General features: G+C 39.1%; 2 protein-coding genes, 1 non-coding gene and 1 pseudogene across 4 annotated transcripts; 1 reads left to right on the forward strand and 3 right to left on the reverse strand.

The window, feature by feature from the left end:
- Nucleotides 1-36247: 36247 nt before the first annotated feature.
- VEPH1 (ventricular zone expressed PH domain containing 1) lies at nucleotides 36248-235575 on the reverse strand. Of its 2 annotated transcripts, XM_057738902.1 has the most exons (13): nucleotides 235438-235575; nucleotides 208484-208699; nucleotides 198837-199011; nucleotides 176603-176769; nucleotides 165433-165642; nucleotides 138300-138520; nucleotides 121493-121702; nucleotides 120527-120924; nucleotides 86995-87134; nucleotides 84670-84804; nucleotides 59271-59388; nucleotides 41482-41618; nucleotides 36248-36484 (listed from the first exon to the last, which is right to left on the reverse strand). In XM_057738902.1, the coding sequence occupies exons 1-13, from the start codon at nucleotides 235573-235575 to the stop codon at nucleotides 36248-36250; spliced, it is 2502 nt and encodes an 833-aa protein (XP_057594885.1). The 2 variants fall into 2 exon arrangements, with proteins under 2 accessions (XP_057594885.1, XP_057594886.1); XM_057738903.1 differs by lacking the exon at nucleotides 84670-84804.
- On the reverse strand, nucleotides 133147-133253 carry LOC130856167 (U6 spliceosomal RNA). The gene has a single exon (XR_009054463.1). It is a non-coding gene; the product is annotated as a U6 spliceosomal RNA (small nuclear RNA).
- PTX3 (pentraxin 3) lies at nucleotides 180154-185729 on the forward strand. Its single transcript, XM_057738904.1, has 3 exons — nucleotides 180154-180405; nucleotides 180864-181268; nucleotides 184500-185729. The coding sequence occupies exons 1-3, from the start codon at nucleotides 180276-180278 to the stop codon at nucleotides 185111-185113; spliced, it is 1149 nt and encodes a 382-aa protein (XP_057594887.1). The 5' UTR covers nucleotides 180154-180275; the 3' UTR covers nucleotides 185114-185729.
- LOC130855384 (protein archease-like) lies at nucleotides 192678-193193 on the reverse strand (annotated as a pseudogene).
- Nucleotides 235576-288358: the final 52783 nt, after the last annotated feature.

Below are 288358 nucleotides of genomic sequence, written 5' to 3' on the forward strand. Positions count from 1 at the left end.
TTATTTACAATAGCCAAGATATGGAAGCAGCCTAAGTGTCCAACAACAGATTAATGGATAGAGAAGATGTGGTACACATATACAATGGGATACTACTCAGCCATAAAAAAGAACGAAATTTTGCCATTTGCAGCAAAATGGATGAATCTGGAGGGTTTTATGCTTAATGCACTAAGTCAGACAGAGAAAGTATATGTTATCACTTATATGTAGAATCTAAAAAATAAAACAAGTGAACAGACATAACAACAAACAAACTCACAGATATAGAGAACAAACTAGTAGTTACAGTGGGGAGAGGGAAGGAGGGCGGGGCAAGACAGGGGCAGGGGATTAAGAGGTACAAACTACTCTGTATAAAATAAATAAGCTACAAGGATATAGTGTGCAGCACAGAGAATACAGCCAGTATCTTGTAATAACTTTAAATGGAGTATAATCTATAAAAAATTTGAATCACTGTGTTGTATGCCTGAAACTAATATTGTAAATCACAACTATACTCAATTAAAAAAAAAATCATTCTTCTCTGACCACTGATTTATGTTGTTCTCTTATTTTCCCTTCAGTAAAAGGCCTTTAACACAGAAGTTTTGATTTTGAAACAGTAATTAGGAAAGAAAAACACTTCATGTGGGGGCTCGAGATTACAGGGAAATAGCAGTCTTCTTCCTCAGACCTACAGTACAGCTGCTAAACAAGAAAGTTCAACAAGTTGCAATTGCTCTAAATTAATAATACTCTCTTTCCCCAATTCTGCCTCATGAGATTCACTGGGAGAATTCCGTCTTTTTTGCGAAGTTTAGGTTTTAATTATTTTGGGCTCAGCTGCTTCTTTGACTGAAAACAAGGCAAAAGTAGTATCTTTAAGCGAGTGTGTTCTTATGCTATTAGAACACGGAACTTGCTTGAGAGCCCCAGATCACTTCAAATACCTCCATATACCCTGTTCCCAATTAAATTTCCTGGAATGCTCTCACAGGAAACTCTCCATATTCATCAACTTTTTGAGTAATCCAGGAACTCTTAGAGCCTGATAAAAGGTTAGGTAGGAACTTTTTAGATAGGAGGAAGATGTTTCTGTATGTCTGTTTGTGAACTGGATAATATCCCTTTTCCAAGTATTAAGCAGTTGACCTTTGACTTGGAGAAAAACAGAACCGTGGCTGTTACTCATTGGTCACGTTGGTGGGAGGAGACAACAGCTTGTGGACTTCTGTTTCTATCATCTTAATAGACTAGACACCTTGAAAAAGTCTCAATATAAAACACCTAGACATGAGGGATTGAATATAACAGATAGTCTTTAAGATACTGAGCTCTTGAGAACATAGGAGACACTTCAAGACACCAGCCGTGGTGAGGTGATGCTGATACCAGCCCCAACCCTGCTGTGGAACACTTGCTCAGCTTGGTAGTCAAGAGGTTTGGGTCTCTGACATGTGGGGACAGAGGCAAGGCCTTCAACTATGCATGGTGGGGTGGTAAAACTGAGGCTCTGCATTAATGCTAGGACTCTCAAAAGACTAGCCACTAGAAAAAAGATGTCCAGGCCAAGAGGAATGACAGGAAAGACTGTCTGCTTCTGAGCTCTGAGTAGGAAAAAAAGGATTCAGATCTGCCCATAATACACACGTGCGCGCGCGCGCGCACGCACACACACACACACACACACACACACACACACACACACACACACACACACACACACACGAGGGTGAGTCAAAAATTATCCGCACGTTGGCTGTAGAATTTATTTTAATTAACTGTTAGAAAAGACAAGTACATCATTTTTCGACATAATCTCCTTGCTTTTCAATCCACTTTGTCCATCTGTCAACAAGCTTTCGTATTCCCTCATTAAAAAATGTTTTAGGCTGAGCTGCAAGCCACACTGCTATTTTCACTTCTTCATCAGAAGTGAATCTTTGTCCTTGTAGGGCTGCTTTCAGGGAACCAAACAGGTGAAAATCTGATGGAACAAGATCAGGACTACAGGGAGGATGCTTTAACACCTCAAAATGAAGTAATCCACAACAGACTTAGGTTTTGAAAAATCTGTGTGAGATGGGTACTGAAACAACTCATGAAGAGCATAAACAGAAGCATTTGGAAATCTGCAAACAAAATTTGGACTGATACTCTAGGGAAGGTAAAAGTTTCTGAAAGAGAATCATAACTGTTGATGAGACATGGATTCATCACTACAAGCCTGAGGGTAAACAACAGAGTATGGAATGGAAATATCCTCAATTGCCGACCAAGAAAAAGTTCAAAAGTCAACCATCAGCTGGAAAATTGATGCTTACAGTTCTCTGAGATTCTCAAGGGCCAGTATTGGAACATTATCAGGAAAAAGGTTCAACAATCAACAGTGCTCGTTACAGTGAAGAGCTGAAGCCTAAACTTTGGAATTAAACGCAGAAGGCTACTATCCAAGGGCGTTGTGATCTTGCATAACAATGCAGATCCGCACACTTCTGCCCACACTGTCGACACTCTGCAAAAACTTCATTTTGAGGTGTTAAAGCATCCTCCCTATAGTCCTGATCTGGCTCCATTGGACTTTGACCTATTTGGTCCCCTGAAAGCAGCCCTACAAGGATGAAGGTTCAGTTCTGATGAAGAAGTGAAGACAGCAGTGTATTTGTGGCTCGCAGCTCAGCCTAAAATATTTTTTTAATGAGGGAATACGAAAGCTTGTTGACAGATGGACAAAGTGGATTGAAAAGCAAGAAGATTATGTCAAAAAATGATGTACTTGTCTTTTCTAAAAGTTAATTAAAATAAATTCTACAGCCAGAGTGCGGATAATTTTTGACATATGACAACATAACCCCCACAGCATAAATCCCAGATAAACCTCACCAACATGAACTGAAACCAAAATTATAAACACATGAAGAAATAAGTTACTCAGAGTGAGAGATAACAGAAACAAGAAGCAATGTGATTAGAACCCTCCAAAAAGGTAAATAAAAATGTCACATACAAGATATTTTATTTAAAATAATTAAGGCAGTAAAATATGGACTAAACAATTAAGGAAAGGAATAAGATACTATTTACAAATACTTAGAAGATTAAAAAATGAATGAAACAGAAATCCTAAAAATGAAAATAACACTATTGAAATGAAAACTTGGTCTACAGGACAAGCAGCTGGGTAGACAGAGAAAGAATGAGTGAACCAGGAGATAAATCTAAACAGATTATGTATAATGTAATACAAAGAGACAAAAAAATGTGAGATAAATTACAATGTATGGAAGATAAAATGTGTAGGTCAAACATACATTTAGAAGGTGTTTCATTCCATCTCTAGGTGTTTTACCCAAAGGACATAAAAACATATGTCACATACACAAAAATGTGACAAGGATGTTCATAGCAGCTTTACTTGCAATAGCCAAAAACTGGAAACAACTCAAATGTTCATCTGCTGGAGAGTGAATAAACAAATGTTGGTATATTTATATAATGGAATTGTACTCAGTAATAAAAAGGAATGAACTACTTACTGATACACATAATCACATGAGTGAATCTTAAAAATATGATGAGAGAAGCAGCTAGACATGAAGGAATACAGACTGTATGCTCCCACTCATGTGAAGTTATGTTAGACTCATTTAATCTGTGGTGGTTGCTGCTTTAGAGAAGCATGAGGAATTTTCTGGGATGACAGTAATATTTTACAGCTTGTTTTGGGTGTTGATAATGAGGGCTTATACAATTGTCAAAACTCATAAATGAAACCATTATTATGTATAAGTTTTATTGTATATAAATTATATATCAATTAAAAGAATTTAGAGATGAAGAAAACAATAGAAAAGATCAATGAAACTAAATGCTGGTTCTTTGAAAGGATAAACACAATTGATAAACCTTTTAGCCAGACTCATCAAGAAAAACAGGGAGAGTGCTCAAATCAATAAAATTAGAAATGAAAGTTACAACTAGCGCCACAGAAATAAAGGTTCATAACACAAGCAACTATATGCTAGTAAAATGGACAGCCTAGAAGAAATGGACAAATTCTTAGAAAGGTACAACATTCCAAGACTGAACCAGGAAGAAATAGAAAACATCAGCAGACCAATCACAAGTACTGAAATTGAAACTGTGATTAAAAAATTCCCAACAAACAAAGGTCCAGGACCAGATGGCTTCACAGGTGAATTCTATAAAACATTTAGAAAAGAGTCAACACCTATCATGAAACTCTTCCAAAACTTGCAGAGGAAGGAACACTCCCAAACTCATTCTATGAGGCCACCATCACCCTGATACCAAAATCAGACAAAGATATCACAAAAATATTACAGGCCAATTACTGATGAACATAGATGCAAAAATACTCAAAATACTAGCAAACCAAATCCAACGATACTTTAAAAGGATCATATACCATGATCAAGTGGGATTTATCCCAGGGATGCAAGGATTCTTCAATATATGCAAATGAATCAATGCGATACACCACATTAAGAAACTAAATAAAAACCATATGATCATCTCAATAGATGTAGAAAAAGCTTTTGACAAAATTGAACACCCATTTATGAGAAAAATCCTCCAGACAGTGGGCATAGAGGGAACTTACTTAAAGGCCATATATGACAAATTCACGGCTAACATCATTCTCAATGGCGAAAAGCTGGACGCATTTCCTCGAAGATTAGGAGCAAGACAGGGATGTCCACTCTCACCACTTTTATTCAACATAGTTTTGGAAGTGTTAGTCATGGCAATCAGAGAGAAGAAATAAGAGGAATTCAAATTGGAAAAGAAGTTAAACTGTCACTGTTTGCAGATGACATGATATTATACATAGAAAATCCTAAAGATGCTACCAGAAAACTACTAGAACTCAGTGAATTCAGTAAAGTTGCAGGACACAAAATACAGAAATCTTCCGCATTTCTTTACATTAACAATGAAAGATCAGAAAGAGAAATTAAGGAAACAATCCCATTTACCATCGCATCAAGAAGAATAAAATACCTAGGAATAAACCTACCTAAGGAGGAAAAAACCTGTACTCCGAAAGCTAAGATGTAGATGAAAGAAATTGAAGATGACAAACAGGTGGAAAGATATACCATGTAGCTGGATTGGAAGAATCAATACAGTCAAAATGACTATTACTACCCAAGCAATCTAAAGATTCAGTGCAATACCTATCAAATTACCAATGGCATTTTTCACAGAAATAGAATAAAAAATTTAAAAATTTGTATAGAAGCACAGAAGAACCTGAAGAGCCAAAACAATCCTGAGAAAGAAAAACGGAGCTGGAGGAATCAGGCTCCCTGACTTCAGACTATACAAAAGCTACAGTCTTCAAAACAGTATGGTACTTGCACAAAAACAGAAATATACAACAATGGAACAGGATAGAAAGCCCAGAAATAAACCCATGCATCTTTGGTCAATCAATCTACAACAAAAGAGGCAAGAATATACAATGGGAGAAAAGACAGTCTCTTTAATAAGTGGTGCTGGGAAAATTGGACAGCTACACGTTAAAGAATGAAATTACAACACTCCCTAATACCATACACAAAAATAAACTCAAAAAGGATTAAAGACTTAAATGTTAGGCCAGATACTATAAAACTCTAAAGGAAAACATAGGCAGAACCCTCCCTGACATAAATCTTAGCAATAACTTTTTGGATCCACACCCTAGAGTAATGAAAATAAAAACAAAAATAAACAAATGGGACCTAATTAAACTTAAAAGCTTTTGAACAGCAAAGAAAACCATAAATAAAAGGACAATCTACAGAATGGGAGAAAATATTTGCAAATGAAGCAACAGACAGGGATTAACCTCCAAAATATACAGTTCATGCAGCTCTGTATCAAAAAAAAAAAAAAACCCAATCAAAAAATGGGAAGAAGATCTAAATAGACATTTCAAAGAAGACATATAGATGGCCAAAAAGCATGTGAACAGATGCTCAAATCACTAATTATTATAGAAATGCAAATCAAAACTACAATGAGGTTGGGGATTCCCTTGCACTCCAGTGGTTAGGACTCAACACTTTCACTGCTGTGGCCTGGGTTGAATCCCTGATCAAGGAACTAAGATCCTGCAAGCTTTGCAGCAGAAAACAAACAAACTATCAAGACAATGAGGTATCATCTCACACCAGTCAGAATGGCCATCATTAAAAAGTCCTCAAATATCAAATGCTGGAGAGGGTGTGGAGAAAAGGGAACCATCCTACACTGTTGGTGGGAATGTAAATTGGTAGAACCACTATGCAGAATAGTATGGAGGTTCCTTAAAAAACTAAAAACAGAACTACCATATGATCCAGCAGTCCCACTCCTGGGCATAAATCTGGAGAAAACCATAATTCAAAAAGATACAGGCATCTCAATATTCACTGCAGCACCATTTACAAGAGCCAAGACATGGATGCAACCTAAGTGTCCATTGACAGAAGAATGGGTAAAGATGTGGTACATATATACAATGGAATATTAGCCATAAAAAAGAATAAAATAATGCCATTTTCAGTAAAATGAATGGACCTAAAGATTATCATACTCAGTGAAGTAAGTAATACAGAGAAAGCCAAATATAAATCATTCAAATGTGGAATCTAAAACAAAACTGATACAAATGACCTTATTTACAATACAGAAATAGGGAAAAAAGATGGTGGCCAAGTAGAGGGACATGGAATGCATCCCTTTCCACAGATGCATTGGGAATGCACCAAAAGATGTAATAATTCCCACAGAGAACCAACTGAACACCAGCAGACGGCCTTGGACACCAGAAAGGACCGCAAGGATCCTGACATAACCCGTAGGGAGGCATCTATGACAGCTCAAAGAGGGTGAAACTGCAGAGCTGTGGCAGACGAGAGGGAGTGAGAAACATACGGAGGGTCCGCACCACAGCTCAGTGTTCCCGGACTGAGACATCGATTCACAGCTGAACAGAGGGTCTGGGAGCGGGAGCGTGGGAAATGGAGAGCTGGTTCAGGGTGAGAAAAATTGTTGCCAGAAAGGTGACGGACTGAGAGGACAGGAGGGAAGAGGTCCATGGCGAGGAGTGCCTGCCCCTGAGAGCTGCCTGGCCATGACGGCAGCTGGATGCTGCAGGCTCATGGGCGGGGGGGGGGGGGGGGGGTGGGAGGAGCCACGGACATAGCCTCTCTCTCTCTCTCTTTCGGTGCGTGCAACAAGCAGTGAAGGGACCCCTGTGGGCCACCTAGGGCACTCAGGGATAACAAGTACCCTCAGGCCCTCAGGCAGGGCTAGCTTAAAACCCATTGGAATGCCGGCAGCAGGGAGGCTGCCAGGGTGGGGGGAACCCTGAGAGAGGCCCAACTCTGAGACTTTCTGTTTACACCTGAGCCACCGGTGTCCCCCTGCAACAGGCACCTCCAAGCCCGACTGAAACAACAGTGTGCCACTGCTTACTCACTCCCAGGGGAAGAAGCCACTATTGTACCCTCTCCCTCCCCACACACCAGCGCTTACAGACAAACAATAAAGGAAGCTCTGCTGGTCACAGAATAATACAAAAAAACCCAAGGCGAGTAGAAGGACACTTACAGCTGAGACTCTAAGGAAACAGAAATATTAGTATCAATTCTATTGAACTGGTCCATTCTGGGATCAGTTCTGGATTTTTTTTTTCCTTTTTTTCCTTTATTAATTATGATCTTAGTTCTAAGGGATCTACAAGTTTTATAACATATTTTTTAATCCTATTTTTTATTCTATTTTTATTTTTTTGCCTTTTTATATACTTCTATTTCTAGCTAAGTTTTTGGTAGTATGGACAATATATCTCTCATACCTTCCTTTCATCCCTATCTTTTATACATTTCTATTCCTTTCTTTTTATTTGCATATTTCCAATCACACTACGCTCTTCTGTTCCCCTGTCTTCCATCCATTTTTAGTTTATTTTATCTTAACATACTTATAAGCAACACTATCGATCTGCTCAGACTCCTTGCTCTATTCTCCAGATAACGCATTGCCTTGGTATTTAATATTAGGTTTTTGTCTTTATCTTAGTTCTTAGTACAATTGTCTAATTTCATTCTGAGAATCTCCATTCTGTCTGGTGGTACTCTAGCTCTTTTTTATATTTGATCCTAGCTTACAAAATCTCCCTGGATTAGTGTTTGTATGTGTAAGGTGTTGTTTGTTTGTTTTTGCTTTTGTTTCTGTTTCGTTCTGTTTTGGTTGTCAATTTCTGTTGGGTTTCTTTTTGAATATCTGATAGCATACTGGGGTTCTTCTGTCAGGTCTTTCCAGAGCCTTATGTCCTAATGGATTCAGTAATTGTGTGTCTTATACATGTATGTGTTTCCTAGACTTAGTATTTGTTTAACCCAACACTTGGACATTAGTCTGAAGCTTGGTTAGTCTTCTATAAAAACCTCTATCGCTGGGACAAGCAACCCCAAAAATTTGTACTACCATGAGGAAACAAAGAAAAACCATGCAGGCAAAGGAGCAGGGAAAAAACCCACAAGACCAAATAAATGAGGAGGAAATAGGAAAAATGCCTGAAAAAGAGTTCAGAGTAATGATACTAAAAATGATACAAAATCTTGATAACAAAATAGAGAAAGTACAAGAAACAGTTCATAAGAACTCAGAAAAACAAACAGCAATGGATAACAAAATAACTGAAATTAAAAATACTCTAGATGCTATAACCAGCGGAATGACTGAGGCAGAAGAACAAATAAGTGAGTTGGAAGATAGAATGGGGGAAATAACTGCCACAGAGCAGGAAAAAGAAAAAAGAATAAAAAGATTAGAAGACAGTCTCAGAGACCTCAGTGATAACCTTAAATGTACCAACATTCGAATTATAGGCATCCCAGAAGAAGAAGAGAAAGAGAAAGGGTCTGAGAAAATATTTGAAGAGGTTATAGTGGAAAACTTCCCCACCATGGGAAAGGAAATAATTAACCAAGTCCAAGAAGCACAGAGAGTCCCATACAGAATAAAGTCAAGGAGAAATACACCAAGACACATATTAATCAAACTAATGACAATTAAACACAAAGAAAAAATATTAAAAGCAGCAAGAGAAAAGCAACAAATAACATATAAGGGAAAACCCATCAGGATAACAGCTGACCTTTCTACAGAAACTCTGCAGGCCAGAAGGGAATGGCAGGATATCCTGAAAGTCCTGAAAGAGAGAAATCTACAGCCAAGAATACTCTACCCAGCAAGAATCTCATTCAGAGTTGAGGGAGAAATCAAAAGCTTTCCAGACAAGCAAAAGTTAAGAGAATTCAGCACCACCAAACCAGCCTTACAACAAGTGCTAAAGGAACTTCTCTAAGTAAGAAACACAAGAAAAGGAAAACACCTACAAATACAAACCCAAAACAATTAAGAAAATGGTAATTAGAACACACATGTCAATAATCACCTTAAATGTCAATGGATTAAATGCTCCAACCAAAAGACACAGACTGGCTGAATGGATACAAAAACAAGACCCTTCTATATGCTGCCTACAAGAAACCCACTTCAGACCAAGGGATACATATAGACTGAAAGGAAAGGGATGGAAAAAGATATTCCATGCACATGGAATTCAAAAGAAAGCTGGAGTAGCAATACTCATATCAGACACATTAGACTTGAAAGTAAAGACTATTACAAGAGACAAGGAAGGACACTACATAATGATCAAGGGATCCATCCAAGAAGAACATATCACAATGGTAAATATCTATGCCCCCAACATAGGAGCACCTCAATACATAAGGCAAAAGCTAACAGCCATAAAAGGGGAAATTGACAGTAACACAATAATAGTGGGAGACTTGAACACCCCACTTACATCAATGGACAGATCATCCAAATAGAAAATAAATAAAGACACGCAAGCTTAAAATGACACATTAGACCATCTCGACTTAATTGATATTTATAGGACATTCCATCCAAAGATGACAGACTACACTTTCTTCTCAAGTGCACATGGAACATTTTCCAGGATAGATCACATCTTGGGTCACAAATCAAACCTTGGAAAATTCAAGAAAATTGAAGTCATATCAAGCATCTTCTCAGACCACAACTCTATGAGACTAGATATCAATTACAGGAAAAAAACTGTAAAAAATACAAACACATGGAGGTTAAACAATTCACTATTAAACAACCAAGAAATCACTAAAGAAATCAAAGAGGAAATCAAAAAATATCTAGAAACAAACAACAATGAAAACACAACAACCCAAAACCTATGGGACGCAGCAAAAGCAGTTCTAAGAGGGAAGTTTATAGCAATGCAGTTCTAAGAGGGAAGTTTATAGCAATACAGTGCTACCTCAAGAAACAAGAAAAATATCAAATAAACAACCTAACCTTACACCTAAAACAACTAGAGAAAGAAGAACAAAGAAACCCCAAAGTGAGCAGAAGGAAAGAAATCATAAAGATCAGAGCAGAAATAAATGAAAAAGAAAGGAAGGAAGCCATAGCAAAAATTAATAAAACTAAAAGCTGGTTCTTTGAGAAGATTAACAAAATTGATAAACCTTTGGCCAGACTCACCAAGAAAAAAAGGGAGAAGATGCAAATCAACAGAATTAGAAATGAAAAAGGAGAAGTAACAACGGACACCTCAGAAATACAAAACATCATGAGAGACTACTACAAGCAACTATATGCCAATCAATTGGATAACCTGGAAGAAATGGATACATTCTTAGAAAAATACAATCTTCCAAGGCTGAACCAGGAAGAAATAGAACCAATCACAGACCAATCACAAGTACGGAAATTGAGACTGTGATTAAAAATCCCCCAACACACAAAAGCCCAGGGCCAGATGGATTCACGGGCGAATTCTATCAAACATTTCGAGAAGAGCTAACACCTATCCTTCTCAAACTCTTCCAAAATGTAGCAGAAGGAGGAACCCTCCCAAACTCATTCTACGAGGCCACCATCACCCTGATACCAAAACCAGGCAAAGATGTCACAAAAAAAGAACATTACAGGCCAATATCACTGATGAATACAGAAGCAAAAATCCTCAACAAAATACTAGCTAACAGAATCCAACAGCACATTAAAAAGATCATACACCATGATCGAGTGGGGTTTATTCCTGGGATGCAAGGATTCTTCAATATACGCAAATCAATCAACGTGATACATCATATAAACACATTGAAGGATAAAAACCATATGATAATCGCAATAGATGCAGAAAAAGCTTTTTACACAATTCAACATCCATTTATGATAAAAACTCTTCAGAAAATGGGCATAGAAGGAAATTACCTCAACATAATAAAAGCCATGTATGAGAAAGCAAAAGCCAACATCGTTCTAAATGGTGAAAAACTGAAAGCATTCCCTCTAAGAACAGGAACAAGACAAGGGTGTCCACTCTCACCATTATTATTCAACATAGTTTTGGAAGTTTTAGCCACAGCAATCAGAGAAGAAAACGAAAAGGAATCCAAATTGGAAAAGAAGAAGTAAAATTGTCACTCTTTGCAGATGACATCATATTATACATAGAAAACCCTAAAGACTCTACCAGAAAGCTGCTAGCACTCATTGATGAGTTTAGTAAAGTAGCAGGATACAAAATTAATGTGCAGAAATCTCTTGCATTCCTATACACTAACAATGGAAGAGCAGAAAGAGAAATTAAGGAAACTCTCCCATTCACCATTGCAACAAAAAGAATAAAATACCTAGGAATAAACCTGCCTAAGGAGGCAAAAGATCTGTATGCAGAAAACTTTAAGACATTGATGAAAGAAATCAAAGACAACACAAATAGATGGAGGGATATACCATGTTCCTGGATTGGAAGAATCAACATAGTGAAAATGACTGTACTACCCAAAGCAATTTACAGATTCAATGCAATCCCGATCAAATTACCAATGGCATTTTTTTCAGAACTAGAGCAAGAAATCTTATGATTTGTATGGAAACGCAGAAGATCCCGAATAGCCAAAGCAATCTTGAGAAGGAAAAATGGAGTTGGTGGAATCAGGCTTCCTGACTTCAAACTATACTACAAGGCCACAGTGATTAAGACAGGATGGTACTGGCACAAAAATAGAAAGGAAGATCAATGGAATAGAATAGAGAACTCAGAGGTAAGCCCAAACACATATGGGCACCTTATCTTTGACAAAGGAGGCACGAACATACGATGGAAAAAAGACAGCCTCTTCAATAAGTGGTGCTGGGAAAATTGGACAGCAACATGTAAAAGAATGAAATTAGAACACTTCCTAACACCATACACAAAAATAAACTCCAAATGGATTAAAGACCTACATGTAAGGCCAGACACTATAAAACTCCTAGAGGAAAACAGAGGCAGAAAACTCTATGACATCCATCAAAGCAAGATCCTTTTTGACCCACCTCCTAGAATCATGGAAATAAAATCAAGAATAAACAAATGGGACCTCATGAAACTTAAAAGCTTTTGCACAGTGAAAGAAACCATAAACAAGACTAGAAGGCAACCCTCAGAATGGGAAAAAACAGTTGCCCACGAAACAACGGACAAAGGATTAACCTCCAAAATATACAAGCAGCTCATGCAGCTTAATACCAAAAAAGCACAAACCCAATCCACAAATGGGTGAAAGACCTAAATAGACATTTCTCCAAAGAAGACATACAGATGGCCAACAAACACATGAAAAGATGCTCAACATCACTCATCATTAGAGAAATGCAACTCAAAGCCATAATGAGGTATCACCTCACACCAATCAGAATGGCCATCATCACAAAATCTGGAAACAACAAATGTTGGAGAGGGTGTGGAGAAAAGGGAACTCTCCTGCACTGTTGGTGGTTATGTACATTGGTACAGCCACTGTGGAAAACAATTTGGAGGTTCCTTCAAAAACTACAAATAGAACTACCATATGATCCAGTAATCCCACTACTGGGCATATACCCAAAGAAAACCATAATCCGAAAAGAAACATGTACCATAATGTTTATTGCAGCACTATTTATAATAGCCAGGACATGGAAGCAACCTAAATGCCCATTAACAGATGAATGGATAAAGAAGATGTGGCATATATATACAATGGAATATTACTCAGCTATAAAAAGGAATGAGATGGAGCTACATGTCATGAGGTGGATAGACCTAGAGTCTATCATACAGAATGAAGTAAGTCCGAAAGAGAAAGACAAAGATTGTATGCTAACTCACATATACGGAATCTGAAAATGGTACTGATGAACTCAGTGACAAGACAAGAACAAGGATGCAGATGCAGAGAATGGACTGGAGAACTCGAGGTTTAGGGGGGAGCGGGGGGTGAAGGGGAAGCTGAGATGAAGTGAGAGAGTAGCATAGACATATATACTACCAACTCTAAAAGAGATAGCCAGTGGGAAGTTGCCGTATAACAAAGGGAGTTCAAGTCAAGGATGGATGATGCCTTAGAGGACTGGGACGGGGAGGGTGGGGGGAAGTCGAGGGAGGGAGGGAATATGGGGATATGTGTATAAAAACAGATGATTGAACTTGGTATACCCCCCAAGAAATAATAAATAAATAAAATGAAAAAAAGAAAAAAAAAAAGAAAGGGTCACTTCCTTTAAACATGTGAAAAAAAATAATAATTCTCCTTCAGGAGCCCAATAGAATGCTGGTTAAACATTTAAAAAAAAAAACAAAAAACAAACAAAGAAAAAAAAACACAGAAATAGACTCACAGACTTCAAAAACAAACTTATGATTACCAACGGGGAAAAGTGGGGTGGACGAGTAAATTAGGAGTTTGGGATTAACAGATACACACTACTATGTATAAAATAATCAACAAGGACCTACTATATAGCACAAGGAACCCTACTCAATATTTTGTAATAACCTACGTTGGAAAAGAATCTGAAAAAGAATGGCTATATGTACATGAATAACTGAATCACTAAGCTGTACACCTGAAACTAACACAATATTGTAAATCAACTATACTCCAACATAAAATAAAAATTAAATTAAAAAATAAATCACATCAAATTTCAATAATATTTTATTATAATTGAATGTTATACTTTTCTCCTTAATTCAAGAAAGTCTTATTTTGTGCCTCTGTTAATGTTTTGTTATTATAATACATAAAAATAAAGAGTGTTATGTGACCAAAAATGTTTGAAAAATTCTGGACTAAACCATGTGCTTCCTGGGAGAGTATTGTGGGAAATGAGTTTGAAAGGATAAGTGGTGTTCAAAAATGGGTGGTTGTCATACAATGAAAATCAGTAAAAGATTTTAAACAGGGGAATTCATGAATAGATTTTTTGTAATGATAAGTCAACTGGTACTATTGGAAATTAATTATAGAAGGAGCTTCTGTATCAATGTTACCCATAACTATTATGCATTCTACATAATCTAATTAAATCCATCATATAAAAGAAAATGTTAAAAATTAAAAAGTGAAAAAAGAGAAACCAACTAGGATACATGCCTGGAAAATGTAAACAGCCCCTAAAAATTCATGTGAAAAGACAACTTAAAAGAGGAATGTGCAAAGTGTAAACAGAAATTTCAAAGAGAGAATCTGTAGAGCCAATAAATACATGGAAAGTGCATAATCTCCCCAATCACCACTTTGGCACTTATTCTAATAGATACAGTAAAAATTTAAGTCTGAAGCAATTTCACAATGCTGAGAAGGATGAAAGCAATGGAAATCCTCATATACTGCAAGTGAGAGGTTAAACTGATAATAATTTTGGAGAATAATTCACAAATATTTAGCAAAGATAAAATACTGTCTAGCAATTCTACTCTTGGATATATCCCTGAGCAGCATTTCTTAAAATTTCTAGCTCCAGGACCTTTTTAAACCTTTAAAAATCATTAAGGATACCTAAGACCTTTTGTTTATGTGAGTGATGTCTATCAGTATTTACTGTATTAGAAAATAAAATTGAGAAATTAAAACATACATTTATTAAGTCATTTAAAAAGCAATAATAGGGACTTCCCTGGTGGTCCAATGGGTAAGGTAAGACTCCTTGCTCCCAATGCTGGGGGGGCCCAGTTTCAATCCTTGGTTAGGGAACTAGATCCTGCAGGCACGCCACAACTCAGAAGCCCGCATACCGCAACTTAAAAAAGATCCCATATGCTGCAACAGACCTGGTGCAGCCTAAACAAATAAATAAATATTTTTAAAAAAGCAATAATAAGTTAACATGGATAACACATTTTTACCAAATGATTATATTTTACAAAACAAGAAGTTTAATAAGTGGCATTATTTTACATTTCTGCAAATATTGTTAAGCCTAGATTAATAGAAGACAGCTGGTGTTTGTTTCTGTATTCAGTCTATAGTAGTATATTGCTTTGATTAAAGTATATGAAGAAAATAGATTCACATAGAGATGGAATCAGAAAAAGGGAGGAATATTATAATAGCCTTTTCAGATAATTGTGGCTCTTCTTCGATACCTTTTTAAAGGTCAGTTGAAATTAGGAATTTGAAATATTATCAATGAACTTTTTATAGTCTATTAAAATTTATAGTCTATTTTGCACTTTGAAAGGATTTTTTTTACCCACGGATCATTCTGTAACATTTTGTATTGATCATTTAGAAAATATTGGTTGGGACTTCACTGGTGGCACAGTGGTTAAGAATCCGCCTGTCAATGCAGAGGACATGGGTTATATCCCTGATCCGGAAAGATCCCACATGCCACGAAGCAACTAAGCCTGTGCACCACAACTACTGAGCCTGTGCTCTAGACTCCATGAGCCACAACTACTAAGCCTGTGTACTGCAACTACTGAAGCCTGTGCACCGCAACAAGAGAAGCCATGGAGAAGACTGCGCACCTCAACGAAGAGTAGCCCCTGCTCACCACAACTAGAGAAAGCCCGCGTACAGCAACGAAAACCCAAAGCAGCCACACACAAAAAAAAGAAAGAAAAAAAAGAAAATATTGGTTTACCAAGTTATACAGATTTTCCAAGTGTTGATATATTTAATTACATCATACAATATAAAAAAAAAAATCACTACCCATTTCAGAGAAATCTTGAAATACTGAGAAGTTGTTAAGGTTACAACTGGATTCAAGTTTGAAAACTTCGAATTTTTGCTTGAAAACTCACATCATTAATTTTGAAAAAATGTCTATCAAATACCCAAGACTGAAATAATCAGTTTGTCTGACAGTTGTTCTTCCAAATAAAAAATATTCCATGAAGAAAAATTATGGTTTGTTTTGCAACTCAATTGCACAAGTGCTTTTCCTTGAGACGCTATTGCACTTGGGCACTCAATAGAAGTACTTTGTGCTTACTTCCCATTGTGACATACAGAACATTAAACAGATGAGGATGTAAGAGCTGACATTTAATAACTTGATATTCTTAAGTGGTTTTTTAAACCCTTAGTGTAAAGAATACAATGACTGCTAGTGGTGTCAATGTCTTGGTTTGTCCAAGGCGTCATTTTGCCTACCATTCCTTTTACACCAGCAAATCTCCACAATGGAAAAGGTAAATACATCTTTGTATTATTATGAAAATGGTTCTGACCTCATGGATTGCCTGAAAGGGTCTTGGGCCCATCAAGAGTGTATGTACCACAATTTAAGAATCATCAGCCAAATAAATATTTGTACACAAAAACTCAATATATTCATATCTTTTGTCACTGCAAAGACCAGAAGCAATCATTACCCAGAAAAAGGATAAAAAAGTGAAATGATATGCAAGGGAGTAATATACAACACTGAATCAACTAGAGAGAAATATATCAAGATAGATAAGTCTCATAAACACGAGACAAAAATAGAGAGATTCATGCAATATCACAGCATTTATGTGAAGTTTAAATACACAGAGTATAAAAAAATACTATGGTTATATATAATATGCAGTAAACATGTGTAGAAATGCATTTGAATGATAATTACCAAATTCAGGACAGCAGTTACCTGTGTAAGGTAAGGGATGAATTACATTTGGAGAGGAGAATACATAGAGTTTCAAATTCATCTGCAATGCTTTTTGCTTAAGTGGTAGTTGTAAGAGGTTCATTTTATTATTCTTTATAGGTCTTTCCATTTTGAACAATTTCATAATAATGGCCTACCTACAATCATAACCTTTCAAATATTTGCTGTGGAGTTAAGCAGTCGTATAGGTGAAATATTACTATCGAAACTTTGGCATGCAGATATAAAGGCATACCTCAGAGATACTGCATGTTTGATTCCAGACAACCACAACAAAACAAATATTGCAATAAAGTGAGTCTCAAGAATTTTTTGGTTTCCCAATGTATATAAAAAGTTGTATTTCCACTACACTGTACTCAATAGCATTATGTCTAAAAAAATGTATACCTTAATTAAAAATACTTTATTGCTAAAAAGTGTCAACCATCATCTGAGCCTTCAGCAAATTTTAACCTTTTTGCTGGTGGAGGGTCTTGTCTTGATGTTGATGGCTGCTAACTGATCAGGGTGGTGGTTGCTGAAGGCTGGAGTGGCTGTGGCAATTTCTTGAAATAAGACAATGATGTTTGATGAATCAATTGACTCCTCCTTTCATGAACCATTTCTCTGTCGCATGCGATGCTGCTCCATAGCATTTTACCCGTAGTAGAACTTCTTTCAAAATTGGAGTCAATCCTCTCACACCCTGTTGCTGCTTTATCAACTAGGTTTATGTAATATTCTAAAACCTTTGTTGTTATTTCAGTAATCTTCATAACATCTTCACCAGGAATAGAGTCCATCTCAAGAAATCACTTTCTCTGCTCATCCATAAGAAGGAACTCCTCATCCACTCAAGTTTCATCACGAGACTACAGCAATTCAGTCTCACGTTCAGGCTCCACTTCCGATTTTAGTTCTTGTACTGTTTCCACCACATCTGCAGTTACTTCCTCCCCTGAAGTCTTGAACCCCTCAAAGTCATCCATGACGGTTGGAATAAACTTCTTCCAAACTCCTGTTAATATTGATATTTTGACTTCTTCCCATGAATCATGAATAGCATATAGAATGATTAATTCTTTCCAGAAGGTTTTCAATTAGCTTTGCTCAGATCCATCAGAGGAATCACTATCTAAGCCAGCTATAGCATTAAAAAATGTATTTTTTAACTAATAAGACTTGAAAGACAAAACTATTCCTTGATTCGTGGGCTGCAGAATGGATGTTGTACAATGAGATTAATTCATGCCTGCAAACACATCTCCATCAGAGCTCATGAGTGACCAGGTGCATTGTCAATGAGCAGTAATATTTTGAAAGGGTCTTTTCTTTCTGAGCAGTAAGTCTCAACATTGGGCTTAAAATATTCAGTAAATCATGTTGTTAACAGATGTGCTGTCATCTAGGCTTTATTTTTCCATTTATAGAGCAGAGGCAGAGTAGATTTAGCATAATTTTTAGGGGCTCTAGGATTTTCAGAATGGTAAATGAGCACTGGCTTCAACTTAAAATCACCAGCTGCATTAGCACCTAACAAAAGAGTCAGCCTGTCCTTTGAAGTTTTGAAGCCAGGCATTGACTTCTCCTCTCAAGCTATGAAAGTCCTAGATGGCATCTCTTTCCTATACAGAGCTGTTTTGTCTACACTGAAGATCTGTTGTTTAGTGGAGCCACCTCCATTCATTCACTTGCTGCTTCACCCTGTACTTTTATGCTGTGGAGATGGCCTCTTTCCTTAAACCTCATTAACCAACCTCTGTTAGATTTCTTCTGCAGCTTCCTGATCTCTCTCAGCCTTCATAGGATTGAAGAGAGTTAGGGCCTTGCTCTGGATTAGGCTTTATTTTAAGGGAATGTTGTGGTTGGTTTGATCTTCTGTCCAGAGCACTACTACTTTCTCCATATCAGCAATGAGGCTGTTTTGCTTTCTTATCATTCATGTGTTCACTGGAAGAGCACTTTTAATTTCCTTCAAGAACTTTTCCTTTGCATTTACAGTTTGGCTAACTGGTGTGAGAGGACTAGCTCTTGGCTTCTCTCAGCTTTTGCCATGCCCTCCTCATTAAGCTTAACTATTTTTAGTGTTTGATTTAAAGTGACAGATGTGTGATTCCTTCTTTCACTTGAACACTTAGAGGCCATTGTAGGGTCTGAGGCTGTTGAAGGGTTACAACTGGCCTAACTTCTATATTATTGTGTCTCAGGGAATAGGGAGCCGTCGGAGAGAGAGAGAGGTGGGAAAAGGCAGGCCGGCAGAGCAGTCAGAACACACACAACATTTATCAATTCAGTTCGCCATCTGATATGGGCAGTTTGTGGTGCCCCCAAACAATTACAATAGTAACATCAAAGATCACTGATCACAGATCACCATAATATAATAATAATGAAAAAGTTTGAAATATTGCGAGAATTACCAAAATGTGACAAAGTCAGGAAGTAAGCAAATGCTGCTGAAAAATGCCTTGCTCAATGCAGGGTTGCCACAGACCTTCAGTTTATAAAAAAACGCAGTCTCTGCGAAGCAAAATAAGGTGAAGTGTGATAAAACAGGTATAGCTGTAAAGTCAGGGACTAACTTCACAGTAATGGTGTCATTCTCCTTAACACCACAAAAAAGATATTCAGCTATATGGGGCTGCTTGTTTTCCTTCGAGGTAAGGACGACCCAAGCTCACTATTTAAATAGATTATCTTCAAGTCATTCATTCTCATTTACAGAAAGCATCTCTCCTTGCAGCTATAAACTGAAAGTGTCTGCTCCCACAGCAATCTGGATCCTCAACAGTCTCTTCATGTTCTCAGCATTCTCAGCAGCCAGAGCTCTGTGGCATCTGCTATTTTAATTCCATCTTCGGGGGCTTCTTGCCCTCTTGAACTTTGTAATTGAAGTGGAGATACTTTGCTCTGCTACCGTCACTGTAACCTCAGCAGCCTTTGAACTTTCCCCTTACTCTCCACCCCCACCCCAAGCCTGTCCTTTCCAGGGATTTGAAATGTAAAACAAACCGTCTGGGCTCAGTTAGTGGTGACAGACACCAAAATAATCAAAATTTCCACAATGGCTTTTTAATTCTGGGGGACAACCTCAGAGCAGGGCAACTGGTGAGGCCTTATCCCAAGTTAAATTAGTCTCTTGACATATTTAGCAACATTCCTTTTTCATGTATAATTCATTTTCTTGCTTTTATCCTGTTGACTGTGGTCTCCAGGAGGAATGTAGTTTTAATGCCTTAATCCAAATCAGGGGATAATTTCCCTAGGAGGGCTTTAACCACTTCAGAGATTTTCTGTCCAGGTGGGATATGCTTCCACCATCCTAAAAAAGTGTCCACACAAACACTAGCAGGTTATCTGAAATTTCTTGTGGTTCAAGGCATTTGAGTAAAGTCTATTTTTCAGTCCTTGGTAGCACAGGTTCCTCTGTGTTGAGTCCCCATCTGGGGAGATTTGACGGCAGTCTTTGGGTTATTTTTAAGACCTTGGGGGAAAGAGCTCTGCCTCCTTTTCTGGGGTTTTCATGGCACCATCTGTCCTGGTGGGACTCAGATGTCAAGCTATTCTGGTGAGAAACTTCAGGGTGGGGTCTATCAGAAAACTAATCAGCTCACTCCCCACTGTCAATTTTACCCCAGGCTCCTGTGGGGAATTAGGCACCTTAAGTCCAAGGGAGCTTCTGGGCCTCTTCAGAGGGTTCCTCTCTTTCTACTGTAAAAGAGGCTCTTCTCTTTTATTGTTCTTCTGTTTTAGGCTTGGGCGACCTGTTTTCCAACGCTCCTCCTCCTTAGCAGTAAGCGCACAGTTCCTCTCCCACTGGGGCTTACCTCTCCCGAAGTTACTTGCCTCTGGGAATCCCATGCCACTGCTAAAAAAGTGGCATTTCATTTTGCATCTTCTTTTTCCTGTTGTTCCCTGTTGAATACTTTAAAGGCAACATCTACCAACTGAGAAGGGTTCATTCCAAATGTACCATCTAAATTTTGCAATTTTCTCTTGATATCGGGGGCACTTTGCCCCAAAAGGTCAAATTTACCACTCCAATATTTTCAGGGGCCTTGGGATCTGCATTAGTATGATGTCTGTAGGCCTGATCAATCCTTTCCAAAAATTCAGAGAGGTCTTCTTGTGTTTTATAAAGGCCTTCTTCCCCGACTAGAGTCCCAATTTGGTTCAGCTGTGGGTGCTGCCAAGTGGGCTTCAGGTGTAGAGGATCCTCCCTGTCAGGAGGGTTGCCATCTTTCCAACTAAAGAAGTCTGAGAAACCCAGCTGGCTAGTTGTTTGCATTTAAGCCCTCTACGAGACAATGGTGCAAGGGAAATTGCCCTGTCCCGAAAACGGCTCCTGGCCCAAACTGGGTGCCGGTCAGGTCTTAGATGACAATACCAGACTAAGTCCCTGTGCCCCAGAAACTAACACAGGATTTTCTAACTGACCCCTAGAAGAAGGGGAAGTCCTGAACCTCAGTATCAGGATTAGGGCTGGATAAAAACAGAAGGTGGTGGAAGCGGCAAAATGGCCAGAGCTGCTGGGACAGCTGGCTCAGCCAGAGGAGTTAAGGTTTGTAGCAACACATCCTCACTCTCATTCCCTTCCTTTTCTTATTTTCCCTGATAATAGTAGAAATGCTTGCACATAAAGGATATCATCATTCTTCCCTGCTTCTTAACAAAACAGCTATAGAGTCATTCAAAAGCCACTGTAAAACCACAACTAGCAATTACAATTGATTATCTAACCGTTAAAAGGATGCCTTTTTTTGCTTTGGCATCAAAGAACTGGGATTACAATGCAATTGAATAGAAACTTGATTACTGCTGTGACAAACAATTTAAGATAATTAGTAAAATTACATCTGACTTCATTTCCAGGTTATACCAGAATTTTAGAAGTTCCATATCATTTCTAGAATATGTATATTAATAACGTTTACCCATATGATACAATCTAAGAACTTTTTATCACCACTCATTTGACAATGCTTCCCATGCTGTTCAACACACCAAATAAACCCAATTAGTTTAATATTCCTCTCTCTGAGATGGAGAGAAAACAAATAATTTGAGGTGTTTCAGGGACCCTCCAGAAAGCCCAAAGTTAGCCAGAGGTCAAATGAAACCCCACGTAGAACTTGATCTCTAGGAAGTTTGTCAAAAATATCAAAAAGTTTTAACAAATGATAGACGATCTCAATAGCAAATACAGATCACTTAAACTCACAATTACCAAAAGCTGTTCAATATCTTAAGAAAACTTTGTCCTCTTAGAGAACCAAATTCAGGTTTTGTAACACTTTACCTTTAAGGTGTATTTTCTTAAGTTCAATCTTATCTTAGAACTTAGTTTAGTTTCAAGTTATGAAAATCTGGAAAGACTATTCTAGATAGATATTCCCAAAACATTATTCCCATAGAGCAGTGATCCCCAACATTTTTGGCAGCAGGGACTGTTTTCGTGGAAGACAATTTTTCCAAGGACCAGGGGCAGGAAGGGGAGGGGATGGTTTGGGGATGATTCAAGTGCGTTACATTTATTGCGCACTTTATTTCTATTTTTATTACATCAGCTCCACTTCTGATCATCAGGTATTAGATCCCAGGGGTTGGGGACTGCTGTCAGAGTTTACTCAAAACTCTTTACTTCATTTACCTCTATTTTATTTAATTAAAAGCTTTTGTAACAGCAATAATAATGTCATTTGATTTCTAGTAAACCTAGGCTTAGTAAAAGTATTACACTTGAAATTGATGACTCTAAAGACATATCTATATCAAACCAACAAGCTTATGCTAACTATAGCACCAGATATTAATTCAATACTGAATATTTCCCAGATCATGTGAACCTGAAACTCATTCTGGCCAGTTTCTTTTTCATTTGAGTATTTATATAAGCACTTAATTTTCTTTAAGCTAATTAAAGAGAGTTCTTTTACAAATTAATTTTGACGATGCCACACATCTATAACACATGTACAAACACAAACACAAACACAGGGACCTCATAGTTTCCATTCCAAAATTTTAGCCATGAATTAGGTACAACAATGTAAAACCCAGCAGTTACAAAAGAGGCTGGATTCCAATTGGGTTTCTGGCAGACTGGACAAATGAAGATCACCTGTCTAGATGGCTAAACCCTTTTTAACTAAGATTTATGGAAAAGATACTTCTATATTTATAGCTTTTGGTGATTTTAGGAACACAGTGGAACCTTTCTCTTCTTCCCTGGAATATCCCACTCTTGGACAAGAACAGACAGGTTTTTCCTGTTCCCTTCCTCCATTTGACATCAGTAAAAATTTTAACTATCACAAAACTGATTTGGCTATAAATGGAGAAACAGTACTAAACAAAATGAAACAAAACCCCCCCCAAAACAAACAGAAAATCCTAAATAAACCCTCAAGTTTGGTCTTGGGTTTTTATATACACCAATGACATAGGAGACCATAAAGGATGTAATTCACACAGCAAGGGTAGCAGCACATGGTGCACAGGGTCCCAAGATAACACTGCCTAAACCCCCTGTGGAGATCCTAACAGGTATTGTGGCCTGTTACAATATCATCTTCCTCTTACTCATGGGTTCAGAGCTGTAATCAGATCCCTTATCTAAAATGTGCCTCAGAAGACTCTTTACGGATAGTTGAAACATTCCCCATTTTTAAAGATAGAAATTCAAGACAAACAAAACACAAATGGCACACATGAATGCTAGCATCCAAAGAAATAAACAAATTGATTCACCAATCAGGTAAAAGTCCAACAACTCTTTCCTCTCTCCAACAGGATACCCCACTCAAATACAAAACAAATTGGCTTATTCCAGAGAAAAAGCCCTAAACAGAGAGGAAATAAAGTTTCTGGCTGTACACACCAAAGCAACTTACCCCACTGGATGGAGCCTGTTGGCTTCCAAATGTTGATTTCTTGCTCCAACTGCCAAGCGCTGGGGCAGCCGGTGCCGCTTCAGGGAACTTTGAAGAGATGATCCTCTCAGGACAAGTGGTCCCAGCAGCTGCTAGGGCTTTATTCCCAAATTCCCTAACTGGGGCCGGCTGGCCACGAGCAGCAAGGCTCCTGGATAGCTCATCAAAATTTGTTCCAAGTACTGCTTGCCACACAACAGGCCAGTAAATCGAGAGATGAGTTGCTTGGGCAAGGAATACCGACTTTATTCGGAAAGCCAGTAAACCGAGAAGATGGTGGACTCAAAGAACCATCTTGCCCAATTCAGGCTTCTTTTATACTAAAAAGGGAGGGAGTAAAGTCAAACAATTCCTGTTTCCCGTCAGCCTCCGGAAGGGGGTGTGTTAATTCTTCTTCCCTGCTGTCATTCACAGGTGGGCCTGGTCAGGCTGTTTCCTGTGAGCTAAACAAAAGTATTTTAGCTTAATGACCATTACCTGGGAGGCAGGGTTCCCAGAGACAGGCCATTATGTATAATTTAAGCTTATAGGCAACATCCTTTTGGTGATTAACTTGTAAGAGAATACAAAAGGTTCTTCCCTATTACAATATTCTATAAGTAAATAATAGAGAATCCTAATTCGACTTGGAGGATCCTTGTGAAAGGTTGCTTGAAAGCTGTACAGTCTATCCGTTCCTCCACTCTAAAATGCATCCCTTAAAGAACATGTAGTACAAATATACAATGGAATACTACTCAGCCACAAAAAAGAATGAAATGATGCCATTTGCAGCAACATGGATGGACTTGGAGGGTATTATGCTAAGTGAAATAAGTCAGACAGAGAAGACAAATACTATATGATATCACTTGTATGTGGAATCTAAAATAGGACACAAATGAATCTATTTATAAAACAGAAACACTCGCAGACACAGAGAACAAACTTGTGGTTGCCAAGGGAGAAGGGGGCTGGGGAGGGATGCATTGGGAGTTTGGGGTTGGCAGATGTGAACTATTATACATAGAATGGATAAACAACAAGGTCCTACTGTATAGCATAGGAAATTAGATTCAATATCCTGTGATAAACCATAACTGAAAAGAATAGAAAAAAGAATGTATATGTATGTATAACTGAATCACTTTGCTATACAACAGAAATTAACACAACATTGTGAATCAACTATACTTCAATAAAAAAAAATGCATTCCTGACTTAATTACATCTTAACACATGCTGTCTGTCTGGACCACATAGTTTGAGCCTCTCACCCAAATTACTTTTATTTGTTCTATATACTAGTGTTATGCTATTGGTTTTCACTGCAGAATGTTATTTTTGAAAAAATGATAACAATCTATTAACCAATAAGCTTAAAAAAATCTCTTGTTATTCATTTGCTTTCCCTTAGACCCAATTTTGCCCTCCCCTGCCACCCCTACCTCCTCGTTCAGACTTCAGGAGGCACCCATTGCCTCAGAAAAGGGATGTAAAAAGTTAGAGAGAAGTAACTGAATCGTCACCCTCAAAATTTCAGAATAAGCTTCTGAGACTCACAGTAGAGATAATACTTTGAGAAAACAGGGTTTTAAGTCTCTTAAGTCAGGATTTTGAGGTTAAAATTTTCATGACCATGAAGAACCAGGATAAGAGCCTTGTTGTATAAATAACACATTTCGGAATACTGTGGGGAAGAGGGACTAGGAAAAACCTGAATAAATGGAGACTGCTAAGCTGACTGAGTTACCCCCGAATCGACTAAGATAACATTTTTTTTTTTTTTTTTTGCTAGCTGAAATGGGATCCAGGGCTCAAGATATAAATTAAATCAAACACAAAATAATAAAGAAAATTACATTGTTTACATGTATGAAGTCATGAGGGTGTTTGTACCCTTACATATTCTCGTGAAACATGCTCTTGCCCTGACTATTAGAGTTCTCTTGGGGAGGCCCCACAGGAAAAAATTCTTGGGTCTCGGTATCAGGAATATTTTCTTCCTCTTGGCAACTGGTTTATTTTTAGTCTGGGAAACTGTGACTCATGGATCTGATTGAATGTCTCTCCTAATTTTGGCTGCATGCAAGCATGGAGTTAGCTCTGAATCCTACCTGCCTTTTGCAGTGGGGTAGACCCTCACAGCATGCGTTTCATCTGCTTATGTCATCCTGGTGACTATTCTTCCTGCCTTGATTTCCTCCTGCTCTATGCCTTTACTTACTCTCAATCTGGTTGGACTTTATGGGAAGCAGACCTTGAGATAGAATTTAAGGTGCAGGAGGTTTATACCCTTGGAATCAACACCTATGGGAGGGAGTGGAAAAGAATCAAGATTGGGGAGGGGGAGAAGTTGAGCTTTGATGCAACCCCAGTGAAAGCCTCAGCTGACCCCATGGGGAGCTCTGGAAGTAGGACGGCCCCTCAGAGGTGTTCAAATTTGTGCTGGGGCACCAAGTTCTCCGCTGGAGAAGGGCCTCGGTAATGCATCAGTGTTACAGACTGAATATTTGTGTCCTCTAAAATTCATGTGTTCAAACCTAGTCTCCGATGGGATGGTGTTTGGAGGTGGGACCTTTGGAGGTAATTAGGTGATGAGGGCAGAGCCCTCATGAATGGGATCAGTGCCCTTATAAAAGAGACCCCAGAGAGCTCCCTCACCCCTTCTGCCACTTGAGGACAGGAGAAGAAGATGGGCATCCGTGAACTAGAAGCGGAACCTCACCAGACACTGAATCTCCTGGTACTCTGGTCTTGGTATTCCCAGCCTCCAGAACTCTGAGAAATAAATGGCTCTCATTTATACATCACCCAGTCTAGGGTGATTTGTTACAGCAGTCTGAATGGACTAGGACAATCAGTGTTCACCACACTTACTTTTAAAATCTACTATATATTTTTTAAAAAATCATAAGTAATTTTTGGAATAAGGGCACAAGTAAAATAAGTAGTTAAAGTGGGGGACTTTCCTGGTGGTCCAGTGGTTAAGGCTCCATGCTTCCACTGCAGGGGGCATGGATTCAATCCCAGGTCAGGTGACCCTGTCCTCATTCTTGCTTACTTATGTTGTCTCTTACCTTAACTTTGATCCTGAGTCTTTGCATGTGCTGTTCCCTAAGACTAGAATGTGCTCTCTCTTCTTTGACTGTGAAAGGAAAGGTCTACTGTAGAAGACAATTGGATTCCTTCTCCAAGGTCCAGAACGTTATCACCTCTTATCACATCCCCTCCGCAGAGTCAGCTGCCTCCTTCTCTCTTTCTCTGCCAAGCTGCCAACATCACACTCTCACAATCCCTCCTCTACAGACAAGACCTGCCCTCAAACCTGACCCCCTTTGAGTATTCTCTTTATAGAATGGTGCCACCACCAGTCCACTGGTGCCAGAATCCTGAGGGTGGGCTCCTATCTATCACCAAGTCCTGTAATTTTTATTTCAAAAATCTCTCTCTAGCCCTCCATTTCTATTTCCAATGCCACCCCCTCCTTACAAGCTCTTATTATATCTTCTGCCTGTACTACCTTAGCAGCCCCCTATCTTTCTCCCAGTGTCTATTCTTGCTTTCCCAACAACCCATTCTCCACACAGCAGCTGGAGGACTTATAAAACTGTTGATCTAATCATGTTACCCTGGTTTAAGCCTGTCAATAGCTCTCCCACTGGGTCTGCAAGACTTGCCTGTATCCCCTGTCTCACCACCCTCATCAGTTTTCCTCTCCTTCCTGCTGTTTTGTAGACATATTGGCTTGTTTTAATTCCTCCAATGGGCTGTGACTTTCTTCTCCCCATGGTCTTCTCTCATGGTGGTCTCTCTGGTCTGCTTTTCCTTCACCTCTTCTGCAGACTAATAACTCCTGTTCACCCTGATCTCAGGTCAGATAACTCATCCTGCAGGAAGTTGTCCTTAACTTCCTGACTAGGTCAGCCCTCTCATTTCACAATCTCTATCCATTGTGCTTCCTCGAACTACTGGTCACACGACAATTTCACAATTAATTAAGAAAAGACATTGGACTTCCTAGGTGGCGCAGTGTAAGAATTTGCCTGCCAACGCAGAGGACACGGGTTTGATCCCTGCCCCAGGAAGATACCACATGCCGCGGAGCAACTAAGCCTGTGAGCCACAACTATTGAGCCTGCACTCCAGAGCCTGTGAGCCACAACTATTGAGCCCATGTGCTGCAACTACTGAAGCCCACGCACCTAGAGCCCATGCTCTGCAATGAGAGGTCACCGCAATGAGAAGCCTGCACACCACAACGAAGAGTAGCCTCCGCTTGCCACAACTAGAGAAAGCCCGTGTGCAGCAACGAAGACCCAACACAGCCAATAAAATAAATAAATAAGTAAATGTATATATAAAAAAAAGAAAAGACATTAACATCTTTCTCTTCTACTAGAATATAAATTCCACAAAGGCTGGGGTATCTTGATGACCTTTGCCTTCCCAATGCCTAGCACAGGACCTGCACATAAGAGGTGCCTTCTGTTTTGTTTTACTTGCTGGATAAATATGTACTTATTTACTGAGTTTCTTAAAGACATAGACAATTTATTAATCAATGTTCTGGCATAGTATTTGGCATATGTTGGATGTGCAATACATGTTTGTTGGATGGATACCTTGAATCAACTTGAAGGGTTGTCTTGGGGAAGAGGAAGCAGACATTTCGTGTAGCTGCAGGAGAGCGAATTAAGACCAAAGGTTAGAAATTACCGAAAGGCAGAATTTTCCAAAAAACAATACAAAGGATGAGTAACCTAATAGGAATCACATCCAAACATTTCTATTGGATGTTTTTGGGTTTGGGGATTATGAGTAATTTTTGTTGTATTTTATTTTGTCTTTTTTTGTTTTCTGAATTTTCTACAATAAATATTATTTTCATAATCAGAAAATATTTGTTTAAAAAACAGGTGGACTGGTGATAAAGTTATGGATTCTCTGTTCCTAGAAGTATTTGAATAGCTGGGAATGACACTTCCCAATGATGACAAGGAAGGGACTTCTCTGTGGTTGGGGCAGGGGAGGTTGGACCCCACGTGCTCTAAGCTTCTTCTAAATCCAACACCCCATGCTACTGTTATCTAAATGATAAATGCTGAGCCCCCTTTCTTAGAAGAACTTGGCCTAGTTTACATGGCTGTCTTACATTCTGCCGGTAACTTCCTTACACTGGAAGCTCACAATGACAGTACTGGCTGCAGTGGAATTTGATCTGTATTCATCTGAGGTTGATATAACAGGAGGGTTTCTGGATATTATAGTATCAAGAACATGAATATATAGGTAAGGGATGTTTGTGTGGAAAAGCTTAAGATGAAATGTTTTAGTGAGTCCTGATTAAAATGTTCTCAAATCAGCACTTAAAGCACATATAACCTAAGTATTACATATTTCATAGTTGATCTTTCAAGATAGACATTTCCAAACCATGGTTTTGGTTAAAATAAAAAGATGGGCCTTACTCTGATTTTTGTCTTTATGAGCTAGTTTGGGCACATAGGATCATTGTTTTTCTCTCTTAACAGAAAAGACATTTAGAACATTTCCTCCATATTACAATAGCTTTGAATTAAGAGAAATAGAATACTCCCAGAGGTTATTGGGTATGTAGGAGTGACCCTCCGTTAAGAACAGTGCAACACACACAAAATTCTTCTGATTACATGAAGTCCCGGCCTAATTAGAGAAAGAGAGAGGGAAATCTAAGACAATGACATAATAAGATTGACTTCTACAAACTGCATATGAAAATTGTTCTGTTGTCAAAACTCCTGGGTAAAAGAACATGTGTATGTATATATGTATAAATGCGTACTATACTGACAAATGTGTATTATCCTCACATAAGTGGACTGGTAGTTAAAAAATAAAATAAGGCGAGAAAAGCATTGACTAGTATCTGCTCCCTCCCAAGTTTCCAGTGAGGTCTCATGGAGCACTATAACAGACTTCACATTATAACATTAATAAATTAAGTTTGTCATTTGTTTGAGTACTTTCCAATTTTACATTATTTGAGTATTTTATAACTCTTCTAGGTTCTCAGTACCAAAGAGAATTCTAATCATTTTACTGATTGAAAGACAAAGGAAGTGTATTTTCTTTCTATTCGATGAAAATTTTAAAAAGGTTTGTTCAAAAAGGCATCAGGAATTATGTAAACACAATCTGTCTGATTATCATCTTACAGAATAACACACAGGAAAGTTCCAGGATTTCTGGCTCCCCTCCCCATACCCCCAGAAAGTTTTTCTTTTGAAGTAGACAAGTTCAATATGTGCTGGGCTGAGGGTATAGAATGAAAAGAATGTCAATATGGAAACTGCTCTGCAAGGCTAGGGTTCTCATGGCAGCATCCAGGAGCTCAGGCCTCTGCTGAAGCTGCTGGCCTGTACTGCCAAGTACAAGGCTATAGGGCCTGGTGTAACCTGGTAATAGGAGGACGGACAGGAGGTGGAAACCTGTCTCATCAAAGCACACTGAATAGAACCCTCCTCACCCAGGCAAGTGCCTGGAAAAACCCAGCCTTGGGGCTTGTCCTGATCCTCTACAGTTCATACAGCCCACCATCCATTCTACCCACTCTGCTCTATGCCTCCCTCTGCTCCTCCCTGGGTCCCCAGCTTCTAACTTGGCTCCACGCCTTGCCTCCCTACTCTTGTCTCTGGCATGATTGACCTCTAGGGCTCCTCCTTCTTGGTCTGGACTCCTCTTCAGACACCATCCCAATTTTACCCCCACGCTCCCCAATCTGTGACAGTGAGTAAAGACACACCATGTGACCCTACCTTCACCCCTGCCACCTTGGTCCATTCCGTGTAGCTTCCTTGTCAGGGAAAGGGACTTGGATAAAGGGGAATACAGGAAGGAGGACACAGAGGCACCAGAAACATAGCTTGTGTGTGGAAATTAGCTATCTTTATTTTATTTCCATCAAAACAGAGGATGTGGTGGTTAATTTTATATGTCAACTTGACTGCCCTAAGGGATGCCCAGGGAGCTGGTAAAACATTGTTTTGGAGTGTGTCTGTGCTGTGAAGGTGTATCTGGAAGAGATTAGCACTTTCAATCAGTAGACTGAATAGAGATCCACCCTCACCAGTGTGGGTGGGTCTCATCCAATCTGCAGGGACCTGAATAGAACAAGGACAACCCCGACTAATACAGAGGGTGAGCATGCACAGGAATGGCTGATCTCATACCTTTGAGAATGGATGCATTGGGGGCATTTTAACCATTTTGAAAGACTTTAAAATTTCTTATGTTTGCCATATGATTTATTATTCACAAAACTTTTACATACAATTTTGAATACCATAGAACCCTTAAGTTAATACTTACTTTTGATCATTCAGTTGCATTTTTTTTCTACAATTATTTATCAGTTCTGAAACGGGATGTGTCTTACAATCTCCCTGATTTTCCAAACGCTTTGTCCTTCAGAAGCATCTCTGGGAGGAACAGCCCCAAGAGGTCCACACCCAGGCACTATTCTGGAAGAAGACAACATCTTGGGTTTTTCACCTAAAAACTTGGCTTTTGGGAACTAGAAATCCTCATTAGGACATCTGTGGTATTTACTTCTCTGCAACGCACCTTGAATTTCTCTCACATATTCTCTTGCCTCATCTCAGAATTGTTTCCTAAAGCGGGGAATATTTTTTCAACCAGATAATCTATATTTATGTTTAAGACTAAGTCATTATAAATAAGCCCCTAAGTAGACAAGCTGAAGACGACCCCAGTAAATGTCTCTCAACATCACCAGCCAAGGATTTTCTAGAAAACCTAGTGTTAGAAAAATATTGAACATTTATTTTTATCAAACTCCAGGTTCTCAAGAAATAACCAGATGAGACCCTCACACATAAACATTTATGTTTCCACAGCTATCTGGGAGGAAAAAAAAGAGTCAAAATGAAGTACAAATGAAAACCACTTGAATTTCTGTCTATGATTATAATTGTATTCATACCAATATACTTAAAGGTTTCAACATGTTTAGAAAAGTGGTTTCTTCATAGATGGGGATCAGGAACAGCAGCTCTCCGGGGAAAGGCCCATCTGTGGTAAGCCAGCCGGCAACAGGGAGACAAGCACCAGATATATCAGTGGGAGGACAATGATTCCAAAACGCCTAGTGCGACCCTGAACCCAGGAAAGTTTGCCTGTATTTGGAACTACTGAATCATGGAATGAAACCAAAAGATCATTCTTCACATTTCACATATTTACTTCTTTTTAGATTGAGAGTTGTGCTCTAAACTAGAGATATTTAGTTAATTAACCGCAAAAATAATTCTTTTCCTCCACATTGAGCTCACAGGGCCATTGTCGTCTTCTTCTTTTTTAATTAATTAATTAATTTATTGGCTGCTTTGGGGCTTTGTTGCTGCCTGCGGGCTTCCTCTAGTTGCGGCAATGCGGTGAACGGGCTTCTCACTGCTGTGGCTTCTCTTGTTGTGGAGCACGGGCTCTAGGCACATGGGCTTCAGTAGTTGTGGCACTCAGGCTCAACAGTTGTGGCTCTCGGGCCCTAGAGCGCAGGCTCAGTATTTGTGGCTCACAGGCTTAGTTGCTCCGCAGCATGTAGGATCTTCCCAGACTAGGGATGGAATCTGCGTCCCTGGCATTGGCAGGCAGATTCTTAACCATTGTGCCCCCAGGGAAGTTCCCTCTTCTTTTTTTAAGACAAGCATTCAGTGAAAATAGAATCAGGACATAACCAGTATTTTACTGTAATCCCTCTTCTGTGAAAGGTTTGAGCACATTGCTGGCATTTAAATTATTAATAATGCAATGTCACTTACTACTCTATTTCTATTTGTCTGTTACCAATTTTCCTAATTGATTAAACCAGCTAGGGTTACTCACTGACTCTTAAGAATGACCTGATAGATTTAAAAACACTGTTTAGAGAATTATTTACAACTATGCCTATTTTCACCCTTTTCCTGTCCAACTTCATAGAAGGAGATGTCCCTCTAGTCTAAGATGAATTAGTTATCTAGACTCTGAATGTATACATGAAAATTAATGTATACTGTTGCTCTGGAATTTTCTTTTTTTTTTTAAGGACTTTTATTGAGATATAATTGACATACAATAAACTGCATATATTTAAAGTGCACAATTTGATTTTTTTTCTTATTATATAGGTATATATGGCAATCCCAATCTCCCATTTCATCCCATCCCAACCCCCACCCCAACCCCTGCTTCCCCCTCTTTGGTGTCCATATGTTTGTTCTCTACATCTGTGTCTTTATTTGGAATTTTCTATCTCAATCAATGTTATTATCATGCATTAAGCTTCCCCAAAGCACCCTGGAGTCACCAGAGACTCCTTCCTTCCCATTTCTATATCCCAGCTCCATCCAATCCACTGGTGTCTTGTCCATTTTACTAATTCAATATTTTTCTTGCATTTCCATTTCCTTCTATTTCCTCTACTACTACATCAGTCCAGGTCCTCACCACCTTCCAAGAACCTCCCAAATCATCGTTGTGCTACAATGCATTCTCTACACCATGATCAAAATTCCTTCTCTAAATGCAAATCTTCTTAAAACCTTTCAATATGTTTTACCATCTTAAGGAAAAGTTCAAGATCCTTAGCATGGAACCAAGCCCTTCATGCTATGCCCCTGCAGGCCTTTTCAGGATCATCCCCCCAACAGGTCTCTTATGTTCCAATCCCAGGTGAGGACTTGCTGTTTTGCAAATAGGCCATGTTCGCTCTTCCTCCTTCACCTCTGCAAGGTGGTTTCCTCTACTGGCCATTTGCTCCTTGTCTGCCCATGACATTCCTATTCGCTCTTTAAGACAAGCGCATTCTCTAACACCTCTGAGGAACAGTAAGGGAGGCTAAGCTGAGTTCAGAGTCACTTACAGTGGTGTCTTCTCTTGTGTTTCCTCAGAATCCTGTACATACTTCCATCAAGGCACTTGCCACAAAGCATTGCAATTTTTGTTGTACATGTCTGTCTCTTCCACTACACTGTAAGCTCCCTGAAGCGAAGAGCTGGATCTTTTATTTTTATATCTCCAGGCCAACCATGGTACCTGTTGCTTGGCAGCTGCTCCATATACTGCTGTGGAATAAAGGAGTTTTAATCCTTTCATTTCCGGAAACTTCGCTCAAGCAAAGTTATTTTTCCTCTTTCGTTCTGTGTTTTAAACTTCTTTCCCTTAAGTCTAACGCACCCTTAAAACACACAATGAAAACACTTTCTCCACCTTAGCCCCACATTATTGAAAGGAGAATTCAATTATTGCTTTAAACTCCTAATCTCTGTTGATTCTTCAGTCCACTGAAATTGACTTTCACCTCACCACTCCAATGAAATTGTTCTTGCCAGTGATACAAACTGTTTCTTAGTTGCAGAAGTCATTTTTTACCTTAAGTGATTATTCTTCAGGACTTCACATGGCTGGTCTCTCTCTTTTCCTTGAAAACCTTGGCGTTTGTGACATTATTTCCTCTGGTTTATAACATCTCTGAAACCTAATCAGCCTCCTTGCTTAAATGCTGGGTGTCCCAAGGAAGCCCTTATTAATTCTTTTGTCTTATTTTCCTTGAGTAATTTCATCTAATTCTATATTTTCCATGACCATCTATATACATGATGAGCCCAAATTTTGACCTCCCAAACTCTATTTCCAACTTCTAAGAACTTCTATGACTCACAATGCTCTCAAACTTTATGTTAAAGCATAAAATTGAATTGTTTCCTTCCTAAAACCTGGCCTCTTTTATATTTCCTATCCTAGTGAGTTAGCAGTAGAGTCAGGGTAGGATTCAGGGTACTGACTACTTAAAGTCTTTCTCCATGTTTCTATACTAGACCATGTTTAATAAATTTCAAGGAAAAAAATTAACCTGTATGTGTATTACAAGTTAGCTTCTGTATTAGTTATCAATTGATACATAACAAATTACCACACACTTAACAGCTTAAAGCAGCACATATTTATTATCTCAAAGTTTTCATTGATCAGGAGTCCAAGCATGGCTTAGCCGGGTCCTCTGCTCAAGGTTTCACAAAGCTGCAGTCAAGGTGTTGGCTGGGAATGGGCTCTTATCTGAGGCTCAGGATCCTCTTCCAAGCTGCTCACTAATTGTGGCAAAATTCACTTCCTTGAAGCTGTAGAACTCGTGGCAGCTTATTCAAGGCCAGTGGGAGAGAGAGTCTCTGACTTGTTCAGCCTCTTTCTTTCAAAGGGCTCATCTGTTTAGGTCAGGCCCACCCAGGATCATATCCTCTCAATTAACTCAAAGTCTGATTAAGGACCTTAATTATATCTAGAAAATTTCCTTCACCATTGCCATGTAAGGTAACATCATCATGGGAGAGACTATCCTATCCCTTTTGCCATATTCTATTAGTTAGAAGCAAGTTATAGGTCCCATCACACTCAGGGGGAGGAGGTTATACCATGGTTTGGGTCATTGGAAGTCATTCTAGAATTATGCCTAATACAGCTTATTTTCTTTTTTAATTATGGGTAATGGCAAAAACCAATAAATGTTTGTAATTTGCAGATATTAAAATGTTGAATACAAAGAAGAAAAGCGCAGAACTTTAAAATCTCAAAGTTTAATGGAAATGGCATATATTTTGAAGATGGAGAAAATGGTCTTCTGTGCCTATCCTACCTTACACTTACTGCCTTGGGCAGGAGAAATATCCAAGTATCTAAACTTTAGATCATGTTATGTAAACCTAAAAGGAATAATCAAATAAGGAGTTCTGAAGGACAGACATTTAATTACATAATTGGCTCAAGTTGAGAATCATGTTACCAAGTGTTAGCCTCATTTGCATTAGGAGAGGATAAATATAATTATATGTCTGTAAGTATTGAACAGGTTATATGGTTTTCCTCAGTGTTCATCAATTCGACTTTTCCTTGTAGTTTTTCTTTTTTCTTTTAATACTTTGGACAGATTATTTTTCATTAGAAGTGCCTAATCTTTCCTTAGGATAGGTAGTTCAGGTATCTTTTAAAGTTGTTTTCCTGCAATGTACAATGACATATCTACAGACGTTTTTAGATGCCTACTCTCCCCTCTCTGGCTCCATACCATCTGTAGCTCCTTTTCCCATATGCCTCACACAGCTGTTCTGGAGTTAATGTAAATGCCATGTGGATCTGAAATGTACTCAGGATCTTGCCACTTTTAAGTCCTGCTTCTTGGGGAAAACTGTTCCATTGGTATTTAATAAAAAAACAGCATGACATGGTGAATTTACCTCTTTTTCTTGACATTGGCAATGACAGTGCAATGCCCATTATATATAACTGGTGTGAGGTCGGCTTGCAAATCCCTACAGATATGTGGTTACCTCCCTACTTTCCCTCTCCTTTGCTTGGGCAACTGCCACGTTGATGCACTGGAGCCACTCTTCTGCATTCTTCTCATCCTTGGCCTTGAAAACATAGGTTTTATTGTCTGTGAAGATTTCGAAAGCCCGGGGGAGAGAGCGGTCCCTGCGTTTCTTGGCCACAACTTTCACACTCTGTACTTTGCTGAGCTCTATTGGTGAGTCATCAGGATCATCTTTCTGAAATGCATGGGAAGGAAAGAACATGAGCTGGCTCCCAGAGTATGAAAAGATCTCTGGCTCCTGGAGAATTTTCCAAGAGCATCAGAATCCTTTCACTTCATGCAGCTTAAGACCTTTGTTATTTTGGGTACTAAGGCCTCAAGGAGTCATTGGAACAAGTGAAAGAGTGAGCAATTGGCTTCTTGCTGTGCTATCTTAAGTTGGAACAAAATAGCCAATTTATAGAAAATTATTATACAGTGTGATTGGGAAAAAATGCTTGATTCATATTTCTTTGACTTCATGTCATTTTCTATTGATATTAACACTATTAATACAGCAAAATGCAGCAGTACAATTTGTGGTACTATTAACTCAGAATTTGAGATAATTTTAGAGGCTTGAAATTGAATTTTCCTTTGTGTTACCTCTGAGAAAGAAGTGTTAATTAAATAAACAGGGTTTCAATGTCTAAGTAGATGAAACTGTTTTTGAAACTCTCTTGATCTTTGGAAACATGGTTTGTCCACACACATTAAGGGAAAGAATATTTAACGATGTTACATTTTCTTTGCATTAAAGCAGATGCTTAAGACTCTCTCTAACACCAGAGGCATCATGACAGGCTAGCATGAATATTTTTAAGGAATTAGATACTCTTTAAAGCAATTTCAGGTCTTTAACATCCCTGAGTCCATTCTGTGTACTGGAGAATGTACCTGTGGTACATTCCTACCTCACACAATCACCCTTTTCTCACTTTGTAGTAGAAAGGTATCTTTTTCACTCATCCCAAACTTTCTATGGTGTATTGTTCACCTTGGAAAAATCTCAGCAGCATCAAACAGAAAGAACAATTCAAAATACTGATGTCTGCAGAATAGAGAGGCCAGAAACAAACCCACACACCTATGGTCAATTAATCTTCAACAAAGGAAGCAAGAATATACAATGGGGAAGAGACCATCTTTCCAGCAAGTGGTGCTGGGAAAGTTGGACAGCCGTATGTAAATCAATGAAGTTATAACACAACCTCTCACCATACACAAAGATAAACTCAAATGGATTAAAGATTTATACATAAGACATGACACCATGAACCTCCTAGAAGAGATAATAGGTAAAACATTCTCTGACATAAATAGTATCAATGTTTTCTTACGTCAGTCTCCCAAGGCAATAAAAATAAAAACAAAAATAAACAAATAGGACCTAATCAAACTTACAAGCTTTTGCACAGCAAAGGAAACCATAGACAAAATGAAAAGACAAACTACAGGATTGGAGAAAATATTTGCAAAAGATGTGACTGACAAAACATACATACAGCTCATACAGCTCAACAACAAAAAAACAAACAACCCAATCCAAAAATGGGCAGAAGGCCTAAATAGACACTTCTCCAAAGGAAAAATACAGAGAGCCAATAGGCACATGAAAAGATGCTCAACATTGCTAATTATTAGAAACACGTAAATCAAAACTACAATAAGGTACCACGTCACACCAGTCAGAATGGCCATCATTAAAAAGTCTACAAATAACAAATGCTGGACAGAGTGTGGAGAAAAGGGGAACCCTCCTACATTGTTGGTGGGAATGTAAGTTGGTGCAGCCACTATGGAAAACAGTACGGAGGTTCCTCAAAAAACTAAAAATAGAATTACCATAAGATCCAGCAATCCCACTCCTGGGCATATATCCAGACGAAACTCTAATTTAAAAAGATACATGCACCCCTATGTTCAAAGCAGCACTATTCAGAATAGCCAAGACATAGAAACAACCTAAATGTCCATCAACAGATGAATGGATACAGTAGTATTCCACTGTGTATATGTACCAATGGCATATATGGTACATATACTCAGCCATAAAAAAGAAGGAAATAATGCCATTTGCAGCAACATGGATGCAACTAGATTATCATACTAAGTGAAATAAGTCAGAAAGAGAAAGACAAATACCATATGATATCACTTATATGTGGAATCTAAAATATGACACAAATGGACCTATCTATGAAACAGAAACAGACTCACAGAAAAAGAGAACTGACTTGCGGTTGCCAAGGGGGAAGGTGTTGGAGGAGGGATGGAGTGGGAGGTTGGGGTTAGCAGATGTAAGCTATTATATATAGAATGGATGAATAACAAGGTCCTGCTGTATAGTGCAGGGGACTATATTCAATATTCTATTATAAAACATAATGGAAAAGAATATTAAGAAAAGAACGTATATATATATAAATGTACAACTGAATCACTTTGCTATATAGCAGAAATTAACACAACATTGTAAATCAATTATTCTTCAATTAAAAAAAAACTGATGTCAGGGAAATGTCCTTCAACCAAGGCATTTCCAATAGCATTTCACTTTTTAATGTTTAATAACTATTTATTACATTTGGAATTATACTTATGGCTTTCATAAGTAATGTATTTTTTAAAAGTTAATAATAAAAAATCTTAACACAGAGACTTAGATGGCCACAGAAATTAAAATCATTAAATTTCAATATACTTGTATATATATATATTTTATTGCAGTCAAAAATGATTGGGTGATCAGGATAAAATGCTATGGGAATGGCAGAACAAAAATATGATTTCAAAGAAAAAAGAAACAATCTCAACACTTCTATTAAAGAAGAGCTAATATATGTATTTTTTTAAATGAATGGTGTTAGGTGTCAAATTGCAATGGTATTTTATTCTATTGGCTACATTTAAAGGAGAGATGTGACTTTTAAATTTTAAAATGACACTATAATTCAATAGAAATTACAGTTTGTGCAGCTGTTTAAATTTATGATAAAAGTGTTTATGTAACTTAAAATGCTGCAAGGTATTAGATTTTTCAAAATTCTTTTAGGGAATGTACAGGACAAAATTTGAAGATATCTGCACTAGATAATACTTTGTTAGCTTAATTTGGTTTATAGTAAGTATCTGACAGTAATAAAATTATATTTTTAAAATTAGATTATAGTAGAGAAATTGACACGTAGGAACTGAACAAGAAAAAAAAAGTTACATGTGGACAGGGAATCAACTAAGATAGAAATAGACAGGAACTCAAAGGACATTGTTGCCTAGCTGTTTGGCAGAAATCAAGACTTTAAGAATGCAAAAGTGAAAAATAATACTACAGTCTTTTAGTTCTTTAAAATACACATTTTCCTCATTTACAAGAAAGGCTGTTTATGATGTGGCTGAAGCTTCAGCTATACTGCTGACCACTGCAAGGTTACTGTGTCCCTGGGGATGAGAGGGATTTTGCTGTGGTCTTCATGCTATATTATACTATTTCCTAATATTTGAGTGAAATGTTCTGTCAGATTTCTGGAATGTCAAACCATTATTTCCTGATAAAGATGTCAAATAAGTTAGCCAATTATAAAATAGCTTATTCTCTAAACTTTATTAAAAAGCTCAGAATCCAGAAGTATAAAGGTGAATATTTGAGTTCAGAAAAAACACTCATGCATTAACTCTACTTTGTTAGTGCATGAGATGGATCTGAAAAATCTCTACATCTTAACTTCTATTCTGATTTCCTTAACAAAGACAGGAAATTCAAATGGTCACTTTAAACATTTTAAAAATGCTTCAATGTCAACCTATGCTAAAAAAATATTTCCTTAAACCTCCAATAACTTTCCAAATTGAACACACCATTATCTTTCCCATCCAAAAAGACCTCAGCCACAGGAAAGTTCATCTGTATATTTTATAAAACACACAGATGAAGAAATTAACATGAGTTCAAAATAGGTGCCGCCAAAATGTTCTTTTTCATTCAAAAAATGTGAAGTCTTTTTAGCTAAAAAGAGCATTGATCGGAATTAGTCAAAATTCAGATACATCAAACTTGATTCCTGTTGAGTAGTAAGTTCAAACAAATTTTGTAATGAGCACTCAAAAGATGTAGTACATGTGCTCTTAGCGAAATGTAATTTTTAAGTAATTTAACACTTTCATTAATTAATTCCGATACAGTTTGGTTTGCCACCGACGCTGTATTTTAAGTGTACACAGGAAGCTGCACAGTGTACTCATTTAAGAACATGCTTTGGTGTCACACTGCCTGAGCCTAACTCCAGTTTTACTGTGTCTCACCTTCCTGGCTCTTTCCTTGGACAAGACCATCAAGTCTCTTTGTGCTTCAGTTTTCCCATCTATAAAATGGCAATAACAATAGTGTCGTTCTGAAGATTTTTAGAGGCAATCCAGTGTGGCACGTGATAAACACTGTTATTATTATTGTATCTCAAAATGGCCAAGAAGTAGGTCAAGATTTCATGCTCCCTGATCTTGAATGAGTAGAGTTCAATGATAAATAAAACTGATTCAAAAAGAAAGGGATAACTTTGCGTTGCTTATTGCAATAGACTATTATTTCACAATTTTCCCACTGAAAATTTAGAATACAGATATTTACTGAGCATCCTACTTAGGACTGAAAATTATACTAAATACTTATTCATTTTCAGAATTCTGTTCTATTCATTAACTGAATATTAAATGAAAGAAAGATAGTAATATTTTTGCCTAATCAGAATTGAAGTTGGTTGACTAAAAAGTACTTAAAATAAATCAGCCATTTTTTCTTCCTCCCTGCCTACTGTCCCCTTCCTCAGGTCCCCACCTTCAAATATAACCTTTAATCATAAAGGAAGTCAGAGTCAATGTCATAAGCCACTCATTTATGTAGGTGATCCACACAGAAACAGAAGGCATGGTGTTCAAGTCGAGATCCCCAGGTAGCCCTTCTGTAACTTAAGTTATCAAAAAAACCCTCCTATAATAAACTGAAGAGGCACAGTGAACCAACTAATGTAGGAATGAACAGAATAGACAGTCAAAGGGGCATATATAATAAAATGACACTGTAAAATGGTAAAGTGGAGAAGGAAACAATTATTGGCCTTTTAACTCAAGACAAAATGCCTGGCTGGCAGAGATTAAGACCTTAAAAACGCAAGTTTAAAAGATGGCAGGGGGACTTACAGACTTTCCTTTTTGAAACAGAAGTTGATTTCCAGCCAGTGTAAAATAACGGGTTTTCCACCTTTTGATGAACTTCCATCTGACTTGCTTCTCTTTAAGTTTTCCTTCTATGAGAGGCTGGCCATCTTGATTTACAACTGTTGAAGGTAACAGAATGGTCAAGCCATTTATTTTCCATTATTTATTTGGTAAGTGATCAAAAGACAGAATTGTACAGTGAATCTGACCCAGTAAGTACATTTGGAAAGTGGGCTAACAAATTATGAATTTGGTTAACCTTCCCCCACTTTGTCCCTAAAAGAATGCACAATTTAGATATGATAATGGGAAAGTGTTGAAAGCCCTCATCAAGATCTGCAAAAGGAATATGGTTCACGAAAAGAGCATTTGGTTAGCAGTTTTTGAAGGTTCATCCAGGTATTCAGCTTTCTGTGCTTTCTAACTCCTTTGTTTCATGGTATTCTGTTCATGTGAACTGCTTAGAAATACACCTTTATAAATAATCATAAACCAAGTATATTTAGCTATTTGGCAGCAAAGGTCAATGTAGTGCTCCAAAAGATGTGTTTTCCTGAATCCTTAACAGCTGCAAAGCCAAACTTACCTAACTCTTTTGAACATGATTTTTCCACTCTCTGGAACACACACACTCTATCTCCACTCTCCATATTCAAATCTTCACCTAGTTAAAAATGAATCATTTCACATTTCAACTCAAATGTTGCTCCCTCTGGGAGACATTTCCCAAACCCAGACCCCAGTGACTTTGGCTGCTATATGTTTTCAAGCCAACCAGCGTATTTCTTTTCTATTAGGTATCATCATTTGTAGGTGATTATTAATATTTACCTTATCAATGTCTTTCTTTCCCATTCAACTGAAAGCTCCATGAGGGCAGGGTCTTTGCTTTGTTCACTGTTGTTACATCAGGCATCTAACCTAGTATGGAGTCTATAACTTTTTGTTGAATGAATGATGAATGAATTCATTTTGCATTGAAGTAGAGGGTGTATGATTACACATGAACCATAGAATTAGAAGATTGGTTACAATATCAGAAGTTTAAATGTTGAGCTGAAGAAATTTCGTTTGTTTTACCAACTAGATAAGATTCACTCCTTAAATTCATATGAAATCATCTGATTTCTGGGGAATATGAAAATATTTATTTACATACATTAATGTTCAATTTTCATAGCACCTTGAAAGTTATGAAATTTGTCCATCACTGTGAAATTTGGACAGTACCTCTTTGACCATATGAACACAACCTATCCTTCCCATCTACCAATTCTCTTTTCTAATGTAGGTAATAAAATGATTTCAGGCAGGGGATTTGTCCACCTTGACAGCGTTGTCAGGGTAAGAATAATGAAATGTATAGTTTTTATAAACAAAGTCTAAAGTTAATTTAGCTTTTTTCCCTTCTTGTCTGATGCCTCGTCAATTGGATGTTCCATTGTCAATCCCAAATTAAAGCTAATAACTGAAACAGCATATGAAATACACTGTTAGATAGTGACAGTGTTATGATGAAGATAGAATAGGGAGTGGGTGACTTGGAGGTTCGTGAACATGCATTTAAGTGGTCAGGAAAGAGCTTGCACATTTGAGGTGGCATTTAATCTGAGGCTTCAGTGATGAGAAGTGTCCCCCATTTTCTGGGATGCTCCATGGTGGCTAGTACTGGGTATAGCAGAGGGTATGGAAAGCAGTCACTCAAGAATCATTGACAATCAATGTCAAGAAAATTATCTCAGTGTTCTGCTTTGCTTTACTAGGAATCATCTGATTTAGAGCTTTCTTAAAGCTAGTACACTCTTTGCAAAAATTTAAAATTTCCATAAATACAGTGCTTGCTTCCTTTGTACAGAAGGTGAAGCACTTAGGACACCACATCTTCCCCACGTGCTACTGGTCCTAGAGGGCAAGGACAACCTGTTTGCCATGTGCTCACAGTGTTAGCCTGGGCTAGGGGTTCCACGAGTGTCTGATAACACGTGCTGTTGAGTCATGAAGGGTGAAGCAGCCTGTCTGAGAGGAGGAAGGGAAGGTCAAAAGGAGATCCAAGAGGAGAAAACAAATCAACAAGCAACTAAGTAACAACAAGGAAAATACCAGTCCAAAAACTGGATTAAATTCTTTCTAAAACACCCATTTCCCGTGCTTTCAAATTAGAAAAAAATGCTGATCTAACTGTAGTGTTCAAGGATTTTGAATAATAATTCAGAAGAGTTAGATTTGAGTCCTCTTAGCAGATTTCTGCTTAGCAAAGAGGAAAAAATAATTGCTTCCACCTGCTTTACAAGGATGTTGAGAGATCAAAAATAAAACAAAGAAATATATGCGGGGACACTAGGTAGGTAGCAAAGAACTCCCCCTGCCCCTTACTTTTATTAAAGAATTTACTTCACCATTTATATCCACATTGCTGTCTTGCCATGGTTTTAATGGTAAGATGATTTAATATAATGCAATGTCATTTAATAACAACATTTTCTCAGTCTTAGTGTCCCATATTTACTCAAAGAAACATTTGAAATAGTCATGATATCTGAGCTGATTTGAAATCATGATTGATTTAGGTAATATTTAAGCACATGAATCCTTCTAGATCTGACATAGGGAATTAGTTATGAGAACTTCTCCTCAACAGAGATCCAAATCTCAAGGCAGGTCCAAATGTTTCGCTTGAAGTGTATGTGACAAAAGTCACACTTGGCAAAATAGTTGAAGGAATTGTCTGAGGCAAGAAGTGGCTGGGATATCATACCCACAGACCCACACGTCCATAACAACCACAAGACACTCCAGAGAAAATTATAGTCTTACTGGAGAAGGAAAGGATGAAGGATGATGGAGAAATGCTGCTAATGAAGACTTTTCATTGTAGCCCAGTGAAAGTGGATCCCAGGGTAAACATCCATGGAAAGTATTTTAGGAGGGAAATGTAAGTAGCACTTTAAACTAACTGCATGTTAGGGCCTTAGTTTAGGCATCATAGTCAGCTTCAGATAATTTATAGAAGCCAGGCTATTTGTAGCTGTGGGATTAATTTAAAAATAGTTCCAAAAGGGAAAAAAAGAAAGACTTAAATTTTTTTCCCAGTGGCTATCCCATGTCCTAAAAAAATTTTTTATGATCATGTCTGGCATACGTGTGACTGGCCATGTGTCCTTTTAATAGGTCTATTGCCCACAGCACGTCCTGGTAAGCAATAATTCTCATATGATATCACAGTCTCTTCATGGTCAAAACAGGGAACTAATTCTTTCTAAGGATGATCATATTCCACTTGAAAAATAACATGTGGAATGAGACTATGAGGGAATGATCATGTGCCTAAAACTATCTTGTTTGCATGCACTGCATACAGGATATTTAAATATTTTCTCACCAACTAACACATTATTTCATTCAAAGCACCACAATTTGGCTAAGACATTCTTTACCAATCAGGATCTGTTCCTTTTTTAAATTATCAGTTGGCTGAAAAAACTATGGAATATTAAATTGAATTCTCTAGTGCAATTGGAACCCAAACTATTACCATGTTTATCAACTTAAACACCTTTTAGAATGCTAAAACAAATGCTTATATATTAATTGCATTCCTTTTGTGCACCAAGAGTTGAAAATATTTATGTTGATAAAAGATGAAATTTTAAGGTGGTAGTCTTACTCAACACGAAGTTGGTGAAAAAGAGTGAAATAATATCAGACACAGATACCTTAAAGAAATAAAGAATATTCCTCTGTTGATCTATCAACCATATCCAGTCATCTCACACATACTTTTGAGCACAGATAATTTCTAAGGCACTGTGTTTGAATCTGAGGGGCTCACAAAGCCGAGCTCAGAGAGAGCTTGGATTTTTCATCTTACAGGGAGGATAAAGCATTTTATAAATTTGACAACTCAATGTAGAGTTTGGCAAGTGCCGCCAGAGAAGTAAAAGCCAAGCATTACAGAACTCAAAGGAAGGAAATTATACTTGTAGCTGGGAGAGGGTGAAACGAGGGCTGGGCCACCTCTGAAGAAGGGAGAAAGGAACTTTTGGGAGGAGTACAGAGAAGGCCTGAGGTAATAAGTGGGACATGTGAGAGAAAGTGCACAAAAAGAAAAAAACCTAAAGAAGCTAGAAGAATCAATGAACTCAGAAGCAAGTTCGTAAAGCAATCACTTTGGTCAAAGCCATGAGCTGAAGGTGGGGGATCTGCAGGCAAGTCGAGATATTTTGGTGTAAGATCCAGGAAAGAGATTGAGTATCAAATAGTCATTGGGAGGTCATATTGCATTTGAAAGTTCTTCTGAAACCCCATTAGAAAGGACCTTGCTTTTCTTAAGGACTAAGGAGGGGCCTAGAGCCTGTGAAGGTCCAGCCAGCACAGGCATGAAGCTTCATGGACTCCAGATGGGATCCGCTATGGGTCAGGCATGCTCGCAGCAGGAAACAGGGAGCAGCTCAAGCTGGGCCACTGAGAGAGTTAATAAAGGGACTATTTACACAGATGTAGGCAAGGTGTAGGAAAGGCACCTTAGTACTCTGGGGCCAGGAGCCAGGAGGAAGCATAACACCCCTCTCTGGCTGAAGAGGAAAGTGAAGAGAACAGCACTTCCTGACAGGAGTTGTGGCTGTGGATCGAGGACACAGTCAACCTGCAGTGACCAAGCAGGGAGGCAGATGGGAAGAAATAAACAGACCTCAGTCTGCTCCCTCCCTCTGATCTCCTGCCAGAATGTAACTGAAAGCCAGAGATAAGGAGACTGGAACACCCTGGAGAGGCACCTATTCTAAACTGGGCACAGGAAGCAGGAAAACTTCCTAGAGTATATGTGTCTGAGCTGAATTCTGAAGGACAAAGAGCAGTAATGAAGGTGAAGTGAAGAAGGATATTCTGAAAAGAAAAAAAATATGCAAAGGGCTGAGGCTGACAGAGTGGGTATGAAATGCATTCTAGGAACTGTCATTCATTCTTTGTGATGGGAGCCTGATGGGACTTGGCCAGCAAGAGATGAGGTGTCAGCTTCAAGGAAAGACCAATTCTAGAGATCTCTGGACATCATGCAAAGTGGAAGCTCATGCTTTGTAACATAATATAATAAAAAATAATAAATTCTGTAGTCATATAACCCCTTTATCTCAAGAGCACAAGAGCTCAATAATTCAAGGTCTCCACCTTGTTTTAAGATTTGTTGCAATTATGAATATGTCTTTAGCCAATTATAATTTAGTAAACATAGTGTGTTGGACACCATGTTTACTCCTTACTATAATAAGTCATACAGGGCTGTACCAAAGACTTTCTCTGGTCTAGGCCTAGGGTTGATGGGGTAAGGGCAGTGACTTTGGAGTTAGACTTCAGCTGAAGTCCAGACTCTGCTACTTTAACAGCTGACTGGTCTTGTACAAGTTATTTAACTTCACTGAGCTTCAGTTTCCTCTTCTCCAAAGATGTCATGCTTAACAACAGGGCAACTATGAATGGCTGTGAGGCTGTTCACTGCACAAGAGCACTCAGCCAAGGGGTGAGAAGGGGCTGAAATTCAGCCTGTTTAAGTCTTACACCCCCTAGTGGACATCATCCAGCACACATAAAGGCACAAAAATGCTGTAAAGGTATAAAGCTTAACAGTAGCCTTGCTTAACTAAGTCCTGGTACACAGTAAGGGGTCAACAAAGAGTAGCTACTATCATCATGATCATGACCATGACAAATGAACATAAAATCATCACCTCTTACCGTGATGATGAAAAGGTGGTTTTTATAAATACCGTATCCTAATGACTTTAGGATAAAACCTATCTCCTTCTCTCCAATTAAGAATGTAATGAAACCTATACTATAGTAAAGTGTTAGGAATAGTGAGAGAATTCAAAGTAAGACAGGAAACCCTTTTAAAGTTCAAGGACAGCAGGCTTTGAACTTGAGGTGTGACAAGCAATTCAGAGAGTCCCAGAGGGAGGTGAACTCTTCTGTTTTTGAGTAACAGATCCATTTATTCACCAATATTCAACCTAATCCAACAACAGGTTGGGATGCATGAGGGGGCTCTGCCACGTCATTGGTGGTTGCTCCCTTTTATTCCAGAGTTCCTGCTTACTCTTATGACAGTGGGTGGTAATCTCCCCGCCCCCCGCCCCAAATTAACTGCTATTCACATTGTACCAACTTCTATCCACACCCAGAAGTTCCTTACACTGTGTGCTTATGCAACTATTGTCTTGAAAGTATTGCATTGTGCGTGAATAATTAAGACTGTCATGAATTGGTGATATCTGAATTCTTAGATATTTTTTCCTGATGGTTAAAGACAAATACCTCCAAAAGAAGGCATATTCTGGAAGGAAAATGTAAATCTCAAATACTTTGTTTTAAAATAAGAACCAAGAAAAAGTATGTCTTTTAAAAAATTTTCCCTTGAAATGACTGCTTCTGGGAATTACAACTCCTTTCCAGTCTGTGGGGAATTTCTTTGTATGTATTGAGAGTCTCAAATTTACTTCGATTATTCCCTTCTCTGGTTTTACTGATTTTCTTGTGTGTGTGCCAGTTCTAATAAAGCCAACTCTGATTACAGAGGATATGCTTAAAGAGGGATAGAAGCATTAAACGAGGCGGTCATAGGAGCCACATTTAGTAGGCTGAATGTCTGTGGTTTCTGAAATCACTAAGGATTGTAACCAATGGCGTGTTTCATACGAATATCCAGGCAGTGTTTCAGGAGCCCATATTTCCTTACCAGTAGTGAATAAATGAGGAGGTATAATCCAGCATCAATTTTGTAACATCCTACAAGATGTATGGGGTCCAAAAAAGGACAAACTCAATTTGACAGCAGCCCTATGAGGGCACTTCCACATGTGCCGAATGACTTCCTTTCTCAGAAATTTCATACCCATTGAAATGTAGTGAACTTTCTAGGCTTCTCTATTAATCGCTGAAATATTGTACTAAAAGAAGCTTCAGAACTACTATTTTATAAGCTTGTAGAGCAGTGTTTCCCAAATTGTGTTTTGAGGGCCATCTACATCAGAATTACCTGCTGGCTTCTTAAAATGCACATTCCAAGGGTCCACCCCAAACCTACTGAGCCATAATTTTGGGGTAGGTGAAGGACCCTGCATTTTTAACAGGATCCCCAACTGACTCTAACATAGCTCAAGAACTTCTAGGAAATGATTGTATCCTCATGATAGAAGACAGTAATAGGTCATACAATATTGAAAACAGTAAAACTGAAAAACCAAGAGTGGGAAGAAAATTGTCATGACCTTTCCATAAGATTAAAGAATAGGATAGCAGTATAAGATCATACTCATGTCCTTGGCTTAAGTTAATAGAGTTATAGAAAAAAATGCACAGAATCAATGTTTGTGGAATTTGGCTTATTTATTGTTCATCAGTGAAACAAAAATTCTAAGGCCACTTGCCAAGAAGGTAACCTGTTCAGTAGTTCTGAGCAGTAAGTATGATCACCTTTCTGCCCTTATGGGAACCTATCAAAGAAGACTGGCCCACACTCGCCCAATAATGATTGACAGGGACCAATGGGAAAAGATCAGGGGTGGTGGAAATGAATTGCTCAATCTTTTTCTTGAACTTTGAATAAAAAAGGGGTCCCATGTTGGTCCCACGCTGTCATCTCCTTAATATGATCTCATGGATAGGTATTCCTGGCAACATCTGACTGTAGGATTTTAGACAGTTTAAAATGTTGAGTGCTTTCCTGCATGGCCTGGACCTTAGAGAGCTTTCCTTACATGCAGAAAAGTATATCTGACATACTTGTACCAGCTCTGTGATAAGAAGGGTCACCTTTTTTGGGCTGTATGAGTTACACACTTGTTAGCCATTGTCCCACCTGCATGCACATACATTCTTGGTGTTTAAGAGCATTCTAAGGTGTGTCTACACTGCTTTTTTGTGGAGTTATGTAACACAAGTTCCATTTGTTGTGGTTCAATACTTGGCCTCAAGCCTTTTGGCAATAAACAGAAGTTTTACAATGTCTGCATTGGAAGCTTTATCTGTAACATATACACCATAACACTGTGTGTATTTGACATATATACATATACACACAATACCTTACTCTCTGTTAAATAAAATGATCTCTCTTGGTACTTTTGAGGAGAACTTATTTAAGAAAATACTCTATACGAAGAATACATTTGGCACAAAAGATACACTGCAAATACCAATTATTGTGAATTCATTAATTTGTTTTTTGTCACCACTTGCCTAAGAAAAATTTTACTAAAAATTTTCTGAGAAGATACAAAATTGGTCATTCACTTATTTGGCAAATACTTTGAGTATCTATTGTGTGCTAGGGGATCAGGATAGATGGAGGAGGGGGGCTCCCTCCATAGAGCATGTTTACTGGAGGAAATAGACGTTAATCAGATAATCACATGGAAAAGCCAATCAAACAAAAAAAAATAACAACGACAAAAAACAAGATGACGGGTGTAACAAGTATCATAAGGATAAGTCTGAAGTGCTTTGAGGACCTTAGCATTAGTCAGGAGGGTTAGAGAAAGCTTCCCTGAGGCAGTGAATCTGAGTTGTAATGGGAAAGCTAAGATGTACATTAACTAGGTGATGAGGGGAGAAAGGACACTCTTAGAAGAATGGCAGATACAAAAGCCTAGTGGCAGGAAGAAGTGTGGTGAGTATAAGAAACTGAAAGGTGGTCCTTCTGGCCAGAGCAGAGGGGAGCAGAGGCACTGGGGACAAGATGAGGCTGGAAAAACTGGGAGAGAGCATTGCATGTGAGGCCGTCAGGCACATGATGCAGAGTTTGATCTTTAAGCTAAGAGCTGTGGGAAGCCACTGTAAGGTTTCATGCAGAGGGTGGTCCCATCAGATTTGTGCCTTGAAAAGGTCAGAATGCTGTAGTGTGGGAAGGAGGTTGGAAAGTCCAAGTAGCTCAGTCAGGAGGCTATTGCCGTTATTTTAGGTAAGAGGTGATGGTAGTTTGCTTTAGGGCAATGGAGGGAGGTGGACAGAGTTCAGAGCACTTGAGAAGGTAAATCCACGATACTGGGTGACAGATTGGATGGGGTCGGGGAGAGGGCAGCGGGTCTCTGGCTGAACGCATCAGAATGAGTTAAAATGGGGAATGCTGGAAGAAAATCAACCTTTTTTTCCTTAGGGGCAAGGGTAGGACATTTATGAATTTTAATTTAAACATACTGAGTGTGAGATGTCTTTGAAGTACCAAGCAGGCAATGGGAGGAGTCGATCAGGGGCCTGGACTGCAGATACACATTTGGGAGTTTTGTCATAGAAGTGGTTACCAAAGCCACAGAACTAGTGGAGATTGACTGGGGAGACAGTAACATCAAGGGGAAGAGAGGGGCTCTGACAATGAACAGCTGGACAGAGGAAGGTAGGCCCGGAAAGGAGGCTGAGAAGGAGTGTCTGCAGTAGGAGGAAGACCCAAGGAGTGCTGTGTCACAGAAGGTAAAGGGAGAAATTTTTCTTTTAAGCTCTTTATTGGAATATAATTGCTTTACACTCTTGTACCAGCTTTTGAGGTACACCAAAGTCAATCAGCTGTATTTATACATATATTCCCCATATCCCCTCCCTCCTGCGACTCCCTCCCACCCTTCCTGTCCTGGCCCTCTAAGGCATCACCCAGCATCGAGTTGATTTCCCTTTGTTATACAGCAACTTCCCACTAGCTATCTATTTTACAGTTGGTAGTGTATATATGTCTACGCTACTCTCTCACTTCGTCCCGGCTTCCCCTTTGCCTCCCGCCCCCCCAACCCTGTGTCCTCCAGTCCATTTTCTGCATCTGCATCCTTATTCTTGCCATGTCACTGGGTTCATCAGTACCATTTTTTTTTTTTTTAGATTCCATATATATGAGTTAGCATACAGTATTTGTTTTTCTCTTTCTGGCTTACTTCACTCTGTATGACAGACTCTAGGTCTATCCACCTCATTACATGTAGCTCGATTTCATTCCTTTTTATGGCTGAGTAATATTCCATGGTATATATGTGCCACATCTTCTTTATCCATTCATCTGTTGATGGGCATTTAGGTTGCTTCCATGTCCTGGTTATTGCAAACAGTGCTGCAATGAACATTACGGTACATGTTTCTTTTTGGATTATGGTTTTCTCTGGGTATATGCCCAGTAGTGGGATTACTGGATCATATGGTAGTTCTATTTTTAGTTTTTTAAGGAATCTTTCTGGAGAGTTTTTATCATAAATGGGTGTTGAATGTTGTCAAAAGCTTTTTCCGCATCTATTGAGATCATCATATGGTTTTTATCCTTCAATTTGTTGATATGATGTATCACATTGATTGATTTGTATATATTGAAGAATTCTTGCATCCCAGGGATACACCCCACTTGATCATGGTGTATGATCTTTTTAATGTGTTGTTGGATTCTGTTAGCTAGTATTTTGTTGAGGATTTTTGCATCTGTATTCATCAGTGATACTGGCCTATAATTTTCTTTTTTTGTGACATCTTTGCCTGGTTTTGGTATCAGGGTGATGGTGGCCTCATAGAATGAGTTTGGGAGTGTTCTTCCTTCTGCTATACTTTGGAAGAGTTTGAGAAGGATAGGTGTTAGCTCTTCTCAAAATGTTTGATAGAATTCGCCTGTGAATCCATCTGGCCCTGGGCTTTCGTGTGTTGGGGGATTTTTAATCACTGCCTCAATTTCCATACTTGTGATTGGTCTGTTCATAGTTTCTGTTTCTTCCTGGTTCAGTCTTGGAAGATTGTATTTTTCTAAGAATTTATCCATTTCTTCCAGTTATCCAATTGATTGGCATATAGTTGCTTGTAGTATTCTCTCATAATCTTTTGTATTTCTGTGGTGTCCGTTGTTACTTCTCCTTTTTCATTTCTAATTCTGTTGATTTGCATCTTCTCCCTTTTTTTCTTGATGAGTCTGGCTAATGGTTTATCAATTTTGTTAATCTTCTCAAAGAACCAGCTTTTAGTTTCATTGATCTTTGCTATTGTTTCCTTCATTTCTTTTTCATTTATTTCTGCTCTGATCTTTATGATTTCTTTCCTTCTTCTCACTTTGGGGTTTCTTTGTTCTTCTTTCTCTAATTGTTTTAGGTGTAAGTTTAGATGGTTTATTCTATATTTTTCTTGTTTCTTGAAGTAGGAATGTATTGCTATAAACTTCCCTCTTAGAACTGCTTTTGCTGCGTCCCATAGGTTTTGGGTTGTTGTGTTTTCACTGTCATGGTTTCTAGATATTTTTTGATTTCCTTTTTGATTTCTTTAGTGATTTCTTGGTTGTTTAATAAAAGGGAGAAATGTTTGAGGAAGGAGGAATTGGCCAATAGAATTGAATGCTGCTAAAGGCAAGTGACACAGGGACTGAACATACCCAGTGCCTGGGACCTGCATGGCCTTAATGATCACAGAGATAATGGGATTAGAGGCCAGGTTAGAGAAGGTTGAGTCAGGAGGAGAAGGAGGCAAGGAAATGCAAAGTGAGCAGTGACAACTCTTTTGGCATTAAGGAGGAGATGAGAGCGAGGCAGCAGGTGAAGGGAAAGGAGACGGTAAGCCATTGAAGTCCATGGGAGTTTAAGTGTTGGAGGGAGAAATTGAATAAAGAAGAGAGAAATGGGAATCTATGCTGTGGAGCCTCTGAGAAGGTGGAAAGGATGAGATTCAAGGCAAAATGTAAAGTATCTGGTGACTTCATTCTCAGTGGCCGCTAAATGCACTTGTATGTCTTTTGCATAGGGGAGCTTGTGGCTGAAAAACAAATTTCATTTCTAATGTATTTATATAGGTAGATAAAAAAATTAAGATTACTCTGAAAGGTGATGACCAGAGCTCTTTTTAAAAGATATTAAGTTCTTTATTTTTCAAAACTACATAAAAATTCTTATGTCACTTTAAATCTGCACAGTGATAGAGACTGATTTATTCACTCTAGTCTGCCTTTCTAAAGCATGCTTCTCCTCCTCTGTATATTAGCTTTGGCTCAGCTTATTCTTTGAGTGGAAAAGGACACATTTCAATGCCTGATGATTTGTTTGTGGATAACCACGGGGTGACTCATGCTTTGCTGCAAGTACACTTCACCCTATCCCTATGAGACTGTTGTTGACCCAATAGGGAAGGGCAGAAGGATTAGGATAGTGACGCTGGTTGAAAACCCCTGAAGGGTATTAGGCTACTGATCTTAGCTTATTTCTCACAGAGGCTCACAGGTTATTAGAAAGTTTACTATGAACTTTGTGTGTATGTGTGTATTGAAACCGTTTAGTAAAATATTAAAATTGGATATCAATAGAGTGTTGAAACTTTGTCTACAGAAACATTTTCTTCTTTTAAAAGCTTACCTTGCAAAAATTGCTATTTCAAGGTTTCATTTTAGTAAGTTTTTTTTTAGTTTTGAGAAAGAATTAGATTTTAAAGTTGCATTTCAAAACAAATTCTATTTCTTCTGTTGTCATCCTATCACTTTACATGATCCATGAATCACTCCATCATCCATCTATATGCCAAATACTTGTTAAATGCTACCATGTGCCAGGTACTGGGTAGGGCAAACAAAGAAGAATAATGCATGCTTCTTCCTCCTCTAGTTTACTGTCCAGTGGGGGAGACTGATGGCGACATGCTGTGTACGCTACTGAAGGTGTGGGCAGAGAACGGAAAGGACAGAGAGGAGTGAGTTCATTCTGTCAGGGTGGCGTGTCCGTGTATGCCAGTGTGTACGCACACGTGAGTGTGTGCATGTGAGTGCGTGTGTGTGTGTGCGTGTGTGTGTGTGTGAAAGAGAGAGAGAGACAGAGAAAGTGAGTATGGGAAGGCTTAACAGAGAGGCATAGAACAGAGAAGAGGGGAAAGGGAAAAAGATTTGAGGATAAGGATAATAACTTATCTGAGTTGATGAGTGCATATTTATTTTGTCCTTAACTAATTCAAAGTATCTTTGAACAACAGGCTGGGGTTCAATTTTATGAAATAAGTCATTAACAGTATATACGTGTGAAACTGTGAAGTTATCCTGCCCAACCACTGCACTGTTTTTGGCACTCCAACCATATTTACCATGGAAGACAACATGCTCACACACTGTGATAGGAGGAAAGGCATCATAAAACAAACCCAGCCACTGCATAAATTCAAAGTGGGTGTTCTTTTGTCACCCTTAAAGTTCTGTGACAGTTGGCACTACATTAAATGGAAAAGTTTCATATTAATGGACCCACAAGGCTATTTATGTCCTATGAGTTGGGTCTTCAGAGATCATTTAGACCATTTTCTTCTCTTTTTTCGGGGGGTGGGGGGGCACACAGCATGCGGGATCCCAGTGCCCGGACCAGGGATCGAACTGGTGCCCCCTGCAGTGGAAGCTAGGAGTCTTAACCACTGGACCACCAGGGAAGTCCCTAGACAATTTTCATGTTGGCATCTGAAGTGGAAAGCAATCTAGTCCTCGCTGAAGGCTAGCAAAGGAGCGCTACAGTGCTGTTACCAGTTTCTAGTGTCTGAAGAAAATCTCCTGACAGAGGCCTTTTTATCCTGATAGCATTTTGAAACTATCTCTATTTGCCCATGTGATGGACAGTATGTTCTTACAGCACAAATGTTTGAAATCATGTTCAAACATAAACTTGAATAAAGAGGAATCATGATAGACAGTTGAAATCTGTCTGAAAAAAATTCTTTCATTCTCTTTTATAACCTAAGGAGACCTCCCACAGACAATCACATTCAATATCTAAATATCCAGTGACTAAGAGAGTGATCACACTGGCGAATGCTCAGATCTACAGAGGGAGACACAAGTGCCAAAACAAAGACATCTCTGAGTTGTTTTCTGTAGTGTCTAAGAACAAAGGCATCCCATGTGTCTCAAGAAACAAGAGTGAAAGTCATCATCTAGTCCCTCCTCTTCCTTTAAAAAAATGTGACTGAACAGACAGCCAGATGTGTTCCAGGACAGTCCAGCTGACTAACCCTTACTGTTAACAAGCACTAGAAGTTCCAGGACACAAGGACGACTGATAGAGAGATTTGTTTGCTTTCCAGAAATAGATTCTGTGCTGTTTGATCTATTTGCTCAATCTCTATTCTCTCATTCATGTGGGGTGATGGGATTGGCAATAAACACCAACAGGCAAGTCTCTGAGGATTCTTGAGTTATTTCAGTGACCTTCTAACCTTCTACTCTGTACTTTTATAAAATGATTATCAGAAATTGAATCAGCAATTGGAGGGATTGGAAATAGCTTCTAGGTAACCATTTCCTGCATGTAATCATTTCCCACACATTATCATACAAAAACCCCTGCTCGTCTTTGAGTAGATTAAGTCATCAGAGAGGTGTCAATAGATCACTCCTTGGTCTTTCCAATATATTATAACATTATAAAATAATTGTTCTTGTAATTTTCAACATTCCCTGTCCTTAACTTGGATTTGCCCTAGAGATTAAAATTTCAGGTTCAGGAATTAACCTGGATTAAAATCCTAGTTGTACCACTTAGCAGCTGTGTGACCTTGGGAAAAGTACTTAACTTCTCTCTGTGTTTCAGTTTCTTGATCTGTAAAATGGACTCAATAATGGTGAGAAAAATGCATGTAAGCCTTAGCACATAGTTAGCATGATAAATGCCAGCGGTTATAATTTTAAGACCTTTACACTATTCTAGCATTAGTTTCCTCTGACTTCACATCCAACTAGATAAAAAATACATTTTTTTGAATACCATTTTGTATACTTCTGTGCATTTCTGTGTGTTGATGGTGGAGTTGATGGGAAGATGACTGGGAGTTGCGCATGATGTGACTTTTACCTGAGGAGGGGACTGTCCTTAAAGTGACCATGGAAGCCAGTTTGCTATCAATTTCTGAAGTCCCACAGTTTAGTCTATACATTATCAAGAAGGATTTATATTTCAGGATGTCTTTCCTGATGTCTAACTGAAATTCTAATGGTCTCATGTTTTGTTCCCCATTTACAGATGTTGGCATTTAAAAAAAATATTGGAACAGTGAATATTTGAGAACATTGTACCATTTGCCAATACCTTAAAAAACAAAACAAAACCCAATGCAATTTCTTCAGCCTTTTGTTCTGACCTCCAATCCTATCTTGTTAGACCCCTCCTCCCTGAGGCTGACAGGGCATCTGGGCCCTGCAGGGGTGCTAACCAAACCAGAGCAGTAATAGGACTTGAGCACAGCACATCAGAAGCAAAGACAGTCAGGGAAGTAGACTCTGATATATATACAGTGACTTCTCTCAAGGAGGAAAGAAGCACCAACCTCCATTTACCAGATTCAAAATGCACTGGGTATGGTCTAGTGATGTATTTGATATTATTAACACATATCACAATCTTGAAACATTTTAATATTCAAGGTGTATCTGACTTTTCCATTTCTAAATGTTATTCATTCATTGACTCACTCAACAGGTATTTATTGCATGCTAAAAACATACAAGGAAGTATGCTAGATTTTTCCATATGTGCCTTCTGGCCCTAACTGGATTATGAATCCTTTCAGAGCAGAGATATTGTAACTTATTTATATTTTATCCCAAGGCTCAGCCTGTAGAAGACATTCAACAACACAATAAACATGCATTTCATAAATGAGAAATGGGATGCAAGTATTCTGCTAGCTGTGCACAACCAAATAACAAAATATTTATTCCTATGTCTTGATCATCTTTAAACTTAGAATTTAAGAACAACATGAATGCAAATATCAACCCTATGAATAATGTATGTCAGCAGTACTATGTCAGACCTTTCCCTTAAATATATAATTTATATGCTATATAAAAATAAGAAAATTAGATCAACAACCTACACAAACTTTTCAGGGAGTCAAGAATTTTTGCTGAAAATAATAATTTAAAATAGGATTTCTCTCAGACTCAAATCCCTTTTCATGGAGCAAAAGGAAATGAGCAAAGAAATGTAAGCACACTAAGTTTTCGGCACCAAACATTTTGATTCAATATGTTCTGCTATAAAATATTTGACCTTGTTTGAATTTTTATTGCTATATGTTCTCAGTCTATATTTAACTGTGAGAAACACAAATAAGAACGAGTGAATGTGCAAAATGTTCTTTTCAAGTGCATGGTAGTGAATTTGAGAAAATACATATTAAAGGAACACTTTGTGGTTTCAACTTGCAGCCCCTTTCCTGAGCCTCCCTTGGCCAGATATGATTCAATGTTTATTGAACTAAGGACTCAGCTTACTTGGAATGAAATTCTTAAGGGCCCCTCAGAGCCACCTCAGATAAGCACCTTACTTCACCATGATCTCAAATAGGGTTTCTTTTATGCTCTGTCTTTTTCACAGGTGAAACGAGGTCAACTGGAAAGTTTCATAATGGAGACATTCAATTCCTCAATTCCTTCTCTGCTCAAATTAACTCTTTAGAAATCGGGGCATTCATTCTGGCATCAACTCAATCTCGATCTGTAATCAGCGAGCAATCTGTGCCTCACGAAGGCTGCCATCCTTAACTGCCAGCTTCTTCCACCCATACCGTCTGCGTGGGGTGATACATTTTAATCGGTGCCTTGCCGTGAGCCCCTCACATATCCATCTGGACAAATAAACACTTTTTTTTTTCCCGACTCAGCCTCAACTTCCTGGCTGAGCAAGAGGATAGACTTGTCACAGCGGATGATCTTTAAGATGCACAAAATCCCCATATTCAAGGAATGGGGGCCATAATCACTGGTCCTCTGGAGGATGGCTCATCTACAAAGTGGTTTGTTGACAGTGTTTTAACACCGTTCTTTTGGTCTAAACTGTAGTTCCTGAGCCGTGTCAGTGTTGAGAACTACGCCTTCTCAGAGGGCACATTGGTGATAAAATATTCTGTTCCCGAGCCCAGCATAACTTGGTGAGGATTAGACTTTTTATCAACCTATTTCCACCGATCAGATTGGGGCAAGTGTAACGGGAGGCAGCATGGAGAAATGGTTAAGAGAGTGGGCTCTGGAGTCAGATTGGGTTCAAATCCAGCCACTGTTAACTTCTTACCTGTGTAACCTCAGGCAGTTCCCAAATCCCTCTGTGCCTCAGCTGCCCCATCAGCAAAATGGAGATAATATTAGTACTAGCCTTATGAGATACTGTGAAGGTGAAACAAGATGCTGACGCATTTAGCACAGAGCTTGGCGCATACTCACTAACAATGATTATTTGTAGGCAAGGTCAGTAGACCACGTTCCTTGGGTAGCAGAAAGGAAGGGGAAGGGTGAATAGCCAGCTATGAAGTTATTTCTCAAATAACGCCTTACTCTTTAAATGTCTCAATTTTCACCCAGTTCAATCATCAAGCAAAAATGTAAGGGAGGACTATGAGACGAGGAGGTCTGGACAACCACTCACTCATTGAGTGTGGTCTCATTTCTCTGGGGCTCTTGACAGAAAGCTTATTTTTCTCTAACCCTCAGGGTCATCGGGGTTGAAATGAAGAATGTTTTCAAGGCAAAATGGCCAGTACCACTTTCTTGATAGCCATATAGATGCAGGCATTGTTTTTCTTACTCATTTCTGGTCTCTGTTTCTCTCCCTTTCAACATCTTCACTTTTTCTCACTCCCACTTTGGTGAGATACCTTTCTCAGCATGAAGCAGAGGCAGTCAGACACACCTCTGTGCACTCTTCCAACTTAGGATGTTTATGCAATAAGAAAGCCAACCAGAACGGTGGGGCTCATGCATCCCTGTAAATCCCAGGGGTACAACTGATACTTAGCAGCCAGGGGAGGGAGGCTCTTACCAGTTGCTTTCTCAGGATTGTTGCACATGAAGCACTGCCACACTCCTGCTGCTTCACTGAAGCCAAACACGTCAAAGAACCTCACTTCTTCCAGATGGAGCTGTACCTGGTCCAGATCCTGTTTCAGGAACACAAAGCACAAAGAACATAAGCAGGTCTGCCTGCTGCATAGCATTCTGAGACTGGGAAAAGCGGATGTGGAAGCAGGACTGCCAGGGCTCAAATTCAGTGCTAAGGACAAGGAGGGAGCACTGAGAAAGCCTCTCTTAGCCCATCTTGAAAAAGACCAGCCAGCTCAAACTCTTCCAAGGGAGCACTCTTAAGTGCAGAGGGCAGTGAGCTGGGCCCCAGGGCTGGGCATCAGGTTGTGGAGGAGTGAGGTGTCAAGAGCCTTAAGTGGCCCAGAACTCTCTTGCATCTAACAGCAGCTCCAAAATTTCTAAAAAGCTGGGCTATTCAAGTGGCAGTGTGGTAGAAAGGAATGCTTCTGGGGGACTTTATTTACACTTTACATACAATTGAGAATCAATTATCCATATCAAAAAATTATTTTTATTAGGTTGGCTTCACAGGGGGCTGATGGAAAATGTGCTAGAGGGTTTAATCCCTCAGCTCTTGACTTAAGCCTTGTTTTAGTTTCATGCTTTATCTTAAAAGTGGATGAAAATTTTGCATTCTAGTCCATTATATGGCTGCATTGGTTTTAATGGAAAACAATGCCTGCAATTACTTATCAGTAAATTCATTAACTTTTTCCCTCTAAATGGTTGAGTAGAATTGACACACCAAGAAGACAGCCCCTATTTTATGTGCCCTGTGGCAACCTGCCAATATGTTCCTGTTTAAGAGGCAGAGGAGAGAGGTTCCATTACACTGTAAATGGATGGAAAACGATTAGCCTAACCAAATTAAATAGCTCTACTGTCCTCCTGAGGCTTTCTTATTATGTAAATGACTTATAGCCTCTGCTACAGGGTGGTCAGAACTACACTCTTAAAGAGTTGCTTTCCTAAAAGGGATTTAATGTCTTTGCTAGCCTTGCACGTGCCCAGCTGATTTATCTGTTTGCCCTCTATTGAGCTGTGATTTTAATCTCTTTTCTGTGGTCTGCACACTCATCTTCTACCCACAGTAACATCTCTTAGTATGCCCAAGAGCCATACTTGGCATGGAGGCATTGTTAGCACTGCTTACAGTGGATCTAAAAGAGAGAACAACCAGTGGCTACCCAGATCCTACCTCAAAGTTCCCGGGTCTGCCTTTCTTGACAGAGGTGAGAAGTATGCTAAACTCTAAGCTCCTTGAGAGCAGAAACATATCTACTATGTTCATAAGTTATATCCCCAGAATCTAGTTCAATATCAAGGACAGATGAATATCATTGGTTTGCAGGCCCAATGTAAAGTTTTCCAATGAACTATATGAAGAGTATTATGAAAATTTAAAGGGAATTCTTTTTCAAGAACATTTATACTCACTGGAACAAAAACCCAGTGAAGGCAGGGACTTTGTTTTATTGGCTGCTATAACGTCAGCACTAAAAATAAGCAAAGATTAAATAAATATTTGTGGGGTACGAAAGGCATAAACTGGGACTAGCAATGAATACTTCTCAGCGTCCTTTATTAAGACTGTTATGGCTTGTGCTCTGGGATTGGACATTCTGGAGGCTCAAAATGCTGAATACAGCTTTTTGAGTTGCTAACATTTAATACCATATTTTAGGCTTTCCAATAGGCACTGTTTATAAAGAAGTGTTGTTTTAGCAAAAGTGATTTTGAATGTGTTCAATGGAAAAAAAGAAATTTTTTTTTAAAGCATGTTTCCAAGATAAAGACTGAAGAAGCACCTGGGAGTTCTGTAGGTTTCAAAGGATGAAATCCATATTAAAATTTATGGGGAAAAAGCAGATGTTCATAAATATCAGTTTCAAAACTGCTAAGTCTCTGAAGTCTGTACTTGGCCATTGGCATGCAGATCGCTTCTCTATTTCCCACACAATTAAGGATCAATTTACCATTCACCACAAACACTGCTAGCAAACAAAGTACTTAAAATAATACTTAAGGGTTCCTTTACTTTTCCTGTTCGGAGACCAGAAATGTCCCAGGTTGTTGCTTATAATCCACATTTGTCTTGGCAAAAAGTTACTTTAAAAAGTTTAAGACAGATGGCAAGCAACATCCCAGTGTTCAAGTTCTCGAGTCAAAAGCAGGCTTACTTCTTCAGAGGATTTAGGTGTTGTGCAAAGGGTACTGAGTGAGGAAGGTAGATGGTAATTCTATGAACTGTTGAAGCTGGCAATAACAGTCAACTTTGAATAGAGAGACAAATGAAGCACAGGTAGTTCCAAATATTGGTGGAAAATCAAAGCAAAATAAATCACAGAACAAGCAAACACAAATGATCAACTCGTGATACCTAAATTTTTGAAATTTCGACCTCTTAAATGTGCTCAAGGTCATTGTTTCTCTCCCCTACTTATCTTCTTTACTCTCCTGGGTCCTGCAGCTTCCCCAGGCCTTGCCCAGGAATTGCTATATGGCTTTTTTCTTTCTTTCTAGACTCCAGAAGAGTAATAAAAATCATTTATATCTAAGTAGGTTCACTCATTGAGTATTTCTGTTCAATGGCATTGGGGTGGACAGACCCTAGGGTGACCTTTTAATAATTCCCATCTCCTGGTGTTCATCCCTTTATATAATCCCTTTCTCTTAAGTGTGGGAGGGACCTGGGACTTGCTTTTAACCAAGAATATGGCAAAGGTGAAAGGATATTAATCTCGTGCTTGTATTATTATGTATCCCCACCCCTCCCCAGCCAACACACATACACACACAAAACCCATCATGCCAGCAGATGCATAGGGAACCTCTCCTGCTGGCCTTGAAGAAGCAAGCTGCCCTGCTGTGAACTGCCTATGGAGAGGGCCACATAGCTGGGAACTGTGCGTGGTCTCTAAGACCTAGAGGCAGCCTTCAGCTGACAGCCAGTAAGAGATCCAGCCCTTCAGTCCCACACCCCAGCCCCCTCACAGAAAAATTTCTGCCAGCACCCTGAGGATGTTTGAAAGTTGACCCTTTCTAGTCGAACCTCCCAGTGAGAACACAGCTCAGCAATATCTCGACTGCAGCCTTGTGAGACCCTGAGCAGAGGACCCAGATATATCACAAGCAAATTCCTGACTCAAGGAAGCTATGAGATAACAAATACATGTTGTTTTAAGCTGCTAGGTGTATGGTGATTTGTTATGCAGCTTTAGGCATCAGAGAAGGTGACACTGTTGGCCAATTTTCAATGAAAATGATGCTTCTACTTAGAGGGGTCACATTCTTTCAAGTACACGCCAATAAAACCTAAAGAATATTGAAGTCTGTATTATTTCTGTTGACTTAAAAGAAAAAGACACATAATCATAGTAAGCATGCACTAAGGATATTCCTGATAAACACTGTCTAATTCAAAAGGGATAAAAGCCCTTGGAGGGAAAAATGATGTTTTTAAACAGCTGATTAAGTGAATGTTTCTCCAGTTTTAGAAAAAAATCATTAATGGGAGTAGGAATTTGGAGAACTATACAAAGAGTCTCTTGCAAAGCCTCCTAAGGGAAAAACATGCCAGGAAGCTTGGAAAGAGGAGAGGACATTTACAACATTGTTTTGATGACAATGACAGCATGAGTCAATGCTATGGATCCTGTAAAAGTGCAGAGAGGCCTCTGGATCTTATAACGTGGTCTATGCACTGTGAGAGGCAATTGGGAAACAATTTTCCAGAAATCAGTGAAAGCATACATCTGGAAGAACTTTGGGTTCTGGCACATTTAAATTCTGTTCTAACTCTATTTTTGCACAGATACGAAACAGAGGATTGCCTCATGCACTCTGTGTGCCCGTGGGTAACAGGATCAACTCTCAGCACATACTAAGGCATGTTTTAAGAAATGTAAACAAGAGTTATTTTTTAAACAATCTTCAATATTTTTACATAATAGTAACACTTTATGTCTTGATGGTTATTTCTAGTGTACATGTTCTAACTATATGGAGTTCAGGGTGTGAAATAAACTTATTGAGGGAAGGAAATTAATGATTCATCTCTATATTGTTCATTTATATTACTTATGTTGTCCTATACTGTGTAGGCATACTGTCCTGTAAGAAACACTGTATGTTGAATGAATAAACTAACAAAAGAGACACTAAAGAATATCTATGCTCTAATTTTAAAAATTTATTTAAATATCTGAGAAATATCACTGTTGAGTTCAATTCATATCACTTAGTATTAACAGCACCTGGTGTCAGGAACCAAGGATAAACAGATGCAGAGACAGTCCCGTATTCCAAGGACACGAGAAGGTAATCCATTGAGTCCACAGTATTTCTCATAGAAGGAACTGGAACACACCTTTACTTGTGTTTGGTTGTGGTTATTATTAACCTCCTTCTGATGTGACTTTTTTGGCTTTCAATTGGATGAAAGCTCCTTAACAAGAAGACTGATTTCTATATTATTTAGTAGCTTCTGAAATTAATTAGTATAGCACTCTGCCCATAGGAGCTGTTCAACGAATTTTTCTAAGTTTTTGCTAATTGAGATACATTTATATCAACAGTAGCACTTAGGTTTTCAATTTTCATGTCTATTCAGTTATGACCATTAAGCCCTTTTAGAACATATTTATTTAAAAAAATGCCTGTACCTCTATGCATATTATAGGAATTCATTTTATTTAATTTTATAAAACAAGTTTTTAGGGTAAAATGTAGTAATTGAAGAAGAATGTTAGCCTGAATCCATCCATATAGCATGTTGACTGCTTGTTTTCAAGACCCTCAGCTTTTCCAGATCTCCAGTTCTTGGGAGGTATTGGCATCAGGAATCCTGGGGAAACTTGTTACAAACATCAGATACAGGTCCGCTTCTGGAAGCTTAACCCAATAAGTCTGTGTTTGGGCCTGGCAATCTGTATTTCTAAACAAGCTCCCCAAGTTATTCTGAAGTTCACTGACTGGGAAATTAATCCTATACCCTTGGGAACAGATGTGGGGCTGGCTGATCTATCTCCATTAATTGTTATTTGAGGAATTTGTGACAAAATACATAATCTGGTTGCAAGAACAAAAATTCCATTTTTGATAATCAGAGATGTTTTTATTCCAAAATTTGCAATATGGAAGGAAGAGTTGATACATGAATACTGAACTTGTTGGGACTTATCTGAAACTTGGCAGGAGGCTGGGATGCGTGAGGAGGGAGGTGGGCAACAGCTGAGAGACAGACTCTGAGCAGAGGTGGCAAGGGTGCTGACCTGGAAGAATTGATAATGTGTTCCAATATTCAACATGGATATCACACATGTGCTGTGTTCTATCGTCTCTCCTTTTTCCATCCCAGATTAGGAAAAGAACCCTAAGTACATATGAGTATTTGAGGTCAAAGTGGCAAGCTTTTTATTATCCCTATAGATCATGAAATAGAGTTGACTTTCGTCCTATCTTTTGAATCCCAGTTTGTTGTGAAGAACTGAATTGCCTCCTGGCAAGTCGTGACAATTCTATGGTTCTGGCTCCAAGTGGCTGGAAGAAAGCACCCATCACATTTTATCTAACCTTTCTCCTAAGGATGGGCATCAAGGGTGCCTCCACCTTTGCACCTAGACATACCATGCAACAATGAATATTCTCATCATACATGTCCCCTTGTGGACAAGAACAAGAACTTTTCTGGGATAATCCTTCCCAAGGAGCAAAGATTTTTCTCCCCTTCTTTCAGATGAGTGGGGCCGCTGCCCCTCCCCTATATAAATATCCAGATTCACATTTTCAGGGTTCCTTACCTGTAATATAGACCCTGGTATGTGTAGGATGACATGTGGTTCTCATCGTGTTGCCCAAGGGTAAACAACTGAGGCAAAAGGGAACCAGTGAGGTTATTTGCTGTAAATAATAATAACATGCTCTGCTCCAAAAACCTTGTTTGCACGACACATTAAAAAATTTAATGTTTACATATCTTTAACTTCTCTAGGTTCTGATAAATTGCTTTTAGGAATGGCTGTCCAATTTACATTCCCACCAGCACAGCATGAAGAACTCCTTTTCCATATCATCATGGAAGCGCTTTCTAGATTCCAAAGTTTCTCGAGGAATTACCATCCAAAAACCCTTTCTCATGCCTGAAATAGGCCATGCTTCTGGTGACCACAGTCATCGTGGTTTGATTGCATCAGGGGCTGGCAACAGTCTCTAGTGACTTCTGAAACCACTGCTTCTTAAACCATGGGGAAAATCAACCACACTTCTGTAGAAAACACTGTATTTTTCTCTATCTTTATTGCCTTTTGCTGTCATCATAAGCATTTCAGGTTCTGGGAATCAGACCACTCTTTTTAGGTATAATTATTTCAGTACACTAGTGCATATCAACATTTGGCCAGGGTCTAGTTTTATTTTAAGAATGATCACTTTGTTGACATGTTTACTACTTGGAGCAGTGACATAGGGGATAAAACTAACTCTATCATGGACTTAAGGAGAAGGCATTGTTTCCCATGATACAGGAATTTCAAATGTCTCCATTTAGTCTTTCAACAGATAGAGCACAGTGCTAAGTGAAGTAGCAGAGATCAAGGCAGATGTGATAAGTTGAACTACCCAGTTGAACTGCCCCTTCAGTAGAGAAAGGGATAAGGCAAACTCTGGTCTACAATGGAAAACTCCACAGATATTAAAATGAATGAGCTACATCTACATGTATGAACAGACATATTTTTAAAACATAGAAAGTATATTGTGGGACTTCTCTGGTGGCACGGTGGTTAAGAATCTGTCTGCCAATGCAGGGGACACGGGTTTGTTCCCTGGTCCAGGAAGATCCCACATGTTGTGGAGCAACTAAGCTTGTGTACCACAACTGCTGTGCCTGCACTCTAGAGCCTGCGAGCCACAACTACTGAGGCCCTTGTGCCACAACTACTGAAGCCTGTGCGCCTAGAGCCCGTGCTCCTCAACAAGAGAAGCTACTGCAATGAGAAGCCAGAGCACCGCAACAAAGAGTAGCCCCCACTAGAGGCAACCAGAGGAAGCCTGTGCACAGCAACAAAGACCCAATGCAGCCAAATATAAATAAATAAATAAATTTATTAAAAAAAGAGAGAGAGAGAGAGCATATTGCAAAAGATGTATGCAGTATGGTAAGACATGTAAACTTTTAAAACAATGGTACAAAACATTCATGGAAATAATACACACCAACCTCAGGAGAGTATTTGCAACAGCTTCTGTCTTTTTGTAAAGGAAAATGTTTGAAGTAAATATGGAAGAAATGTAAACATCTCTTCTATTTTGTGGTGGGAATAGATATCACCTTTCTGCACTTCCCTGAATTTATCAGTTATTTCAAAATTTAATAAAAAATAATAGTGAGGCAGAGAGCACAGTTCAGTGAAGCAAAGAGACTGGCAGGGGTTAGAATCTGTGAGGAAGAAAGCTTCTGCATGTGAGGAGGATTCCTTGGTACCCTTCAAATCCCTCGTTAGAGGGTTCGCCTCACTTGGCCTGTGTGAGGCTGGCCGTGGTGATGACGGTCATTAAAGGACATCTATTTCTCCTGATTTTTGCATTCATTCTTGTGGGGGGGGGGGCTCCACATGAAAGCTTCTTTTAATCTAGCTCTTCAAACTCAGAGACAAAGACACGAAATGCAAAGTGTTTGAAGTATGTTCTACTGTTTTGTTTTAGAAACCAAACCTAAAGAATGCTGGCACCTAGTTCTATCGTAGGCAAGTGTTACAGAATGGGTTAAATGACACAAGTGATACTTAGAAATGAGGTTCTTTTCTGCATAATGGGATGGTATAAAGAATGTAGGTTTTGGAGCCAGAAGGTCTGAGTTTGAGCCCTGCCACTGTCATTCACTAGCAGTTCTTGAGAAATATCTTAATTTCTCAGTGCTTTCAATGCACTTCTCAATCTGTACAATGACAGTGATCCCTAAGCTGCCTCCTTCAGAGAGCTGCTGCCACAAATCAGTTCACGAATAACTACACTACTTTGTAAACTGTAGGAAAATAATACAAAGTAGTGATAATGATGATGATAGGAACAAAGTAAGATAAGAAACTCCTTTGTATGCATAAAAAGTGTAGTGTTTTTTGTCTCAGCTAGATAAATATATGTAAATCTTTCTGAAATGAATGATTTGTTTAAGAAACACTGATATTAGGGGCCTGAGAAACATATCTCATTTTCTAAAAGCAAGTAACATATTTATCTGTCTGTTTTTTGTTAGTTTGTTGTCAAATCTAGGAATATTGGGTGCAATGAGATGCAAACACAGAAGGATGTAATGCAACATGAACATTTGAAAGGGGCGTAATGACATGTGCATGTCTGATGGGGCCATAATGAGAGGTACAGATAGAAATGCACATAGAAATGTGCCTGAGCAGTGGTGTAATGAGATGCATAAACGGTTGGGTGTAATGATAAAGGCTTTTGGGGGGATGTAATATGATTTACAAATGGAAGCATTAAATGGGAAGGGTGGAAAGGGCAGGTTGTGATAAGAAGTAGAAAGAAAGAATGCAGTGCTATGCATGAATGGTGGCGCTAATAATATGTGCACGATGAGGGTGTAATGAGATAGAAATGGAATGGCATAACGAGGTTCACAGATGGAGGGATGTAATGAGCTGTGCAGAAAGGAGGGAATAATGACAAGCATAAAAGGAAGGATTTAATACTATGAATAAAGAAATGGGCATAAGAAGATGTGAGGACTGAAAGGAGGAGCAGAAAAAAAAAGGGGACCTTGGTGAAGGGATGGGAAATAACAAGGTGGCAAATGGAGCGCTCTAATGAGATGCTGAGATTAAAGGGTGCAGTGAGGTGTGCCCATTTAGAGAATAATTAGACACACACACAGGGTTATAATGAGGAATCTGAGCCCTGCTCAGACACAGACCATAGCACTCGGTTCTTACGAAAGGGGAGAAAATGGAAAAAATTCAAAGCAGAGCCATAAATATATCTAAGTTGTTACAAATCCAAAAAGAGAAAGCTAAACAGGTGATGTAACCACAGTCTGGAAGTTTATGAAGTAATGGTTCTATAGGTGCTGTTTATGGGGCACTGACTCTGTGCCAGAGCTCTCTGCTGGGCGCTTAACTAACCAAACGCATCGTCTCATTTTCCCTTGCTAGCAACCCTACGAGGCAAGTGGGTTTCAGTGAGGTTAACCACCTTGAGCAAATTCCCAGAGCGTGTCGGTGGTGGAGATGTGATTCAAGCCAAAGTCAATCGGATTCCAGCTGCCTTTGCCTCTTTTCTGGTGTTTCTGTAAGAGGAGACTGTGCGACATACTGCCTCAGAATCTCCTGGATCACCTGTCCAAGATGCAGAGTCCCAGGCCCACCCAAGCAAGTACCCCTTGCAAGATCTGCAGAGGCCCCAGGAGCTTGCAGTTAAACAGGCTCTCCAGGGACTCATGATGTGCTAAGGTCTGAGAACTACTCAGTGAAACCAGCATTGAGTGAGGGTGTTCTAATGCTTCCCATTAGCTCTGGGGAAAGATTATGAAGAAAGGGCTTTACATGCAGTGTGAGCAGTCGGCTTGGCTACAAAGGGGACTGGCAAGGAATTACCAGACCCTGAAATGAGGCATCAAACGATACTCTGAACTGTATTTACAGCAAAGGACTTTAAGAAAAGGCTCCTTCCCCTCACATTGGTCTTCGTTAGGAACCCAAAATTATATTGAAAATAGTATGAAAATGCAAAGTTGTGCTGAAAATAATTAGACTCTAGGAAGTACTTGTTTACTGAAATCATAAATATGAAGATTACTCCACAGTCTGTGATCTCTAAGGGGAAGAAGGTAATGTGTTCTTAGAACCAAAAGTTTGCCAATCTACATGCAACTTTTGGGGTCCTTAAAAAACAAAAAAAGCCAAAAGCGCCACTGATTCTTCTTCCTCTTGATATATCTAGTACTGAGATATATAAATTGCTATGATTTTTTAGGTTAAGAAACCCCAGAATTTATATCTTGAAATGAGTCTTAAACTTGGATGATGACTCACATTTTAGTGACATGGCCTCTGCTTTTTTAGAAGTCTGTTTCTGAATTGTTTTCAGAGTATATTCATGAATCACACATGAAAAAGCTTCATTACTTTAGTGAAGCCCAACTTTTAACTTGGAAACTATTACACAGTTTGAGTAGTCCCCTTTTATAATAGACCCAAGCCTGGATACATTTTTGGCTACTGTGAAAATAAACTTCATTCTCAAAAGATGAAAGCTTTGTCACTGATTTTGTTGAGAGGTTCTTGCAGAGGAAGTGCAGTAAAATAACACTAGCTCTTGTTTACTGAACTCTTACTATGTTCCAGTCACTGTTCGAGGTTTTTACTTGTATTATTATGTCTTTCAAATCTCACAACATCTCAGTGAACTGGGTACTAGTGTTTTCTGTACTTCGCAGGTAAAGAAGATGAGGCATAGGGGACTTAGATAAAAGAATTGGTGAGTGGTGAAGGCAGGATTCAATCCAGGTCCTGAGCTTCAAACTACTATGCTTCCACTTTGCTTGAAAAGAGATGCTGTTTTCTCTACTAGCTAGTACCCACTGTCTGTAGGCATTCAAACAACATCCATGATAGCATCAAGGGAAAAAGAAAAACATTGTACTCATTCACTGATCATTTAAGAAAAGAATCTAAACTACTATTGAATTAGAACAGACATTTCAGAGGGACTGCATACCTCTGTTCCCCCAGGAATAGAGTTATTTCATTAACTATTTTCTGAAGTTTTTTTTTTTAAATTTCCTTGACTGATGCAGAACATCTGGCTGACTGTGAAGGAATGTTCACTACAGTAGTAAAATTGACATGCTTCATTATAGGACAGTCTGGCTTGTGAAACATGAAGGAAACACAATACATGTGATCAGCTAGGATTTAAACTAAACCAAGAAAATATTTAAGCCAATTTTAATTTCTTTAAAAGAGTTTACGTACAACAGAAGAACAGTATATGTGAATGGTGGTTAGGGAGATATTAATAATGTGTATTAATTAGTGAAATGTAAGGGTAATAATTTTCTAGTTTTTAAATAGCGAATGAAACTGTCAGGGTTAATGTGTTTACAAAATCATGTGCAATCACTTAATATAATGAGTTGTATGTACGGAATTGTTTAAACGAGGGGTTCAATTAGATTGTTACAACGTGTAGCTGTTAAGGGAAAAAAATGAATCCAAACAAAGGTAGAGACAGTACTTAAGGAGGCAAGGTTTAGAATTTGGCTGGACTTCCAAACTCAGTGGTCCTAAGGCATCAATAAAAGTCATGCTTGTAAAAGTTCCAGAGGACGTGTCAGTTCTCAAGGAGTCTGTTCGCCTTCAAGCCTCTCCTCCTACGTTCCCCGCATTAATCCCAGATGAACTATTACGTGGCTATGGTGAAAGAATGTGAGTCTGCTGATACTAGATAAACTCTGATAAAAATGCACCTCATGCTTAAGCTAATACTCTCCCAGTGCTTCCCAGCATCGCAAGCCTTATGCACACAGCATGGTGTAAACGTGGCCCTGGTCACAGTCAGCCTCATCTGGCCTCCCAGCCGCTGTCTATTTGCCTTCATCTCGGCAAGGAGCTCATGGATGAGCTTGTACCCTTGTTTCCAAGGGGAATGGTAGAACATTGACTGGTGCTGGGAGAAGCAGATGGTCTTGCGAAGAGAAGCTCAGCACAAATCCATTGGCTTCACTCAGAAAATAACTTTGCTTTTTTCCTGGGCTTTAAAGAACATCTTTCTGTTTCTCAAATGGAGTCTCCTAGGTGTACACTCTTCCACATCAGCCTTTTAAATCTGTTCTTTTGGTCTGCGTCTTTACCCTCTATCTTCATAAGCACAGATCTCCCCTATTTTGAAACTTTTCACCATTTCATTACCACTCAACCAAAAGACGAAAGCGCAAGCCTGGATGGACTCTATTTTAGCCCCCGAACAGCTGATCACCACCTGTCTGTTTTAGTAGAAATCTATTATCTCAGAACCCAAATGCATGTTCCTTGTTGCCAGACAGTCCTGCCATCTTTCTCTAGTAAGTTCATGGTTCCTTTCTGTGAGAATTTCATTTCAGACTCTTTCCTCAGACCTCCTACCTTCCACTCCTCCTTCCCTGACTCCACTCTCAGCTGATGGCCTCATCTCTTCACTGAAAAAGATGGAAAGCCATAAAAAAGAACTCACTCATCTTCCCACCACCTGACCTGGGTCTGTGTGGAGTCCCTTTTCCTCTCACCTGTTCATCATTCTCACCCTCTGTTGCTTCATCCTAACAACTCACAAACATGCGCTGGAGGCTTCCATTTTAAACTGTCTCCATACTTCCTCCATCACCAACACTTTCAGCACCATTCTTTTAAAACAGCTCCCTACGTGCTCTATGTCTCCTTCCTCATTCTTTCCTTCTCATTTCTCCACCGACTCCTGTTTGAACCCTGCTCTTAAAACTCCGTTAAAACTGCCCTAAGTTGCCAAATTGGACGGATGCTTACTTATACTTACCCTCCTTGATCTGACTGCCAAATCCTATCCAATTCCCTTTTCTTTCTTTCTTGGACTCTCTCTTGAGATATGTGACCTCTATACTTTCTGGGTTTCTTTTGTCTCTCAGCTGTTCTCTGGACTCAATCCTGAACAGGGTCCTTTTCCTCTCTGTGTTTTCTTCCCAAATGGCTTTAATCTTCCCATGGCTTTCATCATCTCTGTGCCAACGATACCCTCATTTATATTTCTGGCCTAAACCACTTCCCGTTTACCACTACAGAATTCCACTGGAACATCTCACAGGCATTTTAAACTTAAGATGTTTGAAAGCCTCCCTCACCTTTACACCCCACTCATTTACCTCCAAAATTTATATTGAATGTGTCATTTATTTGTATCCCTCCCAGGACCATCCCAGTTTTAACTACTCTTTTTCTCTTATCTGGATTAGCAATAGTTTTCCTCGTGATCTCCACAATTCTACTTTTGCCCCTTTCTGATCTAGTCTCCACACAGCTGACTGAGTGATGTTTCGAAGACAAGCTGGATAATGTCTGCTGCTCAAAACTCTTGGATGACTTCCCACAGACTGCAATAAAATCTAAGCTCCTTGCCATGGCTTACGAGGCCAGTGGTAAATCCCCCCAGACCAACTCTCAAGCCCTTGACCTTCACTCTTCCTTTGCTCACTGGGCTCCACCCTGACCCTTACGCTTCTTCCAATGCTGCGGAAGGGGAGTGAATTGGCTCCTGTGTGCGCATGACCACTCACTGTGATGTAGGAAGAGGAAAATAGAATTTCCACTTTCTTTTTCATTTCCTCTTTTACAATCTCTATTTTGGAATATGTTTTCTAACGGAAAAAATGAGTATAATACATATATATAACTTATAAGTAAATAAATATAAACATGGAGGGTGCTCGCTCAAAATTTTTTTCTGATGGGATGTGTGATTTAAATTTGGAGAGGAATGCTCTAATATGCGAAGGTTTTGCCTTTCTTTTTACATTCTTCCTCTTTTGTTTTTTGTTTGTTTATGATTTTTTTTTTAATCTCAAAGCTTTTGTGCAAATAGGTTCTTTTTGCCAGGCGAACTCAGACATGAACTCAAAGAAGACTTCCTTGACCATCCATCGAATGCCCTCATCCTTCATCCCTTTCTTCAGGCATTTTATGTTTGTACAGCATATATCAGTGTGGAACTGTGTATTTGTTTATTGTACACTGCTTGTCTCCATGGGGCAGGGCATGGTTGCTTAGGTTCGGTCTCTGCACATTGCTTGGCATACAGCAGGCATTTGCAAAAAATATTTTTAACTGAATCAATGAACTTGAGTTATATTTACCATGACTTCTCTGTGATCCTTCGTCTCTTCCATGTTATTGCTCATGTTATTCTTCTTACATGGAACCACTTTCCTCTTTCTTTTAAAAGCCAAGACCTTGTGTTTTAATGTCCACCATCCCCCCAACTTTGCATTTGCATCCACACTCCACCCTCAATCTGCCCTCCCAACTCCCTTGACTGGGGTTTCCTATCATGACTTGCATTCTCATGGAATTTACCCCATAATCACTGGATTTACCACTTGCCCTGACTTCTTTGGACAGGTGCTTATTCACACCTTCTTTTTTCTCTTTACCTCACCTTTGCTTCTTAGATACTGCCTATCAGGTTTTCATGGTTCTGAGCTCATAGCCTAAAAGCCTAAGAGCCCCCAAAGCCATCTAGGCTTCTGAAATCTCAAACCTAATTCCCATCTACCCCGTTATTATCTAGCTTGCTCTGAAAGGGAAGTTCAACACAGCTAACCTCTCTCAAACACCTGGGTCACACTGTTCTCCTTTGAGGCTGGCCTACAACACTTGTCACGTATATCACACAGGCAGACTTGAATTTCTGGTAAGATTTTGAAGTTACAGTCCTTATTTACTTACTAACATATTTATTTATTCAAGCACTATGTTAACACGGTAACTCAAAACAATAGTCTAAGCCTTTGGGGACATCAGAAGGTCTCTTTTTGTTCCACCCAGAATTGGAGCTTTAATTTTATTTATACTTTGACACTACAGCCAATTACCCTGGGAACTGTCAAGTGTGTTCGTAGCAATGTGGACTGAAAACAAATCTCCAAATGTTAGCCACATGGGGTACATTTTATTTCAGCAGTAAATTTCATTTTTTTTTTTGGTTTCATTTCCATAATGGGCATAACTTTGTGAACTCGTTTTTATGGCATATGGAATTTCTCCATGCTTTGGGAACTGGAACATGTGCGTCAATAAAAGAGACCCCTCTCTCACATTCCAGCCCTTCAGCAATCCCCTCATCAGCTTTGTCAACTGTCTGGTCCTCTGATAATCAGAGCACTGCTCCCTCTGAAGGGCTCGGTGTACGTGCCCTGGAATGGAATTATTAACAGTATCTCTAGTTACTTCACAGAGGCCATTGTCTTCATTTCTTAAATAAATTATGGATTTTCTGCCCTTTTTCTAAAATCCTTATTTTGCAATGAAAATTGGTCATCTTAAAATGGAATTTTCTCTTTTTTTTATTATGTATTTTTAAATTCATTGCTCTGTCCTCAGCATCTGGAAGACTACCTGGTAATTGTAAGCAATTATTCACTGAAAACATAAATGAACATTATTTCCTGCTTCCTCATGATGTTAAAGACAAATATCTTTGACATTGCACATACGATGCTGCATCACTTGTCTCTGCCTAGTAAAATAGAATTTTCTTTATTTAAATAAACTGCTCATTTACATTTACTTACATAAAGCAATATAAGTAAAAGTGGTACTTCTGTAACAGTATTTTTCCCTTGGTTGTAAAAGAAATAGATACTTAGAATTTAGAATATAGCTAATCCCCTCAACCAGAGCTAACCATTGCTAACGTTTTGGTATATTTCCTTTTGGCTATCTTTTTTAATTTTTTTATTTTTTATTTTTTTGGGGGTACACCAAGTTCAATCATCTGTTTTTATACACACATCCCCGTATTCCCTCCCTTCCTTGACTCCCCCCCCTCGAGTCCCCCCCACCCTCCCCGCCCCAGTCCTCTAAGGGATCTTCCATCCTCGAGTTGGACTCCCTTTGTTATACAACAACTTCCCACTGACTATCTATTTTACAGTTGGTAGTATATATATGTCTGTGCTACTCTCTCGCTTCGTCTCAGTTTCCCCTTCACCCCCCACCCCCTCCCATACCTCGAGTTCTCCAGTCCATTTTCTGTATCTGCGTCCTTGTTCTTGTCACTGAGTTCATCAGTACCATTTTTAGATTCCGTATGTGTGAGTTAGCATACAATATTTGTCTTTCTCTTTCTGACTTACTTCACTCTGTATGACAGACTGTAGTTCTATCCACCTCATTACATATAGCTCCATCTCATCCCTTTTTATAGCTGAGTAATATTCCATTGTGTATATATGTCCTTTTGGATATCTTAATGGGCAAATTTCCAAATAATCTTCTTTATATAAATTATTTTGGATGCTGCAATGTGGTATCTGACATAAGTATTGTTTCATGTCATTAAACATTTCTCATAAACATGATTCTTCATGGTTTCTTAATATTCTTCCATATAGATAGATGTCTATATATATATGTATTACCTTAATTGTCCCGTCTTTAGACATATAATTATGTACATTATTATAACATCATATATTATAAATTATTATATATTAATACAAAATTATGTATTAGAAAATATACTATAATGTGTTATAATATATATTAGTAGCATATATATAACATTTTCATTTTCCCACCTTTAGACATTTAGGCTATATACACACTTGGTGTGTGTATCTTAAGTTCTGTACACATTTCAGATTATTTCTTTAGAACAGATTCTTAGAAGTAGAATCACTGTGTTAAAGGATATGACTATTTTTAAGACTCTTGACCTGCATTGCTAAATTACTTATTTAGAAATGTTGAAATAATTTACACTTTGACTAGAAATGTGTGAAAGTGCCTAAACTCCCTTACTCTAGCCAGCACTGATTATTGTCTTTTTAAAAATGGATTAAAAATGGTACTGTTATTTTAATTTCAATGTTTTAATCTTGACTACTAATAAGGTTGAATACTTTTTTCTGCACTCAAAGTCTCCTTTGAGTTATTTGCTCATGTCTTTGGCCCACTGATTATTGATTTGCACGAACTCAACAGTTTTTTAAGGATGTTAAACCTGTCTTTCATACCTGTTACACAGTATCCTGTTGTTTTTATAAATTTTATATTTTTTGTAGTCAAATCTATTAATCATCTACTCTTAGACATAACTTACAGGTTTAATCAAAAAAAGAAAAAGAAATAAAGACAGGCAGACAGAAAGAAAGAAAGAAAGAAAGAAAGAAAGAGAGAAAGAAAAGCATGTACAAAGGATAATGTAACAAATATCTATGAACTTGCAGGCCAAATTTAACAAATGCTAGAGCAGAAAGAGAAATTAAGGAAACATTCCCATTTACCATTGCAACAAAAAGAATAAAATACCTAGGAATAAACCTGCCTAAGGAGGCAAAACACCTGTATGCAGAAAACTATAAGACACTGATGAAAGAAATCAAAGACGATACAAACAGATGGAGAGACATACCATGTTCTTGGACTGGAAGAATCAACATTGTGAAAATGACTATACTACCCAAAGCAATTTACAGATTCAACACAATCCCCATCAAATCACCAATGGCATTTTCCACAAAACTAGAACAAGAAATCTTACAATTTGTATGGAAACACAAAAGACCCTGAATAACCAAAGCAATCCTGAGAAGGAAAGACGGAGTTGGTGGAATCAGGCTTCCTGACTTCAAACTATACTACAGGGCTACAGTGATCAAGACAGGATGGTACTGGCACAAAAACAGGAATGTGGATCAATGGAACCGAATAGAGAGCCCAGGGGTAAACCCATGCACATATGGGCACCTTATCGGTGACAAAAGAGGCAAGAATACACAATGGAAAAAAGACAGCCTCTTCAATAAGTGCTGCTGGGAAAATTGGACAGCAACATGTAAAAGAATGAAATTAGAACACTTCCTAACACCAGACACAAAAAGAAACTCAAAATGGCTTAAAGACCTACATGTAAGGCCAGACACTATAAAACTCCTAGAGGAAAGCATAGGCAGAACACTCTATGACATACATCAAAGCAAGATCCTTTTTGACCCACCTCCTAGAATCATGGAAATAAAATAAAAAATAAACAAATGGGACCTAATGAAACTTAAAAGCTTTTGCACAGCTAAAGAAACCATAAACAAGACAAGAAGACAGCTCTCAGAATGGGAGAAAATATTTGCCAGCAAAGCAACTGACAAAGGACTAATCTCCAAAATATATAAGCAGCTCATGCAGCTTAATACCAAAAAAGCAAATAACCCAATCCACAAATGGGCGGATGACCTAAATAGACATTTCTCCAAAGAAGACATACAGATGGCCAACACACACATGAAAAGATGCTCAACATGATTAATCATTAGAGAAATGCAAGTCAAAGCCACAATGAGGTATCACCTCACACTGGTCAGAATGGCCATCATCAAAAAAATCTAGAAACAATAAATGCTGGAGAGGGTGTGGAGGAAAGGGAACCCTCCTATACTGTTGGTGGGAACATAAGTTGGTACAGCCACTATGGAAAACAGTTTGGAGGTTCCTTAAAAAACTAAAAATGGAACTACCATATGACCCAGCAATCCCACTACTGGGCATATACCCAGAGAAAACCATAATCCCAAAAGAAACATGTACCATAATGTTCATTGCAGCACTATTTATAATAGCCTGGACATGGAAGCAACCTAAATGCCCATCAAGAGATGAATGCATAAAGAAGATGTGGCACATATATACAATGGAATATTACTCAGCCATAAAAAGGAGTGAATTTGAGTTATTTGTAGTGAGGTGGATAGACCTAGAGACTATCACATAGAGCGAAGTAAGGCAGAAAGAGAAAAACAAATACAATATGCTAGCTCATATATATGGAATCTAAAAAATGGTAGTGATGAACCCAGAGACAGGGCAAGAATAAAGATGCAGATGTAGAGAACGGACTTGAGGACACAGGGTAGGGGGGCAGGAAAGGGAAGCTGGGACTACGTGAGAGAGTTGCATAGACATATATACACTATCAAATGTAAAATAGATAGCTAGTGGGAAGCTGCTGCATAACATAGGGAGATCAACTTGATGATGGGTGATGACCTAGCGGGGTGAGATAGGGAGGGTGGGAAGGAGTTGCAGGAGGGAGGACATATGGGAATATATGTATGAATACAGCTGATTCACTTTGGTGTACCTCAAAAACTGGCACAACAGTGTAAAGCAAGTATATTCCAATAAAAACTTAAAAAAAAAGATATGGTACATGTATACAATGGAATACTACTCAGCCATAAAAAAGAATGAAATATTACCATTTGCAGCAACATGAATGCACCTAGAGATTATTATACTAAGTGAAGTAAGTCAGAAAAAGACAAATACCATATGCTATCACTTATATATGGAAGCTAAAATATGGCACAAATGAACCTATCTACAAAACAGAAACAGCCTCACAGATAGAGGACAGACTTGTGGTTGCCAAGGGAGAGGGGTTTGGGGGAGGGAAAGACTGGGAGTTTGGGATTAGGAGAAGTAAACTATTATATATAGGATGGATAAACAACAAGGTCCTACTGTATAGTACAGGGAACAATATTCAATATCCTGTGATAAATCACAATGGAAATGAATTTAAAAAAATTGTCTATATGTGTATAACAGAATCACTGTGCTGGACAGCACAGATTGGCACAACATTGAAATCAACTACACTTCAATAAAAATATTATTTAAAAAGCAAATGCTAATATTTTGCTTCTGATTTTTTAAAAACAAAATTATAGACAAAATCGAGATCTCCTTAATTTCCTTCCCTGTAACATTTCCCTCCTTCCTTTCCTCACTTCCTCATTATCCAGAGACAACGCCATCATGAATTTGGTGTGATTCTAAATATGCTGTTGTATTATTATGACAAGTATATGTGCCCATAAATAACACACAACACTTCTTAGTGTGTTTTAAAAATCGATGCAAGCTATCATACTATTCATAACGTACTTTTGCAACTTGCTTATTAAAAAATCAATATTATGTTTTTAAGATTTATTCCATGCTACTATACATAGGTCTAATTAATTCACTTTCACTGCCTGTATAGCATGACTATACCATGACATTTTTCTCTGTCCTTCTAATGATGAACATTTGCACTGTTCCAGATTTTTTGGTACAGTGTTCAGTTAACATCTGTACATGTCTCCTGGTACAAGTATTTGAGAGTTTCACCTAAAAATGGAATTGAGACATAATAGGGTACATGAATTTATATAACCAGCTATTGCCAGATTGCTCTTTTAAAAAGATTGTAATGGAAAATTTGTCTTTAACCTTGTCTAGGACAGAACATTTTTATATGTTATAATATAAAACCTCCTTGTGGAAAGAAAAGAGCATTTCTTACTCAAATGTTCAGAAAGAAAGAAAGAAAAAGAAAGAAAGAAAAAAAGAAAAGAACGCATATGTGAGGTATGGATATGTTAATTAACTACATAGAGGGAATCCTTTGTGGGGGAAAATACTTGTTTTTTTTCTGAAAAGCTGTAAATGTAATTAATAAACACTTCTGGAAAGTTATTTACCCACCCTGACTGCCAGCTAGCTGTCATTTATGGATTTAATCATTGATTACGTGTGTGTGTGTGTGTGTGTGTGTGTGTGTGTGTGTGTGTGTGTGTATGTGTATATATATATATTTTTTCGGTTTCTCCCTCATGTGTTTCAAAGTTATATTCTTGGGTACATAGAGGGTCACAATCATTACATCTTTGCTTTTAAAATCCATTTTTAAAAATAAATTTATTATTTATTTATTGGCTGCGCTGGGACTTTGTTGCTGCACACGGGCTCTCCCTAATTGCTGCGAGCGGGGGCCACCCCTTATTGTGGTGCGCAGACTCCTCATTGTAGTGGCCTCTCTTGTTGTGGAGCACAGGCCCTACGCGTGTGGGCCTCAATAGTTGCAGCACATGGGCTCAGCAGTTGTGGCTCACGGGCTCTAGAGCACAGGCTCAACAGTTGTAGCGCACGGGCTTAGTTGCTCCGCAGCACGTGGAATCCTCCCGGCGCAGGGCTCAAAGCCGTGTCCCCCTGTGTTGGCAGGCGGATTCTTTACCACTGCGCCACCTAGGAAGTCCAACTACGTGTATTTCTTTTAAGTACTTTTTTCTTTTTTAAGTAGATAAGCCTGTTTTAGTCTCATATGTCATGTATGAACATTCTTATATTTTCACATCTCTGCCAAAACTTGTATCGTCACAATTTTTTATTCTTGCCAGTCTGATCATTTAAAATGGTATTTCATTTTTAACATTTTAAATCAATTATTTCAATGCTTTTTAGTGAGTCTAAACATCTTTTCCTAGGTGTTTTGGCCACTTGAGTTTCTGTTCAGTGAATTTTCTGTTCATATTCTTTGCCCAGTTTTCTCTTGGGTTGTTTGTGTCTTCCTTGTTGATGTTTAGGAGAATTTTGTGTTAGTTATATATATTTTATTTTATTTTTTTCTGATGGTTTGCATGTATTTCTTTTTTCTTTTTTATAAAATAAATTTATTTATTTATTTATTTATTTATTTATTTATTTATTTATTTATTTTATTGGCTGTGTTGGGTCTTTTTTGCTGTGCACGGGCTTTCTTTTAGTTGCAGTGAGTGAGGGCTACTCTTCGTTGTGGTGCGCAGGCTCCACATTGCCGTGGCTTCTCTTGTTGCAGAGCATGGGCTCTAGGCACGTGGGTTTCAGTATTTTCAGCACATGGGCTCAACAGTTGTGGCTCATGGGCTCTAGAGCACAGGCTCAACAGTTGTGGTGCACGGGCTTAGTTGCTCTGCGGCATGTGGGATCTTCCTGGAGCAGGGAGTGAACCCGTGTCCCCTGCATTGGCAGGCAGATTCTTAACCACTGCACCACCGAGGAAACCCAGTTCCACATATTTTAAATACCTTCTACCAGGTTGTGCTTGCCTTTTAACTTTGTTGTGGTGTAATTTGTCATACAGAAATTTAAAGTTTTTACATAGTTGAATCTATTCATATTTCCTTTGTGATTTCTGTTTACTTATGTCTTAAATTCTTTCTTATCCTGAGGTCATAAAGACAACTATTGCTATTTTCTTCTAATTGTTGTAAAGTTTCATTGATTACATTTAGACCTTTATCTGGAGTTAATTTATTTATTATAGAGTTTGGGCAGCATCTAATGTTACCTTTTCAATCTGGAAAGCCACATGTCCCCATACTATTTTTAAAATATTTTATTTTCTTCTCACTGATTGGAAATCTCCCTTCTATCATCTACCATGTGTCCATATATGCTTGGAACTACCTCTGGACTCTTTATTCCTTATTAGTATTAATTCATCCATGTAGCAATAATCACCTCCTCATCTTATTGTGCTTTCAGAGTAAGTTTTCATTTCCTAGTAGAAAAATTTTCTCCTCTCTGTTCTTTTTCAGAATTGTTTTGCTTATTCTCAAATCTAGGATCAGTTTGTCAAACTCCATGAAGAAATTCTGTTGCTATTACGATTAGAAACAAAATTGATTATGATTAGAGAGAAAATTTCCATTTGTGTAATCAGTGTTCCTAGCCATGAGAAGGGCATATCTTTCCATTAATCTAGGTTTTTTAAAAAATGTTTTTATTACTATTTAAAATTAAGATAAGTAGTCAAGATAGATAGGTTATACTCCCACAACAAACACCAAAAATTCATTCTTTAACAAAATAGGAGATTGTTACTTCGTCATGCACAGTGTGTGGTGGGTCTGGGTAGCTCTCCAGAGCAGCAGTCCTCTATGTGGTAGTTTGGAGTTCCAGGCTGTGTCCATCTTCTGGCAACTCAATATCAACATTTGCTTCTACAATCCCCATAGTAGGGGAAGAGAGGGAAGATGGAGAATGGAACATTGGCTTTTAAAAGCTTCTGCCTGGAGTGACACATATCCCTTCTCATATATCTGAAGAGCAAGTCACATGACCAAGGTTTACTTCAAGAGGCAGGGAACTGTAATCTTATAAGCCCACAGTAGAGAAAACCCAAATATATTGGTGATGGCCCTGATGTCACCACAGTGTATGCTCGTGTTCTAGCTCTGCCACTGACTAGGTATGTGACCTTTGACAGGTCCCTATGCTTCCAATTTTAACAACTGAAAAGTGACAGAATTTATTTATTTATTATTGGTACTCATTATTTATTGAGAGCCTACCATATGCCAGGCACTGTGTAACCCTGGAAATATAATGGCAAACATAGTACATTTCTTGCCCTCAAGCAGTCTGCAATTTAATAGATATCTTGCTGTTGATTTTCAGTTCTAAATTTCCATTTTATTAACACGAATTCTCAATAACAAACTCTTTAGAGCATTATACTCTAGAGACTTAGGCATTTTCTCAGAAGTATCTTCCTTTTTTGTATACCTGAATCTGGTTGGCTGCAGTATTAATTCTATCACAGCTACAGATACCCATCACTTTCAAATCACTAGTGTATGTACAGACTGGCACATATGGTGAAAAGAAAGCAGACTTTGGATGATTCTCACAGCTATTTTGAATTTAATGGGAAGAACACTTCATAAAATAAAGATAATAGAAAATCAACTTGATTGAGAAATACCTGGGCCAATAAACTTTGCCACATAATGTACATTCCAGCTACCAAAGTTTTTTCTATTAATTATGAATAAACCAAATTATAAAATTTTAAAAATTTCTAAAACATTTCAGTTTGCAGTTAATTTTTCCCTAGAGGAATATTTATTGGTATGAAATAGAAGAAACATGAATAAGTATACTTGTGAACATGCACAAAACTGGTTTGCCAAGTATTCTTTTTTTTTTTTTTCCTCAGTCTCTTAGGATTTGAAGCAGTCTGCCAAGTTTTCATTTACTAGTTCCCTCTAGTTAAAGTACAGTTCACAATGAAACATTTATAAGAATTTGAGGCATTGTCTTTAAACATGATGCAAAACTTTAAAATCTGCATGAAATTTGCAAAGAATTCCATTCTACTTTACATTGATGCAATTATGACATTTCCTTTATTCTTAATACTAATTCTTAATACATGTCTAACTCTTAAACCAAAGCCAAAAAATAGTGATGCAATAACTGGGTGTGGCTTCAGTGTCTTACAGAGCATACTAACTAAACTTCTGATTAATCACACCCCTTTCTCAACTTTCTACAATCCTTCAGCACTTAAGAGGTATTGAGTTTGTTTCACAATATAACAGTTTTGGATTAATTAGCTAGCTGTTTGTACTTTGAGTTTATTTAATATTGATATGTTTGTTCCCCTTCTCAACAGTAAGACAAAGATGAAGACCACGGTCATGTACTCTCAGACTCTCTGGTTTGATCAGGAAGCATCCAATGCTTATTACTGGGCTTTCCTGAAAGCAAAATGAGGATAATCAGGATTTCTGAGTATGAGAAGGACTTTGAGAAGCTGGCAATTTACTAAGGAGAGCTCAAAAACCATTCTCTACTCTCATTATCCATGTTCTCCCTGAGTTATCCAATCTACTGTCATGACATCAAGTGCTATCTTTGACTCCCAAATTCATTATCTCCAATCATGGCCTTCTTCCTGAGGTCCACAGTGGCGATTCAACCACCATCACCACCTGGTTATCTACACAAACAAATCACACTCAAAATATGTAAGCCAGAATGATTTATCTTCTTCTTCCACATCAGCTTCCTTTGTGGTCTTTTTCAAGATGATGCCATCATCCATTGGCCATACGATGCACCTGGAGTCATCCCTGGTTCTTCCATTTTCCTTATCAGGCACCAAGTCCTGTTGATTAGGTTTCTTTAATGGCTCTTGAATCCACCCTCTTCCTATACCTTCCAACTTTAGTTCAGGCCTTCATTTCCTACCTGATTACAGTAATTGCTTACTTCCTAGTCTTCCTGTCTCCAATCAGGCTTCCCCTAATCATTCTCTCCATACCCAGGTCTGTAATCTTTCTCATGGGCAGATCTGATCACAGCAGTGAATGTCCACCTCTGGTTTCACTCTATTGACTGGATGAGCATAGTTCCACATTCTGGTCCTTTCCCAGTTTGAGGGCTTCATCAGGAGGTCTCTGTCAACTGTGTCCTGAGAGTGATGCCTCTGTTTCTACACTCCTAAAATGCCCTGTCTCACATCATCCTTGCCTGCCTCAGCAGAGCTCTTTCTCACCCTGACCACGCTCCCTCTCTTCCTGTTCACCTTGTCTTCCCTTTCTAGCTTTGCTGTGACAGCAGAGGGAAAGGTGCTGAGAGGAAGTATGGAAGGAAGAAATGAAAAGCATCAAAGAACCAGGAGCCCCATTCCCCAAGGCTCTTTCCTTTTCAGTCCTAGAGTTGTCTGCCTTCTTTTGTAAAATGTTTTCTATTCCATACCATGTGCATAGTTTTTGTGTGCCTCTGAGTGGGCAGTATTATGTTAGTCTGAGATTCTCAAACGGCAGTGACCTTGTCTACTGATATCACTAGGTCCTGAGTCCACTATAGCATGACATGTAAATCATTACTTAGTGTTTTCTGATAATAATAAAAGAAAGTAAAGGAATGAAGGGAAAAAATTGAACTATTGAGAAAAGGCAAACTGTTTCAAGCTAATCTTGAATTTTGGTTTAAAATAACATGTCCAAGGAAAGAAGCATTTACCTTCTGCTGCAGGAATGTGGACTCCATCATGGCTGTTTCAAAGCTGTGAGCACCCTCTGCCTGGGTCTTCTCCCACAGAGCGCTGAGGAATTGCACAGAACGACTCTGTATGGACAGGGGCTCAGGAAACACGCTCTGAAAGGGCATCAGTGAGAGAAATGTGACATGTTATCTCTCGTCCCAAGAATATTGTTTGATTGACTGAAAAGCACTATTAGGCTTGGTCTGAACTTAAAAATGGTTTAAACTTAAATAAAGCTACAGAGAAATCTATCGTAAAGATCACACATATGGTACATTTCATGCTTTTTAACAGAAAATTTAACTTATTAAATAGGATTCTTGACAGTTGATGCTGATCTCTATAAATATGCCTAACCTTTGTAATATAGTGTTTACTTCAAGCATTTCTCAAGCATGTTACTTAAATGGAAAATGGTTAATATGAATACTTATATTTGTTTTTCAAAGATCTGAGAATTAAGGTATAAAATTAAAACGAGTACAAATATTAAGTTTACACAGAGTAAATTATGAAGACCAGACATTAAATAACCAAGAGTCCATTATTCAGTTGCTCAGATATGAACAGTATGAGTCGGGGGAGTTGGGTAAACAAAAACATTTTCAGTCCTAAAATGTGTAATGGCTGAATATTCTTAGAGCTTTAAGATATTCTAAGCTTTGGACAATGAGATTGTTAATGTAAAAAAAGAATCACATTTACATATATTTCATTTAAGCCAATGAAAATAAAAATTTCAAAGGAAGATTTAGACTTTGTATGTTTACTAACCAATTATGTGTTTAACAGTCATTTACACATTGTGATGCTATATCTATGAATGTGAGAAGTATCTCAACTCAAGGGAACAATTTTATAAAAACATATAGGGGACTTCCCTGGTGGCTGAGTGGTTAAGGATCTGCCTGCTAATGCAGGGGACACAGGTTTTATCCCTGGTCTGGGAAAATTCCACATGCCGTGGAGCAACTAAGCCCATTCACCACAACTACTAAGCCCGTGTGCTGCAACTACTGAAGCCCACGCGCCTAGAGCCCATGCTCTGCAACAAGAGAAGCCATCGCACTGTGAAGCCCGCGCACCTCAACACAGAGTAGCCCCTGCTCACCACAACTAGAGAAAGCCCATGTACAGCAATGAAGACCCAATGCAGCCAAAAATTTAAAAACAAAAACAAAAACATACAGAACATAAAGGGCACAAAACTATACACACACACATAAAATACCACATATATTATCCTTTATGTGCGAGGTGTAATAAAATAATGATATTGGCTTATAAAACCCCATTTTCTATGTCAACGACTGTCCAAACATTGACTTACGAGACTCTCTACATGGTTTTTGTGTACAAAGTTTCTATTTAGTGAATGAATAACAATTTATTTCCAGAAAAATCTTATTATCCTCAAGATGAGCTGTATTTTATACTGAGTGGGAAAAGGCGGAGGATCTTACACCCTGAGTAAGTTGCCCACAGATTTAAAAAGGTTAGGAGCCAATAACAGATTGATTGTGAAACCCAAAATGTGGACATACATTTTGCTGTGCACGTGAAACTATCACAACATTGTTAATTGGCTATACTCCAATATATAATAAAAAGTTTTAAAAAAATGTGGACACATCTGGGAATTTCTTGATTATTATCAGAAACTTATACAGCATGTGATCTTTCACTTAAAGAAGAGCAGGAGCTGATTTAATTAATCATCATTCCAAAGAGGTCCATTTAGACTGGAATCTGTCAATTTAAGAACTCCATGAAAGTGTAAACTGACAGAGAAGGGAAAGAGTCTGTCTGAGCATAACAAGGCTAGTACTGGATTTGTAACAATCAAGTCAAAGATTTGACTTTTATTTACCCAGAAGTCAGGCTTCATCCAGATCACATCATATCAAAGGTGTAGAAAAAGAAAGGAAACATTACAGTAAAAATAACAAAGAAGAAAAGCAGCAAAAACAGATTTTTCTTGGTCATTTTGCTCAAAGAGAAAAACAAAGAATCAGACTAAGTCAATAAAATATGACTGAAGGGGCAAAAATAAAATCAAGTTTTCTTGGTTTGTTTTCAGAAAACTGAAAACTGTTAAGTCTCAGTTGGTTTCAAAGATGAAACCAACTACAAAATCACTGATGAAAACAATTTGAAAAATATTAGTAAAGGAGAAGAATAAGGTCATCATTTCAAGAAAATGAAGAAAAATCAATGCTATTTATATTCATATACAGTTTGATTCACATCAAAATGTGAATTATTCTCTGTAAGGAGCCATGATGAACGTGAATTATACACACCTGCTGAAACAGGAACATGATCTGGATCCACGGCTGAGGTTCTTGGCTGATGAGAATAAAACTGGACTTACTGTAGAGGCAGTAATGACCCTTCAGGGAGCAAGTGAAGAACAGCTTTGCTACACAACTTCTAACAGAATCTACAAACAAATACATAAAGCATTAAACATTAGGTTCTTCCCAGAGTTACACCTTATACTTCAACATACAAACACCTCTAAAAATACATGTTTTAGTTTTCAGTCTGTGAGCTAATAACTTCAAACAACTGTGGATTTGGGAGTAGATCCATTCATTTCATGAAATGTAGATTTAAATGCAGCTGCTTTAAGCAAGCTGTAATCTATTCCTCTTTCTCTTTTGATTAATAATGCATGAGAAATCTCTGAGCAACTTGCATGGAAGGAAAAGTAAACTCTTACCAATTGAAAGGGAGATAGGTGTCACTTCCATCTGATTGGGCACTTTGAAATAACCTGGGAAGCATAACAAATGGATGGAGGAAACCTAGACATTTTCTGGCATGCCATGACCGGGGGCACTGTTCTCTTGGTTATACAGAGGCCACAGAAACAACCTCCAAAATAACTCTGGCCAGGGGTGTGGCTTCCTGTGGACTGTTCTGTTCTTGCATCTTGAAGAGCTTCAGTACAGAAACTTAAAGAGATCATCCTTTAGGGACAAGAAAGTAGAAGTGGAGGAGCATAGTGGTGGTCGCACAGAGCAGAGGTGGTGAGGAGCCATATTTAGGAACCATTTAATTTTTACAACCCTACAAGATGGGTGTTACTATTTCCATTTTAAATATGAGGAAACTTAGCCCATTAAAGGGTCAGCTTAGTGAACCACTGTGACTGCCTTGTTCACTATTATGACCTTTGGCACGTGGCAGACAATAGATGCTCTAAAGAGTGTCTGGAGAGATGAATGATGCTCAAGGATCTAGAAAAAAATTGCTGAAGTCTGCCCAACTTGCGAGAGGACCAGGGTTTGAACTCAGCCAAACTGCTGCCACATTGGGATGCTTTAGGCTCTACCATACTGGCAATTTTTAAATCTGTAGAGTCATATTGATAGCTTGTGGGGTATTTATTGTTTCAGAATTAGTCTGACATTTTAAATGAAATATTTTGAAAATAAATAGATTCATTATGCCCTACTACTAAAAATGGAAATGGACTAGAGCTTATTAAAACCTGATGGGAACCTTAATAAGGTGGTAAAGTCAGTCCCCACCCATGAGAGTGCACGGGGTTCCCTAGAGAATTGTGGGGAGGGGAGTTTAACTGTGCACCATCAGGGCTCAGGTGTAAAGGAATAACAGGCTTTTGGGAAAGAGTTTGGAAGCGTTAAGGGAGGGTGGCCAATGATAGAGAAGAAGGCAATGGAAAAAAAACCAATAAAGCCACGGGGCAACTTAGAAGCATATTTAAAAATCATAGGGGCTTCCTAGGTGGTGCAGTGGTTAAGAATCCGCCTGCCAATACAGAGGACACAGGTTCGATTCCTGCTCCAGGAAGATCCCACATGCTGTGGAGCAACTAAGCCCATGTGCCAAAAAAAAAAATAAAATAAAATAAATAATAATAATAATAAATAACAGCTTTCAGTGTGATTCTGAACCATTGGTATGAAAGAGGACTAGTTTTCATGAATTTGAGGATTCAAAATCCCTGTATGAAATCAGAAACCATTTCTGCATTCTGTGGGTGAATGGATCATGCGATGTAAAGAGTACCTGAAAGTTCAGTGGAAAAGACCAGGAGGCCTGCCACTGACAGGGAAAGACTTCATAGAATAGAATAGAGCACAATACCCACTTAAAAACTGCTCTATCCGAAATTATTTGACAATGGTAATTAAAAATACTTTTTTGGCACTGAAAAACTGAATTTCAATTAATCAGTACTAGAGAAGGAAGAAACCAAGTATTCCATAAGAGCACATACACAAAAATGGTTCTACTGGAAATCAATCTAGCCCTAATGTATACATTGAGACAGCACTTTGTTTTCCTTTAATAGAGTTTCAAAAGGAAACAAGTTAATCTGTAAGAACCTTGTGCACTAGCTTGACAGTCCAAAATGGACTTCAGGCCTCTGCCATGAAAAAAACATTTTCATCTTTTTCCTTCCCCTAAATAACTATTCATTCATGTTTTCTTTCGAAAATGAACATTGATTCAATTTGTTTTACTCGCCCTGAGCTTATCAGTTTTACTACCTGAGCTACCTAGAAGCATATACACCAGTGATAAAAACACATCATTTCTGTGATATAAGGCTTCTGTTAATGCTTTCAGTAAACTGGATCTGTTTCAGTATTTTTCTCCTCATTTTTGTCCTTCTGAGCTTTGCTGGATTAGAAAGTTTTCTCAACATTAACAGTCATTAATTTTTCTCTGTAATTTTCTCCCTCCTGTTCATTGAATGGTGGGCATGCAATAAATGATACTGGATGAATGAATGGGTGTCAGATACTGTGCAGAGACCAAAAGGATCCATGATATTGACCTTGCTCTTAAGAAGTTTACAGCCAAATGGGAGAAATACCTATAAACAACGGCTATAAATTAAGTCCATGCGATAATGGAGGGACACACAGTGCCGACCATTCAAAGCAATGAGCAACTATCATCCTTGGGGAACCAGAGGAAGCTTCATGGAGGAGGAAATATTTGAGGTGACCTTGAAAGCTAAACAAGATTTTGAACTTAGACAATCATTTGTAAGTGAAGGGAAGACTCTAAAAAATCACATAAGGCATGAATGAATGTTCAAGGTAATTCCAGGTAGTAAGGTTAGTGTATCTGGGTTATTAGATCTTTTACTTATACAATTGATGCCTAAACTGTTATTTATTTTTCTAGATTAAATGTTGAAGAGAGAGGAGGTCATGTTTTGCTAAATATAGAATGCTTCTCATATTTCACCAAATCTGATTGTTATTTCTTTACTTGTAGTAGATTGTGGCTTATTTTTAGAAAAAAAAAAAATCAAAGGATTTGATTTGGTCTTTAAAAATACTAAAGTTAACATGAGCAGCAATAATTGTGTAATATAATGTGTTGTAAGTTGAAATACCCCAAATATACGCATTACACACAAGGATAAATGTAAAGATATGATACAAAATACAAGAGCATTGATCTTTTTTTCAGGTCAAAGTATTTAAGGATCATTTTGGAATTCTTTTTTTCCTCTCACACTTTTCTCCCACAGTTCATATGCCTTTATTCCTGCACTGAATTCATTGTACTGTATTAAAATTTTGTTAGCATTTTTAAACAAATTTTTGTTTTGGAATACTTTTAGATTTACAGAAAAATTACATATATAATTATTATATATGTAATTATATATATTATAATTATACATAATTACTATAATTATATGTAATATAATATAAAAATTATATATAATATAATACAAAATATATATTTACATATTATATATAATTACAATATACAGAGTTCCCTATATACTACACACACAGTTTTCCCTGTTATTAACATCTTAAATTGGTATGATACAAGTCATGAACCAATACTGACAGATTACTATAAACTTAAGTCCATAGTTTACTCAGATTTCCCTAGTTTATATTTAGTGTCTTTTTTCTGCTCCAGGATCCCATTCAGGATACCACACAACATTTATGCATTATGTCTCCTTAGGCTCCTCTTGGCTGTGACAATTTCTCAGACTTTCCTCGTTTTGGTTGACCTTCACAGTTGAAGACTACTTTAGTTAGGTATTTTGTAAAATGTTTCTCAGTTGGGATTCATCTGTTTTTCTCATGAGTAGACTGAGATTTCAAATTTGGGGAAAGAAAGCCACAGAGGTAAAGTGCCATTTTCCTCATATCATATGGAGAGTACATTTGATCTACATGACTCATGATTATTGATGTTGACCTTGAACATCTGGCTGAGGTAGCATTTACCAGGTTTTTCCACTGTTACTCTTTTTTTCCCCCACTTTCCACACTGTCCTCTTTGAAAAGAAGTCACAATGTGCAACCCATACGTAAAGAGTGGGGAGTTAGCTTCACCTCTTTATGAATAGCTGCATAAATTATGTGAATTCTTCTCCACAAATCTGTCAAGTTATTACATTCAAATTATTTGGGCAATTATTCTGTAAGTATGTACTCACAGATATTTATTTTATAATTCAATATTATTTTGCTTATTTTGTTGCTCTGACTGTTCCAGCTTTGGCCACAGGGAGCTCTTTCATTTCGTTCCTGTGTCCATTTGATGTGCTGCCATCATTGTGTGTGTGGTTTTTTATTTGTTTGTTTTTTATTTGTTTTATCACTTCCTTACTTACATCTTACATACAAGATCCTCCAGGCTCATCTTGTGTGCTTCCTGCCCTGTCTTAGAATCAGCTGTTTCTCCAAGGAGTTCTGGCTCCTTTCATTGGAAAATGGTGTTAGAAACTAAGATCTAGGTACTAGGTATGCTTGTTGCTACTGGGGTGTCATTGTTCCTTGGCCCCCTCAGGTGATAGAGCAGGGAAATTATGTGTGTATACGTACATATATCCATTTATAAGTATTTCTATATGCAACAATCTGTATCTAAATTAAGTTAAACATGAGTTCACACCCATAGCTTCAATTCTAATTCATCATCACATGGATCATTGTAGCCTCCACCCCTTGCTTATCTGTAAACTCCCACCTCAACCGTGAGGAGCCTCAGTCCCACTCTGTTGGCATTTTTATCTCTGCCCACTATAAAAGGCAGAGTTCTTTTCCTCTCCCTTTCCCTGACTCTTTCCCTCCCCTCCTACCCTTCCTCCTTCCTCTCTTTCTCTGTTAAAAATCTTTGTGTATTTAATACCCACCATAGTAGCTGGCACAGAGAAGTCTACCTCAGAACATAATAATGATATCTTTATCATACTCTTTCTGATTCGTTTTGGAGCAACAAAGACAAAACCAGAAGGGTATACCCATGAAAATAATAAGAAATTATAATAGTAATAATACAAGACTAATTTTCATGTTGAAATTTTATCTTACTTTTAACTAAACACCCCACATCATCATATCTGGCATGAAAGATATAGCTATTTGTTAATGTGAACATTCTTCCTTAGTTTAGCCACTCGTATTTTAGCTTATTCCAGATGCTAATAGTCTTGTTATGATCTCAGTAAAGAAATACTTCTTTATTCACTTCATGGTTGTAAATGTTAACATAAGAAAATTAGAAATCTAGAAAGTCTACCAATTAACATTCTAGAAAACATTTTAAAATTAGAAATAGCCCTAAATGATATCATAACATTTCAGAAAGGAGTTATAGCCTATGGCCATACCACCCTGAAAGTGCCCATTCTCGTCAGAAAGGAGTTATAATTGATAACAATATTTTAAAAGTCTAGTGGAAATTTTAAATCAAGCAAAACCATAATCAAAAATAAAAATCAAATTTTAGTTTGTGTGTGTGTGTACCACTTAAAATATTACAGCAAGTTGATGTGTGGAATAACTAATATCAGTATTTACTTTTGTACCAATCACTCTTTAGATGTTTTATATAATTATCACTTAATCTTCATAATTATCTGTTAGTATCTCTTTCCACTTAAGAGGCTAAAGAGTCAGAGAGTTAAATGACTTGATCAAGTAAAATGCATAGCCAGGATTTAAACCCACATTCATTAAAATATAAGACCCACGTTTTGTTCACAAAGTGATAAGACTTCATGCAAAGTCATACTGTCTAATGGTCTTGAAGTTCCCCAGTTATATGTAGCTTCTGCAAGGACAGGATGGACAATCTAAAATAAATTGCCAGGACTTCCTAGGTAGCTCAGTGGTTAAGAATCCACCTGCCAATGCAGAGGACACAGGTTTGATCCCTGCTCCAGGAAGATCCCACATGCCACGGAGCAACTAAGCCTGTGCACCACAACTATTGAGCCTGCGCTCTAGAGCCCATGAGCCACAACTATTGAGCTCATGTGCTGCAACTACTGAAGCCCACACACCTAGAGCCCATGCTCTTCAACAGAAGCCTCCACAATGAGGAGCCTGTGCACCACAATGAAGAGTAGCTCCACTCACTGCAGCTAGAGAAAGCAATGAAGACCCAACACAGCCAATAAAAAAATAGAAAAATAAATAAAATAAAATAAATTGCCAGTACCTTTAACAAGACAACATAAGTTGTTCAGGCTTAGAAATATAACCCAAGTCATTAATTTCTACGTAATTACTATATAGTCAACATAATTCTCTAACCTGGGGGTAAGACAAATCTTCTCATAAATCTAAAGAGCTGTAGTGAATCAATAAAGAGAAGCTCTTTATGGGCCTATGTAAATTGGGCATAACTGGTCTCTTTTATCCTCAAATGTGGTAGGTGGAAGTAGCAGAGGATTCTAAACTCGGAGGGAATAACCAGAATAACTAGGCTTAGATTTCTGAGAGGTGGAGAAAGCTGTAGAATCAGGTAAAGGAGGACTGTGGTGGTAGCTGTGATGCCCTGTGACTGCTCACGTTGATAAGTGTGACTATTTTTCTAAATATATTGGATCTGAGAAACACACCATTCTTCTTGGGAGATGAGACATTTATAACTCATCTCCCATGGTGGTATTCATATCCAATCCATGCCATTATATAATTTTTATTTAGAGATAAGTGCCTTTTAAGAATAAAAAGTAGAGTATGACTTTGATTTTTTAAAAAATAGCTAGTAGGAATATCAAACAGTGGCTTTATTTTTTGGAAAAAGGAATAAGTTAATTCTTTTGAATTCTTCACCAAACTTACACTTTGAAATTTCTTGGCCAGCTAAATAAGGGTCAAATGAGTGTATCTGGCTTGTTTCCCAGGTTTTTCAACTGAATTATTCTTCTCTGCATCCAAACTGTATTTCTAAAATGATTTATGAAAACTCAAACACAGGAATATCTTTACAGAAATTGCTAGGTTGAAAGTATTAGCACATTGAACATAACATCAATAAGCAACAAACTTAAGGAAGGCATCTGAAGAACTTGGCAGAAAGGGAGCTAATTTTCACTGACTACTTACTTTGTACCTAGTTGTAAGTGTTAAGGTACTTCGTACCTAGGTGTAAGATTACATTGAACCTTTATGAAGTAGGTTTGATTATCCCCACTTTACAGAGAAGGAAATCTCAAGATCAAACTTCTAGGAAGCAATTGAGCTGAATTTGAACCCAGGTTCCAAAGCCTGTTCTCTTCCCAGTATGTTATCAAAGCCTTAGATAAAATAGAGGTAATAGAAGTATTTCAACATGGAGGTGTGGTTCAATGGAAAAATCACTGGCCCAGAAGTCAGACTACCAGGGTCTTAGTGGGTAGACTCTTGCTATCTTTTCTCTCTGTCTTCTGATTTCTTATCTGTAAAAATGACAACAGGCCAAAGCGGATCTAAAATGTACTTTTAAAAATTTTACATTTCTAACTGCTTATTATCTTCCTTTTTCTCCTAGATTGTAAGCTCCATGAAGGTAAGGATTTTTTGTTGTGGTAAAATAAATATAACATGAAATTTACCATTTAAACCATTTCTCAGTGGACAGTTTAGTGGCATTTAAGTTCATGCATATTGTTGTACAGTCATCACCACCATCCATCTTCAGGACATGTGCATCTTTCCCAACTGAAAATGTGTACCCATTAAACTATAACTCTCTATTTCCCTTTCCCCAGAAACCACTATTCTGGTTTTTGTCTCTACAAACTTGACTACTCTAACTGCTTCATATAAGTGGAATCATATATAAAGGATCATATTTATCCTTTTGTGTATGGCTTATTTCACTTAGCATAATGTCTTCAAGTTTCATATATGTTGTAGAATGTATAAGAATTTCATTCCTCTTTAAGGCTGAGTAATCTTCCATCATATGCACACGCCACATTTTGTTTATCTATTCATCATTTACCCATCAATTGACATTTGGGTTGTTTCCACCTTTCAGCTATTGTGAATAATATTATAAATATGGGTGTATAAATATCTCCTTTAGACCCTGATTTCAGTTATTTTGGATATATACCCAGAAATGAGATTGCTGGGTCACATGGTAATTCTGTTTAATTTTTTTAGGAATTGCCATACTAGAATGCAATTTTTAGCTCTGAAATTCTATGATTCAATGAGGGCCTATAGAGGCCCATGAAGAAATGTGTCTTTGCTGATTGCCCAAAGCAGGGTTGAACATTTGCCCAGGGCTGCCAGGACTTACTCTCAACACTCAACACAGGACAGATGGCAACAGGGACTGTTGGAGTAGATTTCCCTCTCCTGTTTGATACTAGCCAGACAGGAACCACTGAAGCCATTTCTTCCATCTCCCAATTAACCCTCCTTTGATATGTTTCAAAGACATGGAATTCAAAATACTGACCCTGAATGAGTGAATAATACTGTCATTTAACTGCATAAATATCCTAAATTAGACAGAAAAAAAGTAGGAGAAAATGAAACTGGTAATTTGTCTGATGAGAATGTTTCCAAAGTATTTTAAAAACCATGCTTTTTAAATCAAACGTAAATTACAATTTTGGAGAAAAATGTAAACCAACTCATCACTTAAAAATACTCCTGTTTTTCCCTGAAAAAAAAAAAAAACAAAACAATGGAAAAAGACATCACAAGCCAGTGTGGACCACTTATCAAACTTTAATTCCATATAATTTGCAAAATATATTTTTAGCTTAAACTGAAACTAGACTCCCTTGCCACTACCCAATTCAAGTTTAGAAGTTTTGAACAGAATAACAATTATTTCACAACTCTGATGCAGGAAATAGAAGCAAAGAAATTCCAACATAAAAAATATTAGATTCTCAAAAGTGAAGCTGAATTTCTGAAATGACTGTTTGAAATAATATTGAATAATTTCTCAATGTCCAAAGACATTACTTTAATCATCTTGGCATTTCCAGAGCTTGGTTCTATAAGTACTCAGAAATGTGAGCTGTTGAACTAATGTGTGCTAAGGAAAGACTAAGAAGGAAGGTAACAGCAAAGTGGACTTTGTCTCATTTTCACTAAGTTCTATTTATGACATTACTGGCTGAGAAATACATGATCTCTTCTCATAAGCTGGTTGGCCACTGGCCATATCACATGCACGTGGGTACAACATCCCCACCCAGAGTAAAAGTACTATGCATGTTTTCCCACTCACGGCAAAAATTCCAGCCAGTTGTCAAACAAGCATGACAGATGATTCTGAGTCATCAGAATGAAATAAAATTCTTTTGCAAGTGATTGCCTTGATAACGCAAATTAAATTCAGAGACACGAAATGAAATTTGGTAATTTTATATTCAGAAATACATAAACCATAGGTGTACAAAGTTTTATTTTGGAAAAAAAAAGTCAAAATTATGTATTGGTATGTAAACACATATATTTATATAAATGCATTGGCGAAAGGTCTGTAAAACTATACATCAGCCATTGACAGCGATCATTTCTGGGTTGAGAAGTAGGAGCAGGGTGGGGAGCATACACTTTTTACTCCTTATACTTCTGTATTATTTTAATTCTTTCCTTATAGGTTTATATTCATGTATTATCTGTATAATTTAAAAAGAAAAAAATCATATACAATGAAAAAGCTGACATTACTTAAAGGAGGTAATTTAAATGATGTCTCACATAATTACCATGCAATGAGGCTAATATTTAGAGTTTTAAACATGTTTTTCTCTTTCGCCTTCCTGAGTTCACAAACTTCGCCCTAACCCACCTCCTACCTGGTAGGGTAGGCATGAAGTGGTAGTGGCGTAGACATTAGATTGTTATAAGAATGCAAAGAAAAAGACTAAAGTAAGAAGGAATTCATTTTTAACTGACAAAATTGTATTACACAGCACAACAATAGCCTTGCAAGCGAAGCTTTTGTCTTGAGGAAGGATTTTCTAAATTTCTTTATTTTCCTTTAGTCTATCAACCCCTGAGCATGGAGACGGTCCATTCGAGACCTGCAGTGTGGACAGGATGGCAGTTAGATCAGTTCCATGGTTGGTAGGGAGAATGTAACATAGACGAAGTAAAAGAGAAGACTTTTCAGTTCTGGCAGGGGAGACTGTAGACAGAAGGAGAGAGGTAAGTATGACGTCATCAGAAGTGGGGCCTGACCTCCCTATATTTGGACTTCAGCTTGGGGAGGGGGAGTATATTAGATTCAGTATGGTTACATGGAGGGCAGTGGTGACCCTTAGGAAGGAGATCCAATCCTAGGTGGCTCTCTGTACTAGTTCAGGGCAGCCAATTTAGTTAAAAGCACAGCTTGGAGGCAAGCAGTGGAGGGATAAGTTTCAGCTCTCATGGGCCACACTTGACCCTGTGATGGAGTGGACAGGAGGAAGAACAAGCTGAGGTTCTTGCTGGACAGCTTTGCAGAGAAATCACTGCAGTGGGGAGGAGCTCTGTCCAGTATACAGCAGAGAGAACTGTTCCAGCCAGGCCTCAGGGGCCACAGCACCAGCGGGTGCCGAGTTGGAGTCAAACTGTCAGGTAGAGCTGTGCACACAGTGTCTGGAAAATAAGTAACATCACCTTTGACTTCAGCTTAGATAGTGATTGGCAAGCAAAGCATATTATCCTTTAGGCAAGAAGACACTCCCTCTCACCCCACTACCCCCTAGGCACAATGCTATTCTATCACCACAAGGAAACAGGACCCACGTCCTCATGCCCCCAGATGCCATCTTAGAGAGATAAGCATGGGAGGGGATAAGAGAAAGAACATTTTTATCCAAATGAGAGGTTGTTTCCTAAATGTAATACTCAAATGATCAGATGGGATTAAATTTAAATAAGGACGCAGTTAACTTCCCCCTTACTAACCAGTGGTTAGTCATTCGTGAGGAATTCTAGACAAAATGATGGTGCATCTTCTCTGCAAAGCTGAGTTGTAATGTGAAATTTTGTAATCTTACAATAACTGAAAAATAATGCTAGAGAATAAAACTACCCTGAACAAGAAGACCCAGGTAGAGAAAGAAATCTTGTCCCAATAAAAAGAGTCTTTTTAATAGTCACACAGCAAAGGGTAGAGGGTGGGGAGCTGACTGAAGAAGGGTATCAGGACATTCTGCACAGGAAGGCTGAAATCTAATCACACACAATGGACTGTACTGTCTCTTGGTGCACATGTGCTTGTAAATTTCTTATGTGAAAACTGTTCAGATATTGTACCAGCTTTTGTTTTGTGTTGCCATTAAATAACAGACTGAGACGTGCTCATTAACGTTCAGGTGATGGAGACTCTGGGACGCTCTCACACCAGTGTCTCTGCCCTGAGACAGAGATTGAAAAGCCCGTCCCTCAGAAGCCATCCTAGGGCCATTTGCTCCAACCCCTCATCCAAAATCCAGTTCTGCTTCACGGTACTGGTGAAGAGCCCAGACTTCGAAGCCAGACTCTTCTCCTTTCTAGCTTTATGTCCTTGGGCAAGTTATATAACCTCTCTGTGACTTAATTGGGAAGAATAATAAAAGCATCTATTTCTAAGGGATATTTAGGGTGACTGACCATCCCTATTTGCCTGGGACTGAGGTGGTTCCTGGGACTTGAAATTTTGGGTGCTAAAACTGGGAAAGACCTGGACAAACCAAAAGGAACTGGTCACCCTGGTTAACGTGAACATAAAATGGGTTAAGTGAGGTTTTCAGACAGAAACGTGCTCAGGACAGAGCAAATGCTTGGTAATGTTTCTTATCATTATCACAATCGTTACTACAACTATTGTATATGGAGAAAGAAATCAGCCCTCAGCCAGGTGGGCTGCCATAATGCTATTTCTTTAAAAAATTGATTTATTTTTATTTTTTAATTTTTGGCTGCTCCGGCCACATGCGGGATCTCAGTTCCCCGACCAGGGGTCAAACCCATGCCCCCTGCAGTGGATGCAGAGTTTTAACCACTGGACCACCAGGGAAACAACAACCATAATGCTGTTTTGATTAGAGAAAAGGAGATCCTCATGACCCTTGGCATCTCTAGGTCTGTTAGTGTCCTGAAATTTTCACCTACTGCTTATTTTAAAAAGAACTTAATACAGAGCTAATACTGACATGCAGGCTGAAATAAAATTCTATACAACTGAAATAAATCTCTCTGGGGATATGACAGAAGAAGATCTAGCAAGAAAGAAGATCCCATAACAGTGCTTGAAGCCATTCACTTGGTCTCTCCAAAATCCTTCAAAGTTCTAGTACTTCAAGTGGTGAGCAGGTGAGGCTTCTGATGTTGAGGCTGTTTTGAGGCCCAGAGCACAGACATGTAGCAAAAACACCAACAGGAAGCTCTAAGGTAAGGCTTGACATTCTGCTGTATTCAAAACATCCTAAGTAAGAAGACGACTTTCTTGCAGCAGGAAAAGGAAAAAATAGCTAATATTGATTGGTTGGTTATCACATGCTGGGCACTGTTCTAAGAGCTTTATGTGTATATTGCCCCTTTATGCTCACAACAATCCTGTGATGTAGATACTTTCAGTTTAGAAGAAGAATCTGAGGCTCAAAGATGTTAAGTGATTTACCATGTTTGATTTAAGTAGCAATTCATAATAGTGGAAGTCAAAGAGGATTTAATTTATACCTAAGTATTTTAAATTACATAAATCCTATCATGAATTGTGTATCACTTCCATCTACACAGTACTGAGACTTGTTGATAGCCTGCTCTCAGCTGTGCTGGCGGTTCGCAGCTGCAGAGCACCGCCGAGTCAGGTGGCACATTCTCGTGCGTGCCCAAACCTCTCTTGAGGGAAGCCCACGTGACTGACCCATGAAACCCTAACTCAAGGCACTACTGTTCCCCAGTGGGAGCCACCCGAACTGGAAGCAGAGCAATCAAGGATATAAGTCAAGGAAGTAAACTGCCTCTGTTAAGTTAGCCTGGGAAACCAGAAAGTCTATGGTAGGAGTGAATGTCATAATTATAAAATTATTTTTCTATAAATCAATGTTACATATGACAGAGGTCACTATATCTTTGAAAGCCTTAGCTTCACCCATTGCTTCTTTCAAGTTGCATTTAGGTGTAATTTGTTTCATTCTTATGTGACCTAAAGTCCAGTGATGATGGCATTAATCATCATAATTAACATTAAACAAAGTCAACATTTTTACTGTTTCTGGTTAATTAATTATTTCTACCTTGTTTTTCTTATTGCTGCCCAGAGAAGTTATATCATAAGAGAGAGTAGCAATGTCATTCAGCTTCCAGAAACTCAACTTTCTCGTTGTAAATTTGAAACAGCTGGTTACATATCTTGTCCCATAGAGGAATACAGAAAGATCTACTGAAGAGCCAAAGTGAGGGTTAATAGTTGAATTGCTCCTGCCTCAACTGGCTATTTCCCAATAGTCTAGGGGGTAGGATAAATTTTGAGGTGAGAAGATAATCAACATTCATTCAACACAGGCTGAAGGAGTGGCCTCTTGCCCTGCCCCCAAACCTCTGGCATCTCAAAAATTTGCCTTATGTGGGAAATCTAATGCCAGATGCCAGTTAAAAAAATCCTTAAGTCCCAGAGCCAGAAGGGTCTTTGAATGGTAGTTTCTCTAAGACAGAACTGCAATGGAACTAGTTCAGAAAGCTATTCTTTTCCTTAATATCTTGAGATTCAAGACACTTAGAAGCATGGCAAAGTGCACAGTTCAATTTCCTACCATGTATTTAGTTATAATGACTTCATTTTGAAACTAAATAAAGTGTTTCTACACGGACAAGTCCTCACTGTCAATTTTTCTACTTCACTGAGAACCCTCTCTTAGGAAGGGGAATCTGAGAATCAATCAGAAGGTTAAGATGGGACTTGTGACCCAAAGCCAGCTTGAAAATCGTTGATATTTAAAACCCATCTATACTGGGTGATAGTGCCTTGTTAAAAGGAAATCTTTTAGCAGAAAACCAGTGGACTGGTGCCCCGAGGACAGGACTTTCCACATTCAAGAATACCCAATCATCTGAGCAAACAAGCAGTATTTGGTAATGTTCTGTATGAAAAAGCTCTGTAAGGAAACTCTTCATTATTACTGAGCCCTGGGCTGAACTCCTGGATTGAGAGAAGTGGCAGGAAAAGAACAGAGGGGATAAATGATGAGAGGTCTTTTCTAGGATTTGGATGGCACAAAGGTATGACGTAGCTACAGTGCTACGTTTTCCATAAGCACTTATGAGGAGCCCAAAATGGCCACGTACGTGCTCTAGGTATAAATATCACAGAACGCGCCCTTGCCTTAGCTGCCTATCAAAAGCAACAATTTCCCATGGCAGGCTTTGCCTGAGCCCTTACAGAACCAAGGGAGGTAGACCTGGTGGTTAATCAGGTTCTGTCACCACTAGTGTTACTGGGCTAGAAGTAGTCTGGGTTGGGATGAACAGAGATGGAGACAGGCGAACAGAGAGCCATGGGTCCTCACTTCCTCCCCACGGGTGGGACCCACCCCGTCTCCTCATTGAAACAGGAGCTGCCTCTGAATCCTACCTAACTGCTGCCAGTGCCCTCCCATTTGGAGACTGGCCCTATTCGTGGATCTCCCTCTGTCCACTTGGATAGATTATGCTGGAAACATGCCCTTGGCATTCATTTGCTGCCAAAAACTGCATCTGTCCAAGAACTCTGGTTGCCTTGCAGATTTCATCCTTTTAGATATGACTTTAGGCCTTGTCTGCAGGGCCTCTGCTTATACACAGGCTTTCCTCTGCATGAGTCCAGAGGGTGTCATTCACAAAGGCCACAGTGTAAATGATACCATTCTAGAGGTGGGCCATGCAGAGGCCCTGCAATGCAGCACAAGTGAGCCACACTCCTCAGACAGTGTTATTTGGGATTGTATGGGGGTCCCTAGAGGAGGCTGACATTTTATTCTAGTTAATTTCTTCTCACCTATCACTGCTTAACCCATTCACTGTCCTTATGATATTCTTTACATCTCTCGGGCCCCCTAGATGCCTCATGGCCAAGTCCTTGTTTTATGACTCAACCAAACCTGATTTAGCTTACTAAGTCTAGCCCCTGGAATGAAAGACAGGAAGAGAGAGAGATATTTGAGAAACTGCATGTAACTCTTGTTCAAAACAGAAGACTTGCAAAGGGCCACAGGATACCTCTGACCACAGCCAACGGCCTTGCACAGCACAGTGAATTTGCACTGAAAGAGAACTGTACTTCTTGTAGTTCTTTCACGATATGCGCATGTTCAATGGTAATTAAATCACTGATTTAATTGTGAAAGAGATGTATCTAAATAGTGACTTCTGCAGTCACTTTCCTGGTCCCCTGACTGTGCAGACAGATGAGTAGCTGCCCTTAAAAATAGTGCTCAAACAGGCGTCATTTCTGATTGGGTGACTGACTGCTCATAATTACAGAAAAAGGTTATTGCGGCAACAATATTCATATTTGTGGGTTAATTTCAATAGTTTCTAATATTTCCAGCCAATACTCCTCCCAAAGTAAGAATAATGAAATGAATGAAAATAAGTAAGACTTATGAAATGAATTTAAAATAGAACTTATATTTAAGTGACCACATTGGCATGTTTATTACTTCTCCACTGAGTTTCTGATAACCACTAAAAAGAGTGCACCTTCCAACAACAGTGATGAGTCTGACTCAGCTCTAGGAAGAGAAACCTGAGCACTCAGCCAATTTCAAAGCCTCCAGGGGAAGTTCATTTGGAAGAACTCAACTGTTTCCTACCATGTACTCTTGATGGTCACCAAATACAAGTTAGATGTCCAAACAGTAAGGGTACAAAATAGTCCACAGCAATACGATCAGAAACAAATCTTGGATATTTTCATAGGAGCTAGCATAATTTGCAGACATGAAAGCAATTTTGGAATTTTAAATTAAATACATATCATATATGGATGTGTGTATAAATATTTTTTTTTTGCATGATCAAATGTAGTTGATTTCTGGCAAGGATACAGAGTCACTTTGTGGTCACACTGAGTCTGTGGAAGCCCATGTGTTATAAATAAACAGTTGGCTTTACCAAGCAGAGATATATCAAAAGTTGTGCAGAGGCGAACAAGGAAGGCAAGCCCTGATCCCCTGCAGGTACCATGCCATGTGCTACCAATTACTTTACAGCTCTGCAAAATGTATAACAGCAACCAGATTTAGGGCACAGGAAATTTTATTATTAAACTCCACTAAAATGGGTCTGTTTCTTCCCCTGAGGAAAGGAGGATGAGCCTAAGGTTGTCTGCATGTGAGTCCTCTACCTCATTCTTCTCTCTGGTTGGCAGTTCTGAACTAAGGCATTCTGGCCTCACTGCCACCTGAAAACCTTAATAGAACACTCTTAAGAGAGTGATATGGGACCTCCACGCAGTATATATCGACTGTCTCAAACTTTTTGAAGCTCTTGCAAGAAGCGGCCTTTAGAAACTCCTAACCGAGCCTGGCTTTCCTAAAATGTCCATTAGGAATCTATTCTAAGTTGATTTCATAATCATGTATCTGACACGGAAAAACTAGGGAGCATCTTATTCCATTTGCTGCTGCTCAATGAGGTTTCACTAAATAGAAAGCAACTAATTTTATGCAGCCACTTCTGAGATATATTATGACTATGGAAGCTAATTTTTGAACATAATTCTAGACTTAAGGGAAACAGTACTGCAGGCCACCAGTATGAAAAGCCTCTGAGGAAGGTATTTTCATATGAACTATACTCTTAGAGTATAAGTTCTGAAAGATGTTAGAGATTACTTGCCATTGATGCAGTTGCTATAACAATATGGATAGCTGGTGAGCTTGAAGAAGGTTGATTTCACTTGATACCCTGCACCAGAGAAATACCTAAAACCATCAGCATCAACAACTACTTTGGAGATTTATCAAGTATGGGGCATTGGGCCAGGTACTGAAACTATAAAAAGACTCATTGAGAGTCTTACAACTTAAACAGAGATATTAGGAATATAGGAATATTAAAAAAAAAAAAAGCAATCCAAGGTAAAGTACAAGATGAACAGTATCTGCCATCACTGAGGACAGAGAAAGTAAGACTTGATCTAGACGTGGTGAATGATGGGCCTAGAGAAACGGAGCGGAGGACACCTAGGCAAGCAATAATGTGGACAAAGGCTTGGAGGGGAGATGAAAATGGCACTTCCAAAAAGGCAATGTGGGATGGACAGACAGCAACAAGGTCATGTACCTAGGGCTGAGCCCTGACTGTGCCACCCACTGGCCATATTACCATGGCCACTTGACTTCCTCTTTTCTCCTCTATAAAATGAGTCTGAGGACCACTAGACAGTATATGCTTTTCATCGGGATTAAATAAAAACAATTATTCAGTTATTCCTTTACTTAACAAATACTCATTATGCAACACAAAGATGCTCAGTAAAGTTAGCTATTCATAATGAGTCAACCCATTTGGAAAGAGGAAGTCCACGTGGAAAATTATTGGAGCTGGAAACTAAAGGGATAAGCCACATCAAATACGAATAGCAGTCATTATCAATTTATAGCCCCTCAATACTAACACTGATACAGAGACAAACCAATTGCAGAAATCAAGTGGTGGTCTATTTCTAATATTTATGATCTGTATATTGCTTTCTTCAACAATTTACAATAATTCTCTATTTTCTTTTTTGTTTGTTTTTAAGAGGGTGGGGGGTTAGCTGGGAAAGAAGGTAGTCAAAATAGAAGCTGTTAAAAAAAAATCCAAAATATCCAGACATACAAAGGTTAGATTGGGCTAATAGAGCTCCTTATAAAAAATCGGTTTTTCTAAGCAATAAAAAAACATATTAAAAGGGGTTTAATACAGTATAGACATAGATTCATAGGAATTTTCAAAAGGTCTTTCATTCAACATGTGCTTACTGAGCTCCTACAGTATAGACATAGAACACTCAGTAAATAAAAGATGTGCTACCCATTTTATCTAGAAAGGAGGATACAAACAATAAAGAATAATGCACAAAAATATAAGCGTGATAGGTACTATGAAGGAAAAAGAAGATGGAAAAAAAACCCCAAAGAACAATATGGGAACAGCTAATTTAGATTGGAGTCAGGGTCAGAGAGGGCTTCCCTGGGGGAGCAATATATGTGTTGAGACTTCTAGGACAGGCAGGCGTGAGCAAAGTAAAGGATGAGGGCAGAATGGTCCACCTTTGGGCCCTATGGTAGGAAAGAATCTCGGCTATGGGGCTGATGTACACAGTCCTCAAAGACCACACTGGATCTGGTAGCCTAGTTTTTTCTTTTTAAATGTATATGAACCTTGATCACAACAGACGACTTCAAAGCTAATCTGGCCTGGATTACCTCTAAGATCCACTGGCAGCTCTCGGAATAGAACTTCGAAACTCCATATTTTTGGCTGTACAAGTAGTCTAATTCCCAAGAATATACATAGAAGGATGACTTACAAAAGACCCTCCAGCTTCAAGAGACCACATTCACAAAAAGCAACTCAAATCAGACCCAGTGAATTTACAGGAAACCATGTGACTATCCTGTGCTCCAAGAATAACATGGTAATAAAGAGCATAAAAACAGATGACTGAACTTGGTGTACCCCCCCAAAAATAATAAATAAATAAATAAAATTTAAAAAAAAAGAGTATAACAAAAAGAGGTAGAGTAAATTTTATTTCCTTATTAAGTTTATAACTCCTCCTCTCTGCCTGAACCACTTGTACCTGGCTCAGAGGTGGCCAAAGCTCTTCCTGCAGGTTCAGCGTGGCAAAGGCCCATTCTTTTTACCTCTCTCTGATCTTGCTGAGTCAGCCTTTCCTCAAACGCAATTATCATTTCAGTGCAAGAAAAAAAGCTGCAGGTTGTCTGCACATGTCCTTACAGATGGTCCTGAGCATGCAGGTGCCTTAAGTATCCACATTAATGTAAAATCTAGTCGGTGGAGAACCAGAGGCCACTATGAGCAGGCAGCCTCTGGTAGGCAGTGATGGCAGAGCTAAAGCTCTACCACCAGGAAGTGTTCATGGTTCTTTGCATTCCATGCCTTTCCTAACCCCTGTGGAAACGAGGGGCTGCTGAATTTGATTTGATTTTAATTTTACCTTCTGCCAAAACTGAAGATCAGTGACGAGCCCCTTCCCCTAACCACCTCCATCAATATTATGATGCCTTATGCTCAGTAAAACGCTCTCTGAGAAGCTGCCTGGGCAAAGCCCGAAGTCTGTGTGTATGGGCTCTCCGGGGTGTTTTTTCTCTGACAGTCTCAAAGAGAGTAGACCAAACTAAAGAATGAAAGCAATGTGCATGGGAGAAGGAAATGCAAATACAATGAACTGAGACAGGAGATGAGAACATCAAAAAGAGGGAGAAGATACGAATATTCATTATGAGAAAAGTAAGTCAAATCAAAGAAATTGGACTCCACTCCCACCCTCATCCAATAATGGGACTGTGTTAGTAATAACCCAAGATGCCCAATGTTCTTCCCTCTGAATAGAGCAAACGGGACCTGAATACAACCAGTGTTTGCTTTGGGACAAAAAAGAAAACAGCACAAAAAGGGTCTATCTCAAAACAAACAAACAAACAAACAAAAAAACCAAAAACTAAGTCAACTTTGCATATATATATATTTTTTCTCATCAATTCTCTAAACACTCTGCTGGGAAAAGGAGATGGGAGTTATTGGCTCGGAGTTAGTGAAGCTTGTTATATATGACCCCAGTGACCCTTGAAGTTTGCGTCTGTCACAACAGAGCACAGGGCTTCCAAACACACTGCCATTGTCTGCCCCACTCGTGCAGGGCTGTGGAGTAAGACACCGGAATAGCCCATCAGGCACCATAGCTACCAGCCTCCCTCAGTCTGAACTTCCTTCTGTGGACAGAGACCCAGACATGCAAATCAGCACTCAGACGCCTCCTTTCTGCTGTTTCTTGTCTTCCAACTTTCTACCCCTTCCTTCCTCACATGACGGAAACTCATCAGTGGGTACCAGGAGTGATTTTGAAAATATGAGCAAATCGTTCCCTTGGGTCTCAGAAAGAAGGCTGGAGGGAAAGAGTTTCAGAATAGCTTCATAGCTCTAAAAACACTAGCAGTTAAACTGCTAGTTCTTGTTGGCGCTATTCTTCTCATTCCAAAAGCCCATTGAACACCAAAACATTTACAGCTGGAGTCATAGACCTCCACCCCACCCCCTATCCAATTACACTGAGTTTTACAAATAAGCTCAGTGTGGCAGCTCTGGCAGTGACTGTATCAGGTTAGGCCCAACTTTCCTGAGAAGCAATTTGCAGCCTCCAACCCTAACTAGATCACTAGAGCTCAGCCGAACTCTACAAAATCCCTCTCCTGTGGCACCTCCCTTGGACCACAAATGATATTATCCAGGCACTGTTTACTGCCAAGTTTGCATCTCCTTTACTCTGCCAAACATTTTGTTGACATCCTTTGTCTGCTGTCTTCTCCATTCTCCTGAGTTTATACTTTTTTAATTCCTTTATTATCATTTACATGGCATTTTAGTGGTAGTGGTTAAACATGTGTTCAACCAGCCATATCTACTGGAAGTCTCGTGTGCATAAGGGATGAGGGAAGGGTCAGGAACCCTTAAACTGCATCTAAACGCTAGATGAACGTGACAGCCAGTAAAACTGACTGCCTAGAACAAGGCTTGATAAACTACAGCTGTTGTTGACTTACTGCTTGTTGGTGTAAATAAAGTTTTACTGGAACTTAGTCATGCCCATCCACGTATGTATTATCTATGGATGCTTTTACACTACAGTGACAGAGTCGAATAGTTGCAACAGAGACCTCATGGACTGTCTCTGTCCAAAAATATTTACTACCTGGCCTTTTACAGAAAAAGTTTGCCACCCTCCAGTCTAGAATGCAAGCTGGTAACAATGATTAATACTGCAAGGCTTGATGTAAATATTTTTTTACGTTTCAAACTTGTTTGAAGAATGTTAAAGCTTTTTGAATTATTAGTCATGGAAAAACCCAAATGAACTTTTTTGCCAACCCAATACATTTAATCTTAGCATCAAAGGGAATGCTACGGCCAGGAAAGAAACATATTTTACTAAGGTACGGCAAAAAAATACCCTTTTAAAGAAAGGTAGCAATCTAGATTCAATATCTTGTATCCAATATGTTATTCACAGAGGGAAATCTGACAATTCTTCACATAGTAAATTAATGTTAGCTGACTAGCAGATCTGTTGTTACAGGTGCTTCAACAAAAATATTCCATTTAGGAGACTGTCCTACTTAAATTTTGTGGCAAAAGATAGTTATAATTACACATTGCTGGCTTAGATTTTTAAATTGTACTTTTAAATTAGTCCACACTTTTCAAATCCAAATGCTCACCATCTGATTAAAAAGTGAATCATCTTTGAAAAAATAGTCCTTCCCGAAAAGGTCAAAATATTTTCCAATGTAGTCCCAGAAGGAAATACATTAAATTTCTAGCAATGGTAAAATGGTAAGATTAAGGATGATTTTCTTTAATCCTTTTCCTATTTTTCAAATTTTTACAGTGAACTTTATACTTTTATAACTGTAAAGAAATTAACTCCGCTAGGAATTTTTTTCCCTAGGAAATGGATTAGAATTGGGTTGTGCTATTGGTTGATAAATTCAACTCATCTATCAGCTATCACAAAGTTATCACAGTTGGCTAGCCTTCTGAAGAATAAGTGATGAGTTAGGTTTGTTTTATACATAAAATAATTTCAGGCAATCACAGTCTCATAGGTGCAAAATACTCAGAAACTAAGAATTGTGTCTGAAAAACATCCATTGCATATAAATAGGCAGTTTTCTCCAGCTCACATGTCCCATTTGTAGTTTGAAGACTAAGATCATTCTCCCTACAGGTGACACAGCCTGTGGAACTGTTCTGGGGAGGAGGAGTCTTCACCTCATCCACTACTCAGCCCATGCCTTTCCTATCTACGGGCGGTGGGAGTTGTGGGGAGTTACACCGTGCCCTCACCCACTCCATCCCATTTTTTCCTACAGATAAAAATCCACATGTAATTAATGTCCATGATAGTTGGAGCCTGCAACACGAATACTGATTGAATTTCGAGTTAAAAATGCTAAAAGCTTTTAGGAGTAATGTTTTTTGGATGTGTATCCCACTTAATTCTCAAATATACAATGAACTGGCCGTTATTGTAGAAGAGAGACTCCTGGCCCCCACTCTGGCTGCCTGAGCCCACGCTTCTAACCGCTCTACCCCACTGCCTCACTCCTGCACTTTCTCCTCTAATTCTATGAATAAATATAAAGAAGCTCATATATCTAAACAGAACTAACAATGATCAATTTTCACTAATTCAGTATTTTCTTCAATCTATCAAATGTTTTTTTTTTAATTTTATTTATTTATTTATTATTTTTTGGGGGGTACACCAAGTTCAATCAACTGTTTTTATACACATATCCCCGTATTCCCTCCCTTCCTTGACTCCCCCCACCTTGAGTCCCACCCACCCTCCCCGCCCCAGTCCTCTAAGGCATCTTCCATCCTCGAGTTGGACTCCCTTTGTTATACAACAACTTCCCACTGACTATCTATTTTACAGTTGGTAGTATATATATGTCTGTGCTACTCTCTCGCTTCGTCGCAGATGCAGAGAATGGACTATCAAATGTTTTGAAAAGTATCATGCACCTATTGACAGCAAATGATTAACCATTTTGTCTCTTTTTTAATGCTAAGTTTGACATCTAATTTCTTTATTTGTGGCAATCTCTGTGGGTTTTCAACCTTTTGTGTTGCATAACAACACAATGAACTTTTCCTAATGAAATAAAGGCTATCAACATAACCATAAGTGAAAAGTCACATGCAATGTGAAAGCCCACTTGACAAAAAGATGAAATTCGGTTCACATTAATGGTACACACAGCCTCTACTAGGTCAGGTCCTGGGCAGGCCTGCTCCTGCTCTTCATTTGTTGGTTCATTTGTTCACTCATTCATTCAACCGTGTGTGTTGAGCACCTGTTCTGTGCCTTGCACTGTGCTGGGCACTGGGGATAGACAGGGTCCAGAGCCTGCCGGGATGTAACAAGATATCAACTCAGACCCCTGTGCTGCCTGTTTCTCCTTTCAGTTGCTGGGGCTGGAGTGAAGCCCCACTCCAGCTCTGTTTCTGGGACTCCAAATCCTGACACCCTCAGCACAGATCTCACAAGGTGTGTGAGAGTTGGGGATGTTAGATAACGGTTATTGAAGCCAAAGCCCTAAAAGCCAAGGTATTGGAAACCTGAGAAAAGGCACCCTGAGTCCTCCTCTAGGGCCCAAGGAATCTCTTCAAGCTCCAAGTGGTACTCCTGTCCCACCCTGGACCCCCATGGGCAAAGAAGGCCATAGCTGGTCAAGGCCCCCATGGGCTGAGAAGCCCATAGCTGGTGACCTGGGCTTCTGCTTACCCAGCTGGGAACTTCATGCAAGGGTAGAGAAAGGCTCCAGGAATCCCCTTTTCAGGGCACAAAGAAGCATTTCTGGAAGATCATTCATCTGAGGAAGGAAGTAATCTGTGACCTGAGAAGGCCGAAGCTGGCTGCAAGGGCTGACTCCAGCTGGACTCATTGCTGCAATGGATTTCTCTCCCTGGTCAGCTGCCCACCAAAGATGTCAACCTTGCCCATTGTCCTGGGCTGGTGCTGTCAAACACTGGGCCCTGCACTGAATGAGCAGGTATAAAGGCATCTGAGGGCTCCACTTGCTCTTGGGTTACTGGGGATATTCACTGAGGACACCCCACCCCCACACCACCCTTTAAGTTCTTATGTCTCCAGACCCTCAACTATCTGGACAATGTCAGCCCTTTCTGTTTAGCGGAAAGGGACAAAGAGGAGAACACAAATGAATGATTTGCTAATAGAAATTATTTGAGGCTCCCCCCAAGAATGTGGTGATAGTGGTGGTATAGGCCTTGGACTGGAAAAAAGAAGGGGAATTCTTCTCAGACACTTTAACTGATTTATTGTACCTAATCATTACTTTATCATAGGGGTGGTTCCAAGCCCACCTTGAGTAGAACGGCCAATTCATTTATATTTCCCTGTACAAACCTTGCCTACAACCAGCTGATTCTATGATTCCATGTCAAGTTATGCCTTTTTTGTTTGTTTGTTTTTTAATGGTAACTGAGATGGAAGAAAAAGAGTGTGACCAAACCCAGAAAAAGATTTTTGTCTTCAAAAGTCAGTAGGGTCAACAGTTCAGCAATCTGGGTACCTTTCTTACTATCAGCAAAAGTTTCTTGATGAGATTTCTATTATCAGTAAAATACTTCATATGGATCAGAAGAGTTTACCAAACCATATCTTGATGCATAAAGTGAAAATGGATTTGAAACACATGGATTACATTTCCTTAAAATGTGCATGAGTTTGAAAGTTAACAATAACAATGCTTGACTAAAAAGCACTTGAGAATTTCCAAAGCCCCAAGAGTTTGAAAAAGCAATTTCTAAGTTGAACTTAAAAAGGCACCTTTACCCATTAGGGCACTATAATTTACATTAAAGGTATTCACGGGTAACACTTTAACAAACCATGGATGGCAATATGTTATCATTTGATTCTTTGCTTTGGAAATTGTTTCGTGTTTTAGTGCTTTAAATCCTCAAATAACCCCTTTAATTTATATACTTACTGAATTACTTTAAGAAGTCAGAATAATTCTTCTTGCTGTCACACATAAATTAAAAATCCACAATAGTCCAGGGAATGCAAAGTTAACCATGACAAAATTTCTGGAAGTGTTAACAAACATCTTAAGTGTTCAATGTACATTTGACATTGGAATTATGGAGAGGTTGTAAAATATCAATGTTGTAAGAATATAAAGGATGTCTATGCTTGTCTTGATTCTTTTACTATAGATTCCATTATTTTTAAGAGTTCAAAGGCTTTGTTAAAAAAAAAAATCAATCAAACAAACACAAAACCCCAGGGTATTTATGAACTGGTGTGACTGTAAAATAAAAATTCAGTAGAAAGACATGATAGGGGATATAGGAATAGTCTTAACTGTCTACTTTTACTGGAAAAGATAGCTTTTATTTAAATATTTTCAAGGTTCTTTTTAGAAGAACTTAGAAAAAAATGATGTAGATTTAGTAGAGAAAAGATGGTCCTAAGTATAATGACATCAGTTCCAATTACAAGGAATGACGGGACACTCCCAAACTCATTCTAAGAGGCCACCATCACCCTGATACCAAAACCAGGCAAAGATGTCACAAAAAAAGAACATTACAGACCAATATCACTGATGAATATAGATGCAAAAATCCTCAACAAAATACTAGCTAACAGAATCCAACAGCACATTAAAAAGATCATACACCATGATCAAGTGGGGTTTATTTCTGGGATGCAAGGATTCTTCAATATACGCAAATCAATCAATGTGATACATCATATCAAGAAATTGAAGGATAAAAACCATATGATCATCTCAATAGATGCAGAAAAAACTTTTGACAAAATTCAACATCCATTTATGATAACAACTCTCCAGAAAATGGGCATAGAAGGAAATTACCTCAACATAATAAAAGCCATATGTGAGAAACCAAAAGCCAACATTGTTCCCAGTGGGGAAAAACTGAAAGAATTCCCTCTTAGAACAGGAACAAGACAAGGATGTCCACTCTCACCATTACTATTCAACATAGTTTTGGAAGTTTTAGCCACAGCAATCAGAGAAGAAAACGAAATAAAAGGAATAAATTGGAAAAGAAGAAGTAAAATTGTCACTCTTTGCAGATGACATCATATTATATATAGAAAACCCTAAAGACTCTACCAGAAAACTGCTAGCACTAATCGATGAATTTAGTAAAGTAGGAGGATACAAAATTAATGTACAGATATCTCTTGCATTCCTATACACTAACAATGGAAGAGCAGAAAGAGAAATTAAGGAAACTCTCCCATTTATCATTGCAACCAAAAGAATAAAATACCTAGGAATAAACCTGCCTAAGGAGGCAAAAGATCTGTATGCAGAAAACTTTAAGACACTGATGAAAGAAATCAAAGAAGATACAAACAGATGGAGGGATGTGGGAAGACATTCTGGAACCTTTTTGAAGCATTGAAAGTGTTGAAGTATGTGGGCCGAGCAATGGGATTCAGAATGTCCTGCTTGAGCAGTGGAGGAGCTGAGGGTGCGGGGCGTGGAGACTAATATCACCCTGTTTGGTCCTGAGGGATGGCTGGTTAGCCAAAGACAGGTAAGATTCCTCAGAGGAGGAACAACCTAAGACAGGCACAGCCGCAAAGGGGCCAACAGGGGTGGTGCATAGAGCCTTCCTTATATCACCGTGTTTGGCCCTGGAGGATGACTGGTTAGCCAGAGACGGGTAAGATTCCTCAAGGGAGGAACAACCTAAGACAGGCACAGTCGCAGAGGGGCCAACACGGGTGGGGCACAGACCCCCAATATCTGAGAGAGGTCTCCTGCCCCCAGGGCTGTTTTGCTCTCCACACCCAGCTCAAATCCACACCTGCTCAGCTCGGACCCAGGAGGCAAACAAGGATGATTGCCTCAGTCATGTGAGGCCTTTGATTGTTTATGAGTGTAACCTGAGAATGTTAGCCCACGAACTCAATAAAAGCAGCCTGGGATGAGTCAGCAGGGCTCTTGATCCGAGAGGTCTTGAGCCCCCCGGTCCCACTTTTCTCTTCAGTCTGTGTCTGTGTCTTCTTCAAGCTTGCGGCACCCGTCACTCACCTCGAGTCGCCGAGCTGGTCTCGGCAGAGGGACATACCATGTTCTTGGATTGGAAGAATCAACATTGTGAAAATGACTGTACTACCCAAAGCAATTTACAGATTCAATGCAATCCCGATCAAATTACCAATGGCATTTTTCACAGAACTAGAACAAGAAATCTTATGATTTGTATGGCAATGCAAAAGACCCCAAATAGCCAAAGCAATCTTGAGAAGGAAAAATGGAGTTGGTGGAATCAGGCTTCCTGACTTCAAACTATACTACAAGGCCACGGTCATCAAGACAGTACGGTACTGGCACAAAAATAGAAAGGAAGATCAATGGAATAGAATAGAGAACTCAGAGGTAAGCCCAAGGACATATGGGCACCTTATCTTTGACAAAGGAGGCACGAATATACAGTGGAAAAAAAGACAGCCTCTTCAATAAGTGCTGCTGGGAAAATTGGACAGCAATGTGTAAAAGAATGAAATTAGAACACTTCCTAACACCAGACACAAAAAGAAACTCAAAATGGCTTAAAGACCTACATGTAAGGCCAGACACTATAAAACTCCTAGAGGAAAACAGAGGCAGAACACTCTATGACATACAACAAAGCAAGATCCTTTTTGACCCACCTCCTAGAATCATGGAAATAAAATCAAGAATAAACAAATGGGACCTCATGAAACTTAAAAGCTTTTGCACAGCAAAAGAAACCATAAACAAGACTAAAAGGCAACCCTCAGAATGGGAAAAAATAGTTGCCAATGACGCAATGGACAAAGGATTAATCTCCAAAATATACAAGCAGCTCATGCAGCTTAATACCAAAAAAGCAAATAACCCAATTCACAAATGGGCAGAAGACCTAAATAGACATTTCTCCAAAGAAGACATACAGATGGCCAACACACACATGAAAAGATGCTCAACATCACTAATCATCAGAGAAATGCAAGTCAAAGCCACAATGAGGTATCACCTCACACCGATCAGAATGGCCATCATCACAAAATCTGGAAACAACAAATGTTGGAGAGGGTGTGGAGAAAAGGGAAGTCTCCTGCACTGTTGGTGGGAATGTAAGTTGGTACAGCCACTATGGAAAACAATTTGGAGGTTCCTTCAAAAACTACAAATAGAACTACCATATGATCCAGTAATCCCACTCCTGGGCATATACCCAGAGAAAACCATAATCCCAAAAGAAACATGTACCATAATGTTTATTGCAGCACTATTTACAATAGCCAGGACATGGAAGCAACCTAAATGCCCATCAACAAATGAATGGATACAGAAGATGTGGCATATATATACAATGGAATATTACTCAGCTATAAAAAGGGATGAGATGGAGCTATATGTCGAGGTGGATAGAGCTAGAGTCTGTCATACAGAGTGAAGTAAGTCAGAAAGAGAAAGACAAATATTGTATGCTAACTCACATATATGGAATCTAAAAATGGTACTGATGAACTCAGTGACAAGAACAGGGATGCAGATACAGAGAATGGACTGGAGAACTCAAGGTTTGGGGGGGAGTGGGGAGTGAAGGGGAAGCTGAGATGAAGTGAGAGGGTAGCACAGACATATACATACTACCAACTGTAAAACAGATAGCCAGTGGGAAGTTGTTGTATAACAAAGGGAGTTCAACTTGAGGATGGAAGATGCCTTAGAGGACTGGGACGGGGAGGGTGGGAGGGACTCGAGGGAGGGTGGGGGGGGAGTCGAGGGAGGGAGGGAATACGAGGATATGTATATAAAAACAGATGATTGAACTTGGTGTACCCCCCAAGAATAATAAATAAATAAATAAAATTAAAAAAAATCTATTAGACACATACCCAAGATGGATATTATATTAGAGGAATTAACCATTTCAAGAGTTTAGTTGACTCATTTCATTTATAGGCAGATAATTTCTCCCATATTTCCATACAAACTGTGCTTACCCATTTAACTTTGCACTGCTTCCTAGTTGGATGAATAAACATCCCATCCATAGATAATATCAGGTAAACCAAGATGCAAATAAGTAGCATACCTCTTTGTCCAATACACAGTTAGGGTGTTTTTCTTTAGTCATTTATTTGAATGTGCAAAGAAAATAAAACTTTTCATTTTTTAACAAGGAGGAGGTTTTGAAAATACAATTAATGAGAAACAAAGTTATCTGATGTCCTCTAGTGGAACTCTGCAACAAGTTAGGTTGTGGATTTAAGTGCATAACATCTTTACCAGTGAGGTGGTATCTGTCTAGGCCTTGTAGCTACTCTTGGCTGGGGACAAACAAGGGCAGTGATTTGATGTTAACTCAATAGAGGAGTTCAGAAGGGATCTTTTCAAAAGGACTTGTAGATCTTCCTATTTCCATATTATTTGGATGTTTCTCATGGGCCAATGTAGATGACAGAAATCAGGATATGTGTGGCAGGAGAAAGTGAAGGGGAGAACCCAACCACCATTTTATCTGTGTTCTTTTGATTAAAATCCACTCTGGAGAAATGGGAACTGGCAAGTAGGTAATCCGAGATAAATTCCAAAGCACCAAGAAAAATTCTCTAGAAATTTTTTTCCGTAACAAGAGTTCTCCAAACAGGGGTTCAGTGGATCACGTCAATGATATGAGGCTCCAGGGAATTTGTGATATCTTCCTATCTGTTGTTTTTCCCTCTCAAATTGTGTGGGAAAACTTTAAGATTTTTCTCTACCTGCAAATCTTACAACTCTCCCCATGGGTAAATGACCCTAATCCTAGGATTAAACCAATCTATTCTAAAAAAGAAAGAAAGAGAGCTCCTCCAGGGCCATTAAGTGGATCAGTGTCCTCCAGACTGGACCAGCTGAGGACAAACAGGTAAGGACTGGTATGGGCTTTGCCTCCTTGGTCATCTCAATATGAGGCTGGACTTGACCACATGCAAAATTTCAATAAGGAAGACTTATTTGTAATTAATTATGAAAACAGTACCCGCTTCTTGATATTTACAATGAACTTTGTTTTATTTTTGTATATTCTCATATCTGTTCAAGCCAAGAAAAATCAAGTCATGTGGGTCTATTAGAGAAAGGACCACATTACCAGTTTTAAAATTAGCTTTCTGCAAGTCAGCCTTGCTGATGTGCTCTACAGATAGCATAAATTTTCACCCAATCAGGAAATACTTCAAAGCAAGCCAAAGCAGCACTGATGGGTTCCTGTAAGATTTTATATCTTCCTTTACAGAAATCCAGTGATGGGCCAGATTTTCAAGGATTTATTTCAATATCATGTGCTTTGTTTTTAACCTCTAGATCATTTTTGTTCACATAAATGTATACCAGTGATTCAGATTTTTTAAATACCCCTTGGCAGGTGAATTGAATCCCTTTGGTCTTTTATGTAAATATAATCAGGCAGATATTAGGCTATCACTCTGCATATGAATACATAACTTTCAGTGGCTGGCAAAGCTGCTCCTATGCCAGAGGCCAATGGAGCCCAGGAGAGAATAACTGACTTGGGAATAACAGGCTCTTTCATACCCAAAATGAACTGCTGACCCAGCTTCAATAAGAACTGGGGTTTGACAATTTTTCCAGACATGATGATAGATTTGTGCTGATCTATTTACATCCCATTGCCTGTCCCCAATGTGATCAATATCATACAGTAATAAGATGGCTGACTGAGGATGAGAATGCTATTTGTGACTTGATTCACCACATACTGAATTCTGCTGCACAGTGACTAGTGAGGCTCCTGTTCTTTCAACATATTTTATTACTGAAGTATTAGGTTGAGCCATATGAAAGTGATGTTCTTGTCGGTCAAAATAAGGAAGCTGAACATCAGTTTTTTTCATAGGATTCAAACCAATACCAAAAGAACTTCTTTAAAGGATTGTTTTGTCATGCCCTTTTAGCATGGACTTTGTAACATCAGTCTAAAATTAGTCTTAATACTTTGTTGTTTTTATTTCCTGCTGGCTTATTTGTCTCTTTAACTTTCATGTTGTAGAAGTGGTTTTTATGGTTCTTCTCTTTGTTTCTTGATTACTTTGCATAATTTAGTAAGAAAGACCAAATACGTCTCTTTTATACCAACAACACATTAAACAGAACACAAATTCTAAGCCTAAATCTTTCTTCAATAAATTTTTAAGGAAAGAAACACAGTATTGTTGAGCCAAGTGAGCTCATGACAACAAGCAAAACTGTGTTGGCCAGATGACTTGCTGGCATTTTGCTGAGTGGTTTACACAATCTCTGAAATAATAACAACGTGTCCCCTGCAGTCAGCACGAGTCCTTTCTCAGTGGATGTATTTACAGTGAGTCATATAAATCTTCAATCCTTTACACATATCTTGGTGCAAGGAATTTCCCAGGAACTTCCAGGAAATTACAAAAGCGTGAATGAATCCAAAATGTCAACTTAAAAAAAACACCTTCTCAGTTCTAGGCCATTCTTAGTAGAAAACATGAAAAGAAAAAACTTTTTTTTTCTTTTTCTTTTTTTTTTTTTTAAGTAGAGATGATGGATTCATTCAATATTTTGGGAAAAATCCCAAGTCACCTGGTTAACTTTCAAACTCCCAAAATAATTCAAGGCCATAAGAAATGTGTTTTTGACAACTAGATGCCTGGAGTAACTCTGCCAGATTTCTTTCACATTTTCACAAGATTAAACTTCACCATATAGCACATCTTTAATGATTTAAACTAAACTTAAAAAAAAACAACTATTCCAGTAGATGAAAATATATCTAACTTTATATTTGCTACAGATGTCCTCTGTCAAACTAGGAAATTCACTTAACCTTTCTTATATTAAACTCTCCAACATGTGTCTTAAATACGTAGATTATTAGTGAAACATGCAATTGTAAAGAGTTTGTGTTAATTCAGTCTTATTGAACATGAGCAACATTACTTAATTGTTACCATTTTAAAAAAGAGTTTTAAGAAGGCTAGTCCATAAGTTAATGTGAACACTTTTGAAAATGTCAGATTCCCTAGAGATCACCAACACTAAGTGAAGTAAGCCAGAGAAAGACAAATATCATATGATATTGTTTATATGTGGAATCTAAAAAAAAAAGATACCAAATGAACTTATATATAAAACAGAAACAGACCTACAGACATAGAAAACAAACTTACAGTTACCAAAGGGAAGGGGGGGAAGGATAAATTAGGAGTTTGGGATTAACATACACACACTAATACATATAAAATAACTAACTAACAAGGACCTATTGCATAGCAGAGGGAACTATACTCAATATTTTGTAATAACCTATAAGGGAAAAGAATCTGAAAATATATATACATACATATATATATTAACATATGTATAACTGAATTACTTTGCTATACACTTGAAATTAGCACATTGTAAATCTACTATACTTCAATTTTTTAAAAAAGGAAATGTTAGACTCTATACAAACATGCTAAATAGTAATACTTGTCATTACCAAATGCTTAAACCCCCCTTTCCCTTTGGTAGCATGAGAATCCACTCTTTCCTCTGATCTGGAGTGGGAAAAGGGAATAGAAAGTAGAGTATGGAAAAACCCTCCTAGTATCTAAATATGAAAGAGGATGATAGTCAGTGGGTGGGTAAATATAAATTGAATTTGCTACCCTTTAGCTGTGTTTCTTTCTGGAGGAGGTGCTGCCTGGCTTTTTCTATGAGAGCTGTAACCTGTGAAAAGATGTCATGTCCTACGAGGGCAAGGACCTTCATCTAAATCTCAAGGGAAGAACATGGCTGCTGTTTAAAAGTGATTGTAGGAAAGACCTAATGAGCTCAAGAGTGCCTTCAGCCATCCACACCTGCTCAACCCACCACCAGCAGGGGAAGCCAGCCCAGGGCACTCTGCCATTTTAGTACCTATGTCTCCAACCATCAGCTTTCCCGAGGCCCGGACTAGGGCACTGAATTTAAAGGAATATCAGAAAATTTAGTAGTCAAGATAAATATTATGTTTTAAAATCAAAATTAACACAAAAAGTCCACGATAAACAAAATATCAAAACTGTAAATAAAGACATGATCAATATTACCACTTACTCTTTTTGCCTCAGCTCAGTACGGCTTGGCGAGACGTTGTTACTAATTCTGACTTTACTTAAAATTTTAGTGAGCTTTTTTGGCATCTCCTTAAATCACGCACCTCAGGGAAGTTCCGGCCCTGACCTTCTTTCCTTACTTTGTTAGTTGTTTTCTGACTAGCTCACGTTCTCACTGGCTCCTGACCTACATCAACTTCTGACTATGGTTCTGATCTTTTCTTTCTATAGTCTAACCTCCAAGAGTGCGTCGTTTGTTTGGTTCATAACTGAACCTTTAGCACAGTGCCTGGCATAGAGTAGCTGCTTCATAAGTGCTCATTGAATGACTAGAAGGAAAATCTCTTGGAGCTCAATGCTGCCCATAGCTTTCTTGCATGATTATGTGGATGGAAAATGCCTCTGGTTGGACACCTACCCCAGAGCCTGTTTTTGGGGCCACAGATCCCTTTCCAGAATTTTCCTGAACACTAGGGATGGGAAACCAGAAACAATACATTTTAAGGTTTGAAAAAATCAGAGTTGGTGGACTTAGGTAGATTCAAATGGAATAAAAAAGATGACTGAACTTATTGGGGGGGAAAAGCAATTAAAATAATGTAAGGGTATCTTCAAATTATCTATTTTGCAAAGATCCAGAAGGGTTTATATTATTGGAGTTTTGTTTGTTTGTTTCTAGTGATACCTGAAATTTCTTAAGTTTGGGGAGTTCAGGTCACTTACCTTCAATGGTACACTGGTCAGGGACTGGAATCTTCTTTCCCATTTCCACAGCATATGCTTTCACTTTACTGAGGTTTTCCTTTAAGTGCAAGTAGAGCTTATCATGGTATTCTACAGGACTTGTGGTTGTCTCTGGAGTTTCTTCCTGACAGTTTTCTTTAAATGTTTCTGGCAAATTCTCAGATTCTATATGTATAGTACTTGGGTGTGAAACTGCAGAATTTACCAGCTGTGATCCATCAGTGTCTGCCTTAAAGGGCGACCTGTCATGTCCTTGGCCAAGTGGGTCTGTTTCTGAAAGAGAGATGTTGGCTGGCGTATCTCCACTCTCTACAGCTTCCCCATCCTCTGAACTCAAGGCATTTGTCAGCACAGTGTGCAAAGCCAAACTCTTTGACCTACAATACAAACAAAAGGAAGGCTGAGGCAGGTAAAGAAGTTGGGCTACTGTTTACTGACAAGGAAAAGAAGGAAAAATAACACTGGGGCAAAAGTTACTTCCTCTGGAGAGGGAAACTGAAAATTGGTGCTATTAACAGATTCGATAAAACATACACATTATGTAATAAGCCAAACCTTTGTAGATCTAGGCTACCACCCAAAACAAAGATTTAAAAATCAGTTTCATGGCAAAACTGGCTGGGAAATGGTGAACTTATATATTCATATTCTTTTTTCTACTTTTGCTTCTGCTTTTTCATCAGCAATCAAGAAAAGCTTTTGACGGTCATTCTCAATATTAGCATATTTATATTCAAGAAGAATTTTTAAAAAATAAGCCATAGGTTTGTGATTTTTATTTGCATCCTCCTTTTAATATAGCAGCTTCTTTGGATAATGAGAGCACTGTGGATGAATTTTGCTATAGGTTAAAGATATTTAAAAACCACTTCATAAAAGTGTGATAACAAACTAACAGCAAACATGAAGTACATATTCTAAAAACAAGCCAAAGAAAATTTATACCTATTAAATCTAATGTCTTTTCTTTCTTCCTTAGAAACTTGGTCCAAACTATATCTTCTAATAGAGCCGGGAGTGTTGCCCTTAGCATTTATTTTGTCCTCAAAAACCTGTATTTTAACTTGGAGCTTTTCATGGTCTTCATTTTCATCTACAGTGAGCTTGGCTTCTTCCAGCTTCTCAAGAAATTCGATTTCGGTACTGGGTTTTCTCCTAAAAGAATGAAAATCATTGCATTAGATGCTCATCACATATACCCTTCAGAACAGTGTTACTCTCTAACTGCTTTTTATTCAAAACTGAAAACTGTACCTGCTCATTTTTTTAATTTATTTAACAAATATTTATTGAGTAATTACTATGGACATAGGTCTTTGAAATTACTTCTACAGCGAATTCTGCCAGAAGTTTAAAAACATCGGTGTTTATGGCAACTTTGTATTAGAAATTGTTTTTGAAGGATTCAGAGGAGGAAAAGCAGTTTTTATGGTCATCTACCATACTCTTATCTAGCTCTCCAAAGCATGGCTTTCATATGAAATTCATGCCAGGAATTTTCTAGAAAACTTATATATGCTGATATGTTTGTACTGAAGTTATCAGAATAAGAACATTCCAAATGGACTGTGTAAACTCACGGTTTTGTTAATTTTATGGAAATCAGTGGGACGCTTCCATTTTATGAAGCAAGAAAAATCTTTCTGAATTTTATTTTGTTGGAGGAAAAAGGCTTTCCATGAATAACATTAATAATTCCAAATATCTTTTATAGTGGAATTTATAAAACGCTCTGTGGGTCATTAAAATTACCTCCTTTAAGGCAGGGGCTATTTGTGTAATAACCTTGTTACCCTTTTAAGGGCTAACACAGTGTCGTAGATAAAGACCCCACAGATAAGCTGCAGAAATAGCTCACTGATAGCTCACTGAGAAATAGCTCACTGATACTGAATGACTACAGAAAAGTAGTATGCATTTATCTTCCCTTACCTGCCTTCTAATATTGAGCCAGACTAGAGATACTTTAATTTCAATTTAACAATCCCTATCAATCATATAACACGGGGTTAGGATTAATTCTTTCCTTATAAACACAAGGGTTAATAATCTCTAGAAATCCATTCACCAAGATGGCTTAATAATTCTGTTGGTTGTCTGTGTGTATTTACTTGGTTTTCATATTCTTCCTAGAGGTTTAGGAAAGGGGCTTCAAATTTACAGAAAAATCCTGACTTTTTCAAATGTATGGCTATTTTTCCATAAGGGTCAAAGTAAATCTGTCATATTTCTTAAGTTAGGGTGAAAAAATACAGTTTTGGTTTTTTTAATGGCACTGCTTTTTTAGGGAAAACCAACACAGAGGGGCTGATGACAATTTTTTTTTTTTCAGTTATATTCCACTGATTCTGGGCCCATGTCTGTGATGGGCACTGTTGAAGGGTTGGATCCTGCAGCTTTTCTGGCTGGCTGAGAGAGGGGTCCTGGCCTTGAGGGAGGGTTCACCGTTTTGGGTGTTCAGAGGTTGGAATACCCCTATTAATCCAGCCCAGGGAGAGATGCTGATGGTTAAAATTGAGAAGGAAAGTGATTATCCGTTAATTAACAGGACATTGTTTATTGTATAATAAGCTGTTGATGAGAAAATTTAATTGCATTTTAAAAAAAATTATATACATATATATAGTTAAGTTAGTTTATTCAAATCAGATCCAAACAACATTGAGGAGCTGGTATTTTTTTGTTTTTTTTGTTTTTTGGCTGTTCAGCGCAGCATGCGGGATTTTAGTTCCCTGACCGAGGATCGAACCCACGTTCCCCGCAGCGGAAGTGCAGCGTCTCAATCACTGGACCACCAGGAAAGTCCCTTAAATGCATTTTTAATATAATTTTTATAGGCTTCCTATGGTTTTGCATACATAATGAAAAACTTATTTTCCATCCCATGCGTGACTGAAACATACATGAGTAGATTTCAAGAACCAGTACGTGGGAATAAACGCTCATCTTGAACATGTCTCCCTTTCTGATGTATATAAGATACTGGCTGCCCACAAACAGATGGGAGGTTTTGACATCTTCTAGCTAGAAGATTCTAAAAGCTGAATTTTTACTCCTATTACAAATAAAACCAAGATAGTGCTATCATTGGATGGTATTTTAAAAACCATGATGATTACAGAGGTTAATTTTAAAATATTCAATGAACCCTCTCAAAATGAGATATTTGGGGGCGCTATTTATTTTCTATCTATGTTAGTCCATGTATAGTCACCAAGCTAAAGTATTTCTCTGATTCCTTGGAACCTAATCACATCTCAAAAATGAAAGATACCTTTATTTTTGAAATTTATTTTAGAAATTCCTAAAGCTGGAATTATTAAAACTTAAAATTTGTAAAGCACAAAGTATATACCCCAATATGCACATATCAGATATTGAGCATTAAACAAATTTTTAAATCTCAAAACATACAAGTTGTTAGAGGTATAGTTTCTCATGCATCTACTAGTTTTTTCTTTCTACATAAAGCTCTAGGTTATAACAGTTAAAATAATAGCATTTTCTTCCAAAAAACTTCAAATTTCACACCATTATAGTAAATCTTCCTCAATAATTTTATTGGATCAGTTTCTGATTTTTTTTTAAATTTTATTTATTTATTATTTTTTGGGAGGTACACCAAGTTCAATCATCTGTTTTTATACACATATCCCCGTTTTAAATAAAACTTTCTTACTTATGGAGATCTTTTATTTCTTGTCCTCTTCATATCAACTTCCCCATCTATAAAATGGAGATAATAACTATACTTAACTCAAAAGGTTGTTGGGAAGCTGAAATGACAAAATCTGTGTGAAGCACTGTTCCTAGCACAAAACAGGAAGTCAAGAGATGTTAAATTTTATTATTATTATTCATTTTTATTTTTATTGTTATTATTATTATTCCTCTGGAAGCTTTATCTGTCCTTGTCTAGGCATTGTGTTAACGTAGCCTAGGCACAGGCAGATCAATATCCCATATTCTGGAAGGTACTGATGTCCCCTGGAGCATGCTATGGCATCAGACTTCGGAGAGAACAGTCACTCAGCCCCCTTCCCCTGCCCTGTCTCCAGTCACCAAGGGTTGGCTGTTAAGCACCACAGACTGTGTGAGTCAGAGCTCTAGTACCTGGGAGCACGCCTTCCTTCACCTTCAGATTGCCTTACAGCACTCCTCTGATGGGACTCTAGGCATGAAAGAACTTATGGGTTATCCCTAGGCATCCACTGACCCAAGATGGTTAGGTCAGGTGCCTCTGGGGCAGGGGCTGCCAGGTAAAATACAAGGCATCAGCCATATTTGAATTTCAGATGAATGACAAATATTTTTTCAGTATAGGTATGTCTCTAGTGGGACATAGTAAAAAATGTATTGTACTATACTAAAATGATATACCTATACTAAAAATTTATTTGTTCTTTATGTGAAATTTAACTGGATGTCCTGTATTTCATCTGGCAACTATTCCTGGGTAAATCCCTGCTGCTTGGTGGGCAGGGAACTATAATGCTCATCCTTGTCCCCCATGCCTGGCACAGTGCTCAACACTCACAGGTACCTGAAGTGTTTGCAGAATAAATGAACTGAGACCACCTACATCTCTGAAGCCAGCCTGCTCCCTGCACCCACAAAAAACCTTCCAGAGGTCTACCAGATGTCTGTGAAGCACCAGCTGCTTCTCCTAGTCCATTGGGAGTAGGGGATAGGGCAGTGTCACTTGGTAAATATAAAATGTGAAGAGAAGCAAGGAGCAAGAGTAGGAGTGAAAAGAGAGATCTGCTAAGGGCCAAATAAGTAAAGAGGCAACAATAAAATTTCTGGGCCAGAAGAGTGACTTCTAAACATGAGGCTGATGAGTGTTGCTGACGAGTACAGGATTCTCACCACAAAAACGTTCTCTCTTATACACAATCTTCCTTGTTTTTATGATTTGGAGCTCTGTATAACACAGGAGTCAGCGGATAGGGATGGTAATGAAGAGTCTCCAAGGTAGCCAAAGCCACAAGATGGACAGGAGAGAACTTTCTGTTACTGGCCATCAATCCATCTGGGTGTGTCACAGAGTTTTGGTGGCAGAGAATTAGCCTGGGTTCCAATAGGTTGAAAGGTCAGAAAATGAAGATAGAAGTTTGAGTTTATAATAAACATTCACTGCTCCTTTACTTCTCCTCTTGGTTTTTAAATTTAGTATAAACAGATAGGAGAGAATTGTTCAAAAATAAAAATCTTTTAGTTAGAAACTCTGCATTCCTTTTAGAGCAAAGAAATGCAGCACAAATGTGAACGTATGGGTGGAAAGTGGAGCCACTGGTCCTGTGTGCATTTATTTGTGGGGGCTGGAGGTAGGGGACAGGGAATTGGGCTCACGCGGCGGGGCGGGGGGGTGGGGTGGGCGGGTTGTTATTTTTCTTTTTTTCATTTGTCACTTTTAACTCCAGAGGTAATTTTACCGAAATTTTTGTCAGAGTCCTATAATCCCCTAAATATTAACTTGGCTTTAACTCAACATGCCACATTACAAGAGGCTCAGATGATTTCCAGTCTGAACAGTTTTGGTGTCTGTTGCCAAGGTAAAAGTTTTTAAAAGCATCTCTAGGGATACCCAGGAGGCGCAGGGGAAGGCCTAATTACCTCCCTCTTGTGTTAGCGGGACTCCCCCCAGGAACGAATTGGTCCTTGGGCAGCTCACTGCTCTCACTAAGCTGGGAGATGAGACTATAAAGCTGGCAGAGGTGGAGAGATTGGCAGCCTCTCTTCCTGGCTCCTTTTTTTTTTTTTTTTTTGACTTTTTTTTTTTAATTAATTTTTTGGGGGTACACCAAGTTCAATCATCTGTTTTTATACACATATCCCCATATCCCCTCCCTTCCTTGACTCCCCCTCCTCAAGTCCCCCCCACCCTCCCTGCCCCAGTCCTCTAAGGGATCTTCCATCCTCGAGTTGGACTCCCTTTGTTATACAACAACTTCCCACTGACTATCTATTTTACAGTTGGTAGTATGTATATGTTTGTGTTACTCTCTCGCTTCATCTCAGCTTCCCCTTCACCCCCTGCCCCCTCCCAAACCTCGAGTTCTCCAGTCCATTCTCTGTATCTGCGTCCTTGTTCTTGTCACTGAGTTCATCAGTACCATTTTTAGATTCCGTATATGTGAGTTAGCATACAATATTTGTCTTTCTCTTTCTGACTTACTTCACTCTGTATGACAGACTGTAGTTCTATCCACCTCATTACATATAGCTCCATTCCTGGCTCCTTAAATCAAAGAAAAATAATATTAGTTAACTTCTGATGAGCTTGGCTTATAAATCCCATGTCCAGGATATGTATCCTGCAGAGCTGAGCTTGTTAGAGGAGAAGCAGGAGAACATAATGGATCAAATCCACACAGGAGCCCTAAATTCTTAGGGTGTTATGTTCCTTACTCTTCAGCAATTTCTTGGGTCATCAATCATCCTAAGAATGATAGAGATGATCCCCTAGCTCCATAGCGCTGTCATCTGTTTTGGAACTAAAATGGGTAATGCCTCTGGAAAAGCTATACTTGAACACTAATGGAAAGGACAATGTTGAGCCTAAATTCCTGGTACTCTCTTCTGCTTCTGACCACCTCAATGGGCAAGAGCAGAGACCAGCAGGTGCCCAGTTATATGGGCACCAGAATGTAGAACTTTGCTGAAATGAAATGACTCCATGGTTTATTTCATTCACAACAAGATTGTTTTTAGGGGCTTCAAAAGGAGAGCATGGTAGAAATAGACTGAATGTGGCTTTCCAGGGAAAATACCTAGGCTTATGACTCCAATCTCCTGTTTGTTAGTGACAGGCAAATCTCTTTATGACTTTTCTATCATCTAAAAATGGGATCAATGATACTGTATCACCAGATTGCTGAAAGCATTATAGAAAATAATGAATTTGACAGTGTAGCCCATACAGAACGGGCATGACAATGTCAAATGGTAAAACCCTAGGTGGCTACTGCCCAATGTGGACATTTGACGCCAAAAGAAGGCAGTTTGTACAGGTAATACCAAATCTGGAAGATAAGCTTCTCCTTTTCTAAGCCAGGAAGGATCATACAGTCCCTCCCACCTCTGCAGCATCCTAAAGATTGTGGACTACAGAAAAGCAACCCTCCCTAATGTGCGAGCATACAAGGACAGGAATATGAAAATGGTTGATTTTTAAAAATCTCTGCATGTCAAGTATGAATGCTGAGCAACTGCAGACATGGAGAGAGAATCTTCTGCTAATAGAACAAAAGTTTAAAAGTCCTGATACAAGGAAGCGATCACTCTAATACAGATGCTCAGTCATTTGCTCACTTTTCATTTAACCAACACGAGAAGGAATGGGACACAGAAAAAGACCAGCAAAAAGTGCTGCCCATGCTGCTCAAAGTGAGGTTGCCGGACCAGCAGGATCAGCATCACCTTAGAGGTTGTTGGATATGCAGAATCTCAGGCTCCGTCCTAGATCTGCCAAATCAGAGTGTGCACTTTAACCCAATCCCCAGGTGTTCCAGTGCACATTCAAGTTTGAGAAGCACTGGCCCCGGCACTGAAAGAACAGAATCTGAAAAAGACCAGGGCAGAGGCACTTTCCCTTAATCAAGCAAAGGTGCCGAGGGTTTCACTAATTCTGTAGTGAGGTGAGTCTTAAAACAATAAGCTGTGTGTTATTCGGTGTTGGAGTGTGGTAAACTGTACGCAGTGCCCTCACATTCCATAGCTTTGTCCTCCTCAAGCCTTCCAGGGTCTGTACCAATTCCAAGTTAAAGGTACCTTTGCACTTTTTGTCCCTGACTAGTTCAGATGGACCTCAAATTATTAGTCAAGATTCCCAGTCCTAGAATGGGCAGACCGGGTGAGCAGCAGCCTTAGAAGACTGCCAGACCCTAACAAACAGTCATCTCTATGTGGCACAAGTTACAAAAGCACTTTGAAAATTATAAAAGAGTACAAAAATGTAAAAAGTAATGTCATCAGAACACTTTGAATCAGGGATGAAAATTATAGCGACAACATGCTCCTCCTTTCTTAGGCTTTTTTTTTTTTTTTTAATTTATTTTTGGCTGCATTTCGTATTCATTGCTGCGCTCGGGCTTTCTCTAGCTGTGGCGAGCAGGGGCTACTCTTCGCTGCAGTGCCTGGGCTTCTCAGGGCGGTGGCTTCTCTTGCTGCGGAGCATGGGCTCTTGCCAGGCAGGCTTCAGTAGCTGCAGTACATAGGCTCAGTAGTTGTTGCTCGCAGGCTCTAGAGCACAGGCTCAGTAGTTGTGGTGCACGGGCTTAGTTGCTCTGTGGCATGTGGCATCTTCCCGGACCAGGGATTAAATCTGTGTCCCCTGCATTGGTAGGAGGATTTTTAACCACTGCACCACCAGGGAAGTCCAAGGCTAACTTTATTTTCTGGAAACATGAGCAGGTACTGGGGGCTGGCAGTGATGATTAAGGGGAGGGTACCTGCCATGAAATGGAACTACTGGGTCTGGAAAGGGAAAAAGTTAAGACGTTGTCATTCACCATCATTTGACATTGGAAGAGCAGGGCAATGGTTAAGTATCCTTTTTTACACATCCCCTCATTGGGTCTGCCCATTCTAGTGAAGCAGGTCCCTTGCCATCTCCATTTCACAGATGGAGGAGCTGAGGCACAGAGACATCGACGATGTCTGAAGATCAGCTAGTAAACCCAGCATCAAACACAAGTATCCGCCTCCAGAGCTCACCTATTTCACACCCTCTCCCACTGCCTCTCAGCAGGTGTTTCCTTCAGGTTACCTTTGACTCTACTCCAGCAAGAAGCAATACATATTTTGGGACTGGTGATAGCACAGTAATCAACAAGAATTATTGTATGCTAATATCTCTGAGTAACATCCTGTGGGGACACACCAGAACAGAGTTGACATATAATCGCTGAGCAACCCTTCACAGAGATCTAAAAAACAAATTTCGGTGTCCCCTTTAACAAACACTGAAAAGTATTCAAAACTCAGGAAATAGCATGCAAATAGCAACTTCAGAGTTCAACTATGGTAGATACCAAAAAGGAACAGGGAGCTTTTGGGGAATGAAAAATAGCAAACAGCTGGGTCATCAGGGTCAAGTAGAACTGGTTTATCCTTAGCTGTCACGCTTCCCACAAGGGGCTATCTAGGGTAAAGCCTCTCTCACCTCTCCTCCCACAGCACAGGTCTTCCTTTCCTCCAGGCTAAAGCTTTGCTGTTCCCTGTCTTGTTTGAAAAGGGAAGCCAAGCCATAGGAGCTTGATGAAAAATATTTTCTCTTTTTTGTGTCTTGTGTTTTGAACACTGCTGTGTTACAGGAAAGGGGCCTGGTCTCCTGGCAAAAGTGTAATTGCGTCGCTCACACTCCTGGCAGGGCTGCCCCCCTTCCCCTTTGTCCACACTGGCAGAGCCAGCCCTCCTGGGGCCTCACGCTCCCTGGGCCTGCTTCTTCGGCTCCGAAGCTGATAATGTTGTCTCCCACCTACCTCTTTTGCTGATAAACAAATTCCTGAAATACCTTCACAGACCTTCACATCACCATAAATGCTGCTTTAAGGAAGGACAAATGGTGGAAGTAAATGAACAGCAGATGGAACATAAATGGTACCATATGTCAGACTTAACTTCCTCAGTAAGAAGAGGGGCAAAAAAAACCGAAGCTCTTCCTTCCCTACGCAGGGAGGAGTAACAAGAACCACAGCTACTGCCACAAATGGTTGTTCCGATTTTCTTTTTATACGAGTGACCACCATAGACCTCCCTAGATTGAAAGCATATACATGTTTTTTATGAAAACTCTGGTTACCTTGGTGGGGTGAAATTGCATTCAGCTTTCCCTAAGCAGGGGGCAACACTGACCAGAACACCACATGTTTTTAATTACGGGCCTGAACCTCCTTATGTACATTTTTCAAGCCAACAGTTGCTCTCAAAGAATCAATTTCTCTTTGTATAAATATGTCTTGCCTGAAAAAGTGGGAGTTTTTATTAGCACTTTTAAGACTCTATTTTCCTTCCATAGGGCATAGGCTCTGAATATTAACTCTCTCAAGTTTGGGGGAGACTGGAGGGGCACACAGAAGATACCTAACACTCCAGGACAGGACTTCGGGTGTGGAGGAGTAGAGAGGCAACGTGAGCTGTAGTAAGTCAAAAGAGAGAAGGTCACCATGGGCATGAGTGGGCAGGGAAGACCTGGGGAAGGGGTAGCAAACTGGAGTCCTGGAGAAAAGCAGTCTTCATTGGGAAAGAGGCACAAAGAATTCATTCTAGAAGGTAACAATAACGGTGAGTGGGGTATCACTTTGGGGAGGGACAGGCAAGTCACCCTCGATGTTCCTTTAAAATTCCTCTATTAATGAAGTACTGTGAACACCGTAAATCTTGTCTGCACTAAAATCTGAGATACATTGGACTAAAGGAAGAAATGAAAGGAAACTCTTTCAGCTGATGTCTGGGCATTTACACTACTGCCCTTCCAAGAACTACCATGAATCTAGAGGTGAGTAGAGGTTGGGTAGAGAATTTTACTTTGTTCTTGCCCGTTCACAAGGTTTCCTCCATTATGCTTTAGAATGAAGCCTCTGTAATTCTAATATATATTAAAAGACTTTGTTGTTGTGAGGATGTAACAATATAACACAGTAAAATCTCCCAGCACTGAACCTGTGACATGATAGGAGCTGGTTAAAAGCTTGATCAGACTCGATCAGATTTCGCAGATCAGTCTTTGCAAAGTTGGAGAGAAGAACCTGGCTCCCTGCTCTCTGCAGTTTCGGCTGTGGACTCAGTAACGAGCCATCACTCCTGAACTCTCGGGCTGTGCATTCAGGGACTATGTATAACACCATGGTTGGGTTCTGATGAGATTCCCAGATGTTAAGATGGGAACTCTGGAATGACAGGTTGCAAAGGGTCTCACAGTTGGAAAAGGGTCTCTGCAGGCCATGTTGCTTTGCTATACATTCCAGACACACATTGATTCAAATTCCCTGTTCTCTCCTGTCATCCATTTCTTTGATGTTCAATGCATGAAATTTAGGATAAACCAAAACTCTGGGGTGACTCCAAGGAGGGCAGATGTCCTGGAGTCATTCTCCTGTGAACATAATCTCCCCCACATACTGTTGTTTCATTTCCTTCCCTCTACTGTGTCACTGCTGTCCACTTACAGGTTTCCCCCGCTATCTGAAAGTAGAGTGTTCCTATGAAACCTTTCCTAAACTGAAATGGGTAGAAGGCAAAGAATCAATTACCTTTTTTTGTAAAAGCAAAAATCCTCTTTGGATTTCTTTCTGTTAGTGAAAACAGATACAATTGCCCTCCATATCCCCCTTTCTGCATCTTCAGATTCAACCAACCACAGAACGAATTTTGAATCTCGATCTGTGATTGGTTGAAATTGAGGATGTGCAACTAGCCTATACAGGGGCTACACCATTTTATAAGAGGGACTCGAGGATCCATGGATTGATGGCTTTTGGTATCTGTGGGGTCCTGGAATCAAGACGACTGTACCAGTGTAGGTCTTTCCTCAAAGCAAAGGGACGTAAAGTGAACTTTTGAAAAGTAAGCGATACCTGTATTCCCAAATCAGATTTACACCTACCTAATAGTTTTGACTATATTTTACTTTTTATTGTCTACCTTTCACCTCCTACCTGATTCTTAAAAACAAAGAATAAATACAGTCTCACCACTAGTATCTCCATCACCACCAAAACAACTAAGGAACATACCACCCATTTAACCAAGCCAGAGGTACGCTTTGTGTTAAAACTTTTCTTAAAAGTAACTTTCTCCCCCATGACTTTAATGGTTTTGCTAGGGTTTGAAACTTGGATCTGAGGGAACTGTGACCCCCAGACCTGGGACTTAGGGCTGGGTTGGGCTCCCTTTCTCCTTTCCCTCTGCTTTCCCTTTGTGCCTTACTCCTGGCCCCCCTTTCTCCCTACCTTTTCTCATTTCTCCTATTTACCTCCCCACCCCTGCTTTCTTTCCACAACTTCCATCCCTCAACGCTTTCATCCCTAGCTGGGGCCTAAGCCTAACCCCCTCCTAAGACCACCTGTGACAAACCGTCCCCGATCTGATGGTGCCTCGCTGACACCACACGTATTTGGCAAAGGCGTCTTCTAGTCCAAGGATCACTGACTGCTCAGCCAGCACACAGCTGCCAGCAGCCACCCTCTCCTTCCCCAGCTTCCCCTCAGTCCCAGCAAGCAAATGGTTCAATGGTTAGTGGCCACCTACGGGGCTACTTCGGGTTAGTACAGTTTTGAAAGATATAGACCTTTTCTCCTATGTTGACACCCTCTGTTTATTATTTTTGTAAATTTTTAAAATTAATTTTTATTGCAGTATAGTTGATTTACAATGTTGTGTTAGTTTCAGGTGTACAGAAAAGTGAATCAGTTATACATAAACAAATAACCACTCTCTATTAGATTCTTTTCTTATACAGGTCATTACGGCGTATTGAGTAGAGTTCCATGTGCTATATAGTAGGTTCTTATTAGTTATCTATTTTACACACAGTAGTGTGTATATGTCACTCCCAATCTCCCAATTTACCCCATTTTCATCTTGGTAACCGTAAGAGAAATACGGAGTGCTTCATGAATTTGCGTGTCATCCTTGAGCAGGGGCCATGCTAATCTTCTCTGTATTGTTCTGATTTTAGTGTATGTGCTGCCAAAGCAAGCACCACCCTCTCTTTTTTAATCCACAATTGCTGTTATCTTTCTTCTGCTTCTCAAGAATTAATTTCAAAATGTAAATGTTTTGCTTGGCTGTCCTGTTATTTAGCCTCTGTTGGTTTATTATTTAGATGGAAACATTCATCCTGAAACATAGGAACAAAAAAAGTGCAAGTGTGCTTACCTGGTGCATCAAATAAAACTCACCCAATTAATTCAGTCATTTGGCGCTAAGGAGGCTCCTGTCTCCTCCAGTGTTTCATTCTTTCTAAGATGCTAATTATTTTTCTTTTGATAGTCTTGTAATTTTGGCCTGAAGTCTCAAATCTGGCCTGCTGGGCTGTGTGTCAGATTTGTAAATTAGATGAAATCTGTTTTGAATTTTATCCATCTTTAATTTTCTTTCAAGCTCCCTTCCCTTACTCATCTCCCCTTCAATTGTAAGGATCAGACTTTGCTGGAAGCTTTAGACAAAAGTGTGGACCTTTCTGCTTTGTGGAGCACAGATTAAAATTACTGAAGCTAAATGGTCACAATGAAGGCTATTCAGAGAAAAGATGTGGGGAGAAAAGCCTTAGCAACCACCCCAGAGAGGATGAGCAGCTAATACAAAAGGCTGGCTGTCCACACGAGCCTTTTTGAGGTTCCCACCAAATACTTACAATCGATTAGAAGAAGACTGACACAGAGGGTTCAAATGGGTGAAGTATTTTGAATTGAGAGAGGCTCAGGTGGTGGCAATGGCGGCGATGATGATATGTGAAGGGAGTGGTGATCTTTTATTTCTTCACATATAATTTTTTTTCTTTCTTTTTCTCAGAAAAATAATAACGGGAAGAGAAATGCACTTTCCTAATGCAGACTCCTATTCTGACAGTGAGACCTCATTTTTTTCTCTTATCTACATATCTCCTAACTTCTTTTCATGGGGAAGCTGTTTACTGCTAATTGGACTGGGCGACTTATTAAGAATCATTTTTCCTGTTGGAATGCCTAGTGTAACACCCTTGTAGAACATGTTTTTCCTTTATACAAACGCTTTTCACACATATAATCTTACAAAGAGTCAACTGGCCTCTTGCAACTTTGCATGTGTAGAGGCAAGAGAGAACGGACAGACTGCTGGCCAGGATACATGTCTGAGCTTTCACATTTGATGCACACGCCAGTCATCACTGGAAGAAGAAATGAGCAGGCTAGCTGTGCAGAGAATATAAAGTGGCTCTCCCAAATGCCAGCTGCAGAAGCTTTAAACTGAATTTCTGAAACCACATCATGAAAATTGGCCAACAGTGATTTTGTGCTTGCACAGAGATGACAAATCATCCCTTCGTGATGCTGGCTTTGGATTTCTAGTATGCTGCCCTGTGTAGGCTGTTGCAGGTCACGGGTCTGTGTAAATGCTGTTTTTCAATGGAATATGTAGATAGCAGTGGTTCTCAACTGAGGGTAATTTCTGTCTCTAAGGGGACATTTAGCAATGTCTGGAGACATTTTTAGTTGTCGCAATTGAGGGGGAGGGTTGCTACCAGCAAGGGGTAGGTAGAGGCCAGGGAAGTTGGTAAGTATTCTAGAATGCACAGAACAGCTCCACAACCAAGAATTATCTAGCCCAAATGTCAATAGCGCCAAAATTAGAAATGCTGGTATTATAGGCATCTATACTAGACATTGAACCAGGCAGCAACAGATTTTTATGTGCTCAGTCAAAACTATGGTGTTGAGAGAAAAGGGCACTCACTACTTGTCTTCCTCCGATGAATAGCTATTGTTGACTCTGATGACCATCTTGGTCAGAAAATATTCTTTGTGTGGAGTGGGCCAAGAGGTTCTCTGGATGGGCTGCCCTCCTGCTACGTCATTTCTTGGTTATCAGCGTCCTCGTCTATGTGTATGTGGTCACTCAAGCTAGATATCTCTGGGTTTTCATTCACTCTCCTCCCCTTCTCCTCACCCCACCTCTCACCAGTAATCGATTCTTCCGAGCGCTCTCACTATAAAGACCTGTCCTGACTTCTTAGATTCCCCACCTTTGATTTAGCCCAGGCCTCGCTCACCACGCAGGGAGTCTACTGCTAAGGCTTCAACAATAGCATCCTGGCCACTCTCTCTCTTGCCAGCCTGCAGCTCCAGCCAAATCCATTCAGGGCTCCACCACGTCAGCCACTTCCTCATCCACACAGAACTGTAGTGAAGAAATACGTATTGAGTGCCCACTATCTGCTAATTACTGTGCTAGAAGCAGTGTTGATTCCCTGGATTAAAATCTTTCCAAGCTGCCATGTCGCTTACAGGACAAACTCCTCACGTCTCTGAAAATGTGCCTTTGACCTAACTTTTCAGTTTACTCTCCTGCCTCCACTGATATAATCACTCCAGCCACACTGAACCAACTGCTTTTCCTTAGTCTGGGTCACACACTCTTACGCTCTTTTACCTTTGCACATGAGCAGTGTTCTTTCTATTTGGAGTATCCTTTCAGCTCTTATCTGGGAACTTTCATTCATCCTATGCAACTTCATCTGGTTCCTATGCAGATGTCTGGCATGTGGAAGCGACTCAACAAACACAGAATGAACTTAAATTTCACCTTCTTTGTGAAATGTTCTTCGCTTCCCTGGCTGTATGTCTCTCATGCTCCACAGCCCGCCGTACACACTTCCACTAACCCCGTCACATACACTGACTGTGAACCCTTTGAGGAATGGTGTTTTATGTCTCATGTTTTGTTTTATGTCTCTTGGGACCTCCAGGCTCTGTGCCACACTGGACATAAAGTGGACCCTGTGACTAAATGCTCACTATTTTGTGAGGATGGCCTCTCATGTTTTCGGAATGCTGTTTCAGACTGAAAATGCTATGCATCATTTGTTAGCCCCAAAACTCACAAAGTCTGATGCTAGTCTCAAATGTGCCCTGCCCCTTCTCCAGAACTAAATACCTTGCAATGCATAGGATCTGAAATTTGAGTCCATCTTTTTTTTTTTTAACCTCTTTATTGGAATATAATTGCTTTACACTGTTGTGCCAGTTTTTGCTGTACACCAAAGTGAATCCGCTGTACTCATACATATATCTCCATATCCCCTCCCTCCCATGACTCCCTCCCACCCCCCATCCCAGCCCTCTAAGTCATCACCCATTATCCAGTTGATCTCCCTGTGTTATGCAGCAACTTCCCACTAGCTATTTATTTTACATTTGGTAGTGTATATATGTCTATGCTACTCTCTCACTTCATCCCAGCTTCCCCTTTGCCCCCGCACCCCCGCCCCTGGGGCCTCAAGTCCGCTCTCTACATCTGCATCTTTATTCTTGTCCTGTCACTGGGTTCATCAGTACCATTTTTTTAGATTCCATACATATGAGTTAGCATATCGCATTTGTTTTTCTCTTTCTGCCTTACTTCGCTCTGTATGACAGTCTCTAGGTCTATCCACCTCACTACAAATAACTCAAATTCACTCCTTTTTATGGCTGAGTAATATTCCATTGTATAAATGTGCCACGTCTTCTTTATCCATTCATCTGTTGATGGGCATTTACGTTGCTTCCATGTCCTGGCTATTGTAAATAGTGCTGCAGTGAACATTATGGTACATGTTTCTTTTGGATTATGGTTTTCTCTGGGTATATGCCCAGGAGTGGGATTGTTGGGTCATATGGTAGTTCCATTTTTAGTTTTTTAAGGAACCTCCATACTGTATTCCATAGTGGTTGAGTCCATCTTTTATCACTTGGTTACTATGTAACCTTGGGAAGAGATTTAGCAGTCTCTGAGCCTTTGTTTCTTCTTCTGTAAGATAGGAATAATGATAACTGCCCTTCTTACCTTGTAGGGTGATCCAGAGGACCAAATGAGACAGTGAATGTGAAAGTACTTTATAACTTCTAAGGTCATAAAACTTTCCAAGTGCCGTCCTATTCAAAATGTGGCAAAACATAACAAAGCCCCTCCCTCAATCTTGCATGGTCTTTATTTTTTTCCGCAAAGTTCTTGAAAGGACCAGATTTGTTTATCATATCCACTCTCTCTCCCTTCAACCCCAGGCATCCTGTTTTATGCTCAGCCATACCACTGGCAGCTCACTCGCTACAACCATCAATAATTTTCTAATTGCCAATACCTGTGAACACATTTCTGTCCTTTCTTCATTTGACTGGACACCAGGCTGCCTCTGCCTGAGATGTTCTCTGCACTGGGGCCAGAATGCTTCCTGAAACATGGATTCTGATCATATAATAACATGAAAAATCCCTACCATGACTCCTCACAGCCTCCAGAATAAAATTCAAACTCTTTAAGAAGGTCTCTCATGTTCTGCATCATCTGGTCCCTGCCTACCACTTCATCAGTATTACCTAATGTCACTCTCCTTATAACACACATGCTAGCCAGACAAAATGACTTCTGTCTCCAGAAAGTGCTGTGCTCTGTCACATGCTGCCCCAAAGCCAGCCTGGTACAATCTGGTCATCTTTTAAGACTTGGTTCAAAATATCACCTCTTCTGGGAAGCATTCCCTGATCTCAGCTTCCCGCTCCTCTCCATTCCATGCAGAAGTAGATACCCCCATATCTATGTTCCCCAAACTCCTTGACAGCATCATAATTACCATAATCCTCCCACCATTCTCTAAGTGCCCACTCAATATTTACCTTTTCACTAGACAATGAGCTTTTTGGGTAAAGGAACATGTTTTATCTCTCTATATGTCTAGCTTTTGGTAGGGTTCCTGGTATAGAGTAAGCAACTGCTGAATGCTTGTTGAATAAATAAACAAGTTCTATAAACACTATTACTTGTACTACATTCTTATTCCTTTACCATATTTTCTGCACTTTTTAAAAAATTGTTTTGGTTACACTCTGGTTTTCACAGATTTAGAAAAATTTCTGGCAAATGTCATAATTTATTCAGCTGTTACTCCATGCTGAGATAGTGAGTTTGGCTTTCTTTGGGAACTTATGCCCACAAAAGGAAGCACAGCCTTTTGTGCTATGCCTCAGTGGGTTCACAACAGATCCTGAGGTACCCAGGAATCCCTGCTTACCTGTCATTTCTGGCCTTGGTGGTTTCCAGGTGTCGGGTAAGGAGCCTGGCAATGGCAATGAAGCTGTTGCTCATGCGGAAGATGTCTCTGCTCTGAGGGCCCAGGATGGAGGAGAAGGTGTCCGTGATGCTCTTAATTTCCCGCAGGAGAATATGGTGAAACGAGTGCTCCATGTTGGCCAGCTGACTCACCAGGAACGGCAGGCAGCTCCTGGCTCTGTCCTGCCAAGAACAATGGAGAATGTGTACAACTGTTGGTGGGGATGTAAGCTGGTGCAGCCACTATGGAAAATAGTATGGTGGTTCCTCCGAAAATAGAACTACCCTATGATCCAGTAATCCCACTTTTGGGAAACTATCCAAAGGAAACAAAATCATTATCTCAAAGAACTATCTGCACTGCAATGTTCACAGAAGCATTATTTACAATAGCCAAGACACGGAACCAACCTAAGTGTCCACAGACGAATGGATAAAGACAGTGTGGCATATATGTATGGAATGAAAAATTATTCAGCCACAAAAAAGAAGGAAATCCTGCCATTTCTGACAACACAGATAAATCTGGAGGATGTTATGCTAAGTGAAACAAGCCACAGAGAGAAAGACAAATACTTCATGGTATTTCTTACATGCAGAATCTAAAAAAAAATGTCAAACCCATAGAAACAGAGACTAGAAAAGTGGTTGCCAAGAACGAGTGGATGGGGGGAATAGGGAAAAGTTGGTAAAGGGTACAAACTTTCAGTTATAAGATGAATAGAGTCTGAGGATCTAATGTATAACATGGTAACCATAGTTGATAACACTATATCATGTAACTGAAATTTGCTAAAACATACAGGATAACAAATGGGTTAATTAACTTGATGGGATGAATCCTTTCACAATGTATATGTATATCAAATCATCCTGTTGTACACTTTAAATATCTTATAATTTTACTTGACAATAATACCTTAATAAAGCTGTGTGGGGGGGGTGGGGTGGGGGGAACAATGAAGAACTAAGGTCTATATTAAAAAAAAAAAAAATAAGCCAGAGTCCCATGACCTGCAGATGACAATTCTAAGGGGAGTTTACCTAGAGAGCTAGCTGCAGCTAACAATGTTTCATTCATAATGCCTCTGAATTGGCTTCTTTGAGGTTTTAATTTTTTTCCTGATTTCCAGGACAATTAAAAAAAACAAAATTAAATCTTTTTCCTGTTACTCCTTTCTTAAAAATATGTAGTCTCATGAGCCTATCTTGCCAGGTCCAACTCTCTCAACCATTGTTAACGATCTGACCCCACATATCCACTCTTCCCAACTCTGGTTCCTCCCCTGGCCAAGCCTCCACACCTGTGACTCACTAACTACACGTGGACAGGGGAGGCCTGGTCAATGGCACCCTCCATCCATCGGTCTGTCAGATGATGCCATGTACCATACTGGTTTACCTCCTCTCCTCAGGACATCCTCACTCATTTGTTCACTTGAAGCATTTGTCAGCATGTTACAGATTTTATGTGCCTGGTCAAACAAGCAGATTCTATTACTTAGCTTTAATCAAGTTAACTCCCACAATTGACTTAAATATGTTCCTTCAAAGAAACTGAAGATGAAGGACAACATGAATAACTCAGGCATGAGTAAATAACAAGAAAATGGCTCAGCTGATCCGTCTCCTACACCTATGAGAACTCCTTATCAGCCGTATTATGAGGTGACATGATTTAATCCAACATGACTGGAAGTTAGCCAAAAAAATTCAAAATTATCAAGGTTATTTGAAATGTAGATTTGTTCCTAATATAATGATACACCATTAACAAATAAAAATAATTAAAAATACGTTTATTTCTTCTTTGCTCTTTTTGCAATCTTATTTTTTAACGTATTTAAAAACTTTCATAATGGTGGTATAATAGAACATACGTATAGTTATAAATAAATATATATTGGAGTTTGATGCTTAAAATCCTTTTAAGTGATAGGTGTGCAGGTCTAAATTACTCTTCTAGCTAGGAATTCACCGGTCCCCTTTGTTCTAGCATTTGAAGCCTTCATTTCTTTCAAGATGTAACTTCTGTCTCCTCCATAATGCCATCCCCAGGGACCTCTTCTGTCTGAATATTCATTGTATTATAAACTCTTTTTAAAAATATTGTTTAGTACTTGATTGCATTTGGTCATTTGTATACTCGTGCTTTTATTCAATCACCAGATCAGTACTGCATGCCTATAATATGCCTGTGCTAGACGCTAGATGACAAAGGTGAATGAGAAGTGGTGTCTGCCTTTAAGGGACCCACAACCCCCCCTTCCATGTATAATTCCCTAATGGTTACATGTACCACTCAAGTCTCCTAAAGGGTCCGCTTTTCATTCATCATACATTAGCCCAGCACAGAACTGAGCCTATAGCGTCTACATTAGGTGTGTATGCCTTTTTTTTTTTTAATTAATTTTATTTATTTATTTATTATTTTGGGGGGGTACATCAAGTTAAATCATCTGTTTTTATACACATATCTCCATATTCCCTCCCTCCCTCGAGTCCCCCCCACCCTCCCCGCCCCAGTCCTCTAAGGCATCTTCCATCCTCGAGTTGAACTCCCTTTGTTATACAACAACTTCCCACTGGCTATCTAATTTACAGTTGGTAGTATGTATATGTCTGTGCTACTCTCTCGCTTCGTCTCAGCTTCCCCTTCACCCCCTGCCCCCTCCCAATCCTCGAGTTCTCCGGTCCATTCTCTGCATCTGCGTCCTTGTTCTTGTCACTGAGTTCATCGGTACCATTTTTAGATTCCGTATATGTGAGTTAGCATACAATATTTGTCCTTCTCTTTCTGACTTACTTCACTCTGTATGACAGACTCTAGCTCTATCCACCTCATGACATATAGCTCCATCTCATCCCTTTTTATAGCTGAGTAATATTCCATTGTATATATATGCCACATCTTCTGTATCCATTCATTTGTTGATGGGCATTTAGGTTGCTTCCATGTCCTGGCTATTGTAAATAGTGCTGCAATAAACATTATGGTACATGTTTCTTTTGGGATTATGGTTTTCTCTGGGTATATGCCCAGGAGTGGGATTACTGGATCATATGGTAGTTCTATTTGTAGTTTTTGAAGGAACCTCCAAATTGTTTTCCATAGTGGCTGTACCAACTTACATTCCCACCAACAGTGCAGGAGACTTCCCTTTTCTCCACACCCTCTCCAACATTTGTTGTTTCCAGATTTTGTGATGATGGCCGTTCTGATCGGTGTGAGGTGATACCTCATTGTGGCTTTGACTTGCATTTCTCTGATGATGAGTGATGCTGAGCATCTTTTCATGTGTGTGTTGGCCATCTGTATGTCTTCTTTGGAGAAATGTCTATTTAGGTCTTCCGCCCATTTGTGGATTGGGTTATTTGCTTTTTTGGTATTAAGCTGCATGAGCTGCTTGTATATTTTGGAGGTTAATCCTTTGTCCGTTGTTTCATAGGCAACTATTTTTTCCCATTCTGAGGGTTGTCTTCTAGTCTTGTTTATGGTTTCTTTTGCTGTGCAAAAGCTTTTAAGTTTCATGCGGTGTGTATGTCTTAATTCACTGATCTAAGCAAACCTTATAAGCCAAGGTATCACTTTATAAATAAAGTATGTAGTTGCAAAGGAATTCTGTGCTTTACAAGAAATACTTATTACAGAATAGATTTCAGTAGTGAACGTCCGTGGTCTTTGACACTTAACTTGGTTTTCAAAGATTCCATGTACGATTGCACTGGAACACATCTCTTGGGGAAGGGGGTACATCTGCTAATCAATCCCTTAATAACTAGAGGGATTAAGAACCCCTAAGGCACAGTACTCTGTCTGGATATGTGGGACTGAGGCTTGCACTTCCATGAGCTGGACAGCTAACTGAAGAGCTATTTACTCATTGAAAGATAACAATATTAGAGGAATGAAAAATAAACACCATTGGAACAAGTTCGTTGATAGCCCTTTTTATACTTTGATGCATATAACTGCCGGGTTGCAGAAGGACACGTAAGTTCTCTTGAGTGTGAGTCTAATATTTTTTTTCAACATAGATGCTTTCATTCATGCAAGGGCTCTGTATGTGAATTCACGGTGTGCAATGCATCACAGGGATGCTTTCCCTTCCTCATTTAAAGGCCAAAGCTGGATGTGGGGGTCCCTACCATGTGCTAGACACTGTTTTAGAAGCTAGGAACACAGTAGTGAAGCAAAAAAGATAAAAAATCTCTGTCATGATAATGAGGCAGAAAGACAATAAACAAAATACATGTGTAAAATATAGGGTATGTTGGATGCAGAAATGTGCCTGAGAGGAAAATGAAGCAGAATGGCAGGACCCACGAGGGGGGTTAATGTTAAACAGTATAGTCCGGTCAGATTTCACAGAGAACATGACACGTGACTCCAACAAGATTTTAGAATCTAAACCCAACATTCTCTGTAACCACAGAAAACAATTACAGTAAAATGCATCCTGATTGACACAGGCAGGTCAGAAGAGATAAGAAATGGGACACAGGAGATGTGGCACTTTACTATAGAGAATGCAATTTCAAATTTCAAGTAACATCCTCAGCTTCAGCTTCAGGTTCTTCTTTAGCAATTTCTTTAGTCAGTCCACAAATATTTCATTTGCTTATCTAAGAAGTGTCCCTACGGAGCCCTTTTTTGAAAGCACATGTCTTCCTAAAGGTGAGGATGGCCGTGTGCGTATTTGCTGAAATCAACACAATTCTGGATGATTTTCTGGCAGCCACATTGAGCTGAAGGGAAAATTAATCACAGCACGGGAACAAGAAAAGTTATAACTGCTCTGGAACTAACATATGAAACCAAGCCAACCTCACATCGTTTGTTCTGAAACCTTGGAGCGCGTCCATGTACCTCACAGGGGTAGCAGATGTGATTCTGGATTACAAAGTGTGATGTTAGGGTAAGAAGGGGTTAGCAGATTATGATTTCTTGCTTGGCTCCACACCATTTCGCCTCTGGGGGCCAGTGCCTGCATTTTTCTGCTTTCAGTCATCCCGCCACAGGGATGGGGTCAGCAGCACCTGTGTGCCTTAATGGCAGGCCTGACCTCATCCCCTTCGACATAAATTGATGATTTAATATTAAAATAATAATAGCTGACCCACAGAGAGCACTTAATCTAAGTGCCAAACCTATTGTATACAATTTTTACATATTTATTCAAGGAATCCTCCCTATAATACTGTGATCACTGCCATTTTACAAGCAGGAAACTGAGGCAAAGAGGAAGGACGGACTCACTCCAGGTCCCACTGTACCCTGTGTCTCTAAAGCTGTGCCTTCTCTGGCTATACCTCCATCCCATCCCTCCCGCCCCAAATCCCAAACCCATCTTTGCACATATTTTCCGCTCCTTTTTCCTATATCTTGTTCATCATCAGTTATGTGTTCCTTTTCACTTTATTTTGATTTAGCGGTATAAATATCATAAATACTCTGTAAATACAAAATAGACCAGCAGGTCTCAAACTTTTTGGTTTCGGGAACTTCTCACTGTCTTAAACATTATAGAAGACACCAAAGAGTATTTGTTTACCTGAGTTATATCTGTTGGTATTTACCATTTATTAAATAAAAGAAATTTCAAAAAAATGTCTGGAGACATTTTTGTTTGTCACAACTGGAGGAGGGAGAAACAAGCTGGTGGTATTTCCTGGGTCGAGGCTGGAGATGCTGCTAAACATCCTACAGTGCACAGCACAGCCCCCGGAAACCAAGAGTTATCTGGCTCAAAATATCAATAGTGGCAACCTAAGCAAAGTGAAACTGGCTTTTTGTTTGTTTGGTTTCTTCCCTGCAAACGTGTGGTAGTAACGAAGACCAACGATGAGTACATTGTAGTGCCACGGTCTTGATCTGTGCTAAGGCACTGGCAGTTTTACCCATCATTGCTTTTGTCCTTTCAGTGCAAATGTCAACACAGTGAAGAAGGACAATGATGTCTGAGTATTAGTGTGAAAATAGCTTTGACCTCGCAGATCCCCTGAAGGGGTCCCAGGTGTCCCTGGACCGCACAGAGAATTGATGAACTAGAATCAAGGGTCAGCAAACTTTTTCTGTAAAGAACCAGATAATAAATATGTTTGGCTTTATGGGCCATGTGGTATCCGTTATGGGAAAACAGCTACAGACAATAAGTAAATGAATAGGTGTGGCTGCATTTGGCTCACAGGCAGTGATTTGCTGACCCCTGAACTAGATTATATGCTTGCAAAATTGCCTTGGCCATACCATTCATTTTTTGTGTGGGTTGTTCATTTGTTTGTAAAATACTGCTACTACTATCTCATAAAACTCTTCTGTTATTCTTTGTTAGGATAACAGAATATAAATCAGAAAGCAGCCAAAAATGAAAATGTGGGTGCCTGGTTATGATGATGATAGTTTCCCATCCACTGTGTCAGGTACTTGGCATCTGCTTCCTCACTTAATCCTCATAACAACCTTGCGAAATGGTAACAGGATAAAGATACTGATAAGAGGGCCAATCACTTGACCAAGATCACACAGGTAAGAGTCATGGTAGCAGAGACAAGACTGAATCAAGATTTGCTTGATTTCAGAGTTTGAATATTTCCACTTTGGCGAGGCTGAAAAAGATGGCTTGGCGCAGCCCTGCATGCTGCTCCCTTCCTCTGTCTTCCACCCACAGCAGGCATCAGCAACTGATTACAGCATTCTCCAAGACCCTTTCTCAACTCTAGCCTCCTTGTGAGAGGGTCTCAATCTGGCTGTAGGTTAGAATCACCTGGGAAACTTTTAGAACAATTCTAATGCCCAATAATTCCCCTCCCACCCTCTGTTCCTATTTAATTTCATTGTAATGGGTGGGGTCAGGCAGAGGAATTTTTAAAACCCTCAGATACTTCTAATATTAAGCCAGGGTTGAAAATCACTAGTCTATATAGAGTCCCAAATCTCTGAAAATTTGAGAATTTGCTGATTTTAGGAAATGTGGATTTGGTCCTAAAATCCACACTTTACTCTCTTTTATGAAATTTACAAAAGAGTTAAAGAAAATAATGTATTTTTCTGCCTGAATGAAAATATTTTATTTCCTGGGCATCCATTATTCTTGCTTTTTTACTGGGCCATATCATTGTGTTTCTACATAATTCAACCCTTAGATATCTCCACACACCAAAAAAGCCACTTGCAAAGGACATTAGGAATATAAATCAAATAAGCTTATTATTTATGCTTTCTCAGTGACGCTTTACCAGGGAGACCCCAGCCTTTGCTTCACAGCCCTCAGAAACCTGAGTGGGGCCAGCAGTGTTTAACTGCTTGGCGGTATATTTATTCCACGAGTCTCTTTTCTAATGCTGGTGGGGTTACTAGCTTCAGAGCAAGAGCTGAAGGGTTAGTATGGGCCCCTCTCCCACCTCAATTTCCTGCCTTCAAGAAACTCTGGAGTAGCGGAGCCAGCTCTTTCTGATTGGTCCTGGGATTTTCCTGGTTTTAGCACTGAAGCTCCCCCTTCCTTCTTCCTGGGAAACCCTTCAATCAAGGGCAAATTGGAACAGTTGGGCACCCTACTCTGGAGTCTGTGAGAAGGTGGGAAATTATTTCAGCTCAAAGATCTCTGCTGACACTGCTCACACTGCTGGTGAATGTGATGATATATCACTGTCTGTCTCTCTATGTATGTGTGTGTGTGAGTGAGTGTGTGTGTGTGTTGTGTGTATGTGTGTGTTTGTATGCACAGAGTTGATTATTACTATTCATAGTAGCTGTGTTCTATAAAGTCACTTCAAATACTGAATTAGCGAATATTGAAGCATTGCTTCTAGGGGAAATATAGGGGTAGGTTCCTGAAGTCTCCAGCCACACATTTTCATTAACTGATCAATACATAACCTTGTTTAATGTGTGTTTCTATCTAAAGATGACTTAATTGATACAGATCGTTAATTCATTAAAATTGAACTCACAGCCAACAGCAAGGTAACTCATGCCTGAATGCAGCCTATGTAACACTAATTTTCTCCATAAGGTGCATCACAGCCTTCTCACGCTTGGGAACACTAGAGAGGACTTCAGCACTAAACTTGTGGACATTTTAAACAATGATATCACCTACAAAGAGCACGAAGATTAGACTGTGGCACTAAACAGACCACAAGAAGAATAGACAGAGAGAGGGGAGCTGAAATAAGAAGTCAGAACATTGCCTTGTTCGGCCTCAGCTGGGAACCTGTGCAGTGGCCGCTACCTTGTGCATGTCTGTGAGTGACCTCACAAGCACCTCAAGTACTGACTTGGAGTTACGAACACATTTTAGAGACTAGGGTGAATTTTGTGAATATAAAATTGGTGAGGTCAGTAGAAAGACAGATAGGTAGACAGATATCAATAGGTAGACAGATAGACACGTAGATAGGTAGCTCAATTAATCAATCTTGGATCTTTGTGGATCTCCTATAAAAGGATATTATCTTCTTTTACCTTCTGGTCAGAATTGAAAGATATTCCAAACTGCTGGACCTGACTTTCCATTCAGACATGAGGGATGTGAGCTCAGCTTAACCAGGTCAGATGGAGCCTGGTTTAAGTTTAAGTCTCCAGCTCATCTTTCCAGTTTCTTTTCCTCTACTTTTCACCACAGGCAGATTCTCTCCTTGCCTTTAAACTAATTGAAATGTTCTTTCCTTAGTAAGTTACTATACACCCAAATCCACGTGAGCTCTGTTTTTCACCCACGTATTACTTCTTTTCCCCATCACAGATGGATTTGTATGTATGACCCAGCTTGGGTGTGCAGATTGAAGGCTGGAGACAGCCATTTGGTTTTTGCTTGCAACTCAACTGTTTTTTTGTTTTAACAAAACAACCTCAAAATTTATTTAAAAACTGGTAAAACTTCAGGGAAAAAGAGATCAATTAACATTTGTAGCTGGAGATTTTAATATAACTTCTCTCAAAACTGATAGTTAAAGCAAGTAACACACAGTAGATATATCAAAGACCTAACCATCTAATGAATAAATTTGAGCTATTAGAAATATTTTTGCAAACCTGAACTAAATAGTATGTATACTCTTATACACCTGAACTGAACACAATATTGTATATCAACTTCAAAACCTAGTATGCACATTCTCTATGAGTATAATCGGAACAGAAACTCAATTATTTATAGCAGAATATGAAAAATGCCAATCAAAATCCTTTTGTTCCCTTTTTTGATTCTCCACAAAAAAGGGAAAAAATGATGTTAGAATAATGTCATTCTTTTTTTTAAAAAAAGGGACCTATTTGGTTTGGAACACTGAATGAAGCCCTCCCTGAATGAGAACCGTAATTATGAGAAAGCCAAAGAAAAAACTTATAAATCCTTTTTTAATAGATTCTGATATGCTTGGTAAGACATTTATGAAGTGGTGTTCATATTGGAGATATTGAAATCTGCTTTCTTCTTGGAGCTATTTGTGGCTAGGTATTTGTTACCATTTTTTAAAGACCATCCCTAAAATATTTTTCTCTTTCTCCATCTCTATTTGCAACTCAGTTTCCATTAGAAACAGATGTCTTCCATTAGGGCAGACTGTTGGCTACTGGAAGCCCTTCCTCCCCTTCTCCTCCTTGTACCCTCCTACACATGTCTTTAAACCAATTCAAATATCACCTCTTCTGTGAAGTCCTCCCTAACTCTTTCAGCCAAAGTTACTTGCGCCTATCTCTGTGTTCCTCAGACCTCTGGCTGTATCTTCATGAGAGCCCTGACATCCTTGCCTGCAATTTCTGTGTTATTGTCATCTTTCCTGGTGTGCCCCTCAAAGGCTGAACATGTCATGTTCATCTTGGGTACCTTCAGTGCTCAATGTGTTGCCTGGCATAAAGTTTATTATTGAAAATCACCACTAACGCCCCACCACACCTGACACGGCTCTGAAACCATGAGGTGGGGAAACCTCATGCTTTTCAGTAAAATAGAATTTGTTAAATCTTCCTACCTCTTTTGGGGGCATGACTATACTGATAGGTTTTTTATTTTTGGTATGGCTGGACTTAGGTTAAGAAAAACTTGAGATGATTTCAGGCTTGGTGTTTTTATTAGCTGTATAACTTTGAGCATGTTATTTAACCACTTTGAGCCTCAATTTCTTCATCTATAAATTGGAGCTAGCACTTCAGTGGCAGATACTTTTGAGTGCCTATCAATAGTCATATCTCATGCTATCACCTTCTTTCTTATTGGTAAAATCTCCATCCTGCTATAATGTGAAAATGACAGCTATTCAATTCCTCAGCCTCCTTTGTAACTAGGGGGCGGGTATAGGACTTTATCCTAGGCATTCAGACTTGAGGTGAAATTTTCTGGGGTGAGAGAGTGATGGAAAAGGTTTTCTTCCCAAATAAGAAGAGACACATGGAAGCACACACACCTTTTCTTTAACCAAACATTGTTATATCTACATCATGTGCTGCCCAGATCTGTGGCAACCATCTTACAAGCATGAGGGGACATGCTTATGGGGCCAAGTCAATATACTGAGGAGGTAGAAAGAGCCTTGTCACCAAGGGTTCTTGATGACATTGTAGAACTTTTGAAGGGACCTTGGACCCATCAAGTCCTGCAGACTTCTTAAATAAGATAATAAGTATTCTTATTATTGAAGTTGGCTTTAGTTTGATATGCTATTACCAAACTCAGCTGGCACAAATTCTTCAAGACTTTGTTATGAGGAATAATGAAACAATACCTATAAAGGACTTTGCATAGAGCAAATGATTTTTAAAAATGGTAGCAATCGATTGTTATTATATTATTCTTAATAAGATGTGATTACACTGGAAATATCAATGAATTTAAAAACATGCCATTTAGCAGAGGTCTAGTATTTTATTATATTGTTTCCAATGCCAGGCATGCCATTTGGCACATAGTAAATGTTTAATGTGTTTTTGGTTTGTTTTTTTTTTTGACATTACAGAATATATGCTGCACATGAAAGAATATATATAAACATATTTAAGTAATGAAATAGAACATTGGCAATACCGCTGAAGGCACCAGTGTGCCCCTCCCTTGTGCTTCTCTCTTCCTCTCTCTGAATACCTCCCTTGCAGAAAACAATATCAGGTTTTAAAAGTCATTTTTAATCAGTGGGAGTCACCTTGGAACATGTAAAGTTTTACTTACTGGTGATGTATGATTCCTGGTCCTGTTATACTGGAAGACTTTTGGTCCCTCCTATTCTCGTCTGTTCAGAGTTTGAGATATTAATTTTTAGAAATTCCAAATGACTGAGTTCAGGTCATTAGAAACCTGCTTTTCTGTTGGATTCCGCTGGTCTGTCTGTGCAATGTGTGACATTTCTCCATCCCAGCCCCTGCTCAGGCCTCCCTGAACCACACTCACCCTGAAGATTTATAGCTCTTTCTGAGACACCTTCTAGCAGGAGCCTAAATTGTTCCACTGCCTAAAACCTCCCCTTGAAACAAGGAGTGGTTAAGTGTGTGTCTCTCCAGAGGCTTCCTTTACTGCTTGGAAAGTAGAATTGGTGAGTAAAACACTAGCAGGACAAACAAAAAGAGTATTAGCTGCTCAAATTGCCAATAAATGTGAGAGATTTTCTTTGGATACATATTCCCAGAGGAAGTTCCACCCTAAGAGAACAGAAGGTGGCAGTCCCATGGAAAGCCCTCCTAGCGGAGCAGGCGCGGGTGGTGGTATGGTGGTCACAGAGTGGGCTCAGAAGCTCCTTACTGTGTTTGAATCATGGAACTGCTACCAGCCAGTCATGGACCTTGGGCAAGTCACAACTCTCCATGGCTCAGTTTCTAAAACAGATTAATTTGCCCACCTCATAGAGTGGTTGTGAGGATTCAGTGAGTTAAAAACAAAGCATTCAGAACAATGCCTGGCACAGGGAAATGCTAAATAAATGTTAGCTATTATTGTTTCAGTGTTTAAAATCCTAAATGCAAACGCAGACACATCTAAATTATCACCAAAACTAAAATAAGCTTCTCGGAAGCCATATATCTCCTTAATTTTTCCCAGTTAATTTATTTTGTGACTTGATAAAGGTTTGGAAGTTCTAGAAATGTCCAAACCCCCAATACCCTTCAGTAAGCAAATACAGGCCACTGTTTTGGTAATCCGTAAAAAGGTTTACCTAGAAGTGAAATTTACACAACATTTGCTGTTTACCAAGAAAGCCTATTTCTCTTTTTAAAATGTTACATGATTAAGTCAAAACACTATATAACTTAAGGTTTGCTTATTGACTGGAATCCTCTTAAGCTATCAATAGCTAGCTCTTTTTCTCTTTCCAATTTATTTCCCAGTCTTTCTCAATTTTTTCCTGTATCTGAAGCAAAAATATTCTATAGTTATAACATTTTCAATCCCACAAAAAGTCACTGTATTGAAGTAGACAAGGCAGTAATGGTCCAGTAAAATAAAGTCATCCAGCAATCTATAAATTCCAAGATAATTTTACAGTTAATAAATTTTGCTCTTTAAAAATATACACAAAATGCTTGCACAGTAAGTAGGCACCAAATGCTGTTAGTTTATCATATTCAAAAGCTAAGATGTGATGATTTTTAAAATAGAACATTGAGACAGCAAGCTGCCTGAAATCCTTTTTTGTAGAAGTAGAGAAAATATAAAGAAAAACATTGTTAATGTCTCTCTCGGGCAGATAGTCCTCCAATTTTGAGCTGATTTTTAAAATAACATTCCCCAAAAGTCATATTCCTCATTTTTTTCTTGTATCCTCTGATCATGCCTCAATTTTCCATATATCAGCTTGGAGTTTATTGAACATACTTTTCTTCCCATTGCTAAACAAAGCTCTATCGTAATTTAAACAGATTTACATATTCTAAATGATTATTTAATACAATGTAAAGGCAATAAGTTCCCATCCTTTCCTTATTATTTTTGATTTAGTTTGCATGATTTCAGGAACACACATTTTCTGTGGGCACATGGGAGAGTAATAAATCATGCCTAGTAAAACAATACTGCCTAGGCAAAACAATTTTAAAAAATAAGTCACAGTAATAAAATTCAAGAAAGCTGATGAAAACAGATGTATCCTTTGTTTTGAATGCACCTCAAATTTTGTAACACAGCAAAAATTAAGGATCAACTGGACTCAGTTCAACTCTGTGCATTTGGCACAGAATGCTAAAGTAAACTCTGCCCCCGTTTAAACAAAACAAAACAAAACCAAACCTCCCCCCGCCCCCCGAAAAAAAACCCCAAAGCACAACAAGGTATAATTTTTGTACTTATAAAGCAATTATGGCTTTTATTTAAATGTGGAACTTACTATGTCTTCCTCAAAAAGATGTTTGAATGAAGTTGACTTAGGATTTAAAGTAGAAATCAGAGAATGTGAAATCAGAGATTAAGTAGAATCAGCTTACTTTTATGTCTTGCTATTTGAGACAATAATGTAACCAAATAAATTATGTTTTTAGTATGATTGATTTTTTTAAAGGCCAGAAAACTGAATATGATCTGCTGTCAAATAAGTGTGTCCAATTTAAGAGTATTTTTCCCTAAATAGCATTTGGTGTGGCCAACATGTCTGAAAACGCAAATCTCTCTTCATTTGTGCTGAGAGTTTATTTTCCAGCATCTTTTCTTTGCATTGACCCCCAAATACTTACAGACCTTAAAGCGTGTAGAAAACTATCTAATTTGAGCTTTGAACATAATGTTATTTTGTGGGTTGATAAAGGATTTACAGGTTCAACAGTTCAGATTTACTCTTTAAAAACTGGGGGCTTGGGAACTTAGCCTTTTAAAGGTAAATCTTTTGTGTGGGATCAAGTGACTCAGAAGGAATTGTACAGAGCCAGAATTTCTTCTCCCACCACACCACGGTCCCCTCATGTAAATGACCTCTCATTGATTATCCCCAACAATGGTGCCACTATTTCTTTTGCTTCAATTAAGCAAACTTTTTGAAAGACCACTGGGGATTTGAGCATTGAAACTTTTCTAGCCGACTCAAAGATGCAGCCCATCTTTAACTATACAATATCTGTTTAGCAAATGTGGTGTAATCACAGAATGATAGAGAAAAGTAACCACAGGTCTTCTGGCCCAATCATGGAAACCATTTTGAAGAAAGTTGCTTATTATGGGTCCAAAAAGAAAGAAAAGAAATAGGAAGAAAGAAAAATGAAAGGAAGAAAGAAAGAGAAATTGTGTTTGAACTGTTTGCCAGGAAAAAAAGAAAAAGTGCTTTGTGGTCGTTAGAAAAGGAACAATATGGTAAGATTTAACTCAGTTGAACTATACATCAGCTACAATTGAACTTTCCATACTTTACTCATTACATTACATAATTTACTCATTATACAATTAAATACAAGATACCTATCTTTCTTTGCACCTACTTACTTTCAAAAAAAGAAAAAAAAAAATAGCCAGGATGTTTTATTCATGGTAGCTGAGATGTAACTCCCAAAATACAAGTTAGACAGAAATACTTGGATAAGTATTATTTCATTACTTATAGGGGAGAATGAAATGGAAAAATGTAGTTTGCAAACATGAGTTGCCTGAGATTGTTGATTTCCTCAGCTAAGATAGTTTGTTTTTCTGCTACTTGTCCCCTATCCCACCAATGCTCCCCTTTTTTATTCCTGGATTTTGCCTTGGGTTAATTATTTCTGGTCTCATAGCAACTATGTTTTTATTGTGAATTGCCTGAACTGCTTGCTGGAAATAAGCAGGGCATAAATAAATAAGTAAATCATAATATGCAAACAAACTGCAGCTAATAGGATGGGGATTTGAAGGTATATCTAGCCAGGGTGTGCTCGAAAGAGAAGATCTGAAATGTGCTAGCTTGGAGGAAAAAATTACTTCCCAAATTGCTTTCCACTCACTTGTGAGCTCACCTTTACGTAAACAGTGAAAATAAAACAGAACAGCCTTTTAGGATTTCTAGATAAGGTTGTGTTGAGATCTTGAATGAACTCACGTTTTGTCTTAGTCTCTTTGGGCTTCTGTAACAAAATATCATACACTGGGTAGCTTGTAAACAATAAACATTTATTTCTCACAGTTTTGGAGACTACAAAGTCCAAGATCATGGTGTTGGCAGATTTGGTTTTTGGTTCCATGGAGGAAGGGGACAAAGGAGCTCTCTGGAAACTCTTTAATAAGGGCACTAATACCATACACGAGGGCTCCACCCTCAGGACCTAATCACCTCCCAAAGGTTCCACCTCCTAATACCATCACCTTAGGGTTAGGTTTCAACCCAGGAATTGTGGGGATGGTAGTGCCCATTTAGACCATAGCATGATTTAATCTTGCCATTTCTCAGTAGAATAATAGAAGAGTTACCTCATTGTATCCATTGTTTCCATTTTATCCACTGTATGGGATTCTAAAACCTATGTATTTAGTCTTTAAGGTAATTTTCACTCTCTAAAGTGGAGGAAGGCAGAATATTTCCTTCAGGAAATCTTTGTAACTTCCCATTTCCTCCCACTGCCCTCCTTCCCTGCCAATTTAATTTGTACCTACCAGTCATGAAGGAGAAAGAGTTGGTCACCAAATAATGCTTTAGGAATGTGGAGCTATCATAGAAAAAGGTGGACTCTGAGAAGTGTTTTGAAGGAGGAAAGGGACATTTGATTGAGATAGGGACCGTTGTCACAGACAATGCTAGGTACAGCTGAAGGAAGTTTGTCTTCAAAGAAGAAGGCAGTAGAAAGAAGAGCCAGAGAAAACATAGATAGCAATAGGAGCTTAGTGTAATCCAGGGATTTCTAAAATCAACCATAGTAAGCAATAAAGATTTCAGCAATGAGAGATAATTAGGAAAGTGTTTGTTTTCCACTTTTCTGGGTGAACTGCCAGACATTTGAAACTCTGTGGGATCTACATAGCACTTAAGTTGGGAAATCTAGAGTTCTGAAAACATTTTCCAGACATCATAAATTTATTAAATCTATTAATTTTACTGATCTATTAAATTTATTAAATTAGCAACTATTTCTTCATCTACTCTAGATTTATTTATTACTTAACAAGGAATAAACTGATGTCAAGATACCCTTCTCAGTGTAATTTCTTTTGTGTTATATACATGTAAATAACAAGATTCATTCTGGTTAAGGCTAAGAACTATACTATGAACATTTTTAGTGTGACAGTCCATTGCTGATCAGCCAACTGTCAGATACATCTTTTCTTAGGTGCTGTGAACCAGCACCAAGTTCCCCACTCCTACTTACTACAAAATAAAATCAGGCTTACAGTTTTTGATAAATAAGGAAGAGAGCTGAAATGTAAGTATCAGCCCAAATAGTATAGTTGTGGCTATGCAACGAAACTCATCTACTTTCAAGTGCTCTCCTCATATTTTTTGAGTACAATTATTTAAAAAAACAAAAACAAAAAACCTTTACATCATGGTGATACCATCTCTGTGTCAAATCCTGCTGGGAGTTTTGGGGAAGCTTCCAGATCCTGACTGAAATATGATGAATCGAGTAACAAGGGGAAAAAAATGTAAGCAATAGGAAAACCTGGTATATATCCTCTACGTTATTTAAAGCTGTTAATCAGGAACACTCTCCCCCATCCTCCTCTCACTGCCATCCCATTTTCCATAGGAGTGGGGATGAGGAATTCTAGGAATGTTACACAGGAAGTGTCAAAGCCCAGTGAAGGATCATTTCTAAGTGAAGAAAAACCAAAGCCCCTTCCAACAACAAAAGGGCTGAATTTTATTTAACTTTGTATTCTCTGCAGTGCCTTGCACACATCAGATGTGTGATAAATGCTCAGAAACTGTATAATAAATAATGCTTGATGTTCCCTGGGTTTCTGTTTACCCTAACATTGCCAGAGATGATCATTTTTAAAGATTACTGATTTATTTACATTGAAACAAATGGGTCTTACAAAGAAATATGCAGGGGTATGACTGTGTGTATCTATAAACATACATGAATCATGCATGTATACACATATATGGGCCTGTCCAGACCCCCCGGGGATCCTATAGTGGATAAACTCTGTGGGACCCGGATCCTTGAGACCAGCGCCTCTTACACTTCCATGTGCACATACATCACTTGGCGATCTTGTTAACTCGTAGATCCTGATTCAAGTTCCCAGTGATGCCCAATGCTGGGGACCACACTTTGACCACCATGCAGAAAGCAGACCAACAGAACCTGAAAAGCAGTAGCCACCACCCATGACTGGAATCCAGTGTCTGTAATGTTCCTGGTCTTCCTCACAACCTGCCATGTCATCAGCTGCCATCTACGGGTATAAGACCTGCACTAAGTGTCCAGTCAGGTTCCAGCCTCAATGTAAGAACTAGTCAGCAAGTATTTGTGACCTACATGCTAGGAGCCTATTACTGGGATGGGCAGTCTGGGGTACAAGGAAGTGTAAGGTATAATGCCTTCTTTCAGAGTGCTTAGAGCAGGCTGGGAGTGCATGGATTCATACACCAAGTGAATAGAAGGCAAATGCAACCAGAAGAAAGTCAGGTGCAGACTCCACATTACAGATGTGCACTCTCATGTGCTCAAAGCAGGGAAGATGGCGATGGCCTGGGCAGGAATGGAAATGACTTTTTCTTGGATTGGGGCCCCCACAAACAGACTCTGAGATGATTTATGAGCAAATCATCTATTTGGAAACTGTAGGAGATGAGTACAGGCATAGAGGGGTGAGACAGAGAAGGGAAATAGCTCGGAAAGGATGCCTAGGGATTCTGGGGAAAGGGTTATCTCGTTCGAGGGGTGACAGAGTTGGGTTACAAATACCCCATCATTGGTTGAAGGCTGCTGGGAGAGCTGGGGGGATATTCCTCACATATCTATCCTGTCATGCATGTTAGCAGGGTGGCTTGTGAAGTTGGGAAAATCCATAGGCTCAGAAATGCAGATGCTGGCAGCAGAAGGAGCTGGCTTATGCTGGAATGATTGAAGTCTGAGGGCTACGGGCAGAGCAAGGTTTGTGCTACAGCCTTAGAGGAGCAGCAAGATTTGAGCTGGAATTAGCAACTACTTTATCCTCTCAACCCACCTACTGCCAACGCCAGTTATTCTTTCTGATGGATCCAGGACTCATTTATAGCTTAAGCTCAAGCCTAGAAGGTCAGTCACTAAGTGGAAACTTCATGCTTTTGGTGGGGCAACTACAGGCCTACTTCCTCACAGATAACTGGTACAAGGAAGTCAGAAGTCCCCTCTGAAGAGAGGAGATGAGATCTGCGGGGACCAGGCTAACTGTACTTGGTATTCAATCCTGAGGGGAGACTGGTCAGGCAGAGGCCCTTTCCAGGCCTTGCCAAGCTCTCCCCTCACAGAGGCACCGAGAGCCCTTTGTGGATTTGGTCAGTTGGCCTAAATTACAGTTGATAATTACAAGATATTGCTGAAAATTGCTGCAACATGTAACTTTTGTAACCATTATTTACTATCCTACCTTGGCAACTATTTGTGGGGACTGTTTGTCCTTTTACCAGGCTCTTTAGTTTCTTGGGAGCTCTGAGGTACACAGTATTCATTCACTTGTCTACACAATAAAGGGAAACAAAACACTGTTCTCAGCTGACCTGGACACCAGTGACAGATGAGTTTGGAGAGAGAAGGTAGAAGACGGGAACTGTCTGCTAATCAGTGAGGAGTTTCCATCAGCTGGAACCAGTCTACCGTCCGGCCTCCTCCCTCTCCCCTCCCTCTGTTATCCATTCCACGCTCCCGGCACTTGAAACGTCACAGTTTCCAGAAGGCTCAAGGCTTTCCCTCAGCTGCTTGCCGTTATACTTGCTGTGTCCTCCCGTGAATACCTTCCTCCTCCCCTGACATAATCGTATCGTCCAGCAAGCCTCACTTAGAACACGCTTCCAAACTCGGCCACACGAGGTGAGTTGTTTCCTTCTTGATCCAGTTCGGAAATCAGCAGTAACAGGCACCGAGTTAAACTCTAATCATCTGTTTGTATATCTCTCTTGCCCCCCACTCACCGTGAGCCCCTCTAGGGCAGGGACAATGTCCTTCTCCTCTCTGTGTCCCCACCACCAACAGCACTGAGGTTCACACCCAGAAAGAATCAGCGACTCAACCCTATATCATTGAGGGAGGCTATGGAAAATCAGCTGTTATGTGAAAGCATATTTTGTATATACTTAAAGTTTTTTTGTTTTTGTTTTCTTTACACTTTGTGAGAGATTTATTATTAACATCATTTACAATTAGCATGTAACCTTTTCACAATATAAAAAATAATAAAGCTATTTGCATTTTGGAAAAAAAAATCTTCCCCAATGGATGACAATTTTGTAGTATTAAGTAGCTGCTGGCTGGCACCAACCAAGGCTTCCCCAAAGACAAAGAACCTACCAAAGTTTTAACTAAATTCCCCGCCCTTGGGGAAACTGTGGCTTTTTAGTCACAGATCCTTCCTTTCTAGAATGGCTCCCAGAGCCTATAGTCTTGATTTGCAAGTTAAAGGTGCACAGCATCCATCCAGCTCCTATTTCGAAGGATGTTTTTCCACACAGTCAGGATGAGAACAGTAATGTGGTTTTCAGTTGCCTTTGTCATTCTTTTCCTTTTCCTCCTGAAAGTGTTTTTGTGGAAGGCCTGCCGGATGTCACAGAAATGCAACCTGGGCAAGATGTGTGTCATGTCTCTACTTGAAAAGTGTCCAGGACGCTGAGCCCAGAAAGGAAGTAGCAAACACACCCTGGTGCTTGCCCAGCATATCCCAGCCAGTGAGGAAAACAAGGCAGAGGGCACAGGATTTCACACCCACCCTGGCAGCGGCCACACTTGGAGGGCATGCCATTTGATTCTTCACAGGTGCAGACTGCTGGTCTCCAGCTAAGGAAAACAACTGGCCGTAGCATCCTTCCACGTGCTATGAGATCATGTGTAAAGAGCAGTTTAGGGCATCTGTGTTTCCGCCACACGGGTTGGCTGCCTTGTGCGTCTGGCATAGGGTGGGGGAAACAGCTATGGAGGGCATGCTCTGTACCAGTGCGTGCCTTCTAACGAGAGGAGGTCCTGGTGAGGATGGGACTATGAAAGGAAAATTGCTTCAGTTCGTTTATTTGAGACTTAAGTAGACGGACACAACACCTGAATTCAATTTGTCCTCTCAAAAAAGCCAAAGCCGTTTCTAAAGAAGGCTCTCTTCCATGTGGACCACCTTAGGCAGGAGGGTTGTAATAACTGCAATACCCAATCAAGGGGCCACAAGATCACCGCACAGCTCAGAGAGTCTAATGAGTGACGAAAATGACTAAAAAAATAAAGCCTCTGGAACTGAAGCATTCTACTTCAGTTCTTCATAGGCAAGAAAAGTCAGTCTGGCCTGGATTTAATTTAAACCACTTCAGATTTAGTTAATGAGAGTTTTAAAAAACTGCTGCAAACTTATTTGAGCTGTTTTTATAGGTGGGGAGCTGGGGACCACCTGTCCTTTATGGAAGGCAATGCACTTCCAGCGCCCCCAAGAAAAAAAGGCCTATTTTATATTATAAAATTTTTTTTTATAAAATGTGGCTTTATTATTGTTTTTGTGACTTTTATTCCCCTAAGGAATGGTGATCTGCAATATAAATAGAAAGCAGATATGTGTTCTGCTTGGAGAAAAAAAATTATATACACCAGTTATTTCCTAACAAAGAAAGAAGATACAGCCAGTCCTGCTTTATACCTTTAATGGTACATGCAGTACCTCATTCCTTTTACTCTGTCCTTATTTTGACTTGTCCCCCACATGCCCATCCATTCAGTCTCTTCCCCTGGGGAAGAAGAGAAGAGGCACAGCATTCACCTGTTCCTGTCTTCCCTGATTTCATTCTGTTAGGCTTACGTTTCAGTCTGCATCCAAATAAATGCAATGAGAAAGCCTTGGGCACCACTGAGGAAGTAATAAATTGCTGATATTTATTGAATGTTTACCATTTGCCAGACACTGTTCTCCATGGTTTAACTCATTAAATCCTCATAACAAAACTATGAGGTAAATAATGTTCCTATTCCTATTTTACAGATGAGGAAACTGAATCAAGAGAGGTGATGTAACTTGCTCAAGGCCACACAGCTGAGTCAGGATTCAAACCAAGCTGGTCTGACTCTTGAGACCACCCTCTCAGCCACCACATTATACTGTATGGATGTCCCCATGGTCACCAAGATCATTCATATAATGAATTCTTACACAGAATATATCCTAGGTGGTGCTCACTGCTCAGCCTACAGCGGTGAATGTTCCTCCTAGGAGCTGCACTTCAATGAGTTTGCTGCCTGCTGAGCCCTCATAGATGAAAACCTCTTTTCTTTATTTTCTTTAAGATTTTTTTTTTCATGTGGACCAGTTTTAAAGTCTTTATTGAATTTGTTACAATATTGCTTCTGTTTTATGTTTTGGCTTTTTTGGCTGCGAGGCATGTGAGATCTTAGCTCTCCAAGCAGGGATCGAACCCACACCCCCAGCATTAGAAAGCCAAGTCTTAACCACTGTACCACCAGGGAAGGCCCTGAAAACCTCTTCTCATGATCCACTCAACATCATTTTTCTCTGATTTCACCTACCAGAAGCCAGGATCTTTTGTAATCACGGACAGACATGCCTCATTATATGCTTTCTGGTTAATAACTCCAGGCCTCCTGTCAAACTCATTCTCATCTTTCACCTGTTAGATATCAGAGACAAACTGTGTAGGCTCTGAAGTATCAACAACACTTTCCATCTTAATATTGTCTTTTCCTTTCTCTTGAGTTATAGTTATGTCACCTAGAAGAATTAGACAGAGACTTGATTGAATGAAAGTGGCTAGTGAGAATCCAACCTTCAAATGCTTAATTAACAGTACTCTCGAGTACCCATGAATTTTTTTGGCCACTGGTGAATTCAGATGGATAAGGTATGACCCCTTCCTATGACAGCTCAGAGACTCATGAAGAAGAAACAGACGTGGACAGGCAAATTACAACACGACACAGTCAGTATGACCTTTGAGGTACAGCCAGAGTGCGGTGGGAGCATAGAGGGGGCGACTAACTGCCTCAGGGAACTGGGAAGAGCTTACACAGGAGGTGACATCTGATCTGGGCCAGGAAAGATGAGAGCAGGGGATGGAAATTATCCAGGCAGAGGGACAGACTGTGAAGATCATGACATATGTCAGAGCAAGGTGTGCTCAGGGCAGGATGCAAAATGCTAATAGACAGAACATAGTGGGGATGGAACAGCCCGGACAGAGAAAAGCTAAAGCTAGAGAGGGAAGGTAGGGCCAAGTCAAGATGATGGCATCCTATAGGAGCCAACAGAAGACTTTGTGCAAGGAAGGAGGATCACACTTGCATTTTTAGGAAGAGAACTGGTAATTCTATAAGAGATGCATGAGAGTGGGAAGAAACACATTCCTTTCTCATTAACCCTCTCCAGCTGGGTAGAATTTTATTATATTGCTGTTGCTGTTGTTATTATTACTATTATTAGTTGAAATGTATCAAGCACTTACCCTATGCCGGGCACTGTGCTAGGGCTTTTATGAATTCTCTAGATGTAAGTCTGGGGATGGACCCTCAGAAGTTACTAAGTTATTTCTGCTGTTGTCTGGAGGTCTCCACCACAGTCTCCTCATTTGAGAAAGACAGAAGGACCTGTGTATTTCTGCCATGCTGAGGATGTAGCTAACAAAATATTTCTTATTTATGCATCTGCTTCAACTGAACATACCTCAGCAGTGGGGTGAATCCTGGCATGATGAAGAGCCAGCTGTGTCCTTTACGGGACTGGGCCAAAGGAAGGTGCACCTCAAAGGCAACCACTTATCAGTTACCCTAGAAGTGGATGGATTTCTTTGCCCTTTGGTCCTCCTAGTTTCACCCTCCATCCAACATATGTACTCTGGATGCCAGAACATACCTGAAAATTGCCTGTGAGTCACTGTACAGCCTCCTATAGTGACACAAGCACCATGGCTATTAAGCATGGTTTCATTTCAAATTTGGGCAAAAAAGGATCCCTGAGGTAATTTGGGAGACAGAGAAAGTATGTATCTACAGGGTGTTATTTTTTGTTTTATAGATACAGCTTTCCTCTGCTGGGTTTACACCAGCAGATGGGAAGATTGTGGCTGCTATCAACTGTTGAAAACAGTTTGCCCACCCAGATGGGTGCTGATTTGAAAGACAGGCGCACCCAGTATGGTACCCCAAAGCCAGCCCTGCAGTTCCTGCACCTGGCTTCATGCAGGCACAGAAGGTGGGGCAGAAGTCAATTAATAGCGTGTGTGATTGATTTCAGGCTGACTCCACTCCTGAGGCGATCCTGGGCTTGAGGGCCTCACACCCCCTGGAGACTCCCCTCTTCCTCTTGATGATCAAACAATGCAGTCTGCTGGAAGGCAGGCAACAAGGGAGGGGTCAACAGCAGGCTCCAGTCAGTCACAGACCGCGCATCTCAAAAGTTGGAGCAAGATGCTCAAAGTTGCATTGGCTTTTCTGCATTTCCAAAATCTTTTTAAATCCTAGCAACAAAAATAACCTGATACTTGGAACCCCTGAAATCATCTGAAATTTTTATTTTGGTGTCAAAGAGAAAAAATATTTTAATTAAGTCAATTTTTAGATGCGACGGGGTAGGATTGAGAGAGAGAATCTTAAGGCCTGAGGTCACTAGGGTCCTGTGGGTCTCATCATTAACACCCTAAATATCTCCATGTCTCACATATCCCCATGTCCCTTTATCTCACATAGACCAAGCTCTCCACACAGAAAACAGAGGGGCCTTTTCAAGGCAAAGTTCCTTATTGCAATTTCCTCCTGCATATGCAGCCAGGAGTCCATACTTGACTTCTGCTCTCATATCCACCTGGCCATGTACTTCAGTAACTTCCTGTTGCCTTCTGCAAAGAGTCTGGATAGAAATAACCATACACATATATCTTGCCTATTGGTTTTGATCTTTAGGAATACGGCACCACAAGGCTTTTAGAACACTGAACAGGTTTACTCAAATTAAGTAGTTAATAGTTGCTTAGACTACCAATTCTTGGGACATCTGAGTTTTGGCATTCTTTGTTTTTAAGCTCTTTATTGGAATATAATTGCTTTACACTGTTGTGCCAGTTTTTGCTGTACAACAAAGTGAAGTCGGCTGTACTTAAAACCAAAAGAAGGACTTTCAAAGGGTGATATTTTAGGCACTATTTCTGAGTAAAGGATCCTGACTAACATTTATAAGTAATTCTGTCAGGCTGATCTTAAATGGAATAGAATAATGGAATCCAAGAATATCAGAGCCAGAAGGGAGGTAATCCAGTGCAAACACATTATTTATTTTTGAGGAGAGAAAAGTGACCCAGAGAAATGAATGACTTGATGAACTGCAACAGAGACATTCTTTGTCCTCTGTCATCCTTTCTGTCCTTCTCTTTTGATTAGCTGGGCATATGGCCACCTAAATCCAGACTACATGTTCCATTCCAGCCTCCTTTGCTGCTAGGTATGCTCATCTGCAGCATTGTTATTTATCCAATGGGATATAAATAGTAGGTTGTGTTTGTCTGGAAGAGTGCTTCTCCCCTTTCCCCTTTCTATTGGCTGAAATGTTGACTTGATGGGTGGAGATGAGTAGCCATCTTGGACCGTGAGATAGAAGCCCTGTGCTCTTTGGTGTGCTCAAGGATGGGAGAGCAACAAAGGAGAAGGGGCCTGGGTTTCTGAAACATGGAGTTCTAGACCGACTGCCTTCTAGACTTCTTTATGTGCAAGGGATATAGATGTGTATCTTTGTTTAAACCATTGTTATTTTGAATTTGTGTGTTATTCTTAACCACATATTATCTAAACTGCCATATTAGTAGTCTGGAAAAGTTTTAATTGATTAGCATGACTAATCAATTAAAAGGCAGGACAAGGTGATGGACAAGGCCTGATTGATTCTTAGTCTAAAAGATAAAATGCTTTAAACACGTTATGTCAAGGGAGCTCAAATATTGATCCACTAAATGCTGCATCAGAATTACCCTGGCAGAGGTTGGATGGGGCAGTTCCCATAAATCCAGATTCTTGGATCCCTTTCCTAGAGGTTTTGATTTAGTAGGTATTCTATGGGGCCCAAGAACTTATATTGTTAAAAAAGCTCCTAATATAATCCTGAGATCCAGATACATTTGGAAAGTATTTGATCTAGAATTGCTCTCTGCTGATAAGGTGAATCAGAAGCATTAGGAAAAAACTTTTTCTCTCCCAAACACAGATGCCTCCATGGGCACATGAGAATGAGAGACAGAGACGGAGACGGAGAGGGAGAGGGAGAGGAAGAGGGAGAGGGAGGAGAGGGAGGGAGATGGGGAGAGATATGAGAGAGAGACAGAGAGACAGAAAAGAGGAAATATTCTGATATTCTGAATTTTGAAATAAGTGATTCCTCAGGCTCTTTGGACCCCCTCTCCTTCTCTCTGTACTCATTTGGAGTCACATAAACGTCACCTAATAGTCCATTCTCTCTCAGGTTAGCCTTAGTTCAGATAAACCTACAGTGGCTAGTGTTTTTGTTTGTTTTATTTTGCTTTGTTTATAGATTACATTTTCTATGGGAGGTTCAGTCACTTTCAATGTACATCACTACACATTAATGAATCATAAATGTATTTGTAACAAAAGAACTACCACTTAAAGATTCCAAGGCCGCGCACATCAGAGGTTGAATTTTTTGGTCCATGCAGAAATCTGCAAGGTCAGCAGATTCAGTCAAACAGCTGTTGATTGCAGTTGGCCTAAAAGCACTTGGGCATACCATACCAGCAGCTTCTCCTGGCAGCAAAGGTGATGGGTACAGAAAGTGTTACCAGAAGGCAGAGCATGGCAGGCGTGAGACATTCCAAACAGCAGTGAACAGAAAGGGATTATACTAAGCAGCATGTCAGTACCAAGTAATCCTTTTACAAGAGCCACTGTCACATTGACAAGTACCAGCTGCTTAGGAGCCCAATTCTCCCACCTTCTTCCGGGAAACTAGAGGAGAAAGGCTCTCAACCAGGAGGAAGCCTGGCACACATCAGGCTCTCCACAAATCTCAGCAGCAATCAAACAAAACAGAACCAAAGATCCATTTTAAGGCAAAATTTGAAAAGAGTGCCAAGGATACCAAAGATCTAATTCCAGCTGGGTCACCAACTAGCCCAGTCTGAGCCTGGATGAGTCACTTAACCTTTCCAGTTTTTAACTTTCTCCTGTGTAGACTCAAAGGGTTAAACTTGGGGAAATATGAAATCCCTTTTAGGAGTTGTACAATTTTATATTTATCTAATAGGAAACTACAGTATAGGTACGTGGGTGAAAGTAAAAGCTGTCCTCTATCAATTATATATTTGCTTTATTTTTAAAAGACAAAAATCCTAAATCCCAATATAAAATCATCAGACAGATATGTACGTGTGTGTACACATGTATGCACACACCCTTCAGAACTTTAATTTCTGGAAATTCTTTCTTAGTTGCCTAATCCTGACAAGCACTGATGGCATCCTGTTGTCCCTTCTGAAAGATTTTATTATGCAAATATTTAGACTAGGACTTTTAAACATCCATGAACATTTACTGCACTCTCCCAAGTAACATCATGCAGAGGGCTCAAAACATACTGAGTCCAGGCACTTATTGACAGGATAGCTATGGGTTCTCATTAATAGGCAGTCTCTGAGACCTAACTCGGTTTACTGATCATCTCTTGGGTTAAGCAGAATTGTAACCAGAAATGAGATGAAACTCTTTTACTGGTTGTTATTACAAAGTGATCTTGAATCTGTCATAGTGCTCTGTCCATTGTAACCCTTCTGCTTCCTCAGGTGACACTCCAGAAATGAAATCCTCACTTTCTGAACCTTCCACATAACCCAGCTACAATGCCCTTGATCCAGAGGCCACGGTCCATGCCAAGAAAAGAAAAGAAAAAAAAAAAAAAAACAGAGAGAGAGAGAAAGAAAGAAATGAAAACTCTCAGAAGTCTCAGGATGGACAAATTTGTAGGTCACAGAGCTCCAATGGATTAAGTGCCGATGGAATTTAGGGAAATGGAGAGAAAAAAAGCCATACTTACTTCATCCACATGCCCAACAGCTCCATAGATTCTCGCCATTTGTCCAATGAGGTAGGGGAATCTCTCAGCAATCTCCTTCAGCATTGGAAGAAAATCATTCAAAGCCACTGGCTCATAGCCTGCTATCTCTATGAGGATGCTTAGGATGATGTCATTATGGGACGAATCCTTCAAATGCCCGATTAGGAAAGGAATACACTTTTGAACCACCTATAGGAAAAAAGGAGAAGAAGAGGGAAGAAAGAGAAAGAAAGAGGAAAGTTAATTAAGTCAGAATCAATCTAATATTTTTCTATTCAATCTGAACTCAACACATTCTGAGATTATTACTCTTGTTGGAACTCAAGTAAATCTCCCAAGTCTGAAATTTAAAATTTACAATAAAATTTCAGAGGCTTGAGTTCCTTTTGCTTTCTCTCTAAATCTGTGCTCTGCTATTGAAGAGTGAAGGCTACAAAATGCTTAAATGCTACTATTCATAAGTCAAGTTTTGTTGTGTTATGTCCTTATCAGTAGTGTTACATTTCCTCCAAACCACTATGAGAGCTTCAATATTTGGGGGGAGGGGTGTCCTTAAAGAATAGAGTTTTCCTAAAGACTTGTGGAAAACATTATTAAGTAGTATTCTCAGAAACTGGTTGTGCTGTCCATTATCAACTGTGCTGCATATATTCAGAAGAATGAATTTGATCACTAATTAAATTGAGTTGAAGAGCATAGGTGGCATAAAAAGTATTTACTGAATACCTACCATGTACCCAGAACTAGAGATTCCTAGAAATTAGGACACAGGCCAAAATCTTTAACATGGCCTACATACTCAGTCCCTACTTGCCTACTCCTTAGACATCATCTTGGACATGACCACACTGCTCTCTCAACTTCAGTAACAATGGCATGTTTTTCTCTATCAAATTCCTCTCACCACAGGACCTTTGCACATATTATTCCCTCTGTGTAGGTCTTCTCCACTACCTCATTTCACCAGTTAACTCCTAATTATCCACAGAATATCAGAGTTCCAATTTAAAGGACAATATAAGTATGTAAGAGATCCTTGACGATGATGTTAATCAAAGACTTCAAATTGGAGAAATATGGTATGGAAATATTTAATAATAAATGTAAGAAAGTAGGAGAGAACTCTTCATTTTCTTCAATTTTCCATTTGAATCACAAAAATTTAATATGATAAAAAATTATTAAAGTAAAATAATTACCATATTCTCAATATTCTAATCTATCTTTCTTAATTTTTAATGCTTTTATCAATATAAAGATGCAATAATTTGTATTAAGGAGAATGTGACTTTTTTGTGGAATAAAGTCTCTATGTTAATACATAGACACATTGCATACTGACAATTTAATGAACTGTTTTGCCTGGTAAAATAAAAGAATTAGAAAGGACAAACTGTGGAAAACTGAACAATAAAAGTACAAACTATTTTGCCCATCCATACTTCTACTATGTTATTTTCTTTCGTTTGTTATTGGTTTGCGGTTTTGATAAGGGAGATCTGAAATGTTACTTTCAGTATTAAAAATTGAGTCTGATGCACAGCTCAACCTGCTGAACTCATAATCCATCCCCTACCCCAAACCTGCTTTTCCCACATCTCTAGCCTCCTTTCCCCATAAATGACACTATTACCTGCTTGCTCAAGCCAGCAGTCTAGGAATCATTCTTGACTACTGTTTTTCTGTCATCAGCAGCTTCATCCAAGCAATCGCCAAGTTCTACTCTTTCCACCCCCTCAAGCATCCCACAGATGGGTCCACTTCCCTCCATGTCCATTCATCTATCCATTCACTCATTCACAAATATTTATGGGGTCCTTTCCATTTGCAAGGTACTGTTCTAGGTGCTGGAATTAATGTCACTAACAAGTCTGACAGGCTCTTGCCGTCATGGAATAATTCACTGTCTAGTAAAGGAGATATTTAGTAAAACAAATAGTTACAAAAGAAATGCATAATTTTAAGTTTTAATAAATATCACATAGGAAAAATACAGGGTGCTGTGGGAGAGAGTCCCCGGGTCCTGATTTAGGCTGTGGGTCAGGGAAGTCCTCTCAGCAGGGACATTTAAGCTGAGGCACTGATCTAGTCACCCTACACTTGGGTTATTGCAACAGCCTCCTAACTGTTCTCTCTGCCTTCAGTCTTATCCATCCAATCCCTTCTCGACCTTGTGGCCACAATGGTGACCCTCTCCTGCTTAAAATACTTATTTCACTAATTTCTCATTGCTCTTAAGTCAGAGGCTGAACATACCTTTTCTGAACTCACTCCTATCCATCTTCTAGACTTAGCTCCTTACCTACCTACTCTACTGTCTCCCCATCCAGATCCCATCACATAACATACTTCTACCATATTGGATTTTTTTTTTAATGTCCGTGTTTTCTCTTGTGTCTGGAATTTTATTCACTTGATCCATTCTGCCTGTAATTCTTACTGCCCCAATTTTGCTGGATAATTTCTTATCATTCTTGAGGCCTCAGATTAGTATCATTTCCTTTAAAAAATCTTCCTCAACTCCCCCTCTCTTCCCCTCTCAGTTTCACATCCCTGCTAAAGCTCCTACCCTAATGCTTCCTTCTCATTGCTGGCCTAGTGTCCATCTTGCAGCTCTACAAGGTCAAGAATCATTTCAATTTTGTACATACTCAATGCCTAGCACAGAGCCTGGCCAGAAAGTGAGTCAATAAATATTTGAGGAACAAATAAAAGGAAGGCAGATCTAAATGATTGTATAGGGTAGTTTTTGGATAACCTCAACTACCATCCCACACCATAATAGTTGAACAGTTGTACATAATGTTTAAACACATATACTACCATGTGTCATATACAACATAACTAATAAGGACATAAAAGAAGATAGTTTTGAGATGACTAGAATTATCTTATGTATAAATTTAAACTTGATATTCATACCCAGTGCTTGCAGAGGAAAGGATAGGGCTAGTGTCTGGTAAATGGCACATATGGATGAACAGTTCAATAAAGACTGCCTGTGCATTGGGGGCGACTGCATGTCCTTCGGGAGAAACTATGAGAGGTCCCTGGCACCTATGGCAGGAGTGTCGGCCAGCTGCTCCGGGTCAGGGCAGCATACTTAACCTGAGGCTTTTAGAAATGGAAAATGCTTACACATCTCCTGCCCCAGTCTACAAAATTCCATTTCCCAGTCCTTAATCTTCATGTCCTATTCCTGGAACACCAAGGTCTCTGTGACACGTGCTTCCAGTCATGACAATTTTATTTAAACTCCAGCCATACATCCCAAGCCTATAAAGAACATTTTAAAAGGAAAAGAAAGAAAAGGGGAATGGAAGAAAGAAAAGAGAATCCAGGCAGGCAGGCAGGCTCAGGCAAGTATATACTCCTGGGCAGAGTTGAATCCATAGAAGGAGAAGAGAAGAGAAGCCCTGAATAATGTGAATAATAATAAAATGTGGAAAATGTGAATGAAAAAAGGCAGATATTTCTTGAAGTTTATCACTCACATTTAAGGGACGTGGTGCTTTGGGCTTTAGACATTCTTGGATAAGGAGAAATTATATTTTCCAAACACAGGGCATTTCCTTAGGTTGGTCTCTTCATGCTGCCTCATTAGAGCTGTTTCATAACTCAGAGAAAGCCTTCTTTTTGCTGACAGAAGAGTGGCCACTAAGATTACATAGATGGCTGGCAGAGAGCAAGCAGACACAGCCTCTATGTAGGCCATAGGCTCCACACCATGGACTCTGAAAGAGCTTCCAAACTGGCCTCCTAGCCTCAGGTCTTTTCCCCTCGTTTCAACCTCCTCACTGCCTAAAACCCCATCTGCTCTGTTAGAGATTTCCCACAGCGCATGGCCGGAATCCCAATGCCATGGCATTCCAGGTTCTTCACCGACCAGTGTATCTGCTGCCTCTTCCTCCGTGAACACTCTGACCCAGCAACATGCCACGGACCACCCACAGTGGCTTGAACACAGAAAATTCATACTTTCAAAGCTGATCTCAAATACCTCTACTTCTGGAAGCCCTCCCTCCAGCTCACTCTAACATACACAGAACCTGGAGCTAGAGCACAAGGAAGGCCCCCAGACCATACACTGAAATATTCTGCAGCCTTTAGTGTTCTATCTTCTTACCTTACACATACACCTTTATAACAATCTGGGAGGCTTGATTTGAATCTAGAATTTTTGGCACCTGTAAAGGAAACAGGAAGAAATGACCCCTAACCCCCATCTCTTGCCCCTCCCTTCTCTTCCTACCCCTGGCTTTGCCCTCAAAGAGTCTCCTATGCATATATGTGGATACCCTTGCCCACATAGGGAAGCTCATCTAGGCTGCCCCTCAGACCTGTGGGGTCACACTGTTGGCATGGCCCGTCCTTGGGGAAACAGGCCTTACACAAGTCCTGGAAGCAGGATGGAGATTTACAGGAAAGGGATTCCAAGGTCCCGGTTATCTGGACTATGTATAGTAGGCAGGGAAGTGGATGAGAACTGGGGCCACAGGCAGAGGAGGGCCATTCAGAACAGTATAAAGCAAGTAGCCTAGGGAAGGGTCCCAACACTGGCTTTTCCATCCTTCCTGAGCAGAATTAATCACTGCCTTTACTGTCTCCCAGGGCAGTCTATTGACAAGTTTAGCATCTTGTCATGGAACTGAAATTTTGTGGACACATCTTACTACTCCAGGCCATGGGCACCATGAGGGTAGGGCCATCTGAAAACATAGCACTGTAACTTAACTGGCAGCAAAAGATGTTTAAATTCTTATTTATAGAGTAAAATCAAGCTATTGTGTCTGTGTGTGTGTGCATGCATGTGTCCACACTCCCTCTTAAATTAGTCTTCAGGTTCAATTTTCTCTTTCAATTAATTTGGCTAGCACTAACAATGTCTATAAAATCTATAAAATAACTGCCACTCTTCTTGTTTACTACTTACACCCACCATACTAACAAAATATATATTCTAAAAACTAGGGTTCTGCTCCAAAGACTGTTCTAGAACAGTCTATACATTCCATCACTTTAATTTTCTCATTTTAAATAAACACCAAGTGACCTCTGAGTCTTGTCAGCCTGGTGAGGCTGTGTTAGGTGGTGTAGGATTAGGTATGTGAATAGGAATGCTCTACACTGCTGAGAGAAAATCCTAGAAAATGACTCTAGGGACCAGACCACAAAACCAGTTCCTCTGGGTCTGGACCTCAATCAACAGAGGGCTAAATATGCCACTTCCTGGCACTCTATGCTTATATGTGTTACTAAATTCTGTTCCTTTCATTGGCTAGACTACAGCATGGTTTTTGGCAGCCAAGAATACAGACTTAGCCCCAGAAGGCCACTTGGAAAATTGACCACCCAGCCTTTTCCTACAAATGGACTCAGAGAATTCTCTGGAGCTTCCAGCCATGAGTCACTAGCCAGAAACTGCCTCCCTCCACCTAGGAAGGATAGTTTCCTAAGAGAAGAATACTCAGAGGGCAGTGATGGAGGAAGGGACCCCACCTGGTCGGACAACAACATCAGAAACTCACAAACAGATGGAAGTTGACGCTATGCCACCTTCACAATCTCATGGACTAATCAGCTGTACATAGAGAAGATTGCTTCTCAAGGGCCAATTGTTGACCCTCCAGCCCTGGACAGCCAGGTTATCACTGACCACAGGGAGTGGGTAATGAGGAGTGCATTCAAAAAAACATGAAACATTCCTGCACACTGCCTTCACTGGAGAACCTCCTCGGGTTACCTCCAAGTTACAGAGCTCTGGCACAGCTTTTATGCAGAAAGAAAAGCCCCCTTTTAATCCAAATTTCACAAGGTCAAAATCCTTCTTATTTAACCGCTTATTTCATTTGAATTAACTGGACGTACATTGAAAGCCTCAGTTTGCAGATTTGATTGTTGCCACTTATTTCATGTTCCTCTCTCAGCAAACTTTTCTCTGTATCCCTCCTGTTCCCCTTGCCCGCTAATTAATGAACACGAGAAAGAGGAGGGGTGAATCAGGGGTTTCTCTAGCTCACTGCCTGAGCATCTCAGTAATTAAGTATTAGTTGACAAAGAGCTGAAGGAGGCAAGGGGAGTGGAGAGGGACGGGGCTGCTTTAACATGAAGAGAAATGCTGATGGGAAATGAAGAGCTGGGCGGTGCCCTCATCACCACTCCCTCCCACCAGTCAGGACCTGGCCCTGGTGGAGTCCCTTCATGTCCCGATGGGTGCTTCCTAACCCTCTGCTTCATTTTAGGATCCACACACAGCACATACAGGAATATCTACAGGAATATCTACGGGAATCTGCTTTCCTCTCTCTTTCTCCTGTTGGGTTCTCCTCTTGTCTAGTTCACCTTTCTACTGTGTCCCCTGGCTCTCCCATTTGTTTCACAAGACATAGCCTTACAGTCTCTCTCTCTCTCTCTCTTTTTTTTTTAAGCATGTTGAGATCAAAAGGTCTCAGTGGCTGGAATTAGACTGGGTTGACATAGCTCAGCCTGATCTGCATGGCTTTGTGGAAGTTCCCTAACCAGTGTCACCCCCAGATTTCCTGTAAATGGCAGTCTTAGGGGCCGGGCAGTGTGACTTTAATGGCCTGTGGAAGACATGGACACTGCCCACCTGAAAACTGGAGGGGCTGATAAAGATGAGGGGGGCATGAAAAGCCACCTCACCAAGTTGCTCCTTGGTACCAGCACTGTTCTTAACGTCTCTAAACTTCAGCTTCTCTGTTTACAAAATGAAAAGGTGGTTGTGGGGAATAAATGAGATAATGTCTGTATACAGTGCCTGGTACTTGGCATGAGCTCGGCCACTATTGGTGCCCCCTGTCCACACTTCCCTGCCTCTTGTAACCTGGGAACACTTCTCTTGTGGCCTTCTGAAGTGGAGGCTGCTCAGTGACTCCCCCAGGCCAAAAGAGGCAGGGCTTGGGAGTCAGAGTGCTGGACCTGTCACTTTCTGCTTACTACTTGTGTGATGGGGGCAAGATAACCTCTGAAAGCAACCATTTTTTTCCTGATTTTAATTGATTAATTTATTTTTAATTTTTATACAATTTTAAAGGTTATACTCCATTTACAACAAAGCATCCATTTTAACTGCTGTAAAATAGGGGAAAAAAATAACACACCATAGAGTTACTGGTAGGATTAAAAGAGATATTAGATGTTGAAACAAAAATCCTTTGTGAATGATAAAATCCTCTACAAATTTAGGCACTAATGCTAACTCATCTGTGTCAAGAAATATTCGTGGAGTGACTTCTGTGTGCCAGGTGCTATGCTGGGTACGGGGGACACAGTGATGGACAAGGTGGTCCTTGGTCTCAAGCATCTGCCTCACAGCCAAGGTGGTCCAGAGGGAGAGAGACCAGCAGAGACAAATTCATGACAGTGTGAAATTTGCTATGTCAGGGATTAGGGGGAAGAAAGGGGTCAGAGAGGATTACTGGCAAGAAAGCAACATCTAAGCAATTGTCAGCCCGGAAAGGGTGGTGGCAGTGAGGGAAGAACATAGCATATATGTAAAAACTCAGTGCTCTGATACAGAACGCCCACCTGTGGTCCCTGAGATTGTATAGTTGTTCAAGGCGTAAGGGTTAAATTGACCCTAGGAGGCCAGGCAACAGTTAGGGGCCTGGTTTTTAAATGGCCTCATAAGCCCTTTCCCGAGCCTCTGGACGGCCACAGAAGGCCTGTAACAAGGGGACTGATGGGACCTCTTTGAATGCCACATGTGGTGCCACCCTCATTCCTGTACCCTACCTTTTTGGGTCGGGTGATGCCAAGGCCTTTCCCCTCCCTAAGTGAGCCTCCTACCCGTTTCATTTCCCTTTCCACCCAGGCTTTACCCCATGGGAAATAAGTTGAATTAGCTTATTCTCTCCAGATTCCCCTTGAACTTTTATTGAACCCACCTTTCCAAAAATGGTATTTGTTTTGTTTCTGCTCTCAGACTGCAGATAAAATGACATGCCAGCTGCCTCCTTTATGAAGCCAGGTTTGGCCTGTTAGTCACCTCTCCCATTTCCCCATATCACCTGGTCCCCGGTCTCTATCTACGGTAGGCAGAATAATGACTTCCCAAAGATGTCCACATCTGAATCCTCAGAACCTGTGAAAATGTCCTCTTCCACGCAAAAGGGACTTTGTAAATGTGATAAAGTCAAGGGTCTTGCGATGAGAGAGAATTCTGGATCATCTGGGTGGCCCCAATGTACATCACAAGGGCCTTGGAAGAGGGAAAAAGGAGAGTCGGAGTCAGAGAAGTTGTGATGGGAAAAGCAGAGGTGAGAATGACGCAGGCCAGGAGCCAGCCTCTCGGAGCTGGACTTCTCCTCTAGGTTCCCCGGAAGGAATGCAAGCCTGTTGACCCATTTTAGACTTCTGACCTCCAGAACTGTAAGGTAGTGTTTGTGTTGTTTTAAGTCACCATGTTTGTGGTAATATTACAGCAGCAGCACAGGAAACAAATACACCACCCTGTCTGCACTCCCCTCACTCTGAGCCTTCTTTTAGGTGACGCAGTGATCCCTCAACTCTACTCCCTGCCCAAACTCTGTTACAGCTATGCCTATCCTTCCTGCCTTAATCCTTTCTGAAATTCATTTCTCCTTTTGTGCTCTTCACTTCACTCCCAGACTTCCTCTAGCATCCTGCTGTATCTAATATTTTCTTCCACATCTTCAGTCACTTTATTCTTACTGGATATTTTTAAACCCTCCTTATCTCCTCTAAACTTCCACACTCACGCGGTCATTTCCGACCCTTCCCTTCCATACACAATCCATAATAGATGCCTGCCACTCCCCACTTCACCCCCACAGGCCGCTTTCTCTCGTGAGTCACTGGTGAGTCCCCAGCTACCAAATCCAAGGTCAATTCCCATCTCCGATCTCCTTTAACTCCCTAGGTCTTGATCCCGTTGAGCCCTCTGGATACCACACACATCTTTTCTCTTGTTCTTCACGGTCTTCACTCTCTTTGGTCTCTTTTGTTCATTTATTCATTTCCAAATTCAACAACTTTTTATTGAAACCCTACCATGTGCTCAGCACTATGCTAGGGGTTCACACGAATATGCAGACACTGATGCCTTGCTCCTCAAGGAGTTTAAGGTGCACTAGAAGAGACAGACATGAAAAAAATAACACTATATTGTTCTAAGGGCAAAAGCAAAATTAAATACCAGGTAACAGAGAGGTGCCCTGTCCTCTGCCTGACCTCTAGCCTTGCTGCTTCAAAGTGTGGTCCCTGAAGCAGCAGAGGCAGCATCGCCTGGGAACTTGTAAAAGGGCAGAATTGGGGACCCCATCCTAACTGAAACCTCTGGGGGTGGGGCTCAAGCCTGCTCTCACGTGTCCAGGTCTCCCAGCCCGGTGCCCACTTCCTGAAGGCCCTTCGCCCTTCTGCTCCACCAGACACAAAACTTCAAGGTCTGGCCTCATGCCACTCCCTCTGTGGGTCTCCAATAGCACCTATTTTCCCCTAAGGCAGAACTCACTGCCCACCCCCTTCTCTGTTTATACCTTTTGTAGAGCACTTATCACTCTCTTTAGTTCAGGTTAGTTTTATGAATGTTTACTGAGTGCTATCAGATACTGTACCAAGATGTGGGATACAGAGGAAAAGAGGATACCCTGCTTTACCACAGGAGCTTAGAGTCCACTGCAGTTAATTACGTAGGATGACTCTTGTCTGCCTTTCTTTGAATTCTGATGCTGAATTCAAATGCTCCAGACATCCCCTTGGTGCTGACTGGTTCTTCAAGTGGTGGATATTGATATCACCAGGAAAATGAAGCAAAGATGCAGCCATAATTGATACAACCTTGGGCTGACCATTAACCTGTACTTGGGCATACCTTGCTGCCCTCCAGAATCCACTTCTACTTCCTAATTCCAGGCCGCCTCTCGTTTCTATCTGAGTATCTGCAGGGTTCAGGAGAGGCTCCAGGGGTACAGCATGTGCTGGAAACAGAGACTATCGGGACTTTGGTTTGAATGCTGTAGGGGTCGTGGAGGTAGGAGAAGCATACTGCTTAGAGAACCCCCGCCCCCATCTGGAACCCACAAGGAGGAAGCCTACAGAAGAAGGACGCCAACACTGAGAAATCAAAAATTTGAGACATGGAGATGGAGAAGATGTTCTACTCACATATTTGACCCCCTGATCAAGTCTCATATGAAGGTTTCTCCCCATCACATAATAAGTGCCTTTTATTGTTTAAACCGGTGTGGGTTGGGGGTTTGGTTACTGATGATCACAAGCATCCTAATTAGTAAAATCGTTCACTTGAATCCAAAGAACAACTAACTTGCTGTCTAGAAAGTGAGGCTTTGTTCTCACTACAGGCTGATCTCCCCATAAGTCAAGGCACGTACCGGTCTTCCCCTTGGCCCTATCTGAGAACCCACAGATTCCTAGGACTACACGACCTCACTGAACTTTCATTAGAGCTGTGCTGCAGTGGCTACAGACTTGCACGCTTGTTGTGTCTGTATTACTGTGCCCATGGTGGTTAAGTGCATGTGTCAGCTTCACTGGATCAGAGGGTGCCCAGGTCCTCAGTTAAACATTATGCTGGGTGTGTCTGCGACGGTGTTTCCAGATGACACTGGCATCTACATCAGCAGAATGAGAAAGCAGATCACCCTCCCCAGTGCAAGTGAGCCTCAGCCAATTTGTTGAAGGCCTACATATGACTGCTTGAGCTGGGACATCAGTCTTCCTCTGGCCTCAGGCTGGGACTTACACCCTCAGCCTTCTGGTCCTCAGGCCCTTGGACTTGGACTGGTACTACAGCACTCACTCTCCTGGGTCCTCGGCTTGCAGACGGCTTTTTAGCCTCATAATTGTATAAGCCAACTCCAATTCTTCATGATAAATATGTATGTATGTATGTATGTATGTATGTATGTATAGATAGATAGACAGACAGATTCTATTGGATCTGTTTCTCTAGAGAGCGCTAAGACAGTATCCAACTTCTGCCACTCCCTCCTCACTTTTACGATTCTAGAAAAAGCGAAAGAGTGCTTTCGTGTAAAGATGAGCATGCATAGATATATGAGAGAGGGAACCTGAAGCATACATTATGTCCACTTACTCAGAAATAGACCCGGTTGTGTGGACCATCACGTATATAATGTAATTTTACCTCTGGTTGCTTCCTCTTTGCAGCTACATGCAAAAGCCGTAGAAGATGGTACTGTTCTGGTTGTTCCAGCTGAGACATCAAGGTGAGGAGCTCTGTCAGGTGTCTGTTAATTGGCTGAGGCTGCTTATCATACACAGCAGGGAGCACCCTCAACAACATGGCATTACCTGTTGAAGGAACAATAACAGGAATGATGCCTTTATCAGCCCACGAGACACAGAAACACCATTATTATCAATGCAGTAAATTTTGTACTCCCTCACATATTAAGTAGCACAGACTGAGAGCTAAATCCTCTGCTAAAAATAACATGGTACCTTATTCTGAAAAATCACTAAAGCATTATTTAAACAGATTCCGTAAAAGGGAATATTTTATGATATGATCAGCATCATTACCTAATGAACATTTTTCCTGAATAATGCACCATGGGGAAAAGAAAATTTGACAGTAACCAGACCACACCCTTGAGAAGGAAAGAATTCCGATAAAGAATTTCTGAAAAGAAACATTTGGATGCTGTTTAAATGAAAACTAAGCAGTGCCATAGCATGAATCTAAATGAAACTGAACCAAAAAAAAAAGTGCAGAGGAATGTATTCATGTTCCTGAGAGACATGGAGGCATGATTCAGACAACTGACATATGGAAACTAGGCCTTATTTTTATGAATAGTTAGAAAAGTAGCAATGTAAATTTAGATCCCCCATTTCTGCACTATTTCAAGGGAAGTTTGGACTCAGCTTGTTTGTCATACGCGATTTGCCTCAAAAACTTGTATGGACAACTGGGTTTAAAATGGCAGAACCTGAAGAAAAGAATATGACATCAGCTATGGGACTCATCTGCAAACAGCATATGGGAAACATCTGCTCATCACTTTATGGTATGGAGTTTTTCGAAAAATCCTCTCAAGGACTTAAATGTCTCAGAATTTGTTTCTAGGGATTTCTTTTTTTTTTATTTTTTATTATTTTTTTGGGGGTACACCAAGTTCAATCATCTGTTTTTTATACACATATCCCTGTATTCCCTCCCTTCCTTGACTGCCCCCGCCTCGAGTCCCCCCCCCACCCCCCCGCCCCAGTCCTCTACGGCATCTTCCATCCTCGAGTTGGACTCCCTTTGTTACACAACAAGGGATTTCTTGAATGAGAATTTTCTTGCCTCTATTTACTTGAAATTTGGCTCTGTATATAGAAGGCATACACAGAAAGAATTAAATAAGCAGTGATTACACATAGGTAGACCCTTACTAAATGGTGGGGACATTTAGATATAAGGATTAGGAAAAGAAGGCCAGAATTTTCAGAATATCTATGACTAAATTTAATGAAAGTGTGATCCTGGATCAAAGTGAATATATCTGGGTGACGATAAATAATGAGAATTGCTTTTCCCACATATGGCGCACAGAATTAGTCGCAAACAGATTTCAGTCATATGCCCACAAAGTCCAAGGTATTGGAAAAGTCAGGGTTTTCTTTTTTAAAGATGTGAAAAACATTGTTTTATTTTCTTTGTTTTTTGTTTATTTTTACTAACAGCTTTTTCTTAAAAGATCAGGAATTGTCAAGGTCATGCCCAATCTATACCGAGCACATTAGCTCATAGAACTTAGCTATGTAGACATACTGATTAACTGCTGAAAAAGGTCACAATAAATGGGACTGTCATTGGAATTGAAGACAGGAACAATACTCATTAAAGGTCCTGGGACCCCTGACGGGGGAAAACCCAGATTAGTCATTTTTATCTGACTTGAATTTCAATCAAATAATACAAAAATAAATAAGGAATTTTTTAAAAATTAGAAACTGATGAAGACATTTTGGTGTAGAAAGCTTATAAATTTCATTCATAAGCTAAAATATTCTTCTTCATTATGAAATATTTCAAGCCATCAAACAAATATAGACAAAAACATAAGGACCACCAGTGTGCCTACCATTCAGCTTTACCAAACTTAACCTTGTAACATAATTGCTTCCCACCCCATTTAATTCCTTTTCTCCCTAGAGGCAACCACCATCCGAAGCTGGTATTTATCATCTTCATGAATGTTTTTACATTTTAATTGTATGCATATACATCAATAAGCATTTACAGAGGGTTTTTTTTGCATGTTTTAAAATTTTATATCAACAGTATATTGTATATATCTTTGTGCAACATATTTTTTTCCCATTCAACATTATATCAAAGTTGTATATCCAAGAAGCTCTCCTTCATAAATACACTTTTTTTTCTAGTTTCTAGCTGATACTTTAAATAAATGAAATTCTTGAGGGAGGGGTGTCTAATCCCTTTTGGTTTCTGCTGGCTCTCATTTATGGTGGATTGTTTCCTCATATGTTTAAATAATTTTTATAATGAATTTGTTTTTACTGTGTCAGATAGTATACATTTGAATCTTGAACATGTGTAACGGTAGGCCCAAAGTCACAAACTCTTAGGACCCTGTAGTGTTCAGTCAAAGAGAGACATGCTTACTTCTCACTGTCTTGTGCTAGAGCAGAGATGGAGGGCTATACCTACTGAAATTCAATAAGTAACTCCCCATCCTGGCCTAAGCCTTGTTCTCACATGGCCATTAACACGTAGTTATCACAGAACTGATAACATCTCCCCCCATTCACCTGGGGGGAGGAGGAGGGGCTCACCTCAGCTCTTGGGCTTACTGGTCCATTTTTGGTTCCCTCTCTTTGGTCCGGGTATTTCTCTTACTTTATTGGGAGCTTATTTGTACATCTAAAGTTTTTATTATTCTAATATAAACACATTTCTAGGTTTTTTTTCAGCAGAGTTTTCAGCTGATATATTGCTATGGAATCCCTAAATTTACTTTAAAAACATGATCTTTGACTCTAAGCCTAGTGAAATAATATATCCACATAATATCAGGTTATGAAAAGAAACCTACCTAAAATCAGTTTATTCCTTTCCCCCAGCTCCTCCTCATTTTAGGTTTACCAGTTTTGCTGTGTTAAAAAGTGTTTATAAAAGTATAGTTGCAACTCCAGAAGGATTAAAGATGGAATAACTTCGAATGGACTTGGCTCCTAGAGTCATACAAATTCTTACTGTGTTGGTCTATCTTGAAATCTGAGAGTAACTTCCACAGCTTAGACCTGTGAAATCGTGTACAAAGAAAGTGAAAAAAAGTTTTCTATACATAAAGGGTTGTGAAAGAATGAGAGTGCACACAAAATGCTGAAATGATGCTCTTGCTTTCACACCTCTATGCCTGCTGAATTATTTCTCCCCCGATCCCCCTCCCTCCCTCTCATCCCTCAGTGCTACCAAGTCAAGTTACAACAGCTAATCCCCAGGGGTGGACAGTCCCAGCCCAGTCTCCCCCCTTCTTTCCCCTCTGACCCTCCTCCAATTAATCTGACTGCAGTGTAAACCTTTGTGGTTTACTATTGTGCAACGTCCCCACATCTCCCTAGCCCTCCGCCCCCGCCCCCGCCCCAAATTCAGGGGAACTCCCGTTAACGCAGTGCCACTGGCATTACTCATTCATCCTCATTCAGACTTTCCCCAGCATTTATTAAGGGCTCTCAGCTCCTGCCTCTCACTCTCACTCTCCTCCGCTCCTTCCCCACTCACTCGAGAGCCTCTTGCCTCGTCCCCTCCCGCCAGCTGTGGGAAGAACGTTGTCTCTCCAGCAATGCGTCTCCCTGTGATTCTGTTTTGTGCTCTCTGGTCTGCAGCGTCGGCCGATAACTCGCATGATTATGAGCTCATGTATGTGAATTTGGACAACGAAATAGACAATGGACTCCATCCCACTGAGGACCGTAAGTGCATTTTAACTGTTTCTCTGCTAATCCTAATTACATATCCACCTCTTTGGGTCTAAATATTATACATGTATTTTGTAGCCAATGAAATAAGCAAAAAAAAAAAAAAAAGTTTGTTTTGCAAAAGAGAGAAGCACATTAGGAAAGGAGGAGGTTTCAAAATGTTACTTTTGTCAGAGATACATAATGCATTGAACTGTATGAAATCGCAGATATTCGCCTGTTTTGAGCTCCATGAACGGCAATTTCAGAGTTCAACTTAATATAAACTTGCATGGTTTCTGTCATGCTAGAGATATTTACACGCTGTTTTTTGCAGGTATCCTGAAAGGGAAGGGGGGGGGGTACTGGGGATGGGCTGTCACTTGGGACCACCGAGCGAGGTCGGCATTTTACAAAGCACACCCGAGGAGGGCCTGGGCGGGTCGGTAACGAGTGTGTGTCCCGCGTTCCAGCCACGCCGTGCGACTGCAGTCGGGAGAACTCCGAGTGGGACAAGCTCTTCATCATGCTGGAGAACTCGCAGATGCGGGAGGGCATGCTGCTGCAGGCCACCGACGACGTCCTCCGGGGAGAGCTGCAGAAGCTTCGGGCCGAGCTGGGCCGGCTGGCGGGCAGCCTGGCGCGGCCATGCGCGCTGGCGGCCCCCGCCGAGGCCAGGCTGGCCCGGGCGCTGGAAGAGCTGCTGCAGGCAAGCCGCGACGCGGACCGCAGGCTGGCGCGCCTGGAGGAAGCCGGGGCGCAGCAGCCGCAGGAGGAGGCGGGGCGGGCCCTGGGCGCGGTGCTCGAGGAGCTGCGGCGGACGCAGGCCGACCTCCGCGCTGTGCAGGGCTGGGCGGCAGGACGCTGGCTGCCAGCAGGTAAGGACGCCGGGCCGGGCGGGGACCCCCACGCGGCTTCGTTCTCGGAGCCGGCGTTGCGGGAAGCCGAGTCAGCCAACCCTCCAGGGGAGGCTTTAGTGGGAGGAACCCCCCCCCACACACACCCACCCACACACACCCACCCTTTGTTTCTCCATGCACGGTCACAGGGCTCAGACACGCCATGCAAAGCGGGAAAACTGCTTTCAAAAGTAATGTCCAGTCCCAAGGAACCCAGAAGATAGCTGTGAACGTAACCATCACAGTCTTGAAATAGATGTCAAGGGGCCCCAGACTGACACCCAATCCGACCAGGCGTTACAGGAGCTCTACTGGCCGGTTATAACCGTGACCTCTCTCGATGTCCAACTTCCCTCCGTTAGGGATTTCCACTTTTTCTAATGTTAGCCTGCCTCCCTCGTTAGCGGAGCTCTGGTTCCCCGCGCTATTTCGGGACCGAGCCTAATTTTTAGGAAAGTTTTCCAATTCCTGGGCTGGCTCCTCCTTCCTGCCAGTGCCAAACATGAGACTTCAAGCTGAACCTGATCTCCCTAGGGGTCCCCCCAACCCCCCGGTCTGTGAAATGAGCGCCAGAGTGAGGTCCGAGGGTGTGAGGTTTGGAATAAACCAGTGGCTGAGGGATCCAAAGTGAGACAGTCAGATGTAGCAACCAATTGGTATCCAGGCGCCACCTCAGGGATGTTGAGGATCTGGGTGAAACAGGAGAGAGGCAGTTCAAACCAGATGGAACCTGTCAAAGTCCCGTGTGATACTATGTGAATTTCCAAACACATGTGGGCCCTAAATAATACATTTTAAAAATGGTTCAAGGAAATAAAGAGATTTGGAGCCAAGTAACACGCCTTTATAAATCAAAATTTCTAAGAAATGGTGATGTAACCATCATTTGTGGGTTATATTAGAAAATCTGCGTCCTGGGTAAGAAAATGTAACTTACACTTTTCCTGAGCATCTTATGAACAGAAAACAATTACAAACAGCACTATTCTTTCTTTATGTCCAATAAAGCAACTCTTATTGGTTGGGGTAGGAGGAAGACTCAAGCATGTGTGAGAGCATGTTTCATTTAAAATTGCAGAAACCATACCAGAATATGTCTTTCCTAAATAATTGAGGACTGTTTATCAGTTCAGAGAATATGTTTAAAAATATTAAGTACGGCTTCAGAGGGGTGAAAAATCATAAAATCAAATATACAATAGATCCTCAATGTAAGTGACAAGAAGACAAATTATAACGCTTTGGCTTTGGCTGTTTTAATGGATGAAATTTCTTGTCTTTTGCAAACCACCTAAAATCATCGTACATATCATATACCAAGAAAACTGAAGAATTAGGCTGTTTCACCTCTACCTCTGTATACTAGTTAGAGCAGGAGAAGGATGTATTTCTGAATTCAAAAATGTTAATTTCTTATTACATCCACTAATACTTTTACCCACATGCTTTGATTTCTCCTCTTTTGGTTTCCTGCCAGCTTGGTTCCTAAGGGATTCCTAATCATTCTGTTGTCAGCCTCTTAAGAACCTGGTTTTAATTTTGTTTGGTCTTTGATAATACAGTCAGAAAAACCTATTAGTTAAAAGCCATTTCATGAGAGAGTTTTTGACATTTTAAAGACATATCAAGAGCCTCAATCACCGTCCCCCAAAAGAAGCCACAAAAAAACTTGCCAACACGCAGTTCTACTCCATGAACTTACATACCAGTACAGCCTACAGGGGAAGCTGGGTCTCTGAGAGGCAATCAAGGAAGACTTTGGAATGCAATCCTAACTGCCTGGGTTTATTTAAACAGGAAATCAGTTAATTAGATTGCAGTAGGCACCCTTTCTGAACACTACTTTACTGAAACATTATAGGGAATATCTCAAATGCCCATGCATATGGTGATCTTTTGTTCCATGATCTTTGTTTGATTTAAATAACATAGCTAGAAAAGCATCTGTCTACCAATTTCATTTGAAAAAAGAATCAACTCCTCATTAAAAATTAATTTTAAAAAATCTTCAGAAATTCAAATTATTCACTGAAAAAGTTAATACCAAAGTATGACAGTACCAATTTTGTGCTTTAGTATGATAGTTACTTTTATAGGATTTTCTGAACCTCAATATCTTCTTTGACGGTTTCTAAAGGATAATGTCCATCTGCTTCATTTTTTGGGGGATGGAGCCTAGTCCTCAGTCACTTGTAGGTGGTTAACTTAGTTTACCACACTTTGCATGGATGTTTGGTTCCTGCAAGTTCTGTCTTGTTCACCAGCTACTTTTTAAAAGCTCTGAGAGTTTGCTTTTTAAAGCTAGCTTTCCAAAGCTACCTAAATCTTCTTTAGGTTGTTATAAAGTGAATACTTAGCCATAATTTAGATTTTTAAAAGTTCTTTATCTGGTCTTTTATACGTATATGAAGTTAACACAAGGCAGGGCTCACTTGTTTCCTAGAGACACCTAAAAGGGTCTTCACTTCAGCACCTGCAGCTCCCTGACTGGCCATGTGACCTGGAGATGGACAGACATGGGAATTTACTGAGTGCCCAACCCCCAGTCTGAAAGTCTCCAAGTGCTCATTAGCAGAAATACATCCTCCATCCAACCCCTTGGAAGAACTCACTCTTCCTTAAATTTTCCTGTTACAGCTTACATAGCATTTATAAGCATGTGGACAAAGTAAGACTTTTTAAGCATATCTTTGGTCTACACAGCTCTTCTAGAGTGCTACATACTTGTTGCTTACTGACTTGCAGGATATTAGAAGGAGAATAGAAGAGCCTTTGACAGGTAACTATAAAGTCTTGAGAGATTGTGGAGCTCATCAAAAGCTACACAGCTTACTAGTAGTAAAACAAACTGAATTCCAACTCTTTTAGCCAAATCCAGGGGTTCTTCTACCACTAAGAGGCAATGCAGTGTGCTGGTTAAGGGTGTGGCTCCTGCAGCCAGAGTGCCAAGTTCAAACCCAATTTTACCATTTCTCTGTGTGCCTTCTTTTCCATTTAGATGCTTCACTGAATGAGTCAGTTGGCTTTCCTTATTCCTGTTTTCTTTGCTCTATAGAGATTACACTTGGAACCCTCAAGTCATAATATATTTCTGCATATAGTTCTCAACTGTAGTCATTAAAAGGCCTATCCTAAAATATCTAACTGCCAGAATCGTTTCGGAATGAATTTGTATTTTTCTTTCATATTCTTACTTTCTTGCTACTCTAGGTTGTGAAACAGCAATTTTATTCCCCATGCGTTCCAAGAAGATTTTTGCAAGTGTGCATCCAGCGACACCAATGAGACTTGAGACTTTCAGTGCCTGCATCTGGGTCAAAGCCACAGATATATTAAACAAAACCATCCTGTTTTCCTATGGCACAAAGAGAAATCCATATGAGATCCAGCTGTACCTCAGCTATCAATCCATCGTGCTTGTGGTGGGTGGAGAGGAAAACAGACTGGTTGCCGATACTGTGATTTCCCTGGGAACGTGGACCCATCTGTGCAGCACCTGGAATTCAGAGAAAGGGCGTGTGGCCTTGTGGGTAAACAGTGACCTGGTGGCCACCACTGTCGACATGGCCACGGGTCACATTGTACCGGAGGGCGGAATCCTGCAGATTGGCCAAGAAAAGAACGGCTGCTGTGTGGGCGGTGGCTTTGATGAAACATTAGCCTTTTCTGGCAGACTCACCGGCTTCAATATCTGGGATCATGTTCTCAGCAATGAAGAGATAAGAAAGACTGGAAGAGAAGAGTCCTGTCACATCCGGGGGAATGTGGTTGGGTGGGGAGTCACAGAGATTCAGCCCCATGGAGGAGTTCAGTATGTTTCTTAAGTGTTGTGAAACTCTACTTGAAGCCAAAGAAAGAAACTCACATTTTAAACATATGCCGGTTGGGAAGGTCTAAAAACCTGAATGCATATTAAGAACACTTGAGACTAATGAATGAGAGAGTTGAGATCAGTCTTTATTTATCTTGGCAAAATACTCAGTAAACAGTCAAAGGGGAGACATTGGAGAAGGCTTTTGGGGATATTGTTACTATATTTTATGCCACGGTGCTTTCAGATTAATGCTGTGTCTTTGTCAGATAAACTCTCAAATAATTAAAAAGGACTGTATGGTTGAACAGAAGGACAATTGTTTTACTTTTCTTTGGTTAATTTTGTTTTGGCCAGAGATGAATTTTACATTGGAAGAATAATAAAATAACATTTGTTGTCCATTGTTCATTGTTTATTGGTACATAACTAATTATGAAAAAATGATGATAAACACGTATTTATACTACAATGTGACTTAACAAATACAAATGTAGCTTATGTTATAAACAAATGTCACTTTTTTGAGGAGATAGTTATATAAGTTATATTATAAAATGGTTTTGTATTAATTTTATTAAGACTATTTTTGTAAAGCTCTTCTGTAAATAAAATATTTTCTAAAACTAGTCCATGTCATCTAATTATAAATTTAAAATATTTGGGAGCAAATCCACACTTTTTTTTATCTAAAGCAGGCAATTAGTTTTCAGGTACTAATCTATTAGGTAAATAGTAATACTTAATACTGTTAGAAACAAACTTATAGAGTTATTTTAAGCATTGGCTTCCTATAAATCATAAGCAAGAAATATGAGCTTAGCTAACTCAATTCATCTCTCTGGGTTTTGGTTTTTTTTCAACTGAGAAATCAAGGAATTGAAGCAATAATGATTCCTTCCAACTTGATGATGCTATAATAAGCTTATACAACTTTCTGCCCCATGTATACATCATGAATTATCAGAGTTCCTCAGATTCCCATGACACCTGCAAGAAATGGCTTAGGACTTGGGGAGATCTAAAAATCTGGAAAAGAAACAATGACTTCTGCCCTTAATGCATATCCATTCTCTTACTTATGTATAAAGGAGAGGACAGTCCAGTCCCTTCATCCTGTAGACAGGGAGGTAACTCTCTCTCGCACTAATGTTCTTCTCCTGTAAGGGCTATGCAAGGGCTGACAGAAGAACATCACAAAGCCACTTCTGAATATCAGTAGGAAATATGGTTCAACCACAGTGATGATGTGTCCGCCTAGAGATAGGTCCTGAACAACCACAGGTCATCTCCTGTTCATGAAGTTTGGAGAAGGGAGCCAGGAGTAATTATCAAACCACATTTTGTAACTAACTAGCCTGGTCCTTAGACAAGTTACTTAACTCCTCTGGAACTTCTCGGTAAAGAGTGGGTTGGACTCTCAGTGTCTTTCAACAGTGAAATTCTGTAAATCTAGAAATCTTTGAAGATACTTATGGTAACAGTACAGCTTCATCCTACTTGTGAGATCCACAAAACCAAGTTGAAGTGTCTCAAAGAAAGTCCTTCCCAGTTTTGAGGTCACAGGTCAGTTTCAGACCCTTGGAGACGACATAATTCAAGGTTGCCGGCACAGTGGCCACATGCAAGTCCTTGTTTAGCCACTGTCTATATGACTCTGAATGCTGAACTGGAGGAAGCAATAGTTGACCTAACCTTCAGCAATGAGTTAGGCATGTTTTCCATTCCTTTCCGCATTCAGCATGAATTGCATCTGTTCAAGAGACCCAAGATGATGCCAGCCAAGAGATATGCCAGCTCATACGCTGATAGAGTTAAATGCAAGGGAACTTACAATGTTTGACAGGGATTACATGTTGGAGGCAGAGAAGAAACAAACTGAAAAAAAGAAAGTAACCCTTGGGTTGCTAAAGTAGAAATTTCATCTGCTACAGCAGTAAGTCTGGATAAGTGTTCTAGGGACTTCTAATTGTTCCCTGATATCTATTTTCCCTCTTTTCCTAAGTAACAGAATTCTGGTTTTAATGGTACGTATAGCCACTTGGAGTAAAGTCTCTACTTTCCAGCATCAATTGCAGCTAGATGTGGCCAAATGACTAAGTGCTGGCTGATGGTGAAATACTGAATGTAATTCCCTTTCCCTTCCTCCTTCTGACTGATTGGAATATGGTAATAATGGCTGGAACTTCAGCAACTACCTTAGATCAAGAGATTTAGCATAACTATATAGAATAAGCTTAGGTCTTTAATATTATGAAGCTGTCTCACCAGCCCTGGGCTGCCTGTCCCTGCACTTCTATTTTTTTATTATTTTTATTTTATTTATTTATTTATTTATTTCATTTTTGGCTGCGTTGGGTCTTCATTGTTGTGCACGGGCTTTCTCTAGCTGTGGTGAGCAGGGGTTACTCTTTGTTGCGGTGCACAGGTTTCTCATTCCAGTGGCTTTTCTTGCTGCCGAGCACAGGCTCTAGACATGCGGGGTTCAGTAGTTGCGGCACGTGGGCTCAGTAGTTGTGGCTTGAGGGCTCTATAGCGCAGGCTCAGTAGTTGTGGCATATGGGCTTAGCTGTTCCGCAGCATGTGGGATCTTAACCACTGTGCCACCAGGGAAGCCCCTGCACTTCTTTTACACAACAACAACAAAAAAACACTTTTATCTTCTTCAGTCCACTATTGGTTGACCACTTAATCTAATCCTGATCCAGTAAAGCAATTTTTCTTTTTAATAAAAAAGACCAAGTACTTTATTCCCTCAAAATACCCACAGAGTATATGTACAAGATACATTTTACAAATCTCAGATAGCTGGCTATCTGACTTTCTTCTTTACACTAATAGCATTTAATGAGTTTTAGTATACATGGTGTTGGCAAAAGGAGGAAGTAAGAAATGTGTAAAATTGAGATAAAATATCTAAAAAGAAATATTAGTGTGCTGGCTCAGTCAAACACATTGGTAAAGAGTTTCACTCACCAGGATGATTACTGAGGGCATCATCATATTATAGCACAGTAGAAGAATTGTGCAAGATGACAAGTTATTCGGAGAAAAAATATGTGTATAACTAATATATAATACACTACATGTACAAAATATAAAATATTATGTGTGTGTGTGAGAGTGACCAACTGTCCTGGTTTGCCTAGGACTGACCCAGCTTTAGTACTGAAAGTCCCCCTGTCCTAGGAAATCCTTCAGTTCCAGGCAAACTGTGACAGTTTGTCACTTTGTCACTCTAGTACATACATATGTCAGTAGAGCAACTTTTTTGCAGAGATAATAAATGAACAAGATAGAGCTGATATATTTTCCTTGTCTATTACAATGTGAGTTGGCTTTTAATTAAGTATTAATTCCTTTAAAATATATCCAGAACAGTTGACTATTAAGTATATATTATAGAATTTTAGAGCTAGGTATTTACAATTACCCAATTAATTTCACTCAAAAGTTCAATAATTAGATTTGCAAAGAAGAAATTATAATTGATTTTTATTTCATCTCGTTAAATTTTATATTAAAAAACTCCTCTTTGAGAAGCTTACTAAGGCCAAATGTTTCCAGAACTGATTTTAGCCACTAAGAAATAGCACTTAAAAAGTTAAAAATCTTGGTCGAAGTAATTGTGTATGTTCACTTATGTACTCCTGGGTTCAGTGAACTTGAAAACTCAGATTGTTGACATTTGGTTTTATAAATCTGGAGTGTAGAAGAAAGCTTGCCGGACTTGAGGTCAGAAATACAACATTCAAATCCTATCACCATTACCTACTAACCATAAGATGTCAGGCCTGCCAACTAATCTTTATGAATCTCAAATCAGCCAAGAAATTGGAAAATAACAGGACTTGCCTACCTCGCTGAAGGGGCATTATGAAAATGATATAACAAGAGATAATATATCTAAAAATGCTTTATAAATCCTAAAATAATTTTTGAAATGAAATAGATACCACAAAAATGTTTTTCCAAGTTGTTCCCAGTGGATTAAATGAAAAATAAGCAAACAAATATACAAACAAATAAACAAATATGAAGATTCCCTTCCATTGTGGTAAGTTATTCTCAAAGTTTGGCCCATGGATGCTCATAACTGTGCAGGCCTTATTCTACTTCACAGCAACATCTGCTGGTGAAGTTGGGAAGGTGCAAACTCTGGTGTTTATCAGATCCAAGACTTGGTTAACAACTCAGAAGAGATTCTTTTCTGGGTCAAGATGTGTCTCTATTTCTTTTTTTTTTTTAATGTTGCAAATCAAATGAAAGCAGCTTCATTTTTTTTATTTTATTTATTTATTTATTATTTTTTTTGAGGTACACCAAGTTCAATCATCTGTATTTATACACATATACCCGTATTCCCTCCCTCCCTCGACTCCGCCCGACCCTCCCCATTCCAGTCCTCTAAGGCATCATCCATCCTTGACTTGAACTCCCTTTGTTATACAACAACTTCCCACTGGCTATCTATTTTACAGTTGGTAGTATATATATGTCTATGCTACTCTCTCCCTTCATCTCAGCTTCCCCATCACCCCCGGCCCCCCCCAAACCTCGAGTTCTCCAGTCCATTCTCTGCATCTGTGTCCTTGTACTTGTCTTGTCACTGAGTTCATCAGTACCATTTTTAGATTCCATATATATGAGTTAGCATACAATATTTGTCTTTCTCTTTCTGACTTACTTCACTCTGTATGACAGACTCTAGGTCTATCCACCTCATTACATATAGCTCCATCTCATTCCTTTTTATAGCTGAGTAATATTCCATTGTATATATATGCCACATCTTCTTTATCCCTTCATCTGTTGATGGGCATTTAGGTTGCTTCCATGTCCTGGCTATTGGTAAATAGTGCTGCAATAAACATTATGGTACATGTTTCTTTGGGGATTATGGTTTTCTCTGGGTATATGCCCAGGAGTGGGATTACTGGATCATATGGTAGTTCTATTTGTAGTTTTTTAAGGAACCTCCAAGTTGTTTTCCACAGTGGCTGTACCAACTTACATTCCCACCAACAGTGCAGGAGAGTTCCCTTTTCTCCACACCCTCTCCAACATTTGTTGTTTCCAGATTTTGTGATGGTGGCCATTCTGATCGGTGTGAGGTGACACTTCATTGTGGCTTTGACTTGCATTTCTCTGATGATGAGTGATGTTGAGCATCTTTTCATGTGTTTGTTGGCCATCTGTATGTCTTCTTTGGAGAAATGTCTATTTAGGTCTTCCACCCATTTGTGGATTGGGTTATTTGCTTTTTCGGTATTAAGCTGCATGAGCTGCTTGTATATTTTGGAGATTAATCCTTTGTCTGTTGTTTCGTGGGCAACTATTTTTTCCCATTCTGAGGGTTGCCTTCTTGTCTTGTTTATGGTTTCTTTTGCTGTGCAAAAGCTTTTAAGTTTCATGAGGTCCCATTTCTTTATTCTTGATTTTATTTCCATGATTCTAGGAGGTGGGTCAAAAAGGATCTTGCTTTGATGGATGTCATAGAGTGTTCTGCCTATGCTTTCCTCTAGGAGTTTGATAGTGTCTGGCCTTACATGTAGGTCTTTAAGCCATTTTGAGTTTCTTTTTTGTGTATGGTGTTAGGAATTGTTCTAATTTCATTCTTCTACGTGTAGCTGTCCAATTTTCCCAGCACCACTTATTGAAGAGGCTGTCTTTTTTTCCATTGTATATTCGTGCCTCCTTTGTCAAAGATAAGGTGCCCATATGTCCTTGGGCTTACCTCTGAGTTCTCTATTCCATTCCATTGATCTTCCTTTCTATTTTTGTGCCAGTACCATACTGTCTTGATCACTATGGCCTTGTAGTACAGTTTGAAGTCTGGAAGCCTGATTCCACTAACTCCATTTTTCCTTCTCAAGATTGCTTTGGCTATTCGGGGTCTTTTGCGTTTCCATACAAATCCTAAGATTTCTTGTTCTAGTTCTGTGAAAAATGCCATTGGTAATTTGATCGGGATTGCACTGAATCTGTAAATTGCTTTGGGTAGTACAGTCATTTTCACTATGTTGATTCTTCCAATCCAGGAACATGGTATGTCCCTCCATCCGTTTGTGTCGTCTTTGATTTCTTTCATCAGTGTCTTAAAGTTTTCTGCATACAGATCTTTTGCCTCCTTAGGCAGGTTTATTCCTAGGTATTTTATTCTTTTGGTTGCAATGGTAAATGGGAGAGTTTCCTTAATTTCTCTTTCTGCTCTTCCGTTGTTAGTGTATAGGAATGCAAGAGATTTCTGTGCATTAATTTTGTATCCTGCTACTTTACTAAACTCATCGATTAGTGCTAGCAGTTTTCTGGTAGAGTCTTTAGGGTTTTCTATGTATAATATCATGTCATCAAACAGCTTCATTTTTTAAAAGGTATCTACTTTGAAAAGTTCAGATCATTTTAAAGTTGTTTCCTGGCCTCCTGCCTCCTTAGAAATGAAGAGCTTAGGTAATCTTTTTAAAATAAATTTATTTCTTTATTTATTGGCTATGTTCGGTCTTTGTTGCTGCATATGAGCCTTCTCTAGTTGCGGCAAGCGGGGGCTACACTTTGTTGTGGTGCGCAGGCTCCTCATTGCTGTGTCTTCTCTTGTTGCGGAGCACAGCCTCTAGGCGCGTGGGCTTCAGTAGTTGCAGCACATGGGCTCAATATTGTGGCTCAAGGGCTCTAAAGCGCAGGCTCAATAGTTGTGGCAGACGGGTTTAGTTGCTCCACGGCATGTGGGATCTTCCTGGAGCAGGGATCGAACCTGTGTCCCCTGCATTGGCAGGTGAATTCTTAACCACTGTGCTACCTAGGAAGCCTGAGCTTAGGTAATTTTTAAAAACCAAAGAAATTTTTAAAAATTCTCCTTTTCTTCTCTAACTGCATAAATATACTGGCTTTAATATAAAATTACATGTTAGAAAGAAGGGCTTTTTGTACATGCACCAAATTTTTCTTATGGGAAAACAGGAAAGTGTCAATACATCAGTGCTTAAAAAAAGTGTGAGAGAGTAAATCAGGGCTCTTTCTATTGTTCAACCGTAATTACTACATCTAAGAAAACCAACTGGAATACAGGATGGCTCTGTTTCACAGCAGTCTAAAAACACAACCTCTTTTAATGTACGTATTGAAAATATATGTGTTAACCAATTTGGAAGAAAAGCAAAATCCTGGTTGTAGGATTCCTCAAATTACTTTTTTTTTTCCAAACTGCATTCTGTAAGAGCATGGCGGCTTCAGAGTCCCTCAGGCTGATCTTACATCAATGATCGTTTTTGGGACCAGGCTGGAGGGCTTGCATTCCATTGGAAGGATGTAAGTCTCCTTCTGCTACAGCAGGGAATTAACAAATTAGAAACCATACGTCCCACCTAAAGAATTCTTTACAATTTGAATATTTGGATAACACAGACCAACACTGTACCTTGATTTTCCATTTCTGAAAGTCACACTTTAAGTTAAAAATTTCTGTTCTGCAAATCTCCACATATTAACACATACTGTAGAATTTATATCATCGTATCATGGTATTGTCTCAAAAGGAAGAGAAAAAACAGTTCTTCATAGGAGTCTCTCTTTTTTGTATCTTAAATGTCAATGGTCACAAAAACGTCATTACAGACCTGCACTGCTGAATATGTTATCGCCTTGATTTCAGTTCCCTAAGTGTGCTTGGACAATGAGAATTCTTCTCCCCACCCAATTGACCGTAATTTGAAATTTCTTTGATCAATATTAAGTAATTTCACTTCCTGGGGTATGAATTCATCAGCTGAATTCATAAAGTCACTTATCCAAAAAGTGAAACAGAAGAGACCATAAGTGATCCCCTTGGGTTTTTCTACTTCTACTATTTGGAGGGGCTCCACTGTCCCAGTATCTGTCATATAACCAAACATGGCCATTGCACATTGCTCAAATGCTTCCTCCAGAGTATCTCCCCATGCGTGTAACTGGACATCAGCTGTATGATCCAAATACTTGTACTTCCGACTGACTGGAGGATACTTGGCCTTGATCACCTTCTGCTCCTCAGTCAAACTGTAATCTCTAATATCTTCCCCTTCTGGTACCATGATTGCAGATTTTCTGTCTCTATTTCTTGAGCCACATTTGTACTGGCTTTTATAACATTATATATAACGTTTCCCTATATTTCAGGTTGAATATTCTTAATGAGATTACTTTAGTAGCCTGTTTGTTAGAATATCTAGTTAATAAATTCTTTCTCAACAACCTGTAATATGGTGAACTTATAACCTTTTCCTTGAAGGATAACTGTATCATGAATTTTTAATGACTATCTCCCCAGAGATTACGAAACTCCATAAATGGATATGATTCTGCCTTTAATATTGTAATGTGGGCCTGGTATATGGCAGATGCTCAGTGATGACAATACTTATGACTGTGATGATGGTGATAAAAAGAGGAATCGTGGTAACTGCTGATAAACAGTGGGCCTGGCACTGTGCAAGTACAGCCGCTTTATCTATTTAAGCCTCACAACCACCCTATTTAGTAAATATTATTATTGCCACAATAAATGGGAGGTCAATTTTCTATCTCCATTTTTCTGAGGCAGTTCACCAATCAGTGGTTTGAATTTTGTCTCACATTGAGATAGAAATGAGGTGAATTTATCATAATTAACTAGACAGTCTTTTCTAGGTTATTGCCAGGAAGTCACAAAAGAATTTGGACTCTTGCTGAGACAAGATTACGTTTCTTTCCAAAGACTTTCTACTTAAGTTTCAAATCATTTGAAGTCATCTTGTGATTTATGCCAGAGGACTATGTAAAAGGCATAGTGACAGAGAGGCATATTTCTTTATTATGACCACTGATTCAGAAATGCAGAGGAAAGGATATCACCGCGTTTACTTTGATAGTAGTGGTGTGCACTGCATCACAGAGTTCCAAATCAAACTTTGGAAAGGGTTTCCCTATAGGCTCTCAAATAATCCCTTACAGTTGGAGATACCCTCATTTTAGGGATCACCAATAATATTGTCAGTTTCCTAGGTGAAAGATATGCTAACTCATGCTGCACTAAGCATTGGTTGTGCTTTTATATTCCAATACTGGACAGGTTTAACAAAGCATCTTCACATGGCAAAGAACAAGTCTAAAGAATTATTCAGGACCACTGAAAAACAAGTCTCTACTCTCAAAAGGTTCTGATGTTACAAAATATTAAGTTACCTTGATATGATTTAAGTAGAAAACAAATTAAGTACCTAAGGGATATCCTTGTCTTATTTTTTTAATTCAATGGGGAAGCATTCAACATTTCCCCATTAAGTATGAATTTAGTTGTAGGTTTTTGTAGATATTCTTTATTACATTAAGGATGTTCCCTTCTATTGCTAGCTTACTGAGAGGTTTTCTTTTTTTTTATCATGAACAGACTGAATTTTACAAAAGGAAATGATATATCTTAATTATAGTCATATAATAATTATATACATATATATGTATTATGTCCTCTTAATCAGTTTTGGAAAGCTCTCCAAAATTTCTAGGTTGCATTCTTTATTTTTTTTCATGAATGGGCACTGAATTTCATGAGATATTTTTACTGATCAAATGCAGTCTTTTACTGTAGACAATTATATCTTGAATATTGTCATCCTTGAATTCCTGGGTTAACTTTTATAAAATGAGGATAACAATAGTTCCTCCCTCATAAGCTATTAGGAGAATTATATGAGTTAAAAGACTAGTACCTGGTACAGAGCAAGAACTCAACAAATGTTAACTATTATTTTCTTTATGCATTGCTAGAATCATTTTGCTAAAATTTTTGTGGTTTGTGCATCTGTATCCATAATTAGGATGGGTCTATATTTTCCTTTCTTATATTGTCCTTTGGTATTGATATAACAACCTTATAGATTTAGTTGGAGAATGTACTTGTTTTTTAATTATATGAAAAAATTTAGATAAGACTGTAATTATCCTTGCATATTTGTACTAATTTGCATATAATACTAAATGTGACAGGCTTTTTTTTTGGTGGGTTGGTTTAAAAATACTGATAGAATTGTCTTATTTGATATAGGGACATTCAGGTTTTCTATATCTCCTTAGCTCGCAAATAAATATCAAGACAACATTCTGCTCATGCCTTTAATCCTTTCTCCAAAAAGAAGGACACAATTTCCTTCTCACTGGGAGAATTCAAAGAACACAAAATAAACAAAGGGAGTGTAAGCAATCTGAAGAAATGAATTTGTATTTACTTTTAATGTAAAAGTAAACAGTATTACTTATATACAATCATTAATAATGGGAAGGAGTAAAAAACCGACTTGGAACTAGCCTTCAGGGATAAATATTTAAGCCCATTTGACAGTATCTCATGATTGATTTAAGTTTAAAGGAGGCATTCTGGTTTACAATTAGGGACAGACATATACATACTACGACTGAAAAAATATCAATAGAAAACATCAACCAAGTGTAAGGGGCAGTTGCCATTGGTACACCACAAGGCTTGCCTGGCCCCATCAGGTCTACCTTTTCATTAGTGTTTTAAAATGAAGGTAGAGTGATTCTGTTCATAAAATTTGTAGATGACTAGAACCTTGGAAGAACTGCTGATATACTGAAATGGAAGGATCATTATCAGTGAGATCCTGGCCTGCCAGAGAAATGAACTGAATTTCTTAAGTATAAAGGGATAAAAATAATTATTTAGATAAGGCTATTTTTTGGTACCCAGTATTAATTCACAACACTGTTGGCAACAGTCCTGGATTTTGGGGTTATCTACTCCTCATCCACATGGTTCTGCTACAGTTTACTATCAAATCCTGCTCTGAGGGTAGCTCATAATCCAAGTCCGGCCAGTTGAAGTACTGTATCCCCCAGCAACAATGATGAATTGTGGTTCAGAAATGGGCATGTGGTCCAAGTTAGGTCAAACAGAGACAATGAGACTGGATGTGGAGTTTCTTTTTCTTAATTGGTGTTCACGATGATGTGAACTGGAAGCTAGAGAGGCCCATTACATGAAACATGAAAGTGAAACCAATCCTCAGGAAGCAGAACTGAGTGATGACTTTTTGGAACTACACTTGAGTTCTGAATCAAGCCATATGGAAAGTCTGATACACTAACGCACTTTTTAGTCATATGTGCCAATAAGGAGTCCCTCCTCCTCCTTCTTCTTCGCCATCCTCAGCAAGCTATTTATACCTGGGTTTCTGTTACCTAAAATATAACTAACTGGTAAACTGGGATAATAATAGAACTTCTGTTATGGAATTCTTGTGGGGATTAAAGGATTTAATCAGTATAAAATGCTTAGCACAGCATTTGGCCTAAAGAAAGCATGAAATAAATTCTGGCCATTGCAGTTGTCACTGTTATTATAATTACTATTGTTATCACCCAATGGATGACAATTTTGTGTGGATTCAAGCACTGCCTGGGTAACTGAGCTATATCAACCTAAGATTCTACAATTTTATAATTCGTCTTACGAAAACTCAGATCAAATCAAATAACTGTAACACTTTAGCATTTTCTGCAGGAGTAGAAAAGTGGGAGAATATGGATTAGGATAATATACATCAAGGAGGAAGATCTAAAGGGGGGAAAACTATATGTAAAGAAAAAAGAAATCCCAATGATGTTTCCTAAGGCTGTTTGGCAGGGGATGTATGACAGAGATGTGCAGAGCAGGAAACTTACTATTCAGAAACACCAACATCCCTTCTGTTTTGCAGCTCAAAGTTTGACAGGCTTATGTGAGTGACTACAGAGTTTTAGAGACACATCAGTCCTAAAAATCTAACCTTGAAATATTTAGTTCCGACCTTTTTTGGTTAAATTATCATTTATTTTATGATGATTTTCATAGTGCCAGATCAAATAAATCAAATCATTTGTTTATTTCAAATACTTGCATTGAATTCAGAAAGTGTATTTTGCATTTCAAAAGATATCTTTGTCATTGAAAGTGCATTTCAAACAAACAAACAAACAAACAACAAAAGAGCAAATACATGAGCTAAATTCTTGGCAGCTGCAAAGAGACAACTCAATTTTTTCCCCTCATAAATCAGTTATTTGCAAGTCTAACTATCATGGTTTTAAAGTGTGTGGCATGTATAAGTGTTTGCAAGTCCTATAAAATCTGTACCAACTATGTAGCCAAGGTGGTGAAAAAAGCATAATTGGTTTCCTGGACTTTTAGCAAATTTAGGATCATGTATAAAAAGAAATTAGCAACTCAATCCTGTAGCCAAAGAAAATGAGAAATCAATAATATGTACTAGTAATATCAAAGACAAATCTTCAGAAGGGAGTACAGGTAGAGTGATAAACTTTCACTCTCACGGCTGGGGTTCAGACAAACTGGGCATCTGACCAACTACCGGGTGGCTGGTCAGATGTGTGGGGTTTGTGGTGGATATTAAGAACTCTTCTTGGGAATGTCTGGTACGGTGAACAAAATCTTGGTCCTTGGTGGACCGCAGGCATTTTGAGAACTGGTGGACTAATTTGTTACTAGCTGACTCTTGCGTAGATAGTTGAGTCCAGGGAAGAGAGAGAGAGTTTTAGACAAGATGGAACAACATATTTTACTGCAAACTCAGTACCATAGTTTGACACTGAGAGCCAAGCAACCTTGCTCTGGCTCTCTACCAAAGGGTAACACCAAGGAAAAAGACAGGTGTTCTTTCCCATTCTGCATCCTTCCCCATCCTACCATAGTGGACTGAGGACTAGTGGCTTCTGAAGCTTCAGGGGTAGCAGCACAAAGGGACAGAGGCTGCCATCCTGGCAGGACAGTGTGCAGTCAAGTCCATTCCTGGGACCTCCATGGTTGCAGCCACAGAGTTTACTGGGCTCAGGGTTGTAGAGACAGACATTGCCACACTATGCTGTGCCAGGAAGAAAATATTGGGGGCTTTTAGAAATACTTGGTCCGGGAGCACCTTCCAGAGAGTTGATGTCTTGAGCATGTGGGGCACATGGCAGTCAAATGTGGGCCAAGATACTTATGGACCCCAGACATTTATATTAATGATGGCTGGGGACATTAGGGTACTTATCAAATAATACCACATATTGTTCTTTGATCTCAAACCAAAACAAACAACAAAAAAGGATTTCTGATAGATTTAAAACCAAAGGAAAAAAACACAAGAAAAGAGAATATTCTGACTGGACTAACTTGATCTCTTTCATTCAAATATGAAAGCATTAACAGAGATGTCCTGATTTGATGCTTTATGGCAGTATTTAACACAATTATAAATCAGTCCCAAATCATGTTCACATTTAAGAAGTCTTTACACATTCTCTGGTGTATTTTATCTAGCATTTCGTGCTTCTGGAAAAGAAAGGATGAAGAGCTTTTCCATCTGCCACTGAGAGCAGTGGGACACGTCCCACTCAGGACAGACAGGTTCTGCACAGACAGGTTCTGCACAGTTGGTAGTTGACAAGATGACCAGAAGCACAGAAAACACATTTCTCCAAATGAGACACGTAGAGTTGGAAGGAAGCATACAACTCACCTGAGTCCAAAGAATTCATCTACCTGGTGAAGAGAACCAGACTCAAGAAGCTCAAGTAACCTTACCCATATTCCCCAGCTACCTAGTGGCAAAGCAGAGAATCTAACATACCTCTCAAAGTCTCAACTTTTCACAAACTGTAACTGCTTCATGAAAATACTGTAAAATGACTCTTAAAACACGTCCCCAAGCTTGGCCTTCGCACCATACCTTGGAGTATGCTCTTTACTATAACCTCTGTGTGATCGGCCAGGAGGTCTGCCTTGGTCACTGCAGCCAGGGACAGGTAGTTGGCCATATTCCTGCACAGTTCCTTGTTGCCTCTGTGGAGGAATTTCACTGCAATGGGGATGGCTAATGCCATCACAGGGGGCCGGTTGTAATTCTGAGGAAATATAAGAAATCAACAAATAATAAATGGCTCATTCTTTATTCATTTATTCATTCATCCAAAAAATATTTATTGAGCTAAGCTCCCAGAGTGCAGCTGTGAAAACAAAGGGCCAAGCCTATTTTCCTTGTATTTGGGAAGTCTGGGAACTCTTGTTCTCGTTAGGGAGACTTAGAGGCAAACAAGCACTTAATAGCAGAGGCTGACGAGGGCCATGATAAGGAAAGTACAGGGCGATAAGGGAGCAAAAATGGAGCACTTAATCCAGTCTCAAGGGGTTGTTGAGGAAGACTGCCTGGAGGAGGTGACGTCTCTACTGAGACCTGGTGGATGAACAAGAAATGGCTGGGAGCTGACTAGGAAAGGAGTGGACAAAGGGAAAAGCGTGTGTGAAGGCAAAGAGGTGGGAGAAATTGTACATTTGAGGAACTGTAAATAGTTCAGTATGGATAATGTGGGGGTACACGTGGGAAAATTAGGGGGGATGAGAGAGGGGACTGGAGGGGTTAAAAGGAACATGATTATGAAAGGTCTGGCACCATGCTAAGGAGTTTGGGATTGATCTTTAGAGTGATCAGGAGTCACTGATGCGAGGAATAACTCAGATTTATACTTGGGAAAAAAAATCCAAGGAATATTGAATCAGTTGCTTCCTGACTGTATCTTAAAAACTAACGTTTCAGCTAATGAGATTCCGAAGGAGAAAAATGAACATAAGACTAAAAACTAAAGGAATTCTGCATCCTGAAATAATTATTTTTGATGTATTTTGTGACTAAACATCAATATCTTTACATATAAAATAGTGCTATCAGCATTCAATGACCTAATTAGGGAATAATATTTAGAAAATACAAATTATTTTCTTACAGATGAATGGTATATCTTCCCTACCATCAACCATTCTGACCGTCAATCCCACCCCTTAGGCTAACTATAAAGCAAAAGTTGCACAGTGCACAATGTGTTTGACTTTGAATTATTATATTATCCAATAGAGTACAAAGTTATTGTTTTTCTCTGACCGTTCATGTGAAAAGTGCTTCTATCTTTCTACCCATAGTTTATCCCCTCTAATACCTCCCACTAATCTAGGTTTAAGGCAGGTGTTCAATAAACATTTGTCAAGTCAAATAATTAACAAAGAGGGCTTCCTAGGTGGCGCAGTGGTTAAGAATCCGCCTGCCAATGCAGAGGTCACGGGTTCGATCCCAGCTCCAGGAAGATCCCACATGCCACGGAGCAACTAAGCCCGTGTGCCAAAAAAAAGTTAAAAAAAAAAAAAAATAAATAATTAACAAAGAAAACGCAAATCTATAGGGATAGTTATGACTGGGAACACCATGTGGTGGGAAGAAAGAAGGGCAGGTTGAGAGGGTGGGAAAGGGCCTGATTGCGCCCATCCTCTTGCTTGGGTCACCATCCTCCAGAGATGGCCTCCAGTGCCATCCATTTTCAGGGCCAGTTGATTGGGCAGGTAAGTTGTTACACACTCTTAGCAGATAGGACTTCCACAGCCACCTCCCAGGTACTTCTAATGAAGGCATTTACACCCTTAGCTTCACAGGCGGTCAAATGACTCAGACACTGACCAATCAGAGAATCACATTTCCAAATGATAGGTTCAGGGATGGGCAAGTTACCCAATTATAATGGAGGAGCCATTCGAGAGCTCTGTGAAAGAGATTCTCTCTCTCTTCTGCTGTATTCATAGTGCTGAGAATGGGAGATCAAGAGTAGCTGCCATTTTACAACCTCAGTAGGAGAGAATCTGTGTGAGATTCACAGCAACACGGATCTATCTGAAACAAGTTAAGAGAAACCTGGTGACACCATTTGAGCCCCATATATTAGGCTCTGCCTGAAGCCGATTCTATCCCTAAAGTTTTCTAAGGGAGCCTAATAAGTCTCTTGTGCTTAAGCTTTTTTTCTTCCCAGTTCCCAAAACAAAAATAGACCCAATAAATCCTTAATCCATTCCTGTAGTTCTACCCATTTTTCAGTTTCAAGAATCGGTCTGACTCCTGAGCAGAGAAAATAGGTATTCAACAGCCTAAGCTGATGTCCCACCATGAAGTTAGCCATGATGAAAGCTCTGACCCTATTTCTTGGTGACAAATCACGTGTGAATACAACAGTTCCACTCCGTAGGTCTCTGTCCTATCTTTCTTAGCATCCCTAACACCATCTGACTATCATAACCAGGGCCTGCAGCCAGACTTCTCTCAGATCAGGCTTTATCTAGAACGTCTCCCCTCCTGGTAATTTAATTGAGCCTGATTAGACTGGGCCATTACTGGTGTGACGAGCTATGAGGCATCCCTGGGAGGCTGACTGCTCCCCACCCTTCAGCATTAGAAGTCTGCGCGTGTGCTTGGCCAGCCTTACAGAACTGTTTGCGTTCACTGAGGGAAACTCACACTGAGGGATTTCTAAAAGGCTGGTGCACGATCGGGTATGCCAATTTACTCTCCCACAGTGAGAGCCTTTCCAGGTCAGGCCCTTTCACACCATTAGGATATCAGGAGCCAGATTACTAACCAGAATGTTCACTCATGGGCACAAGACCAAAGGATTGTCTTGGGGGTTTTTCATCTAGGCCACGGTGAAACCAAATAGTCCTCCCCTACAACCAAATCCCCATCTCTGGTGACTAGAACTTTCCTGTCCATCAGATTCAGTCTATACCTACCCCCCACCCCCTAGACAGTGCTGGGTAAGTGTGTAAAAATAATGACCCCATACTGACCATCCTTTTTTTGCTGACATACACGTCAGACATGTGGTATTTAGGAAGGCCGATTGATTTGTCCATTTTCTCCATTGTAATCATACTGTATGCCTGCTCCCTTGAGGTTACATTTAAGTTACCTGAATTAGAACACTGAGTATTTTCCAAACCCCTCAGTCTCACCTATCAATTTCTTGTGGTGTCCCAATCTCTCCATGGTGTGCAGATTTCTGTTTACCTTTTACATGACATATCTTTGACCCTGTCATGGCTGTCAAAGCCCTAGTTTCGAGAGTGGAACACAATCACACAATTCTTCTCAGGGCTTTCTAACAAAGACTATCATGCCTAAGGTTACTTTATCTTCTCTGAGTCTTTACCCAAGGACAACTTGCAGCTAGAGGAGTACACATCTTCCATTAGAAGAAAACGTCTCCCAGCGAATTTACCTGTAACTTCCTGAGAAACCACAATGGTGGCATTGGAAGCACAACTCAAGTGTTTCCTACTAACTGTGAACACAGACAGGCATAGAAAAAGATCAATGAAAAATTATATTCACAGAAACTGATGCTTTTAAACCTTGGGAATGAGTTAACACTTGCCAGCAACAATGAAAGAACAGGCTGTCTTAACCAGTTTGGTCATATATTTTTTTACAACAATTCTAGGTGTCTTAGAGAAAAATAGTGGGCAGCTATTAAAGTCTTTGAAGTATGGTTCCAAGTGAAAATTATTTTAAAAATTTTAAATGTATAATGTCATTATTAAAAATAAAACAAAACAAACCCTTAACATACTCAATTTTTCTGTTTTCCTCCCACATATGTCATCTGGAAATCTCTCAAATGACAAAAGAAGTGAAACATTAAGCAAAGAACAAGCAGTTCATATAAACACCAAGGAATTGCCACCAAAGTTTCTCAGTCTCTAAACAGCATGAAGACAGTTTCTAGTGTTTCAAGAGGCCATAGGCACTGCTGACAGCAACAGGAAATGAGCAAGGCGCTTGTAGGCCAAGATAAGGCTGGGCAGACGTGGGTCCTGTGGACCTGACAGGTACCACACAACCTACAAGGGCTGAGTTTGTTCTCAGATGAAGCAAAAGGATTTGCTAATGCAGTAAATCTCAGGCCCCTGAAATTATTTTATCTCTAGGATTATTTGGATCCCAGGAATGCTGATGGTACACATGCAGAGAAAGCCCCCATGATTGCTCATACCCATAAATCACTTTAATAGCAACTGTTGATGCCAGAGCTTCTGCTAGATCTTGCTCCTCTGTGCAGACATGAGCATGATGGTATGTGTATCTCCTTACACACAATTCAATACTCAGTACTCAGGGAACAATTCAGTGAAGTACAGGGTAGAAATAAAGACTTGCTCATGGGGACAGTTATATCCAGCAGTAGAAGCAAAACAAGAGGGCTTTGTTCTACAGATGCCAAGAATTATATTTCTTAACTAGATTAGCACCAATTTGAGCTCTTGGTAGAGATTTTCCTTTGCAAAAATGCACTTTGGGAAGGTTTCCCAGTGTTTTAAAATTGAAAAGAATAAAGCTAAGTAGAAGAGATATATATCTGAGGTGATAGCAACTAAAAAGCCCTTTGGTTCTCAGGCCTTGAATTCAACTAAGAGCCATAAAAGACTAATCTCAAGAAATATTAAATGCCCTATATTAAAATGGTTACTTTATGGCATTTCATCCCCCATCATGGATCAGATAATCAAATTTTGGATTTACATATAAAATGCTGGGTTCTTAGCAGCATGGCTATATATAAAATCTAAATGGCATCCACCTAAGTTTTCCAAGTGTATTTTCGGACAGGCGGTAAGAGAGCGGGTCTCAGGAACCTGGGGGACGGTGAGGGGTGGCACAGGTGTCCCAATATCCTCCCATTTCATGCCACTGTCTTGTGTGGCATTAAGTAAGGAACTGGTAATGGGGCCCACTCTGGGGAGTAGCACAGCTGGTGCAAAAGCCAGAGGGGCAGTCAGGTCTCCTGAGCTACTCATGTGTTCACCTGTCTATTCATTAATTCATTCAATAAATACTGTTTTGAACACCTGCTATGTGCCATTCACTGTGCTAGGTGATGGCACCACATTAGCGGGCGGGGGAAACAGGCAATTAACAATGGTTAAAATAAATAATTAACTGACGAAGTGTTGAATGCCACTTTAGAGTTTCCTGCAGATGATGATGATGGTGACAATACCAGCCAGAGCTACACTCCTGCAGCACTTCCTGGGTCTTAGTTATTTTATGTCTATTTTTTAACGGCTGTTCATCTAATCCCCACAACAAACTCCTCAGGCAGCTACTCTTACCTGCATTTTATACATGAGGAAATTAGGGCACAGAAAGATGAAATGCCCAAGATCACCCTGCCAGTAAATGGTAAAGTTGGGACTGCCTACAGAATAAACTTCTAGATGAACATGACCCCAGTCCTGCCTCTAAGAGCTGAAAAAGATATGCTCTCAAAACTGCCCAAGGCATTTTGCATGCAATGCCAGTCAGGGATAGATTTTGAATCTTCATGCAGCATTAAATGGGGAAGAGGAAATAAGAAAATTGAAGTGTGGAATGAATGGGCAGTGAGGGGTCCTTCTATAAAGAAGGAAAAACAGATACTTTCTGATTTTCCAACAGTGAATTTGGTGACTATTTCAATTCCTCCCTCCTTCCCCCTTTGGCTATCTCCCTCTTTAAATGATCATCAACAGTGTGAGAAAATATGGAGGAAGAGACGAAAGGCAGAGCTTACTTGGCATCAGTTCTGCTAAGCCATTTTGTTGGTTGGGGAAGAGGCTGTAACTACTGTAGCTTGTGGTGAGAATAAAACTAGGCATTGGCTCTGAACATCATGATGGTTGGCCTGTCAGGTCTCTAGAATTTCATTCTAGCCCATCAGCTATGTCAGTAATTACAGCCTCCTTGAGGTGCATGTTTATTTTCTTCAACCCTCTTCAGATCTAGATTTATTTTAGAATGTAATGTGCTTTGTGGAGGCAGAGGGAGGTATCTTCTCTTTCAGAATTTTTCCAGAGGCAAAGAAATAAGCATTGGCCAACTCCATATAGAACCATGGTCAGAGGAAGCTGTGGCTTGACATAGGTACTTTCAGATAGTGGCTGGATCACAAAAGGAGATTGCTTTTATAGTAAAAGTTGTTCTTTGTGAGCAGCAAGTATTGTTAGGCCCGTTTTACAGATGGCAGAACAGAGGCTTAGAGAGAGAAAATAACTTGCCAATCTCTCACTGATGCAAGACCAAAAGTCTCTGACTTTAAAGCCCTAGAGCTCTAAAGCCTTTTATTCTTCTACCTCTCAGCATCTCCTAAGTGAGTCAGAATTTCAGACTAGGAGGTGATCTGAGAGATCACCTGGTTCATCCTTCATTTTAGAGATATCTAAGGACATAGGGTAGGTTGGCAGGAGAGTATCACCCAAGGCAAGAGAAACCAGAACTCACAAATGCATGCCTCACACATGTACAGATTTTTGTATTCAAGAAGGTATAGAAGGTGAATTCTGGAATTTTAAAAAGCATTTTGAGGTAAATGTGGCAAGTTCATACAGTTAGGGACCAAGAAAAGAAAGAATTTAATATAACCACTAATTATTAAAAGTAGAATAGGAATTGTCATCTGAAGTAGGTTTGAGTGTAGGTTAAAAAAGGAAATTTAGGGGAAAAAAAAAAAACCAAGGGGCGTGTGTGTGTGTGTGTGAACATATTTAGCTTGAAATGACAGTGAAGTAGCCAGCAAAAAAACAAATGGCCAAGGATGTAGGCAGAAGAACTGGTGGGCCCTTGCCTGATTAGATACTGTGATGCTGGGATTGCTTATCTTGGGGTTAAGCTGGTTGGAGAGGGAATCTTTGTGTGTGTGTGTGTGTGTGTGTGTGTGTGCGCGCGCGCGCGTGCGCGTGTGCGCACAGACACACACATGCTCGTAGCTAAAAATGCTAAATGGTTGACTTTAAAGTTGACCTAATGTTTTATCTTACAAAAAAAAAAAAAACCCAACACAATATGAGTCATCTGAATTTCTACATGTTTCCCACAAGAACCCATTTTACAAGTAGGGCAAAAACCTTCTTTTCAATATTTACTGCAGGCCAAAAAGTTCCCCTTAAAATCTGATGAAAGCTAAATGCCAAAGCTGCAACCACACTCTTGCCTTTTTTTCGTGGGGAAAGACTTTCTGGGACCACATCCCCTGGGGATAGCCTGGACAAACTGCTGCACTTTGCTCTGAAAAAGGCAAGTGTGCATTTAGGGCTTTCTGCCTTCCATTATTACACCTTCTGCCTGCTCAGAGGGCACACAATGGACGTCTTGTGCCCACACTGGCCCTATAGGCTGGAATCACCCACCTCTGTGACTCACTTGTCCCTCTCAACCAAGACACCTAACCCTTAGCCCTTTTCTCTGTCCCAAATATTTCCCAAAATATCAGTGCTTGTCCTCAGGGCCCTGCTCTCAACAATCTTACAAACTCATTCTCACTGATCAGTGCTGAGTTTCCGGTTTTTATTTGCTCCCCACCATCCCCTTTTTAAAGTAGGAGACATAATGCCTTACCCAGAACGAAACATCCCTTTATGTTAGAGTCTGGGGCATTTTGGAAGGGCGGCCTGCTTAGTTCTCTGATCTGGGTCTCATTTCACAAGTTTGGACTTTTGTACAATCCGTTTCGTCTGCTTGGAACGTTTTTTCACTCCACTTCTCCTCCCTGGTAAAATTCCCGATAATTGCTCATAATCTTCTCAAATTTGATTTCCATCCAGAAAGCCTTCAGGACTCTCTAGAACTGTGCTAACACAGGAGCAGCTACCTATGTGACGCTACCGAGCCTCTGAATTGTGACCAGTGCAAAGGAAGAGGTGCTAACACACACAGTGGATTTATGAGACTTAGTATTCAAAACAAGTAAAACATCTCGTTAATTTTCACATGAGTACATGCTGAAATAATAACATTTTGGATATCCTGGGTTAAGGAAAATATAATATCAAATCAATTTCATTTGTTTCTTTTCACCTCTTTTTAATGTGACAGCTAGAAAATTTTAAATTCCATATGTGGCTCATGTTTGCAGCTTGCATTGTATTTCTGTTGGATAGTGCTCCTGGAGCCGAGACCAATGGTTCTGAAGTCACAGGGGGAGCTGGAGAATATGGCTGATTTATGAGTTTCCGTCTGAATGTCTGTGGAGTGGCACTTTGGAGTGAAATAATCTAGGTTTCTGACATATGTCAATAGCATAGTCAAGAATAATCAACTAGTGGTTGTCAGTGGAGGGGGAGGAGGGGCGACATTGGGGTAGGGGAATGGGATGTATAAACTACTGGATGTGAGATAGGCTCAAGGATGTATTGTACAACACGGGGAATATAGCCATTATTTTATAATATCTATAAATGGAGTGCAACCTTTAACAATTGTATAATAAATAAATAAAATCAATAAATACTCAAGATAAAAATTAAAAAATAATCAATGAAGAAAAGGTATGTTAGGTCTTTGTTGTTATATCCAACAGCATTAATCTTCCATTAATTTTGCTGAAATACCCATTCCCTCCCCTCCCATTTCTCATACCGGGACAAAGGAAAAATAGTATGACAGTATGTGTAGAGTCTTTTGTTCAGTTGACCAGTCCCTGGACTGAGCAGACAAAATGAAATATGCTCCAGTTTAGGGTAGCCAACTTTGAGAGAAAACAAAAGAAGAAAGGAAGCTAATATTAGCTGCCACACACAGTGCTACTTTAACACAGCCGGAATTTCCTGATCTGTGCTCAGTAGCACACTAGTTGTAAGGGATATTCATAAACATTGCGTTGGGGGTGAGATGGGGAAAGAAGTTACATGGTCAAATCAGACTGCAAAATGCTGTTCTAAACTAAGTTAACCAGCTTTCTTTATTTCAGGGCTTTTCAGAGCCTTTAATGTGCTACGAAACATTGTGACACTTCGAAAGGGAAAAATTGAATTTGGTGTTTCCCAACTTATTTGACCACAGAATTCTTTTTAAAGAAACAAATATCAACATTATTGGTTGGTAAAATTTGTCACAGACAATGTCCCTTCATCTGCATTTTATAGGGAGGAATCTGTGGCTTAGAAGTTATGTGACTTACCCAACATTTTAATTTTACATCATTAGTTCGTGGCTAAGCCAAAATTCCAAATTCATGTTTAGGCCAGAGGAAAGAATTTAAACATGGTCAGAACAGGCAAATATTATTATCATGGAAAATTCACAATACATATAGAAATGCACTTAAAAATGACTTAGCCACTTCTCTCCACATAGTCCAAGCTCATTGCCCCTCAATTCAGACTCCACCCCCTCTTTGGTCTCCTTGGATGAAAGAGGTCTCCTTTTCCGAATTTTCCAATGTTCCTCACCTGGACCTGGACACACAGCGCTTTACTGTTAGCTTTTTATGTGTACACGTCTTATCCCTCCAAATAGATTAGAGCCTGCTGTGGTGAATTTCCCACAATGTGTCTTGCATATAGTAGGGGCTCTGTGGAACCTTTTTGGTTTATTAATTACCAGAGTGCTTGGCTTATCTATTGATGGTTTGTGGTGTCTTTTTACAGTATCTGAATGCTACAAAAACATTGGCTCATGGCTCAGAGACATCACGTGTTCAACCTAAGCTGCCAAGCCAGTCTCAAATAGCGTGATGCTGAACACTGACATACCTGTAAAATACAACTCATGATATCGGATGCGATTTTTGCATGGGGAGTGTCTTCATCTTTCCCGGAGGGTCTCAGGTTGTGTTCCAAGCAGGAGTCCCAGAGCCCGATAAGGGCCTTTGCGTGCTTTTCAATTGACTCTGTCTCTCTAATGGCTGTTGTGATTCGCGTGATACAGATTTCAACCACTGCTTGGTCATTGTTATTGGTTTGGTAATCCTGTTTAAAAGAAAACCTTCATGTTAAATAATACTCTGGAAAGTTCTCCTTCGAAGGACCTACAAAATACGAACTCAGTCATTTAACAAATGGGTGTGCCACACTGTGGCCAAGAGATGAGACTGTAAAGCCCAACACAATACCTTCTTCTTTGGAGATGAGAACCTTGCAGACAAGGAAGATTTGCAAACGTGCTAAAATGGTGCAGGTTTGTACTTCACAGATACACAGATAGGGAGTAGTGCAAGTCTAAAGGAGCTTACTTATTCACTTGCATGTGGGTTCAAATTTCAGGCTATTTCAGTTTCTAAGTTCATTAGAAGTCAGGAACTTTTGTGAAATGTTTCAAATGACCCTCCAATTTCCCCTCACAAGCTTTCTCTCTCTTTCTTTACATAAGAGAACTTATCATTTCACCTCTTCCTTTTCAATTCAAATAACCACCAAATCCATTTTAGCTTTCCCCAACCAAATTTCCCTCCATTCCCCTATTTTAATCCTTCCTCAAATATCTAATCTTTATGGAGAGATAACATCATCCTTCAAAACATCTAAATGTGAAAAATAGATCCATCACTTTAATTTGGAAAATTGGCCTGACTGTGAACTCTGCCTGGTAAACTGACAAAACTGAAAACAAAATAGAGCAGGGAAGAGTTTTAACTCTTACACCATCATGTACCATTAGAGCCAGGAAGTGATGGGGCTTTTCTGTGCAATTGAAAGCTCTAGTTTGATCTTTTTCTATTCTTACAACTAATGTTGCATTAAGCATCTTATGCATGAAGCCCTCTCTACACTGTAGATTATGTATAGCCCAGATTTTCCAGAAATGGAGATTTTTGAGACAAAACTCAGGAACATTTTAAGGCTCAGGATACATACTGCAAACTACTTTCCAGAAAGGGCTTACTGATTTACACTCCCATCAGTTGGGTTAAAGCAAGGTCTGCCCATTGTACCTTTGCAAGAACAGACTATTTTTAATTTTGCTAATTTGATCTGTGAAAAACAGTATCTCATTGCTGTTTTCCTTGGAATTTCTTGACCAGAAGTAAGGTTGAATATTTTCACGTTTATTTGTCATTTGTATTTCCTCCTTTGGGAACTGCCCACTGTATCTTATGTCTATTTTTCCTAAGATGACTTAATTTTTTTTTTTTGGTCCTTCTTTGGTGAAATAATATATTTTTCTATTAAGGATATTAAGTCAACTTTTGGCGTACTGGTTGTGAACATGTCTCTATGTTTCATTATTTTTAGTTGTTTTGCTGCTATTAATTGACATGCTAAGGTTTTAGATAGCCAAATCTGTCAATCTTTGGGGACTTAACTGTTTTTCCTTTTTCTAATTGGAAATTAAAGTTGATTACATCATTTATTTTTTGAAAAGATAATATATGGACATGGTTCAAAAATACTAAATACACAAAGAAAAGATTTCCACTGAAAAGTTAGTCTCCCTCTCACCTCAGTTCCCTTCCCTGCGGAAACCATACTCTCATGTATTTGACAGATGTACTCTATGTTCATACAAATATCTATCTACTGTTTCTTTCTTTCTTTCTTTGTGATTCCTTTAACAGCTTTTTTAACTTTGTTTTCTTTATTCAAAGGTTTAATAAAAATTTACCTGTATTTTTTCTACATTTAAAAAAAACTTGACAAAACATTTAATGTTTAATATTTTAGAAATTAATCTTTTAACCACTCACTTAGCTTTTGAGTCTATCTGGCATTTAAGGAAGTAAGTAAAGATGCACATTTTCTATGAATTAGCTAATCTAATTTTCCCACCATTATTTACTGAATAATTCATTTCCTAGTAATTGTTTTATGTGTATATCAGGTTCTACTTCAGGGCTGTCTTTTCTGTTTACTTGTTCAATTTTTCAATTCTACAATACTAATTTTACCATTTTCTTCATATAAGTTCCACACATTTTTAAAGGTGTTTTTTAGCATATTTTGTCTTTGTTGTTGCTATAACCAATACCTTTGTGTTTTCCTCATTAGAAATTTTAATGAGTTTTTGCTGATTAAGTAAACCTACAGCATTTTTTGTACTTATATTTTTGCTTGTTTTGTTTGTCCCTCACTAAGTATTTATTGTCATAGGCTTGCCTCCATTGAAGCCACAACAGTGCTACCTTGCCACATAGTCCCCACTGGTGGGTTCCCTCTGTCTTCCTGGAGCTGAGGCCTGGCCATGCCGCCCGATGGCTCAGTCTTGCCTGGTTCCCTGTTCATGCCAGCAGCTCCCTACCCCCACCCGGGGTGCCCAGACACATTGGTGGGAGGGCTTGTGGGAGGAATGCAGGCCGGCTTCTGGCTTCTCCCCACTGGAGAGGAGCCCTGGGGGGCTGCAGCCAGCTCTCCTGGCTCCCCTGTGGCTGCCTTGCTCCTGAGCTGCACTGTAGGCTCCTGCCTGAGCTGGGAAACCGAAAGCAGGCCACTCCACTGAGCCTTTCCCCGTCCGGACAGAAGGTGCTGTGAGTCCACCCCAGGGCAGAAGGCACCATTCTGTCTCCCTTCTGGGAACAAGCACTCTGCTGCCCCCGCTGTCAGGAAGCCACTTTGGGGGAAAATGGTCTCTCTTCTGGGCCTTAGAGTTCCTTTCCTGCCTCTGGTTGTGCCCCATGTAAACACAGCACCTGCTACTCCTCAGGCCTTGCTGAAGAGCCTCAGGTGCCATGTGCAGGTGGACACCCTGAGGCAAGGGGAATGCACCAGCAGCCACCAGCAAGCTAGGAAACGGCCTGGGGCAAGATGAGCCTCGGCCAGCCTAGGGCCTCAGGAACCACCTGGGAGCCCTGCTCTGCCACCACCTCCCGTAATGGCTGTTCCCCTCTCCCAGGCATAAAGTGAATAAACAAAGTTGCACTCCAAGAGCCCCCAAAAGCAAATTTCACAACACTGTGTGGCCATTTCCTGGACTAGAAAGAAGTCACTGGTGCTCTTGGGGCCGTTGGGGCCGAGGCCCAGCATGCGGGTCACACGCGCCGTAAGGCACCTCACGCACGTACCTGATGACCACAGGGGTGGCGAGGCCGTCCCCATTACAGCTGAGGTGAAGGAAAGTGAGGACAGAGGCTGAGGCCGGGACTGCCGCCCGCGTGCCTGCCCCTCTGCTCCCCACAGGCCTCATCCCAGACCTCCAGGGACCAGAAAGGTCATTGTGGGGCCCTCACTGCTTGCCAAGCATAGCAGCCTCAGGAGGTCAGTAGTCATCATTCTTGCCTGTTTTTCAGATGAGGCAGGCCTGGTGGTGAGTGGGGGGGCTTCCTTCTAGAATCCACTGTATCATGGCACCCGGCAGGTCTGGTCGCCGCGCAGATCAGGCCAGGTCGCTCTCCAGGCGGATTCTGAGGTGGAAGAGGCTGCAGCTCTGACGGGCAGCCCCTCACTCAGGCCACGGGGCTCCTGAGCTGCAATGCGAAGTCCTGCACAAGTGCCTTCAGCGTCCGGCGGTGTTCGCTATGCCTGCTTCTCCCGCGCCCGCTCCTGCGGCAGTTTGGTCAGGCCCCACTTCTGCCGCTTGCAGGCCTGCAGCTGGCGCTGGGCCTCGTCCTGGGCGTCGGGTGCGGCCTCAGCCCACCGCTGCCAGGGCAGGGCGCTGCCCAGCCTTTCGCGGCGCTCGTGCTGGATGTAGGCTCCGGTAGGTGGCGGGAGGCGCAGCAGGTAGGCCGAGGGTGAGACGCGCCGGGGCTCCAGAGATGACGGCTGCCGCGCCGCTCCCGCTCCGGTGAGGGCTGAGTGCTGCAGCCTGCTTCATCCACCTCGGCACCCAGGACGTCTAGGGAGGCGCTGCTGAGGCCAGGCTCCAGCCTCCCAGTGGCGGAGGCAGGCAAAGCGGCAGGTGCTGAGGCCTCTTCCACGGGAAAGCAGGTGACGTCAGGGCGTGGAGGCGGAGGAGATGGAGTTGTGGCTCCTTGGCCCTCAGAGCCAGTGCTTCCAGCATCGCGGAGCCGGCTGACTTCAGGGATCCAGGTGGGTAGCTGTGCCCCTTGGTCCTGGTCGTTCGGAGCAACTTGGAGAAAGACTCAGCTATTGTGGGAACTGCTCCCTCCTTCAGCCTGTGTTACCCATTGATTCCCACCAGTTCAAAGTAGTTCTCCTGGAAGTGTTTGGAGCAAAAATAGATGTACTCGGATGCTGGGTACCACAGGCCCTGGCTGCTGGGGTCCAGCCGCTGGCAGCGGGCCAGCCGCAAGCCTCGCCTCGGGTCTATCCTTGAGAAGCCTGAGGAAAGAGATACCGCGGTTGCACGTCTCACACGTGTCCCGCGTGCAGCTGCCTGCGCAGAGCAGTGATGCAGCAGCGTGGTCTCGCCATCGCTGTGCCGCCGAAGTCTCGCGAGGTGTCACCTGTATTTATTTTGTACCAAGCCCTTTAGCTCGTCTTTTTAATTATAACATTTTTTTCAGATCATTCTCTTGGGTTTTCCAGAAAGATTTCTGTGTTGTATCTATACCTTTCATATATCTCTTGGCTTATTGTGTCAGCTAGAATTTCGTAAGCTATTTCACATAAAAATGACAAGCAAAAATGGTTTAGTTTCTGGTTTCAGTTCCTGATTTTTGAAGTACAATTTCATGGCCAAAAGCAAGAAAATACTGTGAACATTTTAAATCATATAGGATATACCACTTTATTTTTAATTTGAAAGTTTAAAAACTTGTAATTTTTTTAATGTCCTCTCAGCCTCTATGGCAGTAACGAAGCATTTTTTTCGTAGCTGGCTTATGGATGTGAAGTGTTATGTTATCATATAGTATGAAATTTCTGGATATTAGTCAATGACTACATTCCTCGAATGAACACCACTTGGTTTGGTGGACTCTTTTATTTTCTTTTAACTTCCTCCTTTGTTGGTGAGTGTATTTTTATTTTCATGTGGCAGAATTATTACTTGGGCCAGAACCTATACAGCAAATAGGTCCTTACAGAGCCAAGTCATACAGAAAAAATGGAATATTAAAGGGCAAATAAATGATCCTGACTTTTCTAAAAATCTCTGCAGCAACAGAAAAACCAAAACCATCTTTTTTAAAATTTAATTAATTAATTAATTTGTTTATTTATTGGCTGTGTTGGGTCTTTGTTGCTACACAAGGGCTTTCTCTAGTTATGGTGAGTGGGGGATACTCTTCATTGTAGTGCATGGGCTCCTCATTGTGGTGGCTTCTCTTATTGCAGAGCACAGGCTCTATGCACGTGGGCTTCAGTAGTTGCAGCACATGGGCTCAATAGTTGTGGCTCATGGGTTCTAGAGTGCAGGCTCAATAGTTGTGGCGCATGGGCTTAGTTGCTCCGCAGCATGTGGTATCTTCCTGGGGAAGGGATCGAACCCATGTCTCCTGCTTTGGCAGATGGATTCTTCTTTTTTTTTTTTTTAAGAACTTTTATTGAGATACAGTTAACATACAATAAACTGCATATATTTAGAGTGTACAATTTGGTATCCCAATCTCCCAATTCATTCCTCCCCAAGCCTCCCCGCTTTCCCCACTTGGTGTCCATGTGTTTGTTCTCTATATCGGGCAGATGCATTCTTGACCACTGCACCACCTAGGAAGGCCCCAAACCATCTTTAGGGGAGAAAAATAACAGAACACCTTTGGGCTAAAATCACTATCTTTGGCCATAACCGTTGATGTAAAAAGTAGTTATTTTAATGGCATCCTCTTCAAATATGAAGCAACATCATATTGGTTACTTTATGTAATAAAGGGAATATACATAAAGTCAGATGAAATAGAGAACCAATACCATAGACAGAAGGAAGCCTATATTCCAGCTATAAATGCTAAGATGGTTAATGTGATTGATCCATAACGTTTTCTCTAAACTCTCTGGGCTGAAGAGGATGAACTGTTGTACCACATTGCTTCCAGAAAATATAATAGTACCTGATATATAGTTGATGCTCAGTAAAGTTTCATTGGTTTTATTTATTTATTTATTTAAAATTGAAGTATAGTTGATTTACAATATTGTGTTAGTTTCAGGTGTACAGCATAGTGCTTCAGTATTTTTGCAGATTATATTCCATTATCGATTATTATAAGATAATGGGTATAATGCTATATAATAAACCTTTGATGCTTATCTATTTTATATATAATTCTTTATACCTGTTAATCCCATACCTCTGATTTATCCCTGCCTTTCAACTTTAGTAACCACAAGTTTGTTTTCTATGTCTCTGAGTCTGTTTCTATCTTGTATATACATTCATTTTTTTAACATTCCACATATAAGAGATATCGTATAGTATTTGTATTATTTCTCTGACTTATTTCACTAAGCATAATATTCTCATTAGTTTTAATTGAATAGGAAAAGATTTTTGGCACTAATTTTCCAAATTTAATTATTTGAAAAAACTATATTTATGAATCTTATTTAAAATTTAATTTAAAAATAGGAAATAAGAAGAACAACTCCCTTTTCCCTTACTCATTACTTTCCCACAAAGAACCAAATTATTACTTTCTTGTGTATCCTTCCAGAGATTTTATATACATATTCAAGCAAATGTATGTATGTACATATAGAAATACACGCTACACATACATGCATACACATACATACTCCCCCACTCCTTATTTTACACACAAATGGTAGCATAATGGACACACACATCTGCATCTTGCTTTTTCACTTCATACTGACTCTTGGAGATCTTTTCAAACTAACAAAGAGTTTCCCCACTCACTTTTATGGCAGAATAGAGTTCCAATGTAAGAATGTACCATACTGTATCTAATTTGCACCCATTGATGAACAATGGGTGCAAACTTCCAATCTTTGGAATCACTAAAAATGTTGCATTGACTAACCTCATATGCAGATTACTTCGTACTTATAGGAGCATGTGCACAGGACAAATTCCTGTAAGTGGAAGTAGATTGGTGTCTCTTCATTACTTTTCTGATTTATATTTTCTCTGTTATTATCATTATTACTACTACACAGGAGCTATAGAGTGAGCTTGTCTAGTTCCAAAAGAAAATTTCTGGTGGTGTTTTTATTAAAATATTTGATTAACCTAGGGATAACTGACATATTCATGATGCTGAGTTTCCTATGTTAGAACATAGCATGCCTCTCTACTTTTCAAGTCCACTTTTGTGTCCTTCGGAAAGATTTTAAAGATTTCTTAATCTAGAGCATGCACATTTCTTCCTGTAGATTATTTGTATATCTAGGTAGTTCATCTTTTTGTTGACATTCTAAATTGGTTCTTTTTGGCCACTATCTCTACTAACTGGTTATTGGTATATAAAATCTACCAATTTCTGAACACTAGTTTAATACCCTACCAATACACTGATTTATTTTAATGTTAGAGTGTTTTCAGTTGATTCTCTTGGATTTTTCAGGTGTTATTTGCAAAAGATGGTAATTTTACCTCCTCCTTTTTAAACGTTGTTGCTAATTTTACCTTCTTATTAATTACTTTGGCTAGAATCTTTAGAAAAATGTAAAATAATTACATTATACTAGAAAATATTGTATAATTCCTGACTTTAATGAAAATACTCCTAGAATTTCTCTAGTAAACATTATGCTGGGTTTTGGGGGGGGTAGGTTGAGATAGAAATATTTTGTAATGTTAAGAAAGTACCAAGCTATTCCTACGTTATTGAATTTATCTTTTAATCAAGAATGGATGGTGAATTTCATTAAGTACCTTTTTAGAATTGATAGATATATCATATTGTTTTTACCCATAGATCATTAATATGATAAGTTATAGAAACAAATTTTCTTATGTCAATTATCATTGCATTCCTGGAATATATCCCATTGGATACTGGGGAGTTAATTTTTTAATGTGCTGCTGGGTTTGGTTTATTAATGTTTTATTTAAAAATTCTGCATCAATATTTGAGGGATTAGTCTTTATCTTTGTCAGATTTCATACCAATTTTATGACAATTTCATAAAAAGATTTTGGAAGATCTTACTTATAACCTTACTTATTTTCTTGACTTTAAAAATGTATCATGGCCCAAGAGAAGTGAATTAAAATTTACTACAACTAATGTATCTTATCTTTCTTTCCTGGTATCTCCTGAAATTTTGTTTTATGAATATTGTTGCTATATAATTTGATGCATAGATATTCTTAATCTTTATAACTTGTGAACCAAACCCTTTGTCATAAAAATTGCTTTTGTCTCATTTAATGTTTTAGGCATACATTTTTCCTTGTCTGATATAAAGATCATGATTTCTGTTTCTTTACCTAGCATCATTTGCTTATTTTATTCTTAATTTTAAAATTTCTTTTACAGACTTTTACATTGATTTACATCAAATGGATGGCTGTTAAGCTTGTTTATATAAATTTGTATAAAACAATTTAGTAGTCATTATTCAATGCGTCTTAATAGCTGAAGATATGCCTAGTACATAGGTTATACAAAAATAAGAAGGTAGTACTTGATCATCATATGATTCCAAATCATTCTGTCATAAATAGAAATTTTTTAAATTAATTTTTATTGAAGTATAGTTGATTTACAATGTTGTGTTAGTTTATGCTGCACAGCTAAGTGAATCAGTTATACACATATATATATCCACTCTTTTTTATTTTTATTTTTATTTTATTTGTGTGTGTGTGTGTAAAAACTTTTAAAAGTACACTTTTATTTTCCTCTTATATCTTTAGGCTATTATTATCATGTCTTTTACTTTTCCATGTTATTAACCCCACAATTCATTGTTACCATTTTTGCTTTCAGTGAAATTTTAAAAGTCTGAAAAAAAGAAAAGTCTTTTATATTTACCCACATATTTGCTATTTCCAGTGCCCTTCATTCCTTTGTTTAGATCTGAGTTCCCATTTGTACCAATTTTCTTTAGTGTGAAAGGCTTCAGCATTTCTTGTAGAAAAGATCTGATGGCAATGAATTCTGTCCTCTTTTGTTGAAAAATCTCTATTTCTCCTTCATTTTTGAAGGCTATTTTTGCTGACTGTCAAATTTTAGATGGGCAGTTTCTATCTTCCTGTATTTGAAGATGCTGTTCTGTTGTCATCTATCTTGTATTATTTCTAATAGGAAGTCAGGTGTCATTCTTAGCTTTGTTCACCTGTGTGTAATTTGCCTTTTTTTCTCTGCTTTATAAGATCCACTCTCTTTTAAACATGGGGCTACATGCAGAGTTCACAGATCTTCATCTGAGAACAGAGGGCCTTGCTTTAGCCAATATGTGGACAAACTGCTTCTCAGAATTTTCAGCAAAGAGGATTAACTTTGACTTAGTGTTGATTTTTCTATCTCAAAGTGTCATTTCATGTGCTTTATTTGGTAATTTGGCATAGTACAAAATATAATAATAATAACCTCATATTAGGTTTGAATATGTGGTATGGTTTTGCTGTAAATATCAAAAGGGTTTGCTTTAACTTGAATTATTAACATGCATTTTAATTAATAAATTATTATTTAATTTTTTCATCTTTTTATTTTTACATTTTCTAAATCATTGTATTTAATATATCTCTCATTTGCTAGATTTTGCCTTGTGATTCCATCTAAACGTCCTTAAAACAGGCAAGTTTGACCATTTAGATGAAATGATATGATAGATATATTTGGTCTTAATATGTCATATTATTTTATACTGTGATTTTTTTTCTTAACTTTTGGAGTTCAGCTTTTTTGATAGGAAGTGGCACATTTGGATGAGACACAAGCAAGGCTAGAAGGCACAAAGGAGCTGTGTGAAAAGGTGGCCCAGCCCCCTATGTCATCTACTGTATAGAAATGACACCTTACCCCCAGGACACACCTACAGTTATATGGGAGGTTCCCTTACGATCTGCTGACAGAGTAGGAAAATATCTGAACTTGGATTACTGATGGGTTGGCTCGGTATGTAGGTGCAAGTCAAAATTAGATTGCTGTTACAGTGTAGACCTACTTAGAGGTGGCCCTTGAAAGACAACAGTAAGAGAAAATTCTCCTAATGGACAGTGCTACAGGCTATGCACTTGGTCATTAACTTTGTATGGAAAAAGTAATGTACAGGTAAGAGCTAAGACTCCTGAGTTGGTGGCAGATGGCTTGGCTGAATGGCCAAGGGCCTGGAAGAAGGAAGATTGAGAGATCAGAGATAAGCAACTCTGAGTAAGAAACATGTGGTTTGATACATGGGATTTGTCACAACGTGTAGATATCTTTTTTTATCCCAGGTTCATGCCATCAGAGCATTAACCATGGAAGAGGCACTAAAAAAAACAAGTAGATAGAATGGCTTAGCCAGATAACATCAGCTTTATCATGGCCACTACAGTGTGATCCAATGGGTGCATGAATGGCGTAGCCTTGATGTGAGGGATATAAGCTAGGCATCACCCAAGAGCATGAGCTCCTATTCACCAAGGTTGATCCTGTTATTATTGTCATTGCCTAAATGTGCTATCTGCTGGCAACAGAGGTCAATGCTGAGGCCCCAAAATGGCACTATCCCTCAAGGAAACCAATCAATTAGTTGGTGGCAATTTTTTTTTTTTTTTTTTACTTTAGATCTTTCCACTCTGGAAAAGACATCAATTTAAAATTTACATGTAATCAGGGTTTGAGTTTGCCTTTCCTGCCCACAAGACTTAAGCCTGAACCACTATTTAAGGGATCACAGAGTATGTGATCTGCTAACACAGGATCCCACAAAACATTATATCTGACTGAAGGAACCACTTTAGAGCAAGGAGGTCCAGCAGTCGGCACATGATCGTGGGATTCAGTTGTTCTATCACATACCATAACCTCTCCTCCTCCACCCTGAAACTGCTGAACTAATAAATCAATAGAACAGGCTTTTGAAAGAGCAACTCAGCCTAATACTCTGGTGGATGTGCCATCATTCAATAAGCAACACACACACAAACACACTAAAATAATGACCATTGCATGGTGTTGAATTCACTGTGGGTAGGATACAGGAGCCTGGGAAACCAGTCACTCCAGGCTCCCATGGTCAAGAGATGAGCAGGAAACAAAAGGAGTCGCCATCCTGGCAAGGGGAACTGACCACAGCATTAGGAGGAGGTTGGGCTGCTGTTACACAATGGGGGCATCTTTAGGCACACTCTTGCCCAGTTCTGACAGTAAATGAACAATGGAGCAGTCACAACCTGAGAAGAGCATGGAGATCAGGGTCTCAGATCCCTCAGGAGAAAGCATCTGAGTCACCCAACTAAAAAGCAACTTAAATCAGCAGACATGCTACCTGAAGGTGAGGAGAATCTAGAATAGGTGGCAAAGGAGGAAGACTATATTAGCTTTCCTGTTGCTGCTGTAACAAATTATCACATACTTAGGGGCTCAAGAATTTGTGTTGACAAATTAATTTTCTTACAGTCCTGGAGGTAAAAAGTTGAAAATAAGTCTCACTGGGCTAAAGCAGGGATAGTTCCTCTGGAGCTCTGAAGGGAGAATCCAATTCCTTTTCTTTCCTAGCTTCTACAGGTTATCTGCATTCCTTGACTCATGGCCACCACGAGCCTCCATCTTCAAAGTACATCACTCCAACCTCTGCTCCCATCATTCCATCTCCTTCTTCAGCCTCTGACTTTCTTGCCTCCCTTTGCAAGGATCCTTGTAATTATACCGAGCCCACCCAGATAATACAGAACAATCTCCCCCTGTCAAGATCCTGAACTGAAAAATTACCTCTGAAAAAATCCCTTTTGCCACATAAGATAAAATTTTCAGGTTCTGGGGTTTAAAATATGGCATCTTTGGGGAGCCATTACTCAGCCTACCAGTGAGACAATGAGTACCACTTGCAGCCTGGATACCAACTGGAGTGGTAGAGATCAATCAGCATCTCTGAGAAGCTGTTCCCATACAGGATGAAATTATTACATAAAGCAAATGGATTCAAATGGTGCCAGGGATAGACTGTAGTGGAAACTATGCTACACTGCTCAAATCCCCCACCAGGACAAAGACACTCATTTTCTCAGCTGCTGGTTCATAGCCAAGTCTGCCTGCCAAAACTGTCCTTGGTCAAAGGAAATGGACCCACCCAAGGTTTTGTTTCTTCCTTGGAACAGTCATTTTAAATTGGGTCCCTGGAACCCAGTTACAACAGAGTTTATATAGATGACATCGAGAAACACAGCAAACCACGCCTAAACAATCGTTTAACATCAGATAGCAAAGAGATTTTTCATTTGGATGAAACAAGCCTCAGTAAAAGTTAAAGATGTAACTCAATGAAAGTAGATGGCATATATATGTGTTTGTTCATGAACACAAAGATTCCATGCTAAGAGAGTATTGAACTATTAGGGAATTCTGAAAAAGGTGCCTTGGAATGAGGCTTGAGTGTGCAGGATAGTGTCAGGGAGATTGTTGAACCAAAGGCATATATTCTAAGATTTCTAACTAGCAAAGTTAAGCAGCTGTCCATAAGGATAAGTTATTATACTTCACACTGGTTGTAAGTTCAGCTGATATATTAATTTATTAGGTATTGGTACCCCAGTTATGAAACTTCTTATTACTGTGAACTTCTTGAAGCTAATATTTCTTATTCCATACCACTTCACTAAAAAGTAAAGAAATTTTACAACAGGAAATTTTATATATTCAAATTCCTATGTATGACATGAAGAAAGATTTATTCTCTATAAAGGAGATTTCCTCCAATAAAGGGAAAAACCTGAATTAGTAGTTAACTGCTTCCTCCAGCAGATATTCAAAAAGACACAAAAAACACCTTTTTAATTCTTTTAATGATGTAATTGAAAACAAAATTTTAAATCTTTTTGGTGAGAAATCAGCTTTGAAATTAGGGTTTTCCTGATTCACCTTCCAGGAAACACCCTGTTTTTATGAAATATATATGTGCACGTATGTGTGAGTTTACGTTTGAACTCAACATTGGGTTAGTACCCATGCATATTAAAATGAATATCTTCCAAAGACAAGATCTATTTAATAGCAAACCCATCAAGTTGAGTTTAGAGATTCATCCTTACAGTGACCTGGTCATTGTTAATTTTAAAGTAATTTATCCTAAAGTGGTGGGCATGTCAAAATGGAGGAGTAGGACAATGAAAAAGCCACACATTGTGCTGCTCCAGGTCTTCTCATCAGGATGGATCACCCCCACTCAGCCACAGACACTACACCTCCACATCAACATCCATTAACCTTTCAGTCACCCTTCTCTATACTGTAAGCAGTCTTCAGGGAATTGCCCACTGGCAAAAAGGAATGTGGAACATCTGAAATAAAATGGTTAGTGGTGGGAAAAGTAGATTTGGCATAGAAGCAAAAGTTTGGGAGAGAAGAAGGGAGATATCTTAAGGCAGAGGATGGACCATTTCTCTTCCCCTTTAGAGACAGTATAGCATCATAGTTATGAGCATGGGATCTTGGGTCAGAATGCCTGAGCTCAAAGCTATGTTCTGCTCTTATCAGCTTGCAATCTTGGGCAATCACTTATCTCTCTGTGGTTTAGTTGCCTAATCCTCAAAATTGGAATATTATTAAAATTTACCCCCTACAACTGTTGTGAGGATTAAATGCGCTAACATACAAGGAAAGGATTTACAACAGTCTAGTAGATAAGAAGTTCAGATAAAGCTTTGCTATTACTCTTTTTTATTTCTCCTAAGGAAACCAGAACCTTAAAAGCCAGCCTTGGGTTTATAACTTACAGAGAGTTACAAATATTTCCTTCTATGGTTACCATTTTTATACATTTATTCCACAACCACTAAATAACATAGGCACAAAAAAGACCACATAGTTACTCCTCATATAGTCACATTCTACATTGGCATCCATACTAATAATCTTTTATATTTGTATCACTCTTTCCACTTTAAAAACCACACCTGTATACAACCTCATTTATTTTACCATTCCAAGAATCTCCAAAGTCAAGACACTAACAATAATAACAATAACAAAACCAAACGCTGTCCCAGAGATGATATATTACTGGGGTTCCCAGCAGAAGCAAATATAAAACTACTTTGAGGGATGAAACATTCAACCCTCAAACCATTCAGTATTCACACAAGTAAAATCCTTATTTAAACTCAACTAAAAAATCCAAAATTGTAAAACACTCAAGGAAATAAGCCAATATGAGTATATCAGCAGATGAAATTTAGAGTAGATCAGATATTCAAAAATTTCAGGTAATAGAATTATTGATCTCAAATCATGCAATTATATGTTCAGAATGATTCAATGTATAAAGGAAAATTATTTTTATGAAACGAGACCAAGTCACTTTTAAAAAGAACCCAAAAGATGTCAAAAAGGACTGAATGAAACTTAGAATGGAAACCAAATGAAATTTGGATGGAAACCAAATTCCAACCGCAAAACACTCAATGGATTGGAATATAGAGATGAGGAAATGAAAAAAACAATGTGTAACACAGAGATGGAAGATACAAAAGATCATCATAGAGTTACAAAACATTTTTTCCTATGATGAGAACCTTTAAGATCTTAGCAACTTTCAAATATGCAATATAGTATTATTAACTATCATCACCAGGGGAAAAATTTGTAACTTTGATGGTGATGGAAGTTAACTAGACCTATTGTGGTGACCATTTTGCAATATATACAAATATCAAATCATTATGTTGTACACCTGAAAATAACATAATGTTATGTCAATTATACCACAATTAAAATGAAAGAGAGACATGGAGGATAAAATAGTAAGAATATACAGGATATGAGGGCAATGCTTTTTGTCTGCTTTATTTACCATTATATTCTCAATATCTAAAATATTGCTGGAAGATAGTAGGTACTCAAAACATATTTGTGGAATGCATAAATAAGTAAATAGGATTTCCAGGAAGAGAGATTAGATGTAAAAGGCAATATTTAACATAATATTTAAGAACTTCCTAAATTTGATAAAAGGCATAAATAAAACTCACAATCACAAAACATAATGAGGATTAAGTAGAAATATACAAATAAAACGACATCTAGACACATAATAGTGAAAATATGTAACATCAAAGAGAATATTAAAATATTAACATAGAAAAAAGTAGACTATGCACAAAGGAATGACAATTAAACTGACAGCAGATTTCACAACAGCAATATTAGAGATTACTGAGGGATAAAAAAAAGACTATCAATCTAGAAAACTATATCCAGGTAATTATTCAAAATTAAGGGCAGAATACAGACAAAAAGTCTGAAAAACAGAAAAACAAACATTGAGAGAGTTTATTACTAACAGGCCTTCACTGAAGGGACTTTAAAATGTATACTTCAGAAAGTAGGAATTTGGATTCAGAAGGAAAACAAAAAGAGGAAGCGAATTGAAAAAAAAAAAGAATGGGTGAGAAAAGAAACAGGGAACATTAGGTACTCAAAGTAAGCATTGGCTGAATTTAAAAAAACAAATCAGTAATTTTAAAGAATAGTCTTGAGGGCATTAAATGAGGTAGAATAAAAGCACTGCTTAAGAATATGTAAGATGGGCATTAAAGTGTTCCAAGTTTCTTGTGGTGATAGAAAGAGAACAGAGCTATTGTATAACTTTAGACAAATTCATTATAATTCATCAAATATAAGAAGGTGTCAATTATAAGACCTACCATTATGAAGAAAGAGAAAAATCTGCCATTTAATTGTGAGCTATATCATGCCTTAAAGAAAATCTTATGCACAACATGAATTCATTTCTTTGAAATTTCTTTCATCTATTCTAAGGGAATTGCCTGTTTCTTCTGCTTTCAGTTGCATCACTTACTATACTTTAATAGACAATGTTTTTACAAATAACCTCAGTAACAAAAAGGTGCATTTTGTTTTGCTTTGTTTTAGGTTCTATGAAGCTCTCAGTTACTGTTTTGCAAGAAAAGATGGAATTTCTGTCTTTCCCCCAATGATGAATATCTGGTTCACTAATACAAAATTTATACCCTGGTCCTCTCTTTCCATGCCTTTCTACATTGCTAATAAATTTTTGTTTCAGTGCCACATTATATTTAGAAGTTTTGAAACTTGTTAAACGTATATTTAACTCAACATTGGTAATAACAGTAATGCACATAATTCAGTTGGAATGGTAATAATATGAAAAGCTACAAGTATAACGGGCGGTATGAGCAATGACAATTATACTATGCCCAATGCCTGGCCCACAGCAACTTTCCACTTGTAATCGATTATAAGATATATACTGTTTCAGCGATACAGGTATGTGAAAAATGTCTTAGAATTGATGAAATATGGTGAATATAGTTGCTAAAATTTTAAAGGTAACTACTAAAGGAATAGAAATAGAAGTTTTAAATTTTAAAACTCTCCCCTTAGCAATTGGCAGTCCAAGCAAAAACAATTTTATTCGGGATATAGAAAATTTGAACAATATAATTAACGAGTTCTTTAATTGACAGGCTTAATATCTTATGCTCAATGATTAGAAAATACACATTCCTCTTGGGCACATATGAAACATGTAAAGAGGCAGTATAGAGTGGTGCTAAGAACAGTTTCTGAAGCAAAACTCTCTGAACTTGATTCTTGGCTCTACAATTTACTAGCTATATGATCTTGGACAAGTTAAATTATTAAACGCTCTGTGCCTCAGTTTCCTCATCTATAAAATGGGGATATTAGTATATTTATCTCAAAAGTTTATTGAAAGGAATAAGCATGTTAACTTGTGATAAGCTCTTAGAACAGTTCCTGGAACAATCAAGTGCTACATAAGCACTAGCTATTATTATGTACACAAATTAGACATAAACTATGCTACAAGGCAAATCAACCATTTCCAAACAATTGGTATCATTCTCTGACTACAATGCAGTTAAATTTTAACTCAACAACAAGAAGATTACAAATATTCTTTGGGACATTAAAGCACAAACTTCTAACTTACTTATGAGTCAAAAAGGAAATCACAATCAAAATAATAAAGTATTTAGAATTCATAATGAAAATACTATCTCTCAAAAACTTGTAGGATGAAGCTAAGGGGTACTTAGCAAGAAATTTGTGGTCTTAAATGCTTATATTAAAAAACAGAAAGTGGGCTTCCCTGGTGGCACAGTAGTTGAGTCCGCCTGCCAATGCAGGGGACACGGGTTTGAGCCCTGGTCTGGGAAGATCCCACATGCTGCAGAGCAACTAATCCCATGTGCCACAACTACTGAGCCCATGTGCTGCAACTACTGAAGCCCACATGCCTAGAGCCTGTGCTCTGCAACAAAAGAAGCCACTGCAGTGAGAAGCCTGTGCACCGCAATAAAGAGTAGCCCCCGTTCTCTGCAACTAGAGAAAGGCCGTGCACAGCAACAAAGACCCAATGTAGCCAAAAATAAAAATAAACAAATAGTAAAATAAATCTTTAAAAAAAAATAAAAAAGTAAAAAAAGTCAATAAGCTAATCATACATCTGAGGGCTTTGGGGAAAAAAAGCAGAATACAACCAGAGAAAGAACAAAAAAGAAAATGGTAAACATTAAAAAAAGAAATTAATTAGGCAGAAAAACAGATCCTACATAGATGAGTAATAAACTAAAAGCTTTTTAAAAAAGACAAAACTCTGAAAATATTAATAAAAGAAAATATCAGTGAAAAAGAGCATTTAAATACATATGCAGTAGAATGCAAAACACAAGAATAAAGCTAACATTTTTATGCCCATAAATTTGAAAACAGATAAGATGTACAATTTTCTAGAAATTATAGTTTACCAAAAATGACAAACAAAAATCCTTCAATTTTCTTCAAAGAAATTGAATCAGTATCTTAAAAATCTACCAAAAAAGAAAACAACCAACCAAACAAAAAAACCTCATCGTGCCCAGAGGGTTTTACAGCTTTCTATGAGATCTAGGAACAGATCATCACCATCTTATAAAACTGTTGTAGAGCATAGAAATGTGGAGACATTTCCCATCTCATTTTATGAGACTAGTATTTATACCTTCATACCAAAGCCAGGTAAAATTAGTAGAAGGATAATTATGGGCCAAACTTAGAGTTCCAAAACTCCTTTAAAAATATCAAACCAAATCAGGAACTGTATTAAAACAAACATAAAATTTTGTTTTATCCTAGGTGGGCAACAATGGTTTTATATTTTAAAAATCTATTACTGCAGTTCACATTAACAGATTAAAAGCGAAACTAGGATTATCTCGAAAGAGCAGAAAAAGCAGTTGATAAATTGTAATAGTTCTTAGAAAAATAGAAATAAAAGGGAAGCTCCTTAATCTGACAAAAGGTATTAACTAAAACCCTGGAGCAAACATTATACTTACATTGAAAAGTCAGAAAGCTCCCTTTAAAGAAGGAAGAAAGGATATCTGCGATCCCTTTTCTAGTCAACGCTGTTGTCAAGAGCTAGTCAGGACAAGGAGGCAGAGAAATCAAATAAAAGACATAAGAACTGAAAAGGAAGAAACAAAACGGTCATTATTTTAAGATAATGGTTGTATATATAAAAAATTCCAAAGAATGTGCTTCTCTTTTCTTAAAAAAAAAAAAAAAATCCTTTCTTGAACTGCCTAATTCTTTCTAATTACCATTCATTTCCCTGCTCCTTTTGGTAGGAAAATGCCTAGAGTTGTCACGGCTCATTTTCTTCAAATCTTCTCCTCCCATTCTGTCTTAAACTCTAATCCAGCTTTCACTCCTCTCTATCCAATGATACTGCTTTTGTCAAGTAACAATGACCTTCACTGTGCTGGAATAATGGTCAATTCTTAGTTCCCATCTCACTTGACCTATCAGCAGCATTTGACATCGCTCTGTCCTTGATAGTGGCCACTTGGCTCTCAGGACATCATGCTCTTCTGCTTCTCCTCTTTCACTGGACCTTTCTCTCAGTCTGCTTTACTTGTCCTCTTTCATCACCTTTTTGATCTTTGAGCACTGGGCTCAGTCTTCAGACTTTCTTCTTTTCTGCCTACACTCACTCCCTTGGTGATCCCATCCAGTCTCAAGGCTAATGAGTTCCAGAATTAAAATCTCCAGCCCAGACTTATCTCCTCAACTCCAGACTCATATATCCAACTATCTACACTATATCTTCACTCAGATGTCTGACAGCTCAACTTTACATGTCTGAAGAACTCTTGATTGCTTTCTACCTCTCCCCCAAATCTGTTCCTCCCAGTCTTCTCCATTTTACGTAACAATTTTATCGTTCTAGTTTTTCAGGCCAAAAATCTTCAAGTCCTTTCTTTCTCTCTTTTTACATGCCATACCCATATCAGCGAATCTTGTTTGTTCCACTTGCAAAACATATCCAGAATCTGAACACTTCTTACACCTCTATTGCTCCAGGAGTCTCTGTTGTTTCTTAGATCTGGATTATTGTAGAGGCATGTTAATTTGCCTCCCTGATTCCACCTTTGCCTTTTTGCAGACTCTTCTCAAAACAGGAAAAGAAAAGTCATCATGTTACTTCTCTGGTCATAACTCTCCAACTCTGCCCAAGGACCTATGTGATCCAGCCTGCCCTTCCCTTCTAACCTGATCTCATATGATATTCCCACTTTGCTCCCTCTGCTGCAAGCACACTGACCTCCTTGCTGTTCCTCAAAAACTGTAGGCTAGGAACTTCCCTGGTGGCGCAGTGGTTATGAATCTGCCTGCCAATGCAGGGGACACAGGTTCAAACCCTAGTCCGGGAAGATCCCACATGCCACGGAGCAAATAAGCCCATGCACCACAACTACTGAGCCTGTGCTCTAGAGCCCGCGAGCCACAACTATTGAGCCCACACACCACAACTACTGAAGCCCGTGTGCCTAGAGCCCGCGCTCTGCAACAAGAGAAGCCATCACAATAAGAAGCCTGCACACCGCAATGAAGAGTGGCGCCTGCTCTCCACAACTACAGAAAGCCCGCGTGCAGCAACGAAGACCCAATGCAGCCAAAAAATAAAATAATAAAAATAAAAGACAAACAAACAAAACTCTAGGCTACCCTCAACTTAAGGACCTTTGTACCTGATGGTTCCTCTACCTGAAATGATTTCCTACAGGTATCCACAGGTATTGCTCCCTCATCTCCTTCAAGTTTTGCTTAAATGTCAGTTTCTTAGTATGGCCTGCCTTGTCTGCCCTACTTAAAATTTCAAATCTCCAATTTTATGTCCCCATTCTTTGTTTTATTTTTCTACATAGCACTTATCCTCTTCTAATATACTATATATTTCCCTTATTTATTTTATTTTTGTCTCACCCAGTTAAATGAGTGATTGCAGATTTTTTTTTTTTTTTTGGTCTATTTTGCTTACTCCTATGTCCCCAGCATAGAAGTGTCTGGCACATAGTAGGTGCCTAATAAATATTTGTTGAATAAATGGAAAAAATTTATAGGCAATAAGAGAGTTGAGGGAGTTTACTGGACATGATATTACAAGTGTAATTTATGCTATAATCACCTCAAAAAAATAGTTGGAAAATAAAATTTTTAAAAAGGGTGCCATTTATAACTTCAGCTAAAAACAAAATATTTATAAATTTTAAAAAATGTGCAAGACTTGGGCTTCCAAGGTGGCTCAGTGGTTAAGAATCTGCCTGCCAATGCAGGGGACACAGATTTGATCCCTGCTCCAGGAAGATCCCACATGCCGCGGTGCAGCTAAGCCCGTGAGCCACAACTATTGAGCCCATGTGCTGAAACTACTTAAGCCCACGTGCCTAGAGCCATGCTCTGCAACAAGAGAAGCCACGTCAATGAGGAGCACGCACTCTACAATGAAGAGTAGCCCCCAATCACGGCAACTAAAGAAAGCCCGCACACAGCAAAAAAAAAGACCCAACACAGCCAATAAAATAAATTAATTAATTAAAAAAATATATTAAAAAAAAGTGCAAGACTCAAGATCCTTAAGAAAAAAATCATAAAACCTATTGAAAGATATTGAAGAAGATCTAAATAAATGGACAGATGTGCAGTATCTACAGGTAAGAAAATAGTACCATAAAGATGTTAGTTTTCTTCAAATTAATTTATAGATACAATGAAATTCCAATCAAGATACTGACAGAATTATTCATGAAATTAAGAAGCTTAATACAAAATTATTAAAAGACAGAAATGAATCAAAGCAATTTTAAAGAAAGAGTTTGGGGATACTTGTCCTATTGGATATCAAGATGTTACAGTAAAAGGCAAGCTGTATTTGGAGTAAGAGACATGCAACATACACAAAGTGACAAAGGATTCGTAAAAAATAAATACCAAAAGCTCCTTTAAATTAATAAGAACAGATTCTTTTTAAACCTAAAGTGAGAAAAAGGGAAAGGAAAAAAAGAAAGAAAGAAAAAAACCCAACCACAAAGAGGTACTTTACTGAAAAGAAAACCCAAATGGCAAATCGCACATAAACATATGAAAATATGGTCAGACTCCCTAATAATGAGAAGAGTGAAAGTTTAAACAACAATCAGACACTGCTTCACTTAAACTGACAGAAACTTTAAAAACCTGACAAAAGGAAGCATTGCTCAGGAAATAAAGCCAATGGGACTCTCATATTGTACACGTCTGATGGGGGTGTAAACTGGTAAAGCCACTGGTGGTTTGTCAATTTGGTGGTTTATCAGAAAATTGAAAGTATACAAAACCCCCAAATTAGTTGTTTCACTACTGATTGTGTGCGCTTAGATATTAAGCAGTTTGCCAAAATTGTTAATTATAAGAATGTTCACTGTAGCACTGTTAAAATAGTGAATGTCCATCAAAAGAAGACTGGATAAATAAGTTGTGGCATAGTCAAATGATGGAATATCTATGGCACTGAAAACAAATGAATTGGAACTGCATGTACCGACATAGATAAACTTCGTAAACATAATATTAAGCCTTATGACACCATTTATGTACAGTTTAAAAACATGAACTACAATGCTATAAATCATTTTTGAGCTATGCTTATGTAGCAAAGAAATAAAATCACATGTGGGTAAATACCACAACAGGATATTGGTCACCTTAAGAGAGGAAAGGGGGAGGAGCACTGGGTTAGAGAGACACATGCAGGTGATAATTTTATTTAATTTCTTAAATTGGGTGATTTTTGAGTACCTAATATTTTTTCATTGTTAAAAAAATTAAAGAGAACTGGAAGACGGGTAGATCAATTAGGCATGGGTGAGCACTGTGGGAAAGGTGGTGTTGAGTATGAGAAGAGGCTGAATGGATAGGGAGACAGTTGCACTTGAGTAGTCTGGAAAGAGAAAGGCTACATAGTAGAACAAATAATTTTTAGGTAAGGGTAGTCCAGATAAGACTTGAAAAGACAAAACTTAAAGGTGTATTTGCAAACACAGAATTTTGAATGAGAAGTCACTTTCTCAAATCAAGCCTGAGGATAAAATATTTTCCAGCTCTGTTTTAGATGGAAAAAGAAGGCGTGGACTGCAGAGCAGAATCTAGTAACATTCGATTGTTTGTGAGTGACTCTGGGGGAAGGATTAAAGGCTTGCTTACTGAATTTTCAGATTCTACAAAGCTGGGAATGATAACTAATATATTGGACAGAATCATGGTTTTTTAAAAGCCATAGATGTTCTGGAATGAGGGCCTAAAGACAAGAATATTATTTCAGTGGTTTAAAATGTGACTTGCTAAAATATTTTTTTTCAAGTTATCTAATTACAAGTCTTGATTCAACCTGAGGGTCTTGGCATATCAAAGGATAAATGTGGCCAACTGTGTCATGTTACTACTGAAAACAAGTTTTAGAAACAGAGTATGTGACTCGTAGCAGTACCTGTTCCAAGCAACTGGTTCAAGTACCAGGCAATAATAAGTTACAATAATAAATTTAAAAGATTCCAGGGCAGGGTAACCAGAATGCTGAGAACATAGGCAGTACTTGGGAGCTACAATGAGGCATCCTCCAAGAATCTGGAAAAAAGACTGCCCTTTGAGGATTAAACAAATGAAGAAAAAACCAACAAACAAAAAACAAAATAAAACAAAAAAACACTGTATGAGTGGGATTAACTAACTACAGGGCTAACCCAAGACACTACCAGTACATGGGTTATTTACAGGTGAGTTAAATACAATCTCAGGGCGGTAGGGCTAAAATGTGATTAAAATAGAGAAGGAAGAAGCCTAATCAGGAATAATATTTCTTGTCTAGAGAAAGACTGAGTAAACAAACTCGGGCAGAGTAGCATGGAACACATAAGAATTCTGATGGACATGAGTTATACTTTTCATTATAAATCCCGAAGTCAGCATTCTATTTTATACTTCTGATAGCATGATTTAAATACCATTTCTCATGTACTGGCAAAACTGAGTTTCCAGACTGGAGACTGGTGTAAACTTTCCCTGCTACAGGCCCTTCTTTGTCTCAGAAAACCTTAAGGACACTAAGGATATTCAGCTGAGAAGAGAGAAGCCCCGAGGTGAGATCTGATACCTATTTGCTTATGCTTAAAGTTCTTCTTGTAGGAACAGAGATTAGATTCTCTTCATTGTTGAGGGCAGAGAACAGAACAAAGAATAGTAGACAGAAAATCCAAAGAGTGAGATTTTATTAGGCCAAAAGAAGGAACACACTAACAATTTGAACTTCCAACAGTGGGACAGCTATCTCTTTCTCAGGACTCTTTGGTTATAAGCAGCAGAAAAAATTTGGATAACTGTAGCAAAATAAATAAATAAAATAATTAAAAGATATGAAGTGGCTCACGGATTTGAAAGGAAATTTGTAGTACTAGCCTTAGAAAGGCAATGCCCGAGGGCATTGTCATAGAGGGGCAGGAAGCAAGGGCTGTTTCTTTGGGACACCATCATCATGATAGCTCACCCTTTGCTGAGTTCTTTCCTAGAATTACTGAGAAAGAAAATCTGATTGGCATAGCTTGGGTCAGGTGTCCCCACTCCTGCCCTCCCCACTCGCTGGCAAAGGCAAGGTAGAGAACCTTGATTCAAGTTCCCATCAAAGAAAGCTTCATGCAATGGAAAGGGGCAATTTGCCGAAGGAAAATTGAGGAGCAGGAAAAATATCAGAAACCTACTCTGTACTCATTGCAAATACAGAAGAAGAGGCCACCTATTTGTCAAGAATCCTAAAGAAGGGATTTCTGTGCTGGAAGGAAGTTGGAAAAAACAATTTAGAAGATCCCTTCCAGTTCTATGTTTCTAAAGAGGAATTGAGAAGTGGAATTGATTACTAAGATCCAGGGTCATTAGGAAAGGCCTAAGAAGGAATATTTATCCGGTCTGGGTTATAAGGGAAGGATGGGATGCAGCTAACACGGAAGTAACAATAGACTAGGCATGGTGGGTTCAGGGAACTAATCACTGGCATTGGTCATTGAATGTCATGGGCATTGAAGCATCATGGAAATGGTTTGAACAATGGAGAGACCTGTAATAAAATCTGGCTTAGGAAATTTAAGCTGGTAACTCTTAGTAGATTGAACTAGAGAAAGGCAAGGCCAAAGGCAGGGAGATCAATTGGTTTGAGAGCCTAAGGCAAGGTGATAGCAGCAGGAAGGGAACAGCAAGAGCAGATGAAGAGGCATTTCTCAGGCAGTGCCTACAGAATTTACAGGGAAAGGAGAGTGTGAGAGAAAGAGGTCTAGAATGACTCCAACTAAAACCTGGAGATCCAGGGAAAAGGTAGGATAACTGGAAGAAAGGTGATAACTTGTAATTTAGATATACTGAATTTGAGGTGATGGATATCAATTAGTACAAGCTTGAAGTTTAGCGAGAGATGTGAAGACTGAAAAACATAGATCCAGGATTTCCCCAGGTAGAGATTGCACTTGAGGGTATACGCGTAGATGACCTTCTATAAGAACAAAGTATAATGCAAAAGGGCAATTAAGTCTTTTTAGAAAGAAGCAATCACTGAGAACTAGAACCACTAGAAATCATTTCAGGAATAACAAAACTTGAACTGGCTTTTAAAGGAAGGGAAGGGAGAGGAATGCCAAAGAGGGACATGTTGATAACTAGGACTGATCAGCAAATTAAAAATCTGGATTGAGCAACATGATCCCTGCATCTAAAAATTGGATTGATCTGCATGATTTCTCTAAAAAACAAAATGATTCTTTTTATTCTGCCACCTATCTACTCTGTGCCTTGATTACAGATAGAGAATGGAAGAAACGGGATGTGACAGAAGTTAATAGAGGAAGATGGCAGAAGAACTCTGGCTCTCCAGACCTACTGATCTGGTGGGATGCTGAGTGGAGGGCTTAAAGGATGGGCAGTTCTCTTGATGACAAAGGACATGCCAGCCTTAATGGTTAAAAGCGGGGACATATAATAGAACTTGTCAGTCCTAAAATTCTGAATTTGACATCTATGAGACAAAGCAATTGATGAAGAAACAAAAGAAATCACTGACACTAGTGACCTCTAGTGGAAATAGGCTTCAGGAGAATATAGATACAGATACACACATAGATAAATGTATACATATGCATATTTTCCATTAGATTATATGAAATCAGTAGCATATTCAGGCAATTTATTTCCAGAGGAGTGTAAAGGGGCTGCTGGAAATAGCACACAAATCCTACCCAGAAAGTGGAAATGTACCAGGAATACTTTGTTTTTTGAGTCAGACTAAGTTGATTAATTTTCTGGACACAGAATTGCTGTCAAAGATATAACCTGAGAAAAGAAGAGTGTTTGGGCAGTGACTTCACTGGTCACTGGGGGGACTTGGCATGTTAATAGCAGCCAAAAAGGGAACATGCTGACAGATTGGAGGAGGAAGCTGCACTGGTTGCTATTATGCCTTTTAAGCATCTTTTCATTATGACATGGAAGAAAGCTGTTATCTCTGAAATATGTGCATATTTGCTATTCAGTATGTTATGGCTCGAGTCCTCTTTCCTTTGCCTGGTGGATGTTTGTGTCAAGTGTTGGCAAAAGCTGTTGAGCTGGGAGGATGGGAGGGGATGCTTGGTGGCCTTGGCCTTTGAAATGGGACCAGTCTCCAAGCACAACCAAGAAGGTCAACATCAGACCATACCAGGCACTCCACATCCACTCTCTTTGGGAAGTGCTTTCAGGATATATCATCTTGACATTGAGGAGAAGTGAAGGAATGAGACGGTTGATGGAGATTTTTAGTTTGTCTGATCACACAGGGGGCTAATAATGGGTGAGTTGAATTAAATGGGGAGGGTGTAGAAAAAAGAGCAAAGGAAAGATTTTTAAAAATAGAGATTATATAGAAGCAAACAGAATCAGCGTTATTAAGCCCTGGGCAACTGTCACTTCTGGCAGCAGAGTGATGGTTGTCCTTGTCTCGTATTACCTGTGTGGCAGGAGGTGTCATCTTGCCATCTTTCATTATTCAACCCCCACCGCACACCCTACTTTGTTTACTGATGCTCTTGTGCAGCTGGATAGGTCTGCTTTCCCCCAGATTTTCTCCCTCTCTTCTCCATGTCATCTCAAGGATATAGAAACAACCGTTAGACAGCCTTTTGTGAGAATTCCACTCTGGTCTGCAATTTCCAGAGTTATGGTTTCTGTGAATGGGCAAAAGTGGTCTGGCTGCCCCCCAAGTCAAAGACTTCCCTGGTGTTATTTCTCAGATGCCAACCAAACCACAGAGCAGAGTTAAGAGAGACCAACATGAGTGGTCCTTCCTCCTTCCTCTGCAAAGATCTTTTTCCCCAGGATATGTACAATCATTTACCTCCAGAATAAGTCATTTCAAGGGTCTAGTCTAAAAACTAGTTTACTTACTGAAGATGAGCTAATGACTTTAATTTGCTCCAAAGCTTCTGTCAGGCTGTCTTCAATCTCAGAGTCATCTAAGGAGAAGAGGTCGCCAGCTCGTGAAAGATCTTTTTGTCCCAAGACCAGTCTGAACAGTTGATGCATGCTGAGGAGTCTTATAATCAACGGACCGTCTGCAGGCTCAGGGCCATGCGTCTCAGTCACCAGAGGTTACTGAGACAAAAACATGTAGCAGGACTTTGTATTCCTTGAAAGGTCATTTTTCTCCAGACTTTGAGGTCTTCTTTGACACTCTCTGCAAGAGAAACAAATGACACAAGATAGCCATTAGTAGGATGGCATGAGCTCAGAATGTGAACTTGGTGCCCAACAGAGAGGCAAAAAAAGACATTTGGAAATGTGCATGGAATAACAGATTCCGGCTTGATGATCTTCAAAAGAACTCTTTATTTTGTCTCAAAAAGTCCTGTCAAAAATGATTATATTTCTCCAGAATTTAATTTGAGCCTTAAAAAGCAGCTTAAATCCCCTACTTTTCTCCTTTCTATATCCTCTCCCTGCCATAAGGAAACAAGTGGACCAGCAACAAATATGCCCAATACTTGCCAGATTTTCTCCAAATAGATTCCCATGGAGACCAAACAGAAAAGGGCAACGAAAGGAACAGAAAACACAGGAAACACCTTTTAGACCCACTGCCTGTTTCCTGACCATGGAAACTGATGCTTAACTTACCTTCTTGGCTGGGCTTCTTTGCTATATTGACAACAGAAGCTTCCTAAACGTCAATCCAGAAGGTGATCTCAATCCTTGCCCTATTCTTATGTAGTCTCCAAACAATGGGAATAAAATAAAGAACTCTGCCTGGGAGTATGAGACTAGATAAATCTCCGCAGAACATGAGTGTGAACTTGAACACAGAGCTGGAAGGTGACAGCGTTGCAATGAAGGCTAAAGAGGAAGGGTTTTAGAATCAGGCAATCCTCCCTCTATTCCCACATTTGAAATAATAAAGTCCCACTGTAGTTCTTACTCAATTAACAGCCCACAGAGAGTAAGGCAATGGTACCAACTAAATAACTGATTATTCTCATCAGCTCCTTTCTGGGCCTAATAAAACCACAGACCATTTGCAGTGGTGGAGACCTTGGCAGTCGTTTCATAGCCAGGGATGTTTAAGACTTCTTCAAGGCCCCACAGTAGCTGTGGCAGTGCTGTTCTCCTGATCTCATGCCAGTGGGTTCCTCCAAAGTTTACATTAGAGTGAAGACACCTCATACATACAGGTAACTTACAAATGCAGTCACATGTTTGGAGAGTGAGAAATGAGAGTGATTTATGTAATATAAGCAATAGGTGATTCTAGGTCAATATCAGGCACTTTTGGAAGCAGATTCAGTTGCCCCAGACATAGCAGAGCCGGAGCTCTGAGGAGTAGAAATAGGTGCTGGGGGAGAGGGGCACCCACAGGGTTCTCCTGGGCAACTTCTTTTCTTTTCACACTTGCAGTGACACCTGGTATGGATCCCCACATTCATGCTTCCAACTTCAGCTGCTGCTCTTGTGTATCTACCACATGCAACATTATTGTTCAACACACAGCCTTACACGAAAACTTTCACACATCCAGGGGAGGGGGAGAGGAGACTTGTACCAAACATTCCTCATTACAAGGATGACCCAGAGAAAAGTCTGCTAGGTACTACAAAAGAAAGTTTGGAGAAGTAGAAGGGAGAGAGAGATCTCTCCTAGGGGAAGATGATATGGAATGGTTTTGTGGGGGGAATGGTGTTTCGCCAGAACTTTTAGGTTTCATTCAGTGCATGTGTGCTGAGTACATACTAAGTCACCTGCTTGTCTAGGGACCCATATTCAAGTTCCAGCTTGGCCACTCAGTGATCATGGGGCCTTTGGTTCATCCCCTTCCCTTCCCCAAGCCTCAGATTTCTCATCTGTAAAATGGATCTAAGGCACATCTCTGCTATCTCATCAGGTTGTTTTGAAGATCAAAGCAGATAACACACAAAAGAGTACTTTGTAAAATAATGACACCACCAGTGGGTGTTTACCATGTGTCAGGCACTACTCTGAAAGCTTCCCAAATAATGAGTCACTGAATTCTCAAGACAATTCCATGCAATGAGAAACTGATGTTCAGAGAGGAAAACAAGCAGTCCAAGGGGACCTGGAGAGTAAGATGCAGAGTCAGGATTGAAAGCAGATGGTCACCCAGGACGAGGCCCTCTCAGGACTGTGTGTAGGTGCATACATGACTGTGTATGATAATTATTGAGCTGCCTCCTTTCCTAACAGTCCTCATTTAAAGAGCGCCCTGCATCCTCATCTAGTCTGCCCTTTCCTGGATAAGAATCAACAAGGCACGTTATTTATTTTTCAGCAGCTCTGGTCAATGGTTTGCTCAGGTGTCTGGCTTCTCTTGCTGCTCTCTTTGCAACAGCCCAGAAGGTTAGAGCCAGTTCAAATTTAACCTCATCTTCTGAGAAACTTCCTGCTCTTGTAAATGTCATAGTCCTATGGCCTATATGTATGTGTATATATGCACCCACTGTACACACACAAGCACATGTATATACACACACTAGGACACTTTCTACCAAGTTCTTTGCTAGACACTTTCTTCTCAGTTCTAACATCAACCCTGCAGGTAGATATTATTACCAAAGAGGAAACAGGACTGGTGAGGCTAAATATCATGCCTCAGGTTACACTCAGCCAAGATTCACATCCAAGTAGGTCAGCCTCCAAATCTCGTACTTTCTATATTACAAAAACTGGCTTTTAAAATTCCTTTTTATCCCCAACTTTGGCTGTCCTAATTTCTTTCCCTAAGCTTTAAGAGACCCTAATCTGAAGCCCAGGTTCTCATTATTCAGTCTACATTTTTTAAGGTGTTGGTTGACAAGTCAGGTTTCTGTATGGAGAAACAGACACCCCAGAAAGAGAAATGATTCTGCACCATGCGCGACACATTTCAGGAAGTCCCAGCTGTCCCCCCGTAAACTCGCTTTACCTGCGTGCTACTCCTCAAAGGCGCGCTTGCTGCCACGCAGCGGTCTATTTTGAGACTGGGTGGGAGACTCGGGCAGCACGCTGCATGGGCACAGGGAGTGGAATCCACTGGGCTCAGTGAACCTGAAGTCGTTCACTGCGGTGCCGGGCGGAGGAATTCTAGGAATGCAGCCCGATGCCACCAGCAGCTCTGGAGCTGGTCAGGTGACAGGCTGCACCTCACCCAGCGGAGAGTTACAGTTACCTCTGAGTGAAAGCCTCTGTTTCCTGGGGTGAAACAGAAAGCCTGATACAGTAAAGTGGAGTTGTTTTTAACAGTGAAAACAAAACTGCCTGTGTTCATGAAAATCTATACTTTCCCTGAAGAATGGAGGGAAAAAAAGCAAGGCAGAGAACACCCTTTCATTAATCCCCCACCCCCAACCCCACCCCAAGGGAGGAGAAGTGCAGCTTAATTAACCCTTTCCTCCCCTCGAGATTTCACACACTGAGTTTGAAACACTGAGCGTTTGTCCAGGAAGAGTCACATCTCCTAAAGAAGTCACCCTCATGTTCTGCCTCTAGATTAACATTGTTGAAAGTCTCAGCTGCAGGAAGTTGCCAATAAACAGAACAAACGTACTCAACAAAGATGCATACCCTCTTTTTTCCCACTTTATTTGCTGGGAGGTTCTTGGACCAGACATATCAGATAGATACTTTAAATACTGCAGCCATACTCAGAGAAAATGTTTATCCTGCTTCATCTATTGACACTCCAGAGAGAAAGAGATCCCGAAACCCTTCCTTACTGTTTCAAAAGTTAATGATACATTTTAAAAACATGTTTTAAATTATATCCTCTACCCCTAGCTTCTCTGTTCCTATAGTAGGTCTGCTTGTCCCATCAAGTCACCTTTCTGCTGGCCAAGTGCACAAAAAGTGCCGCACATAAATTCATCTGTGTGATCACCAACACACGGACACTGTGGGTGTCCCCCCAGGGGTGCTACCCCACAAAGGTGTGTGCTCAGGGTGGCCACACACCTGCCACTGCACCAGGTCACATGCTTCAGGAGAATGACTTCATAAGTCTTCCTAAACACTTGGTAATCAATTATATTTTTACACCATTCACATGTGGAGGACTGTCCCCTTGAAGAGTTTACTTTTTAAAAATAGAGAACCCAGTCATCCCTAAGTAGGTGTATTCTCTCATTGATAATTCTCTGGCTTATAGATACTAATGAAATATCTGTATTCTATTCTCTTTTAATGGGACAGACTATATTTCTTTAGTCTTCCCTCTTCTTCATCCTCTGTTCATTGTCCATAGTACTTATCACTAGTTTTTATTCAAGTTTCTTTCATTTTTAAAGCAGCTAAAGGTCCAGAATTGGACACAGTATGGGAATCCAGTAAGAAGAGCAGAGTAGTGAGTGTGGGGGAAACGGGACACATCTGGTCTCAGCTATGCCATTACCTGCAGTCCAGACCTGGGCAGATTAATTAACCTCCCTGAGTCTCAGTTTCCTTATTTATACCTGAGAATGGTGAAGTGGGTTGTTGGGAGGTTTAAAGAGATTATGTAAAGCATTTAACACAGATCTGGCATACAGCAACCACACAAGGAGTGTCAGCAATCATACCCTTAATAATATCATTATTCTTGGAGGTCATTCTCCTGTTAACATGTCCCTGTGCCATACCTTTTAAAAGCTAGCAATGACTCTACTGCTACCTAACATTGAATTCACAGCGCTAAAGATGCCTAGGTCTTTTCCATTTGTGTTATATTTATATCCTAGTTGTACTCTCCCCCAGTCTTAAATTTGGGTCCTTCATGCACTATCTTATATATGTCCCTGTTGATTTCTTGGCAAACTTATTTTCAGTAGAGACAGCCTTACTGTGACACTACCCCCACCAAACAGTAACAGTGAATTGTTTCACAGAGCAGATATGGACTGAAATACAATGTATTTCAGACTTTTTGTGGCCAGGTAATCCCAATACCTGAGCTTTCTACTTAAGCATAGTGCTCACTCCCATGTTTATTAAGAAGGAGGGAGCCTATCATTCCCTCCAGGGCACCGGAGGGAGAAATTCTTTATGCCTTTTCAAGGTGACCTACACTAAACAGGTGCTAATAAGACACTGCTGGTTTACTCTATTATGCATCAGTAGTTTCTGCTAAATGAACCTGAGGACTTAATTGCCCAACTGTTGGGACACTACTTTGTGGGGATTTCAGTAAACATAACTATCTCAGGAAGCCAATTTATTCTGAAGAAATTAGCCTCTAGCTTCCAACTCCAGGTTAGGATACTCTCTGGCTTCTCCACTTCAGAAAATTCTAGAATAGCAATATTTATTTACATTATGCCTTGGACAACACTATTGTGCATCAAAAAAATCTCATTTTATTCACCTGTGTTTAAAATGCCCTCTGACTAACTTAGACCCATTTGGGTTCTAGAAACTATCGATAAAGTTCTCAGATTTTCCTTTGAAAGAAAGGATTAAAGATTCTTTTCAAGGAGCATCTTTTTCACACAGTGTGAAAGAGCTACAGGCGTTCCCATGGGAATGGGTCGCATACATTTCAGCCCTTCCCACAAGATGTCTATTGTTCCCTGGGCGTCCCTAGGCTCCCTCTGCTGTGACATGTTGCTACACTTCACTTCTACTGAAAGCCTCTGAGGCTGGGTTATTCCAAATAATGCTGAAGGACTCAACCCTTGGTGTTTTTGCTAGAATTCATACAGTCTAAGTTTGTAGCAGGCTTGTTATCATAAGCACATACAAAAAATAGGTTTGGTGACCTGTTTAGGCAGGAGCTCAAAAAAATCTCCTTAATTTTGAATATGTATTGCAACTTATTAGAACACAAATAGATAGAAACATTTCTCTTCATCAGGAATAAGGGAAACATGTAACAAACTTTCTAAACCAAGAATTTGTGATCTGTCATAATGATTGCATAGTGTATCAATTTTCATTTGTAAATTTTGACTTCGCAAGACATATGTGCTCTGGAATTGATACAAATCTGGCTAAAAAATTTTAAATTCCAGTTTTCTGGATTTGTTTTTTCCAGAAAACATACCCAGAGTTGCAAATTACCAGGAAAATTCAATGTTAAATGTATCTTTGTTACATTTCATATAGTAAATAACTGCATGACCAATTCAAATAATGCCCTAAGTATCTTTTCCTAGTCTTTAGATTGCAAACATATAAATGTCATGGAATTTAGCAGTTCAGTACTATAGCAATTGAAATATGTATTTGAAGAAACAAAAAAGTGGCTAGATTCAGTTATAATTTGTAAGGTGTCTGAAATATTATTAAGGGAAAAAAAAATAACAGCCACAACAGACAATAATGGTGACTGCCCAATCCAGTGACTCTAATAATGCTACTGAATTTTTTTTTAAATCATAGGCAGGGCCAGTTCCTTTGCTGGTTGCAAAATGTTTCTTGAGGTAAACAAAAGAATGAAAGAGAAATGAGCCTAGACTATTATGGAGTAAAACAAAAATGCACATTTTGTGAATCTAGAAGCACAGTTTTCTGCTCCGGAGGCCTAGAGACATGTTTTAATAACCCACAGAGAGGTGACTTTTTTTTTTTAACCATAATAACTGAAAAGCATGCATACATGGCTAGACACACAGGTCCCAAATGCACTTAATCTGCATAATCAGCCAGACCCTGGAAGTGTCTCTGCGCCCATCCCGCAGCCCACTCCTTGCCTCACTGCCGCTTCTGACATTTACTTTAATTAGCTTTTGTTTGTGCCGAACGAAAGGACAGGAAAGAAGACAGCCATACCTCTTAGCACAGGAAAGTCTGGCCATCATAGGAAATAGATGGCAAAATACTTGATCTTTAGAGCAATTCGGTGGGAACCCACGACCGTGCTCAGAAGCAGCCCGGTCGCCCCTGCCTGGTTCTGTCCTGTCGGCAGCAGCCGCGCTTTCCTGCGCTGTTTGTCAAGCCCGAGGTACACTTGATTCCCTCCCCTGGACTCACCATGCTGAATCAAGCAAATGAGTAACTTCTCCTCCCTCTCTCAAACTTCTGCTTAGTGCTAACAATTGGCACAAAGCTTCGCTTATTTCTACAGTAGATTTACAGGAGCCTCTCTGAGCAGATACGTAGTTTGAAAGAATTAGATTTGCCTAACAACCAGTAATTTAGCTTCTGTTAATGAATAACTCACTTTAAGGAATCCAGGAAGTTTTACGTTAATATCAGATGTGGGGCTTTTATCAGGCAGGCATCAGTGAAAAGGTGTGGGGAGGGATGGAGGGAGGAATGTAGTGGAATGAGATAGTATTTAAGCCAAATACGATAGAAGAAAAATACCACAAGAGAAGGAAAATAACTAGTCTGAATGAGTAAACAGTCTATGCTATTAGTATTGCTAGTGAAACTCTGAGCAACTGAATGAGGTGTCCAGGAGCACCAGGGATTTTTCCAAGCTAGCACTGTCCCTTCTTGCACCCATCCAAATTGCGTGTTAACCTCCTCTTACCATCCAAACATGGAACTGCTCTTCTCAGGCCTAATACACTGGGGATCCCTTACAAGCAGTCCTGTATATTTCCTTCTCTCTCTCTCTCTCTCTTCTTTAAGGAGAAGGCTCTTCAAACCTCTAATGCATAAATTAATTGGTGGTACCCAGGGGATTGTTATATCTGGAGGCACTTCTCTCCCCTACGTGCATGACATGGGCTTTCTACCCTTATTGATCTGAGGTTTTGCCTACACACAAAGCAATAGAATATTTCTGAGCCTCTTCCAACTAGAGCTTTCAGTCAAACAAAGTATGTGACTGTGGTGGGGTAATGCGGTGGGGAGAATAAGCTGTAAGGTGTACAACTGGAAATGTCAATATGTCCATGTCACTGGCAATCATCATACCACACAAATAAACTGCTGGCTCAATTAAAAGGCACTCTCACCGGGTGAGCAGGGCTTTCTCCTGTGTTTACCGCCCAACAACCACTTATCCAACTTCTGGTAAAAACTACACCCAAATTTCCTGTGGAAATGATGTCCTTTGGGTAGGACTGGTTTACATAAACAGGTTGGATCTTAGCTAATCAGAGAAACTGGGTTCTCCTGACCATAGTGATTAATTGAGGGGAGGTGTGTAACCCCTTCCAGCCCAATTAGAGTCGAGATAAAGATGAATGTTTGGCTTTCGGGGGACAGAGTCTTCTGCTGAGCTTAATGATGAGATACAAGGTCTAGGTGCTCTTGTCATCTTGCAACCAAGAAATGGAATCTCAGTGACTTTAAGCCTCTTAAAGCAGCTGCCTCTGATATTGGCAAGATCCACCCTTCATTGCAAGCCAATTCCTCTATAGCTTTAGTGATTTTAAGTTGGGTTTTCTGTCATTTGCCTTTGAAAAAGTTTTACCAGACAGAATGAGCTGAAGCCAGGTTTGTAGAGGGCTCTTCCAGGGCAGCTCCTTGCAAAGGAAGTGGACCAGAAGACTCATAAGGAACCACCTCTGACAAACAGGCCTCTTCAATGACAACCACAGGCTTCCACGGACAACAGGTAGAGACAGGAAAGACCTACAAGGAATGCAGTCATTCAGTGTACTTGAAACTGGGACGTTCCAAATTAACTCTTTTTAAACAATTATATGTTCACTCCCCCAAATATTTCCACTTTAACCACCTAGACTTGTTTGGTGGTTCCTAGTCACGTACCATTTGACCTCAATAAACCTAATCATGGAATCCATCCATCCATGTACAATTTTCATAAATTCCTTTGGGTAATTAGTTTCACAGAGAATTGCTCTTTTTTTCCCTCCTCTCTGTTTCTGCACAACTTCCACCCCTTCCCCCCAGCCTTGGCAAACTTGAAAGAATATTCCCTCTAACCACAAAGTCAAACTAAGATGCTTCCTTCACAGAACAGATATAAATTCTAAAACTTTAAATGTGTAAATTACATATAAACACTGAGAATTCCTGGATTTCACTTTCTAAAAATAATTTTTTTTACCTGAAACCACTGACACTTCTTCAGCTATACCATTTCTGTGTTCAGCTCCCCAGCTTTGCAAGATTCCATTAGAAGCACAGAAATTCACAGATTCGGGAACTTCCTTTTAGTTCAGCAAAATAGCACATGGTTTGAACTGCAAGAGTTGGGTTTTTTTGTTTTTCTTTTGTTTTTGGTTTTGGTTTTGGTTTGTTTGTTTGTTTGTTTAGGAATAGGAGAATAAGGACCTGGGACTAGGTTTATTGTCTGTTTCATTACAATAAAAAATACTTTGATTTTAAAAATATGATAATGGCAATTCCCTGGCAGTCCACTGGTTAGGACTTTGTGCTTCTACTGCTGGGGGACAGGTTCAATCCCTGATAGGGAACTAAGATCCCACAAGCTGTGTGGCATCGCCAAAAAAATAAATAAATAAAAATAAAGATATAACTTTTACTATCAAATTAGAGAGGACTCATTATTCTCCCAAGCTAGCTCCTCCTCTGTGCTTCTCATCTTGATGAAGGACCCTCACCATCTACCAAGCATATAAACTGGAAAGCTGTTCATCCTACATTTTCTTTGTCCCTTTCTGTCACATCCTAGGTCCTGTCCATCCTGTGTCCTCAACATTCTTTGTGATATGTGGTGGATAGATCCTAGGGTGATCCTCAATGATCCATCTTTTGATGTTCATGCCCTATGTAATTTTCTCCCCTGGAGTGTGGGTGGAACTTGTGACTTGTTTCTGAGAAATAGAATGTGGAAAAGATGGTGGAGTGTGACTCCCATGATGACCTAATGTCATATAGGACTCCAGACGCTCTCTCAGATTCTCCTTTACGGCTTGATGATATAATTGGTCCTACATGACAAGGAATTATGGAAGGCCTCTAGGACCTGAAGGCAGCCTCTAGCCAAGGACCAGCAAGAAGCCAGGGCCTTCAGTCCTACAGATACAAGGAAATTAATTCTTCCAACAACCTGAGTGATCTTGGAGGACTCTTCCCCAGTCAAGTCTCCATAGAACACAGCCCAGTCATCACCTGCATTGCAGCCTTGTGAAACCCCAAGCAGCGGACCCACCTAAGCCATGCCTGGATTCCTGACTCACAGAAAATGCAAAACAATAGATATCCGTCATTTTTAAACCACTAAGTTCATGATAATTTGCTACACAGCAATAGAAAACTAATACACGACCAATCCCCCCTCTCCACTGTGAGAGCTAGATAGCTTTATTTCTGTTAAATTCTTTGTCCTCTCTTATCTGGATGGTGACAGGAGTCTCCTAGCAGATCTCACTGCCTCCAACATAGCCCCTTCAATTTCATTCTCAACTCTGCCACCAGATCAGCTTTCTAAAATAAAATATGACATATGACTCTTCTACTTAAAATGAATAAGCTACAGCTCATTGCCTGAGGATGAAACCCAAACTCTGCCGAGACCAGCTCGGCGACTCGAGGTGAGTGACGGGTGCCTCAAGCTTGAAGAAAACACAGACACAGATTGAAGAAAACACAGACACAGACTGAAGAGAAAGATGGGACCGGGGGACTCAAGACCTCTAGGATCAAGAGCCTTGCTGATTGATCCCACGTTGCTTTTATTGAGTTCTTGGTATAGCTTAAGGGTCTAACGCTTCCAGTTTAGTCCCATAAACAAGGCTATCTTTGAAATAAACACACAAAGGCCTCACATGACTGGGGCAATGATCTTTGTTTGCCTCCTGGGTTCGATTTGAGCAGGTGTGGATCTGAGCAGGGTGCAGATTTGAGCTGGGCGTGGAGAGCAAAGCAGCCCTGGGGGCAGGAGACCTCTCTCAGAAGGATTAGGAGTCTGTGCCCCACCCCTGTTGGCCCCTCTGCGACTGTGCCTGTCTTAGGTTGTTCCTCCCCTGAGGAATCTTACCCATCTGTGGCTAACCAGCCATCCTCCAGGGCCAAACAGGGTGATACGAGGTGTGCAAGCGAGAAAGGGGCTGCGCCCCCAGAGAGGGTCAATATTCTGTTTCCACGGTAGCCTATGCCCCCATGGTCTCCACGCCCAGCACCCTTAGCTCCTCCACTGCTCAAGCAGGACATTCTGCATCCAGTCACTGGGCCCACATACTTTAATTACTTTTAGTAACATTTACAAGGTTTCAGAAAGACTTCTGAATGTCTTCCCACAAAACTCCTTTACTTGGCATACAAAGGACTTTGTAATCGGGCCCCCACCCCCTCTCAAGCTTGCTTCCACCACTCATGCACACACAACCCTTTGTAGTAAGGTCAGTACCTTCAGAGTATATCCAGGAGCCTATCACCTTTCACTGTCTTTACTACCACTACTACTGTGATCAAAACACTTTCATTTCATTTCTCACTTGGATTACTGTAATAGCTCCCTGACGTCTGTTCTTGCCTTGTTAAAAATGTAGTCTTAAAAGAACATCTTGATAATCCTGTGAAAATGTAAGTCAAAACTGAATCCCTTCTGTTCAACACTCTGCAATGGAATGGCTCTCCATCTCACCCTGACTCAGAGCCAAACACCTTTCGATGATCCGCAAAGCCTTGTATGATATAGCGTCCCCCCTCCTTGTCTTCGACTTCATCTCCTGCCACTCTTGCTTTTTGCTCTCTCTGCTCCAGCCACACTGGAGCTATGTAGAGTTTTCTTGCTGTTCCTTGCTGTTCTTTGGACATAGTAGATACAGTCCCACCAGAGGGCATTTGTATTTGTGTTCCTCTGCCTGGGAGGCCCTACTCACAGAGATCCATATGGCTGGCTCCTTCACTTCCTTCATATGTTTACCCACACTTTACCTTAGCATGCTTTCCCTGACCACTGTTTATAAAACAGTGACACTCTCTGCCTTCCTTGCATGTCTCAGTCCCTGCTTTATTTTTAAATTTTTGTCCACAGCACTTACTATTACCAACATATTATATATGTTTGCCTCCAACATATATTTACCTATTTCTTTTCTTTTTCTTTTTTTTAATTACTCTTCTCTCTCACCACCCCTCCAAAATTATAAACCTCATGGACGTAGGAACTTTGTTCAATTGATTCCCTAGAGTTCAACATGGTGTCTGGCATATAGTATGGACCTGAGTTGTTGAATAAACTTTGAATAAATAAAGGAAGGTAATCTAAACTCAATCAGACTCTCCATACAAGAACAACCTGATGAAGGATAACTGTGTAGAATCCACTCTGTCATTGAGTTTGGTAGCAGAAACATCTATCATGGTCCTGGCTCAACTCAGGCATCTGTGGGGCCAGGATGGAGGTGGATTCCCACAGCTCCCAGTGGAGGAGCAGCAGGGGCTTCCTCACCTGTTCTCCAGTGTGGTTTTGATCCTTCACTCCCCCCAGCATTCTGGGAACTCCCAATATGGATTTTTAGTAAAAATCCACTTCTGTTTAATCTACCTGAAATTGTTTCCATTGCTTGCAACTAAAAAAAGGAACGATGATACATCCATCATTCCCCCTTTTGTCCTGTGCCTTGTACTTTGCAACCCCTCTACCTGGGATGGCTGGTCTGTTTATAAAGTGCCAGCTCATTCTTTCACCATGATTCTTACCTCTTCCTCTCTGTAGAGATACCCATGCCAAGCAGAGCTGACCTCATCTTCTTTTGTTCCCACAGGGCCCTTGTACAGAAGGCTACCAGAGTATTCTCATTATCTCCCACTAGCTGACAAACCCTTACAGGCAGGGACCAGGTTTAAATTCATCTAAGGAACTCCAGCTCTACTATCTGGCACAGAGGAGGAACTTCAACAAAAATTTCATGAATAAAGGCTTCCTTTTTAAGGCATCGGTAAAATAGTAACTCTGTAATTGAAAAGCATTCTTATGCAGAAACAAAGAGGTAATTAGCAAATAAGTCCACTTGGCTGAGATATAATTATTTTCTTATTAAATTGGTAATTTTTTTTCCCTAGTACTGGTAAAGAAGCATATCCTTCTACTGAAAAAATTCTAATCAGGCCAACTGGAAAAACAGAGAGAAGATACAAATTACCTACATCAGGAATAAAAGAGTTGACATCACTACAGAGTCTATAGACATATAATACATCAATCACTTAACAATATGACTTGCTGCTATTTCCATTCACAGCATGTAGAGAGCATATTCATTCTTTTTAAAGCTGCATTTTGTCCTACTGTATGGAAATGCCATAATTTACTTAATAATCGGCATTTGGGTAATTTCAATCTTTCTTCATTTCTAAAAATAGAGTAGTAAATAAGAATACAAGCTTTTAGCTTTTAAAAATTTCATCTTTCCTTGTGTGGTTCATACTTTTTATGTCTTATATAGAGACTTTTCATATTTAGGTTTTAATGCAAAATTTATTTTTTGTTCATAATGTGAGGTAGGAATCTGGTTTTATTAGTGTATATATATGTATATATATATATACAATTGTTCTAACACAGTTTTTTGTAAAGTCTGCTCTTTACCCATTTATTAATTTTTTGTGTGTGTGAATAGTCTGCTTTTTATCCATTTATTGATTTATGATACCATCTCTGTTACAGTCCACGTTTACGTGTACATTTGGGTGTATTTCAGGAGTACATATTATATTCCATTGGCCTATTTGATTTTCTCTGTGCCAATACTACACTGTTTTGGTGCTCTTAGTTTTTTAATATGTCTTGCATATGTCTTTAATATGTCTTGCATATGTCTTTAATACCGCATGGAAAGAATACCCCTTCTTTGTGCTTTCTTCTCAAAATTGTCTTAGCAATTCTTTGACTTTACAGCTTTTTGACCACATACATTTTAGACTCAGTTAATATTTTTTTATAGAAATCAATTTGAGACTTTGATTAGAATTATAATTAAAATTATATGGATTGTAATGAATTTTATAGATTATTTGCAAAGTATTGATATCTTTTCAATGTTGATTTATTTAATTTATGAGCAACTTAAAATTTCCACTTAATTCAAGTTCTCTTTTATGTTACTGAATAAACAGTTACATATTTTTTTACGAAGTTCATGCACATATTTGCAGGATTTTCTCCTAGGTAATTTGTAAATTAGTTATTTTTGTGATTCTTTATTTAAATTACATTTTCTATTTTATGATTCCCAGTGTAAGGGAGCCTAAAGAAATTTGTATATTAATCTTCTATCCGCAACCTTGTTGAGTCCTTTTATTAGTTTTAAAAGTTTGTCTATAGAGACTCTTGAATGTAGACAATCTTATCATCCGTAAATAGGACAGTTTTATCCATTCCTCCCCCCACCCCCCAATTTTTTAAGCTCTTTATTGGAATATAATTGCTTTACCCTCTTGTACCAGCTTTTGAGGTACACCAAAGTGAATCAGCTGTATTTATACATATATCCCCATATGCCCTCCCTCCCGTGACTCCCTCCCACTCTCCCTGTCCTGGCCCTCTAAGGCATCATCCATCATCGAGTTGATCTCCTTTTGTTATATAGCAACTTCCCACTAGCTATCTATTTTACAGTTGGTAGTGTATATATGTCTATGCTACTCTCTCACTTGGTCCCAGCTTCCCCCTCGCCCCCTGCCCCCCCAACCCTGTGTCCTCCAGTCCATTCTCTGCATCTGCATCCTTATTCTTGCCATGTCACTGGGTTCATCAGTACAATTTTTTTTTTAGATTCCGTATATATGAGTTAGCATACAGTATTTGTTTTTCTCTTTCTGGCTTACTTCACTCTGTATGACAGACTCCAGGTCTATCCACCTCATTACATATAGCTCCATTTCATTCCTTTTTATGGCTGAGTAATATTCCATTGTATAAATGTGCCACATCTTCTTTATCCATTCATTTGTTGATGGGCATTTAGGTTGCTTCCATGTCCCTGGCTATTGTAAATAGTACTGCAATGAACATTATGGTACATGTTTCTTTTTGGATTATGGTTTTCTCAGGGTATATGCCCAGGAGTGGGATTACTGGGTAATATGGTAGTTCTATTTTTAGCTTTTTAAGGAACCTCCAAACTGTTTTCCATAGTGGCTGTACCAACTTACATTCCCACCAACAGTGCAGGAGACTTCCCTTTTCTCCACACCCTCTCCAACATTTATTGTTTCTCTATTTTTTGATGATGGCCATTCTGACTGGTGTGAGGTGACATCTCATTGTGACTTTGACTTGCATTTCTCTAATGATTAGTGATGTTGAGCATCTTTTCATGTGTTTGTTAGCCATCTGCATGTCTTCTTTGGAGAAATGTCTATTTAGGTCTTCCACCCACTTGTGGATTGGGTTATTTGCTTTCTTGGTATTAAGCTGCATGAGCTGCTTGTATATTTTGGAGATTAATCCTTTGTCCGTTGCTTCGTTGGCAAGTATTTTCTCCCATTCTGAGGGTTGTCTTCTTGTCTTGTTTATGTTTTCTTTCACTGTGCAAAATCTTTTAAGTTTCATTAGGTCCCATTTGTTTATTCTTGATTTTACCCGATTTTTATACCTCTTACTTCTTTTTTATTCACTTGTATCCCTTCTGATTTTTTTTTTTTAGCTCATCTTGCCATTAGTCACTTCAAAGAACTAGCTTAAGTTTTGTTGGTCAATCCTATTTTTCTTTTTAGTTTTTATTTCATTAACTTCTGCTTTTATCACAATTGTTTCTTTTCTACAAATTTTATTGGGTTTACATTTTCCCCCTAGCCTCTTGGAATAACTTAGCTTAGCCATATATATTTTTTTAGTTCTCTAAAAAATTTCCTTTATATTGTATTTATAGATTTTATACTCTTTATTACTTTCCTCCTTCTACTTTCTACGGGTTTATTTTGCTGTTCTCTTCTATTTTCCTGAGTTTGAAGTTGAGGTTATTGATTTTCAGCCTTCCTTCTTTCTACATATTTGCCTTTAAAACTAAATTTTCTTTTAAGCATGGTTTTAGCTGTCATTCATAAATTTTGATATGTTGTATTTTCATCATCGAGTTCAAAATATTTTCTATGTTCATCATGACTTCTTTGACCCATGACTTATTTAGAAGTTTTTTGTTTAATTTCCAAACATTTAGCGATTTTTATTCCCCTACTTTAGGCAGAGAATCCACTCTATTCAATTGTTCAAAATGTTTTGAATATTGTTTTATGTCTCAGCATTTGGTCTTTTAAAAAATGCCTGCATGTTGGATTCAGTGTTCTATCTATGTATGTTAGATCAAATTTACAAATTAGTTTTCCAAATGTTATAATATTACTTTTTATATGGCTTTTAAAATTAGATATTTCAAGATGTGTTACAATTTTCTGCTATGTTTTAGAATTGTCCATTTCTCCTTTTGTCTCTTCTGAAGTTCTATTTTGTAATTATACTATTGTGAGGCTCTGTTATGCTTAGATAGAAAATTAGAATTTTTATCATCTCTGGTGGATGAAAACTTTTATTATTATGAAGTATTCATTACCAGTAATAATGATTTTTCTTCTAAAGTCAGCTTTGTTTGACAATAATATAACTATGCAATATATCTTTTGGTTAATATTTGCATGCTCTAGATCCTAATTTCAACCTCTTTTTATCCTTATGTTTTGTATATGTCTCTTTTTTACATCATATGGCTCCCCACCTCCCCAATCTCATTACTTTTATTTTTTAACTAGAATATTTAAACCATTTTCATTTAATCTAATTACTTACATATTTGGGTTAAAATTTATCATTGTAGTATTTGTTTTCTATGCTATTACTTTTATGATTCTTTTTCTCTTCTTTCTTGCTTTTGTTTTGATTGAGCATTTTTTATTCCTTTTTCCTCCTTAATAAACTTCAAAATTACAAACTCATTTGCCATTGTTTAGTACTTCCTTGGAGAATATATGTATAGGTGTACACTAGGCAATATGTGTATATATAATGTGTGTGTATATCTCCACAAGACTCATTATTTGAACAATGACATTTTGATGTGCTTAGGTGTGGATCTCTTTTAATTTATCCTGCACTTGGGATTCACTTGGTTTCTTGAATTTGTGGTTAGAAGTCATTTTGGAATCTTTCAGCCATTGTCTCTTCAAATTTTACTCCTGCCCCATTTCTTCTCCCTCTTTTCCTTCAGGTCTTTAATTACATGCATGATAGACTATAGCACTTTTTCCCTTAATTTCACTTGTTGTTTCCATCCTTTGATTTTCTGTTCTACATTCTGGATATTTTATTCTGATCTTTCAGCTTATTAATTCTCTCTTCAGCTGTGTCTAATATACTATACTACCCACTAAATTTTTCATTTCAGTGACATTTTTGTTTCTAGAATTTTTGTTTCCTTTTTTTCACATGTAGATTCCAATTCCCTGCCAATTTTTCAGTTGTGTCTTTTTTTCTCCTTGAATATAGTAAGCAAAATTATCTTAAAGTCTGTGCCTAATAAATCCAAAAGCTGGAGACCCAGTGAGTCCATTTCTGTTGCCTATTTTTTTTCCCTCTTGTTTTTATTCATATATGTTTTCTCCTTGTATGCTTGGTTTTTTATGTGTGTGTGTGTGTTCTTGTTTGTATGTGAGTGAATGAACACTGTATTTACAAAAGTGATTGTAAAACTAATTTGAAACTAAGGATGTCTTATGCTCGAGAAGAGGATTCAAATATGCTCATGCATTAGCACCTGGCATCACCTCAGCCCAATTTTAAGTACTGAGATAAGTTGAAACTTTATTTCCTCTATTTCCAGTTTACCTTGTCCGTAGGGTCCAGCCCTTTGGAATTTCTACAGGAGTTTCTGCAAGTCTCCTTACCTTATTGATAGGTCCTAGACTCTAATGACCCTTTCTCTGTGAAGCTGTGAAAAGTAATGCTCAGGTTCTCTGCCTCTTAGATATTCAGATTCCTTTTTGAGTCAGTAAAGCCCACCAGGGGAAAATGGCCCCCAAAGCCAGGTTTACCTCCCTGATCTTTGATCTTCCTCCACATCTTGGCTCACTGATACTTTATTATCTTTTTGTCTTTTCAATGCCTTGAAACATGTTTTTTTCCAAACACCTAAAAAATTATTTTGTCCAGATTTTACTGTTCTCATCAGAGGAACTGGTCAGATTTGCCTAAACTGTATTGAAAGTGGAAGCCTAAAACAGTTAAGTTTTTATCCCTAAAATGTTATATATTTTTTTCATGTTTAGAAAATTAGTCTACACATGCACTAAGATTATACTAAAATTGCATTTATGGATATTTTTATTATTTCTACATCCTTAGTTTTAATGGGTCAAGAGCTCACATTGATGGACACAATAAAGCAATAACTTGCCTTGAAAAATGTCTGAACTCCAATTATGCTTTACCAGCATAGATAACTTGGTTCTTTATACGCAATGGAATTACAGTGCCAGGGAAACATCTTACCTAGCTCCTTTATCTGTAAGCCTTCATAATAGATTTCTACCTAAATTTTCCAGGACAAAACAATGGTTAACTTTCTTAAGTAAGGAGATTTCAGAAAAGAACTAGTACAGCTGATATGAAACATATGCTAAGAAGGTAAGACCATGAAATTAAGTATTTTTTATGTTGGTACCATTGTCTTTATCTTTACTACCTCATAAAGAATGGTTTGTAGGCTGGATACATCCCCCATCCCTAAAGTGCTTCATTATTAAAACAACACTTAATTAAGTGGTGGATAAAGCCAGAAACATGCTATGGTTTAGGGAAATCTCTTAGGTTATTTTCAGATGTTTCTAGTTTGGAAAAAGCCAAAGCATATTTTGTTGTGCACATTTTATTCCTATGTGTATTATAAGGGAAATCTAACCCATGTGTTTTATTTCATTAATATTTTGCCAAGTTAAATGGTTCTTTTGCAAGATATATTTAATGTTAAGTTATTTTTATGAGGCTTTTTTCCTTGGATTATGAATTCATATGTCACCTAAAGTAAGCATACTTTGATCCAAATATCTTGCAGTTATGAAGTCAGAAACCCACAAAACTTGGGTGATTTCCCAACAGTGCCAAATACAGTATTTCATTTCTACCACTAACATCATGATTTTTTTCCTCATTTTTGTCAATCAGCACGTTATTGAGAAAACAACAGAGTTATTCTCCATTTTAAGCCCTGCTTTTTGATAAATTTTCAATTGAGACTGAGGCTCAATTCAACATGGGGCACTAACTTCAAATTGTGGGCACAGATCTAAGTGGATGGTTAGTATACTGACTGAATCACATCTGTGGTTGCTTAAAAGGATGACATAAGTGGGCACATCAGAGAACTTGATGAATACTAACTCCTAAGAGTGGCAAAAATAACTGGTGAAGATATGAAGCAACGGGGAATTTTCGGTCAATGCTGATAGCTGTGCAAATTAGTATACTGCTGTAGAAAACAATCATTATCTAGCAAGATTGCAGATATGCACGCCCTATAACCCAACAATTCCACTCCTGGGTATAGTCTCAGAGAAACTTGCACATGTGAACCAGGAAACGTGAACAAGAAAGATCATAGTGTCATAATAACAGAAAACTGGAAATAGCTTAAATATCAATCAACAGACAAAATGGATGTGTTAAGTTGTGCTATTCATACAAAGAGCAATGGAAATGAGTGAATCATAGACACATATATTATCAACATGGATGAACCTCAAAAACAGAGTGCTGAATGGAAAAAAAAAAGTCATAGTAGAAAAAAATGCAGTAGTATTGTATTTCTATAAAGTTTGAATGTGTGCAAACAAAGAATTTAATGTTTAGGAATATATACAAATATGTAACACTATAAACAAAAGTCATGGAATGATATAAATAAAATTTAGGATAGTCATTACTTCACATGGGGTGACGTAAAGTCGAGGGGATAAGATACAGGAAGAGCTTCTAAGATTTCATTAATGTTCTATTTTTTAAAGCTGTGTGGTATGCGTACACAAATTTTTGTTTTATCAATATTTTTATATTTTAAAATGTCTTATGAGTATGCTTTTGTATGTATTCAACCTTTAAAAATTAATTTTAAAAATGCAGATTTAAACATACAATCAACTTACTGGGTTATCTGCCTACCACTCCAATTCTCATGAAACTAAAGCAAAAAAGTACAATCTGTCAGAGATTAGTTATGTGCTTAATGCTTCCCTTCCTATCCTGACTTTTCAAGAAAAATCCCTTTGGGTTCATTCTATGTCTTACATAGCTGGGCTATTTCTTATATTTTCAGATTAGATTAAATACTATCAGGCAGCTTCTGTCATTCTGCATAAGTAGTAATGATCACTCTATCAGAAAAAAAATCTCTAATAACATAGCATAGCAGTTAACATATGACAGGCAAGTCTCAGTGGTATACTATAGCTGTCAGTATAGCCATTAGTAACAGGAAGACACAATGGGATAAATTCTGCAAGAGAATAGAGCTCTCCCTCATCAAGACAAGAGTGAATTCTTTCCAGACAACAGGGAATCTCTTTATTATGTAGAATCAATTATTCACAAGCCCAGAATGGCCAGCCTCCTTCCCTCTACACCCTCTTCTTTACTTTTCTCCCTCCCCCTCTTCCTTCCTTTCTATACTCCTTTCTTTCACCAACTCCATTGAATATCTATTACGTGCTAGGTGCCAAATATTCAAGTATACACTGGTGTCCCCAAAGAATTAACAGGACCTTTAGCAGTGCATATACTGCAGTTCCACTTCCTTCTCTCTGGCATAGAATGATAGCTACTTTGGTCAATCAAGGGATACCTTCACAATTTTTGCCGTATTTGTTAGCTATATAATTCTTTTTATCTTTTTAAATTGTAAAGCCTGTAGTATACACAAATGAATGTATTATTTTTATATATACAATTTAAGGGATTGTAATAAAATGAACACTCATGTACTCACCACCCAGCTTAAAAAATAAACTGCAATTAGAATGTGTCCTTCCTCAATTTTCCATCCCTTTCCCCATCCAGAAATAATGTACTATTTGAATTGCATACCATCATTCTCTTGCTTTTTAGAAATAGTTTTATAACCCATGTTTTTATCTAAATATTTGACATGTTTTTGAAATAATAATTGGATAATATTGTTTATATTCTTCTGTGACAATGTTTTTCACTCAATATTCTGTTCTTGTGACTATTTCATGGTAACGTGGCTGATTTACTTTTAATATTTGCATAGTAGTCCACTCTTATGCCTTTGTCCCACTTTATTTTTAATTTGTCAATGGGCTTTTGGCTTGTTTCATTTTTGCTGTTAGGGAGAGTCTGCTCTAGTACCATTCTTACACATGTTTCCTGGTACAAATGTGCGAGTATTTCTCCTGGGTATACACTTAGCAGTGGAATTTTTTAGGTCATAGGATATATGGACCTACCACTCTACTGAAAAATGCTTATTTATTTTCCAAAGTAGTTGTCTTTATTTACATTCTCATCTGCAGTGGGTGAGAGTTCTTAGCTCCACATCATCACCAACAGATAGTATTGCTTGACTTTTTAATTGTTGCCAATTGGGTGAGTGTGAAATTATGTCTCACTTGGGCTTTAAATTACAATTCCTTGGTCACCAATGAGTTTGAGCATCTCAATATTTATTTGCCACTCATATTTTTCTTATGTGAAATGCTATTCATGTCTATTTTCTGTTTGGTTATCTTTTTCTTAATGATTCATAGGAACTCTTTATATGCTTTATTGATGAGTTCTTTTCCAGATATAGGGTATAAATATGTCCTCCCAGTTTGTGGTTTGAATTTCACTCTCTTTAGGACATTTTAAAATGTCTTTTGATATCTTGATTTCATGTAGTCAAAATTATAAATCTTTTTCTTTATGCACTGTGATTTTTGTTTGTTGTTGAAGAAATTCTTTTGTACACTGAGATCAAAAATATAATCTTTTACTCTCTCCTAAAAGGTTTTAAAGTTTTGCATTTCACATTTAAGTTTTGAATCTATGAGGAATTGATTGTTGTGTGTGGTGGTATGTAGGGATCTGTTTTATTTTTCCTCATATAGCCAACCAGTAGTCAGATGCCATTTACTTAGGGGTTTATCCCTTCTTCAGTAATCTGCACTGCCATCTCCATCTACCATTTCCTTATAGAGAATGCTCTGTTTCTGAGTTCTCTGTTTTCTTCTTTTAACATATAGCCTATCTTTGCACTAATAACACATTGTCTTAATTACCACATTTGGTAGAGCAAGTTACCTCATATTTTTCTTTTACAAAATTATTATTCTAGCTCTTCTCAGCCCTTTGAATTTCCATGTAAACTTCAGAATCAGACGGTAACTTCCATGTAAAATTCTAAGTTTCAATTGGAATAGCATGAAATTTACAGTTAACTTGAGAAGAATTAATATCTATATAATATTGAATTTCCCTATCTATAGCATGCTACTATTCTAAAATTATTTAGATCTTCTTTAATGTTTTTCAATCAGTTAGTTTTTCCATATATGATTCAATGAATTTAGACATATGCATACAGCCTTTCATGAAACTATCAGCACAATCAAGGTCAAGGTAATAGTCAGATCCACCACCCCTCAAAGTTTCCTTGTGTCATTTTGTTTTGGGTTTTGTTTTTGTGGTAAGAATACTTAACGTGAGATCTCCTCTCTTAATAAGTTTTTAAGTGTACAACACAGTATTGTTAACCATAGAAACTATGTTGTACAGCAGATCTGTTGAACTTGTTTATCTTGTGTAACTGAAACTTTCAATCCATGGAACAACAACTCCCCACTCCCCCTGCACCGAGCCCCTGGTAACCACCATTCTATTCTCCGCTTCTATGACTTTGACTATTTTAGATACCTCACATAAATGGAATCATGCAATATTTGTCTTTCTCTGACTGGCTTATTTCTCTTAGTATAGTGTCCTTCAGGTTCATTTATATTGTCATATATGGCAGAATTTTCTTCTTTTTTTAAAAGGCTGAATGATATTCATTGTATATATACACCAGATTTCCTTCATCTGTCAATGAACATTTAGATTGTTTCCATATCTTGGCTATTGTGAATGCTGCTGCAATGAAAAAGGAAGTGCAGATATCTCTTTGTGATTCTGATTTCTATTCTTTTAGATATATATTCAGAAGTGGAATTGTTGGATTATATGGTAGCGCTATTTTTAATTTCTGGGGGGAACTCCATATTGTTTTCCATAGTGGCTGCACCAATTTACATTCCCACCAACAGTGTACAAGCGTACCAATTTCTCCACATGCTTGCCAACAGTTGTTACCTTTTCTTAAGAAAAAAAAAAAAAAAAGCAATCCTAACAGGTGGGGGAATATCTCGTAGTTTTGATTTGCATTTTCCTGATGATTAGTGATGCTGAGCATCTTTCCATATATCTAATCACCATTTGAATTTTTTTTTTAAAGAAATGTCTATTCAAGTCCTTTGCTCATTCTAAAATTGGGTTATTTGGGGGGTGGGGTTTGCTACTGAGTTGTTGGATTTTCTTGTATATTTTAGATATTAACTCCTTATCAGATATAGAGCTTGCAAATATTTTCTCTTATTTCATATGTTGCCTCTTCATCTACTAGTTGTTTCCTTTGCTTTGTAGAAGGTCTTAGTTTGATATAGTCTCATTTATTAATTTTTGCATTTATTGCCTGTGCTTTTGGTGTTATATCCAAGAAATCATTGCCAAGACAAATGTCAAGAAGATTTCCCCTGCATTTTCTTCAAGAAGTTTTATAGTTTCAGGTTTTACATTTAAGTCTTTAATCTATTTTGAGTTGATTTTTGTATATAGTGTAAGATAAAGATCCAGCCATTTTATTTTTGTTGCTATTGTAAATAGTGGGAGTTTAAATTGATAAAACTATTTTTAAAATTTTTATTTTATGTTGGAGTATAGTTGATTAACAATGTTGTGTTAGTTTCAGGTGTACAGCAAAGCGATTCAGTTATACATATAGGTGTATCTATTCCTTTTCAAATTTTTTTCCCATCTAGGTTGTTACAGAGTATTGAGCAGAGTTCCCTGTGCTACACAGTAGATTCTTGTTGGTTATCTGTTTTAAATATAGCAGTGTGAACATGTCAGTCCCAACTCCCAATCTATCCCTCCCTGCCCAACCCTTCCCCTCCGGTAACCATAAGTTCATTCCCTAAATCAGTGAGTCTGTTTCTGTTTTGTAAATAAGTTCATGTGTATCATTTTTTTAGACTCTGCATATAAGCAATATCATATGATATTTGTCTTTCTGTGTCTGACTTACTTCACTTATTATAGTAATCTCCAGGTCCATCCATGTTGCTGCACATGGCTATTGTAAACAGTATTGCAATGAACATTGAGGTGCATGTATCCTTTTGAACCATATGTTTCTCCAGATATATGCCCAGGAGTGGGATTGCTGGATCTATTTTTAGTTTCTTAAGGAACCTCCATACTCTTCTCCATAGTGGCAGCACCAATTTACATTCCTGCCAACAGTGTAGGAGGGTTCCCTTTTCTCCACACTCTGTCCAGCATTTATTATTTGTAGACTTTTTGATGATGGCCATTCTGATTGGTGTGAGATGATACCTCATTATAGTGTTGATTTGCATTTCTCTAATAATTAGCGATGTTGAACATCTTTTCATTTGCTTTTTGGCCATCTGTAGGTCTTCTTTAGTGAAATGTCTACTTAGGTCTTCTGCCCATTTTTTGATTGTGTTGTTTGTTTTTTTGATATTAAGCTGCAAGAGGTGCTTGTAAATTTTGGAGATTAAATCTGTTGCATTTCTATACACTAACAACAAAAGGTCAGAAAGAGAAATTAAAGAAACAATCCCATTTAAACATCAAAAAAAATAATAAAGTAAGTCCCCTACATATGAATGAGTTCCATTCTGAGAGAGCATTTGTAAGTCCAATTTGTCTGTAAGTCCAACAAAGTTAGCCAACTAACACAATTGGCTATTATACTGCACTGCCTTTACGCTTGCTTCCAGACATCCTGGGCTTGAAATAAAGATACTGTACTACTGTACTCTATACAGTGCTATAAAGTACACAAAAAACACAACCACTTGTAGAGGATGCACGCATGTGACAATGTACATCAGACACGTGAACTAATGTGATTGGACATATGAACACACGTTCACATCTTTGAAAGTTTGCAACTTGAAAGTTTTTATGTAGGGGACTTGCTGTACCTAGGAATAAACCTACTGAAGGAGGCAAAAAGCCTGTACTCCTAAACCTATAACACTCTGATGAAAGAAATTGAAGATGACACAAACAGATGGAAAGATATACCATGTTCTTGGATTGGAAGAATCAATATTGTCAAAATGTAATCTACAGATTTGATACAATTCCTTTCAAATTACAATGGCATTTTTCACAGAACTAGAACAAAAATTCACGTGTGAAGACACAAAAGACCCCAAATAGCCAAGACAATATTGAGAAAGAAAAATGGAGCCTGAGGAATCAGGCTCCCTGACTTCAGACTATACTACAAAGCTACAACCATCAAAACAGTATGGTATTGGCAAAAAAACAGAAACATAGATCAATGGAACAGGATAGAAAGCCCAGAAATAAACCCATGTACCTATGGTCAATTAATCTATGACAAAGGAGGCAAGACTATACAGTGGAGAAAGGACAGTGTCTTCAATAAATGGTGCTGGGAAAACTGGACAGCTACAGGTAAAAAAAAATGAAATTAGAACATTCTTTAATACCATACACAAAAATAAACTCAAAGTGGATTAAAGACCTAAATGTAAGACCAGATACTATAAAACTCTTAGAGGAAAACATAGGCAGAATACTCTTTGACATAAATCACAGCAATATCTTTTTCGATCTGTCTCCCAGAGTAATGGAAATAAAAACAAAAATAAACAAATGGGACCTAGTTAAACTCAAAACTTTTGCACAGCAAAGGAAACCATAAACAAAACAAAAAGACAACCCACTTTTCTTTTTTTTTTTTCCTTTTCTTTTCTTTTCTTTTTTTTTTTTTTTTTTTTTTGCCTCTTTACAGCCGAGAAAGCGAAAATTCAGCTGGCTCCAGTAGCGAAGCCGAGGGTTCTCACGCTTGCCACGTCTGCTCAAACCAGCACAGTCTAATCCAGAAAGATGGCCTAAATATATGCCACCAGTGTTTCTGCCAGTACGCAAAGGACATTGGCTGCATTAAGTTGAACTAAGTGTGAACTTCCTTGAATGGGTCATCCAGGACATCTACCTTCCTTAGAAACAATACTAACTCTTTTTATATAAAATAAAAATTTTTAAATGTCAAAAAAAAAAAAAAAGTAACCCATGGAGTGGGAGAAAATATTTGCACACAATGCAACCAACAAGAGATAAAACTATTTTTGGAAAACAATATGACACTATCTTATGAAGGGGAAGAAGCATATAACTAGGACCTAGCAATTTCAGTCCTAAGTGTATACCCAAGTGAAGCTCTTGTCCATGAACACCAGGGGACCTGTCAAAGCAACATAGTTCATAATAACAAAAAATGAAAACAACTGAAAAGTCCATGAGCAATATAGTGAATAGATTATTGCATATTTACTGGAGTAGTTACACAGTGTGTTCTTGGTCTTAGTTTCTTGCTTTGTCTCTTTCTATACAGTGAGGTAATAAGCTAACCTGTGATATGTTTTCAGATCCCTTCATTTATGTATTATAAATTTTTGAGAATTACATTTCCTGAATGACCTAAGAAAGAGATTCACAGAGGCTCCCTGGGCCCTCGTGCAGACCTGGGTCTGGCCCCCATGCAGCACTGAGCCATGTATAATGTGGGTCACTGAAACACATTGTGGAAAAAATATCTGTTGACCCTTAACCCTTTTCTTTTCCAGGTTTATGGCTGGAGAACTTCCCCTAGCCTATTTGACAACTGCTCCCATTTTCATGGGATAAGTGACAAATCTTGAAATCCTTCTTTAATATCTAATTTTGAAATACTTCTTTAATTTCTGATTTGTTTATTCCTGTCTTCCAGTCTTCCTTTTCTATTTAAAATCATTTTAAACAGAAACACATATGTTTTCAACACAGACACAGAACTGTTTCTTAGGCTGAATTGCATGAAAACTTCTTACCAAAAAAAAAAATTTTAGCCCAAATTTTCCTAAACTTCAGCCATTTGAAAAACATTTTATGATTTTTGACATATCTATTTATCATATCTTGTTGTAAATATGATATTTTCCTTCAAATTTGCTTTAATTTGACTTACTGTTGGTATCTTTACCTCACTTTAACAAATAAACTAGTCAAATTACGAGTTTAATGTGTTAGTTTTATTTTATCTAATATTCATGAAAATAGAATCATAACTATTACCATTTTTTAATGTTTGTCCATATACTACGTTTGACCCAGAATCATTCTGGGTATGTCCATATGCTGTACTTTAGGAAAATCAAATTTAGAAAGACAAAAAAAGTCTCTCTCCCACCTCCTCCGCCCCAATAGTACATGTTCAACAGAAGGGCAACCGGCAGCTAGCTCCAACGTCAGCATTTGCCAGACTGCCAATTTTCTCCTTTGTCTGCAGAATGTTTCCCATTTGGATTTGCTTTATGCCTTTTATTTGGGATTGCCATCTCTCTGTTGCCCAGATCATTATAGAAGGGGGTAAATTTATGCCCTGGGAAACCAACACTCCCGTAGATGCAATGCCAGCTGGTCAGCCAAGATAAAGTAGCAGAGAAGAATTAATAGACTGGTGTCCAAGTCCCTGTTTATATGTGGGCCAAATCACTGGGGGCATGTGCGGCTATGTAGAAAGTGGATTGTCAACCTCCCCATTAGCATCCTGCCAATAGCAGGGTGACAGCAGACCTCACAGCCTTCAGCGACAATCCAATTCACGTCTCCTCGGTGATCAACAACCACTCGGGTTAATTTACTCAAGTTCTCCACCAACTTTCTAGCTGGGCATTCCTGGTTTATTAAGCCCTGCTTCTTCCTCAATGGCATGGGGCATCTCTGATACAGTTTGATTAAAGAGCTTTTCTTTCCCCCTTCCATTTAGCTGCTCTTCAAGGTCAGGTAGTTTAGATATTTCAAGAGGCTGCCACTGCCTCTTAGTTGCACACATGTGTAAATGATGTCATGGGCAGGGTCTTCCAGGCACATGGCTGAGTCCATTAGGACTTAGTGAAGCCTGAAAGGGAGGATCAATGTTTCATTTACATCAGAAGGCTCTCCCTCTCATCACATCCTGCTGGACACAGGCTGGACAACATCTTACTACTAACAAGCTCTCTCTGCCATCGAATTCTAAGGACTGGTATTTTGAAAACCAACAGTGTTAGCTCTGGCCCTCCCAGCTCCTCTCAGACAATCATCTGCCCCCTTGCCAGACTGTACAATTTGACACTCTTGTTCAGCGACTTCTCACTCATTATACTGATCAAGATACAAAACTTGTTAGTTAATTTTTTATGCACTTGGGGGATCTGGTTGCATATTTTAATGATCTGCTCTCAGAATGTGCTGATCAAACTGCATATTTTGTTGATTCACCGTGACACATTCTAACCACAGTGTTGCTTGCACAGGGTTCTGGGTGATGTGAGCTGCATCCGGGAAGCACAGAGTGAATGCCGTGTGTGCTAACTGAGCTGTGCAGCTCCACGGCGGCGTTGATGTGTTCTCTACTGATTGATTTGAATAATAACCATTTGGAATTGTCATATTCAGGACCCCAGGGCTCAGATGGTATCAAAATCAATATTTACTACAGTATCATTTGTCCTAGTTAGACCTTAAGGTACTTTTCTCATTTGCTTAAGGTTTGATCATGAAAACATGAACACACACACACACGCATAAATGATATAAACAAAGAGGTCAGGGAGTAATGCTAGATAAGGTCAGGCAGAAAGATAACAGCAATCCTTAACTACCCTCTCTGGATCCTGTTGATGCTGAGGGTTTACAATTGGCTCTATACATTTGGAAAATAAGTCGTTCGACCTTGCTGTCTCTGTCCCTATGGCACTGACTCCAAAATGATTCCTTCATGCAGAGTGGGTGCTCAGGCAGCCCTGCCAATGAGGAGGCTGAGAGCAGGACCACCATCAGAGGTCAGGGGATCTGAGTTCTTGCCAAGATCTTACACCCGGCTGCTCACGTGACTCTAAGGAAATAAATCAGGGTCTCTAGACATCATTTGTCAATCCATTTTTTAGAGATGAAATAAGCCATGGGCACCTTCAATTTCTAAATTCTATAAAAGTGGAAAGGGCCAGGTCATAGGTTTTGAAAAGCATCTGCACCAAGGGAAAAGCACCTGTTATAGACAGATTTTGCTTTCATATGCTTCCAAAATACAACAATCATACAAAATTAAAACCGTGTTTGAGAATAGCGAGGTTGTGTTCTCAGCATGTAAACAATAAGATAGTATAAACAAACATTCTTTTCAGCATGCCTCAAATGACAGATGGGTAGATGCTCTATATGAATCCATGAAAGGCCAGACAGTACATACTTTTGTCTTTTCAGGCCATGTAGTTTCTAAATCTCTGTCATAATTACCTACCTCTTCAACTGTAATGGGAAAGCAGCCATAGAAGATGCATAAACAAATAGGCATGGCTGTGTACCAATAAAACTTTATTTACAAAACCAGGCAGCTGGCCAGATTTGGCCCAAGGGCAGTAGTTAACCATTGGTCTAGATCATTATTCTATCATCCTTTAGTTTACTCCTCTGTAAAATGAAAACAAAATCACGTTCGTACCTAACTTATGAGGATGTCAGAATAATTAAGTGAGTTAAATAGTACTTTGCACTCAAGTACTTGGAACTCTGGCTCACACCTAGTAAGCACTATGAAAATATTACTTTTGTTACTATTAGTTATTATTTGGATTGTATAACTTGTTTAATTCATTGTCTTGATCATTCAACTAATACTTATTAAGCCTCCACTATTTGTCATCCTCTTATTATGTATGTAATATATAATTTACATATAAATAATGGGATATGACTCAGCCATAAAAAAAATGAAATAATACCATTTGCAGTAACATGCATAGACCTAGAGATTATCATACTAAGTGAAGTAAGTCAGACAGAGAAAAACAAATATCATATCACTTACATGTGAAATCTAAAAAACGATACAAACGAGCTTCTTTACAAAACAGAAATAGACTCACAGACAGAAAACAAACTTATGGTTACCAAAGGGGAAGGGAAAAATTAGGAATTTGGAATTAACATATACACACTACTACATATAAAATAGATAAACAAGGACCTACTGTATAGCACAGGGAACTATATTCAATATTTTGTAATAACCGATAATGGAAAATAATCTGAAAAAGAATTTATATGTTTATAACGTATATAACTGAATCACTTTGCTGTACAGCTAAGACACTGTCAATCACCTATACTTCAATTAAAAAAAAAAGAACACAAAAAGTGTGAGTTATTCAGAGGTGTGAGCTGTCTAGGTGGGCACTGCAGAAAGCCAATGAGGACAGGGATTGTAGGTGAAGGGACAGGGCTGTGGGTGAAGCCAGACAAGAAGAGGACCAGCCAAGTGAAGCCAGAGGATGGCATGAATGCAGGGAAAGTCTTGGAAGCCCAACATCAAAAATTAGAATCACTAAGCTGGTTTTGTTTCATATCATAACATTCACTAGAATGAATTAATTTCCAAAACTTACTAAAATGTCATTTTGTGATTTGAGAAACCAAGAGAAGCTTACACTTTATACTGATTTAAGGTGAGGAAAAAGGCTGGTAACTTCCGAATGTTAGTTAATTTATATGGAATTCCCCATCTGATAACTATTTCACCAATTCGTATTTAAAATCCAGCTTGTGGACTCCTTCACTGATCTGCCCATCAGCACAGCTCCCCGAAGCCTTCTTCTAAGGGAAAGCCTTAGGCCTTGTGCAGGGCCCCCAGACCCAAGGTACCCACAGCTCAACCTCCCTCTTTCCAGCTGGAGATTCTTAGTTGCACCAGTGCTTCTTGACCTTTTCAAATACCTGAATTTTTGGCAGCACATTTGAGGGAATTAAAAGACAAACACTTTTTTTGTTTGTTTGTTTAAAGCAAGTTTCCAAAAAACCCAGAAAACTTCCTGTAATAACCTGCTGTTCTTTTGTTTGCCCACTGGCACCATGTCACCGCTTGAGTGGAAGTGGTTACTGCCCTGAGAATGTTCTCATGTGTTCTCCTGGAGTACATCTGGGTTCCAGTAAACCTGGGCCCCTTCTGTGGCCCTGGCTGATGTTCCATTTCCCCCTTCAGCTGTCACTCACAGCAAGTTGACCCCTGCCCCACCCCACCCACCCAACCAGCCCTGCTCAGTCAACAGTCCAGCCCTGACTGACTTCACCTCAACTGTAAAACTGTAAAAACAAATTGCTTGGGACTTCCCTGGTGGCTCAGTGGTTAAGAATCCACCTGCCAGTGCAGGGGACAAAGGTTCAATCCCTGGTTTGGGAAGATCCCACATACCACGAAGCAACTAAGCCCGTGCACCACAACTACTGAAACTGCCCTCTGGAGCCCATGAGCCACAACCACTGAGCCCATGTGCCACAACTACTGAGCCCATATGCTGCAACTACTGAAGCCTGCACGCCTAGAGCCTGTGCTCCGCAACAAGAGAAGCCACCACACTGTATCTGGGTATCTCATGGAATGGTACAAAGATCTCCAGTCTCACAAGTTTCACAGAGCCCCAGACTTCCCTCTGTAGTTATGAATGTCTGTATCTGCAAAGCATTTTTAAAAATAGAAATGTAAATGGCTGTCCTTGATTTTAAATGCACCCCTGGCAGGTAACAGCTACAGCTATTGTAGCACAGCAGTCACGAAAAACACCTTCTAAATATTGTTTCATTCACCCCTAGAAACAACCCTGATCTACACAACAACCGACACCGAATAGGGCACTGTGATTATTCTGCTTTACAGATGGGCCGACTGAAGCTTAGAGGACAGCAAAGTGACTCTCAAAAGTCACACAGCTCCGCACAGAGCCAAGAGCTGCACCCAGGCAGCCTGAGCTCCGAGGCAACACACTTCACCACTACACAAGGCCTCATTCAGTGGCTTTTTCATTTATAATTCATCATAAATGATTCAAGTTTTCTAGAACCTAAGGCTGCAGGCTTAATTGCCCCAGGCGCTCCTTTCTACCCGGCTACACTCATTTCCTTATTTGATGAAGTGCCTTCTTCCTTACACAGCTCTTTACAAACTGTGGTCAACAAGCATTTTATTCATTGCCTCCTTAGGCCTCTCCCCACACTCAATTCTCACAAGATCTTGAGCACAGTACCATTTCTCTCCACTTATTCTTACTCATTACTCACATCTTCCACTAGGGGGCACATTCTGACCAAAGATTTTGTTGCCACGCAGCTATAAAATACAACCAGTGTCACCCTAATGCTTTCATTCTGTTATAAGAAGGCTTTATTCAAGCTACACTCCTCATTGTTATTTCATGGAGGGGGAACAACAGTAAAAAAAAAAAAAAAGGAAACCGTATAATTTTTGTGGACTGTTTCTCCATAATTCATTCACTGGATTTCTATGTTATGTTGTATGGAATCCATTAAGCAGGATATTGAAGCTTATGAATGGGAGACCTAGTAATTCCTCTTTAATAAACGTGAGTTACTTTTATTTCTTAAACTTTATTAGGCACTTACTCAAAACATTACTCAAAAATGCTTGTTAATAATATGAATGATGATTTTGATTCTGTTTGCATTATTAGTATTTCTAAAGGCCTAAAATACAAAGTCTGGACTATTCATAAGGACTGAGAAAATGGCTGGCATCTGAATGTAAATCTTTATGCCTGATTTTAATTCCATCTTGACACTTCTCACCAAACCTTGTAAGGAAGGTGGGGGCTGCTACCACAGGGCCCTTTTTGTGTAGCAGAGGAAACTAACAGTGGAGGAGATTTACTCAGAGCCTTAGGAGGGAGTCATATATGAGGAGCAGGCTGGTTTGCATTGGTTCCCTGTCGGCTGCACTATTCACCAAGCAGAGCTATCACAGAGAGTAAAAAACTGTAAGTACACGTTTTAATCTAAAGTTCAGCTTACCTTGCCCTCCTTACCTGCTGGACCTCTACGTGCTGGAATCCAGCTTAGTTTTTTGCCCTCTTTTTTTTCTCCATCATACTCTTTCCCTAATCGATCTCATCCATCCCATGACTTTGAAGAACATTTATAGAGTGATGACTCTCAAACTTATATCACCTCAGACCTCTCCTCTGAACCCCCAGCTTATACCTTAATACCTTCCTGACAACTCCATATGGATGACTTCTTGTCCTATCAAACTGAAAAGTCCAAGTGCGATAATGGATTTTGCGCACAACCCAGAAAAGGTATCCTCCCAGCATCACCTTTTCCCCAATTTCAGGAAATGCCCCTAACATCTACCTGGTTACTAAAGCCAGATACCTAGAAGTCATCCTGATACCCACTCTTGCCTCTTCCCAAACCCAGATGTACCAGCCAGATTTCTTGATCCCATATCTAAACTATGTCATATTTTTCTACTGTTTTCCTTCCATTTCATGTTCCATCATCTCTGGTCTGGACCACTGTAGGAGCCTTTGACTGGTGCCATGGTCCCATTCTTGTCCCTCTCCCTAACAATCCTGTTCCCACACAACAACCTGATTCATCTTTGTAAAGTATAGATTTGACTCTGATTTCTCCTTCTTAAAACCCTTCAATGGCATCTCGTTGCACACAGAATAAAATCCCAACTCCTTATTATGGCCCACAAGACTCTCTAAACTCTGATCCTTGCCCAACTGTCCAATTTTGTCCCAATCCTCACTCCACTCAGCTGGCCTTCTGTGGAATCCAGAATGAGGCAAGCTCTTTCACACCTCAAAGCCTTGTGTTGGCTGTTCTTTCAGGCTTTTCCTGATCATCCTAGATAAGTAGGTCTCCTGGTTATTCTCTATCACCCTATTCACTTCCTTCCTAATGCTTTTCACAGCCTATGATTACTTTATTAATTTACTTGCTTGCTTATTTATTTATTGCTTGCTTATGTATTATCTCTCTCTCCAATGATGTAATCTCCAAACCTAGTTTGGTCAAGAAAAATCACTGTCCTTAACACCAGTGTGCAAAAATATGACTATCTAAATAATTCATTTTTTTGTCCACAAATTTCCACTCTACCAAGGCAGGCAAACCTAATCTAAATCAAGGTGGTCCCCCATCTACTTCCCTGGAGTTGCACCCAAGTGGTAGGGGGATTACATGTGTACCCCCTCAAGATTTTCATGTTCTCTGCCCACACCAGTACCTGCCAGAACACCTTTTGTCCTTCTGAGTCTCTGTCAGTGGCTCACAAAGGCCATCAGAGAGGCATCCTCCTCCCATTCCAAAGGCCCTTCAATCCAGTGGTTCACACCACTGTTTCTATTAGATGCAAAACAAGCCATTCTGCAGTTCCTACACCACGTTGGAGTCTGGGCAGTCTGTGTTGCTGGCTGAAGCTTGGTCTTCTCAATCTGGCTCTGCAGTCATTCCTACTTGGGGACAGGCACAGGCCCCTGTTCCAGGACACACCAATGTCTGCACTCATTACCTTCCTCCAACTCTTCTATCCTCTCAGTTCAGAGAACCTTTTCCTAGAAGGAGCAGGAGAGGGGATAAATAGATGCCTCAATCCTATTTTTGAGGTCCCTCTCTCAAATATTTTCTCTTTTATTCACGTTGAGTTTATTTTTGTACATGGTGTAAGAAAGTAGTCCATTTTGATTCTTTTGCATGTAGTTATTCAGTTTTCCCAACACCATTTATTGATGAAACTGTCGTTCCACATTCTATATTCTTGCCTCCTCTGCCATAGATCAATTGACCATATAAGCATGGGTTTATTTCTGGGCTCTCTATTCTGTTCCATTGGTCTATGTATCTGTTTATGTGCCATTACCATATTGTTTTGATTACTGTAGCTTTGTAGTATGGTTTGAAATCAGGGAGCTTGATACCTTCAGACTTGTCCTTCTTTCTCAAGATTGTTTTGGCTACTCAGGGTCTTTTGTGTTTCCTTACAAATTTTAGAATTATTTGTTCTAGTTGTATGAAAAATGTGACTGGTATTTTGATAGGGATTGAATTGAATATGTAGATTGCCTCAGGTAGAGTGGACATTTTAACAATATTAATTCTTCTAATCCATGAGCATGGTATATCTTTCCATTTGTTTGCATTGTCTTCAATTTCTTTCATCAATGTCTTATAGTTTTCCCAGTACAGGTCTTTTATCTCCTTGGTTAGATTTATTCCTAGGTATTTTATTCTTTTTGATGCAATTGTAAATGGGATTATTTTCTAATTTCTCTTTCTGATAGTTCATTTTTATTGTATAGAAACAATAGATTTCTGTGTATTAATTTTATATCCTGCAACTTTACTGTATTCATTTATTAGTTTTAATAGTTTTTTGGTGGCACCATTAGGATTTTCTACATATAGTATCATGTCATCTGCAAAAAAGTGACAGTTTTACTTCTTCCTTTCAAATTTGGATTCCTTTTATTTCTTTTTCTTGTACAATTGCTGTGGCTAGGACTTCCAATTTTATGTTGCATAAAAGTGGTGAGAGTAGGTATCCTTGTCTTGTTCCTGATCATAGAGGAAATGATTTCAGCTTTTTACCTTTGAGTGTGATGTTAGCTGTGGGCTTGTTATATACAGACTTTATTATGTTGAGGTATATACCCTTTGTACCCACTTTGTTGAGAGTTTTTATCATACATGGATACTGATTTCCTCTGTATCATCTAATCTACTGTTGATCCTTTATAGTGTATTCTTTATTTCAGTTATTGTATTCTTCAGCTCTGTTTCATTCTTTATATTTGCTAACTTTTGTTAACCTTCTAACTACATTCATCCATTTTTCTCCCAGATTCATTGAGCATCTTTATGATCATTACTTTGATCTCTTTATTGGGTAGATCACATCTCCTCTTTGTTTAATTTTCTTCTTCTGGAGTTTTATCTTGTTCCTTCTTTCAAAATTTATTCCTTTTTTGCCTCATTTTGCCTGATTATCTCTGTTTTTATTTCTGTGTATCAGGTACGTTAGTTACATTTCCCAGTCTTGGAGAAGAGGTCTTCTGTAGGTCCCATGTGGTCCAGCAACACACTCCTCTCTGGTCCCCAGAGCTACATGCTCTAGGCCGCTATGTGGCCTTCTGTTGTAGCAGAGCCAACTACTGTGGGCCTGCTGGTAGTCAGGGCTGGCCCCTGGCCTGATTGGCTGCCAGGAACTGCCTTCTGGGGGACTGCTGGTCCACTGGTGGGCAGGGCTGTGTCCCAGAGCAGCTAGCTGCAAGGCCTGGCATCATGTGCTTATGTTTTGTTATAAGGAGCTCAAAGAACTTTTCTAAGTGGCTATTATCATCTGTTAACCATAATTCTGTTTCTGTTTTGAAGGCTTGGAGTGGTATAATTAAGTGAGCTATAGAGGATTCAGCAGCAGGGTGAAGAACAGTACTTGTACCTCCTAAACTGTGTTCTGGCCTCTCTACCTAACTGTAGTTTCCTGACACTATTTAGCATATATTCATTCAGTTATTCATTTATTATTAACACCAACAATGTACACCAACAATGTACCAGGAACAATCCTAGTGTGATTAAGAAATAATCAAAACAAAACAAAACAAAAACAAAAATGAAAGAAAAACATACAGCTACCAACTTTTAAAATTCTACTAACTCCATTTTTACAGAAAAAAGTCAAAACTAAAACATTTCTATCTACTTTCTCCATTATTTCCTAGAGGGAAGGGTATTTTCCCACATTCTCCTCACCTCCACCAAGAAATGGGGGATACTTTAGAAGGTGATTATCTCAGAACAAGAGCTGACTTTTTAAACTGAATAAATGTAGTTTTATAAACAAGTTGCTACACAGTCTGTACCTTTTTCACTTCGATTTGGACCAGCAAAAATTCTATTATGCATCTGTATGGGATCAACAATTGGTATCTGGGAGCCACAGATTTCGGGACTCTTAACTCTCCCTGGGGAATCTGAGACACAGCAGCAGACTCACTGCTGGAGAGAGTTGTCTATACTCCTCCTCCCTCCCCCCCCCCCACCTCACCTTCCCTTCATCTTTCACAGTAAGGGCTTTCTTCCCCCATCACTTCACAAAAATGATCTCCATAAGGTCACTGGTGACTTCCTACTGACCCAATTGAATGCATACTTCTCAGGCATCTTAATCTCACTGGCATGGGAAATTCTTGATTATTCTCATCATTCTTTTATTTTTTTCTCTAGTGTTATTACACTTTACCCCAGAGAATTAGGTTCCACTTTTTCTGACTTTTCATGCACAACTGAGCCTAAAAAGATTTTAGCTATAAAACATTAATAATAATAAGATAGATGCATGTTTTGTATTGGAAAATGTTGGAAGAAGTCTTTTTTCTATGTGATAGTATATATGTAACATTGCCAAGGACAAATGATTTAGGAAAATGAACATTCACTTCTTTTTACAATAGTGAGAAGCATGTACAGTCATGTTTTATCTCTAATTTCATACAATGAGAATCATGTACCAAAATAATGTACTAAAATGTACCATTATCTAAGCCCTGGAAGGTGACTTTTTCCTTGCATCTAGTAAGAATTGAATTTAACTATCAAATTACCAAAAAATATCAAGTTCTAAAGACACTAAAAGCAATTATTCATGGGCAGTATTTTTTGTCCTTATTTCTCTGAAGATAGCATTATAACTTTTACATCTATATTTTTAAAATTTATGTCTAAAATGTATCTTTTTAGCTAATCTTCCTTTCCTAAAACAATATTTTCCATAACACTGACATATAAGGTATCTGTTTTTTGGTTACTGTACATTTTAGAGTTTAACACTATCATCGGGATAAAATTGGCCTTTTCCTTTTCTTAAAATCTTGGGGTTTTAAGAGCTAAATAATTAAATAATCAAAATACTGAATATGAACTTCACCTTACTGCTAACCGAAGAGTTTATTCACTTAGATTTTAGAAAAATTTCTAAGATTTAAAGAGCCGCTTTATAGAGTCTTCCTTAATCCTTGTACAGAGCAGGTATTCAAAATTTATTTATTGAGTTGAATATTTCAAGGAATTGATGCAACATCTAAACTCTTGGTTTGTATCTTTCATTTGTCACTTTCTAGTCTGCTCTGTATTAAAGTTACTTTTGTATATATGTCATATCACTAATAACCTGTCAGTTTCTTGAGGTAAGAATCATATCTTGTATATCCTTGTCTACTTCATAGAGCCTAGCACAGTTCCTTTCATGTTGCGAATGTTCAATGAATATTTAAACTGGGGGGGAGGGGGGGAAGGCCCAATACAGGACCTTATGAAAACCCACAGCAAACCTCAAACTAGTGAAATGTTAGAAAAATTCTCTTTGAAATCAAGAATGAGACAGGAAGACTTGCTACCACCACTTGTATTCCATATTGATCACTGAGCTGGAGATTCAGGTTGGTGCAATGAGACAGAAGGAAAGAGAGGGAACAACAAAGAAAAAAACGAAGGAAGGAAATAAGAGAAAAGAAAAAAGAAAGAAAAAGTATGAAGGTTAGAAAGAAGGAAAAATGTGTAAATGTATATAGATGATACAATTATCTACATAGAAAATCCAAAAGAATTTCTAGATAAGATATTATAGTTCATAGGAAGGTTTAGCAAGGTTGCTAGATTTAAGATCAACATATATGTCAACTACATTCCAAACCACTAACTACAAATAATATAGAAATGCATTTAAAAATTAATTTTTAAAAGATAGCTTTTATAATAGTAGGGATAGATAAAAAGCATTAAGAATAAATCTAACAAAAATGTGCAACACTTTAATGGATAAAATTATGAAACTTTGTTTATAAATCTTTAAAAGCTGAGAGACATATTATTATTATTTTTTTGGCTGTGCCTTGTGGTATGTGGAACTTCCCCAACCAGGGATCGAATGTGCACCCCCTTCAGTGGAAGCACGGAGTCTTAACCACTAGACCACCAGGGAAGTCTGAGATATACCATGTTTCTATTGAAGTTATTTGCATGTGTTTCATATCACTAACAGGAAGACCTGATATCACAATATTCCCATTTGTATGGATTCAATGCTATTTCAATCACAATCTTTATTAGAGTTTGCATGGATATTGACAAAATGAGAATTGACCAGATTATTGCTTCCAGTCAGGGCAGAGTAACAAGGACCAGATTTATCCTATACCTGAGAAACCAAAAAAATGGACAATATATATGAAAAAATGGTTTTTGTGACACTGGACATCAGACCATGAAGGACAGCGATTCCTGAAATATGAAAAATAGATGAGATGAGTCCTATGCTTGCCCCAGATTATTGCCTTGAGAGAGTTTCCACACCAGGTTATAGAGATGCACACCCAAGGGGAGTCAGGTGGACTCTCTGAGTTCAGGAGATGGAGCTACAGTCCAGAGACAGCAATGTGGCTAGACTGTGCAGCTTAAAAACCAGAGAGGAGAGAGCTGCTGTGACCCGCTCTATAGGAGCTGTGAGTATAAAAGACCTTGTTTTCCCAAGTCTCTCCCGCGTCTCCTCTTGTGGCTGCACCTGACTGACCATCACATAAAAGGACACAGAACACAGGAAAACACTGGCTCTTTCATTTCTTTCATTGGTTCACTTGTCTATCATGCTGTTAATCCCATACTAACTTCATGATTAAAACTGTGCTAATTGAGACAGTGGCTTATTGGGCTTCTTAAGCGGTGCAGTGGTTATGAATCCACCTGCCAATGCAGGGGACATGGGTTTGATCCCTGCTCCAGGAAGATCCCACATGCTGCAGAGCAACTAAGCCCGTGAGCCACAACCATTGAGCCCATGTGCTGCAACTACTGAAGCCCAAGTGCCTAGAGCCCATGCTCCGCAATAAGAGAAGCCAGGGCAGTGAGGAGCCCGCACTCTACAATGAAGAGTAGCCCCTGCTTGCTGCAACTAGAGAAAGCCTGTGCACAGCAACAAAGACTCAACAGAGCCAATAAATAAATAAATAAATAAATTTATTAAAAAAAAAAAGACAGTGGCTTATTGACGGAATGACAGACAAGTGAACTAATAAAAAAGAATGAAAGAGCCAAAAAAGTCCTATCAATATCTGGAAACAATATATTTCACACCTAGCATTGCAGACCAATAAGGAAAATAAGGACTACTTAATAAGTGGTGTTAGGGCTAACGATTGACTAGTCAAATGTAAAAAGGAAAACTGAGAATTTATCTCAGAAAATTTTATGTATAAGTAAATTTTATGTATAAGTAAATTGAAAATTAAAATGTGAAAATAGAGAAACATTTTGAACTTGGGGTAGAAAATATTTCTTAAGATAAAAAAATTGTAAATAGTTCGATAAATTCATCTACACTACAAGTTAAAACTTCTGTTAATCATAAGATACTATAGAGTAAGTGAAAGGGCAAATCCCAGCTGGGAGAAGAATATCTTCAACACACATAGCTGGCAAAGGATTGGTAGCCAGGATACATAAAGAACCAAAAAGGAAAAAAAGAAACAACATGATGTTTGAAAAATGGACAAAAAAGATGGACAGTTTACCGAAGATGAAACATGGATGGTCAAAATAAACAAATAAACAAACAAAAGACCACGAAAGATGCTCGTCTACATTAATATCCGAGAAGATGAAAAGAGAGCCAGAGTGGGAAGCTATTTCACACTCATCAAAGGCAAAAATCTAAAAAGTCTCAATACCAAGGGTTGTTGAGAAAGTGGAGTTTGAGTTTGCAAAGTTGGAGAAGTGCAGACCTATGACCCTGCGATTCCACTCCCCATTAAGAGCTCTAGAGAAGCGCTCGTGTATGAACCAGAAGACATATGAGAATGCTCATAGCATCATTTTTATAAACCTTTATTTTCACCAACCCCAAAAGAGAATTAAAGCAAACAAACAAACAACAAAAAAACCCCAAAACCAATTAAAAAAAAACTGGGTAAATAAGTTGGAGACTGTTCACAAATGAAATAGTATAGAACAGTGAAAATTAATGAATCAGAGCTATAACTGGAAGAATTGTGTAGATGAATCTCACAAACACAATTAAGCAAAAACAAGCATACATAGACCATGAATCTTTGCAGAGACTACAGTTGCTTAAGCCTCTCTTGCTTCCCTCTTAGCAATAGAACACGGATATTACTTGGCAAATTGCTTCCCAGATAAAGGGGACCTTGCAACTTGGTGTGGTCATGTGCACCACTGGTGTGGCCAATGAGCTGTAAGTATAAGTGATGATTAGGACCTCCAGGAGGTTTTAAAGGGGTTGGGCTTAGCTGCTAATGACCCTTTTTTGTTCTTCTGCCTTTTCCCCTTCTTCTGGCCAGCAAGGTGACCGTAATGGCTGAAACTCCAGCAGCTAACTTTAGACTATAAGTGACATGGAAAATGGAAGCCATGAGCTAGGATGAAACAGATTCCTAGGTACCACTGTATCAACACTGCTGGTCCACCTCCAACTTCCTTGCATGTGATAGCAAAATAAATACGTATTCTGTTTAAGCTGCTTTCATTTTCTGTTTTTTTGTTACATCTATTTGTTTCTATTTGCATCTGATACAGATGTAAATAGGTTTCAAAAGATGCAAAGCATAGTATGTAGCAAAAGCTTGGAAAGCATGCAGTGGTAAACAAATTTAGGAAAGTGATTACTTTTGGGGTGGGATGCAGGGGGAGGAGAAGGGACATGTATATACAACACGAATTGGGTTTCATTTTGTTTCGTTTTATTTTTCATACCTTTTTGCAGATCTTAAATGCTGGCATAATGCTATTTAAGACTTTGGAGCCCTTGGAGCTCTGGGAGCATAAAGCGTATAAATATCATTATGGACTCTGTGCAATTTGCCTCCCTCAATTCTCCTTTCCCTTTGGTGACCTGAGTTGGACAAATAGAAGCAAACCTGCTGATTCCCTTGACTTTTTTCCCTAAAGGCCAAAACAGTCACCCTATCTACTTCCTCTCCTCCCCTCTCCTCTTTTCCCTCACAGATACACAGAGAAGAAGCCTTCCCTCAGCCAAAAGTCTTTTCAACATTAAAACATTTTCATACATCCTTTCCAAGTGTCACCTCAGCCTGCATTCCTAGAAAGGGAGAAGCAGGAGGAGAGGAGAGAGGGCCTCTATCATCTCCGCACTTTGGGATGGGGTTTGGTTCTACCGCGCATTAAGAGCTCCTTTTCTCAGATGGCATCATTCCAAAGAGCCAAAGAAGAAGGGGCTTTGCTGTGGGGCCAGCTGTTGCTTAGTGCTTGGCACATCAGGCTGCTATCTCCCCACCACGCTAAGAGGATGTCAAATCTGTTGGGCATTTAGGAGCATGCCAAGAGCAGAACAGCTTCTACAATGACAGTGTAACAATTTCCCTCTGGAACGTTTCACAAATGGGTTGATGGGATTAGACAGCATGCCTTTTTTAGAAGACTTTATAGACACAATCGCTTATATAAAGATGAAAGTGGTGTTTTGGGGAAAACGCCAAGTTGCAAATCTGAAGAGGAGAAGATATTCCATTAACCTTGTATCTACGAGGCTGTCTATTAATTTCAAATGATAAAGGGATGTCAGATAAAGCCAATTAGCATAAAACACTCTTAGTCAGCTTTGCAAACCTTCAACAAATAGCAACAAGAATGAAGGACATTTGGGGATGGAGTTTTTCCAAGGAACTATTAAAAGTGATTGTGTCGACTTTCTTTCATCTTGCATATTCTATGTGCGAGTCCTAAGGCAACTACCAAGTGATTTTCTAAATCCACTCTTCTTCCTGTTTTTCCCTCTTTTGTGATTTAATGCCCTGGATCTCTTTGCAGAGAAGAGGCAAATGGGGACACAGTCTTCTGGGGAAGGAAATATAATGATTACACCTGATATTCACAATGTCTGGTGCGGGGTGGGGTCTCTTGAACTGCTGTGAAACTGCCACTTTTAAATTCACGGTTTAACTGTAGTGATGAGGTTTCTAACTGGGGTGATTTTGGTGACTAAGAGTGATGACTGAGGTACAATAATGGGTGAACACTTTACAAATTGGGTTTGTGTGGTGGTGACCCTTTGTTTTCCAAATATACCCCTCCCTGGGTATATTATCGTAGGTAAATTTTTAAGTGTTCACCTTAAGTTTGGCTCTGGGTTGATCAACATGGAAGACACAGTAGGCATCTAAGGTATGGGGTTTTCAACTGTTACAAGGAACTTGGGGACAAGGGCCATGCCCTACTCATCTTTTTTTCCCCAGTGCCTGGTGTACAGTGGGTGCTCAAAACCAATTTTTGAGTGAATAAATCTATATATGTCAAACAGTTAAACAATGAGCCTATAGTAATATACCATAAACTAACAAAACACATATAATAATATAATATTATATAATAATGCCAAAATGTGATACTGACCATAAGAGCTATAGAAGTTCCAAGAAGAGGAAAGACATGCTCAGAGAATGCTTCTTAGAAGAAGCAGAACTTGAGGAGCCACTTGAATACTGGTTACAAGAGAAGAACAAAGAGCATTCCAGGGGACATGACTAATGTGAGCAAAAGCATAGAGGTAGACAGGAATAAAGGATGCTTGCAAGATTAGTAGAACAGCCTTGCATTGGAAGTATAAAGGATTTCTTTGGGGAAATAATGGCACCCGCAGCACCTGTTACAAATCCTCCATTTACTTTGGCTGCTTACCCTCCCATATGCTCAGGGAACGTGACTGATGATGATGGTTTCATTCTCCTTACCAATGACTGACCAATTTTGTCATGGGCATGTAAGCCAATCCTGGAGAAAGAGTTTGGGGTCTTCTGGAAAAAAAGGTCTTCTTCACCAGTTAAAGAGAAAGCCCCTTTTTTTCACCGGGCATTGTCCTGTTTGCATGTGATCTCTGGAGCTATGGCAGCCATCTTGCACCCATGAAACATCACCAAACACCAGAATAATGGGGCAAAAAGATGGACAGCATTAGGCTCTGTGACAAGATGGTCTAGCCAAATCCTGAAAATATTGGCCTTGAACTTACAAAGTGAGATATTGTTGCTATTATCATTTAAACCATTTTTTGATTGAGTTATCTGTTGCATCTAAAAGCATCCTCCATACCTAAGTTTCCCCAAACAATAGAGGAGACTTTAGTGCCTTTGGCCCCACTAAGTAATGCAGAGAGACAATAATGATTATTATAATAACTATTGCTAGCATTTATTGGATGTTTACTATGTACCGGGGCCTTCCTTAGCACTCTACATCATTTAATCTATCACAAGAGGTAAATATTTGTATAATGTTACCTGCTCTAACAAACTTTAAAATGTACAGTGGCTCAAATACCACAGAAACTTCTTTATTCATCCAAGTCCAGGATGAATATAACTGATTGGCAGGCAGTTCTCCTCCAAATGGAGATCCAGGGATCCCAGGCTCTTTCCACATTGTTGCTCCTTTATTTCCAATGCGTGGTTTCCTAGGATGTTCAGGACACTGACATCTAGCTGGAAAAGGAGGAAAAAGGTGCAGAAGGTGCCCCCACTTCCAAACCACATTAACAGGAAGCAACACACATCACTTCTCTGCTTGCATTTCACTGAACTAACCACATATCCTCACCCAGATACAATGAGGGCCAGGAAATATAGTTCCTGGCCAGGAAGCCACTTCACAGAACAACTCTATACTGTGAAGAGGAACAAGAATCATTTGTCCTTGAGGACCCTTATCATCTCCACTTTGCAGCTGAGGAAACTGATGCATAGAGAATTTAAGCAACTTGCCTGAGATCACAGTGGTGGAGCACATTGTTCTCCCCCGAAACATTTGTATCTTAAAAATTACTGCATATTCTTGGGCATTTGCTTTGTTTATAATTATGGATACCTATTGCTAAACCAGGAACTATTAAGTTTAACAGGAAGATAATGTGGAGGCCAAATTCAACTGAAATATTGAAATTTAATAAGGACTCCCCCTCCCCTCATGTAGCCTCACCTCTCCCACGTCTGTTTAGAAATGTGTGGTCACTTTTGATTGTCACCAACACTGGGGTACTACTCAAATTAACTGTTTAAGGCCAGGGAGTCTAGATGTTCTATACCTGATACAGCCTGACTCTATGAAGAATTGTCCCATTCAAAAAGCCAGTGGTGTCCCTGTGTGACAATAGACTAAGGCTGTTCCTTCTGTGGGGTGCTTACATGTTAGCTGGAGAAAAGATGTGGTTTAGTTGGAGCACAGATCCTGGGGTTGGAAGGTTTCTGCCTGAGTTCTGTCCTACCACTTACAAGCTAGGTTAGGGGAAGTTAGTTTATGAAAATAGCTCAAGAAAGAGATGGAATGACCATTTGAAGTGTAACAGGGAGCAGAGGGAAGACGGAGTCCACCCAGGAGAGATTTAGTTCTCTGTGGACACAAGGCTCTGGTAAGGGGTGAACATGACTTCAGTCAGGAGACGGAGCCACAGGGAGTCAATCACTGACTCGGGTCTCTGGATGGCTCTGTCTTTATTGGAAGCATGGGGAGTGTTGCTTAAGGGAAATGTGGAAACTGACCAGGGCTGAGGAGGGTGGAGATAACAGTTATTGTTTTCCAAGGGTAAGAAGCCCCTTTCAGCTTTTTCCATTACTGTTCCTTTTAGATTCTCTCTTATGAAGTGCTGGTATGAACTCCCACTAAAGTGAAGTTCAGTGTCTGGACTCCAATGATGATTGCAGCATCTGTGTGCCAGACAGGCCTGATTCCAAAGCTGTTCTTACGCTATGTACCTACATACAGGTGTTTCATTTAACCCAGCCCCTAGCACGGTGCCTGGAACAAGGTAGGAGGTAACTTATTAGTCGGGAATGAAAGCATGGATTATGTATGAGTCCTCATGACAATCTGCCCGTCAGTGGGCATTACTGTTTAGGTTTTCAGGATGAGGAAACTGACACTGCTTAAGCTTCTAGGGAAGAGAGAAATTAGCAGTGCAGGAAACGTAACTGCAGCCTTTTAACAAATGGCTTTAATGAACTGAGGAGCAAAAAGTCTCCTCCAGGAAACAGCAAAGATTTTTTTAAAAAGTGAGTAAACAAGATGAACAGGAGACCAGAGACTCATGATGGACCAATTCTACCAAGACGCACACAAAGCCATGCCTCCCATTCAGAAAGTAATACCTTCCTAACATCTAATCTAATTCATGGTGTAGAATCTGAGATTGTGTTTTAAAAGTTGTGGGGAACTGTTGAGCAAGGGCTGCCAACTCAAATGTCAACAGGTCCATAGGGTGCTTGTCCTGTTTTAGAAAGTGAAGCTGTTCCTCAGCTCCAGCCCACTGTCACAGGAAAAGCTGCTCCAGCTGCCAGACTTTCCTATTTCCAAGAGAAACCCAAATTCTTTATTTTTATGTGAAATATTTTTGGTTTTAAATGTCGGCAACAAATTAAAAAATTTTTACAACTAGAGGCCACAACATCATCCAGCTCCAGGCTGCATTTGACCACAACTATCTGGTATTGTGCCCTCAAAATAGATCTTAGGAGAGCAGGATAAGACACTGAAGCTGGGAGCAGAAGAGGTTCAAGAAGGAGGAGGGTGTGAGCTGCAGTCCTGCCTTGGTGATGTGGCCTGGGATTCCTGGTCCCATCAGTGCCTGTTTCTGGGTTGCCAAGGGCAACCAAAGCATCCTGGTCCCTGAGCATCTCTCCTCCCCAAGGTGGGTCCCGGGGAAGCCACTCCACTTATATGGGTTTAGATGAAGCCCTGTAGCGCCAAGCCAGCTGACAACCCTCTCAGGCACATGTTGTATCTTTGTATCCCTTTCAAGAAATGGAATTGTTAGTCCGGAACCTTATATGGTGGTGATGGGGTACTGGAATGCCTTGAAATGAGGAAAACTGAAAATCTGTCTGGATGAGTCCCTTATCCTAGACTGTGGCCCTAGACCTGGCATCACTGACTGCTGGGGTAGAAGTGTTTACCATGCCTGTCCTACATTGTCTGTCACTGAGAACTGTGTGCTTGGCAATTTGTATGTGGCAATCAGACACCACCAAGTCTCAAACCTCTACCCTATTATGAATTTCAGACTCTCTGAGAGAAAAGGGATATAGTGTGCAATAAAGTATTTGACCAGCACAGCTCAGATGAAGAACAAGGTATGATATATTTTTTGCTACAGAAATTCTTTATCCTATATGTACTTCTCACTTTGTCTTAATTGGTGTCACCAGACTTTAGTTCACTATTTTTATATGGCCTGAGGAAGTTGTGAAAGTGTGTTCTTCAAGCAAATGAGAAGATCAGTACAGGATTTCCAGTAAGAAATATTTACCTTTTTGATGTTTGAATAGCTTTGATCATTTGTATGATTGCAATCTGCTGAGACTGGGTTTTGCTTAGAATCTCTGGGAAAATCCTAGTGTCACAGCTCTACATCACTGTGGAAGAAGTGCTGTGGGGACCTCTACAGAAACATGTTTGTACTTTAACTGCCAGCTATTTTCTTAAAGATTACATAAAGTATCAACAACAACAGTAAAATCCCTTGGGCCACCTTACCTGGCAGCTGCCTAATTTGTAGGTGGGCGCTGGTCAGCCAGAGAGCTGAACTGAGCTAAAGACAAGTATAATCTTTGGTGTGTAATTTACATCTTGGATTTATTTCTGAGCACAACAGAACGGTGTTAGATCCACACATTTGAAATATTAGTAAGAGCCTATTAATGACATTTTGGGTGGTATTTGTCCCATTTGACTAACATTTACTGGCTGTGATGGACAGACATTGATGTGCGGGTTGTGTGAGATGTGTGAGCTTTCTCATTTTACACTATTTAGAGAACAATCAGGAGAGTTTACAAAAGATCAAACGGAGGACTCCGTTTTCAAATAGCTTTGGTTTTGCAATAAAAGATTACTGAGAAGTTGAAAATGGAGACTGACGTGTGCTCATGTATGCATGGGTCTGTATCCCAAAGCTAAATGTGATTTCAAAAAGAAAAATATAACTTTTGTTTATTAGCTTCAAAAAAAATCCTATGTGGTTTTATAGATAGGATCTGAACTTCCTTACTAATAAAATTGATAACATCTCTTAAGGCGATTAATAATTTATTGCTGCATTTTGTGTGAAGGACAGTGAATTTCGTGAAAAATACAATGATGAAACATGATCTAAAACTTTTTGAAAATCTACTTTCCCTCCTTGCTCTACTCAATTCTTTAACATATATGTTAAAAGAAGTTAAAGGAATGGTCAAAAAGAAAATGTTTTAATATTCAAATTCTAAGACAAGATTCCAAGACTCTTATGCATGAATTGTTTTTCCTCCCTGAGTCTGAAACGTGAGTAGCCTTTACCTGTAAGTTCGCTTTTGAATACCATTTCTTTTGATCACACTCATTTTTAAAACACATTCTTTAGGACCTGAGCATGTAGCACTTTGATGAATAAGATAGGCCACTGCATCATTTCAGATTCCAAACCAACAATCATGCTCCATGCTGTCAAGGATTAGGAAGTTGGCAGTAATGAACAGAAAGGTAAGCTATTTGTTGTAAGATTTTTTTTTTTAATGTTTCATTTTAGAAGTTTACCACTACCCAAAAGCCACTAAAAAAGAGGTAAACTAAACACCCAAGGTTCTCCAAATGTATCACTTTTCCTAAACCAGCAGCTCTTCAAAAGTGGCAAATTGTTTTAGGCCTTTTTATCAATTTGGGAAAGAGTTGTGAAATAAAACTTTGCTTTTTAGGCACTTAATGGCCCAGTTATATTCTAACCCTTCAAAGAAACCCTCCGAAGAGTCCTTAATTAGACTTGATTTCTCTGTTCTCTATGTCCTTCGTACCATTAAAAAAATCTATTCTTTTAGAGAATATAAAAACAAAAGAGGGGTTTAATAAACCAAAAGTTGGGTCCTTAAAAAGATCAATGAAATTGACAAATCTTTAGTTATACTGACCAAGAAAAAAAGAGAAGAAAGTAAAATAAAATAAAAAATGAAAGTAGGTTGTTACTACCCACTTTTCAGAAAATAAAATGGATTAAAAGAGAATACTATTAACAATTGTAGGCCAACAAATTAAATATTGTAGATGAAATGAATAAATTCCTATAAACACACAAATAACCAAAACTGATTCAGAAGAAATAAAAATCTAAACAGATCTATATAAGACATTGACTCAGTAATCAAACCTTCCAACAAAGAGAAGTCTACGGCCAGACAGCTTCACTGGAAAATTCTACCAAATATTTAAAAAAGAATTAATACTAATCATACTTAAACTCTTCCTAAAAATTGAAGAGGATGGAACACTTCCAAATTCATTCTTTGAGGCCAGTATTACCTCAAAACTAAGGCCAGATAAAGACTCCACAAGGAAAAAAAATGCAGATGATAGCTGTTAAGTATATAGATGAAAAAATCACCAACAAAACTAGCAAGCTGAATCCAACAGCATATTAAAAAGGATTACACACAGCAAAGTGAGATTTAACCCAAAAAATGGAAGAGTGGGGTAGCATAAGAAACTCAGTGTAAAACTCTACATTAATCAAGTGAAGAGAAAAACAAAAAACAAAAAAAACACAGTATCATCTCAATTGACACATAAACCATGTTTGATAAAATCCAACACTCTTTCATGATAAAAAGCACTCAGGAAACTAGGAATAAAAGGAAACTTCCTCAAAGGAATAAAGGGCATTCATGAAAAACCCATAGCTAACACTGTACTCAATGATGAAAGACTAAGCATTCTCCCTAAAATGAGGAACAATACAATGGCACCTACTTCCATCACTGCTATTCAACATTTGTACTGGAGGTTCTAGCCACTACAATTAGGCAGGAAAAAGAAGTAGAAGACATCCAAATTGAAAAGAGAGAAGAAAAACTATCTCTATTCATAGATCACATGGTCCTATATATAGAAAATTCCAAAGAATCCATACACACACACACACACACACACACACAACACAAACTACCAGAACTAATAAATGAATTCAGCAAAGTTGCAGGGTCCAAGATTAACACACAAAAACCAATTGTGTTTCTTATACTCTAGCATTGTACTATCCAAAAAGGAAATTAAGAAATAATTATGTTTACAATAGCATCCAAAGAATAATATACCTAGAAATAAATGTAACCAAGGAGATAAAAGACTTGTACACTGAACACTATAAAACATTGCTAAGAGGAATTAAAGTAGACCTAAGTAAATGGAAATACATACATGTTTATGATGTGGAAGACCTAATATTGGTAGTATTAAGATGGCAATACTACCCAAAGTACTCTACAGACTGGATGAAGTCCCTATCAAAATTCCAACAGCCTTGTTTCAGAAATGGAAAAGATGGGCCTCAAATTCATATACTTGCAAGGGACCCTGGATAGCCAAAACATTACTGGAAAAGAAGAACAAAAGTTGGAGGACTCACACTTTCCAATTTTAAAACTTATGACAAAGCTACAGTAATCAAAACAGTTTGGTACTGGCATAAGGATAGATATATAGATTAATGAAATAGGACTCAGAGTCCATGAATAAACTCATACATTTATGGCCAATTGATTTTTGACATGGGTGCCTTGACTGGGAGTGAATGAGATGTTTAATGCTGTTCTTCACCAGCTTTGTTTGTACTTAGTACTTAGTTGCCTCATTAAGCTCTATACTCTGAGTACTTATTTGTCAACTGTTACTTCGCAGCCAGCTCTATGTGGTCTACAGAAATGGAAAAGTGGGTGAAGCACTCTCTCTGAGCTTTCTGCTGTGCTGGATAGGTGGGGATCTGACAAATTTCATAGGCTGCTACCTGACTAACTAACTGCCTATTCAGGTAAACCTTTCTCAGGATTAATCTTCAAAGAGTGAAGGTTCTGTATTATGCATGGACATCCTCTTATATAGGCTTACCAGATTTAGCAAATAAAAACACAGGACATTGAGTTAAATGTGACTTGCAGATAAATGATTAACTTTTTCTTTTAAGCATGCCTTAAATATTACATGAAAATCCTGTATTTTATCTGACAACACTCTTAATGTTGCAACTTGTTTAGACTAGAATAGAGGCCAGTCTGTTTTCAGACATTCTTTTTTAAAAAAATCTATATCCAGTTTTAATTTCTTGTCTTCATCCAGTTTTAATATTTTCTTGCCTCAAAGTAGCTGAATGTGATATGTTGCCATTAGGGGATATCTTATTTTCTATGCTAAGACTGAAGAATGATCCACAGATGCTGACAGATAATCCACAATGAGAGTAATCATTAACAATAGCTTGTGGCTACAGGCAAACATCTCTGTGACAGTATTCAAAAGTAAAAAAATAAATAAATAAAGTGGAAGATTTGTGAGCTTTTAAAATATCTTGTTAATGTATTAATCTTGTAAATAACTTTGTCACCTTCATATACCGTATTGTAAATGTTGGATAATCGTGGCTTTGGATTTGACATTTTTGGCTATCCATCCTCATTTACTACTTCAGATTTTTACAGCTCTCTGCTACATGAACATGAATATGATGTTCATGCCTTCACAATTTCCAAACTAAAAGTTAAAGGATCAGAAGAAAAAATGTAAGATTGGTAACAGTTCATTCTAATACTTTTATTAGTAATTGACATTTTTCTCATTTAAAAATCAGTAGAACATTTTATGATGTGACAGACAAGGGCTTAATCTCCAAAATATACAAACAGCTCATACAACTCAACAACAACAAAAAAACAAACAACCCAGTCAAAAAATGGGCAAAAGACCCAAACAGTCATTTCTCCAAAGAAGACACGAAAAGATGCTCACATGAAAAGATGCTCAACATTGTTAATTATTAGAGAAATGCAAATCAAAACTACAACAAGATACCACCTCACACAAGTCAGAATGGCCATCATTAAAAAGCCTACAAATAACAAATGCTGGAGAGGATGTGGAGAAAAAGGAAACCTCCTAAACTGTTGGTGGGAATATAAGTTGGTACAGCCACTATGGAGAATAGTATGGAGGTTCCTCAGTAAACTAAAAATAGAATTACCATATGATTCAGCAATCCCACTCCTGGGAATATAACTGGACAAAACTATAATTTGAAAAAATACGTGCATCCCTATGTTCATAGCAGCACTATTCACAATAGTCAAAACATGGAAGCAACCTAAATTTCCACCAACAGATGAATGGATAAAGAAGATGTGGTACATATATACAATGGAATACTACTCAGCCATAAAAAAGAACAAAATAATACCATTTGCAGCAACATGGATGCAACTAGAGATTATCATACTAAATGAAGTAAGTCAGAAAGAGAAAGATTGGCATGAAAAATCAAACATTCTTAGAGAGATTTCTAGGTGGTAAATAGCACCACTTTTTCTCTCTTGGCTATTCTAAAAACATATCCTCCCCAAAATCATAACTGCAAATAGCTCCTAAGTGTTTACTGCTTGTCAGTACTATTGTAACTCAGACAACCTTCACAACACTTGGTAGAACAGGTACTATTTTTATCTTTAGAGGCTGGCACAGAATAGACTCTCAGCATAATTTGTCAAATAACTGAATATCATCATTTTTACTTTTGTTTCAATCACTGTTTCTTTCAATGACTGTTTAATTTGTTTGTTTCTTCATCTGTTCATGTGTCAGCCAACACAAAAATGAAATTTGTTTTCAGCCATCTAGCGATGAAAATAGCGCCATTCTCTCCTCAGGACTCAAGGGTCCTCTTTCCTACTGCCCCCTGGTGGCTGTAACTATTACAAGGTGGGAGCAGTTAACTCAAATCTACAAAAGCAACTCCAAAGCCCATTGGGTACTATTGTG

This window comes from Hippopotamus amphibius, chromosome 6 (assembly GCF_030028045.1).
Source record: "Hippopotamus amphibius kiboko isolate mHipAmp2 chromosome 6, mHipAmp2.hap2, whole genome shotgun sequence".
Taxonomy (NCBI): domain Eukaryota; kingdom Metazoa; phylum Chordata; class Mammalia; order Artiodactyla; family Hippopotamidae; genus Hippopotamus; species Hippopotamus amphibius.

Excerpts from the sequence above, each read along its gene's own strand:
- PTX3 (XM_057738904.1), top strand. The coding sequence starts at position 180,276 with ATGCGTCTCCCTGTGATTCTGTTTTGTGCTCTCTGGTCTGCAGCGTCG. Across the intron at positions 180,406-180,863 it reads ACTCCATCCCACTGAGGACC|CCACGCCGTGCGACTGCAGT; the intron begins GTAAGTGCATTT and ends CCCGCGTTCCAG. Across the intron at positions 181,269-184,499 it reads AGGACGCTGGCTGCCAGCAG|GTTGTGAAACAGCAATTTTA; the intron begins GTAAGGACGCCG and ends TTGCTACTCTAG.
- VEPH1 (XM_057738902.1), bottom strand. The coding sequence starts at position 235,575 with ATGCATCAACTGTTCAGACTGGTCTTGGGACAAAAAGATCTTTCACGA. Across the intron at positions 208,700-235,437 it reads AAGTCATTAGCTCATCTTCA|GATTACCAAACCAATAACAA; the intron begins GTAAGTAAACTA and ends TCTTTTAAACAG. Across the intron at positions 59,389-84,669 it reads CCACATTCCTGCAGCAGAAG|GATCTGGACCAGGTACAGCT; the intron begins GTAAATGCTTCT and ends TTCCTGAAACAG.